The 288,358-nt window shown below is 44.1% G+C and overlaps 1 protein-coding gene across 1 annotated transcript; it reads right to left on the reverse strand.

Annotated features, from left to right (window-relative positions):
• Positions 1-29,547: 29,547 nt before the first annotated feature.
• On the reverse strand, positions 29,548-238,725 carry OPN4 (opsin 4). The gene is made up of 11 exons (XM_040435823.1): positions 238,578-238,725; positions 195,149-195,291; positions 167,380-167,513; positions 156,756-156,959; positions 105,549-105,720; positions 102,083-102,244; positions 80,719-80,826; positions 67,306-67,495; positions 64,090-64,239; positions 62,633-62,701; positions 29,548-29,936 (listed from the first exon to the last, which is right to left on the reverse strand). Exons 1-11 carry the CDS (start codon positions 238,719-238,721, stop codon positions 29,643-29,645), a joined length of 1,770 nt encoding a protein of 589 aa, XP_040291757.1. The 5' UTR covers positions 238,722-238,725; the 3' UTR covers positions 29,548-29,642.
• Positions 238,726-288,358: the final 49,633 nt, after the last annotated feature.

The raw sequence follows: 288,358 nt of genomic DNA on the forward strand, positions 1-288,358 counted from the left end.
AAGCCTCTACACCCGCATCCCACATGATGCGGGTGTAGAGGCGGTCCTCGACATCGTGGCGAACCTGGGTAAGAGTGATTTGTACTGTGAATTTGTTGGCGAAGCACTGAGGTTTATTTTAACTAATAATACTTTTCAGTTTGGGAGCGAGTGGTTCAGACAGAAAGTGGGCACGGCTATGGGGACCCCGGTCTCCTGTACATTTGCTAATATGTACCTTGCCAGACTAGAGGACAGGTATGTTTATTCTACCAACAACCCTTTTCTCTCAAAACTCAAGGCGTATTCACGCTTTGTAGATGATGTGTTCCTCGTCTGGCAAGGTACAGAACAGGAATGCGGTGAATTTGTGAGTTATCTCAATAAGAATGATATGGGCATGACCTTTACCCTCAATTTTGGAGGAAGTAGGTTAGAATTCTTGGATGTGGCTGTCCTGGTGGAAGGCGACGGGTTGGTCACGGAGGGTTTTCGCAAACCCACGGCGACCAACTCCTTGCTCCACCATGACAGCTTCCATCCACAGAGTGTCAAGAAATCCGTACCTTACGGTCAATTCATTAGATTGAGACGGATCAACAGCACTGACAGTGGGTACCATAAACAGGCTCAGGATCTGAAACAGCGATTGGTTAGGAGAGGTTATCCTGAAGAGTTATTAGAGAGGGAGATGGAACGAGTAGCACAAAACTTCACACAAGAAAGTCTTCTGAAAAGTGGTCGTGAGAAAAAGGATCAGATGAAAAGGGTGAAAAGGGGGAATAATAGTGCCAGATTCGCATTTTCATTTAAGTACAGCCCTATGGCTGAACGCATACGGTCAGTCATATTCAAAAACTGGGATATACTGAGAAGGGACGTAACTTTAAATGAATTGACACAACAGAAACCCCTGATTTCCTTTAGAAGGAGCCATACTGTGAAGGATAAGCTGGTCAGGAGTAGGTTTCAATCAGACAGGAGCAAGAGTTGGCTCAATAGTAATCTTCCTAAGGGCAACTTCAGGTGTGGAAACTGCTCACTGTGCACTAGCAATTCTCAGAAAAAATGTGTGGAGTTTGCCGGCATTTCATATAAAGTTAACACCTTTTATCAATTGCCGTAGCACCTATGTAGTATACTTGCTATTGTGCACGTGTGGCCGCTTCTACATCGGGAAGACTATAAGATGCCTATACGAACGAGTCAGGGAACATTTTAATTCCATTAGGACAGGTAAAGGATGTCCGAGACTTATAGAGCATATTAGAAGAGCTCATGACGGTGATGTCAGCTGTATCTCCTTCTCAGGTCTAGAAACAGTACCCACGCCCCCGCAAGGAGGAGACAGACATCGTCTACTCCTACAGAGAGAGGCTAGATGGGTACTACGTAGGCATGCCTTAGGGGATCTGGGTATGAACGATAGGAATGATCTCAGCCCCTTTTTGTAATACCTTATGTATTCATTTTTTGCCATATTATTTGTATTGTTTATCATCCTTGATGTTGCATATGTCATTGTTTTTATACTTGTATTTACATCATTTTCAGTTATAACCTTTGTGCGGACGCAGCCTGGTTTGTTGGTTTCCATGGCAACAGATTGCGCCAGCATTTAAAAGGAACGATGCGTGAGCACGCATTGACAAACAGCCAGAAGAAGCGCATGTAGCGCGAAACGGCCGCCGCTGTTCAATGCTTGCTCTGGATCTGTCCGCCCCCTGCCTCATGTGAATTTTGAATAATAAAGCTGTTCTATACACACGGGTGAGTGCCGCTATTTATCTTCACTTCTATATTGATTACGCATTCTATCTTATATGCCTTGTCCAGCTGAGCACCTCCATACGTGTGTGTCCTCTTTTAGCCACGCCAGCGTTGTGCTCTGTGTGCGTCCAGCCGGTGCAGTGGTGCCGCTCCCTACCTAGAGATGGCCCGAACTATCCGACGGCGAACAGTTCCCGGCGAACATAGCTTGTTCGCGTTCGCCTCTGCCGGGCGAACACATGCGATGTTCGGTCCGCCCCCTATACATCATCATTGAGCAAACTTTGACCCTGTACCTCACAGTCAGCAGACACATTCCAGCCAATCAGCAGCATACCCTCCCTCCCAGACCCTCCCACCTCCTGCACAGCATCCATTTTAGATTCATTCTGAAGCTGCAGTCTTAGTGAGAGGAGGGAGACTGTAACTGCTGCTGATTTAATTGGGAAATCGATAGCTAGGCTAGTGAATTCAGTGTCCACTCCAGTCCTGAAAGACTCATCTGATCTCTGCTGTAAGGACAGCGTCCTGACAGCACCCCAAAAAGCCCTTTTTAGGGCTGCAACATTAGTCTGCTTTTTTTTTTTCCTTTATATACATATTGCAGTTGCCTGGCCTGCCTGTGTGTGAGGAGCTGCAGGCCCACAGACTGTAGTGTGCCCACTGCCAGTGCTCACCCCTGTCATTCCGTGTGGCACAGGACTTTGCTTAAAAAAAGGCACTTAATTTTTACACTTTAATCTAAGGTTAGTTGCCTGCCAGTGTGTGTCAGGCTGACTTCCACTGACTGTAGTGTGCCCACTGCCAGTGCCCACCACTCATACCGGCTGGCACAGGACTTTGCATAAAAAAGGCATTTAATTTTTACACTTTAGTGTAATTTCAGCTGCTTGCCTGCTGCTAGTGTGTGTCAGGCCGACTTCAACTGACTGTAGTGTGCCCACTGCCAGTGCCCACCCCTGTCATCCCGTGTGGCACAGGACTTTGCTTAAAAAAAAGGCACTTCATTTTTACACTTTAATCTAAGGTTAGTTGCCTGCCAGTGTGTGTCAGGCCGACTTCAACTGACTGTAGTGTGCCCACTGCCAGTGCCCACCCCTGTCATCCCGAGTGGCACAGGACTTTGCTTAAAAAATAGGCACTTAATTTTTACACTTTAATCTAAGGTTAGTTGCCTGCCAGTGTGTGTCAGGCTGACTTCCACTGACTGTAGTGTGCCCACTGCCAGTGCCAACCACTGATACCGGGTGGCACAGTAGCTTGCCGATAAATAAGGCATTTAATTTTTAGACAGTAGTCTAAATTCAGTTGCTTGCCTGCTGCCAGTGTGTGTCAGGCCCGCTTCCACTGACTGTAGTGTGCCCACTGCCAGTGCCAACCACTGATACCGGGTGGCACAGTAGCTTGCCGATAAATAAGGCATTTAATTTTTAGACAGTAGTCTAAATTCAGTTGCTTGCCTGCTGCCAGTGTGTGTCAGGCCCTCTTCCACTGACTGTAGTGTGCCCACTGCCAGTGCCAACCACTCATACCGGGTGGCACAGTAGCTTGCCGATAAATAAGGCATTTAATTTTTACACTTTAGTGTAATTTCAGTTGCTTGCCTGCTGCCAGTGTGTGTCAGGCCCGCTTCCACTGACTGTAGTGTGCCCACTGCCAGTGCCAACCACTGATACCGGGTGGCACAGTAGCTTGCCGATAAATAAGGCATTTAATTTTTACACTTTAGTGTAATTTCAGTTGCTTGCCTGCTGCCAGTGTGTGTCAGGCCCGCTTCTACTGACTGTAGTGTGCCCACTGCCAGTGCCAATCGTATACACACACTGGATGTTTTAAAGCACGTTATTCCAAACAATTTAGGAATGTTAGTTGATTTATGCCCTTTATGGATTAAAACCCGACTCTGCGTCCACTACGTAATTTTCCATGGGAGTTTTGCCATAGATCCCCCTCCGGCATGCCACAGTCCAGGTGTTAGACCCCTTGAAACAACTTTCTCATCACTATTGTGGCCAGAAAGAGTCCCTGTGGGTTTTAAAATTCGCCTGTCTATTGAAGTCTATGGCGGTTCGCCCGGTTCGCCAGTTCGCGAACATTTGCGGAAGTTCGCGTTCGCTGTTCGCGAACTGAAAATTTTATGTTCGCGACATCACTATCCCTACCTTGCTTTATTCGTATTATCAAGTTATTTTTAGTCGTAAAAGCACAGTTTTTGTTCTGGGTTGAAAAACAATTCCCAAATTTACCATTCTCAAAATTAGTGGTTTCTGCTGTATCAGGCCTACTTTAAATCTATCCCTAAAAGGGTATATTAGATTCAAGGTGCTGATAGGGTCATTCTGAAATACTTAACACACACGCTACAGTGCAGATACAAGTCTAATTCTGTGATTAAACGTATACCTGTCACACAGCGCCTAAAAAATAGGCCTGACATTTATATTCAGCTAAATCAGTACTGTTTTAGCTAGTCAAGTTATTTTTAGTGACCGTAAAAGCACAGTTTTTGTTCTGGGTTGAAAAACAATTCCCAAATTTGCCATTTTCAAAATTAGTGGTTTCTGCTGTATCAGGCCTACTTTAAATCTATCCCTAAAAGGGTATATTAGATTAAAGGTGCTGATAGGGTCATTCTGAAAAACTTAACACACACGCTACAGTGCAGATACAAGTCTAATTCTGTGATTAAACCTATACCTGTCACACAGCGCCTAAAAAATAGGCCTCACATTTATATTCAGCTAAATCAGTACTGTTTTAGCTGGTCAAGTTATTTTTAGTGACCGTAAAAGCACAGTTTTTGTTCTGGGTTGAAAAACAATTCCCAAATTTGCCATTCTCAAAATTAGTGGTTTCTGCTGTATCAGGCCTACTTTAAATCTATCCCTCAAAGGGTATATTAGATTCAAGGTGCTGATAGGGTCATTCTGAAAAACCTAACACACACGCTACAGTGCAGATACAAGTCTAATTCTGTGATTGAACGTATACCTGTCACACAGCGCCTAAAAAATAAGCCTGACATTTATATTCCTCCAAATCAGTACTGTTTTAGCTGGTCAAGTTATTTTTAGTGACCGTAAAAGCACAGTTTTTGTTCTGGGTTGAAAAACAATTCCCAAATTTGCCATTTTCAAAATTAGTGGTTTCTGCTGTATCAGGCCTACTTTAAATCTATCCCTAAAAGGGTATATTAGATTAAAGGTGCTGATAGGGTCATTCTGAAAAACTTAACACACACGCTACAGTGCAGATACAAGTCTAATTCTGTGATTAAACGTATACCTGTCACACAGCGCCTAAAAAATAGGCCTGACATTTATATTCCTCCAAATCAGTACTGTTTTAGCTGGTCAAGTTATTTTTAGTCGTAAAAGCACAGTTTTTGTTCTGGGTTGAAAAACAATTCCCAAATTTGCCATTCTCAAAATTAGTGGTTTCTGCTGTATTAGGCCTACTTTAAATCTATCCCTAAAAGGGTATATTAGATTGAAGGTGCTGATAGGGTTATTCTGAAAAACTTAACACACACGCTACAGTGCAGATACAAGTCTAATTCTGTGATTAAACGTATACCTGTCACACAGCACCTAAAAAATAGGCCTCACATTTATATTCAGCTAAATCAGTACTGTTTTAGCTGGTCAAGTTATTTTTAGTGACCGTAAAAGCACAGTTTTTGTTCTGGGTTGAAAAACAATTCCCAAATTTGCCATTCTCAAAATTAGTGGTTTCTGCTGTATTAGGCCTACTTTAAATCTATCCCTAAAAGGGTATATTAGATTCAAGGTGCTGATAGGGTCATTCTGAAAAACTTAACACACACGCTACAGTGCAGATACAAGTCTAATTCTGTGATTAAACGTATACCTGTCACACAGCGCCTAAAAAATAGGCCTTACATTTATATTCAGCTAAATCTGTCATTACTGGTGTGCCTGTATTAGTGTAATACGGTACCTAAATAGTTGGCCAGACAGTGTTAGGTGTCTGTAAAAAAAGGCCTGAATTTTAATTCAATACATTGGCCCGAATAATATTTTTCTTATTGTGGTGAACGGTAACAATGAGGAAAACATCTAGTAGGGGCGCGGACGCGGACGTGGACATGGTCGTGGTGGTGTTAGTGGACCCTCTGGTGCTGGGAGAGGACGTGTACCAACTACCTCAGGTCCCAGTAGCCGCCAGAATTTACAGGGATATTTGGTGGGGCCCAATGCCGTTCTAAGGATGGTAAGGCCTGAGCAGGTACAGGCATTAGTCAATTAGGTGGCCGACAGTGCATCCAGCACATTCACATTATCTCCCACCCAGTCTTCTGCAGAAAGCGCACAGATGGCGCATGAAAACCAAGCCCATCAGTCTGTCACATCACCCCCATGCATATCAGGGAAACTGTCTGAGCCTCAAGTTATGCAGCAGTCTCTTATGCTGTTTGAAGACTCTGCTGCCAGGGTTTCCCAAGGGCATCCACCTAGCCCTTCCCCAGGGGTGGAAGAGATAGAATGCACTAACGCACAACCACTTATGTTTCCTGATGATGAGGACATGGGAATACCACCTCAGCACGTCTCTGATGATGACGAAACACAGGTGCCAACTGCTGCGTCTTTCTGCAGTGTGCAGACTGAACAGGAGGTCAGGGATCAAGACTGGGTGGAAGACGATGCAGGGGACGATGAGGTCCTAGACCCCACATGGAATGAAGGTCGTGCCACTGACTTTCACAGTTCGGAGGAAGAGGCAGTGGTGAGACCGAGCCAACAGCGTAGTAAAAGAGGGAGCAGTGGGCAAAAGCAGAACACCCGCCGCCAAGAGACTCCGCCTGCTACTGACCGCCGCCATCTGGGACCGAGCACCCCAAAGGCAGCTTCAAGGAGTTCCCTGGCATGGCACTTCTTCAAACAATGTGCTGACGACAAGACCCGAGTGGTTTGCACGCTGTGCCATCAGAGCCTGAAGCGAGGCATTAACGTTCTGAACCTTAGTACAACCTGCATGACCAGGCACCTGCATGCAAAGCATGAACTGCAGTGGAGTAAACACCTTAAAAAAACAAGGAAGTCACTCAGGCTCCCCCTGCTACCTCTTCTGCTGCTGCCGCCTCGGCCTCTTCTGCTGCTGCCGCCTCGGCCTCTTCCTCCGCCTCTGGAGGAACGTTGGCACCTGCCGCCCAGCAAACATGGGATGTACCACCAACACCACCACCTGCGTCACCAAGCATCTCAACCATGTCACACGGCAGCGTTCAGCTCTCCATCTCACAAACATTTGAGAGAAAGCGTAAATTCCCACCTAGCCACCCTCGATCCCTGGCCCTGAATGCCAGCATTTCTAAACTACTGGCCTATGAAATGCTGTCATTCAGGCTGGTGGACACAGACAGCTTCAAACAGCTCATGTCGCTTGCTGTCCCACAGTATGTTGTTCCCAGCCGGCACTACTTCTCCAAGAGAGCCGTGCCTTCCCTGCACAACCAAGTATCCAATAAAATCAAGTGTGCACTGCGCAACGCCATCTGTGGCAAGGTCCACCTAACCACAGATACGTGGACCAGTAAGCACGGCCAGGGACGCTATATCTCCCTAACTGCACACTGGGTAAATGTAGTGGCGGCTGGGCCCCAGGCAGAGAGCTGTTTGGCGCACGTCCTTCCTCCGCCAAGGATCGCAGGGCAACATTCTTTGCCTCCTGTCTCCTCCTCCTCCTACTCAGCTTCCTCCTCCTCTTCTTTCACCTGCTCATCCAGTCAGCCACACACCTTCACCACCAACTTCAGCACAGCCCGGGGTAAACGTCAGCAGGCCGTTCTGAAACTCATATGTTTGGGGGACAGGCCCCACACCGCACAGGAGTTGTGGCGGGGTATAGAACAACAGACCGACGAGTGGTTGCTGCCGGTGAGCCTCAAGCCTGGCCTGGTGGTGTGCGATAATGGGCGAAATCTCGTTGCAGCTCTGGGACTAGCCGGTTTGACGCACATACCTTGCCTGGCGCATGTGCTGAATTTGGTGGTGCAGAAGTTCATTCACAACTACCCCGACATGTCAGAGCTGCTGCATAAAGTGCGGGCTGTCTGTTCGCGCTTCCGGCGTTCACACCCTGCCGCTGCTCACCTGTCTGCGCTACAGCGTAACTTCGGCCTTCCCGCTCACCGCCTCATATGCGACGTGCCCACCAGGTGGAACTCCACCTTACACATGCTGGACAGACTGTGCGAGCAGCAGCAGGCCATAGTGGAGTTTCAGCTGCAGCACGCACGGGTCAGTCGCACTGCGGAACAGCACCACTTCACCACCAATGACTGGGCCTCCATGCGAGACCTGTGTGCCCTGTTGCGCTGTTTCGAGTACTCCACCAACATGGCCAGTGGCGATGACGGCGTTATCAGCGTTACAATACCACTTCTATGTCTCCTTGAGAAAACACTTAGGGCGATGATGGAAGAGGAGGTGGCCCAGGAGGAAGAGGAAATGGAAGAGGGGTCATTTTTAGCACTTTCAGGCCAGTCTCTTCGAAGTGACTCAGAGGGAGGTTTTTTGCAACACCAGAGGCCAGGTACAAATGTGGCCAGACAGGGCCCACTACTGGAGGACGAGGATGAGGAGGAGGTGGAGGAGGATGAGGATGAAGCATGTTCACAGCGGGGTGGCACCCAAAGCAGCTCGGGCCCATCACTGGTGCGTGGCTGGGGGGAAACACAGGACGATGACGATACGCCTCCCACAGAGGACAGCTTGTCCTTACCTCTGGGCAGCCTGGCACACATGAGCGACTACATGCTGCAGTGCCCGCGCAACGACAGCAGAGTTGCCCACATTTTAACGTGTGCGGACTACTGGGTTGCCACCCTGCTGGATTCCCGGTACAAAGACAATGTGCCCACCTTACTTCCTACACTGGAGCGTGATAGGAAGATGCGCGAGTACAAGCGCATGTTGGTAGACGCGCTACTGAGAGCATTCCCATATGTCAGAGGGGAACCAGTGGAAGCCCAAGGCGAAGGCAGAGGAGGAGCAAGAGGTCGCCAACGCAGCTGTGTCACGGCCAGCTTCTCTGAGGGCAGGGTTAGCATGGCAGAGATGTGGAAAAGTTTTGTCACCACGCCACAGCTAACTGCACCACCACCTGATACGGAACGTGTTAGCAGGAGGCAACATTTCAATAACATGGTGGAACAGTACCTGTGCACACCCCTCCACGTACTGACTGATGGTTCGGCCCCATTCAACTTCTGGGTCTCCAAATTGTCCACGTGGCCAGAGCTAGCCTTTTATGCCTTGGAGGTGCTGGCCTGCCCGGCGGCCAGCGTTTTGTCTGAACGTGTATTCAGCACGGCAGGGGGCGTCATTACAGACAAACGCAGCCGCCTGTCTACAGCCAATGTGGACAAGCTGACGTTCATAAAAATGAACCAGGCATGGATCCCACAGGACCTGTCCATCCCTTGTGCAGATTAGACATTAACTACCTCCCCTTAACAATATATTATTGTACTCCAGGGCACTTCCTCATTCAATCCTATTTTTATTTTCATTTTACCATTATATTGCGGGGCAACCCAAAGTTGAATGAACCTCTCCTCTGTCTGGGTGCCGGGGCCTAAATATGTGACAGTGGCCTGTTCCAGTGGTGGGTGACGTGAAGCCTGATTCTCTGCTATAACATGAAGACTGATTCTGTGCTGACATGAAGCCAGATTCTCTGTTACGGGACCTCTCTCCTCTGTCTGGGTGCCGGGGCCTAAATATGTGACAGTGGCCTGTTCCAGTGGTGGGTGACGTGAAGCCTGATTCTCTGCTATGACATGAAGACTGATTCTGTGCTGACATGAAGCCAGATTCTCTGTTACGGGACCTCTCTCCTCTGTCTTGGTGCCGGGGCCTAAATGTGTGACAGTGGCCTGTTCCAGTGGTGGGTGACGTGAAGCCTGATTCTCTGCTATGACATGAAGACTGATTCTGTGCTGACATGAAGCCAGATTCTCTGTTACGGGACCTCTCTCCTCTGTCTGGGTGCCGGGGCCTAAATATGTGACAGTGGCCTGTTCCAGTGGTGGGTGACGTGAAGCCTGATTCTCTGCTATGACATGAAGACTGATTCTGTGCTGACATGAAGCCAGATTCTCTGTTACGGGACCTCTCTCCTCTGTCTGGGTGCCGGGGCCTAAATATGTGACAGTGGCCTGTTCCAGTGGTGGGTGACGTGAAGCCTGATTCTCTGCTATGACATGAAGACTGATTCTCTGCTGACATGAAGCCAGATTCTCTGTTACGCGACCTCTCTCCTATGCCTGGGTGCCTGGGCCTAAATATGTGACAGTGGCCTGTTCCAGTGGTGGGTGACGTGAAGCCTGATTCTCTGCTATGACATGAAGACTGATTCTGTGCTGACATGAAGCCAGATTCTCTGTTACGGGACCTCTCTCCTCTGCCTGGGTGCCGAGCCTAAATGTGTGACAGGGGCCTGTTCCAGTGGTGGGTGACATGAAGCCTGATTCTCTGCTATGACATGAAGACTGATTCTCTGCTGACATGAAGCCAGATTCTCTGCTATGGCATGAAGAGACTGATTCTCTGCTGATGTGAAGCCAGATTCTCTGCTATGGGACCTCTGTCCAATTGATATTGGTTAATTTCTATTTTTTTTATTTTTATTTTAATTCATTTGCCTATCCACATTTGTTTGCAGGGGATTTACCTACATGTTGCTGCCTTTTGCAGCCCTCTAGCTCTTTCCTGGGCTGTTTTACAGCCTTTTTAGTGCCGAAAAGTTCGGGTCCCCATTGACTTCAATGGGGTTCGGGACGAAGTTCGGGTCGGGTTCTGATCCCGAACCCGAACATTTCCGGGAAGTTCGGCCGAACTTCTCGAACCCGAACATCCAGGTGTTCGCTCAACTCTAGTTATAGGTAATGAAATTGTGCGCGCAATACGCGTATATAACATTGCCGATTTTTTAAATCGAATTTGCAAATTTATGGCGAATATTTAGCAAAAAATTCGCAAAATATCACAAATTAGAATATTGCCTATGCCGCTCATCACTATGCATTGATAATTGTCTGATAACATTACAGATGGACTCACTACTATATAACCAAGTTCACATGCCTAGTACTTTTGTAACTATGTTTTAGTGTATGTTATATCGGATATGGGGCAACATGCTAGAAACCCTGTAACAATACATTGTCCATATAGAGGAACATCGTCTTGCATGATGACTTTCCCTTGTTGTATATGGCCATAGCATATGTTTTACCCCTCTGTATTATTGTCTTTCTTTTTCAATAAAAAGAGATTTGAAAAGAAAAAAGGAAAATATGCTACATCATGTTGAGTAGACTGGAATGCAAACAAACTCTTAACAAGTTCTGCCTCTAATGCCATCAGATGTAAGTCAATGTTCAGCTCTTTAAATAGGCCTTGAGACATGACTCAGATATTAAATAAGCCAGAACCTCATCTACAGACAGCTGGTGTCGAGGTGATTGCCCCACGTCAGTGCTGAGAAGACTAGCAGAAATGGCTGCTGCTGCTACTGCAGCTTCTGCTGCTTCTGGCGGCGGGAGGGGGCTGATTCCGCGGGGGGCAAAGAGGGGCCTCCCTTTCAGCCACCTGGCCGCAGGTGTCTGCTCGCCGAAAACCGTGCAAGCTTCGTACAAAGGGTTTCCCTGTTGTAATGTAATTTGGCATCCCTTTTTCTGGAGGAGGAAAACATTCCTGCATTTAGCTTTGATAGCGAGGGTCTGGCATGGCTATCCAGTAATAATCAGACTGCTTCTTGACAATGATATGCCTGTCACAGCTAGGTTTGTCACGATACCAAAATTTTGATTCGATTTCGATACCATAAAAAAGTGTTGCGATACTCGATACCACACGAAAAAAAATAAAAAATAAAATCCACATGCATTCCACATTTTTTGGAACGTCCGGCCCATAACCGAACAGTCCTATCCTATTTTTTGGGGGAACAAGGTGACAAAAAAAATGGCGAATCGCGCATTTTTTATATTTTTTCTGTTACCGCGTTCACAGATATTTTTTTATATTTTAATAGAATGGACTTTTCGGACATGGCGATATGTAATATGTTTATTTATTTAAGTAAAATTGGTAAAGGGGGTGATTTATATTTAATATTATTATTTTTATTTTTTTTACTTTTTATTTAATAATTATTACACCCCTTAGGGGCTAGAACCTGGGATCTTTTATTCTCTTGTCCTATTCACCCTAATAGAGCTCTCTTCCTGCTGCCCTGTTCTTTGTGTACACAGCAGCAGGGAGCTTACCATGGCATCCAGGGCTTCAGTAGCATCCTGGGCTTACACTGCTGGGGCTCTGATCGGAACTGCCACTACACCATCAATGAAGAGGGGGGGAAGGGACGCTGTGGCCACTGCCACCAATGATTTAATACTAGGGGATTGGGGGGGGGGGGGGGCACTACGCCTCCAATGACTTTAATACTGGGGGGGTTGGGGGGGCACACTGTGCCACCATTGTTTTTAATACTGGGGTGAGGGGGGTGCACTGCGCCACCAATGTTTTTAATACTGGGGGGGGGGGCACTGCACCACCAATGAAGATAACTAACGTTTAATACAAATACAGCAGGCGGGTGCCGGCCGTAGAATCACATAGCCAGCACCCGACCTCCAAGACAGGGTGCGGCTCCCTGTCATAGAGGTCAGGTGTCGGCTGTATTTGTATTAAACATTAGTTATATTCATTGGTGGTGCAGTGGCCATAGCACCTCCCCTCCTCTGAGAACAGTGCGTGCCATGTTCTCTGATAGTAGGCTGCGCCGCAGAAGGCAAATCCCGGTATTGAATCGATACTGGTACAAAAGTATCGATTGGGCATCGATAATTCGATACTCGGTGCAACCCTAGTCACTGCATTCTGGCGAGCGTGACCAAAGAGCCAGTTCTTTCTGTCTGTGGCCCCACACTGAAATGATTGGGTGCTCTGGCTGGTTCTATTGTCATCATTAGTGTTAAGCGAAGCGAACCTGTTGAAGTGGAATTCTATCCGAATTTCAGGGAAAAATTTTTTTCACTGTGAAGCCGAATTTGCTCATGCCTCGTGGTTGCAAATTTTTTTCCTTGAATAGCGGTAAAAAATAAAAAAATCATACTTCATCCATTTGAGCGCAAAGAGCCGCCTGCCACCATCTTGATTAAAGATCTTGAACGAAATCCTGTGCGCCGTGACGTATGACATCACCACGTCAACCGATATAATGACGTCAACACAGGCTGCGTGAGATTTCGCACTAGATCTTCAATCAAGATGGTGGCGTCCAGCTCTTCGTAATCAAACGGATGAGGTAAGTAGGATTTTATTTATTTCTTTTATTTTACATAGTAATATCAATGTCAGATTCTGCAATCAGTATGAACATGCCATCTGAGGGGTACAATGACGGGGGGCAGTGCAATCATCTCTCCCTGTCATTGCACCCACTGCTTACAAAGAAATGCGCTTTGTGATGAAGTAATTAATCAGAAAGCAAATTTTATGGTAAAATTTGGCGAAGTAGCCGAATCAAATTTTTTTAATGCTTCGCTCATCACTAGACATCATTGTTCTCTTACTCTTCCACCTCCTCCTCGTCTTGCAGTGGCAGCTCATTATCCTCCTCCTCCATGGCAGTTTCTCCTTGTGGGTCCCCAACAGCTACATGGCAGACAGCAAGATACATTAGCTGTTCTTCTGCTGTCGTCCCGTGCTGCATGAGTGTCAGCATCTGTTCTAAGATGATATGAGGGGGTGAAATATTTCATGCCGCATTTGTTCCTTCTGATAAACTTTTTTGCCTCTTTGATGGGCTTCAGAACTCCATAGGCATCTTGGATGAGCTACCACTGCCTGTCCTTGAAGCAGCACATGCTACTGAGAAGGTCTGGTGCATGACAAAATTGATAACAGTTTTCTGCTGCTCTTACAAATGCTCGAGCATATGCAAAGTTTAAGTCCAGCGGGTTGGAACATTGTGAATTAAGCGGTGTGACAGCAAGCCATTCTGTTGCTGTAAGTCCAGGAGAGCATTCCATGCCATGTACGAATGGCTGAAATATGAGGACAGTCCCATTGAACATTGCCAACAGCTTGATCAAGCCAGTGTACTTATTTTAAAACTGTTGCACCACTAGTTTGATTATGTGCACCATGCAAGAAGCATGTTCAGGTTCAGCGTGGCCATTGTCGCTGACCGTCTTGCCTGCTGTGGGAACCAGGCCTACACAATTATGGGGGGTCAAAAGGACTTGGTCTCGTTGCCGGGTGCTGCCTCGCCACTGCCGCAAAAAACATTGACTCATTGGGCCGTGAAAGACATGTACTGTCCCTGCCTATAAGAGCTGCTCCAGGTCTCCACCGTGGTGCGAACCTTGCTACAAGGTGAGAATCACAGGGAGTGGCCCACGTTCTCCACCACATGAGAGTACAACGCAGGAATATCTTTTTGGGAGAAATAATGACAGCTAGGCACTCTGTTATGGGGCAGTCTCTGGCACTCTGTTATGGGGGGCAGTCTCTGGCACTATTAAGGGGGGCAGTCTCTTGCACTCTGTTATGGGGGGCAGTCTATAGCACTATTATGTGGTGCAGTCTCTGGCACACTGTTTTTGGGGGCAGTCTTTGGCACTCTGTTATGGGGGCAGTCTCTGGCACTATTATGGGGGCAGTCTTTGGCACTCTGTTATGGGGGCAGTCTCTGGCACACTGTTCTGGGGGGCAGTCTCTGGCACACTTTTCTGGGGGGCAGTCTCTGGCACTATTAAGGGGGTAGTCTCTCGCACTATTAAGGGGGGCAGTCTCTGGCACAATAAAAGGGGCATTCTCTGGCACTATTATGGGGAGCAGTCACTTGCACTCTGTTATGGGGGAAGTCTCTGGCACTATTATGCAGCAGAAGCGATTAAATGGTACATCAGCAATGCCAGCAAATTGGCCAGGTGGGAATTAAGCTTGAGCACCATCGGATTGCTGGGCATGTACAGTTGTTTCTTGGCCATGCATTCCTTATCAATGGCTGACGATAGAACAGAGGAGGAGGAGTCTGAACGGGCGAAAAGAATGATGATGTGAAAGACACCATACTGCCCATGGATGCGGCCTGGCTGCCGTAAGGAAAACTAAATAGGAGGGAACCCTGTTGTGGTAGCTGGCTGCCACCTTGGCTTGCCCATGGGATGGGGTGATGCTGCTTCATGTGGTTCAATAGAGCTGTGGTGTTTATGTTTGAGTTTGCTGGCCCACTTCTTTTTTTGTCTTTGCAGAACTTGCACAGGGCAATGCTGTTTCTGCAACGTGGAGAAAAACTGCCAGATGGGAGATACTCACATAGAGCTAGAAGTAATTGAGCTTGGCTTAGCTGTGGCACATTTTGGGCTTAACTCACGGTGTCAGTGGCATCACTAGATCCCAAAGCAGACATGGCCCTGGCTGTTCTTTGGGTGATACATCACCTATGCTCTTAATTGCTGCTGCTGCCACCACCCCCCTATTCTGATATTGTCTTCTTCTCAGCACCCCAATTCGGCTTGCAGTTCCTGTCTAGCACACTATCGTCGATGGAGTCCTCACCCTCCATGCTGCTTTTATCAGACTGTGAGATATCATGGTGGGCTTCTAGGCCCCCCTCTCCTTCTCAGGACTGCTCTCACACAAGTTGTCAACAGAGAGTCTCTCTTGACTATCTGCGATAGGGTGTGATGGGGTTTTCTTACCACTTCTTAGGAAAAAGTAAAGCACCCCACTAAGAAGGGCCAGTGAAGACAGAAAACACTCAGTTCAAAGCCTTCTCTGGGGTTTCAAAGAGGAGGAACAGGAGGAACACAGTGACCCCTGGCTCCATGGCACAGTATTAGACTCTGAAGTCACCTCCATATCATCCTGCTGTGACAAAGAGGAGGAGTGAGCCATCCAATCTACAATCTCATCCTCTTCTACAATCTCATACTCAACGATAATGTTGCGCCTTTTCCAAGGCAGGGACAACTAAAGCCTACTACTACTGCTTCTGGCTGGATAGCTGCTGCTGCTACTACCCACATTCTGGGTCTTTCATTTGGAACCTGTCACGGACATACCGAGACATACGGATGTTCCCACGACAGGTGGCAGGAGATCAGTGAGACTGGCAACACATGGTTTGATCTGACATGTTTTCCTTTTGGATCAAATAACATCTGTGTTATTTTTGGTGCTTGCCACACCTTCTATCCCCAGGTGTGGCTATTGTGGTCAATTAACCTTCTCTATTTATTGTTGTTTCTCCCACTATGCTATGCGGTTTATGCAGCTTCTGTTGGACTTGTGGTTAGCTTGTGTTTGGTTCTCAGCTGAGTTCCTGGTGCTACCAAAGCTTCATTGAAGATAAGGGTTTCTTCCCCTTTTGTATTTTGTTTATGTATATGTATGTGTGTTGCCTTTCCCTGTTGTTTGTCATTAGGCCTGAGGGAGACTCCTGTTAGTCCTTCCCTTTGGAGGAACAGGTAGACTCAGTCCTGACATTATTTCCAGGGTCCTATAGGGTGAGATAGGATTCTAGGTATCCTGTTTATGAACTTGCCTACCTTTGGGGCCTACTGGTAGTCTGTCAGGACTGGATTTAGGGTTTTCTGTAGGAGGTGTCCATCTTCCTTCCCTAGTTTCCAGGACTTATTCCGGTATCCCCTTTCCCTCCTATGCTGGGTGTGGTGTTTTCCTCCCACACATAAGCGTGACAGAACTCTTCTGTATCCCTGACATTTTTGGGCCATATGTACACAGTCACACAGCTTTTAAGGCTACTTTCACACTAGCGGCACAGACCTCCGGCAGGCTGTTCCGTCGGGTGAACAGCCTGTCTGATCCGTCCTGCCGCTAGTGACCGTGTGCCTCCGGACTGCCGCTCCATCCCTATTGACTATAATGGGGGTGGGGGCGGAGTTCCGGCGAGGTACGGCAGCGCACAGTGAGAGGCTGCCAGAATAAATGTCGGACATCTCGTAGTTTTATTCCGGCAGCCTCTCGCCGTAACAGTCGGAACAGCCTGCCGCTGTGGTCCGTGCCGCTAGTGTGAAAGTAGCCAAATCTGTTTTCTAGAACTTAGAGACAATATGATGTCCTTCCCTTTCTACAAACTGACGACACTGCTACCGACAGTTGACTTACTGCAGTATTGGCTCCACCAACAAATTTGTGCTTAATGTCTTTTGCTCGTTAAAACATGCAGATTCAGAAAAAAAAAAAATGTCTCCAGTGCAAAACACAAGTTGACAAACTAATATGCAATTATTTCTCCCTAACCCCCACCCCACAAACCTTTCAAGTGCCTGGATATGCACCAACATGTATTTCAGCCTAGTTTTTCAAACTTCAACCCCCCCAAAAAAAAATTATTGCAACTATGTGGAGATACAAACATACAGATGTGTCTAGTGATTCATCTGAAACACACCTGAAAAGTCTCGGGTTCTTCTGCCGGACGAAATTTAGAAAATTGGTTACGAACTAGTTCGCTCATCTCTAATCTGTACTACTGTGTGTACTAGAGACCATATTTTTTTTATGTTGATTTAAAACCTATTGTAAAAAAGTTAGCTATTAGATTGCAAACCTTGCTTCCCAGATTGATACACTCCAAATATGTATGTTTTCTGAAAGGCCTTTAGGGCAAAGATTTGAGGTAAAGTTTGCCAAGAAATTCAATTCAGTATGAATTTGATTTGTCATGAATCACTATAAATCAATCATATTTGTACGTCACAGTGGCTGAGGGAATGTATGGAGCGAGCTGCTGCAGTGAGCCCGCTCCATACATGACAGTAACAGTGACAATAGTGGCCCCATGACACAGCAGAGAGGGTGGCGGCAGTAGCAGCGATATATGACACCTACTCAAAATACTGAGGAACATTAACTTTATCAGTAAAATAACAGATTTAGGCCTCATACACACGACCGTTTTTTGGGTCCGCATCCGAGCCGCAGTTTTTGCGGCTCGGGTGCGGACCCATTCACTTTAATGGGGCCGCAAAAGATGTGGACAGCACTCAGTGTGCTGTCTGCATCCTTTGCTCCATTCCGTGGCCCCGCAAAAAAAATATAGCATGTCCTATTCTTGTCCGTGATGCGGACAAGAATAGGCATGTCTACAATGGGCCGCCCGTTCCGTTCCTCAAAGTGAGGAAGGCACACGGGCGTCTTCCGTTTTTTGCGGATTCGTAGTTTGAGAACCGCAAAAATGGCACGGTCGTGTGCATGAGGCCTAACTCTGAATGTCAGTGCACAGCAAAGTGATGCACATGGCAATATATTACACCTGCCTTTAATACTGAGGCACAGTAACTGAATCCCTAACAGAACGGATTAACTATGAATGTCGGTGCACTACACAGTGATGCACATGGCAATACTCTCTCTCTCTCCAATATTGTCCTATTAACAGTTTGCCGCAACACTGTCCCTAGCGCATGAGAGTTTGTCATGTCTCTCTCTATGCTCAGCTCACAGGACAATGGCGAAGACCCTGCGGGATGAGGCTTTTATAGGGTTGTGACATTACAGGGGATGGCTACTAGTGATGGCCCGAATAGTTCGCCGGCGAATAGTTCCCGGCGAACATAGCTTGTTCGCGTTCGCCGTGGCGGGCGAACATATGCGATCTTCGGTCCGCCCCCTATACATCATTATTGAGTAAACTTTGACCCTGTACCTCACAGTCAGCAGACACATTCCAGCCAATCAGCAGCAGACCCTCCCTCCCAGACCCTCCCACCTCCTGGACAGCATCCATTTTAGATTCATTCGGAATCTGCATTCTCAGTGAGAGGCGGGACAGTGCTGCTGCTGCTGATTCAATAGGGAAAGCGTTAGCTAGGGCATTGTTCTGTGTCCACAGACTCATCTGCTGTAAGGACAGCGTCCTGACAGCACCCCAAAAAGCCCTTTTCAGGGCTGGTACAACAGTCTGCTTTTTATTTTATTTATATATATATATATATATATATATATATATATTATTGCAGTTGCCTGCCCGTGTGTGAGAGGCTGCAGGCTCAGTCACAGACAGTACTGTGTGGACACCATTCATACAGGGTGTGACAGAAAATACCTTGCAGATAAAAATAAATTCTATTTAATCTTTTTCTGTGATATAATCACAGTTGCAAGCCAGTGTGTGTCAAGCCCACACAGACTGTATTGTGGCCACTGGCTAGGCCTCCACTTATACCGTTACAGGGTGTCACTCACTCAAATACCTTTCAGATAAAAAAAATTATATTTAATATTTTTCTGCGATCTAATCACATTTGCAAGCCAGTGTGTGTCAGGCCCACAAAGACTGTATTGTGGCCACTGGCTAGTGGCTAGGCCTCCACTTATACCGTTACAGGGTGTCACTCACTCACAAATACCTCGCAGATAAAAAAAAATTATATTTAATATTTTTTTATGATATAATCACAGTTGCAAGCCAGTGTGTGTCAGGCCCACACAGACTGTACTGTGCCCACTGCCCACCACTTATATAGGGTGGCACAGTACCTTGCACGCATAGTAACACTTATCTACTAAAAAATGACAGGCAGAGGCAGGCCACGCCGCAGGGGCCGTTGTGTTCATGGTGCTGTGATTTCCACTGGCCCTGGAATAATGCCCAGTGTTCAGAGGCCACGTACCCTGAACCCAAAAAATTCAGAGAAAATAGTTGACTGGCTTACACAGGACACCCAATCTTCAACAGCTTCCGCTAAGAACCTTGACGCACCATCCTCCTCCAGCACAGCTTTGGTCTTGCTCTCAAGTTACCACTCTCCCGCCCGCCGCCACCACCACCACTACCACCACAGCCACCACAGCCGCTTCACTTGATCCCTCAGAGGAGTTATTTACACATCATTTGGATGAAATTAGTGATGCGCAACCATTATTGCCAGAGGATGGAGATAACAGGGATATGTCTCAGTCAGGCAGCATTACACACATGGACGTACAGTGTGATGATGATGATGATGTTGTACCCGCTGCTGCTTCCTTTGCTGAGGTGTCAGATACAAGTGAAGTGGTTGATGATGACGATGTGTCCGTGGATGCCACGTGGCTGCCTGCTCGAAGAGAAGAAGAAGAGGGGGAAAGTTCAGAAGGGGAGACAGAGAGAAGGAGGAGACGAGTTGGAAGCAGGGGGAGGTCGTCGCAAGGAGCTAGTGGCACAGTCAGACAGCATGTATCAGCACCCAGGGTCAGCCAGACAGCACGCCAATCAACGTATGCTGTTGCCATCACCAGAATGCCATCATTGCAAAGCTCAGCAGTGTGCCATTTTTTTTGTGTGTCTGCCTCTGACAACAGCGATGCCATTTGCAACCTGTGCCAAAAGAAACTGAGTCGTGGGAAATCCAACACCCACCTAGGTACAACTGCTTTGCGAAGGCACATGATCGCACATCACAAACGCCTATGGGAACAACACATGATGACGAGTAAAAGCAGCACACAAGCTCAAAGCCACCATCCTCCTCCTGGTCCAGCATCTTCAGCCACGTCAACCACTGCTGTCCTCCTTGCCCCCTCTCAACCATCCGCCACTCCGCCTCTCACCTTCAGCAGTTCCATCTCATCTGCCCACAGTCAGGTGTCTGTAAAGGAAATGTTTGAGCGTAGGAAGCCAATGTCACAGAGTCACCCCCTTGCCCGGCGTCTGACAGCTGGCTTGACGGAACTCTTAGCCCGCCAGCTTTTACCATACCAGCTGGTGGAGTCTGAGGCCTTCAGAAAATTTGTCGCTATTGGGACACCACAGTGGAAGGTACCCGGAAGATATTTTTTTCAAAAAAGGCAATCCAAAACCTCTACTCAGTGATTGAAAAGGAAGTCATGGCATCTCTGGCATATAGTGTTGGGGCAAGGGTCCATCTGACCACTGATACCTGGTCTGCAAAGCACGGTCAGGGCAGGTATATCACCTACACTGCGCATTGGGTCAACCTGCTGACGGCTGACAAGCATGGAATGCGTGGCTCTGCAGCGGAGTTGGTGACACCGCCACGACTTGCAGGCAGGCCTACTGCCACCTCCTCTACTCCTCCTACTCCATCCTCTTCCATAACCTCCTCGGCTGAGTCCTCTTCTGCTGCGGTGTCTGGTTGCACATCAACTAAATCCCCCCAGCTCCCCAGGGGCTATTCCACATCCCAGATACGACAGTGTCACGCTGTCTTGGGGTTGACTTGCCTGAAAGCAGAGAGCCACACCGGACCAGCACTCCTGTCCGCCCTGAACGCACAGGTGGATCAGTGGTTGACCCCGCACCAACTGGAGATCGGCAAAGTGGTGTGTGACAATGGAAGCAATTTGTTGGCGGCATTGAATTTGGGCAAGTTGTCACATGTGCCGTGCATGGCACATGTGTTGAATCTCATCGTACAACGCTTTGTGTCTAAGTACCCAGGCTTACAGGACGTCCTCAAGCAGGCCAGGAAGGTGTGTGGCCATTTCAGGCGTTCCTACACGGCCATGGCGCACTTTTCAGACATTCAGCGCCAAAACAACATGCCAGTCAGGCGCTTGATTTGCGACAGCCCGACACGTTGGAATTCCACACTCCTAATGTTCGACCGCCTGCTCCAACAAGAAAAATCCGTCAACGAGTATTTGTATGACCGGGGTGCTAGGACAGCCTCTGCGGAGCTGGGAATTTATTTGCCACGTTACTGGACGCTCATGCGCAATGCCTGTAGGCTCATGCGTCCTTTTAAGGAGGTGACAAACCTAGTCAGTCGCACCGAAGGCACCATCAGCGACCTCATCCCATTTGTTTTCTTCCTGGAGCGTGCCCTGCGAAGAATGCTGGATCAGGCAGTAGATGAGTGTGAAGAGGAAGAGGAAGAGTTGTGGTCACCATCACCACCAGAAACAGCATTGTCATCATCGCTTGCCGGACCTGCGGCAACGCTGCAAGAGGAGTATGAGGAAGAGGAGTCAGAGGAGGAATGTGGCTTTGAGGAGGAGGAAGACCAACCACAGCAGGCATCCCAGGGTGCTCGTTGTTGTCACCTATCTGGGACCCGTGGTGTTGTACGTGGCTGGGGTGAAGAACAGACCGTCAATGACATCAGTGAGGACGAGGAACGGGAAATTAGTAGCTCGGCATCCAACCTTGTGCAAATGGGGTCTTTCATGCTGTCATGTCTGTTGAGGGACCCTCGTATAAAAAGGATGAAGGAGAACGACCTGTACTGGGTGGCCGTGCTACTAGACCCCCGGTATAAGCAGAAAGTGGAGGAAATGTTACCAACTTACCGAAAGTCAGAAAGGATGCAGCAGTTCAAAACAAAACTAAAAAAATATGCTTTACACAGCTTATAAGGGGGATGTCACAGCACAACGGGAATCTAACAGGGTAAGAGGTGAAAGTAATCCTCCTACGACCACGGCGGCAAGGACAGGACGCTTTACAGATGTGTTGTTGATGGAGGACATGTGGAGCTTTTTCAGTCCTACACATCGCCACAGCCCTTCGGGATCCAGCCTTAGAGAACGACTCGACCGACAGGTAGCAGACTACCTCGCCTTAACTGCAGATATCGACACTCTGAGGAGCGATTAACCCCTTGACTACTGTGTGTGCAGGCTTGACCTGCGGCCTGAGCTATCCCAGTTTGCGATAGAACTTCTGGCCTGCCCGCTTCAAGTGTCCTGTCAGAAAGGACCTTCAGTGCAGCAGGAGGCATTGTCACTGACAAAAGAAGTTGCCTCGGTCAAAAAAGTGTTGATTACCTCACCTTCATTAAGATGAATGAAGCATGGATCCCGAAGGGACTGACAGTGGAGGATACGTTTGACTAACAAAATGCCTGATGACATGCCTTGGCCTCAAAATGGTCCCCACGCTGCTGTATTTAATGTCTGCATACCGGATGACTTTCGTGAATTCTCCGCCACCAACTAGGGTTCAAGCCGCAATGTTTTAGTCACCTTTCTGCCTTGAAAACATAAATTTTTCCGGCCACTGCTTCAACAGCGGCTGCAACAATAACATTATTTTTCAGGCATGTGTACATGCCTAATTTTTCTGGCCTCTGGTGCTGCACTGTGGCTGCAAAAACAAAACAAAAAAAAAGGCACATACAAGTGTCAATTCCCCTTCGTGATCGTTACCTTGTTGTGGTGAAGGGGCTTGCGTATCACAATGAAGCGATCATCACCTCTGAGTGTGTTGGCAATGTTGCCACACCCCAGATGATAAGGCCGTTGCTTCATTATGATCAGACCAAAAGCGATCGGCTGGATAATTTTTCATAGAAAAAACTTACATTTAAAAAAAAAAAATTTTTAAGATGTATGGGTGGGTTTTTAATACAATTGGTGTTGTACGTGGCTGGGTGGAGGAAGAAACCTTCAATAACATCAACGGGACATGGCTAGCTTGGTATCCAACCTTGTACAAATGGTGAGTTTGCGGTTGGGCAAATGGACTGTTTGTGGTTGTTTGCGGTGTATTAAAAGGGGAGTTTGGTCTGTCAATGACTGTGAAGCGGGCGTAACCCTTACACTACCTGATCGATACAACATCATACCTGATCGTATACACACACTGGATGTTTTAAACCACGTTTTTCAAAAAAAAATTGGATTGTTAGGAGATTTATGCCCTTTATGGATTAAAATCCAACTCTGCGTCAACTATGTAATTTTCCATGGGAGTTTTGCCATGGATACCCCTCCGGCATGCCACAGTCCAGGTGTTAGTCCCCTTGAAACAACTTTTCCATCACTACTGTGGCTAGAAAGAGTCCCTGTGGGTTTTAAAATTCGCCTGCCTATTGAAGTCTATGGCGGTTCGCCCGGTTCGCCGGTTCGCAAACATTTGCAGAAATTCGCGTTCGCTGTCCGCGAACGGAAAATTTTATGTTCGCAACATCTCTAATGGCTACCTGGGGATTGGCTGGCTGCATGGCATTATGGCTGATCTCACGTTCCCACCCTTCTTCCTTTCACTTTGTAACACGTGGAGCAGCCATTTTATGAAAAACTGATTTGTTACCATGAAGGGCGAGGAAATTAAGGTTCGTTGCGAATTGAAGTTTTCCTAAACTTCTGACTGAATTCCACTTCAGATGCTTTGATTCGCTCAAAACTACCAAAATATATATACAGTTAAAATTTTGCATACTTTAGATATCTGCAGAGGAAGTTGTCATTGGCCATTCTTGGCACAAATGCTGAGAAGGACTTTGACAGGATATACTGGTACTATATGAAGTATGTCTTGTATACATTTCCACTTCTTCAGCCTTCTGTAAGTGCTGTATTTTTTATGCATGCAACTTCCTTGGCATCTGTTGCTGATGTGAAATTGGGAGAATGGGAAGACAAGTTGGCTGTTTACATGGACGACCTTCTTATTCTCGGCTCTAACACCAATTTTGACCTTCCATATATACAATATATTCTGGACAAAGTTAGTATCTTATCTTATTATAAACTTCATCCCACTATCATATTTTAAGTTTAGGGCTTTTTCCTGATGTAAAGTTGAAATTAACCAGTTCTTACCTTTACAATTGATCAAGGTAGCAAATTAACTATTTCGTAGTTAAAATCAGTGTCCATTTTTCTGACCTTTTTTAACTTAAAGTCTCTTTCTACATTCGGTTCTGGCATCTATTGTTGAGCTTGCTTCACCAATTCTCCATTGGCTTGACCAATAGAATATAGCAGTATCTCTTTTTGCTCTTCATCTTACTTACTGCAGATATTGCCAACCCCTGTTGCACAGACTTTTTCTCACTTCTTGAAACAATCTATGTTCAAATATATATGGATCGGAGATCCCAGGTATCTAAAAAATTCTCTTTAGACCAAATTGAATGGGGTCTCTGAAATGTCAGACCCTAAAATGTATATAAGATCTATTAATCTTTCACGGATCCTTGACTGATAGAAACCCAGAACATGAAGTTTGGGTACCTGTTGAGAATGTGTTGGCCCCTATTCTCTTTGTTCATTGTTTTTCAATAATAATAATGCCTTATTACCTACTAAACAGCTTATATATTCCCTTGCGAAAGCTACCCTGTGCACTTGGCTCTGGTTTTCTCATTCTAATCCCTCCTTCACCCCAAGTCAAAGACTTGGTAATTTGAGCCCCAGGTGCGCTAATAAAAAACGTGCCTGACAAGCTCATACTGCTGGTGCTTCATGTGACTGATCTCATGGATGAACAGGGCTATCCAATTGATTTGAAGAAGCTCTCTCAAAAGTTGGCTGTTCCTTCAGCTTATACATCCTTATTGCAATTTACTAGATCTTCTTTATTAAAATTGGGTAAAGAACAGGCTTTGTTTATTTCTGGTATCCCAAACAGGTTTTGGAGGTGTTTGGAGGTTTCTGACATACCTGGTGAAGTTGCAATAAAATATATCCTTAGTGGGTTGAGATTTTTTATAAATGTAATCAAATTTTAACACCACTCACCAGGTCTCTCTGGAAATTCCCCTACCTTCCCTATTCCTAGAACAGAGAAGACAATGTACTACCCTTCATTTCAAACAATTGATAATGGCTGCCAATTTATTGGTACCTATATATTGGCTATCTACCACGTTACTTTTAATAGAATACTGGATTGGAAGGTTGACCAAATTTTTCACTTTGAAAAGTTCTCTCTGTGGCTTAGAAATTAGGTCATTTTCTGATGACGCATCCCCTTTAAAGCAGCGTGCCCTTCATGTAGTGTTTGTTTCTGCATGTACCTGTACATTCATTTCATATTGTTTGGAGGTGCTGATCTGTGTTTTTTCTTCCGCATTGCATGTATGGAGGAGTGGCTGCCTAAGCCTTTTATTTAGTGCATAGTATAGCTGGATCCTACATTGCCCTGAATTCATTTTGTAGGCCTAGACACAGAAAGTATAGACGAAGTTTCCTTCTAAAGGTCCACCTTGTCAATAAATGTACATGAAGAGCTTAAGATTTCTATGTATAATAAGTATAATAGTAATGCATTTCAGCATAATGCATATATACAGTCTGTGTACCGTATATGTATTAGTGTGTAAAACATTGTGCTGGTAAGGGGGTTTCGTTTGTATATCACCCATGGTGACTTTCACTTGTACATTTACTTTGTATTGTTTGGATGTGCTGGTTTAACTTTGTTTTTGAACACTTGAGAATGTGTTATAAATGGCCATTTATTTCAGCTGAAAAAAAACACACCAATTTCCTAGACTTTACTGATAACATTACAAGAGGACATTAAATGACATAATGAGGATATAAAGCACTCAGAAACAGTCTATGTTTTTCCTCTTATCATCAGGCATCTGCTAGGAATAAAACACAGCTCGTATATTAAAGGGGTTGTACAGAATTAGAAAAACATGGCTGCTTTCTTCCAGAAACGATGCAACTGCTGTCCATAGGTTGTGTCTCTTATTGCAGCTCAGTTCTTTTAAAGTGAATGGTGCAGACCTGAAATTCTAGCAGAACCCATGGACAGGGATGACGTTGTTTCTGGAATAAAGCAACCGTGTTTTCTATTCCTGTACAACCCCGTTACCAGTTTCCCAAAAATACAGCGGTTTCACTCACTGTTTAACACCTTAGATAAAATACAATCATAGATATTTTTGTTATATCAATTAGCATCAATGTTACATTGAGTTTTTAGTAGTTCTTTTCATTCCTAGTTGGATACAGGATTGTCATAAATAAATCTCTATTAAACATTACCTTAGTATCTGTACTGTATCTGTACATTTTAATGCACAACAGATTCATCTTAGTTTGTTTCCATAATTACTAAACATATATGTACCTGTAGAACAAAGTAATAGAAAGGACACTGACTTTGAAATAAGGAAATCACAATGACAAAGATATAAACAGTGTATTGAATGCAAATAAGCTATAATGCGTATAGAAATTTTAAAGATCGGTTCACACGTTAGATTTTTTGCAAAACTTTTTGGGGCTGTCCGATTCATTTAAAGGGGGCTTGCAGAAAGCCATGTGCTACCAGCAGAAGGCTTCCACCAAATTTTGGTGGTAGCCTCAAACTGTTTAATAAGTGCTTTTTCATAAGATTTTCCCCTGGTCGTAGCCTCAAACTGTTCAATCACACATGAGGAGAATTGTAAGCCAGTCAATGTTCTTCTGGGAAAAATATATGAAAATGAGTACATCTTACATCTACTGACATCAGATAGACTAAGGCCTGTTTCACGCTTTCATTAATGGTTCTGGCCATAACAGCCTGTCAGATCCATAACTGCCGTGTGCAGCCATGTGCTGCTGGAAGCCCGTCCGGCCCCATTTACTATAATGCTGTGTTTTTGACCTGCACCTGGTTTTGGCTCACAATAACTGATGGAAATAACTCATGAAATAACTGAAGTGTGAACTTTTTGGCTCTCAGATCTAGTGATGAGCAGCATAGGCAATATTTGTTTTTGCGATATTTCACAAATTTGTGGCCTAATATTCACCAAAAATTCACAAATTCTAGAATTCGTAATCTCCAGTCATTATTTTCTTGATTGTGAAAACTGGCAATGTAATATGCGCATATTGCACGCACAATACAGGCGTGGCTCACTTTTGCTACATTTTTCAAGCTGCTAGAAGTTTCCTGAGACTGGAGAAAATGCACAGTACAGTAATTCCTATCACACTACCTAAGACCCTGCACTGGAACCTATCAGCTACACTATATCACTTTTTGGCTCTCAGATCTAGTGATGAGCAGCATAGGCAATATTATTTTTTGCAATATTTCGCGAACTTGTGGCCTAATATTCACCATAAATTAACAAATTCTAGAATTCGTGATCTCCAGTCATTATTTTCTTGATTGTGAAAATTGGCAATGTAATATGCGCATATTGCACGCGCAATACAGGCGTGGCTCTTTTTTGCTACATTTTTTAAGCTACTAGAAGTTTCCTGAGACTGGAGAAAATGCACAGTACAGTAATTCCTATCAGCTACACTATATCACTATCTAACCTACTCTGACTATCTCACACTAACTATCTGTATGTATTATATATATGACCAAACTAACTATCTAATGTAATTGGATAAGGAATAGGAGCCAGATGAAAGCACAGAGCATAGCAATGTCACTGCTCTCTCTCTCTCTCTCTCTCTCTCTCTCTTAGACCTGCAAAAAACGGAGAAAATAGCTGCTGGGGAGTTTCTTATATAGGAAGGGATTACCCCCTGATGAAGGCACGCCGAAACGCGTGTTGGGGTGACGCCATCCCGGTTTGGATACACTACCTCATTTGGTGAGTCTCCTCCATATATGACCATTATCTGCTTTCTATGGTCAGTATCCTGCTAGATGTCATGGTTCCATTTGGACTTTATATGTCTTGGTTACATCTGCAGGTTTGACTGCTGCTATTATCTTTGGTAATGACTCTTATGTTCCATGGAGAGATATTGATTGCTCTTAATATAGGAGACTGCCTTATGTTATAGAGATCCATTTGTGACTATCATCATGTTATTATTTTTAGTCTAGTGTACCACTGGGATGGTGTTTTTTTTCTGCTGCTACTTCTTTGTTATATAACGTCTTTTATGTATGTGTAATCATGTCATTTAATAAAGTATATACATTTCTTGCATTTTGTACCTTTTGGCTTCGCTTCTTGTAGGTCGTTGTTTTGTTAAAGGAGCTGGTACTTCATTGTACTTTCTGATAGTTGACCCCCTTTATTTTTGCCGCAACGTGTGTTGTATTGACTCATTGTAGTTTTGGCGTGGGGGCTAATGTTGGTCTTATATCGGTATTAATTTATATAGTAAGGGGTAGGCAACTTTCCTATTGGTTGCTAGGAATGTTGCTAAGCTCAGGCAAAGATATTGCAGCCTTCGCATTGGCCCACAAGCAAGAAGCAGTGAGGGTACTAGAATATGCGCGATTACAAAGATATAGCACTATATTCCCCATCTTCGCTAATTCTCGAAGTTCCAATATTCCCGATAAAAATTTGCGATTAGAATATCGCGATCAACACTACTACTAGATCATAGACTGTACTATATAAAGACTGGCTATTTTGGAAAGTCAAGAAGCAAAAGGGAACCTGTTACCACAAAATGCTGTCTGATCTCTAGTCAGCATGTTACAGAGCAGGAGGAGCTGAGCAGCTTTATATATAGTTTTGTGGGAAAAGACTGAATAAAACTTTCTCCCTTCTGATCCTTCTAAGGATGTAAGGTGCTTATCAGGTGTGGATTGTTAAAATAAAATGTGGATGACTTTTAGAAAAAGTTTTTTATATCACATGTAAGAGCAAACGATCTGATAGTTATTCCCTATCCTGTGAATAGGGAATAACTTTTACCTACTGGAATACCCCTTTAAGGATATGGCTGTCCATCTCATTTCATCAGAAGGGATGGACTACATGGAGAGAAACCCATGTGGTCAGCAAATGGGATATGAAGTCATTGCAAGAAACCCTGGACAAGTCACTATGACATAACAGGGGGATAAAGCGGTGATCCTACAGAAACTCAAACTCCTGTGGGTGATTTTCTGAAACCCTGGCTGTGGAAACATTAGAATATTTTATGATGAACAGACAACCCTTTTACGTAGTCCTATGTCATTCTATGTCTTTTCACCCTATGAATATATTGTACTATACATTTAATGTGCTTTTCACAGAAGTACATTCTTATCACAATAAAGCTGGCTGTATAGGATGATATATTACCCATATATTATATCTAGTTAATACTGTATAAATTGTAGAATGAGGAAGCACTCTAAGTAGTGTAACAGTGGACCAACTATGGTCTGTTTAACGTAACCAAACCAAAAGATAGCACAATGGTGTGCCAGTACACATCACATTTATAGCAGTTTTATGACATTTTACTTGGTGAAGACTGATCTGTGATCACTTCTGTGCTATTTTCTGGTATGGTCTCAGTGATGATGGATGTAGAATTCTGCTTCATTTTATCCATTTGTCTTCTGACATCTTTCTCCCAATCTTGGTTGTTTCTATGACAAGGCAGGGTCGTGTTATGTTCTACTACCGGTTGGTCTCCTTGGTGATTGCTGTAGGTCACTATGATGCTGGGTATTCTTGATGCTGCTACACGGGTGATAGGATCCCCTTTCCTTTGGCCATAGCTATTCAAATATTTTCCCATCTTAAATTTGAAAAGAGTAAAAAAAACTGTTAAAATCTGTTCACCATAACTCCATACAATAACTAGGTTTTAGTGTATATATAGATGCATTACATTTTTGTCAAATTTTCTTTCAACAATGTACGCAAAAATTTTTAATCTTCACCCCTTAATGGGCTCATTTACTAATATAGACATAAAGCAGACCTGTTATATTAGTATTACCTTTACATTGTATTCATGCACTAACTTTATTTTTAGATACTGTATACCTCTATAAGGGTATGACCACACGGCACGGTCGTGATACATTTGGATCGCGATCAGCGAGGCCATCAACCGTGCGGCCAAGAAGGCCACAGCTGTCTGCTATTTAAAGGATAACTGTCACATTTAGACCCTAATTTCAATTTTCATATATGTAGTTACTAATAACATGATATTCCAGAATCAGTTACTATTAGACTGACTTACCCCATATTTAATAAGATTCAGCCATTAGCAACCAGTCTGCATAAAACTGCAATTTCACTATTCAGTTAAGATGGCCGCCACTGCCCTCACCCTGAGGCTAATCCCGCCTGCCCTCACTAGCCAGTAACAATAGCCCCCCAAAAGTGTCAGTAACCAGAGCCCTCCCTCCTAAAGGGTTAATCTCTTGCAGCACAAAGGGGTCCTCTTACCACATGTTGCTTTCCATTATACACTGAGCAGATGACAGATCTCCCTTCCCTGTTGTGTGCTGCTCCAACTCTGCATTCTCCAGCTTTGCTAAGTGAGGGAGCGTCTGCCAAGCGCAGGGACAGGGAGAAGTGCACACAGCCCAGGCACTGTTATCAGCTGCTGGGGAGGACCTGGCTTTATTCATTTACTTACAGTCCCTGGCTGTCAGTAATGTGACCTTGCACGCAGCCTGCCTCTGCGTGCTCCGTCCTTCAACAGATAGACGGACCATGCCTAGCAACCCTATTTTAAGCACAGGTAAAAGTAGGCAGTACAGGGAACAAAAATGTGGAATTAAGGGGTAATTGAATACACAGTGAAAAGTTGAAATAGGGCCACCAAGGTGATATTAATCACCACAATCCAATACTCCCCAAAAAAAAATGACAGTTATCCTTTAACTAATGAAATACGCACTGTATGGGAGCTCGGAATTCTTAATTGCCACACAGCACCTTCAATACCGCATGGCCATTAGGAATTCAGACTGTCTATACAATGCATTTAGAAGAAGAGACCGGCACTCACTTTGTCTTTTGCGAATTAAATCCTTTATTCGTCACATATAATTTGCAATTTTCTGTGACGCTCGTTTCGGCTCCAATACGAGCCTTTCTCAAACAGATATGGCATACACATGATACAATATACACGATTTAAATAGACCACCTAGGCGGAAGTGACATCAAGTAACCATGGTGATCAATTAAACAAAATAAAGCAAAAACAGAAACACGTGAAGAAACAGCCCAACTGCAGCAGCATCAATCAAGACAAGGTTACTTAAATAGTATAAGAAATTCTCCAAAAATTGAGACTTCTTCCCATTCAGATGATGCGGTTGGGGGTTCTTCACGTTTTCTGAAAAGAATAAAGAAAAAAACAAATAAACACCTAGGGCCAGATATATCATTAGGCTAAGTCACTTTTGTGGAGTCAAAAAGTCGCAAAAAAATGCGCAAATCAAGATTTTGCGACTTTTTTGCGACTTTTTGAAGGCAAGCGCTAAGCACTCCAGTTTTGAGAAAATGGGCGTTTTGGCTTATGCAAATGATTGGCAAGTCAAATTTACTATAGCGACTTTTTAAAAAAGTCGCAAAAAAGTCGCAAAAAAGTCCCAATTTCACTCCAGCGAGGACCATGCTTATCTTATGAGACTTTTTAATAGAACATGCGACTTTTTCATAAAAACGTGCGACTTTTTCATTAAGATGTGCGACTTTTGTAAAGCTGCTTACTGACGGATAAACTGCTACCGTCAAACCACATTTATTATAGTCTTAAAGGGCCGATCATAAATCTGACTTGGCTAAAACTGACTTTAGCCATATGTGAAAGTGGAGTGAGCTGTCAGAGTAATGATACATCTGGCCCATAGAATATAAAATGCACATAATGGTGGAGCTTGGAAATTACAGGAAGCTATTCAGATCATACTCCCGGTTTAAACCCATGGGCTCAAGTGTCTGCAATGTGTGAATCCAATAGGATTCACGTCTTTTTAACATTTTAATCCTGTCTCCCCCTCTACGAGGTTGTGCCACATGTTCGATAATTTGAAAGCGTAATTGCGCGATGTTATGTTTGCAGCGATCAAAGTGGTAGGGAATCGGTAAGAGCAGGTTCTTTTTTCATATGGTGGACTTGTGTTTCGAGAAGCGATCTTTTGTTCGCATGGAAGTTTCTCCTATATACAGGAGTACACGGACATTTCAATAGATACACTATATAGTTACTATTGCATGTAAAGAAACCCTTAACAGGAAATCGCTTGCCCGTATGGGGATGTGAAAAATATTCCCCTCTAATCACACTCGAACAGTGTATACATCCCAGGCAGGGAAACGTACCCTTCCTTGGAGTAGACAATGTTTGTTTACGCTTCTCAATCTGGCCACTGCCCACGTCAGCCCTTACCACCATATCTCGAATGTTCTTATTGCGCTTATAACGTATTAAAAGAGAGCTCTTAAACTTCTCAACAGAGGGGTATGCCCGGGACAAAATATTCCAATGTCGATTTAAAATATGCCGACCCTTGTTAACCCATGGATGGTATTTAGTAACAAATGAAATACGTGACCTCTTTGGCGAAGATTCGTCGATGACGTGTTTTTTTTGCGCGTGGCTTGGCCTGCATTCGATCCATTCGTGATTTTGCAGAGTACTTAAACTCGATTTGGCCTGAACTTCAGTTCACGCTGCACTATGATGTCCATGAAATAAATTTTTTGGACACCCTGGTGATCAAGAGTGAGAATGGAGTGGTAGAGACTGACTTGAGACTGGAGGAATTCTCTCCTTCACTTTTCTAGTTATCATCCTCCTACAGTCAAAAAAGCACTGCCCCATTCTCAGTTCCAGATGGTCTGTAGGATTGTCTCTAGTGCAAGGGTTAAGGAAAATCGCCTAAATGAAATGTCAGTGAGATTTGAGAATCAAGGTTATCCCACCTCACTGCTGAATAGTGAGAGGAAAAGGGTTACTTCTTTGGCTCCTCAGAAGGAGGCAAAAAGGTCACGTATTTCATTTGTTACTAAATACCATCCATGGGTTAACAACGGTCGGCATATTTTAAATCGACATTGGAATATTTTGTCCCGGGCATTCCCCTCTGTTGAGGAGTTTAAGAGCTCTCGTTTAATATGTTATAAGCGCAATAAGAACATTCGCGATATGGTGGTAAGGGATGACGTGGGCAGTGGCCAGATTGAGAAGCGTCAACAAACATTGTCTACTCCAAGGAAGGGTACGTTTCCCTGCCTGGGATCTATACACTGTTCGAGTGTGATTAGAGGGGAATATTTTTCACATCCCCATACGGGCAAGCGATTTCCTGTTAAGGGTTTCTTTACATGCAATAGTAACTATATAGTGTATCTATTGAAATGTCCGTGTACTCCTGTATATAGGAGAAACTTCCATGCGAACAAAAGATCGCTTCTCGAAACACAAGTCCACCATATGAAAAAAGAACCTGCTCTTACCGATTCCCTACCACTTTGATCGCTGCAAACATAACATCGCGCAATTACGCTTTCAAATTATCGAACATGTGGCACAACCTCGCAGAGGGGGAGACAGGATTAAAATGTTAAAAAGACGTGAATCCTATTGGATTCACACATTGCAGACACTTGAGCCCATGGGTTTAAACCGGGAAGTATGATCTGAATAGCTTCCTGTAATTTCCAAGCTCCACCATTATGTGCATTTTATATTCTATGTGTTTATTAGTTTTTTTCTTTATTCTTTTCAGAAAACGTGAAGAACCCCCAACCACATCATCTGAATGGGAAGAAGTCTCAATTTTTGGAGAATTCCTTATACTATTTAAGTAACCTTGTCTTGATTGATGCTGCTGCAGTTGGGCTGTTTCTTCATGTGTTTCTTTTTTTGCTTTATTTTGTTTAATTAATCACCATGGTTACTTGATGTCACTTCCGCCTAGGCGGTCTATTTAAATCGTGTATATTGTATCATGTGTATGCCATATCTGTTTGAGAAAGGCTCGTATTGGAGCCGAAACGAGCGTCACAGAAAATTGCAAATTATATGTGACGAATAAAGGATTTAATTCGCAAAAGACAAAGTGAGTGCCGGTCTCTTCTTCTAAATACATGTGGGATTGTGATCTCGGACACGTGCACCACGCCTCTTGGACAGAGTGCCGGCTGACCACTACCTGATTGTCTATACAATGCAGTCTTCATTAATTAAATATCAGGCCGCTATGGCATAATTGGCCTCTCGGTTCTTGGACACAACCTGAACAGATTACGATCGCATAGTGGGGTCGTACCCTTAGTATAGAGCCTCCACTGGGAACCACTTAAATGGAATCTGTCATGATGATCTTGGACTATTATCTGCAGTAATACATGAGTTTGACTGCAGATAAGGAGTCCAGATCTATATATATATATATATATATATATATATTATTTTTTTTTTTACTACTGCCCCTTCTCCCTATCAGGGATGCTCTGAAATGCACAATCTTATCTGCTGTGCTAACATTATGGAGAGGACTCTTGTACATGTGCACAGCAGTCCCGGCAATGTATTTCAGCACACATTTAAGTGCTGACAGTGGGTAAACAGGGGGCAGTAGGAAAATAAAAAATTATGATTTGGACTCATCTGCAGTACTACTCATGTCATACTGGGAGGGAAAAGAAGATCAGAAGACATAATTCCAAAAAAGTTTGTACTTAACGCACTATAAAAAAGTGTATTTACTACACATGAAGAATAAAATGAAAAATATTGATATTGTATTGGCAGAGCAATTGATCATAATTCAGCATGAAAAAGATAAAGGAACTGGGTATCCCCAATGTACTGTTTGACTATTAACATTTCAGCAAAAACCTCTGCCTCTCCACATGGCTACAGCAGATTCCATATTACTGTTATACATTTTTGATTCTGATATAAATTAAAATGATTTCTTTTTAATGTTTAACCTATATTTAAACAAACCACTTGCTTAAAAATCAATATTACCAGAAAACCCCTTTAAGTCTCCTGCTCTCACTTCTTGTACCAATCACAGAGACATTTTAATGATGCTCCCTTGGTTGGTTTCCTATTCTCTTACTACCAACCCTTTTTATTTTATTGGCTGAGGCAATATTTTTGGATGCTTGGTCCTAACAAGCCACTGTTTTTTGCCATAACACTGTGCATCTTTAAACACAATATTTCCCCCAAAAGGGAAACATTTTTGGAAGCTTCCTAAAAAGCATAGCACATGCAATGACGCAGTGTGTTTTTAACACCAAACATTCGTTTACCCATAGCTTTTTATGTCAGTATCATTCTGACATTATTTGCTATTGCTTTCATTGCTTAAAAAGGCTTAGGGAGGAGGGGGGGAGACAGAAAGAGCACAAATCTGTAAAAAATAACTAAAAGAGTTAACAGGCCTCATTTAATAAAAAACAATCTAACAGGAAAACTGTCTAGTTGCGATAGAAACCAGTTAAAATTCACCTTTCATTTCTTAAAGAGACCTTTCATGCGATTTTATTAAGGGAGATATATACCTGTACTTGTGGGGTACCCCCCGCTGATGCTGCCACCCTGCTTGATTTTTTAAAATATGCCTCCTATGCTCCGCTGTGTCCCATAGGATTTCTCCCGCTCAGTATGCTAATACTGAGCATTGGAGCAATAAGGAGGAGACTGAGTCTTTCTCCATGGGCGTCTCCTTCTCCCTGTAGCGCTGTTCAATCGCAGCGCAGAGCATCACAGCCAGGGAGTTTTTTTCTCCCTGGCTGTGACGCTCTGAACTGTGATTGGACAGCGCTACAGCCAGGGAGAAGGAAACGCCCACAGAGAAAGACTCAGTCTCCTCCTCATTACTCCACGGCTCAGTATTAGCATACTGAGCAGGAGAAATCCAGCGGGGCACAGCGGGGCATAGGAGGCATATTTTAAAAAATCAAGCAGGGTGGCAGCATCAGCGGGGGGTACCCCGCAAGTACAGGTATATATCTCCCTTTTTAAAATCGCATGAAAGGTCCTCTTTAAAGTCTTCTGAAAAATCAAAGGTGAGTTCTGATTGATTCCTATGAGCAACTAAAACAGTTTTCTTGTTAGACAGTTTTGATATATGAGGTCCAACATCTGTTTCTAAAAAAATCTGAGTACAAGGAGACTAGAGGGTGTTATATACCAATTCCCTGGGCAATTGGAGCAACTTTGATTCGTACCAAATTATCCGGACATGAATCAAATTTCTTTTTTGATTCAGGGAATATGACATCAACGAATTTCAAGAAATTTGCTCATCTTTAATACAATTGTATTGGCTGTCAAATTGGTATAGACTCTTTAGATCCTCAATTTGTTACCAGGACTTAGGAGGATGCTGGCCTTGTTAGTGGTTTCCTTTTAGCAACTTCCCCTCTGGGTATCAATTTGACCCATGCCTTATTGTAGAACTTCGGGTTTATGTCTTGTCTTCCTTGCTCTCCTCCTTTTCTACCCACCTGGCAGTAAATTTATTTGCTTAGCCAGCCTCCAAGTTTACCTGCACCATGGCTACCTTGACTTTGCACATTTAAGGGTAGAGGCTTAAATAATCCTGAAAAAAAAAATCTTTCTGTATATCATCTTTAAAAAAATAAAAAAAATAAAGAGTGAAGGTGGCCATTTTCCAGGAGACACACTTTCAAGTTTCTAACTTTCCTACACATATGTAGGCGTCACCGTGTCAGGCGAAAAACATCAGAGAACAAACACCTTGCAACCATTACTGGATTACTGAAATTAACTGCTGGTCATAATAATGTGACTCAATTGTGTACTTGTGTCTTGTAATACTATCCTACATGGCATCATGGACCTCACCCCAACTGCAAGTTCCAGAGACTTAGTAGCATTACATAAATCAGTCCAGAACAATCTAGTTTCTTCTGAAGTTGACCCTGAGGACAGATTTTATTTATCAAAGTTTATATAGCTTACATATTGCTGTCTCTAGCGTCTGTTTATTTTCCTAATCAAGGACAATCTCATAGGAAGATAGGTCATCAATATTAAAGGCTTGGAAAACCCACAAACCCACTGTTGTGGGACTTATTTTAAAAAGCAAATATAAAAGTTACATTTTAAGTAGGTTAACCTCTTCCAGTGACAAATATTTGATATAAACCTACATATATATGCATCTAATCATACCTGTGAAATGCTTTGAAAACCCCTTTAAATATTTTGCAATTTCTCATCTAATAAACTGTCCCCTTCAGACATTCTAAAAGCAAAGATACAATTTCATCATCAGCAAATTCTGTCTATTTTAGATGAAACATCTTTCTGTATCAGAGATAAGAAATGGAAGACTCTGAGTATGGGGACAAATGTGGCAAGGGGTCAGGACAGGGTCTTCATCAGCTTTCCTGCTAAAGGCCTAAATATTTTCCTATTCTGAGTAATATTCCATCTCAGGGTGTTCTACTCCTACTAAGAGCTCCACGAAGTTGGTTATGGAAGAATACCTTGAAGTTAATGTCCCAGGTACTATCTTGGGGGGAGATGCCACAGACCTTTATGAAGATATATCAGAGCCTGATCTGGTCCAGGTGATTAAGAGTCTAACTGGATAAGAGTTCTGGACTGGATGGCTACACATCTAGAGGTTGTAAAACTCCTCTCCTCCTTAATGCCTTTAAAGAGGCTCTGTCACCAGGATCAACCCTATTAAACCAGACATACTGGCTGGTGGGGCTCATCATGGTGATTAAAACTATACCTTTCTTTTACAATATTTGTCCGGCTTTTTACCAACAATATAGTATCATTTAATCACTTTAAAAACAATGGACATATACAGTTGCAAGAAAAAGTATGTGAACCCTTTGGAATGATATGGATTTCTGCACAAATTGGTCATAAAATGTGATCTGATCTTCATCTAAGTCACAACAATAGACAATCACAGTCTGCTTAACCTCCTCAGGACCGCCGTACGCAGGATTGCGTCTTTGCGGCGGTCCTGTTGTTCTGGGTGGACGCGCCGGTGCGTCCTCTCGCGAGACGTGAGATTTCGTGCATTGCCGGCCCGCGCATGCGCATCGCGGGCCGGCAAAAGTTAAAGAAGTATTTCGTCACCAGCCTGCCAGCAACGATCATTGGCTGGCAGGCTGGCGATTTTCAAAAAATCAAATCAGAAGCCAGATAACAGATCATATTAGTAAATATGATCTGTTATATGGCTTCTCTGCTTCTCTGCTGGTCCTTTTCGTCGGTTGGATCCAGCAGAGAAGCAGACTTCACTGTGAGTACCCACCAAACACTGTCCTTAGCCCCAGATCACCCTCCATCACCCCCATCACCCGAATTAACCCCTTGATCGCCCCCTGTCAATCACTTAGTGAAAGACAAAAAGTGATCAGTGTAAACTGTCACTTTTTTTTTTTCACTAGTATTGGCTGTTAGGTTTTAGGGATAGTTTAGGCCCCTTGGTTAGGTAGTTAGCGTCAGTTAGCGCCCACCCCACCGCACCGCAGTCACTTTTATTCGCTGATTAGCGTATCGCTAATCAGCATTTGTACTTTTATAGTATCTGTAAGTGATCAAAACTGATCACGGTCAGATCTATAATAGTATTAGTGTCACTTTAGTTCGCCCTCCACCCAAAACGCAGTGTTTGCCCGATCAGGCCTGATCGGTCGCCCACACGTGCGTTCACCCACGCCCGCCCCACCGCAGTGACAAAAATTTTTTTGTTTTTTGATCACTGCACATTCACTTTACACGCACTGCGGCGATAAAAAAATCAGTTTTGATATTTTTTATCAACCGCAGCAGCCTCCGGTACTTCGCTAGCCTCCCCTTTGTAAGACAGGCTTGCTTTTTTTCTTGGGTAGTCTCAGGGAATACCCCTAAATTTAGTAGTCCAAAATGTCAAACAGGGGGTATTCTTCTGAAGAGGCCTACAGGATTCTGACCCAGTCGGATGAGGAGTGGGAACCCTCATCTGACGAATCTAGCGGGTCAGAATATGAACCTGTAGAAAGCAGTGGCTCTCTGACCCAAAGTTCGGACGAGGAGGTGGAGGTCCCTGGCAGCACCAGGCGTACCCGGCCCCGTGTCGCTAGACCACAGGTTACGCAGGATCCGTTTCAAGAGCAGCAGAGTGGGGCTGTCGCTGCCGGATCACGTGGTGAGGCATACACCAGCAGCGCAGCCCTTCCTGGACCTAGTACCAGCACTGCCGTACAACATGGTGACGTGGCGAGCACCAGAAGGGCAGTTGAAGCTGGTACGGTGGCACGTGCACTAGTTACCCCGTCGCAGCCACCGCGCAGACAGGCCCGTAGAGCCCCTAGAATCCCTGAGGTGCTGGCAAACCCTGATTGGCAGTCACCAACTTCAGCCGCACCAGTAGTTCCCCCTTTCACCGCCCAGTCTGGAGTTCGGGTTGAGACGGCTCAAATCGGTTCGGCCCTGGGATTTTTTGAGCTGTTCTTGACTGCGGAACTCTTGGACTTAGTCGTGGCAGAAACAAATCGGTATGCCACACAATTTATATCCGCCAACCCGGGAAGCTCTTATGCCCAGTCTTTCCGGTGGAAACCAGTCCAAGTTTCCGAACTTAAAATTTTTTTGGGCCTTCTCCTCAACATGGGTCTAACTAAAAAGCATGAATTGCGGTCATATTGGTCCACGAACCCAATTCATCACATGCCCATGTTCTCTGCTGCTATGTCCAGGACACGATTTGAGACCATCCTACGTTTTCTGCATTTTAGCGACAACACCACCTCCCGTCCCAGAGGCCACCCAGCTTTTGACCGGCTCCACAAAATTCGGCCCCTCATAGACCATTTCAACCAGAAATTTGCAGATTTGTATACCCCCGAGCAAAACATCTGCGTAGACGAGTCCCTAATACATTTTACCGGGCGCCTTGGCTTCAAACAATACATCCCAAGCAAGCGTGCCCGGTATGGGGTCAAATTGTATAAGCTCTGTGAAAGTGCCACAAGCTATACCCACAAATTTCGGATCTATGAGGGAAAAGATCAGACCCTGGAGCCGGTCGGTTGCCCTGACTACCTGGGGAGCAGTGGGAAGACAGTCTGGGACTTGGTGTCACCCTTATTCGGCAAGGGGTACCATCTTTATGTGGACAATTTCTACACAAGTGTGGCCCTCTTTAGGCATTTGTTTCTAGAACGGATTTGCGCCTGTGGCACCGCGCGAACTAGTCGCGTGGGCTTCCCCCAACGGCTTGTAACCACCCGTCTTGCAAGGGGGGAGAGGGCTGCCTTGTGTAATGAAGAACTGCTCGCGGTGAAATGGAGAGACAAGCGTGACGTTTACATGCTCTCCTCCATTCACGCAGACATGACAATCCAAATTGAAAGGGCAACCCGTGTCATTGAAAAGCCCCTCTCAGTCCACGACTATAATGCTCATGGGAGGGGTGGACTTCAATGACCAGATGTTGGCTCCCTATTTAGTTTCCCGCAGAACCAGACGCTGGTATAAGAAGGTGTCTGTATATTTAATTCAATTGGCTGCCTATAATAGTTTTGTTCTCTACAGTAAGGCTGGGAGAACAGGATCCTTCCTCAAATTCCAGGAAGAGATCATCGAGAACCTCCTTTACCCAGGAGGTTCCGTGGCCCCATCCACCAGTGAAGTTAGCCGTCTACACGAGCGACATTTCCCCAGTGTCGTTGCTGGTACCTCAACCCAACCGCCACCCCGAAAAAAATGTCGTGTCTGTAGCTGGAGTGGAATAAGGCGTGACACCCGCTATTTCTGTCCTGACTGTCCTGACCACCCTGCCCTATGCTATGGAGAGTGTTTCCGGAAGTACCACACACAGGTACACCTAGCATAGGGATTGCATCTCACAGGACAGGCACACAGGGCTATTAGGGCCCTTTTACTCACAGCTGCTGCAAACCTCTCCTTTCACCTGGGATAAAGTGCATAACGTACTTCGCCACATCTTTGGGCGATTTGCGCTTTGCACATTGTCCCATGGGGAAGGAGAGGTTTGTTCTATAAAGGTAAAAAAAACTAAACAAAAAAAAAAATTACCGGTAAGTAAAAAAGTTAAACGTTCAGTTAAAAAAAAGTTTCTATGTTCCGTTCAACAGTTAATAAATTTATTGCGTTGCGGCCTGTTTTTTTCTTTTTTGTTTTGTTTTTTTTACCTTCCAGGTGGACCAACCGATCGACTAGCTGCAGCACTGATGTGCATTCTGACAGAAGCATTGCGCTGCTGTCAGATTACACGCAAGTCGGTGTATGCGGCGCTGCAAGACGAGATTTCTCCTCTGCAGTAAAAGATACGTTTGCCGAGGCATATGAGCTGAGGAGGTGGCGGTGTTCATATACTTTGGCAAACACTTTGTATATATATATAAAAAAAAAAAAAAAACCCGGCAATGATTTATTCATCCACATCGATTGATGTGAATGGAGAAATCGGGCTTGCCAGGGCATACGAGCTAAGTGGGTATGGATGTTGGGCGGAGCTCCTATGTCCTGGCAGACGCCTTTCCCCTCCTTTTTCTTTTTTTGGCAGAGATTTTTTCATCCACATTGATCGATGCGAATGAAGAAATCTGTGCCGTTCATTTTTTTCTTTCAGCCAAGAGGCTGAACGGAAAAAAAAAATCTCATTACCCGTATGCTCAATATAAGGAGAATAGCAGAAACTCCTAATGCTGGGCATGCATGTAATGATTGTGGAGACCCTCAAATGCCAGGGCAGTACAAACACCCCACAAATAACACCATTTCGGAAAGAAGACACCCCAAGGTATTCGCTGAGGGGCATATTGAGTCCATGAAAGATTGAAATTTTTGTCCCAAGTTAGCGGAAAGGGAGACTTTGTGAGAACAAAATCAAAAAAATCAATTTCCGCTAACTTGTGTCAAATTTTTTTTTTTTCTATGAACTCGCCATGCCCCTCATTGAATACCTTGGGGTGTCTTCTTTCCAAAATGGGGTCACATGTGGGGTATTTATACTGCCCTGGCATTTTAGGGGCCCCAAAGCGTGAGAAGAAGTCTGGTATCCAAATGTCTAAAAATGCCCTCCTAAAAGGAATTTTGGCACCTTTGCCCACCTAGGCTGCAAAAAAGTGTCACACATCTGGTATCTCTGTATTCAGGAGAAGTTGAGGAATGTGTTTTGGGGTGTCTTTTTACATATACACATGCTGGGTGAGATAAATATCTTGGTCAAATGCCAACTTTGTATAAAAAAATGGGAAAAGTTGTCTTTTGCCAAGATATTTCTCTCACCCAGCATGGGTATATGTAAAATGACACCCCAAAACACATTCCCCACCTTCTCCTGAGTACGGAGATACCAGATGTGTGACACTTTTTTGCAGCCTAGGTGGGCAAAGGGGCCCATATTCCAAAGAGCACCTTTCGGATTTCACAGGTCATTTTTTACAGAATTTGATTTCAAACTCCTTACCACACATTTGGGCCCCTAGAATGCCAGGGCAGTATAACTACCCCACAAGTGACCCCATTTTGGAAAGAAGAGACCCCAAGGTATTTCGTGATGGGCATAGTGAGTTCATAGAAGTTTTTATTTTTTGTCACAAGTTAGTGGAATATGAGACTTTGTAAGAAAAAAAAAAAAAAAAAAAAATCATCATTTTCCGCTAACTTGTGACAAAAAATAAAAAGTTCTATGAACTCACTATGCCCATCAGCGAATACCTTAGGGTGTGTACTTTCCGAAATGGGGTCATTTGTGGGGTGTTTGTACTGTCTGGTCATTGTAGAACCTCAGGAAACATGACAGGTGCTCAGAAAGTCAGAGCTGCTTCAAAAAGCGGAAATTCACATTTTTGTACCATAGTTTGTAAACGCTATAACTTTTACCCAAACCATTTTTTTTTTACCCAAACATTTTTTTTTACCCAAACATTTTTTTTTTATCAAAGACATGTGGAACAATAAATTTAGAGCAAAAATTATATATGGATCTCGTTTTTTCTGCAAAATTTGACAACTGAAAGTGAAAAATGTCATTTTTTTGCAAAAAAATCGTTAAATTTCGATTAATAACAAAAAAAGTAAAAATGTCAGCAGCAATGAAATACCACCAAATGAAAGCTCTATTAGTGAGAAGAAAAGGAGGTAAAATTCATTTGGGTGGTAAGTTGCATGACCGAGCAATAAACGGTTAAAGTAGTGGAGGTCAGAAGTGTAAAAAGTGGCCTGGTCTTTCAGGGTGTTTAAGCACTGGGGGCTGAGGTGGTTAAACTAATAACACACAAATAATTAAATGTTACCATGTTTTTATTGAACACACCATGTAAACATTCACAGTGCAGGTGGAAAAAGTAGGTGAACCCCTAGACTAATGACATATCCAAGAGCTAATTGGAGTGAGGTGTCAGCCAACTGGAGTCCAATAATGATGAGATTGGAGGTGTTGGTTACAGCTGCCCTGCCTATAAAATGCAAAGAGAAACTCATCTGCACTGGGTCCGTGCGGCGAGCAGATGGACACAAGGTGCACAACACAAACCAAGCTTGGATACAAAGTTTTTTTTATTATAAATGGAAAGACATCGCACTTCGGGGTACATAGGACCCCTTTATCAAGTCTAGAAAAAACAAAGTTAATACAATAATATGAGAAATATAAATGATAATAAGTTCATGATGGTTGGAGGGGAATAGATAAAATATGTATATATATATATATATATATATATATATATATATAAAAAATTATTTTTTTTGATTACTTTAGAACTAAATGAATAAATAAATAAATAGCTCCAAAAATAAAAAAAATTAAATCTAAAATGAAAAAACCTTTTAGGGGTGTATTAGTTTCAAATAATTTCCTAAGTATGTACAAGTGTAAATATATATACGTGGCAGCGGGTGGAATTACATGGTTTAAAATGCAATGCAATACAAAGTGTACCCACGATGGGATGAACCATACTTCTGCGGATCGATAAAGGAATTTGAACTGGATAAATCAGAGTATAAATAAATATATAAATAATTAATTACATGCATACACACTTAAGATTTCACCCTAGGTTATGGATGGGTGCTGTCACTCAGATTAAAAGGCTGGACAGTTGGTACCGCTGTTTACAGATGTGAATATATTGTATGCAGGTATTGCTGCTCTATAAAAAGCACACACCAGTTCTGGGTTTGCTTTTCACAAGAAGCATTGCCTGATGTGAATGATGCCTCGCACAAAAGAGCTCTCTGAAGACCTATGATTAAGAATTGTTGACTTGCATAAAGCCTTGCTGTTCATCATTCCACGGTAAGACAAATTGTCTATAAATGGAGAAAGTTCAGCACTGCCTAGGAGTGGCTGTCCTGTAAAGATGACTGCAAGACCACAGCGCAGACTGCTCAGTGAGGTGAAGAAGAATCCTAGAGTGTCAGATAAAGACTTACAAAAGTCTCTGGCATATGCCAACATCCCTGTTAGCGAATCTACGATATGTAAAACACTAAACAAGAATGGATTTCATGGGAGGATACCACAGAGGAAGCCACTGCTGTCCAAAAAAAAAACATTGCTGCACGTTTACAGTTTGCACAAGAGCAAACTGACAAAATATTCTGTGGTCAGATGAAAAAAAAGTTGAGTTGTTTGGAAGAAACACACAACACTATGTGTGGAGAAAAAGAGGCACAACACACCAACATCAAAACCTCATCCCAACTGTGAAGTATGGTGGTGGGGGAATCATGGTTTGTGGCTGCTTTGCTGCATCAGGACATGGACGGATTGCCATCATCGAAAAAAAAATGAATTCCCAAGTTTATCAAGACATTTTGCAGGAGAACTTAAGGCCATCTGTCCACCAGCTGAAGCTCAACAGAAGATGGGTGTTGCAACAGGACAACGACCCAAAGCATACAACTAAATCAACAACAGAATGGCTTAAACAGAAGAAAATAAGCCTTCTGGAGTGGCCCAGTCAGAGTCCTCACCTCAACCCGATTGAGATGCTGTGGCATGACCTCAAGAAAGCGATTCACACAAAACATCCCAAGAATATTGCTAAACTGAAACAGTTCTGTAAAGAGCAATGGTCAAGAATTACTCCTGACCGTTGTGCACGTCTGATCTGCAACCACAGGAAACGTTTGGTTGAAGTTATTGCTGCCAAAGGAGGTTCAACCAGTTATTAAATCCAAGCTTGGGTTGTGTTGTGCGCCTTGTGTCCATCCGCTCGCCGCACGGACCCAATGCAGACGAGTTTCTCTTTGCATTTTATAGGGCAGGGCAGCTGTAACCAACACCTCCAATCTCATCTAATTTATTGGACTCCAGTTGGCTGACACCTCACTTCATTAGCTCTTGGATATGTCATTAGTCTAGGGGTTCACCTACTTTTTCCACCTGCACTGTGAATGTTTACATGGTGTGTTCAATAAAAACATGGTAACATTTAATTATTTGTGTGTTATTAGTTTAAGCAGACTGTGATTGTCTATTGTTGTGACTTAGATGAAGATCAGATCACATTTTATGACCAATTTGTGCAGAAATCCATATCATTCCAAAGGGTTCACATACTTTTTCTTGCAACTGTACTCATATACCATACATATATCTAAAAAAAATCCCTATATAATAAAACACAAATAACTAAAATGTCTAAAAATAATAATATAGACTCTATACTGTATTTACTGTCATTTATCATGACATAAAGTATAGTTACGGTTTCCCTGTTTGTTGTCAGTGCGGAGCTTACACACTAACAGAAAATATTTATGTTCCACAGCAATAGTGACAAATATTTGCAGGGTATCCTATTGGTGTTTGTCTTATAACATATCATATATTGTCTAGTTCAAAGTAAACTACATTTTGTAATGACATCTATGGAGGTGGAAATTATACAAAAATAGACATCCATGTGGTAAAATAAATATATAAGAAATTTTTGTACAAATCACATGGTCTGAATGAGACATTGTACATTACTATTAAGGGGATCAGAATTCCAGAGCACAAAACAACATACTGCCACATACCCAAATCGATATGTATGGGGATTCTGTACGAGTTACTAACTCTAAATTAGATGTAGTTTAGGCTACTTTCACACTGGCATTTTGGCTTTCCGTTTGGGAGATCCGTTCAGGGCTCTCACAAGCGGTCCAAAGCAGATCAGTTTTGCCCTAATGCATTCTGAATGGAAAAGGATCGGCTCAGAATGCATCAGTTTGCCTCAGTTTGCCTCCGTTCTATCTCCATTCCACTTTGGAGGCGGACACCAAAACGTTGCTTGCGGCGTTTTGGTGTCCGTCTGACGAACCTGTGCCAAACGGATCCGTTCTGACCCACAATGCAAGTCAATGGGGACGGATCTGTTTTCTATGACACAATCTGCCGCAATAGAAAACGGATCCGTCCTCCATTGACTTTAAATGGTGTTTAAGACGGATCCGGATGTTAAAGATAATACAAACTGATCCGTTCTGAATGGATGCAGTTGTTTGTATTATCTGAACGGATCCGTCTGTGCAAATCCATGACGGATCCGCACCAAACGCAAGTGTGAAGGTAACCTAACTTTGAACTAGACAATATATGATATGTAATAAGATAATCTGATAGTATACAATGGAAATATATACAGTACAGACCAAAAGTTTGGACACACCTTCTCATTCAAAGAGTTTTCTTTATTTTCATGACTATGAAAATTGTAGATTCACACTGAAGGCATCAAAACTATGAATTAACACATGTGGAATTATATACATAACAAACAAGTGTGAAACAACTGAAAATATGTAATATTCTAGGTTCTTCAAAGTAGCCACCTTTTGCTTTGATTACTGCTTTGCACACTCTTGGCATTCTCTTGATGAGCTTCAAGAGGTAGTCCCCTGAAATGGTTTTCACTTCACAGGTGTGCCCTGTCAGGTTTAATTAGTGGGATTTCTTGCCTTATAAATGGGGTTGGGACCATCAGTTGCGTTGAGGAGAAGTCAGGTGGATACACAGCTGATAGTCCTACTGAATAGACTGTTAGCATTTGTATTATGGCAAGAAAAAAGCAGCTAAGTAAAGAAAAACGAGTGGCCATCATTACTTTAAGAAATGAAGGTCAGTCAGTCAGCCGAAAAATTGGGAAAACTTTGAAAGTAAGGGCTATTTGACCCTGAAGGAGAGTGATGGGGTGATGCGCCAGATGACCTGGCCTCCACAGTCACCGGACCTGAACCCAATCGAGATGGTTTGGGGTGAGCTGGACCGCAGAGTGAAGGCAAAAGGGCCAACAAGTGCTAACCATCTCTGTGAACTCCTTCAAGACTGTTGGAAAACCATTTCAGGGGACTACCTCTTGAAGCTCATCAAGAGAATGCCAAAAGTGTGCAAAGCAGTAATCAAAGCAAAAGGTGGCTACTTTGAAGAACCTAGAATATGACATATTGTCAGTTGTTTCACACTTGTTTGTTATGTATATAATTCCACATGTGTTAATTCATAGTTTTGATGCCTTCATAGTCATGAAAATAAAGAAAACTCTTTGAATGAGAAGGTGTGTCCAAACTTTTGGTCTGTACTGTATATATATATATATATATATATATATATATATATATATATGATGAAAAAACGGACAGCACTCCAAGTAAAAGCTGGTGGTGTTTATTCCCATGTGGATAGCCATCCACATGGGTGAATAAACACCACCAGCTTTTACTTGGAGTGCTGTCCGTTTTTTCATCTTCTATTGATGGGGTCCCTGGACATAGCACCCTTCTTGTGTTATTCTTCCGGTGCCGCCATTATTTTCCTTTTTATATATATATATATATATATATATATATATATATATATATATAGAGAGAGAGAGATGCATGATATGTGAAACTGTCAAATAGAGTCTGTGTATGGGGATCGCAATGTCTGAACAAAGCTTAACAAGTAACAAACATTTTATAGTCCGGTCCAGGGTTTTGATAACACCGGCCTGATTTAGGTCAGCTCAGGTGTTAAAGATCTCTATATAAGCCACAATTTTGTCCCCGGTTCTTACTACTTTTTTGACCACTGAGGAAGAAACCTATACGGGTTTCGAAACGCGCTTGGGAAAGAGAAAAACACAGCAAAGACCAAAGAACACAAGGTCCTACATGAATAAACAATCCTGTGGCTATAGAGCACGATCAGCTTCAGCGTCTAACATCATTACCTGCCAGATTGCCATATATAACTGCATGCATTATTTATGGAACTGAGCTATTGAGTAACAACCATAGGAATTCACAATAATAACCATGTGTTTTATATGAAAACTAGCTACTAAGCGGTAATTCCAGGACGGAATAAATAGTGACTCTGTAAGATATAAAACAGCCACAATAAGATCATATTTAATCAACCAATAGGATACCCTGCAAATATTTGTCAGTATTCTGTCAAATAGGGGGATCGTGACTATACTTTATGTTATGATAAATGACAGTATACATAGAGTCTATATTATTATTTTAAGACATTTTTGTTATTTGTGTTTTATTATATATGGATATTTTGAGATATATGTATGGTATATGAGTATATGTCCATTGGTTTTAAAGTGATTAAATGGTACTATATTGTTGGTAAAGAGTCAGCCAATTATTGTAAATTTCATTATAATATCTAGGTGGTATAGCAGGCTGAGCTATATTCCGGTGAGCTTCCTTATTTGTATTATTTTTATATTTATACCTTTATTTGGTCTGTATGATAAATAGCTGCAGAGAAATCTGCATTTTTATTCACATGCAAATTAGCAATTGGAGCACCAGGGGACGGGGCTGAGGGGCTGAATCATTTGAACACTGCTTTGTAACACAACCTGTGCTCTGCACACTCCCCCATCTCCTTTATTGACAGGGGTGGACATGCTGAGGACAGAGCTGTGTTCTAGAGCTGTGTGCTAGCATGTAAATATTATATCACTATGTACTATAGCTTAACGATGCTGAGATATGCTCAGAAAGCTAATATACATATTACTGCTTTATTTACCAGCACAATATATGATTATAAAGAGACCAGTAATGTGTGTTAGCTTATAAGCATGGGAAAAACATATATATTTGTGTGGTAATTTTATATCTTGGTAGCTTTGTTTTTGCATGAAGAGATTCCAGATTTGAATCTTGGGAGAAACTTTCTTCAGATATGTTTTTTCTTCCACATTTATTCCATAAGAAAAGTCTATGCCCTTATCATATTAAAATAATGTTTTTTTTTAGAAAGCTATTAATATTACTGGTTTCTTTATAATCATATTTTGTGTCTGTGAATAAAGCAGTAATTGATTTTAGCAAAAACAAAAAACAAAAACCCTATTCTCAATATAGTAAGGCCTTATTTTTGTATGATTATTTACAGTGGATATAAAAAGTCTACACACCCCTGTTAAAATGTCAGGTATCTGTGATGTAAAAAAATGAGACAAAGATAAATTATTTCAGAACTTTCTCCACCTTTAATGTGACCTATAAACTGTACAACTCAATTGAAAAACAAACTGAAATCTTTTAGGTGGAGGGAAGAAAACAAAAAAACTAAAATAATGTGGTCGCATAACTGGGGATGTAGCTGTGTTCAGCAATCACATTCAAAATCATGTTAAATAGGAGTCAGCATACACCTGCCATAATTTAAAGTGACTCTGAATAACCCCAAATAAAGTTCAGCTGCTCTAGTTGGTCTTTTATGAAATTTTCTTAGTCGCATCCAACAGCAAAAGCCATGGTCCACAGAGAGCTTCCAAAGCATCGGAGGGATCTCATTGTTAAAAGGTATCAGTCAGGAGAAGGGTACAAAAGAATTTCCAAGGCATTAGATATACCATGGAACACAGTAAAGACAGTCATCATCAAGTGGAGAAAATATGGCACAACAGTGACATTACCAAGAACTGGATGTCCCTCCAAAATTTATGAAAAGATGAGAAGAAAACTGGTCTAGGAGGCTACCAAGAGGCCTACAGGAACATTCAAGGAGCTGCAGGAATATCTGGCAAGTACTGGCTGTGTGGTCCATGTGACAACAATCTCCCGTATTCTTCATATGTCTGGGCTATGGGGTGGAGTGGCAAGACAAAAGCCTTTTCTTACAAAGAAAAACATCCAAACCAGGCTACATTTTGCAAAAACACATCTGAAGTCTCCCAAAAGCATGTGGGAGCAGGTGTTATGGTCTAATGAAACTTTTTTGCCATAATTCCAAAAGATATGTTTGGCGCAAAAACAACACTGCACATCACCAAAAGAACACCATACCCACAGGGAAGCATGGTGGTGGCCTCATCATGGTTTGGCGTTGTTTTTCTTCAGCTGGAACTGGGGCCTTAGTTAAGCTAGAGGGAATTATGAACAGTTCCAAATACCAGTCAATATTGGCACAAAACCTTCAGGCTTTTGCTAGAAAGCTGAACATGAAGAGGAGCTTCAGCTTTCAGCATGACAACAACCCAAAGCATACATCCAAATCAACAAAGGAATGGCTTCACCAGAAGAAGATTAAAGTTTTGGAATGGCCCAGCCAGAGCCCAGACCTGAATCTGATTGAAAATCTGTGGGGTGATCTGAAGAGGGCTGTGCATAGGAGATGCCCTCTCAATCTGACAGATTTGGAGTGTTTTTGCAAAATGTGCCATGCTGATAGACTCATAACCAAAAAGAGTGCTGTAATAAAATCAAAAGGTGCTTCAACAAAGTATTAGTTTAAGGGTGTGCACACTCAGGGCTGGGACAAGGCCATTTGGTGCCCAGGGCGAAGATGGCAAACTGCGCCCCCCCCCCCCCCCCCCCCCGTTTTTAAGAAAGAATCAATGTTGTTTCAAAACAAGAATATACTTAAAGCAATAGAACAAAGGACTGTGGGACTTTGAAAGTCACAGACACTATAAAGTTCCCCCCCATCATCATGTGCCAGTATAAAGTCCCCCCCATCATCATGTGCCAGTTTTGTAATAAGCCCCCCCAATGTGCCAGTAACACTATTGTAAAAAAACAAACAAAAAAAAAACACTTATACTTACCTAAGTGTCAGCGATGCGATGCAGCCTCTTCCTGTGTCCCACGCTGTAATGTAAGGCTCAGGCGGCACGATGACGTCATTGCGCCGGCCTCTGATAGGCTGCCGGCCTAGTGCCTGCAGCCAGGGGCGTACATAAAAATCACTGGGCCCCATAGCAGGAATCTAAATTGGGCCCCCATTCCCCTTTTATAGCCCCTCCCTTTGTTCCATGAACTATTCTTGCTGCTGCGTTTTATAATTTATGCCATCAGGGCCGGAATGGGATTACAAAACAGCCCTGGCACACAAAAGAGGTATAATAGATGTATATTATATACAGCAGTGTACAGTTATGTGAGGTACGCGGTATAATAGATGCAGTGTGTACAGGTATATAGTATATTCCCTAGTGTTCTGATATGTGAGGTACAGGGTATAATAGATGCAGTGTGTACAGGTATATAGTATATACAGCAGTGTACTGATATGTGAGGTACGGGGTATAATATATGCAGTGTATACAGTATATACAGTAGTGTAATATGTGAGGTACGAGGTATAATAGATGCAGTGTGTACAGGTATATAGTAAATACAGCAGTGTATTGACACCTCGTACCTCACATATCAGTACACTGCTGTATATACTATATATCTGTACACACTGCATCTATTATACCTCGTACCTCACATATATAGTATATACAGAAGTGTACTGATATCTGTACACACAGCATCTATTATACCTCATACCTCACATATCAGTGCACTGCGGTATATACTATATATCTGTACATATTGCATGTATAATACTGTGTAATATATGCAGTGTGTGTGCATGTATGTGTGTATATATATATATATATATATATATATATACAGAGCAGTGTATTGATGTGACACATAGAAGGTATAATACTGTAGATGCAGTGTTTATAGAAATATGTGGTCAGTTATGCATTATAGTCACTGTGAGGTACATGAGGTAGTGGTAACTGTCTGAAGTAGTATACATGAGTGAGCAATGAGTAAAAACAGGGCATGGAGGGGGGGGGGGGTAAATGATGAAAAGTGGAGGACCTCCTCTTACCTCTCCATTCCAGTCTGTATGGATCAATACAGAGCTGCTTGTGAACTTTTAATACTTGCTGTTAGGGGTTGAAGGACCTGTGATGATGTCATCACAGGTCCTGGCAGATGTACCTTTGAAACCTAGGAACTACACCATTTTTGGTGCAGTTCCTTTGCTAGATTCTGCAGGACCTGTGATGTTGAAGATGATGTCATCACAGGTCCTGGCAGATGCACTGTTCTAACCTGGGAACTACACTTTACACTGTGCAGTTCCCTTACAGGACCTGTGATGACATCATCAAAGGTCCTTTAGCTTTAGAAAGGTAAACAGGAGTAATTAGGGGGCGGGGCCTCTCCTCCACTTCGGTGCCTGCCTGCAGCCTATCAGAGGAAAGGGAAGGGACACGCCTCTCCCTCCCCTGCACCTCCGCTGGCACAGACAGTTTACAATGGAGATGAGCGCAATGGAAGCGCTCATCTCCCTGTGCCCGGCGGCGGCTGCTCACTTGGGGGGGGGGGGGTCATTTTAGTTGGGGGGGCACATGGGGGGGCACAGCATGATGTAGGGGGGGCCGTGGCTGGCACTTCACCTGCGCCCCCCTCCTGTCCGCAAATGGTAGCGCCCAGGGCACCCGCTCCTTCGGCCCCTGCCTTGTACCGGCCCTGTGCACACTTATGCAACCATATTATTTTATTTTTATATTTTTTCTTCCCTCTACCTAAAAGATTTCAGTTTGTTTTTCAATTGAGTGGTACAGTTTATAGGTCACATTAAAGGTGGAAAAGTTCTGAAATGATTTATCTTTGTCTCATTTTTTTACATCACAGACACCTGACATTTTAACAGGGGTGTGTAGACTTTTTATATCCACTGTATTATAGGAAAGCCTTTTAATATTGTTTTAAATAAGAGAGAAAAAAATTAACATAAAGAAAATTCACATCTCTCCTGGGACCTTTACATGCATAGTAAATCAGTATACGACTAAGCTATAGCATTGCCACATAGACATATTAGTTTTTTCAATACTTAGAAGCTATCACAGATTACTGGTGTATTTCTAATCATATATTGTGCCTCTGAATAAAGCAGTAATATGTAGATTCTCTTTCTGAGCAGATCTCAGTGTGGTGAAGCTGTAGTACATAATGTATATGATATTGCTAGCATAAAGCTCTTGAAGAGGGCTCTGACCTCAGTCTGGTGTCTAGTCCTGTCAATCAAGGGGAGGGGAGAGTGTGCAGAGCACAGGGGGTATTGCAAGGCAGTGCTCAAATGATTCAGCACCACCTGGTGCTCCAATTGCTCATTTGCATATTAATAAAAATGCATATTTATCTGCAGTTATTTTTCATAAAGAAAAAAAGAAAGGTATCATTTTAATGAGCATGATGACCCCTATCAGCCAGTATGTCTGGTTTAATAGGGTTGATCCCGGTGACAGAGCCTCTTTAACGTTGTGTCCAATGAGTGCCCATTGCCTTCTCAAGTAATAATTCCCACATTGTGCCTCCCTCACAGTAGTTATGCCCCCATTCGGCCCCCTCACAGTAGTAATGCTCTCAATGCACCACTTCACAGTAGTTATGCCCACAATGTGCCCCCTCACAGTAGTTATGCCCACACTGTGCCCCCTCACAGCAGTTGTGCCCCCTCACAGTAGTTATACACTCATCGCGCCCCTTCACAGTAGTTATGCCCTCAATGCACCACTTCACAGTAGTTATGCCCACAATGTGCCCCTCACAGTAGTTATGCCCACACTGTGCCCCTTCACAGTAGTTATGCCCACACTGTGCTCCCCTCACAGTATTTATACCTTCATTGTGCCCCCCTTACAGTAGTTATTTCCTCACTGTGCCCTTCATAGTAATTATGCCCTCTCTGTACCCCTTCATAGTAGTTATGTGCTCATTGTTCCCCCCTTCACCACAATAGTCATGCCCTCTCTGTGTCCTCTTGAGAGTAGGTATGCTATCACTTAGTGTTCATCACGAATATTCGAATTGCGAATTTTAATCGCGAATATCGGCACTTGGCGAATTTGCAAATATTTAGAATATCGCAAAATATATTCGTATTAGCGAATATTCACTTTTTTTTTTAAATACCAGTTCGTGCGAATTTTTATGCGCAGATAGCAATCAAGAAAATAATGCCTGGAGATCATGAATTCTCAAATATATGGCGAATATTCGCTCAAATATTCACGAAATATCGCGAATTCGAATATTGCCCCTGCCGCTCATCACTACTATTACTGTGCCCCCCTCTCACAGTAGATATGCCCTCCCTGTGCCCCCATAACAGTTGTTATGCCCCTTTACAGTAGTAATGCCCTCTCTGTGCCCCTATAACAGTAGTAATGCTCACATTGTGCTCAACTGGTCATTCAATTCATTTCAGGGGGGCAGCAGGGGGTATGGAACCTCCCTTCTCATGATCGGTGGGGGTCCCAGTGGTAGGAAACCCACCAATCTAATAGTTATCCTCTATCCTGTGGATAGCTTCTAACAACCAGAATACCCCTTTAAGTCTTGCCAATCCTTCAATTAGTGTATTTGACCTTAAAGGCTATGTACACCTTTGGGGGAATTATTTTTTATTATTGCATTATACTTATTTTGAGCTACAAATCATTTGTTCAGTTGGTCTTTATTAACAATATGGAATCCTTTTTTCTGTACAGAGCTGACATGCTCTACTTGCTGCCTGTCATCTGAGGAGCAGACAGACTTCTAATTTCTGCTCTAAGCTTAATCCTTATTTTACTGATAAGAATGTGGCTTAACTAAGTGTTTATGACCACTTAGTAATTAGATGGCACAAAGTGAAAGTGAAAGTACCAGTCACACAGTTAGAAAAACAGTTAACTGTTTGTGACTAAACAGCTCAATATTTTTAATAAATGCCAACTGAAAATATGATTTTTAGCCAAAAATAAGCTAAATGCAATCATAAAAAATTGACTCCAAAGGTGTAAATAGCCTTTAGAGGGGTTTCTTAGGAATATGAATTATAAAGGAAACACTCTTAGCCTGCATTGTCTCCTGAAAGATTCATACTTACCTGTTCTCAGTCATTCAAGTTCTGTGCTCTGGCTTCTTCTTTACCATCTTCTGATCCCCGGTTTATTGTCTTCAGGCTGGGGCATGGGCATGGCCAAGTACACATCTGCAGCCAAGCTGCAGGAGGAAATGGGTAAGTATGAATCTTTTGAGAGGAGATGCAGGCTATGTGTCACAGCCAGACAGCTGAGAAGCGCTCACAGGAGCTTCTCAGATCCTCCTCCTTGAATTTCTTTGTTTTGGTTTAGTTTCTCATCTCGTTAGTCTATCTCAGCTGTCATGCAGTTGGACTGATTGCTACCCTTTAAGTTCCTCCCCATAATGCAGTAGTGTGCGGCTGATACAACTTCCTGGAGTGTGTGTGCATGCTGTTCCCAGTTCCCAGTTCCCAGTCCTCAGTCGTCAGTCGTCTGCAAGATAAGTGCTGTTTATGTATTTATGATTTTGTCTTTTCTGGATCCAGGTGACCCTGACTCCCTCCGTGTCAGTGTAGGGAGCCGGTGGTCGTGTCCCTTCACTATTGTAGGGTCCTCAGGTAATAGATAGCCGAGGAACGTGGATATGCGGCCATCCACCTTTGGGGTGTTCGCATAGGCTGAGCAGTGAGGGAGAGCGGCAGGTCTATTGCAGGGGTCTCCCTTTGTTCCTTAGTTGTGGATCCAGAGAGACATTGTTTATATGGTATTGTCTTGTTTCCTGTACACCATCCGTGACATTATCAGCCGCCAAAACCGTCTCAAGCATGGATCCGGTTTCACTTTTGGCTGAACGCTTTCAGGGTCTTTCTTTGGAGGTAGCTGATCTCCGTAAGACTTTTTCTCAGTTTCAAGTGACCGGTTCAGCTTGCGTTCATGGAGTTTGTGCTGAGCCTAAGATCTCGCTCCCGGATACGTTCTCCGGGGGTAGTGAGAATTTTGTGCGTTTTAGAGAGGCTTGCAAACTCCATTTTCGCCTTCTTCCCCATTCTTCTGGTGATGAAGAACGGAGGGTGGGGATCATTATATCGCTGCTCAGGGGTAACGCTCAGTCCTGGGCCTTTTCGCTGCCGGAGGGGGCACGGCCCCTTCGTTCAGTGGATGAATTCTTTTTAGCCCTGGGTCAGATATATGATGATCCGGATCGTATTGCTCTGGCTGAGTCTAGACTACGTCTGTTATGCCAGGGTAAACAATCCGCAGAGATATACTGTTCAGAATTTCGGAGATGGGCAGCAGATACGGGTTGGAATGATGCTGCACTCCGAAGTCAATTTTGCTATGGTCTTTCAGAGGGATTGAAAGATGCATTTGCCTTTCATGAAAGACCTACCTCCTTGGATTCTGCTATGTCTCAGGCTGTTCGTATTGACAGGCGTCTTAGAGAGAGAGGAGAGATCTCTCCTTCCTGTCATACTCAGTCCCGGGACAGTGCAGCGGTCTCATTCTGTGCACAGGGGTCTCAGTCGCTGTCAGCCCCTTCTGAGCAGGAGTCCATGCAGCTGGGGTTGATTGCCTCTGACAATAGAAGATTCAGCCCGCAGGGGAGGGTTTGTTTTTGTTGTGGAGGTATAAATCATCTGGCAAATGTTTGTCCCTCTAGGAGATTCAGGCAGTTTTCTGGGAGTAATAAAGAGACAAAAAGGAAAAAATCTTTTAAAAATGTTCCGTCTGTTACTATTGGCAGGGTTGAGGCGGAAATTGAAGGTTTTCTGTTTGCTTGTAGTTCCCGTTTTGTCCTGCCTGCTAGGGTGGCGCTAGAGAGCAAGAGCATTTTTTTGTGAGATTTTTGTGGATAGTGGAGCAGCTGTCAACCTCATTGATAATCAATTTGCAATAACTCATGGTTTCCAGGTATGCACTTTGGGAAAGGATATTCCTGTTTTTGCTATTGATTCAGCTCCACTTTCTCAGAAATCATTAAAGGGCATAGTTCACAATATCCGTTTAATTGTGAGTGATGCTCATGTTGAGGATGTGTCATGTTTCGTCCTTAGCGGTTTGCCTACTCCTCTAGTGTTGGGGCTACCCTGGCTCACTAAACATAAACCCACCATTGATTGGCAAGCGAGGCAAATAAATGGTTGGAGTAACTTTTGCAGAGAGAATTGCCTCATAACATCTGTTTCTGAGGTTTCTACTAAGACTGTACCATCTTTCCTCTCTGAATTTTTGGATGTCTTCTCTGAGAGTGGAGTTCAGGGTTTACCTCCGCACAGGGAGTATGATTGTCCTATTCATCTCATCCCAGGCGCCAAGCTGCCTAAATCTCGTTTATACAATCTCTCCCAACCTGAGAGGGTCGCTATGCGGGCTTATATCTCTGAGAGTCTGAGAAAAGGACACATACGACCCTCGAAGTCACCTGTTGCCGCTGGTTTTTTCTTTGTTAAGAAAAAAGATGGTTCTTTAAGACCTTGCCTGGATTTCAGGGAGCTGAACAGTATCACTATTCGTGATCCTTATCCGTTTCCTCTGATCCCAGACCTGTTTAACCAGGTTGTTGGGGCTAAAGTCTTTTCCAAATTAGACCTAAGAGGGGCATACAACCTGATTAGGGTCAGAGAAGGAGACGAATGGAAGACGGCTTTCAATACCCCTGAGGGCCATTTTGAGAATTTGGTTATGCCTTTTGGTTTGATGAATGCCCCAGCCGTTTTTCAGCATTTCGTCAACAGCATTTTTTATCATTTAATGGGAAAATTTGTATTAGTGTATTTGGATGACATTTTGATTTTTTCTCCTGATTTCAAGACTCATAAGGAACACTTACGTCAGGTCTTGCTCATCCTGCGGGAGAATAAATTATACGCGAAACTGGAAAAATGTGTGTTTGCGGTTCCAGAAATCCAATTTCTGGGGTTTCTTGTCTCCGCTTCTGGTTTTCGCATGGACCCCGAGAAGGTCCGCGCTGTGCTTGAGTGGGAGCTTCCTGAGAATCAGAAGGCGATGATGCATTTTTTGGGCTTTGCCAATTATTACAGGAAATTTATTTTGAATTATTCCTCTTTTGTTAAACCACTCACTGATATGACCAGAAAGGGGGTAGATTTTTCTTCCTGGTCGGTAAAGGCGCGTAAGGCCTTTTCTAATATCAAGGAGAGTTTTGCTTCCGCTCCCATCCTAGTACAACCTGATATTTCGTTACCCTTCATAGTTGAGGTTGATGCTTCTGAGGTAGGGGTGGGTGCGGTCTTGTCTCAGGGTTCCTCTCCTGCCAGATGGCAACCGTGTGCCTTTTTCTCAAAGAAACTCTCCTCCGCAGAGAGAAATTATGATGTGGGAGATAGGGAATTGTTGGCCATCAAGTTGGCTTTTGAGGAATGGCGCCATTGGCTAGAGGGAGCCAGACACCCTATTACCGTGTTTACTGACCATAAAAATCTGGCCTACTTGGAGTCAGCCAAGCGTCTGAACCCGAGACAGGCCAGATGGTCTTTGTTCTTTTCAAGGTTTAATTTTGTTGTTATGTTCCGCCCTGGGGTTAAGAATGTGAAGGCAGATGCCCTGTCACGTTGTTTTCCGGGAGGTGGGAATTTTGAAGACCCGGGTCCCATTTTGGCTGAAGGTGTGGTGGTCTCTGCTCTTTTTCCTGAATTGGAGGCAGAGGTGCAGGCAGCCCAGTCAGAAGCTCCTGATCTTTGTCCTCCTGGGAGGTTGTTTGTGCCTCTCGCTTTGAGACACAAGATTTTTAAAGAACACCACGACACGGTCCTTGCTGGGCACCCGGGGGCAAGAGCCACACTGGATCTCATCGCTCGGAGATTCTGGTGGCCTGCGCTTCGTAAGTCGGTTGAGGGTTTTGTGGCAGCTTGCGAGACTTGCGCTCGTGCCAAGGTCCCTCATTCACGGCCATCAGGTCCTCTCCTTCCTTTGCCCATTCCTTCCCGTCCTTGGACACATCTGTCCATGGACTTCATAACGGACTTGCCTCGTTCCTCGGGGAAGTCTGTGATTCTGGTGGTGGTGGACCGTTTTAGCAAAATGGTGCATTTTATCCCTTTTCCTGGTTTGCCCAATGCTAAGACGCTGGCGCAGGCATTTATTGACCACATTGTCAAATTGCATGGGATTCCTTCAGACATAGTCTCTGATAGGGGCACGCAGTTTGTTTCCAGATTCTGGAAGGCTTTCTGTTCTCGCTTGGGGGTTCGGTTGTCATTCTCTTCTGCTTTCCATCCGCAGTCGAATGGCCAGACAGAGCGCGTCAATCAGAATCTGGAGAATCAGGAGGATTGGTGTTCTTTTTTGTCCCTTGCTGAGTTTGCTTTAAATAACCGTCGTCAGGAGTCCTCTGATAAGTCACCATTTTTTGGTGCATATGGGTTCCATCCGCAGTTTGGGACTTTCTCGGGAGAGGGCTCTTCTGGTTTGCCTGATGAGGACAGATTCTCCTCGTCTTTGTCATCTATTTGGCAAAAGATTCAGGATAATCTAAAGAGCATGAGTGAGAGATATACACTGCGTGCAGAATTATTAGGCAAATGAGTATTTTGACCACATCATCCTCTTTATGCATGTTGTCTTACTCCAAGCTGTATAGGCTCGAAAGCCTACTACCAATTAAGCATATTAGGTGATGTGCATCTCTGTAATGAGAAGGGGTGTGGTCTAATGACATCAACACCCTATATCAGGTGTGCATAATTATTAGGCAAAATGGGTCAAAAGAAGGACTTGACAGGCTCAGAAAAGTCAAAAATAGTGAGATATCTTGCAGAGGGATGCAGCACTCTTAAAATTGCAAAGCTTCTGAAGCGTGATCATCGAACAATCAAGCGTTTCATTCAAAATAGTCAACAGGGTCGCAAGAAGCGTGTGGAAAAACCAAGGCGCAAAATAACTGCCCATGAACTGAGAAAAGTCAAGCGTGCAGCTGCCAAGATGCCACTTGCCACCAGTTTGGCCATATTTCAGAGCTGCAACATCACTGGAGTGCCCAAAAGCACAAGGTGTGCAATACTCAGAGACATGGCCAAGGTAAAAAAGGCTGAAAGACGACCACCACTGAACAAGACACACAAGCTGAAACGTCAAGAAATATCTCAAGACTGATTTTTCTAAGGTTTTATGGACTGATGAAATGAGAGTGAGTCTTGATGGGCCAGATGGATGGGCCCGTGGCTGGATTGGTAAAGGGCAGAGAGCTCCAGTCCGACTCAGACGCCAGCAAGGTGGAGGTGGAGTACTGGTTTGGGCTGGTATCATCAAAGATGAGCTTGTGGGGCCTTTTCGGGTTGAGGATGGAGTCAAGCTCAACTCCCAGTCCTACTGCCAGTTTCTGGAAGACACCTTCTTCAAGCAGTGGTACAGGAAGAAGTCTGCATCCTTCAAGAAAAACATGATTTTCATGCAGGACAATGCTCCATCACACGCGTCCAAGTACTCCACAGCGTAGCTGGCAAGAAAGGGTATAAAAGAAGAAAATCTAATGACATGGCCTCCTTGTTCACCTGATCTGAACCCCATTGAGAACCTGTGGTCCATCATCAAATGTGAGATTTACAAGGAGGGAAAACAGTACACCTCTCTGAACAGTGTCTGGGAGGCTGTGGTTGCTGCTGCACGCAATGTTGATGGTGATCAAAACACTGACAGAATCCATGGATGGCAGGCTTTTGAGTGTCCTTGCAAAGAAAGGTGGCTATATTGGTCACTGATTTGTTTTTGTTTTGTTTTTGAATGTCAGAAATGTATATTTGTGAATGTTGAGATGTTATATTGGTTTCACTGGTAAAAATAAATAATTGAAATGGGTATATATTTGTTTTTTGTTAAGTTGCCTAATAATTATGCACAGTAATAGTCACCTGCACACACAGATATCCGCCTAAAATAGCTAAAACTAAAAACAAACTAAAAACTACTTCCAAAAATATTCAGCTTTGATATTAATGAGTTTTTTGGGTTCATTGAGAACATGGTTGTTGTTCAATAATAAAATTAATCCTCAAAAATACAACTTGCCTAATAATTCTGCACTCCCTGTAAGCGTGTGGCGGATAAGAGACGTGTGCCTGGTCCGGACCTGAATGTTGGTGATCTGGTGTGGTTGTCTACCAAGAATATCAAATTGAAGGTTCCCTCCTGGAAGTTGGGTCCTAGGTTTATTGGGCCTTACAAGATCCTGTCTGTCATCAATCCTGTTGCCTACCGTCTTGATCTTCCTCAGACTTGGAAGATCCATAATGTTTTTCATAAGTCCTTATTGAAACCTTATGCTCAACCTATTGTACCCTCGCCTTTGCCTCCTCCTCCGATTATGGTTGATGGAAATCTTGAATTTCAGGTCTCTAGGATTGTGGATTCTCGTCTTGTCCGCGGTTCCCTCCAGTACCTCGTTCATTGGGAGGGTTATGGTCCTGAGGAGAGGATGTGGGTCCCAGTGACGGACATTAAGGCCTCTCGTCTCATCAGGGCTTTCCATAGGTCCCATCCTGAGAAGGTGGGCTCTGAGTGTCCGGAGTCCACTCCTAGAGGGAGGGGTACTGTCACAGCCAGACAGCTGAGAAGCGCTCACAGGAGCTTCTCAGATCCTCCTCCTTGAATTTATTTGTTTTGGTTTAGTTTCTCATCTCGTTAGTCTATCTCAGCTGTCATGCAGTTGGACTGATTGCTACACTTTAAGTTCCTCCCCATAATGCAGTAGTGTGCGGCTGATACAACTTCCTGGAGTGTGTGTGCATGCTGTTCCCAGTTCCCAGTCCTCAGTCGTCTGCAAGATAAGTGCTGTTTATGTATTTATGATTTTGTCTTTTCTGGATCCAGGTGACCCTGACTCCCTCCGTGTCAGTGTAGGGAGCCGGTGGTCGTGTCCCTTCACTATTGTAGGGTCCTCAGGTAATAGATAGCCGAGGAACGTGGATATGCAGCCATCCACCTTTGGGGTGTTCGCATAGGCTGAGCAGTGAGGGAGAGCGGCAGGTCTATTGCAGGGGTCTCCCTTTGTTCCTTAGTTGTGGATCCAGAGAGACATTGTTTATGTGGTATTGTCTTGTTTCCTGTACACCATCCGTGACACTATGGGCCTCCCTTATCTGTTCATATTCCCAGAAATCCCTTTAAGCTTTGTAACATACTGCTATTTTGTACAGTCACTCAATAAAACGATTTGAAACTATAAAGACTGTGGGACAGAATTCTGTTAGAGATGTGCTGCCTGAATAGCACAAATAAATAATAAAGTCAAATGGATGGGACTGTGCTGATATTTGAAGAGGGGAAAAGCAGCTTGGCAGCACTTAATGTCCATTCAAATTTCTGAAAAGGTAAGACCTTTAACTAGATAGACAAACAGACAGATACATACACAAACTCATGTTTAACATACTGTAAATTACTTACAGCAAGTGGAGAACTACGATCCGATGGGCCAATTTCTACCAATGAAATGTCATCTGCGTCTATTGAGTTCTAAAAAAAAAATTTGAAAAGTTTTGTATAAAATAAACGTTTTAAAACTCTTCAAGGTATATATTAGTACTAAATACTGTATATAGTATAATATAAAACATCAGATGTAAAGTTGCTGAGATCTAACTCCATTCATATTGTAGTGGTGGTGCATTAAAATGAGGACTCCGTTCTTGATGCTGGTTAGAACCACCATAATCTTCACTATTTCAGACAGAAGTACAGCTTGTTTGTTCCTGTTCACCTTTCCCTGATCCCATGGTTGATTCCCACCAGCCTTTTTTATCACATTGTATGACCTGTGGAGTAGGGATGCATGCACATATTCTCAAAACTCATTAAAGGGGTTGTCTCACTTCAGTAAATGGCATTTATCATGTAGACTATAGGAAAAAGTACCAGCCTCTCTGGTGACCGGGACTGTGGGAGTACGCATAAACATGCCTGTGCTCCCATCCCAACCACCTTGTATCTGCACTGCAGCGATGGTCGGAACCCCTGGATACAAGGAACGTATAATGCGATGGAAAAATTAATCAAGCCAGCATAGGAGGCAACATCGACAATCACAATATATTAGTAAGTATCTTGTATTAAGTTTCTCTACATTATAAATATTTCAGTCTTCATTTCTATGATACTGACATCAATGCTCTGAAAAATGAGTAGGGAAGCTGACTTCTGGTCCACACATGCTGTGGGATCAGGCGAGTATCATCATGTGATGTAAAGGCCAAAAATAATGCTTGTTAAATGAACTATTATATGTGCCTGCTGACTTACAAATGGGTGGGGGGAAGGGGGACAAAACATTTTTCTGAAAGTGCTAGATGAAAATAATGGATCCAGCCAATCTCTGCCACAGTGCCATAATCTGCCTCTATTATACTTATGCCCTTGTTGTGAGAGCATTAAAATAAACAGCAGGTCTGAGGTTCAGGTAGTAAGCAGAATTCTAGAATTTAGAAAAGCCCAATCCTTTTGGAGAAAAACTATTTCATCATAAATATTAGACAAATTGAAATAGACCATACAAAAACATTTTATACACAAGGAGATTCATCAAAGCTTTAATGTGATTTTTGTGGCATTAATTATGACACTTGCCATATTTGTGCCATAACTTGTGACTTTTTGAGCTTCTTGACACTTTTCTACAGCTGGTGTAGCTTTGATTTTTTTGATGCATGGAGGGCCAGAGAGCCACCTAATTTATTAAAAAGGCATCTGCCACTCAGTATATCGGGAGAATCTCACTCAGGCGCTCAGGAGATGCAGACTAGCATAGAAGACACCAAATCTCCTTAGTTAAAATGGGCTACACAAAATTGCTGAGAACACAATATGCCATGGTATTACATGTACATAGGGATTTAGATGTGTCTTACCTTTTCAAATATTCCAGAATCATGACTTTTCAGCATAGCTTTAGATTTTAAGTCATTGTTCTCAGTGGTGTTTTTGCTCATTTCATGGGAAACCTGAGTGCTAGCTGGTCTGGAGTTTACACTACTATCAGCTTCAGTATCGGTCCAACCCTTTAATAAATGTATCAAGACACCTCAAGTCATGCTGATGTCCAGTCCTTCACAATGAATACATTAATATTATAATTTATTATTACATTTATTATACATTACTAGAAACAGTAAAAACATAATAATATATAATATATTTTACAAAATTCTTCAAGCCGCTAATTGAAAATGGTCTTTTACTGATGATACATAGATTGAGGTTGTGTGCAATCCTCAAGGATACATTAATCTAACTGCTGTCTTCACTTGGTCAATGTTTCAAGTCTGAGGACACATTTGGTAGGGGCTTTTTTTTATCATTGCATAGTAGAGTGATCTGTATATGTGAACAAGTGCTGGTTGAAGAAAAAGATGGTTAAAAAGAAAAAATTTGTACTAAAGATCTAAAAATGTCCAAAATAAGTACAGCACAATAATAAACGCCTATGGAGGTGTTCATTGCCGTAATTGTTGATTAAACACCAATAAATGTTAGAGCAGTATATGAAATGGAAGCCAATTGGTTTCTATGGGTAACAAGACAGTTCCTCTATTATATGGTTAGATAAATCTCACCAAATCTCTCTATATTTCTATGTGATGATATTAACAATTTATAGAATTTTCCACATGCCAAAAAATGCATTGTTTTCCAGACTTGTACCCTGACTTTTCAGTATTGGCTTTAAACCGAAGACCAAATTTAACTTGGTCAGATCAGCAATCATTATTTTTTCTCCTTGCAACAAAGTTTATAAAACATTTTCCAATAGGAAATTTGTCACCAGTGTGATACATAATGGTTTATTTTTTCCAAATAAATAACACTAAATACTTTGGGGCCGATATATGTACTGATATACGCCACTTGTGTGTCATATATCAGTCGCCAATTTTGTCATAAGCCATTTTGCAAATAAATCTGCAACTTTTCTCCACTCACAACACTTTTTCGACTGGTCTAAAAAAGGGGGCATGGCATGGCCGGGGAAGAGGGCAGACTGGCAGGCCTGTCTCATTCATCATTTTGTATGCCAGCAAGGGAGCTGGTGTAGATTTTAGATTGCCACAAGTCCTGCTGGAGTAGGTGACAAAGTTATGTAGAGGCCTGTCTCTCCACATAATTTTGACGCTTCCTCAAGTAGCACAGGCACGATTAAAATCGGCGTCTAAATAGCCGGTGTTAATAAATGTGCCCATTTATCTGTATATATTTACTACCCATTATGTATTACCTGATTCCAATGTAAAGAATATTGTGTGCAGGACTAAGAGGGGTCAGTTAACAGCAGGATATGGTTTGGCCCCCTTAACACTACCCTGATTATGGGCTACATAATTATTCATTTCCATGGTGCATAATTTGCAATACCTATGGGTAAAACATAAGACAAAAGAGTGTCCTTGGCATACTTTTTCTATTATGTATACTATTGAAGAGGCTTTGAAAAAATACTAATATATAAATTCTCTTTCTAAATATTAGGCTGTAGTCAAGGCCATTTTCCCCATAAGGCACAGGCTCATGGTCAGCCTGCTGCAAAGGGCCAGTAGAGTTGGTATGTGGCAAGGGGAAGTATTGTAAAAAATAAAGAGGGGGCCTGATGTGACTACTAGGTGGGGTGGTGGGACAATTAATGTAGAGACAAAAGGGGGCAATGAGTGATTACTGTTATGGGAGCACTAGACTGAATGCTCTTTACATAACTCCTGTGACTACTGGAATTTTGTAGTAGAACACTACTGTGACTTCTGCATGAGCATCATGGTTGTTGTAGGTTACAGCAGTTCACAGTGTATGCAACCAGTAGAATTGTTTCCTACTAAAAACTACAGGTGTGATACAAAGTAAAAACCTAAAAGTGTCTTTTAGGGAATGAGGGTCATGGGCAGGCCTAAGGTGCCACACATTCTGTGCCTATAGCAGTGGTGGCCAACTATATCCTTTAAGATAAAAAAAACAATGCATGTTTTAGTTCTCTTCAGACTCATAGCTGAGATCTTTAGTACTGTCCTCTTAGGGCTCCACACAATGTTTTATTAGTGTTTTTAAACTCTCGTAAAAAAAAGTTTTTAAGTGTTTTTAATCATAGCATTGTTTACAATTACATCTTGTATTATGTAACATTTTATACATGTGTCCTTTCTGGTGTTTTTGAAAGACTTAGAAGCCTACTGTAAAAAACACCAAAGATCATACCAAGAAAGGCCATGAACCAAAACACTTTATAAGTGTTTTTTTATTTGATTTGACTATAGACTTTAGGAGTAACAGCTACAGCATGTTTTACTTAAAATGCGGAGAAACACAGTGTGAATTTTGTCTTACGGAGGTTACTAATAAAAAAAAACTTACCTGTGTTGGTTCGTTAGAATCGAGTATTGCTACTACTGGCTTATAGGCTGACATGTAAATTAGAGATGAGCAAAGTTTACAAAACTTTGATTCAGCTGTTTAGCCGAATTTCACAAAAAAATGCCCTTCGTGACAAATTACTTCGTCGCGAAGTGCATTTCTTTGTAAGTAGGGGGCGCAATGACAGGGAACAGCGATTTTGCCCACCCCCATCTTTGAATCCCCTTAGATGCCACGCTCATCGCTGATCGCAGGATCTGAGATAAAAAAAATTAGGGCTTTCAGAGGTTAATCGGTTAAAACAAAAAATAATACTCACCTTATCCATTTGAGTGCGACGAGGCCACTTCAGCCATCTTGATTGAAGATCCCGCGCAAAATCTTGTGTGGTGCCTGATGATGTCATCATGCTGGCCAGCATTGTGATGCCATATATCACCGCGCACAAGATTTCGCAAGGGATCTTCAATCAAGACAGCAGAGGCAGCCTGTTCACGCTCAAATGGATGAGGTGAGTATGATTTATTTATTTTTTTGTACTGCCATTTCAGGCAAAATTTATTTGTTACCACGAAGCACGATGAAATTCGGGTTTGCAGCAAGTTCATATTGAACTCCACTTTTGGATACTTCAATTCGCTCAACGCTAATGTAAATCTACTAATGGCTACAGTATGCAAATAGGTAACCTTACAATATATTGCAGAAATTGTATATTTAAATTTACTTACTGATTCACTGTCTGAGACAGAGTGTAAATGGCCTCTCAGTTTTGGATGTGCACTTATATCAGAAGCTTGGCTGCAATGGCTGGTAACAGTCGAGCGTCTAGATGATGGATAGTTGCTATAGGATCTAGAGTCTTTGCGGGATACTCTAAGTATTGACCGTAGACAAGGAATGTACTTTACAATTGCCATTCTAGGAAATAAAATTGTTTATTATCAGACAAAATGACAATTTACGCCTTTCAAACATTTTATGGACTCAAATACTACACTGCTCAAAAAAATAAAGGGAACACAAAAATAACACATCCTAGATCTGAATTAATTAAATATTCTTCTGAAATACTTTGTTCTTTACATAGTTGAATGTGCTGACAACAAAATCACACAAAAAAAAAAAATGGAAATCACATTTTTTAACCCATGGAGGTCTGGATTTGGAGTCACCCTCAAAATTTAAGTGGAAAAACACACTACAGGCTGATCCAACTTTGATGTAATGTCCTTAAAACAAGTCAAAATGATGCTCAGTAGTGTGTGTGGCCTCCACGTGCCTGTATGACCTCCCTACAACGCCTGTGCATGCTCCTGATGAGGTGGCAGACAGTCTCCTGAGGGATCTCCTCCCAGACCTGGACTAAAGCATCTGCCAACTCCTGGACAGTCTGTGGTGTAACGTGACGTTGGTGGATAGAGCGAGACGTGATGTCCCAGATGTGCTCAATTGGATTCAGGTCTGGGGAACGGGCGGGCCAGTCCTAGCATCAATGCCTTCGTCTTGCAGGAACTGCTGACACACTCCAGCCACATGAGGTCTAGCATTGTCTTGCATTAGGAGGAACCCAGGGCCAACCGCACCAGCATATGGTCTCACAAGGGGTCTGAGGATCTCATCTCGGTACCTAATGGCAGTCAGGCTACCTCTGGCGAGCACATGGAGGGCTGTGCGGCCCTCCAAAGAAATGCCACCCCACACCATTACTGACCCAATGCCAAACCGGTCATGCTGGAGGATGTTGCAGGCAGCAGAACGTTCTCCACGGCGTCTCCAGACTCTGTCACGTCTGTCACATGTGCTCAGTGTGAACCTGCTTTCATCTGTGAAGAGCACAGGGCGCCAGTGGCGAATTTGCCAATCTCAGTGTTTTCTGGCAAATGCCAAACGTCCTGCACGGTGTTGGGCTGTAAGCACAACACCCACCTGTGGACGTCGGACCCTCATATCACCCTCATGGAGTCTGTTTCTGACCGTTTGAGCAGACACATGCACATTTGTGGCCTGCTGGAGGTGATTTTGCAGGGCTCTGGCAGTGCTCCTCCTGTTCCTCCTTGCACAAAGGCGGAGGTAGCGGTCCTGCTGCTGGGTTGTTGCCCTCCTACGGCCTCCTCCACGTCTCCTGATGTACTGGCCTGTCTCCTGGTAGCGCCTCCATGCTCTGGACACTACGCTGACAGACACAGCAAACCTTCTTGCCACAGCTCGCATTGATGTGCCATCCTGGATAAGCTGCACTACCTGAGCCACTTTTGTGGGTTGTAGACTCTGTCTCATGCTACCACTAGAGTGAAAGCACCGGCAGCATTCAAAAGTGACCAAAACATCAGCCAGGAAGCATAGGAACTGAGAAGTGGTCTGTGGTCACCACCTGCAGAACCACTCCTTTATTGGGGGTGTCTTGCTAATTGCCTATAATTTCCACCTGTTGTCTATCCCATTTGCACAACAGCATGTGAAATTGATTGTCACTCAGTGTTGCTTCCTAAGTGGACAGTTTGATTTCACAGAAGTGTGATTGACTTGGAGTTACATTGTGTTGTTTAAGTGTTCCCTTTATTTTTTTGAGCAGTGTATAATAAAGATATTGGGTAGAAAAACTGTCACATATAAATCACAAATATACACCAAGGTCAACCTTTCATACATACAAACTCAAAGTGATCCAGTGAAAAAAATAAAAATAAAAAATAGCCTAGTCTGACATAGACATTTGCATAGGGTGAAATGAATTCCGATAATAGGAAAATGCAAATGTGATCGCACACTGCATCCAGCACTCTGCCCTCCATGCTGGATGAGACATTGGTTTATATTTTGGCCAAAGCATAGTAAGCCACTCACCGCGTCAAGGTCGTCTCAATTGAGTGGTCCCTAACTCTTGTTCCTACCTGTTCATGGGCCATGACAGCCACATAAAATCCAGGGAATGCAGGTCAGCATGCAAGCCAAGTATAATATCTAACCCATAATTTAATCAACCCAATGATTGCATTTATCAGAACAAAAGTAAGATGTCAAATGCATTCACCTAGGAACAGCATATTCATATTAAGTAGTAAGTGACTTAAATGGGTTTTTCCATCTTTAAACATTCTATGCAGATTTTACAGTAAGTAAGGTAAGTTGCATACTATACTACTGTGTGTAGCTGAGATGCCTCTTTAAATGCCCCCAAATACCTTAAACTATTGGAGGCCAAACCTGTTGTTTTGGTGGAAGAAAGGGATGCAAATGAGCTCTTAACAAGCTCTGCCTCTAATGCCACCAGATGTAAGCAGCTATCCTATAAGGCAATGTTCAACCTTTTAAATAGCCCTTGAGACATGACTTGGATAATAAATAAGCCAGCACCTCATCTGCAGACGGCTGTTTCGGGGTGATCCCTTTTTTCCCAGAAGAGCATATATGGCCTATAAGTCTCCTCATGCCGATAAGGGCGCTTTCCCCAAGGAGAGATAGTACCCCCCCAAATCCTGACTTAGGGCTCTCACCCAGTTAAGCCAGTGCTCTCTGCTCTGCACTGATGAGGGGAAATCACCCTGAAACAGCTGTCTGCAGATGAGGTGCTGGCCTTTTTAATATCCAAATCATATCTCAAGGCCTATGTAAAGGGTTTCACATTGATTTATAGCAGGGATGCTCAACCTGCGACCCTCCAGCTGTCACAAAACTACATCTCCCAGCATGCCTGGACAGCCTACAGATATCAGTCTACAGCAGTGCATGGTGGGAGTTGTAGTTTTACAACAGCTGGAGGGCCGCAGGTTGAGCGTCCCTGACTTATAGGATAGCTGCCTTACACCGGATGGCATTAGAGGAAGCGCTTTTGCATTTCTTTATTCCTGTACTCTGAATACATGGTTATTTCCCCTCATCCCTTTCTGAGTACAGGATGTCACACATCACATGCCCCTTATCTCCAATATTCCTATGCTTTCATCTAACTCCCTCTCTCAGAATGTGGGGTAGGGGAACAGCAAAAGAAATGTGTCAGTAGCAGATCTGTGCTGTGTGTGAAGAAAGTCAGTAATTTATTACACATCCTTGTAATACAGAAGCATGCAGGCATTTGTGAGAAGGGTGAGGAGTCATGTGAAATGTGCAGCACCCCAGAGGATCACTGCCAGGGTAAATTATTGCTAAGAGGGTTAATGTTTGCTATTTTGGGTTAAGATACTTTGCATACTTTGAACGTGATTCCAAGAGCTGAAATTAGTAGCACTATTTAGTTGATTGTGCCCTACTCAGTAGGAGGAGAATAGCCCTGCCCTCTCTGAGTCAGGTGCTGTCCAGTGTAGTCTAACTGCACGTTATCCTTGGAAGTGCCTAAGTACTAGCTAAAGCTCTGAAATGAAAGAAGCAAAGAACTTTTACAGACTGTTTAGAACTGGGTGACTGCAGATGCAGGACAGTTAAGATCACTTGGACTTTGCTGCATGTGGAGTCGGTTTTAGCCTGTTGTGCCTACCATACTTTTGTATGTGTAACGGGTTGTAGTTTCTGATGCCTAACACTTTTTTAGAGCATTGCACGCCTCGGTTATTTGGGAAGATTTTCAAGTGAATTTAGAGAGAGACTTAGAGTCAGCTACCTTACAGCCTGTTTTCCCATATACAGCCTTGGAATGACTGGGTGTGCGTACCCTGAAGAGACTGAACTTGCTGAAGTGCCTGTCAAAATACCTCAGAACTCTGACTTCTTTATATGCTTGTATTGCAATACCTATCATCTTCAGTAATGAAACTGTTCTTTGTTATCACTAAACTGGGCCTGGTCATTGAGACACCCTGTTCCTAAACTCCTTCCTTGCAGCCTGCCAAACATTCACCATCAAGGGCACCCCACCTAACAGCAGGCAGGAGCCCCCAAACAGCCCAGAAAGCACCCCAATGGGAAAAAGGGTGCACCCTCCTTTCACTCCACTGCCCAGGGAGCATCAGAGTGAGGACAGCCACCGTGAACCACTACATCTCCTATCTGTGCCACTGCTACCACTTTCATTCTCTTCCCGGCACTACCCCTGCGGGTTGCAATTCTGCATATTGAAAATCCCACCCACATCAAACCCTAGCAGCATTAAAACAAAGGTGCTTTACAGAGCTGTACCAAATATTGACAATGAAATAAATAATTACATCCGAGCTATGGAAACAGAATTTAGTGAACATTCAGACACATTTAGGTAAATTTTAGGTAAGGCACTTAGCATGTTATCTCTTTAATGTGTAAGTATCTTTAGTTTGTCTAGTTTTCTGATAATTATAGTTCACTGAGTATTATGCAGCTCTGTTTAGGGTATTCATGTGATTGCCCAAAATAGGTTTTATAGTCACTCTTGGGCCTTCAAACCAAAGGTTAGAAGTAAAGATTATCTAAAAGAAGATTGCTGACTTGATGTCACGAGTACACCAACAGTTATATAAAACATTCTATCTACTTTCATGCATAAGCAAAAGTCAGAAATCTCTATTCAGGGCATTACAAATATGCTTCAATAACTTTAATCCAGCATACAACTTGTATTTCTTCCCCACAGTAAGATTAATATTTTTAGATACAATCTTTTATCCTAAGAAGGAAACAAATGGATCCAAATTATAAGAGCACAATTTTAGGTGTTTCATCTCTTATTCTGTTAGACATAAGCATCTGTCTTTGTTCTGGATGCAATGCCAAGAAACATTTTCAGAACACCAGGCAGACAATACGGTAGACACCTGCTGTGTGAGGCAGTGTAAACAATGTACAGTCTCTAAAATTGGAGGAAGGCAGGACCCTGAGCCAGATGCATCATCAGCTTGTAGTCTATGCTACTGCATAGCCAAAAATATATCATCCAATATGTTAGCAATGTTTCATTGTTATAACTTCTCCAAAGATATAAGTAATACATTTTTACAAGTAAACGTTGAAAGCCAACTTGATTCAATCTGTAACTATCATATACAGTATATGTCCTAAAGTAAGAGGATACCACTCCTTATTTATTTAGGTTGACCAGTTCAGACATATTCATTGCAACCAAGCATATAGGTATGAAATCTCCAAAGAATATTAGGAAAATAGGTTATATTAAAAATAGGACCCCAGTGAAGTTATTTCATAAGGCTGCCTCAGTGAGCTATATGCCAATAAAGATTGATAGTCCGCATGAAATATAAGTATAATTTATTAACATAATTTACAAATGACAATCCATACATAAAATCAAGTGCAGGAGAAAGTCGACATCCACAATCTTTATTGGCATATAGGTATATACTTTTGTTGCCATAGTCATGAGTGGATTGTGTCATGCATGGTATTGATGCGTATGGATGGTTGTTTCATTCATTCATTTATTGTTGATTTATGGTTCACAAAACGTTTTTTCAGGCATATATGCCTCAGTGAGCTGTAAAGCTGACCATACACTCAAAATAGCTATTCCTCACAACTCCACCATCAGCAGGCACTGCATCTCTGCTATGTATGTTTTTGTTTTTCCAATGGGGTAACCGTATGGGGAATAAGACACTGCCAGACCTGTCTGTTCCTGTGACGTACAAAGATACAGGATCAACAATAGCCAAGCCATAAAATAAGTAGTAGTTATAATCTCTAAAAGAAGGAGCTTGAAACTAGGTTCACATTCTGGCAAAAAGATGGGCAAAATATCATGCTGGAAACCTGCTGGACTTCAATGAGCACTGACGGTGTCCTGCATATGCCAATTTTCTATTCCTATGCCAGAAGAGAAAACTGCAGCTGCAGCTGTGAACATAGTCTTAGGCTAGTTACACACCTGCATTTTACAGATCCGGCAGCCCGTTCCATTCGGAAACAACTTGCCAGATCCGACACTGAATGCACTGACAGACAATGCCGACATACCATCTGGCCTCATTAACTATAATGGAGAGAATTGGCCAGACCAATACCACTGCGCAGCGGTTTTTGTCCAGCTGATTCCCAGTATTCTATGCCGGAAGAGCCCACGGAGTGCACTAATGACAGTGTGAACCAGGCCTTAGTTTGCACTTATCAGTGAGTATTGCTGTTTTCAGTGTGTGGAGTAGGGTAAGCGGGCACTCACACTATGGCATCCACTATATAAAATTTATTGGTATAATTGATTATATGTATATAGATTAATTGAATATTTAAAATGTAGAAAATAAATTAAAATAATAGCAGAATATATTAGAAGCAGCAGCATAAATTGATAGCAGCAATGTGGTATCACAGTAATAACGGCGTTATTACTGTGATACCACATTGCTGCTATCAATTTATGCTGCTGCTTCTAATATACACTCACCTAAAGAATTATTAGGAACACCATACTAGTACGGTGTTGGACCCCCTTTTGCCTTCAGAACTGCCTTAATTCTACGTGGCATTGATTCCACAAGGTGCTGATAGCATTCTTTAGAAATGTTGGCCCATATTGATAGGATAGCATCTTGCAGTTGATGGAGATTTGAGGGATGCACATCCAGGGCACGAAGCTCCCGTTCCACCACATCCCAAAGATGCTCTATTGGGTTGAGATCTGGTGACTGTGGGGGCCATTTTAGTACAGTGAACTCATACTGCCATGTGATTGGTTGCCTAGATAATTGCATTAATGAGAAATAGAACAGGTGTTCCTAATAATTCTTTAGGTGAGTGTATATGCTGCTATTATTTTAATTTATTTTCTACATTTTAAATATTCAATTGATCTATATACATATAATCAATTATACCAATACATTTTATATAGTTGAGTGTTTTATATGTGAGTGCTCGCTTACCCTACTCCAGTACTGTATCTTTGTTGATTGAGGCAGGGTGTCCTCAATTTTAGCTAGCAGCACCTCACCATTATCAACTGGAAGTGAGCCACCCCTTAATTTTTTGTTTTCAGTGGGTGTTGTGTTTAATGTACAGTAGATGGAATGCTAAACGGACACCTTTAAGAGATATTCCATTTTGATCTCTCACAATAGTAGTCTATGGTCAAGCATAAAGGATCCGTCTGGTTTTCGTTATGCAGGACTTTGTTTTTAGTCATGCATAACAGAAACCAGACGGATCCGTTAAGCTTGGCCATAAACTACTACTATGTAGATACAACGGCACTACAAAATTGTAATGCAGTGCCTTTTTACCACTGAGCCCCGCCGATTTAAAGCGGAGTGCAAACCATTTTTCTACTATAGACTACTATTATGACGGATAAAAATGGAATGCCTCTTGAAGGCTTCTGTTTAGCATTCCCCATCTACAAATTCTGTTATATTCTGTTATAACAGAATTCCTACACCACCCGAACACTGAACCCGAACCTGTAGCGGCAGGAAAAAAAAAATGCAAGTCGTCCATTTTGATTTTTTTTCCATTACAGCGTTCACCATATGGGATAAATACATTTATAATTTAATAGTTCAGGAATTTAGGGACATGGCGGTGTATGTGATCTTTGTTTTCTTTATTGTTTATTTATTTTTATAGGATAGTGGGGGTTGAAACTTTATATTTACTTATTTTTTGTTTTTAAAAACTTTTTTTTTTTACTTTTGTAAGGACCCCTAGGGGACCTGAATATGCAATCATTAGATTGCTTCTCCCATATATTACTATGATTTACAGTAGTTGATGGTAAATTCAGTATATTCCAATGCAGCAATGCCACATGCAGGCCTACAATGGAATAAACCCACGATAGGCCTGGTAGCCTGGTACAGGCTGCATGTCGTCAAGTGGTGAAACCAAACATTTCTATGTACCTATTTACTTCTTAAAGCCTTAGGCCTCATGCACACGACCGTTGTTGTGTTCCGTGTCCGTTGTTCCGTTTTCCGTGTTTTTCTGCGGACCCTTTGACTTTCAATGGGTCCGTTGAAAACTCGGATAATGCACCGTTTGTCATCTGCGTCCGTGATCCGTGTTTCCAGTCTGTCAAAAAAATATGACCTGTCCTATTTTTTTCACGGACAACGCTTCGCGGACCCATTCAAGTCAATGGGTCCGTGAAAAAACATGGAGGCACACAAGATTGTCATCCGCGTCCGCGTCCGTTTTTTTCCTATCATTTGCAAGGCAAACTTGACTTAGATTTTTTTTTCACTTTTCATGTCTGGTGATCCTCCAAAAATTCAGGAAGACACACGGAAACAAAAACGGAAATGGATCACGGAACAACGGAACAGCTTTTTGCTGACCGGAAAAAAATACTGTCGTGTGCATGAGGCCTAATTCACATGTCAGTGTTTTGGTCAGTGATTTTCATCAGTGATTGTAAGCCAAAACTAGGATTGGAGCCTCCACAGACATAAGGTATAAGGGAAAGATCTGCACCTGTTGTGTATATGGACCCGCACCTGGCTTTGGCTCAAAATCACTGATGGAAATCACCAAAAGCATCTTTTAAACTTTACTATGACTTTTCACTCCTATGCCCAGTTCCAAATCTAAAATGCAAATTTCTTGCCTACCTATTAAAAAGATTACACAGCATGGCTGATCCATATGCTATCATGCAAATAATAAAAAAAATTTTTTCCATATAGCGTAATAGAGTATACCAAATCAAATTTCATTTTTGTCTCCATTTTGGTTGTGCACTCCTGAATAACCCATCTTTCCCATGAGCTGATTTTAATTAGTTTAGTATAAAGCTGAGGCTTGCTCTCCCTGTATTTACTGGAGGCCAGCTGGCACCAGGAGAGGTGGCATACAGAGTGGCTTTAGCGTATACGTGGAATCTGCCTTTCCTAAATTCACTGGATGCTGGTTGGCACCATAAGAAGTAGCTTTTAGAGGTCACTATCTCGAGGTGGATGGGCTCAAAATCATTTTAATCAAAATGTAATTGCTAAGTACCTCCCATTCCTTTATATAGTGAGTATAGCTGTCACGAGGGTATCAAGAGCCACGTCTGACTCCGTTATACCCGGGGTCAGGAAGTCGCAGCGGGTGGCTGCGCGCTCTATATCTAAAGATCACGTTGTTTTTTAGTGATTGTTTTCTGTGTTTGCCTTGCTATCCTTTTTGTCTCTCTCAGGGATCCGTAGCTTCTCCTCCTCAGCTGTTTCTTGTCTGCCACTCCCTACCTCCTTATATTCTCCCCATACGAACATCTCAATTTGTGTTACCAGCGGTCATTGTTTTTGGTGTTAAGACGGAGTCTATTTCTGTTTTTCTAGACAGTGGAGCAGGGGTAAACTTGATTGATGCCCATTTTGCCCGCACTATGGGTTTGTCTCTCTGTACGCTGCAGAGACCTATTCCCGTATTCGCTATAGATTCTGCTCCTCTGTCTCAGAGAAACCTCACCCACATTGTTCGTAATTTACACCTTCGGGTAGGGGACCACCATAATGAGTGTCTTTCATGTTACGTTCTGGAGGGCCTTCCCTCTCCGGTGGTATTGGGTCTTCCCTGGTTGATAGCGCACAATCCAGTGGTGGATTGGCAGGCCAGGGAGATATTGGAGTGGAGTGAGCATTGCAGAGAGAATTGCTTAAATAACAATTGCTTAATCGCCTCCATAGCTTCCCTACCTACATTTATTTCGGACTTTGAGGACGTTTTTTCTGAAAAGGGTTGTCAGAAACTACCACCTCATCGTCCTTATGATTGCCCGGTTAACCTGATTCCCGGGGCAAAATTACCCAAGTCCAGGTTGTATAATCTTTCGGGTCCCGAGAGACAAGCCATGAAAGATTATATCTCCGAGAGTCTGGCTAAGGGACACATCAGACCCTCTTCTTCACCCGTGGCTGCAGGGTTTTTCTTTGTTAAAAAGAAAGATGGGGGCCTGCGTCCTTGCTTAGATTTCCGTGAGTTAAATCAGATAACCATCCGTGACCCATACCCTCTTCCTCTCATTCCTGACCTTTTTAATCAGATTGCGGGTGCTAAGTGGTTCTCCAAACTTGATCTTAGGGTGGCCTACAATCTGATTCGTATCAGGGAAGGGGATGAGTGGAAGACAGCTTTTAACACCCCTGAGGGGCATTATGAAAATCTAGTTATGCCTTTCGGTCTGACCAATGCCCCTGCTGTCTTCCAACATTTCGTTAATGATATTTTTAGTCATCTCATCGGCAGGTTTGTAGTCATATACCTAGATGATATCTTAATTTATTCGGCTGATCTGAAAACACATGAGGTGCATGTCAGGCAAGTACTGCAGGTCCTACGTACGAATAAATTATATGCGAAAATTGAAAAATGTGTCTTCGCTGTTCAGGAATTACAGTTCCTGGGATATCTATTATCTGCTTCAGGTTTCCGCATGGATCCTGGGAAGGTCCAGGCAATTTTAGATTGGGATCTTCCTGAGAACCTTAAAGCCCTACAACGGTTTTTGGGTTTCGCTAATTTCTATAGAAAGTTCATTAAAAATTATTCAGTGATCGTTAAACCCCTTACCGACATGACTAGGAAGGGGACGGATTTTTCCAAATGGTCTGTCGCCGCTAAAGATGCATTTTCCTCTCTAAAGGAGAGGTTTACCTCGGCACCTGTTCTAATTCAACCTGATGTCTCCCAGCCTTTTATTGTCGAGGTAGATGCGTCAGAGGTGGGAGTGGGAGCTGTAATGTCTCAGGGTCCGTCTCCTGGCAAATGGCGTCCTTGCGCTTTCTTTTCCAAAAAATTATCTTCTGCGGAGAAGAATTATGATATTGGAAATAGGGAACTGTTGGCGATTAAACTGGCGCTTGAAGAGTGGCGTCACTTCTTAGAGGGAGCAATCCACCCCGTCACGGTGATTACGGATCACAAGAACCTTCTGTACCTAGAATCGGCTAAGCGTCTCACCCCTAGACAAGCTAGGTGGTCGCTATTCTTTACCAGATTTATTTTTGTAATCACCTATCGTCCTGGGGCAAAAAATACCAAGGCAGACGCATTATCTCGTAGTTTCCCTGGAGGGGGTAATGTTTGTGATCCGGTACCTATTTTACAAAGAGGAGTGGTTGTCTCTGCTGTACACTCTGTTCTAGAGGGAAAGGTGTTAGAGGCTCAGGGGGACGCCCCGGCCTCTTGCCCCTCAGAGAAATTGATTGTACCGTTAAACCTGCGTCTTGAATTATTAAAAGAACATCATAATTCGGCACTTGCTGGACACCCGGGTAGTAAAGCAACCTTGGAGCTTTTATCTCGTCGTTTTTGGTGGCCAAGGTTGCGTCAGGATGTAATGGATTTCGTGTCTACTTGTTCTACTTGTGCACGCGCGAAAGTCTCTCATACACGTCCAGCAGGGTCTTTATTGCCACTTTTCATCCCCAATAGGCCATGGACACATCTGTCAATGGATTTCATCACTGACTTACCGTTGTCGGCGGGTAAAACAGTTATCTTGGTAGTAGTAGACAGGTTTAGCAAAATGGTACACTTTATTGCGCTACCCGCACTTCCTAATGCTAAAACTCTCGCTCAGGTGTTTATCTGTGAAATCGTGAAGCTTCACGGGGTCCCTTCCGATGTGGTTTCGGATCGGGGAACCCAGTTTATTTCTAAGTTTTGGAAAGCTTTTTGTTCCCGTTTGGGGGTTCACTTGTCCTTTTCCTCAGCTTTCCATCCTCAGTCGAATGGACAGACTGAGCGTACCAACCAAAACCTAGAAACATATTTAAGGTGTTTTGTGTCTGAAAACCAAGAGTTGTGGTCATCATATTTACCGTTAGCTGAGTTTGCCATAAATAATCATTATCAGGAGTCCACTGGCAAGTCACCATTCCTTGGTGCATACGGTTTTCATCCCCAATTTTGTACTTTCAAAGAGGGGGGGTCTTCTGGGGTTCCCGAAGAGGAAAGGTTTTCTTCATCTCTTTCATCGGTATGGCAGAAGGTGCAAGTTAACTTGAAAAAGATGAGTGGTAAATATAAATGCATGGCCGATAAGAAACGGTCGCCAGGTCCGGACCTAGGAGTGAATGACTATGTGTGGTTGTCTACTAGGAATATTAAGTTGAAGGTTCCTTCTTGCAAACTGGGTCCTAGGTTCATTGGTCCCTATAAAATAGTAGCCGTCATTAACCCTGTGGCTTTTCGCCTGGAGCTACCTCAGACTTTTAAGATCCATAACGTCTTCCATAAATCGTTACTCAAGAAGTATGTTCCACCTCTAGAACCATCGCCGCTGCCACCTTCTCCTGTCATTGTGGCTGGTAATCTGGAGTTTCAAATAGCCAGAATTGTTGATTCTCGTAGGGTCCGCCGCTCTCTTCAGTATCTGGTGCATTGGAGGGGTTACGGTCCCGAGGAAAGAATGTGGGTTCCAGCGTCAGAGGTAAACGCCAACAGGTTAATTCAGACTTTCCATGCCTCTCATCCGGAGAGACCTGGTCCTGAGTGTCCGGAGGCCCCTCGTGAAATGGGGGGTACTGTCACGAGGGTATCAAGAGCCACGTCTGACTCCGTTATACCCGGGGTCAGGAAGTCGCAGCGGGTGGCTGCGCGCTCTATATCTAAAGATCACGTTGTTTTTTAGTGATTGTTTTCTGTGTTTGCCTTGCTATCCTTTTTGTCTCTCTCAGGGATCCGTAGCTTCTCCTCCTCAGCTGTTTCTTGTCTGCCACTCCCTACCTCCTTATATTCTCCCCTCACACTTCTCTAGTTGCCAGTTATAGAGCTTCCTGCCTGGACATCTATACTGACCCACTGGAGTGGTGAATCCTGCTTGTCGTTCCTGAGTGCTACCCTCCGGATCCCTGTTGGGCTTATTGTTGTCTCCTGTTGTCGCCCACCTGGGAATATATGTTGAGTCTGTGTTGTCTGTCCTCCCCTTGGTGTTTTCCCTTAGAGTTAGTGGTGCGGACTAGTGTTCCCATCGCCCTGTTCACTACCTAGGGCTCAGCTCAGGGAAAGCCAGGGCTTTAGGCACGTGATCGGCGTACGGGTGAGGAACCCGTCTAGGGACGTCAGGGCAGCCAGGTGCCAGCCGCCAGGTGAGTCAGGGGTCACCATCTTCCCTCTCACTTGGGCAGGGCCTTCCTCGTTCCCTCCCTCTGTGTCACGTATGTGATAGCCACGCCGACCGTGATAATAGCATTAGGTTACATATTTTCTGATGATGTATTTAGTGTATGCAGAATGCTGTTGCATTGTGTGATACCAAATCAAACTTCTCATATATATTATATTTATATAGGGAGACATACCTATATTTAGGATGAGTGATGGCATAGATAATTGGATTGTGGATGGCAGATGCCTTTGCGATTACAGCAGGTACGGAGTTCATGTACGGCGTTAAGATATCGGCATACCTGTAGTAAAACACGTGAACATACAAATAGATTAGAAATAAAACATCATAACTTTGTAAAGATATAAAGTTGTATATATACAGTATAATATATAATACTTGTATTAATCCTGAGTTACAGTTTGTATGCCCAGAGCTGCATTCACAATTCTGCAGGCTTTAGAGCTGAAAAATCCCAGTATTAAGCTGCATATACATGGCCGTATGTATGTATCTGTTTTTTAGTCCATAAATCACAGATCTGCAAAACACAGATGAGGTCCATGTGCAATCCACACTTCAATGGTTCCATGGTCAGCATGGATGTCTGTTCCGCAAAAAGATACACAGTGCCTATTAGAGATTAGCAAAAAAAAATTCAATTCGATTTGGTCCTCCTAATTTTTTTTAAAATTTGCTTCGATCTGAATTTATTTGCGTCGAATCACGTTCAAAAAACATCTATTTCCTGGCTGCAGAGGGCCTTTATAGTGATGTAGAACACTGTGCCTTGCAGTAACACGCATAGGGAGTCTGCTGTGCTAGTTAAATTATACTGTGAGTCAGTATGACATGTAGATGATAGGCGTCGCTCTTAGAATCACTGCACATTTCACTTATATACCATAAGGTACCGTACACAGATGGAATTAAAGAATCTTCTGAAGAAACTGGCACACCTGGACAGCGACATTTTCTTTTTATCCACATGCAAGAAGGAATATTTAATCCCCAAAGGACTTTGCTTAAAGAATCATATACTGCACACCTATAACACTCCTTATGCACAACGTTTATGCAACAGGACTTCTGAAAGGCTGCGGAACCACCTTATTCATGTCTTCTACAGCTCCAAAAAAAAGATTCAAATGGAAATACAAATGCTAAAGAGCAAACTTACCGAGAATTGGGTCCTGTGAATGCAAAAATACTACAGAACACTACAACTATATTTAATAGACAACAAGAAAAAGAAACTCCACAGACTTCGACTTAGAGCGGGGCAGTATTCACACACCAATCGAGTAGAAGCCAAAGCTAACAGGATGGATCAGAACATCGATCAGGAACCTGGTAAAGTCAGCTGTGTCATCAATCTGTCATCATACAAACCGAATAATGTGGAACTCAAGGTGCTCTCCAGAGGACTCTCATTCTGCCCTACCAAAAGTCTTGACAAAACAGAACTCTGTAGTGACATGGAGGAATATTTTAGGAGATTAAGACTAAAAGAGTTCTTCCATGACAAACAGGAGAGAGAATTCTCAAACAGCCAAACACAATTGGCACTGGTGGACAAAAAACTGTCTGACTGGACCCCTCCCGCTGTCCGCAATACCATTTTGGACCAGTACATTGACTCCTTTAGAAATGTAGTACAGTCTACAATACTGGACAAACATATAAAAGAAACATTCAACATCAACATACAGGAAAGGAGGGCGATTTAAACCTTAAAAAACAACAAAGGAATCACCATAAAACCTGCAGATAAAGGTGGCGCTATAGTCCTTTTGAACACTTTGGACTATGTAGAAGAAGCACACCGACAACTCACAGACATACGATACTATATCAAAATGGAGGGAGACCCAGCTCAGAAATATTTGAAAGAGTTGAAAAAGGTCATCAGAGGTCTTCCTGCAGGAGCCACGCAACTTTTAGACTTGGTACCTGAGAATACCAGGATTGGAGTATTCTACATGCTTCCCAAAATACACAAAGCAGGGAATCCAGGGAGGCCGATCATTTCAGGTGTGGGAACCCTCACTGAAAAAATCTGGATAGAGGGTATCCTCAAACCATTAGTGAGGAACACAAAAAGTTATCTACAGGACACCACTGACTTATTGAACAAACTGTCAATCATAGGACCCCTCCCTAAAGGCACAATCTTGGCAACCATGGATGTGGAATCCTTGTATTCGAATATCCCGCACAATGATGGATTAACTGCTTGCTGAGTATACTTGGAGGCAAATGGGATCGTCTCAGAGTCTGTACTACAACTGACCAAATTCATCCTCACCCATAACTATTTCTCTTTTGACAAGGAGATATATTTACAGTGCACTGGGACCGCCATGGGCAGTAAAATGGCACCGCAATATGCAAATATCTTCATGGCAAAACTGGAAAATGACTTTTTGGTATCCTGTCTCAAAAAACCCTTGGCCTACTTCCGTTTCATTGATGACATCCTAATAATCTGGACCGACTCTGAACATGAACTGATAAAATTTCATGAACAATTCAACAAATTCCATTCCACCATAAACCTGACCCTCAACTATTCCCACACAGAAGTCAGCTTTCTGGACACCACCTTAAAACTTCAAGACAGCTCAATACAGACATCCCTGTATCGGAAACCTATTGATTGGCCTACATACCTCAAATGGGAAAGCTTCCACCCCAAACATATTAAAAAGTCCATCATCTATAGTCAAGCCGTCAGATATAACCAAATCTGCTCCAGCCCATCAGACAGGAATGAGCATTTACAATATCTGAAAAGGACATTTTTACACCAGGGCTATCATCCTGCTTCAATTGAAGATCAGATCACAAGAGCCACCAAGATCCCCAGAAGTCAACTTCTCCAATACAATGAAAAGAAACAGAACCAGCACATACCTCTGGTTGTGACCTACAACCCACAACTAGAGATACTGAGGATAACTGCCAAAAAATGACATCATGTCCTACGTAAGGATGAACGACTAAAAACAATCTTCCAAGATCCCCCTTACTAGCTTACCAACAACCTCCAAATCTAAGAAACAATTCTGATCAGATCAAGTTCAAGGCCATGTACCACAGAAAAAGGAACCCATCCCTGTAATATAAGAAGATGCAAAACCTGTTCCCATATAATGACAACAGATAAGATCCGGATCCCCAACACACAGCAGGAATATAGGATCCCTGGGACATTCACATGTTCTACATCTAATGTTGTTTATCTGATTCTCTGCACTAAATGTCCTGTTGGAGGCCTCTACGTTGGAGAAACAGGACAGAGACAATGCAAGGATGAGGTCCCACCGCCACACAATTAAAGAGAAGAAGCTACACTTTCCTGTGACTAAGCATCTCTGTAGCCCGGGACACAATGTAGAACACATGAAAGTTCTCATATTAAAAGGTAACTTCAAATCCCAAAAAGCTAGAAGAATTTGGGAATACAAATTTATAACACTGCTTGACACTTTAAATACTGGACTGAATTTGTCCCCAGGAATTATGACACACTACAAGATCATAAGAGTCTTCTATAGACATAGTCGAGGCACCAGGTCTCTGAGATAATATCAATTTAGAGACCATAAAACTTTGACACCCCTTATCTGTAAGATAATTAAAGCGAACCTTTCACCTGGATTTCACTTAATAAACTATCAAAAGTACCTTATAGATCATCCTCATTGTGTTAGCACACGGTCTTGTCCCGCTTTTCTGTCATGTATATGCATGGAAAAATCGCTTTATAAAGTACTCTTCTCCAGCTCCACAAGTCACGGTAGAAGTAATTGACACCCGGCTCAGTCGCCGGGACCGTGCTTGTAAAGGCGGCGCATGCGCCGTCGGACTCAAGCGCGATCCTGTAACTGAATCGCGCATGCGCCGTCCCCGATGCCTGCCTGTCTTCTCTTCCTCACGCGCGATTCAGTTAGAGGATCGCGCTTGAGTCCGACGGCGCATGCGCCGCCTGTACAAGCGCGGTCCCGGCGACTGAGCCGGGTGTCAATTAGACTGCATAGAGGCGGGGTTAGGGCAGGGGAGTTACAGCCTGGAGTGAGGGAAGGGCTACCCCCTTGACTTCTACCGTGACTTGTGGAGCTGGAGAAGAGTACTTTATAAAGCGATTTTTCCATGCATATACATGACAGAAAAGCGGGACAAGACTGTGTGCTAACACAATGAGGATGATCTATAAGGTACTTTTGATAGTTTATTAAGTGAAATCCAGGTGAAAGGTTCGCTTTAAGGACTCATTTTCAAGATCTTTAATATGTTGTTCTGTTTTTTTTCAAATGTCCATTCATTCCTCCATGCCTCTGTTCTTATTGTATATATATTGCTGTTTCTTCATATATTCTTGTAGTACGCCTGATGAAGAGACTGGTGATGTCTCGAAAGCTCGCTATGTAACATCATTACTTCTATTTTTGTTAACCATTAAAAGGTATCAAACCTGCAATACTCTTATTTTGTTTCTCTTAGGCCTCATGCACACGACAGTATTTTTTCACGGTCCGCAAAACGGGGTTCCGTTGGTCCGTGATCCGTGACTGTTTTTTCGTCCGTGGGTCTTCCTTGATTTTTGGAGGATCCACGGACATGAAAAAAAAGTCGTTTTGGTGTCCGCCTGGCCGTGCGGAGCCAAACGGATCCGTCCTGACTTAGAATGCAAGTCAATGTGGACGGATCCGTTTGACGTTGACACAATATGGTGCAATTGCAAACGGATCCGTCCCCCATTGACTTTCAATGTAAAGTCAGGAGTTAATATACCATAGGATCGGAGTTTTCTCCAATCCGATGGTATATTTTAACTTGAAGTGTCCCCATCACCATGGGAACGCCTCTATGTTAGAATATACCATTGGATTTGAGTTAGATCGTGAAACTCATATCCGACAGTATATTCTAACACAGAGGCGTTCCCATAGTGATGGGGACACTTCAAGTTAGAATATACTGAGAACATGACTGCCCCCTGCTGCCTGGCAGCACCCGATCTTTTACAGGGGGCTGTGATCCGCACAATTAACCCCTCAGGTGCCGCACCTAAAGGGTTAATTGTGCGTATCATAGCTCCCTGTAAGAGATCAGGTGCTGCCAGGCAGGAGGGGGAAGACCACCTCCCTCCCCAATATTATATTCATTGGTGTCCAGTGCGGCCTCCCCTCTCCCCCCCTTCCCCAGTTAAAATCACGTTCCGAATCCCCCATCATTGGTGGCCAGTGCGGCCTCATATCTCCCCCCCCTTTGTTAAAATCACGTTCCGAATCCCCCATCATTGGTGGCCAGTGCGGCCTCACATCCCCCCCCCCCTAGTTAAAATCACGTTCCGAATCCCCCATCATTGGTGGCCAGTGCGGCCTCACATCTCCCCCCCTAGTTAAAATCACGTTCCGAATCCCCCATCATTGGTGGCCAGTGCGGCCTCACATCTCCCCCCCCCCCAGTTAAAATCATGTTCCGAATTCCCCATCATTGGTGGCCAGTGCGGCCTCACATCTCCCCTCCCCCCCAGTTAAAATCACGTTCCCCCATCATTGGCGGCAGTGGAGAGTTCCGATCGGAGTCCAAGTTTAATCGCTGGGGCTCCAATTGGTAACCATGGCAACCAGGACGCTACTGCAGTCCTGGTTGCCATGGTTACTTAGCAATTTTTAGAAACATTATACTTACCTGCGAGCTGCGATGTCTGTGACCGGCCGGGCGCTCCTCCTACTGGTAAGTGACAGGTCTGTGCTATAGGCAATGCACCGCACAGACCTTTCACTTACCAGTAGGAGGAGCGCCCGGCCGGTCACAGACATCGCAGCTCGCAGGTAAGTATAATGTTTCTAAAAATTGCTAAGTAACCATGGCAACCAGGACTGCAGTAGCATCCTGGTTGCCATGGTTACCGATCGGAGCCCCAGCGATTAAACTGGGACTCCGATCGGAACTCTCCACTGCCACCAGTGATGGGGGAACGTGATTTTAACTGGGGGGGGGAGAGGTGAGGCCGCACTGGCCACCAATATATGGGGGATTCGGAACGTGATTTTAACTAGGGGGGGGAGATGTGAGGCCGCACTGGCCACCAATGATGGGGGATTCGGAACGTGATTTTAACTAGGGGGGGAGATGTGAGGCCGCACTGGCCACCAATGATGGGGGATTCGGAACGTGATTTTAACTAGGGGGGGGGAGATGTGAGGCCGCACTGGCCACCAATGATGGGGGATTCGGAACGTGATTTTAACTAGGGGGGGGGAGAGGTGAGGCCGCACTGGCCACCATTGATGGGGGATTCGGAACGTGATTTTAACAAGGGAGGGGAGAGGGGAGGCCGCACTGGCCACCAATGAATATAATATTGTGGAGGGAGGGGGTCTGCCCCCTCCTGCCTGGCAGCACCTGATCTCTTACAGGGGGCACAATTAACCCTTGATATGCACAATTAACCCTTTAGGTGCGGCACCTGAGGGGTTAATTGTGCGGATCACAGCCCCCTGTAAAAGATCGGGTGCTGCCAGGCAGCAGGGGCCAGTCATGTACACAGTTCTCAGTATATTCTAACTTGAAGCATCCCCATCACTATGAGAACGCCTCTGTGTTAGAATATACTGTCGGATATGAGTTTTCACGAAGTGAAAACTCATATCTGAAAAAGCTTTTATGCAGACGGATCTGCTTTCCGTCTGTGTGAAAGTTGCCAACGGCCACGGATCACGGACACGGATGCCAATCTTTTGTGCATCCGTGTTTTTTCACGGACCCATTGACTTGAATGGATCCGTGAACCATTATCCGTCAAAAAAATAGGACAGGTCCTATTTTTTTGACGGACAGGAAACACGGATCACGGCCGCGGATGAACAACGGTGCATTTTCCGAGTTTTCAACGGACCCATTGAAAGTCAATAGGTCCGCAAAAAATCACGGAAAACGGAACAACGGCCACGGATGCACACAACGGTCGTGTGCATGAGACCTAAATGAGAGCACTAAACTCTTGTGCGTATCATAGCCCCCTGTAAGAGATCAGGTGCTGCCAGGCAGGAGGGGGAAGACCACCTCCCTCCCCAATATTATATTCATTGGTGTCCAGTGCGGCCTCCCCTCTCCCCCCCTTTCCCAGTTAAAATCACGTTCCGAATCCCCCATCATTGGTGGCCAGTGCGGCCTCATATCTCCCCCCCCTTTGTTAAAATCACGTTCCGAATCCCCCATCATTGGTGGCCAGTGCGGCCTCACATCCCCCCCCCCCTAGTTAAAATCACGTTCCGAATCCCCCATCATTGGTGGCCAGTGCGGCCTCACATCTCCCCCCCTAGTTAAAATCACGTTCCGAATCCCCCATCATTGGTGGCCAGTGCGGCCTCACATCTCCCCCCCCCCCCAGTTAAAATCATGTTCCGAATTCCCCATCATTGGTGGCCAGTGCGGCCTCACATCTCCCCTCCCCCCCAGTTAAAATCACGTTCCCCCATCATTGGCGGCAGTGGAGAGTTCCGATCGGAGTCCAAGTTTAATCGCTGGGGCTCCAATTGGTAACCATGGCAACCAGGACGCTACTGCAGTCCTGGTTGCCATGGTTACTTAGCAATTTTTAGAAACATTATACTTACCTGCGAGCTGCGATGTCTGTGACCGGCCGGGCGCTCCTCCTACTGGTAAGTGACAGGTCTGTGCTATAGGCAATGCACCGCACAGACCTTTCACTTACCAGTAGGAGGAGCGCCCGGCCGGTCACAGACATCGCAGCTCGCAGGTAAGTATAATGTTTTTAAAAATTGCTAAGTAACCATGGCAACCAGGACTGCAGTAGCATCCTGGTTGCCATGGTTACCGATCGGAGCCCCAGCGATTAAACTGGGACTACGATCGGAACTCTCCACTGCCACCAGTGATGGGGGAACGTGATTTTAACTAGGGGGGGAGAGGTGAGGCCGCACTGGCCACCAATATATGGGGGATTCGGAACGTGATTTTAACTAGGGGGGGGGAGATGTGAGGCCGCACTGGCCACCAATGATGGGGGATTCGGAACGTGATTTTAACTAGGGGGGGAGATGTGAGGCCGCACTGGCCACCAATGATGGGGGATTCGGAACGTGATTTTAACTAGGGGGGGGGGAGATGTGAGGCCGCACTGGCCACCAATGATGGGGGATTCGGAACGTGATTTTAACTAGGGGGGGGAGAGGTGAGGCCGCACTGGCCACCAATGATGGGGGATTCGGAACGTGATTTTAACAAGGGAGGGGAGAGGGGAGGCCGCACTGGCCACCAATGAATATAATATTGTGGAGGGAGGGGGTCTGCCCCCTCCTGCCTGGCAGCACCTGATCTCTTACAGGGGGCACAATTAACCCTTGATATGCACAATTAACCCTTTAGGTGCAGCACCTGAGGGGTTAATTGTGCGGATCACAGCCCCCTGTAAAAGATCGGGTGCTGCCAGGCAGCAGGGGGCAGTCATGTACACAGTTCTCAGTATATTCTAACTTGAAGCATCCCCATCACTATGAGAACGCCTCTGTGTTAGAATATACTGTCGGATATGAGTTTTCACGAAGTGAAAACTCATATCTGAAAAAGCTTTTATGCAGACGGATCTGCTTTCCGTCTGTGTGAAAGTTGCCAACGGCCACGGATCACGGACGCGGATGCCAATCTTTTGTGCATCTGTGTTTTTTCACGGACCCATTGACTTGAATGGATCCGTGAACCATTGTCCGTCAAAAAAATAGGACAGGTCCTATTTTTTTGACGGACAGGAAACACGGATCACGGCCGCGGATGAACAACGGTGCATTTTCCGAGTTTTCAATGGACCCATTGAAAGTCAATAGGTCCGCAGAAAATCACGGAAAACGGAACAACGGCCACGGATGCACACAACGGTCGTGTGCATGAGGCCTAAATGAGAGCACTAAACTTATTTGGGCAGTCACGGGGCCAAAACAGACCAAATAACTAAAGTATGAACTCAGCCTTACAGGTCGATGTTAGCGCCAAGAAAAAGCACGCTCCTTTTACACCGTTGGCAGCTGATTCCACATAGATGTCAACAGAACCTGTTCTATTAAACGCTTATACTAGTAGAGCCTCCTGACAGAGTGGAGAGGGTGTCAGCAGTAAGTTTGTGTTGACGTCACTGATTATTTTGCCCTTTCTCTGATCCATCAGAATAACCCACAAAAAACGGATCCTGTCTGTTGAGCATCTCCCTCAACTCAGCATTTGGTCAGTAATATATCAGTATTACTAATGCAAAAAAAAATATAGGATTAGATCCAAAACAGAGATGACACGTGAATGGAATATTTGCATGTCTTCTGTGTTTTGTACCCACTCCTGCTTTTGGCTACCAATTCATAAGCCAATTCTGTTGGGACCATACAGGCCTTACAGCTGCTACACAGATAGGATTTGTTGTGTGTCTCATTTTTCCTTCCTTCTGACAGATCAGAAGAAGCGTCAAATAAATGATGATGTCAACCAGGTCAAAAAGGCAAAATAGTGGCCCAGTCATGAAGTGGGGAGGGTGGGAACAGCATGAGAAGTCCACACAGTGGCACAATGACAGAGTGTGGAGATGGCAGCAGCATGAGGAGGCCACCGAGTGGCAAGGTGACATAGTGTTGAGGTAGCTTCAGCATCAGAAGACCACAGAGTGGCAAGGTGACATAGTGTGGAGATAGCAGCAGCATCAGAAGACCACAGAGTGGCACAATGACAGAGTGTGGAGTTGGCAGCAGCAGCATGAGGAGGCCACAGAGTGGCAAGGTGACATAGAGTTGAGGTAGCAGCAGCATCAGGAGACAACAGAGAGGCAAGGTGATATAATGTGGATGTGGCAGCAGCATCAGGAGACCACAGAGTGGCAAGATGACATAGTGTGGAGGTAGCAGAAGCATCAGGAGACCACAGAGTGGCAAGGTGACATAGTATGGAGGTGGCAGCAGCATCAGGAGACCACAGAGTGACCCGGTGACAGAGTGGGGAGGTGGGTGGCAATAACAGTACCCGCTGACGATGGTGTGGGTAAGAAGGAGCACTTGGCATCAGATGTGTGGCATCAGGTGGGTGGCAGCATCAGAATAGTAGCTGAGGCAGGCAGCCAGAAGAAACCAGTTTCTTTTGTTATGGTTTGGGTGAGGCAGCATGGATGATCTAATCTGATGCATTAGGCATTGGTGGGTGGAAATCCTGGTTGATCCACGCCTGATTCATGTTGACAAAGGTCAGTCTCTCCACATTTTGGGTGGACAGGCGAGTTCTCCTTGGGGTAACTATGGCCCCCATTGCACTAACCACCCGCTCTAATGCCACACTACCAGCCGGGCAGGACAGCTTTTCCAGGGCAAACTCTGCTAGTTGCGGCCACAAATCTAGTTTGGCTGCCCAGTAGTCCAGAGGATCTTCAATGACAGCTGGCAGGGTACACTCTAAGTATGCCACCACCTGCTGGTTCAGGTTCTGCTCTATGTCTAGATGCTGGTGAGTAGTTTCTTCACTAGGCGGGTAAAGAAAGCTGCTCATCAGCAACTCTAGATTCAGGCTGCTGCTGATGGAGTTGGTACTGCTTCTGCCACCCCACCCCTCCCCAGCAGCCATGGCAGTGGAACATGAGCACAGAGGGCCACCCGGTCAGACCAGCGAGAGGATGGATGATGGCGCAGATAGGCAACGGCCAACTGACTACATAGGATGTCTCTATAGTAGTTCAGTTTGTCCTCCCTCTCAGCGGGTGTAAAAAAAAGGCCCCTATTTTGGACCGGTAGCGAGGGTCTAACATGGTAGAGAGCCAGTAGTCATCCCTCTGCCGAATGGCGACAATTCGGCTGTCACTATGCAAGCAAGTGAGCATGCATCGGGCCATTTATGCAAGTGACTCGGAGGGACTCCCTGCCTCCATCTCCACTGCATACTGCACACCATGTCTAGGTCATCTGCCTAGTCTTCCACATCTCCTTTTTGCTCCTCCGGTTGCTCCTGCTCCTCCTCTCCTGTCACCTGTGTATAAAAACCACCTATTTCACTACACATTGCTTGTGCTCCAATGTCCTCATCCTTCTCCAGTTCAGCCCCCACAGGGCTCATGTGGCAGTGAGATGGAGGCCCCACGTCTCAGTCCCCTGACCAGCCATATTTACCAGCATCTTTTTCAGGATATGAATCAGTGGAATGACGTTGTTCATCCCGTAGTCCTGGAGACTGACAAATAAAGTGGCCTCCTCAAAGTTTACGAGCAAACGGCAGGTGTCACACATGAGTCCACCACTTGGAAAGGGAGGGACTGCAGTACCAGCAACTTGGCCAGGAGCACGTTCAGCTTCTGCGACGTTGGATGAGTGCACGCATACTGTTGTCTCTGGGCAATCGCTTCGGTGATCGATTGCTGATGGAATGACTGACAAGGAGTAGGAGGAGGAGCAGGAGCATCAGGACCAGCAGATGATGGGAAGGACAGACAGCTTCCTTTGGCTGAGGTGGTGGAGTCTTGACTGCCTGAAATCGGGTGCAACTGGGTGACGCAGCGGTTGCGGCAGGCTGGATCACCACATTAGAGCCACGGTTCTCCCAGGCGACTTTATGGTGACGCTGCATATGTTGACGCAGGGCCATGGTGCTGACATTGGCACCCTGGCCAGGCTTCACCTTCTGCCCACAGATATGACAAGTGGCTATGTTCACCTCCCCCGGCGGCTTAACAAAAAATTGGCACACCGCCGAGTAGGTGATTTTACCCCAAACACTGCACTGACTGACTGCTACCGTCACTGCCTCCATAAACCCCTGCCCCACTACTTTCTAGGTAGGGTCCTGCGAAGCGGGTGGTCTACCCCGGGCACGTTAGGGTCCCAACCTCCCACTGCTGCCACCATGCTGACTACTGGCCACGCTACCGACTTGCTCGCTCCACCACTGCCTCACGGGCAAGCTGCCACCCTCTTCTCCTGTTGATGATGAAGCCCCTTCGTCACCCAGCTCCCAATTGCGATCAGCTACATCATCGAGTACTGTCTGCACGTCACTGATGTCCTCCTCAACGGTCTCTGAGCCAGGAACCTGACCGATCGCAACACCAGCTCCCACGGCACTCTCCTCATCACTACTTGTCTGCCTACCGGAGGATGTGTCCTCCAGATCTTGGCTGGGCAGTAGCTGCTGACTGTCTTCTAGTAGCTCGTCCTCGCTGTTTAGTGGGGCTGAGACCACAGCATATAGCACTTCACTGGCTGAGGGAACAGAAAAGGACAGAGGCAGGTTGAGGACAGGTGAGGGCACAGTGCCTGCTCCCGGGCCGTGCCAACTAAGGGTTGTTTCTGACTAACCCACTGACTTTTGGCTGTCGGTGTCTGATGTCACTTGCGACGAAGTTGAAGATCGAGTCAACCATTCAAGAACCGCTGGGTTGCTGGTCAAGACACAACCGCTAGCTGACACTGGGAGCTCAGCCCTCTCGAAGTGACCCCTGCTGCCATGTCCCCTTACTCTGCTGTGACCTGTGCATGCGCTAGAAACATTTAGGCCTGAGTCCCTCCACTGTGCAGGGCCTGTCACTTCTCTGTCTGACATACTGTTAGATCAAATAAGTAAATAAAATAGAAATTAATACACCCCAAAAATTGCTGTAATTTTGTCACTTCACTGCACAACGGTGAATACACCCCAAAAAAGGCTTTAAAACATATAACTGCACCGTAAATATTTTTTGCCACTAAAACACGCCAAATAGAGCTTTAATTTTCACCACACAACGGCGAATAAGCCCTTTCTCTTTTTCCACACTAATACACTCCCAAAAAAGGCTTTAGAACATATAACTGCGGCCGTGAACTGCAAATAATTTTTTTTTTGCCACTAATGCACGCTAAAAAGGGCTGTAATTTTCTCACTTCACCACACAACGACTAATAACCCCCTTCTTTTTACCCCACTAATACATGACAAAAAGGGCTGTAATTTTCTCACTCCACCACACAACAGTTAATAAGCCCCTTTTTCCCATTAATACATGCCAAAAAAGGCTTCAGAACACATAACTGCGGTCGTGAACAGCAAATAAAAAATGTTTTGGGAACTAATATATGCCAAAAAAGGTTGTAATTTTCCTACTTCACCACACAATGGCTAATATGCCCTTTTTATTTTTCCCCACTAATACACGCCAAAAAGTCTCTCCTGGCGTGTATTAGCGGCAAATAAAGTTTTTTTTGCCACTAATGCGTGCCAAAAAGGGTTTTAATTTTCTCACATCACCACACAACGGCTAATATGCCCCTTTTTATTCCCCCCACTAATGCATGACAAAAAAGTCTTTAGAACATATAACTGCGGCCATGAATGGTAATTTTTACAGACCTTTTTGGCGTGTATTAGTGGCAAAAAAAAATTATTATTTGCCATTCACCACCGCAGTTATATGTTCTAAAGCCCTTTTTGGCGTGTATTAGTGGCAAAGAATTTTGTTATATGAACTTTCCATTGCGTGTGAATTAACACCAAGACTGCAAAGATACATGCTGTTTTGTGCAATTGCCTCAAGTGTGAATAAACACTGACGTTTTGAGTTAAGAACTTGTATTTTGCCTCTATAATACTCACCCGCTCTACCAGAGCAAAACCCCACAATTGGAGGAGGATGCGCGCATAAGCAGTGAGGCTTGCATGAACGACAATATATTGGGTTTCTGCATTTTTCAGGCATGGTTGTATGTCGTACATTAAACCAGCTGTATTACAACCAGTGCACCACGACAAAATGGAAGGCCCTCATAGAGGCTAATCTGCAGCAGCGAGAGACAAACCTGCAGCAACACGTGGCTAATAAGCAGCAGCAGGAGACTAACCAGTTGCTGCTACAACACGTGATGGCTTTGCAGACAGCAGGAGAAACCCCGGGCATCGTGGATGTGCCGCGATTCCTAAGATGACCCCCGCAAACGACATTGAAACCTTTATTATGACTTACTCCACCTCTTGCAAAAGTGGCTACAGCCTGATGTGCTGAGTCCCACAGCTATGCTGGATAGACTATTGGCTGATATGTTCTGGAGGGCTTTGCCACCCCCTCTCCAGCACTGGATCGGCCAGGTGTCTCCTGGAAGCACCCTAGAAATGGTGGACCTGGTGGAGCGCTACGAGGCTACTAAGACTGTTACAGGGGGTTCTTTTGGGAGGGGGACAGTCAAACCCAGTAAATCTCCATCCCAGACCCGGCAACTTGTACCAACCAAACCCACCCGGAGTGTACCCTCTACAGACTTGTCTCTGATAGTCTGCTAGCGGTGTCAGCAGCCGGGCCATGTCAGAGCTGACTGTCCCCATCAGGTGGAACCCATGGATACTAACTATAGCTACCGTCACTTGCTATATGCCAGGAAGCTGTGTGCAGCAGGTACCCCAAAAACTCTAAACCACCTGTGCCAGGTGGAGGTTGCAGACACTCCAGCGGAGGTACAGTCAGAGGAGTATACTGTCCGGAAAGTCTGGGTCATGTGCATCCATGGAGACTTAAAAGACTATCCAACCGCCCTGGTGTCTCTAACCACAGGGGCTGGCAAATGGACTCACAAAGTGGTAGTTGCCCCAAATTTACACTACCAACTTATAATAGGGAGAGACTTCCCGGGCTTCCCGGCACTGGGGCCTGCTATGAGAGTGACTGATACCCATGAGACAGGGGTAACCCTATCAGAGTGGCTCGGCTCAGGGGGAGACCAGAACCCTGGGAACTTGAGACCGAAGGGCCAGCAGTAGGGGTGACCGCCACTTTGGTGGAAGAGGGGGAGACAACACTGCTAAGTGTGATGGTGGGAGACGTGGAGTACTTGCCGCCAGGTCCTGAATTGAGGGATAATTTTGGAACCGCTTAACATCGGGACCCAACCCTATCCTGTCCAGAAAAAAAGAGAAAAAGGTCCAGCTTCCAAAGAACATGGAATCTTTTAATGATACAGTGCAATAAAACCAAATAAATCCAGTCTACGCGTTTCAGATCTTTAATGATATAGATCTGTCATGAGTAAGAATCTACACTCACCTAAAAAATTATTAGGAACACCATACTAATATGGTGTTGGACCCCCTTTTGCCTTCAGAACTTCCTTAATTTTATGTGGCATTGATTCAACAAGGTGCTGATAGCATTCTTTAGAAATGTTGCCCCATTATGATAGGATAGCATCTTGCAGTTGATGGAGATTTGAGGGATGCACATCCAGGGCACGAAGCTCCCGTTCCACCACATCCCAAAGATGCTCTATTGGGTTCAGATTTGGTGACTGTGGGAGCCATTTTAGTACAGTGAACTCATTGTCATGTTCAAGAAACCAATTTGAAATGATTCGAGCTTTGTAACATGGTGCATTATCCTGCTGGAAGTAGCCATCAGAGGATGGATACATGTTCTCATTCTGTTTACGCCAAATTCGGACTCTACCATTTGAATTTCTCAACAGAAATCGAGACTCATCAGAACAGGCAACATTTTTCCAGTCTTCAACAGTCCAATTTTGGTGAGCTCGTGCAAATTGTAGCCTCTTTTTCCTATTTGTAGTGGAGATGAGTGGTACCCGGTGGGGTCTTCTGCTGTTGTAGCCCATCCGCCTCAAGGTTGTGCGTGTTGTGGCTTCACAAATGCTTTGCTGCATATCTCGGTTGTAACGAGTGGTTATTTCAGTCAACGTTGCTCTTCTATCAGCTTGAATCAGTCGGCCCATTCTCCTCTGACCTCTAGCATCCACAAGGCATTTTTGCCCACAGGACTGCTGCATACTGGATGTTTTTCCCTTTTCACACCATTCTTTGTAAACCCTAGAAATGGTTGTGCATGAAAATCCCAGTAACTGAGCAGATTGTGAAATACTCAGACCGGCCCGTCTGGCACCAACAACCATGCCACGCTCCAAATTGCTTAAATCACCTTTCTTTCCCATTCTGACATTCAGTTTGGAGTTCAGGAGATTGTCTTGACCAGGACCACACCCCTAAATGCATTGAAGCAACTGCCATGTGATTGGTTGACTAGATAATTGCATTAATGAGAAATAGAACAGGTGTTCCTAATAATTCTTTAGGTGAGTGTATATTGTTAAAGATCTGAAATGCGTAGACTGGATGTACTTGGTTTTATTGCACTGTATCATTAAAAGATTCCACGTTATTTGGAAGCTGGACCTTTTTCTCTTTTTTCTGGATTTATACCCTCATGCCAAGGTTCCTGGCTTGGTTCATGCATCCTACTTTTGCCTCAGGTGAGCGCTCCAATTTTGCTTTTTCAACCCTATCCTGTGCTTGGGAAAATGTGTTAATAGTAGATGAACCACAACAACCTGGGGCAGAGTCAGTGTTTCCCCGTTTTGTGGTTCATCAGGATATGTTGTATCGGCTAAACCAACTACGGGGTGAGCCTATTGAACAGATGGTGGTCCCAAGGCTTATCGCAAGCTTTTGTTAGATCTAGCCCACCAACATGTTCTCGGGGGTCACCTGGGGCTGCAGGATCGTATCTTACAGTGGTTTTACTGGCCCAGCATATTCAAAGAAGTGGAAGAGTTTTGTAAGTCTTGCCCGACCTGCCAGATAACTAGCACCCAACCACATTTCCGTAGTCCTATAATACCTCTCCCGATTATCGAAGTACCGTTTGACCGATTAGCTATGGACCTCATAGGCCCAGTACCGAAGTCTGCCAGAGGGCATCAACAAATCTTAGTCATTCTAGACTACGCCACTCGGTACCCGGAGGCGGTGCCACTGCGACATACCTCGGCCAAAATCATAGCTAAGGAGTTAATGGATATGTTTTTCTGAGTAGGACTACCTAAAGAGGTTCTGACCAACCAAGGGACCCCTTTTATGTCCAAGGTGATGAGAGAACTCTGCAAGTTGCTGCACATAAAACAGCTACGATGTCTGTTTACCACCCACAAATGAACGGTTTAACCAAACATTAAAAAATATGTTGAAAAGGGTAGTGTCTAAAGATGGGAAGGACTGGGACCTCCTTCTGCCCTATCTCATGTTCGCAGTGCGTGAGGTACCCCAGGCAGTCACCCTCGCGGTCTCTTGGACGTGGCCAAAGAGGCGTGGGAACAACAACCCACTCCACATAAAAGTGGCATTGAGTACGTTACCCAGATGCAAGATCGGATAGAGACAGTGTTGCCTCTTCTTAGGGAGCATATGGAGGCAGCTCAGCGAGCCAAGAGTCGGGTCTATAATCGGCAGGCTTGGGTTTGGATCTTTAACCCGGGTGATCGGGCTTTGGTTCTGGTGCCGACCGTGGACAGTAAGTTCTTGACTAGGTGGCAGGGGCCCTTCGAGGTACTCGAGAAAATTTGTGATGTAAACTACAAGGTACACCTGCTAGGGCGGCGAAAGTCGGAGCAGGTTTACCATGTAAATTTACTCAAACCATGGAAAGATAGGGAAACCTGTACAGAAGACATCCCACTGCTGGGTTTTCTAGGAGAAGAGGTACCGGCCCCTCTGTCTGATGCAAGAGAGGCGCTGCCACAGTAAAAATTGCTGACAGCCTCTCCTCTGAACAGACTCAGGAGACCAGGGAGTTCTTTAGTTAGAACATGGATGTGTTCTCAGACCTCCCTGGACATACTTCCATAATCCAGCATGATATTGTCACTGAGCCTCAGGCAAAATTCCAATTAAAACCATACCAGGTACCCGAGGCTCGGTGACAAGCCATATCGGAGGAGATGCAGCTAATGTTGCAGCTAGACGTCATTGAGGAGTCAAAAAGTGAGTTGGCCAGTCCTATAGTATTGATACCCAAGCCGGAAATGACGTTTGAAAACTTAACACAGTTTCCAAATTCGATGCGTATCCCATGCCCCGGGGTGGATGATCTCATCGAGAGGTTAGGACAAGCCCGGTATTTTTCTGTTTTGGGCCTCACGAAAGGGTACTGGCAGGTGCCCTTAACGGAGGCTGCCAAAGAGAAAACTGCCTTCATCATTCCTGAGCGGCTGTATCATTATAAGGTCCTACCCTTTGGTCTGCATGGCGCCCCCGCCACTCGTCAGCAACTAATGGACATTGTGCTTCGTCCACATCGTCGGTGCGCTTCGGCTTAACTGGAAAATATTGTAATCCACAGTACAGACTGGGAAAGTCAGCTACCCAAAGTGCAGGCTGTAGTGGACTCCCTTCGGAAAGCTGGCATAACCCCTAACCCCAAAAAAATGTGCGATAGAGTTAGAAGAGACTAAATACCTGTTGTATGTCATTAGACGTGGAGTCATCAAACTCCAAGTGAACAAAATAGAGGCGATACGGAATTGGCCCGACCTGTCACCACTAGGCAAATAAAGTCATTCCTGAGAATGGTGGGCTATTACATGAGGTTTGTTCCCCACTTTGCTACTCTAGCCACGCCCTTGACAGAGCTCTTGAAGGGACGAAAATCAGTAATGGTTAGCTGGGATGATCTGGCGGAAGAGGCTTTTGCCGCTTTAAAGTCAGCCCTGTGTGGGTCACCGGTTTTGGTGACGCCCGACCTCAAGAGGGAGTTTATGGTACAAACAGATGCCGCCAAAGTAGGCCTCGGTACTGTACTGTCTCAGGAAGTCAACAGGGAGGAGCATCCCATTGTCTTCCTAAGCCGCAAGCTCACCACAGCCGAAACCAGGTACAGTATAGTGGAGAGAGAGTGCCTGGCTATCAAGTGAGTCTCTCCGCTACTATTTGTTGGGGAGAAAGTTCTGCCTGGTGACTGACCACTCCCCTCTCATGTGGATGAGCCAGGTCAAAGACAGGAATACCCGGGTCACCAGATGGTTTTTGTCTCTGCAGAACTTTAATTTCTCGGTAGAATACAGAGAAGGCTGGTTGCATTGAAACACGAATGCCCTGTCCCGGGTGCATTGTCTGGCGTGTGTCCACCCCCTCAGGGTTGAACAAAGGGGGGGGATATGTGACACAGTGAGGGGTTGTGTCTGGAAAGTCAGGTATTTTCCTCCCAGCCAGGTGAAGTCAAATACCAGACCGGAGTTTAAGTGCCGGTCCTGGTTTTGGCAGCACCTGGCTGTACTTAAATAGGCAGCTAGGTTCAGCAGAGATGTCTCTGTTTTTGGGATCTGAGGCTTTGTGCCGTGCTGAAGGGCTGAGAGCCGCATGCTGGGGAAACAGGCCCCCTAAAGCCTGCTGTGGACTACTGGAGGCAGAACTGCCAGCAAGGTTACTAGTGTTACATGAACTTTCCATTGTTTGTGAATTAACACAAAGACTGCCAAGTTACGTGCTGTTTTGTGCAATTGCCTCAAGTGTGAATAAACGTTTTGAGTTAAAAACTTGTATTTTGCCTCAGTACTGCGCCCACTTACCTTATCTACCAGAAGCCAACCCCCTTCCCCCCACTAATACGCTACAAAAAAAAAAGGCTTTAAAACATACACTCACCTAAAGAATTATTAGGAACACCATACTAATACGGTGTTGGACCCCCTTTTGCCTTCAGAACTGCCTTAATTCTACGTGGCATTGATTCAACAAGGTGCTAATAGCATTCTTTAGAAATGTTGGCCCATATTGATAGGATAGCATCTTGCAGTTGATGGACATTTGAGGGATGCACATCCAGGGCACGAAGCTCCTGTTCCACCACATCCCAAAGATGCTCTATTGGGTTGAGATCTGGTGACTGTGGGGGCCATTTTAGTACAGTGAACTCATTGTCATGTTCAAGAAACCAATTTGAAATGATTTGAGCTTTGTGACATGGTGCATTATCCTGCTTGTAGTAGCCATCAGAGGATGGATACATGTTCTCATTCTGTTTACGCCAAATTCGGACTCTACCATTTGAATGTCTCAACAGAAATCGAGACTCATCAGACCAGGCAACATTTTTCCAGTCTTCAACAGTCCAATTTTGGTGAGCTCGTGCAAATTGTAGCCTCTTTTTCCTATTTGTAGTGGAGATGAGTGGTACCCGGTGGGGTCTTCTGCTGTTGTAGCCCATCCGCCTCAAGGTTGTGCGTGTTGTGGCTTCACAAATGCTTTGCTGCATATCTCGGTTGTAACGAGTAGTTATTTCAGTCAACGTTGCTCTTCTATCAGCTTGAATCAGTCGGCCCATTCTCCTCTGACCTCTAGCATCCACAAGGCATTTTTGCCCACAAGACTGCCGCATACTGGATGTTTTTCCCTTTTCACACCATTCTTTGTAAACCCTAGAAATGGTTGTGCGGGAAAATCCCAGTAACTGAGCAGATTGTGAAATACTCAGACCGGCCCGTCTGGCACCAACAACCATGCCACGCTCAAAATTGCTTAAATCACCTTTCTTTCCCATTCTGACATTCAGTTTGGAGTTCAGGAGATTGTCTTGACCAGGACCACACCCCTAAATGCATTGAAGCAACTGCCATGTAATTGGTTGACTAGATAATTGCATTAATGGGCCAGGTGTTCCTAATAATTCTTTAGGTGAGTGTATAACGGCAAATAAAGTTTTTTTTTACACTAATACACTCCAAAAAGGGCTGTAATTTTCTCACCACCACACAACGGCTAATAAGTGCCTGTTTTTTTCCCCACTAATACACGTCCAAAAAAAAACTTTAGAACATATAACTGTGGCCGTGAATAATAATATTTTTTGCCACTAATACACGCCTAAAAGGGCTGTAATTTTCTCACTTCAACACACAATGGCTAATAAGCCCCCTCCCCCCCCCCCCCCACTAATACACGACAAAAAAAGGCTTTAGAACATATATATAACTGCATCGCACAAGGGCTAATAAGACACCAATAACAAAAACGGTTTGCTGGAATTACAGAGGTATTGCAAACCTGAAATGAGCATCAGTATCATGGCAATTTGGATCCGCAATCAGTTCAGCAAGGTATAATAGGATTGTTCCTATTACCCAGGCTATACACTCCCCTATTGGACCCTTTTCTGCTTCAATACTGTGGAATAATTCCTCCCTATCCTTTTCCTATACTTCTAATGCTCTTTCCCTGAACTTCTACTGAGCAAAATTTATATTTTCAAGTTTTTCCTAGCACTGTCCCTGGCGCCTGCCAACATCTCTCCCTTCACTAAGTACACTGGAAAATGGCTGAATCCAAGATGACTGAGGCTATTTATAGGGCTGTGACATCACAGGGCTGGCTCCATATCCTAACATGTGGAGCAGCCATTTTAGAAAAAAAATCGATTTGTTACCATGAAGTGTGTGGAAAATCGGAGTGAATTGAATAATTTTCCAAATTTTGATTGAATTCCACTTTGTCAGCTTCGATTCACTCATTTCTACTTATATGTACTATTGTAAATTTTCTGCTAGACTGCACATTTTATGGCTCCCCTAAAATAATATGTTGGACCTTATGTGTAAACAATATGCAAAAGAGAAGTGGTGCAAGCTAGAATATAAAAGCATGTAGTAGGTTGCTATAGGTAACAGCTCCTACTCCAACGTCTGAATGAAATCTACTGACTTTACATTACATAAAAACAAAAACAAAAAAAAGTGAGATATATTAGAATCTTAGAATGACTGCATTACCCAGCAAAGGCCACCAGTGCAACAGTTGAATAGGGAGACCATGAAATCACATATAGGAGGATGACAATTAAAGCAATCTTTGCCATCTTCCATTCATTTTTCATTTTCTGATACTGTTTCTGAGATTCCTTGTTGTCATCCGAACCAATCTTTTGAACAGCCCTGTAATGATTAACATGAAAATCAAACCAAAAAAAAAAAGAGTCGGGTCACATTCACAAGCATATACAAGTACAGGTAAAACTCGAAGAAAATTTGAATATCGTGCAAAAGTCCATTTATTTCAGTAGTGCAAATTAAAAGGAATTGCATTAACCCCTTAGGGACGCATGACGTACTGGTACGGCATGTTTCCCGAGTCCTTAAGGACCCATGACGTACCGGTACGTCATGAGTTTAAAATGAGATTGCGGCGCTGCGGGGGTTAATCCGAACAGGATGCCGGCTGAAATCATTCAGCCGGCATCCTGTCACAACGCCGGGGAGGTCATATGACCCCCCCGTATCGGCGATCGCAGCAAACCGCAGGTCAATTCAGACCTGCGGTTTGCTGCGCTTTCCGCCGATTCTGATCCCCGCGGTCCCTGACCGCGGGGATCAAACTTAAAAATGCCCCAAATAAAGTTTTTTTCACCACCCCTGAATGATTTTATGGCGGCGGGTGGTGCAGGGGGGGTGTTGCAGGCGGTGCGGGAGGCAGGCGGTGCGGCAGGCGGGATCGCGATCCCCCGCCCGCCTCCTCTTGAATATTCATTGGTGTCCAGTGGTATACCAGAGTGTCAGCACATTGCTGACACTCTGGTATAAACGGCTGACATCTGTGCTATGATGTCAGCCGTTTAACCCTTTCCATACCGCGGTCCGTACGGACCGCTGTATGGAAAAGGTTAACAGTAAGAGGGGGCTCCCTCCCTCTCCCATCGGGGGGCTGCTGTGCCTTTGCAGCCCCCCGACAGGATGGGGTCACAGAGGGAGGGAGCCCCCCTCCTTACCCTTCCCCGTCTGCGAAGTAGTGGCCACAACTGAGCAGACGGGGAAGGTTCCCATGGCAACAGGACGCCTTCTCAGGCATCCTGCTGTCCATGGTGCTGAACAGATCTGTGCTAAAGGCATAGATCTGTTCAGACAAAGTGTAAGTAAAATACAGTACAATACACTATATAGTGTATTTTACTGTATTATACAGATATCAGACCCACTGGATCTTCAAGAACCAAGTGGGTGTGGGTCAAAAAAAAGAAAAAAAAAGTTAAGATAAAAAAAAACACATTTATCACTGAATAAAAAAAAAATAAAAAAAATACACTACACATATTAGGTATCGCCGCGTCCGTAACGACCTGATCTATAAAACGGTTAAGTTACTTTCCCCGCACGGTGAACTCCATAAAAATAAAAAAATAAAAACTATGAGGAAATTTAAATTTTGCCCACCTTACTTCCCAAAAAAGGTAATAAAAGTGATCAAAAAAGTCGCATGTACGCCAATATAGTACCAATCAATCCGTCATCTCATCCTGCAAAAATCATACCCTACCCAAGATAATCGCCCAAAAACTGAAAAAACTATGGCTCTTAGACTATGGAAACACTAAAACATGATTTTTTTTGTTTCAAAAATGAAATCATTGTGTAAAACTTACATAAATAAAAAAAAAGTATACATATTAGGTATCTCCGCGTCCGAATCGACCGGCTCTATAAAAATATCACATGACCTAACCCCTCAGGTGAACACCGTAAAAAAAATTTAAAATAAAAACGGTGTAAAAAAAGCAATTTTTTGTCATCTTACGTCACAAAAAGTGTAATAGCAAGCGATCAAAAAGTCATATGCACCCCAAAATAGTACCAATCAAACCGTCATCTCATCCCGCAAAAATCATACTCTACCTAAAATAATCGCCCAAAAACTGAAAAAACTATGGCTCTCAGACTATGGAGACACTAAAACATGATTTTTTTTGTTTCAAAAATGAAATCATTGTGTAAAACTTACATAAATTTTTGTTACATACACTTTTATGGAGTTTCTACTCTAGGGGTGCATCAGGGGGGCTTCAAATGTGACATGGTGTCAAAAAAACCAGTCCAGCAAAATCTGCCTTCCAAAAACCATACGGCGCACCTTTCCCTCTACACCCTACTGTGTGCCTGTAGAGTAGTTTACGGCCACATATGGGATGTTTCTGCAAACTACAGAATCGGGGCAATAAATATAGCATTTTGTTTGGCTGTTAACCCTTGCTTTGTTACTAGAAAAAATGGATTAAAATGGAAAATTTGTCCAAAAATGTTTATTCTCAAATTTCATCTCCATTTGGCAATAACTCTTGTGCAACACCTAAGGGGTTAACAAAGTTTGTAAAATCAGTTTTGAATACCTTGAGGGGTGTAGTTTCTAGAATGGGGTCATTTTTGGGTGGTTTCTACTATGTAAGCCTCACAAAGTGACTTCAGATTTTCTTCTAAACTTCTAAGCCTTGTAACATCCCCCAAAAATAAAATATCATTCCCAAATTGATCCAAACATGAAGTAGACATATGGGGAATGTAAAGTAATAACTATTTTTGGAGGTATTACTATGTATTATAAAAGTAGAGAAATTGAAACTTGGAAATTTGCAATTTTTTACAAATTTTTGGTAAATTTGGTATTTTTTTTATAATTAAAAATGATTTTTTTTTACTTCATTTTACCAGTGTCATGAAGTACAATATGTGACGAAAAAACAATCTCAGAATGGCCTGGATAAGTCAAAGCGTTTTAAAGTTATCAGCACTTAAAGTGACACTGGTGAGATTTGCAAAAAATGGCCAAGTCCTTAAGGTGAAATAGGGCTGAGTCCTTAAGGGGTTAATGCAGCTTAAAATTAGAATTTTGTGAAAAGGTTCAATACTCTAGGCTCAAAGTGTCACACTCTAGTCAGCTAATTAATCCATATCCCCTGAACAAAGGGTACCTTAAAATTGAGACTTTGGGGTTTCGTAAGCTATAAGCCATAATAATCCAAAATATAACAAATAAAGGCTTGAAATATCTCGCTTTGCATGTAATGAGTCTATCTCATATGTTAGTTTCACCTTTTAAGTTGCATTACTGAAATACACGAACTTTGCACGATATTAAAAATTTTTGAGTTTCACCTGTAATCCATTATATATTTAGGTGTATAATTCCTTTAACAAGAACATTTGTGATTCAGTTATAGTCTCGTGACTATCCTGGAGCTTTAACTCATTCAAATATTTTTATCTCAGAGTTGTCATTTTACAAAAGCAAATAAAGCTTTGCACATAAAACAGCTGTGCATTTATTTGGCTAGACGCACAATTAAAAACTGCCTTTACTTACGTAGGTTGAATATGATGTTAGTGGTGGTCATTGTGTCCTACAAAAGTCATATCTATGTACAGGTCTGTCTCCAATCAATAACATTGCCATAAATAGATGTAAATGAATTACCTGTTAGTGTTCTTGATGGCCTTGAAAATAAATATGTAGCAATATATAATGACAAAAAGTGGTATGAAGAAGACAAAGCAGAAGAGGAGCATTGTGTATGCTCTAACAGATGGTGTGAATGTCACATGGTCCCATGAGCAGGAGGTCAAAAGCCCTTCAGGAACATAGGCACCTTTTAAAAAGGAAAGATAGAGTTGAAGTTAATGTTTTTTGTTGGAACAGTTTTGGACAAGACAATGGTATATACAGTCAGGTCCATAAATATTGGGACATCGACACAATTGTAACATTTTTGGCTCTATACACCACCATAATGGATTTGAAATGAAAGGAACAAGATGTGCTTTAACTGCAGACTGTCAGCTTTAATTTGAAGGTATTTACATCCAAATAAGGTGAACGGTATAGGAATTGCAACAGTTTGTATATGTGCCTCCCACTTGTTAAGGAACCAAAAGTAATGGGACAATTGTCTTCTCAGATGTTCCATGGCCAGGTGTGTGTTATTCTCTCATTATTCCAATTACAATGAGCAGATAAAAGGTCCAGAGTTCATTTCAAGTGTGCTATTTGCATTTGGAATCTGTTGCTGTCAACTCTCAAGATGAGATCCAAAGAGCTGTCACTATCAGTGAAGCAAGCCATCATTAGGCTGAAAAAACAAAACAAACCCATCAGAGAGATAGCAAAAACATTAGGCGTGGCCAAAACAACTGTTTGGAACATTCTTAAAAAGAAGGAACGCCCCGGTGAGCTCAGCAACACCAAAAGACCCGGAAGACCACGGAAAACAACTTTGGTGGATGACCGAAGAATTCTTTCCCTGGTGAAGAAAACACCCTTCACAACAGTTGGCCAGATCAAGAACACTCTCCAGGAGGTAGGTGTATGTGTGTCAAAGTCACAATCAAGAGAAGACTTCACCAGAGTGAATACAGAGGGTTCACCACAAGATGTAAACCATTGGTGATCCTCAAAAACAGGAAGGCCAGATTAGAGTTTACCAAATAACATAAAAAAAAGCATTCACAGTTCTGGAACAACATCCTATGGACAGATGAGACTAAGTTCAACTTGTACCAGAGTGATGGGAAGAGAAGAGTATGTAGAAGGAAAGGATCTGCTCATGATCCTAAGCATACCACCTCATCAGTGAAGCATGGTGGTGGTAGTGTCATGGCGTGGGCATGTATCGCTGCCAATGGAACTGGTTATTTTGTATTTATTGATGATGTGACTGCTGACAAAAGCATCAGGATGAATTCTGAAGTCTTTCGGGCCATATTATCTGCTCATAATTAGCCAAATGCTTCAGAACTCATTGGACGGCGCTTCACAGTGCAGATGGACAATGAACCAAAGCATACTGCAAAAGCAACCAAAGAGTTTTTTAAGGGAAAGAAGTGGAATGTTATGCAATGGCCAAGTCAATCACCTGTCCTGAATCTGATTGAGCATGCATTTCACTTGCTGAAGACAAAACTGAAGGGAAAATGCCCCAAGAACAAGCAGGAACTGATGACAGTTGCAGTAGAGGCCTGGCAGGGGATCACCAGGGATGAAACCCAGTGTCTGGTGATGTCTATGCGTTCCAGACTTCAGGCTGTAATTGACTGCAAAAGGATTTGCAACCAAGTATTACAAAGTGAAAATTTGATTTATGATTATTATTCTGTCCCATTACTTTTGGTTCCTTAACAAGTGGGAGGCACATATGCAAACTGTTGTAATTCCTACACCGTTCACCTGATTTGAATGTAAATACCCTCACATTAAAGCTGACATTTTGCAGTTAAAGCACATCTTGTTCCTTTCATTTCAAATCCATTGTGGTGGTGTATAGAGCCAAAAATGTTACAATTGTGTCGATGTCCCAATATTTATGGACCTGACTGTACATCATAAATACCAAAATATATAGAAATCAGAATGCATTATTATTAGAGATGAGCGAAGCTTTCAAAAATTCGATTCAGCAGCTTTGCCAAACTTCATCAAGAAATTTGATTCATTATGAATTACTTTGTCACAAATCCCTTTTTATTATATGACACTATTGTTATCGCACAACCCCCGTCATTTAACCCCTCAGATGCGTTTAATCTGGGTTTAAAAAAATAATTATACTCACTTCATCCACTTGATCGTGGAGAAGCTGTCCGCTCCCGTCTTGATTGAAGAAAACCTAACAAAGAAACTGTGGCGAGCATGATGACGTCACTAATGAAGTCACCGTGCATGGCCAGCGTGATCACGGGAGCGGAAGACCTCTCCGCGATTAAATGGATGAGCTGAGTATAATTTTTTGATTTTCAGCCACCATTTTGGGAAAAATTGATTCATTACCATGAAGAGCAAGGAAATTTGGCTTTGCAGCAAATAGAATTTTTCCTAAACTTCGGATCGAATTTAGCTTTGGATGCTTCATTCGCTCAAGACTAGTGATGGACGAACATCTGCTGGGACGTTTCGCGAACGCAATCGCGCGAACGCGATCAAATGTTCGCTAACTGCAAGTTTGCGGCGGGTCCCATTCATTTTAATGGCAGGCGAAACTGCAAAACCTTCAGCTCACATTTGCAGCCAAGAAATAATTACTAGAAGTGCACAAATAGTCCCACAACATGGACAGTGACATACCAGATGTATTATTCGAATTTGCGATATCCATTCGTTATTTTTTTCAATGCAAAATATCGGCAATATAATTTTCGCGTACGCGCATGCGCAAATGCACTATACATACCCAAATGCACTATAAAGAAAGTATATTGGTATATAACACCCCGCTTCAATCAGTTTTTTGGGGGGGCGACTGGTATATCACACCAGTAGAAATTATTTGTTCAAATAACGCTTGTCCCTCTATATACCTGCAGTATCACAGCAGAACCGCACACAACTGCCGCACAATACAAATGCACTATAACATACTTTCTAACATAGAAAGTATATCATAACATTGTACAAGGAAGGCAATCCATTAGAATATACAGTACAGACCAAAAGTTTGGACACACCTTCTCATTCAAAGAGTTTTCTTTATTTTCATGGCTATGAAGGCATCAAAACTATGAATTAACACATGTGGAATTATATACATAACAAACAAGTGTGAAACAACTGAAAATATGTCATATTTTAGGTTCTTCAAAGTAGCCACCTTTTGCTTTGATTACTGCTTTGCACACTCTTGGCATTCTCTTGATGAGCTTCAAGAGGTAGTCACCTGAAATGGTCTTCCAACAGTCTTGAAGGAGTTCCCAGAGATGCTTAGCACTTGTTGGTCCTTTTGCCTTCACTCTGCGGTCCAGCTCACCCCAAACCATCTCGATTGGGTTCAGGTCCGGTGACTGTGGAGGCCAGGTCATCTGGCGCAGCACCCCATCACTCTCCTTCATGGTCAAATAGCTCTTACTTTCAATGTTTTCCCAATTTTTCGGCTGACTGACTGACCTTCATTTCTTAAAGTAATGATGGCCACTCGTTTTTCTTTACTTAGCTGCTTTTTTCTTGCCATAATACAAATTCTAACAGTCTATTCAGTAGGACTATCAGCTGTGTATCCACCTGACTTCTCCTCAACGCAACTGATGGTCCCAACCCCATTTATAAGGCAAGAAATCCCACTTATTAAACCTGACAGGGCACACCTGTGAAGTGAAAACCATTTCAGGGGACTACCTCTTGAAGCTCATCAAGAGAATGCCAAGCGTGTGCAAAGCAGTAATCAAAGCAAAAGGTGGCTACTTTGAAGAACCTAGAATATGACATATTTTCAGTTGTTTCAAACTTGTTTGTTATGTATATAATTCCACATGTGTTAATTCATAGTTTTGATGACCTCAGTGTGAATCTACAATTTTCATAGTCATGAAAATAAAGAAAACTCTTTGAATGAGAAGGTGTGTCCAAACTTTTGGTCTGTACTGTACATAAAGATAAAACATAACTTTAAATAATTTTACTATGAGGGTCCTTAAGTGTTTTGCTGATCCGCAAAACACGGACATCGGCAATGTGCATTCCGCAATTTGTGGTCCGCACATCGCCGGCACTATAATAGAAAATGCCTAATCTTGTCTGCAATTGCGGACAAGAAGAGGACACGTTCTATTTTTTTGCGGAAACGGAAGCACAGATGCGGAAGTGCGGATCTGCAAATGCGGATGCGGACAGCACATTCCGGCCCCATTGAAAATAAATGGGTCTGCACCCGTTGACCCATTTTGCGGACGTGTGAATGGAAAAGATATCCCTCAAAAATATTAAAGTTAAAGGGGTTCTGCACTTTGTTTTAACTGATGATCTATCCTCTGATAGATCAACAGCATCTGATCGGCGGTGGTCCGACACCCAGGACCCCCACCGATCAGCTGATTGAGAAAGCCGAGGCGCTCCAGCAGCTGCGCGGCCTTCTCGCTGTTTACCGCCGTCCCAGTGACGTCACGACTAGTATCAACTAGCGTGGGCGGGGCTACGCTCCATTCAAGTTAACAAAGCTTAGCCCCGCCCACGCTAGTTGATACTAGTCGTGACGTCACTGGGCCAGCGGTAAACAGTGAGAAGGCCGTTGCGCTGCTGGAGCGCAGCTGCCTTCTCAAACAGCTGATCGGCGGGGGTCTCGGGTGTCGGACCCCGCCGATTAGATGCTGATGATCTATCCAGAGGATAGATCATCAGTTAAAACAAAGTGCATAACCCCTTTAAGCAAAAAACATAGATGTGGCAGGCAATAACAAGTGCTCGGCGGCACCAAATCAGAAACCATATGTCCTACCACAATCCGGGGGGTTTCCAGTGCACATCCATGAATCCCGGAGGGAAAGCAAAAACCATCTATCCCTGGGCTAGATGATGATGTGGTATTGAAGGACAGGGTGGGGAAAGAACTGTCCCTGATATTGCCCTACAGGGGGGTGCTATTCTGGCCCTGATAGCCTAACCACAGACCACCCGCCCTGATAAGAGCGACCCTGCCCGGAACCTTACCCTATATAAAAATAGCCCTAGTAAGCCTCTAGCCCCCTGACTTCCAGGGGATCACTATATAGATCTATGTGTTTTTGACTCATTATAAAAGTATATTATAAGTATATCGCACCCCTCTGTGTATCACACCTATCGTTAACACACCTATACTAGTCCTTAAAATGACTTTTGTGGCCCTATTAGCTAGCTTTTGGTGTCCCTAACAGCCTGTCCCTGCTCCACACAGCAACCTCTCCCTACACTGGCAAAACACTGAATGTAAAATGGCGGCCAGATCAGGTTTATTTATAAGGTAGGGGGTATGTCCATGTGCTGAAATGTCTCAATTGGCTGTCCTGTACCACCTGATGGATGTGTCATGGGTCAAAGTTCTTCATAATGTAAAAGAATATGGCGGGCGTGAATATCTCCATATGTTCGGATGTTCGGTGAATCGCGAACCGCAAGGCCATCTCTACTCAAGACTAATTGTTATACTCAGAGTTGTAACATGTACCATCCTAACCTTACTGACATACTTCTGACTCTCAAAAAGACTGGTAAACTCAGTTTCTTTTGATCATTGCTTGTAACCACATGGCCTTGAACATGAGCCCACACAGGGGTGGATTGGCCATAGACCTTACAGGGAAATTTCCCGGTGGGCCGATGCCCTCATAGCTGGCCAGTGGAAGTTTTTGGGGATGTATTTTGTGCTGCTGGCGGCAGTATTTTGTGGTGGAATGTGGTATTTGGCTCTCTTGGGATGGTATTGTCACGAGGGTATCAAGAGCCACGTCTGACTCCGTTATACCCGGGGTCAGGAAGTCGCAGCAGGTGGCTGCGCGCTCTATATCTAAAGATCACGTTGTTTCTTTGTGATTGTTTTCTGTGTTTGCCTTGCTATCCTTTTTGTCTCTCTCAGGGATCCGTAGCTTCTCCTCCTCAGCTGTTTCTTGTCTGCCACTCCCTACCTCCTTATATTCTCCCCTCACACTTCTCTAGTTGCCAGTTATAGAGCTTCCTGCCTGGACACCTATACTGACCCACTGGAGTGGTTAATCCTGGTTGTCGTTCCTGAGTGCTACCCTCCGGATCCCTGTTGGGCTTATTGTTGTCTCCTGTTGTCTCCCACCTGGGAATATATGTTGAGTCTGTGTTGTCTGTCCTCCCCTTGGTGTTTTCCCTTAGAGTTAGTGGTGCGGACTAGTGTTCCCATCGCCCTGTTCACTACCTAGGGCTCAGCTCAGGGAAAGCCAGGGCTTTAGGCACGTGATCGGCGTACGGGTGAGGAACCCGTCTAGGGACATCAGGGCAGCCAGGTGCCAGCCGCCAGGTGAGTCAGGGGTCACCATCTTCCCTCTCACTTGGGCAGGGCCTTCCTCGTTCCCTCCCTCTGTGTCACGTATGTGATAGCCACGCCGACCGTGATAGGTATAATGTCTTCCAAAGGGGCACTTTTTTCCAGAGCCAGTTCCCCTGAGCCCACATGTACTCCTGACTTGCTTTACTGATTCCAAAACGCTTGTCTAATATCCTTTAACACTGAAAACCTCTAATTAAGTTTCGTGCCTAGGGGGGGCGGGGGGTGTAGTGTGGGGGAAATTACTGTATGGGGGAAATTACTGTATGGGAGCAGTGTGGGGGAAATTACTGTGTGGGGGGAATTACTATGGGGGGATTATTATAGGGGCAGTGTAGGGAAAATTACTATATGGGGGCAGCATGGGGGGGGGTGTTGCTATTGGGGAGGCACAGTAGAGACAATTCTATAATTTCTGGGGACACTATACAGGGATTATTACCTGGAGCACAATATAGAGTGTTATTATTACTGCTGGCACTCTAGGAGACATTATTACTGCTATAAACACTATAGGGACATTTGGGGTAATTTATCAAACTGGTGTAAAGTAGAACTGGCTTAATTGCCCATAGTAGCCAATCAGATTCCACCTTTCATATTTGACAGTTCTTTTGGAAATCCAGTTCTACTTTACACCCGTTTGATAAATGACCCCAATTATGTCTACTGGGTTCACTATTTTTTCAGCAGGATAGTACCTGGGACATTGGGGGGCACAACGGGCACAGTATTGGGGGTGGCAGCAGGATGACACTGTGGGGACTCCAGGATGGGGAGGTTGATGGAAAAACGGAGAAATCTAACGTGTCTGTATTATAAACTCTGTAGAGACGAGATGCGGCTGAAAGAATTTGTCATGGCGGTCTAACAGAGAAGAAGAGGAAAGAGAAGGTCTACATGACAGGAGATGTCCCTGGATATAAGAGGAATGGGGGGGGGGGGGGGTTGCCAGAGAAAGAGACCTGCCCCAGGTGCCAAACACCCTAGGCATGCCACTGCTCTAATTGATTTGTATTTATTTGGTGGAACCATTTGTATTTATTTGGTGGAACCATTGTGAATACTTCAGTGCAAACATCTAACTGGCTAGGTATGTCAGTAAGTAACTCCTGACTGCACAACATGTAGAACCTTGAAGTGGGTAGACTAATGCGATACAAGACCACATTGTGTCCAATCATGTCAGCAAAGAAGACTAGGGCTAGAATGGACACAAACTCCCCAAACCTCATCAGTTGTAGACTTGGAAAAAAGTTGCATGGTCTTATAATTCATTAGGTCAAAATGTAGTTTTCACTTTCACACAAATGTAATGCCTTAGTTTAAATATCATAGTATTTTTAGTTACAATGTGTAGCCTGCTATACCCATTGGTTACCTTTCTTCTAATGGAGAAGTTGAACAGGCTTAAAAATATTAAAAAAGCACCCGGTAATGTGACAAAAGATCTTGTTAACTTCAACTGTATGTAACAGATCTAAACTGAAAGAGTACCTTTGGAAAATGATGGGATGAGAAATTTGGAGAATTTATGTGCAGCTCACAAATCTATAGCAATTGCAGGATATCATGTGCACTTGGATTAGAATGGCTATGGCATGTTTCCAGCATCTTGTTGAATCAGTATTATTGCAAAATGTAGGCTATTCTGCATATGGAAATCTGTACACAGTCAGTTTTATACAAGGTACTAGCAGAAGGAACAGGCTTTGCACGGGTATATTACATCTATTACATTTAATGTTTGTGTGTGTTGTTAAAAGATATCGACAGTATCCACTGTAACAGTGACACAGTACCCCACCCCTTTAACAGTGACCTCAACAGCGGCCTACCCCCTTAACAGTAACATCCACAGCGCCCTCCCCTTTAACAGTGACCTCCCCAGCGGCAGCCCCCTTTATTAGTGACCTCCACAGTACCCCGTCTCGTTAACAGTGATTTCCACAATAACCCGCCCCCTTAACAGTGACCTCCACAGAGCTCCGTTCCCTTAAAATGTGACCTCCACAACACCCCGCCCCCTTAACAATGACATCTACAGTACCCAATACCTTTAACAGTGACTTCAACAGTGGCCTACCCCCTTAACAGTAACATCCACAGTGCCCTCCCCTTTAACAGTGACCTCCACAGCGGCTGCCCCTTTATTAGTGTCCTCCACAGTACCCGGTCTCGTTAACAGTGATTTCCACAATAACCCACCCCCTTAACAGTGACCTCCATAGAGCAACGTTCCCTTAAAATGTGACCTCCACAACACCCCGCCCCTTAACAGTGACCTCTACAGCATCCTGCCCCTTAAGACTGACCTCCATAGCGGACCATGTTTTCAATCCCTGTCGGCTGTGGAGTGGTAGGGGGCATGGGGGCGAGGTTTTTAGTCCGTCTTTTGAGCGTGGCCTCAATGGCCATTCTACCTGCCCCCTGAACTGTGACCTCCACAGCACTACGTTCCTTTAACAGTGTCATCCACAGCGCCCTGCCCCTTTAAAACTGACCTACAGCAGTGAATAAAAATGGCTGGTGTAAAATGTGTGTATGTGGATATGAAGAGAAAAACCTGCAGGCTTCTATTGGTCATGTGAAGTACCATAATTGCATTTTTTGGGAATATCTCAGGAATGGTACGTGCTGGAGAGCTGATAAAACCTTCCTGGACATCTGATGTACCTGTGTGCCAAATTTCATGATTGTAAATGCGACGGTGCGGATTCCTTTAGCGAACTTACACACATAAATACACTCAGCTTTATATATTAGATATTTGGAGGGTAAGTGCTCTGCCACAATAATTGACTTTATGATGCCACAAACATTATAAGTAGAGATGAGCGAATTTCTCAAAAATTCAATTCGGCCGGTTCGCCAATTTTTTTTAAAAAATGGCGTTCGATCCCAATTTATTTGTGGTGAATCGAGTTAAAAAACAGCTATTTTCTGGCTGCAGAGAGCCTTTATAGTAATGTAGAACACTCTGCTTTGCAGTAACACGCATAGGGAGTCTGCTGTGGTAGTGAAACAATACTGTGAGTCAGTATGACATGCAGATGACAGGCGTCGCTCTTATAATCACTGCACACTTCAATTATTTGGGCAGCTACGAAGCCAAAACTGACCAAATAACTACAGTGTGAACCCAGCCTTACAGGTCAATGTTAGCGTCAAGAAGAAGCGCGCTCTTTTTACACCGTCGGCAGCTGATTCCACATAGATGTCTACAGAACCTATTCTATTAAACGCTTATACAAGTAGAGCCCCCGACAGAGTGGAGAGGATGTCAGCAGTAAGTTTGCGTTGATGTCACTGATTATTTTGCCCTTCCTCTGATCTGTCAGAACATTAACCCCCAAAAAACAGATCCTGTCTGTGGAGCATCTGCCTTCGGTTAGCTTTTGGTCAGTAATCCATCAGAATTGCTGAAGTAAAAAACAACAACAGTGGATCCAAAACAGAGATGACACGTGAATGGAATATTTGCATGTCTTCTGTGCTTTGTACCCACTCCTGCTTTTGGCTACCAAATCATAAGACAATTCGGATGCAAAATAGGGACCATGTCATGCAAGCCTTACAGCTGTTATATAGACATGATCTGTTGTGCATCACATTTCTTCTTTCTTCTGACAGTTCAGAAGAAGGGTCAAATAAATGATGATGTCAGCCAGGCCGAAAGGCAAAATAGTGGACCAGTCATGAAGTGGGAAGGGAGGGAACAGCATGAGATGTCCACTAGTGGTGAGGTGAAAGCAGCTTCAGGAGACCACAGAGTGGCCCAATGACTAAGTCTGGAGGTGGCAGCAGCATCAGGAGGAGACCACAGAGTGGCACAATGACATTGTGGATGTGGCAGTAGCAACATCCGGACGCCACAGAGTGGCAAAATGACAGACTGTGGAGATGGCGGCAGAAGCAGCATCAGGAGGAGGCCACAGGGTGGCACAGTGACAGTGTGGAGGTGGCGGCAGCATCAGGAGTGAAGAAAGATGCTCATCAGCGACTGTAGACTCAAGTTGCTGCTGATGGAGCTGGAAATGCTCCTCTTCCCCCCCACCCTGCCAAAGCATCCATGGCAGATGAACGTGAGCGCAGCGGGTCCCCCCGGTCAGACCTGCGAGAGGATAGACGATAGTGCAGATAGGCAGCGGCCAACTGACTACATAGGATGTCTCTATAGTAGTTCAGTTTGTCCTCCCTCTCAACGGGTGTAAAAAAAAGGCCCCCATTTTGGACCAGTAGCGAGTGTCCAACCAGGTGGAGAGCCAGAAGTAATCCCTCTGCGGAATGGTGACAATTCGGCTGTCACTACACAAGCAATTAAGCATGCAGTGGGCCATTTGTGCAAGTGACTTGGAGGTACTCCCTGCCTCCATCTCCACTGCATACTGCCATGGTGTGTCTAGGTCATCTGCCTCGTCTTCCTCATCGCCCTGTCTGCTCCTGCTCCTCCTCTCCTGTCACCTGTGTAGAAAAACCACCCATTTTGCTACACATTGCTTGTGCTCCAATGTCCTCCTCCTCCAGTTCAGCCCCCACAGGGCTCATGTGGCCGTGAGATCTAGGCGCCACATCTCCAGTAGTGATGAGTGGAAGGGGCAATATTCGAATCTGTGATATTTCGCGAATATTTTATTGAATATTTGTCATATATTCACGAATTTGAGAATTCGAGATTATATTCTTGATTGCGAAAATCGGCAATGTATTATTTGCGTAATGCGCGCAAAATACCTGCGTGGGTGCTACATTTTTCAAGCTGGTAAAAGGTTCCTGAGACTGGAGAAAATGGTTGACACAACAGAACATTAAAATAACTTTATATGCAGATAGAGTGCTCCAATATATTTGCGCTTGCGAATTTTCGGCAATTAATGATGCACATATTTTTTCGCAATATGTGCAACTTGTATAGTAAGGGGCAGGCAACTTTTCTGTTGGTTGCTAGGGATTTTGCTAAGCTGTGACAAAGCCTTCTCATTGGCCCACAAGCTAGAAGAAGGGAGGGATGATCACCTGATGTGTACAGTGTTAAAAAAAACCTGAATAACTGAATATCGTTATTATGAATATATAGCACTATATTCCAAAATATTCGTGAATTTTCGAAGTGCCGATATTCACGATAATAATTCGCTGTTCAAATATTCGCGCTCAACACTAGTCTCCAGTCCCCTGACCAGCCAGATTTACCAGCATCTGTTCCAGGACATGAAGCAGTGGAATGGCGTTGTTCATCCTGTAGTCCTGGCGACTGACAAATAACAAGGCCTCCTCAAAGGGCCTGAGCAAACGGCAGGTGTCATGCATGAGCTGCCAATGGCTGACATAGAAGTTACACAGGGGAGTACTCCTGTCTGCCTGGATCATCAAGAAATCATTTATGGCCTTACTTTGTTCGTATAGTTGGTCCAACATATGGAGGGTGGAATTCCAATGGGTGGAAACATCGCATATCAGCCTATGTAGGGGGGTGCCGTTCTACTGATGTAGCTCAAGGAGGGTGTGCTTTGCTGTGTACAAGTGGGATGTCTTGCAGATGGGTGGAAGACTTCAGGAACCGCTTGACAATCAGTTAAACACATGCGCCATGCAGGGCGCATCGCTCAGCCCTCTTTTTTTTTTTTAAACTCGCTTTATTGAAAAATGACAAGCAAGAAATACAATAGATAAATCAAAGATAAATACAATGGATTACGCAACGCAGTGCATAAGAATAAGACAGAAATAAAGAGTTTTTCTTCATCAAATCGTTAATATTCAAGACATATCAATATTACAACACGTCAATGAACATTTATTTTAACATAATACCTCGTGTTATATTCTTTCCAGTAAATACTAATCTGAATTTCTGGAGCTGTATGGTGAACAAACCAATATGGTTAGTTTATAGAGTGTAGAATAGATGGACTGTTGTGGCAGTTATAGGAGAATCACACCAAGGTCCCCATATCTTTTGGCATTTCTGAGGACAACCTCTACGGGAGTAAATGATCTTCTCAAAGGGAATGATATTGTTAACCAGGACTTTCCATTGACTAACTGTAGGGGGCCTGTCCGCCATCCATCTCAGAGCAATAGCTTTCCTAGCTAGGAAAAGGGCTTCCCTGATAAAGGTGAGCGTGTAGCGTGATCTTGAATCTTCATCAATAATTCCCAGAAGACAGACCTTTGGGCAAACTTCCAAGGTATCTGGAATCAGGGAAGAAACTACATCTACTACCCCCCTCCAGAAAGATTGAATATAACTACAGTCCCACATCAGGTGCCAAAAATCAGCGTTCAGCTGTGCGCATCTGTGACATCCAGTGTGTGGCCTCCTACCCATTTTATAGAGCCTAGTCGGGGTGAGGTAGCACCTATGTAATATAAAGAGTTGTATCAGCCTATTGGTAAGGGATGGAGATACAGCCATTGGGGCTTCAAGGGCCTCACTCCACTCCTCATCTGTCAATGTGGGTATATTCCCTCTCCATTTACATTCCGCACCCAATGGAGATGCTGAGATTTTGAGGTTGAGCAGATGTGTATATATGGCAGATATCATTTCCCTCGGTCCTTGTGTTCTAAATACCCCAATGAGTGGGTACGAAGACACTTGTTTCTTAAGTGCCTGGATCTGGGCCTGAAGGGCATGTCTAAGCTGCAAATACCTAAAGAAATGTGGCCTCAGGACTCCCATTTTGGTCTGTAGCTGAGAGAAGGAGAACATAATGCCATTCTCATATAGATCTTTCAAGTAACAAATGCCGTATCCTTTCCATATCCTCTCCCCTTCACAGTGTACCAGATGTGGAAATAATAGATTATTCCACAGCTGGATATCATCTGGTAGATCATTGTATTGCTGCATTTTTGCAGCTCCCCACACCTGATGTGCCAGTTTATGAATCGGTAGGAGCGAACAACAGGGGTGACAAAGGACAACCCTGCCTGGTTCCTCTGTATAGTTTAAATGTTGGTGAGAGGGAGCCATTAATCATAATATTCGCGGAAGGTGAGTTGTAAATGATATTTACCCATCTGATAAACGTGGGACCAAAGCCAAAATACCTGAGGACGTGTATCAGATAGGGCCATTCCACTGAGTCAAACGCCTTGGCCGTGTCAAGCGCGGCCAAAGCCCATGACTTCCGGTCCGCACATCCCACCTGAGCAATGACCTGCGCCCTTCGTATGTTGCTAGAGGTGGACCTACCAGGAATAAAGTCGGATTGGTTTTCGTGAATAATGGATGATATCACTCTGTTCAGTCTGTTTGCTAGTAATTTGGTGAGAATTTTGTAATCTAAATTTAATAACGATATAGGACGGTATGACCCGCATTCTATAGGATCCTTGTCGGGTTTTAATAGGATTACAATAGAGGCCTCGTATAACGATTCTGGGAGAGTGTCAGTATTCAGGGACGCTTTATACATACGTAGGAGCTGCGGTGCCAAAATATCCGCATATTTAGAGTACACCTCTAATGGGATCCCATCCGGCCCGGGGGCTTTGCCTGAATTTAACCTTGAAATTGCCTCACTCACTTCCTCCAGGGTGAACTCCCCATCCAGCAATTCCCTATCTGATACAGACAATTGCGGGTAAGAAACCTCCTGAAGATAGTCCTCTAATGCCTGGGTGGTATACTGAGCCCTAGAACAGTACAGGTCCTGATAGAATTCTTTGAACCGACCCAATATGTCCCCAGGCTCAGACACCACCGTCCCACCATTGTCCATAATACGTAGTATTGGTGGAGACATATTGTTCCTCCTCACTACCTGTGCCAACACTTTGCCTACTCTACTGCCTTGTTCAAAGGATTACTGCTGCATAAACAGCATCTTGCGATCACATTTTTCCTGCAAATAATTCATATACTGTCTACCCTTCACCATCCAATCCCTCCTATTTTCTTCAGTAGGGTCAGATATATATGCAAGTTCTGCATTCCTGCACTGCGTGCTCAGTTCCTCCTCCTTACGTCGGGTAAATTTCTTAATGTAGGAGATAGAAGACTTAAGGCACGCGCGCAGGAAGGCTTTCAAAGTCTCCCACATTAGGGCTGGATCTGTGTCAACTGAATTAGCAGCAAGAAATGTGTGAAGTTGGTCGGGTATTCTATCATTTAGGGACATTAAAGATAGCCAGAATGGGTGTATACGCTGTTTGGGTATACGGGTAGCAGAATATGGGTCAATGATCGAGGCCATTATAGGTGCATGGTCAGATGGACCCTGGGGCCCGTAAATGTATCTCTCGCGTTGCCATGAAGGTGCCAGGGGTGCTCAGGAGGTAGTCAATCCTAGACAAGGCTCCTCTGGAAGGAGTGAAACAAGAAAATTCAATTCTATCTGGATATCTTTCCCTCCAGATGTCAATCCACCCAAGCTCAGACAACAGGTGCGCCAGAGCAGTTTTACTTGATGTCTGTCTATAGGAACTATTGGACGGGTTACGGAATCGATCTTTCAGATCATCCAGGATCAAATTAAGATCCCCCATGCCGAGGATCCCGGCCGACGGAAATTGTGCTGCAAATCCCGCCGTTGCCTGCAGCAGTGAGAGATTGGCAGGAGGAGGGTTGTACATATTCAGTATCACATATGGCATTCCATTAATATGAGCATATACAAAAATAAACTTCCCTTCTGGGTCAGCATTCATGTGATGGGGTTCCCATCTGACTGACCGGTGAATCAGCAATGATACCCCTTTAGAGTAAGAATTACCATATGCACTTTCCACCCACTGAGCCCAGGGTTTCCTGACTCTCCCTCCAGTTTCTGTGGTAAGATGTGTTTCTTGCAGGCCCAGAATATGTGGAGCATAACTGCGGATATGTGCAAACACAGCCATTCGTTTCCTAGGTCCACCTAAACCTCTGACATTCCAGGACATCACTCTTAACCCGGCCATGATGAACACCAGTTATAGAAATAACGATAGACACCCAGTTCCTGGGGTGCATCATGACGAGGATAATGCCCATTGTATATAACTCTTATATATTGACTATTAGACATTGCAATAATAGCATAACTCAATGTGAATACTCTAAACCACCCCAACAGTGGGTGAACTGTTAGAACATAATCACATCCATAATAACAATTAGCCATGTGCTTGGGGGACCTGCACGGTGTATATAGGTGGTAACCCAGTGCAGGTGGAGTAGCTGGCTCCCTTCATTTGCAGTAATACTTGCCGGTTACAAGAGTGACTTTAAATAAGAGCTGCACACCATTAACCCTCAGTGTCCCTGAGTCCACATAAAAACATGAGGCAATACATTACCCAACTCTGAACCAGGGTAGCATTGAAGAATATAAATGTAGAAAACATAAGACAAGAGGGTGTTCATGGAGCAGACTTTGCAGTATCCTTTTCGTCTCCCTTACGCATATCAACAAGGCCTCAAGTGCAGGTTAGATCACTTGGGAGGGGAACGACGATGTCTTCCAGATAACCAGTCCTCCGCTTCAGCAGGGTTGGAGAAGAAAAGTGATTTGTCGCCGTCCACAACTCTCAAGCGTGCAGGATACGCCATAGAATACTTGAGGTTCATCTCCCGGAGGCGTCTTTTAATGGAGACAAAGGTAGCATGTTTCTTCTGGAGGTCAGCAGAAAAGTCCGGATACAGAGAGATATTCGCAGAGCCCAGAGATATGGATTGTGCAACTCTTGCTTGCGCAAGGATGAGATCTCTGTCACGCCAGTTTAGCATGCGGGCTAGTAGGGGTCTTGGGGGGGCACCAGGAGGTAGCAGTCTGGCAGGAACTCGGTGTGCCCTTTCCACTGTATACGCAGATGAAAAAACAGCATTGGGGAACACCTCCTTGAACCATCCCTCCAAAAAGGCTGTTGGATCTGGGCCTTCAGCCCGCTCTGGCATGCCGATGATACGCACATTATTGCGCCGTGCGCGGTTTTCAAGATCGTCACATTTTTGGCGGAATAACTCCACAGATGCCTCCACTGCAGTGATCCTTGCCGGTAAGAGGTTGGTCAGATCGTCCAAGTCCGACACCCTAGTTTCGGTTAGGCGGACCCGCTCACGCAGCTGCTGCACATCTTGGCGCAATAGGCCCAAATCCACCCTTACCTCCTCTATCTTCCCTGTCAGGGAGACCTGGCACCCGGTAATGGCCGCCATAAGCTGTTGGTAGGAGGTTTGCAGGGTGAATTCGGGTTCAGCCTCCGCATCGGAGTGTGGCTGTTGTGTCATCTGGCTCCTGGTGCTGGCCGCACGTGTCGGAGATGGAGCCATGTTGGGAATCCTGTCTGGCGAACTCTTTAAGTCTCTCCGCCGCCATCTGCGCTTTGCTGGGACTCATGGTTCGAGTCAAGCACTTGCCGCTGACTTAGATGAACTTGTCAGGTCTTAATTTGGCAGAAGTAGGAGTCAGGAGCTGCTCTTAGATGCGTCCGGCCATTACGGCAGTTGACCACGCCCCCGGCTCAGCCCTCTTTGACGCAGCGCCGACACCATGTTCTTCCCGTTGTTAGTCATCATGGTTCCGATTTTTTGTTGTCGCAGAGAAAGCCAGGATTCGATTTCTTGATGAAGGACACGTAGAAGTTCCTCCCCTGTGTGACTCCGTTCGCCCAGGCAAACAAGGTGCAGAACAGCGTGACACCGCCGTGCCCTGCACATGTGGTATGCTTGAGGGGCACTGTGAATTGTCCCTGCAGTGGAGGCTGAGAAAACGGTGGAGGATGAGGAGGCAGAGGCGTATATTGTCTTAGGACCAACGGCGTGAGAATGTGGAGGCAGAAGTGTCATCACCTGGCCAAGTTGCTGGTGTGGCTGTGCAGCAACCACATTCACCCAGTGGGCCGTAAAGGACATGTATTGTCCTTGACAGTAGTTATAGCTCCATATGTCGGTGCTGCCGTGCACTTTGGCAAACACTGACAGGCTCAAGGACTGGCCCACCTTCTGTTCTACATATGTCTGCCGGGCTGGTACTGCCTTTTTGGCAAAGAAATGACGGCTTGGGACTCTCCACCTCGGCTCGGCACAAGCAATCAGTTCTCTGAAAGGCGCAGAGTCCACCACTTGGAAAGGGAGGGACTGCAGGACCAGTAACTTGGCCAGGAGCACATTCAGCTTCTACGCCGTTGGATGAGTGCACGCATACTGTTGTCTCTTGGCAATCGCTTCGGTGATCGATTGCTCACGGAATGACTGACGAGGAGTAGGAGGAGGAGCATCAGGACCAGCAGATGATGGGAAGGACAGACAGCTCACTTCGGCTGAGGTGGTGGAGCTTTGACTGCCTGAAATTGGGTATGCGCCGCTGGGTGATGCAGTGGTTGCTGTGGCAGGCTGGACCACCACATCTGAGCCACGGTTCTCCCAGGCTACTTAAGGTGACGCTGCATCTGTTGATGCAGGGCCGTGGTGCCAACATTGGCACCCTGGCGATGCTTCACTCTCTTCCCACAGATTCTACAAATGGCCATGTTCACTTCCTCCGGTGGCTTAACATAAAACTGCCACATCGCCGAGTAGGTGATTTTACCCCCAACACTCTGCACTGACTGCTACCGCTGCTGCTTCCTTGAACCCTTGCACCACTACTTTCCGGGCAGGTAGGCTCTTGAGAAGTGGGTGGTCAACCCTGAGCAAGTTCGGCTCCCGACCTCCCACTGCTGCCACCCTGATTCTCGGCCACGCTAGTGACTTGCTGGCTCCGCCACTGCCTCATGGGCAAGCTACCACCCCCTTCTCCCGATGATGAAGATGCCCCTAATTCATCCATCTCCCAAGTGCGATCAGCTACATCATCATTATTGAGTACTGTCTGCGCTCACTGATGTCCTCCTCAACGGTCTCTGGGTCAGGAGCCTGACCGCTCGCAACACCAGCTCCCACGCCACTCTCCTCATCACTACTTGCCCGCATACTGGAGGAAGCGGCGGATGTCTCCAACACATCTTGGCTGGCCAGTAGCTGCTGACTGTTCTCTAGTAGTTCGTCCTTGCTATAAAATAGAGCTGAGCCCACAGCATATAATACTTGTCTGGCTGAGGGAACAGAAAATGACAGAGGCAGGTTGAGGACAGGTGAGGGCACAGGGCCTGCTCCCGGGCCATGCCAACTAAGGGTTGTGTCTGATAAACCCACCAACTCTTGACTGGGGGTGTCTGATGTCACTTGGGACGAAGTGGATGACTGAGTCAATCATTCAAGAACCGCTGGGTTGCTGGTCAAGACACGACCTCCAGATGACACTGGGAGCTCAGGCCTCTCACTGCGACTCCTGCTGCCACGTCCCCTTACTCTGCTGCGACTTGAGCCTGCGCCAGAAACATTTAGGTCTCTGCCACTCCTCTGTTCAGGGCCTGGCACTTCGCTGTCTGACATACTGTTAGATCAAATTTATAAATAAAATAGTCAAATTTTCTCACTTCACCACACAACGGCTATTCAGTCCTTTTTTCCCACTAATATATGCCAAATAGAACATATAACTGCACCGCTGAACGGCAAATAGGCCCTTATTTTTTTCCACTTATACACGCCACAAAATACTTTCGAACATATAACTGCACCGCTTAACGGCAAAAATATTTTTTTTTGCCACTAATACACGCCAAAAAGGGCTTTAGAACATATAACTGCACCGTTGAACGGTAAATACCATATGTTTCACCCCATAAGACACATTTTCCCCCCCAAAAAATAAAATGGGGGGAAAATGCCTCTGCGTCTTATGGGGCGAATACTTATGAAGCGCTTCCATTATTGAAGCGCTCATTAGTACTGGAGGACCGGCAAGCGGTGAAGTCTCTGTACTCACCGCTTCCTGGTCCTCGGCTGTCGGCTGTGCAGGGCTGCGCACAGTGTGAGTGCACTCTGTGATCTCACACTGTGCGCAGCATTCACAGCACAGCCGACAGCAGGAGGAAGATGATCGCAATGTAGGTGAGGAATGGCGGCACCCAAAGCAGGAGAGGTAAGTAATTTTTTTATTTTACGTTTTCTGTGGCATGGGGGCTCATATGGGGGCTACTAAGGGTCCATTCACACGTCCGTTTTGGTGTTCCGCATCCGTTCCGATTAAAAACGGAACGTTATGCGGATCCATTCATTTTCAATGGAATCCGCAAATAATCGGAGAGCACTCATGGTGCTCTCCGATTCCGTGATTCCGTTCCGTTCCGTGGGTTCCGTTATTCGGATCCTGGAAAAAAAATATACCCTGTCCTACTATTTGTCCGATTTTGCGTTCCGTCATCCCATTCTAGTCAATGGATCCGTCAAAAAAATCGGATTACATGCTAAAAGCATCCTCAAATCATCCAGATTTTCGGATCCGCAAAAAACAGGAACGTTTATCTGGAAAGGTAAAAATACTGACGTGTGAATGCACCCTAAGAAGAATGGGGGCACATATGCGAGCTACAAAGAGGCATGGGGGCACATATGGTGGCTGAACATAGGCATGGGGGCTTATACGGTGTCTGCACATAGGCATGGTGGCTGCACATAGGCATGGGGGCTCATATGGAGGCTGCTAAAAGGTATGGAGGCTGCTAAGAGGCATGGGGGCACATATGGGGGCTGCTAATAGGCATGGTGGCTTCTAAGAGGCATGGGGGCACATATGGGGGCTGTTATATAGGCATGGGGGCTGCTAAGAGGCATGGGGACTCATATAGGGGCTGCTAAGAGGAATGGGGGCTCATATGGGGGCTGATAAGAGGCATGGGGGCTCATATGGGGGATGATGACAGGCATGGGGGCTGATGAGAGGCAATGGGGCTCTTATCTGAGGTCTGATTGGGGGTCATTCACATTGGGGTCTGATCTGAGGTCTTACTGGAGTCTTATTAACATTGGGGGTCTGATAGGGGCTGTGAGCTGAGGTCTGATTAATATTGGGGCTCTGACTACTGTTCTGACCTGAGGGCTAATGAAAAATATTTTTTTCTTATTGTTCTCCTCTAAAACCAAGGTGCGCTTAATGGGCCGGTGCGTCTTATAGGGCGAAAAATATGATATATGTTTCTTGCCATTAATATAATCCAAAAAGGGCTGTAATTTTCTCACTTCACCACACAACGGCAAATACTTTATTTGTGCCACTAATACACGTAAAAAAGGGCTTTAGAACATACAACTGCACCTCTGAATGCCAAATAATATATATTTTTTTGCCACTAATACACGCCAAAAAGGCCTTTAGAACATATAACTGCACAGCTGAACGGCAAATAGGCCCTTATTTTTTTCCACTTATACATGCCACAAAAGGCTTTAGAACATATAACTGCACCTCTCAATGGCAAATAGTATATATTTTTGTGCCACTAATACACGCCAAAAAGGCCTGTAATTTTCTCACTTCACCACACAACGGTTAATAAGCCATTTTTTCCCACTAATACAAGCCAAAAAATGCTTTAGAACATATAACTGCACCGCACAAAAGCAAATAAGACTTAGAAATATTTACTTGTAATAAACCCTGTTAATGGCTGTATCAAACAGCAGTTGCACCCCAATAACAAGAATGGTTTGCTGGAATTACAGAGCTGTATAATGGCAATTTGGATCCGCAGTCAGTGCAGCAAGGTGTAATAGGATTGTTCCTATTTCCCAGGCTGTAAACTCCTGAACCCTGTTCTGCTTCAATGCTGTGAAATAATTCCTCTCTATCCTTTCCCTGAACTTCTATGCAGCAAAATAAAAGTTTTGAAGTCTTTTCTACCACTGTCCCTAGCACCTGCTGACATCTCTCCCTGCACTAAGTACACTGGAAAATAGAATAATCCAAGGTGGCTGAGTCTATTTATAGAGCTGTGACATCACAGGTCTGGATGGCTACTGATTGGTTGCATGCATGGCATTGTGGGTGATCCCTCATTCCCAGAGTTCCTTGCTCCATGTCCTAACATGTGCAGCAGACATTTTAGGAAAAAATGCAATTCGTTACCACGAAGCGTGAGGAAATTCGGATTGGTTGAACTTGATGTACTTATGTTTTTTCAACCGTATTCACTTTGTAACTATGTAACTATGATTTTTTCCCGACATTCGGATCGAATTCCACTTCGACAACTTCGCTCATCTCTAATTATAACCCAGAATGTACCATAGCTCCATAGTAAAAAATATGGTAAGTACTGTATGTTAACACTAATTCTGTTTGTGAAATTAGGTATTGATACCCGCAGAGGTGGACTGAAAACTGAAAGGGGCCCTGAAAAATTACTAAAAGTGGTCCCGTTTTGTAGTCGGGTCCAAATTGATGGAAGGCAGGGCCAACACAGGTAGGCAAGCAATACCATATTGTGGCTCATTATACCACCCCAACAGAGCCAAATGCCACAGGCCATCACAAAATACTGCTGCCAGCAGCACAAAATACATCCCCAAAAACTTCCACTGGCTGGCCAAGAGGTGGGTTTATGGCCAATCCACCTCTGGATGGTTAGGGTAAAATAATATTAGATATTTGTACATGACTTTTTCTTTGGTTTCTTGTTTACTAGCCACATCTTTTCCTGTAATTTCTAGTATTTTGTTTCTTAAAGGGGCAATTTTTTTAATGATTGCATTTGACTCATTTTGGGCTAAAATATTCAGTTATTCTGTTACAAAGGCTTAACTGTTTGTCTAGATGTGTGAATGGTACTTTTACTTTGTCATCTAATAACCCTTGTCTCTAAATTACTAAGAGGCCATAGACACTTATTCAAAGTCTGTACTACACTGCACATTTTTTCAGCAGATAATTGCTAATGATCATTTGCATGAAAGCTAGTTAGCAATCACCTGGCAGTGTAATACTGCTGCCAATCAAGCGTTTGCTCGTTCATTGGGCAATCCAAGTCTTTTGACATGTTAAAAAATTATTGTTTTGCAGGCGATAGATCATGGTGTCTAATTGCAAGCTTCTGCCGGCAAACCACTATACATCATGGGGACAAGCGATGGCTTAGCTATAAAAATATCACATGTTTCACCCTATCAGGTAAATGCGTAAAAAAAAATATAAAAGCTGTGCCACAACAGCCATTTTTTGGTGACCTTGCCTCACAAAAAGTTTAATACCAATTGATCAAAAAGTCATATGTACCCCAAAATGGTCACCTCATCCCGCAAAAAATGAGCCCCTACATAAGACAAACACCGATAATAAAAAAATATATATGGCTTTCAAAAATGCTTTTACTGCTCTATAAAAAAAAATCACATGATCTACCCCTTCAGGTGAATGCTGTAAAGAAAATATAATAAAAACTGTGCCAAAAGTGCATTTTCCATTGTAATATTGAACGATCAAAAAATCATACCCAAAAATGGTACTAGAAATGAGCAAATCAGTCGATATTCGTTTTGGGTCAGGTTCCTAAATTTTTGAGAAAGTTTGGTTTGGACCTGAATCCATTCGGACCGAACTAAAGTAGCTCCAGTTGCGCAGTTTGTATATAACCCCCTCTAGTGTCCTAGGACTTTTAAGGAGAAGTTTTTTTTAAATGCATTTCTTTCCCTCCCTCCTCCCCAAGCTCTGGCACGCAATGACTGCAATAGTGAATGATGTCTGAGTGACACTGACATACATAGCTGTGGGTAAAAGCCAGGGGCGTTGCTAGGGTCTCAAAAGATCTGGGTCCCAAGCTCCAATGAATATGGCCCAGTTCTCTAAGTTGCCGCCCCCTCCTCCCACACACCACATTTTGTTGTACTTGCTATACAGCAGCACATACCTCTCACATCCAGAGCCTCCCAAGAAATGTCTCCTCTGATGTAGATCTTCTCTGTCATCATGTTCTCCATTTGGTCCGTACAACTTCTTTCAGCCGCACCTCATCTCTGCAGAGTGTGACACACAGACATCTTAGATTCCTCACATTTCTATCATCATCCCCCAACCTGGAGTCCCAACAGTGTTATCCTGCTGCTCGCTGTGCTCCCTAATACCCCCAAATTATCCTGAAGAAAAATGAGTGCCCCCCATAGTAATAGTGCTCCTTATAGTCCCACCAATAGTAATTCCCTTCTAAAATGCCCTCATTAGTAATACTGCCCCCTACAGTGCCCCCAACAGTGATAATGCTCCCCAAGAATGCCCCCATTAGTTATACTGCACCCTACAGTGCGCCCAACCGTGATAATGCTCCTCAAGAGTATCCCCATTAGTAGAAGAGCGCTCCAGTATTAATAATACCCTCACAGAGCCCCCACTAGAAATAAGGCCCCCTATTGTTCCCCCAGTGGTAATAATGCTCTCTACAGACCCTTCAGTAGTAATAAGGCGATATATAAGTCACTCCTATAGAGCCCCCAGTAGTAATAAGAATTCCTACAATGTCCCCAGGATTTATAATACCCCTACAGTGTCCCCAGTATTTATACTGCCCCTGACTGTTATAATGCTTGACCTGAAGTGCTCCCAGTATTTATACTGCCCCCTACTGTTATGATGCTCACCCTAAATTGCCCACAGTATTTATAATGCCCCCTGCAGGGCCCTCTGTAGTTATATTCCTCCCTCCACCATACATTCTTATGTAAATAATATCACAATATCTCTCCTGCCCCCTCCAAAATACGGTCCCATGTAAATAACATCACCTCCTCCCCAGCCGCCTTCAACATACAGTTCCAAGTAAATAATATCACCCCTTCCCCAGCCGCCTCCAACATGCAATCCCATGTAAACATCCCCCCCTCAACATTCAGTCCCATGTAAATAACATCATCCCCCCCACCAGCCACCTTCGACATACAGTCCCATCTAAATAACATCACTCCCTCCCTTAGACCCCTGTAACATTCAGTCCCATGTAAATAACATCACTCCCTCCCCCAGCACCCTCTGACATACAGTCCCATGCAAATAACATCACTCCCTCTCACAGCTGCCTCCAACATACAGTCCCATGTAAATAACATAATCCCCTCCCACAGCCGCCTTTAACATACAGTCCCATGTAAATAACATCACCCTGCCCCAGCCCCCTCCAACATTCAGTCCTATGTAAATAACATAACTCTCTCCCACAGCTGCCATCAACATACAGTCCCATCTAAATAACATCACTCCCTCCCACAGTCCCCACAACATATAGTGCCATGTAAATAACATGACCCCCTCCCCAGCCACCCCCAACATACAGTCCCATGTAAATAACATCACTCCCTCCTACAGCCACCATCACTATACAGTCCCATGTAAATAACATCATTCCCTCCCACAGCCACCATCAACATACAGTCCCATGTAAATAACATGACCCCCTCCCCCAGCCCCCTCCGACATACAGTCCCAGGTAAATAACATGACCCCCTCCCCATCCACTTCCAACACACAGTTCCATGTAAATAACATCCCTCCCTTCAGCCCTAACATACAGTCCCAGTTAAATAACCACAACTCCCAGTATTGCTCTGCCTCTTCCATCACTTACCTCTCCTCATGTAGCAGACATCACCACAGCTTCTTCCCTCAGGACTTCTCTTCACTGCCATCCTCTCCTGCACTGGTCGCATGATGGTGACATCAACACAGATCCTTCTCAACCACTGCCTGTTTTACTGGTCACATGACCTGTGATGTCATCACAGGTCCTTTAGCTCTTCCAGTGCATTAGATTCAATTGTATTGCCATCCTGAGGATGGCCATACAGTTGTATCTTGCAGGCAGGCAAGACATTCGGGGCCTGGGACAAAACATCAGGGGACCAGGCCCGAATGTTTTAACCTAGCAATGCTCCTGGTAAATGCACATCTGATGGTGTTAACATACAGCCTGTTTAAAAATACACTGCGTCGGCACATGTGTTATGCCTTTCCATATTCCAAAGCTTTCAAAAATTGTCCCTTATCAGGGGCAGATGATGTTTAGCAAGTTGGCAAGTGGCAGTAAGTGGCATGATTCATGCCGCAACAGCCATACATACCATGATGGTTGTAACGTGGCATTAGTCGAATGATGCAGGCCGCAGCAGACAGACATATAGCAAAAGTGGCAACATGGGGCAACGCTGTCGAAACAAGGTCTGTTCATCTGGAATCAGCCTGAGCGGTGAGAAAATGTTGGTATTGATGCAGTAATCATGTATGTATGCTGCTTAAAGAGATTTTAAATTATTTTTTTTTTAAATTGAACCGTGTAGAAACTGAATACAGTACACATAAACTGAGAATTGAGAGGCATTAGTGGCATGATGCAGGCTGTAGCATGCAGCACGTACATTTATGCTGCTTAACCTCCTAACAGTCACATTAAAATTGGAAAAACCCTTCCAGAAATGTAACTTTTTTATAGTAGATTCTTAATATGTGTCTGAATTACATCTTGTTGGAGCACAACTTAGCGGACACAATTGCATTTTATCCCCTTAGTGACAAAATTTATTTTAGTCTTAAGGACCAGTAACATTTTCCCCATTTGTATTCAAGCAGTCATAACTTTTTAATTTTTACTTCTAACTTTTTTTTTTTTGCGGGATGAGCTGTATATATACCATTTTGGGTATTAAATAAATTTTATTATTTAATTTTAGTGGGAAAGATTAAAAAACAGCAATTTTTATATTATTTTGTGAAATTTATTTACGATGTTCACTTTGTGGTATAAATAACATAACTTTATTAGGTGGGTCAGAATAATGATTAGAATGACAAATTTCTATACATCTTATATTATTTTTCATTTCCTCCTGCAGGCAGCTCCTGAACTGCCCTCCCTCCTCCTCCAGATTAAAGGGTGGGAGGGTAGCTGCTTTAGCTTCTCATATCTCTGGATTAGTACAGCTAGAGATATGTATTGTTTGAAAGCTGCCATTCCAAGCTTTAAACAATAATCACAGCATTATCTTCACTACATGGGAAGATATCGCTATTAGAAATCGGGATGCAGTAAATGAAGTGAAAGTACAAGCAGGTTTTACCATGTTTATTCCTGACTCAATTTCTAACAGTGATATCTCCTGCTGATGTTCTGCTAATGCTGTCATTTCAAACAAGACCAGGCCCATGTCTCTAGCTGTTACTAATCAGGAGATATGAGCAGCTAAAGCAGACCAGGAAGTGATGAGTACAGAGCTAAAGCAGACCAGGACTGCTGCATTTACTGCTTCCCAGTCCTTCGATACTAATGAGTGCTTCAATAACAGAAGCGCTCATTAGTATTCGCCCCATAAGACGCACTGACATTTTCCCTAAACTTTGGGGAGAAAAAAAGTGCATCTGATAGGGCAAACTAAATGTTAAATGCTTTTCCCACAGCCCCAGCTGATGTCTGGCAAAACAGTTAGGTGGTTAAAGAAATGTAAACCCCACCCAAATTTTCTTTTTTACATGTCAACCGTGTGAAAACTGTATACACGTAAACTGCTTCTTAAAGAAATTTAACACTTCCCAAAACTTTTTTTAACATTTCAACAGTGTGGAAACACGTAAACTGACAATTAAAAAGCATTAGTGGCATGATGCAGGCCGCAGCATACAGCCATACAGAATGTGATGGTAGGCAGACAGACAACAACTAGGGTGGCCAGACGTTATGGCTCCCTGTCGTCCGTCTGATGCAGGGCCTGGACGGACACAGGGATTTCCACCCCTGAGGGTTAGCTGCAGCAACTGACTGAGGCTTCTCTCACCACCAGTCAGTCACTAGAACCGCAGACATGGCTCCCTGTGGCTGACACCAGCTCACCTTCCCCTCAGAAATTTCTTACCTCTCCACCCCTCGTTTTTTTCTGGCCCGTGATGGGGGCGTGGCTTCTCAGAGTCGGGGTGGGCTTTATGATGGTGGGCGTGGTTTATCGGTCTGGGGGCGTGGCCGGCAAGGCCCGACTTTCTTGGGTTAAGCCAGTGGCCACCCTAACAACAACAGGGCAAAATGGGGCACCGCCAGCAAGGCAAGGTCTATTCATCGGAATCAGCCTGAGATGTGAGAAAATATGTTGAGGCAGTAATCACATATGTATACTGCTTAATGAAATTTAATTCCCCCAAAAAGTTTTAAACTTCAAACGTGTGGATAGTGAACACATGTAAATAGATGATTTAGGCATTAGTGGCTTGAAGCAGGCCGCAGCATGCAGCCGTACAGAATATGATGGTAGGTAGACAGACAGCAACAGTGGGAATCAGCAGGAGTGTGAAAATTCTCCTGAATCCAGGCTTGGTTCATTTTCACAAAAGTGATGTTTTGAACACTGGCAGAGGACAACTTGAATTGTTTGGGTGTATCCACACCCCCGGTGGTGCTGAAAACCCTCTCTGAGATGACACTGTTCCAGTCTGCCAGTCTTTCCGGATTCGCCACACACTGAGACAATTAGGTGTCTTGGCTGGTGCCACCCTCAACATTGTCCTCTTGCTCCTCCACCTCCGACTCTTCCTCTTGCAGTGGCACCTCCTCATCTTCCTCATCCTCCATGGCATATTCCCTTTGTGTGTCCCCAACAGCAAGATGTGTCAGATTCTCTTCTTCCACTGTGGTCCACTGCTGCATGAGCGTCAGCATCTGTTCAAAGATAAATATGAGAGGGCTGACGTAGTTTATGCCAAGTTTTTCCTGCTGACAAACTTTGCGGCCTCTTTGAAGGGCTTCAGCATCCGACAGGCATCTCATATGAGATACAACTGCCTGACCTTGAAGCAAAACATGCTCCCTGCTGCTGAGGCTGTCTGATGCATGACAAAATTGTTCACTGCTCTCCGCTGCTCATACAGACGCTTGAGCATGTGCAATGTTGAATTCCAGTGAGTTGGCACATCAAGGATTAAGTGGTGTAGAGACAGGACATTCTGTCGCTACAGGTACAGGACAGCATTCCTTGCCACATAAGAGTGGCTGAAATGCTTGGACAGTCTCCTGGAATTTGCCAGCACCTTGTGCAAGCCAGTGTACTTATTGAGAAAGTGCTGCACCACTAGGTTAATGATGTGCGTCATGCAGGGAGCATGTGTTATTTCGCCCAGGTTCAGGGTGGCCATGATGTTGCACCCATTGTCGCTGACCACGTTTCCCAGTTGGAGTCAAAGGGGTGACAGCCAGCGGAATGTTTGCTGCTTGATGTACTTGAGCAACTACTCGTCAGTGTGGCTACTCTCTCCCAGGACTATCAACTCCAAAATGGCGTGGCAACACTTGAGTTGACACATGTGATAGGAAGGATGGATAGTATGAGTGAACCTGTGCCCTGCTGCTGCTGCTGGGGACGTGACCGTGTCCATGGAGGAGGGGGTGGAGGAGGCAGATAAATGCCTGCTCTGGTAGTCAGCTCGATGATACTGTGGGAGGTGGTTAAAAGGACCTGGTCATGTTGCTGGGGTGCTGCCTCTCCACTGCCGGAAATAAACATAATGGGCCTTGAAAGACATGTACTGTCCCTGCCTGTAACAGCTGCTCCAGGTGTCCACCTTGGAGTGTAGCTTGATGGTCAGCAACGATCGCAAGGAGTGTCCCACATTCTCTGCCATCTGAGAGTACAAGGCTCTACTACAGTGTTACAACAGTGACTGCACTCCAAGCAACGTGGCCATGTCAGGGTTTAGCTTGTAGACAAGCTAACTGATGGTAGAGAAAAGTTTTTTAAAACGGCAAAACGTTCCATTATAGATATTTCATGAAGGAGCAGAGGACAAGGAGAAGTCTAAGCACGAGAAGATGGTGAAGATGATGACAAAGATTGGGTTTGAACGGCCATGGCTTATTTTAATCCTGCAGATCTTGCACACCACAGTGGTTTTGTGTGCCCATCTTGTGTAGAAAAAGCGCCATAAGGGATTTGCTTGCACAGATCTACAGGCAGCCAAGCTGGGCTTAGCTTTGGCACGTTTTGGACCTAACCCACCCACAACATCAACTCCATCACCAGATCCCAAAGCAGACCGTAACAGCGGCTGCCGTGCGGCGCTATCCCCCCGCTTGCCGCCGCAGACCTGGGCGCCATGCTCAGCGATGATTCTTCTGTCTACCACTGCAGTCCTGGACTCAGTTGCCTGTACGTGCTGTGGTGCTGAGGATTCCGCTCCATGGGTTTTATTCAGCCCTGTCCACAGCATGCTTGTTGCTGGTGTCTGGTTTCACTGCCCTAAGGGTGGAGCGCATCACTCCCTGGGTTGTGTGGGTTAGGTCAGGTGACTTCGCTGACCAACCCTGGCTCTCCTGCAGGTATTTAAGTGGCTCAGCCGTCATCCTGGATGCTTCAGAGTCAAGGTCCTAGTCTGTTGCTAAAGAGCTTGATAACCACTTGTGTTCCTGACCTGTACTTCTTTCCTGGAGTCCGCTTTTTGTCTGATCCCTACCTGCTTGCTTTGTCTCTCCCGTTGCCGGCACGGATTATCTCACCTTGCTCCTGTGCCACCTGCCCTGACCCTTGCTCCTGGTAACGACCCTGCCTGGCTTACTACGTCTATACTGTCGGTGCCTTCGCAGGTACCTCCTGGTCTGCCTGGACTAGCTGTCACTGTCTGGTTTACGCTCCAGAGTAGCCCCTGGCAACTACTGATGGTCAAACCTATCCTCACCATCTGAGGCTCTAGTGAAATCCGGGTAGTTGCTTAGTCACGCCCCTCTGGAGTATTGCTAGTCAGTGGAACAGTGGGTTCACATCCACTTATCCAAGACACAGACATTGCCTCTGCTATTTATTGCTGCCATCACCGCCCTTTTCTACTGATGTGGCCTCATCCTCTTCAGCACCCTGATCAGGGTACCGGGTCTTCTGCTCACCCTCCCTGCCACTTTTATCAGACTGTGAGATATAATAATGTGCTCCTGGGCACTCCTCCCCTGCTCTTCATTTTCCCCAAATGCCACTGTCGCTGCCCGCCCCACCAATGCTGTGGCTTCAGGTGCCACAATTACCACCATCAACAAAACAGGTATGCATGGGGTCCCCAGCCTCCTCCCCAACCTCCTCCTCAGGACAGCTCAAATGGTGGGGGCTCTCACACCAGTCGTCAGCAGGAATATCCTCTTGACTATCTGTAGTAGAGTGTGGTGGGGTTTTCTTGCCACTTCTTAGGAAAAAGGAAGGCACCCCTCTAGAAAGGGGCAGTGAAGACTGGGAGGACTTTACTGAAAGCCTTTTTTGGGACTACGAGGAAGAGGAGCAGGAGGAACGCTGTGACCCTGGCTCAATGGCACGGTGTCTGACTCTGAAGTTTCCTCCACATCAGCCTGCTGCGACTGAGAGGATGAGTGAGCCATCCAATTCACAATCTAATTTAATCGAGGACAATTACGGCCTACTACTACTACTTCTTCTGGATGGAAAGTTGGTGCTGCTACTAACCACATTCTGACTCTGGGTCTTTTGTTTGGAACGCTTCCATAACACGGACATTTTTGGGCCTCTCAGATGTTGTGCACTACCCTGTGTATTGGTGTAGTACATACAGCTTAATTAAGTTGAACCACCCCCCCCCCCCCCCCCAAAAAAAAAAAAAAGTTACAACTGTGTGGAGAAATAAATGGATGATTAAAGGCCAGGCCTCACGCTCAATTTCACGTTATCGCTCACAGGTAGATTGGTGCTATATCTTGTGTATTAATGCAGTAAACACATATATATGCTGTTGAATTAAATGCAACAAGTCCCAATATACACTGCGTGCAGAATTATTAGGCAAATGAGTATTTTGACCACATCATCCTCTTTATGCATGTTGTCTTACTCCAAGCTGTATAGGCTCGAAAGCCTACTACCAATTAAGCATATTAGGTGATGTGCATCTCTGTAATGAGAAGGGGTGTGGTCTAATGACATCAACACCCTATATCAGGTGTGTATAATTATTAGGCAACTTCCTTTCCTTTGGCAAAATGGGTCAAAAGAAGGACTTGACAGGCTCAGAAAAGTCAAAAATAGTGAGATATCTTGCAGAGGGATGCAGCACTCTTAAAATTGCAAAGCTTCTGAAGCGTGATCATCGAACAATCAAGCGTTTCATTCAAAATAGTCAACAGGGTCGCAAGAAGCGTGTGGAAAAACCAAGGCGCAAAATAACTGCCCATGAACTGAGAAAAGTCAAGCGTGCAGCTGCCAAGATGCCACTTGCCACCAGTTTGGCCATATTTCAGAGCTGCAACATCACTAGAGTGCCCAAAAGCACAAGGTGTGCAATACTCAGAGACATGGCCAAGGTAAGAAAGGCTGAAAGACGACCACCACTGAACAAGACACACAAGCTGAAACGTCAAGACTGGGCCAAGAAATATCTCAAGACTGATTTTTCTAAGGTTTTATGGACTGATGAAATGAGAGTGAGTCTTGATGGGCCAGATGGATGGGCCTGTGGCTGGATTGGTAAAGGGCAGAGAGCTCCAGTCCGACTCAGACGCCAGCAAGGTGGAGGTGGAGTACTGGTTTGGGCTGGTATCATCAAATATGAGCTTGTGGGGCCTTTTCGGGTTGAGGATGGAGTCAAGCTCAACTCCCAGTCCTACTGCCAGTTTCTGGAAGACACCTTCTTCAAGCAGTGGTACAGGAAGAAGTCTGCATCCTTCAAGGAAAACATCATTTTCATGCAGGACAATGCTCCATCACACGCGTCCAAGTACTCCACAGCGTGGCTGGCAAGAAAGGGTATAAAAGAAGAAAATCTAATGACATGGCCTCCTTGTTCACCTGATCTGAACCCCATTGAGAACCTGTGGTCCATCATCAAATGTGAGATTTACAAGGAGGGAAAACAGTACAGCTCTCTGAACAGTGTCTGGGAGGCTGTGGTTGCTGCTGCACGCAATGTTGATGGTGAACAGATCAAAACACTGACAGAATCCATGGATGGCAGGCTTTTGAGTGTCCTTGCAAAGAAAGGTGGCTATATTGGTCACTGATTTGTTTTTGTTTTGTTTTTGAATGTCAGAAATGTATATTTGTGAATGTTGAGATGTTATATTGGTTTCACTGGTAAAAATAAATAATTGAAATGGGTATATATTTGTTTTTTGTTAAGTTGCCTAATAATTATGCACAGTAATAGTCACCTGCACACACAGATATCCCCCTAAAATAGCTAAAACTAAAAACAAACTAAAAACTACTTCCAAAAATATTCAGCTTTGATATTAATGAGTTTTTTGGGTTCATTGAGAACATGGTTGTTGTTCAATAATAAAATGAATCCTCAAAAATACAACTTGCCTAATAATTCTGCACTCCCTGTATATATATTTTTTATTTCCAAAGGACGCTTGAGGCCTGACCCTTAATATTGCGTTAACACTCCCTGATAAATAGCCTGTCTACTGGTGTACTGATCACCTATATCTGTGATGGCTAACCTCTAACACACCAGTTGTAAACTACAACTCCCGAGATGCACACTTGTTTGGCTGTTCTCATATCTCCACAGAAATAAATGGAGCATGCTGGGAGTCATAGTTTCACTACAGTTGGAGTGCCAGAGGTTAGCCATCACTGACCTATATGGTGATTTAATTAAATTCAAGTCCTAAAAAAATTAAATTGCAACCATGTGGAGAAATAAATAAATGTTATTGGATGATTAAGGACCAGGCCCCGCGCTCAATTTCTCATTGTCACTCACAGGTAGATCACAGCCCTACCCTGTGTCTTGTACTAATCACATAAAGTTAGGTCCATATATATTTGGATGCAGATACACAAATTTAGTTTTTATTCCTTGTTTACTAAAACATATTCAAGTTATAGTTATATAATGGAGATGGACATCAAGTCCAGACCTTGAGCTTTCAATTGAGGGTATCCACATTAAAATTGGATTAAGGGTTTAGGAGTTTTAACTCCTTTACATATGGCACCCTGTTTTTAAAGGGACCAAAAGTAATTGGACAATTGACTCAAAAGTTGCTTCATGGGTAGGTGTGGCCAATTCCTTCATAATTTCATTCTCAATTAAGCACATAAAAGGCCTGGAGTTTATCTGAGGCGCTTGCATGCGGTCAAAGGAGCTCTCCATGCAGGTGAAATAAGCCATCCTTCATCTGCAAAAACAGAAAAAGCATATCCGAGAAATTGCTACACTATTAGGAGTGGCAAAATCTACAGTTTGGTACATCCTGAGAAAGTAAGAAAGCACTGGTGACCTCAACAATGCAAAAAGACCTGGACGCCCATGGGAGACAACAGTGGTGGATGATCGCAGAATAATTACCATGGTGAAGAGACACCCCTTCACAACAGCCAACCAAGTGAACAACACTGTCCAGGATATAGGTGTATTAATACCCAAATTTTACATAAAGAGAAGACTGCATGAAAGTAAATATAGAGGGTTCACTGCATGGTGTAAGCCACTCATAAGCCTCAAGAATAAGAAGGCTAGATTGGACTTTGCTAAAAAAGCATCTTAAAAAACCAGCACACTTCTGAAAGAACATTCTTTGGACGAATGAAACCAAGACCAACCTGTACCAGAATGATGGGGGGGGGGGGGGAAGTATGGCGAAGGCATGGTACAGCTCATGATCCAAAGCATACCACATTATCTGTAAAACACGGCGGAGGCAGTGTGATGGCTTGGGCCTGCATGGCTGTCAGTGGCACTGATGATGATGTGACACAGGACAGAAGCAGCCAGATGAGTTATAGGGTTTTCAGAGACATACTGTGTGCTCAAATCCAGCCAAATGTAGCCAAACTGAAAGCCAAAGCAACCCAGGAGTTTATTAAAGCAAAGAAGTGGAATATTCTTGAATGGCCAAGTCAGGTACCTGATCAGTTACCTGCATTTCACTTGTTAAAGACTAAACTTCAGACAGAAAGGCCCACAAACAAACAGCAACTGAAAACCACTGCAGTAAATGCCTGGCAGAGCATTAAAAAGGAGGAAACACAGTGTCTGGTGATGTCCATGAGTTCAAGACTTCAGGCAGTCATTGCCAACAAAGGGGTTTCAACCAAGTATTAGAAATTAACATTTTATTTACAATTATTTAATTTGTCCAATTTCTTTTGAGCCCCCGAAATAAAGGGATTGAGTTAAAAAAAAAAAGTCAATTCCAACCGTGTGGAAACTAATACTACGTGTACGATGACTGAGGTTTGACACTCAATTTCAACTTAACACACACAGGCAGTTTGCTGCCAAACCGTGGGTATTGCTGCAGTAATGATATATATATATATATATATATATATATATATATATATAGGCAGCTTAATTAAATGGAACCACCCGGAATTTTTTTTTTATTGCGACCGTGTGGAAACAGAAAATACTGAAATGGACGACTGAGGCTTGAAGCTCAATTTCAACTTAACACACACAGGTAGACTGCTGCAATAATGACATATACACTCACCTAAAGAAATATTAGGAACACCATACTAATACGGTGTTGGACCCCCTTTTGCCTTCAGAACTGCCTTAATTCTACGTGGCATTGATTCAACAAGGTGCTGATAGCTTTCTTTAGAAATGTTGGCCCATATTGATAGGATAGCCTCTTGCAGTTGATGGAGATTTGAGGGATGCACATCCAGGGCACGAAGCTCCCGTTCCACCACATCCAAAAGATGCTCTATTGGGTTGAGATCTGGTGACTGTCGGGGCCATTTTAGTAGAGTGAACTCATTGTCATGTTCAAGAAACCAATTTGAAATGATTCGAGCTTTGTGACATGGTGCATTATCCTGCTGGAAGTAGCCATCAGAGGATGGATACATGTTCTCATTCTGTTTACGCCAAATTCGGACTCTACCATTTGAATTTCTCAACAGAAATCGAGACTCATCAGACCAGGCAACATTTTTCCAGTCTTCAACAGTCCAATTTTGGTGAGCTTGTGCATATTGTAGCCTCTTTTTCCTATTTGTAGTGGAGATGAGTGGTACCCGGTGGGGTCTTCTGCTGTTGTAGCCCATCCGCCTCAAGGTTGTGCGTGTTGTGGCTTCACAAATGCTTTGCTGCATACCTCGGTTGTAACGAGTGGTTATTTCAGTCAACGTTGCTCTTCTATCAGCTTGAATCAGTCGGCGCATTCTCCTCTGACCTCTAGCATCCACAAGGCATTTTTGCCCACAGGACTGCCGCATACTGGATGTTTTTCCCTTTTCACACCATTCTTTGTAAACCCTAGAAATGGTTGTGCGTGAAAATCCCAGTAACTGAGCAGATTGTGAAATACTCAGACCGGCCCATCTGGCACCAACAACCATGCCACGCTCAAAATTGCTTAAATCACCTTTCTTTCCCATTCTGACATTCAGTTTGGAGTTCAGGAGATTGTCTTGACCAGGACCACCCCCCTAAATGCATTGAAGCAACTGCCATGTGATTGGTTGACTAGATAATTGCATTAATGAGAAATAGAACAGGTGTTCCTAATAATTCTTTAGGTGAGTGTATATGCAGCTTAATAAATGGAACCCCCTAAAAAAATAATTATTGCGACCCTGTACAAAATGAAAATATGTAAATGAACAACTAAGGTTTGATGCTTAATTTCAAATTAACACACACACAGGTACATTGCTGCCACATCTTGGGTATTGCTGCACTAATGATGTATATATGCTTAATTAAATGGAACCACCCCCCAAATGTTTTTTTTTTAATTACGACCGTGTTGAAACTGAAAATACATAAACAGACTTGACACTCAATTTTGGCTTAATACACACAGGTAGAGTGCTGCCACACCATGGGTGTTGCTACAGTAATCACGTATACAGTAATACACTGCTTAATTATATTCAAGCCCACAATAAAAGGATTTTTATGAAAATGGGGGGGGGGGAGAAACATATTTGCTGCTTTTGAGGTGCACCTGCACAGCCAGCCACAGATCATGTCTCCTCTCTCTCTACTTTCTTAATTGCCCTACTGAAAAATAGACATATTTAGTATTGAAACATCCGTAATGACCTGCTCTATAAAAATAACACATGATCTATCCTGTTAAGTGAACACCGTAAAACACAATAAAATAAAAACTGTGCCAGCACAGCCATTTTTTGGCTACCTTGACTCACAAAAAGCGTAATATTTAGCGATAAAAAATCATATGTACCCCAAAATAGTACCAATCTTATCCCATAGTTTCCAAAATGGGTTCACTTTGGGAACTTCTAGTGTAGTGGTGCATCAGGACGTCTTCAATTGCGACATGGCAACTTAAAATTATCCCAGTGAAATCTGCCCTCCAAAAATCATATGGCATTCTTTCCCTTCTAAGTCGTGTGCACTTATACAGTTGTTTATGACCACATATGGGATGTTTCGGTAAACTTCAGAATCAGGGTAATAAATATTATTGTGTTTTGTTTGACTGTTAAGCCTTGCTGTGTTTCCCTAATAATATATTAAAATGGAAAGTCTGCAAAAAAAACTGAAATTTTGAAATTTCACCTCCATTTTCCTTTAATTCTTGTGGAACCCCTAAAGGGTAAACAAAGTTAGTGAAAGTCAGTTTTGAATAATTTGGGGGTGTAGTTTCTAAAATCGGGTCATTTATGAGTTGTTTCTACTATATAAGCACCACAAAGTGACTTTATAACTGAATTGGTCTTTAAAAAATAGTGGGTTTTAGAAATGTTCTAAGCGCTCTAATGTCCTAAAAAAATAAAATGCCATTTACAAAATTATGCCAACACAAAGTAGACATACGGGGAATGTTAAGTAATAACTATTCTATGAGGTATACTTAAAAACTGAGAAATGCTAATTTGTAATGGAAAATTGCAAATTTTTTCAAATTGTCTGTACATTTGGATTTTTATATAAATAAAGGTAAAAACATATTGACAAATTTATCACTAATATGAAGTACAATGCATCATGAGGAAACTGTCTCAGAATGGCTTGGATAAGTAAAATCGTTCCAGGGTTATTACCACATAAAGTGACACATGTCAGAATTGCAAAAATCAACCTTGGATTGTTTTTTATTGGATTGTGAATTTAGATTTTTGGATTATGAAAAGTGTCACAGTATTGAAGTGGTTAAACACTATGTACACCTTGGGGGACAATTGTTTAAAATTATTGCATTATACTCATTTTGAGCTAAAATGTATTTTTTCTTATTAGTCTTTTTTTTTTAATTTTTAACCACTGTCTTTCTGCAGACATGAGATCTCTGACATTATTATCACTCATTATAGCTAAATTCTTATCTTTCTGATAAGAATGTGGCTTAAATAATGGTTATGACCTTTTATTAATTTAGAGATAAAGCTTATTAGATGACAGGAACAAAGTGAAAGTAAAAAGTATGATACATTCAGATAAAAACAGTTAACCCTTTGTGACAGAACGGCTCAATATTTTTAATGAAGACCAATTGAAAAAATGATTTTTGGCCCAAAATTTGTAAAAATGCCCAAGTATGTGTACATAGGCTTTACATTTTTAAATGATGTAATTCTCTGATTCACTGATATCCTGATGACCCAGGATATCAGTGGTCTATGTCCCACATGCCAGACTTAGTATCTACCCCCCACCCCCTTTTGATGAGTAATGACATTTGACCTGTGAACATGTCACCAAGATCATGGTGCTCTAAAGGTGGGCAGCATGGTTTAGTGACAAGCCCAACAATAATAACCAGCTATGCTGAACTCTAAGGAAATCCAGTGTAGTATTGGAAATACAGCTTTAGGCCACTTTAGGCCTAGTTCACACTTCAGTAATTTGGTCAGTGATTGTAAGTCAAAGCCAGGAGCGTAGCCTGCAATGAGATAAGGGCTGTATTACACCAATCATTGGTCAGATTGGACAGAAACGGTCAGATAATCTGTTGGTGTAAATGCACCCTAAACTTGAATATTGACCCCTGCTTTGTCTACACGAGGACAGAATAGCACTGCATTTAACACCCCATGCTGGTGCCAGATTTCCTATTACAGATTCACAGACCTACTTACATTAAGGAAAGGTATAATAAAAAGATTTGCTGCTGCTCTGTGTTTTTGTCTCACAATCACTGATGGAAATCACTGACAAAATCACTGAAATGAAAACTAGGCCTTAAACTAGTCAGCATTTGGCTAGTATTTTTCATCAGGATCTGCAAAACAAAATCAAGAGTGGGCCCAAATCATAGAATATAGTCACCAATCTTTCCATTATATTTTTTCTTTCTGCCAGTTCCACTTCTAGTTTTGGCTCATATTGACTGTGTGAAAGTGGCCTGTGGGTCAGCAAACTTACTGAATGGTGGCTATGGCCGCAAACAATCCAAATGTCATGCATTTTGTGTGATTGTTAGGTTGCAACTTGCAAGTCATGATATGGACCTATTCTTTAACAATTTAGACAGCACTCCAGTATTTGATTAATGCTTTTTATTAGCCGGACATAGTGGCCCTTTTTTGAACTGAGGCAACGTTTCGGGCAAAAAGCATGCCCTTCATCAGGCTAGTTGCGTATTCAGGTGAGTGAATGGCCAGCTCACCTGAATACGCAACTAGCCTGATGAAGGGCATGCTTTTTGCCCGAAACGTTGCCTCAGTTCAAAAAAGGACCACTATGTCCGGCTAATAAAAAGCATTAATCAAATACTGGAGTGCTGTCTAAATTGTTAAATACCTACCAGTTCCAAGAGGTGGAGCAACGAACGCACCAAGATGTGCACCCAAAACCTGTCAGTTCTAGATAGAGTGCCGTGATCATTACGTGATTCCTATATGGACCTATTCTTTGTCACTATATCACAAGGGTATCACAACCTATCTCTGACGCTATAGTGCCTGGGGTCAGAAGGTCGCAGACGGTGGCTACGGGCTCGGTTTCTCAAGAGATCGCATCATGACCTAGTGGTGAGAATAAATTCGGGTCCAGGTTTTCCTACTTAGGTTTGCGATCCTTTTTGTCCCATTTAGGAATCTATAGCTTTTCCTTTCAGCTGTTCTCTGTCAGCCACTCCCAGCTACAATATATTCTCCCTTTCTGCTTTCCTTGTTGCCAGATATAGACCTTCCTTCCAGATCTTCCATTCTGAACTCAGGTGGAGTTGGGACAACTGTTGCTGTGGAGCTGTTGGAATTGGTGCTGTCGGATCTCAGGTTCTCTCCTGTTGTTGTTGTCTCCCTTCGGGGATTGTTTATTGTGTTTGTGTTGTTTGTCCTTTCCTGTTGTTACCCTAGGTGTCAGTAGTGAGGACTAGTGCTCCCACCGCCCTATTCACTACCTAGGGCATATTTCAGGGTAAGCCATGGATGAGGCACTTGATCAGCGTACGTGTAACGGTCACGTCCACACACACACAGGGGGGAAGGGTAGTGACCACTGCGCTCCACCCTCACCACTGGCCCTGCCTACTTGCCTCACGAGTCCTGATGACAGGGGACAACTGGACGGCAGTCCCTAACTTAGGATATGTGCAGTGAAGACAGACAAGACAAAATACGGAACATGAACGGACCGGGTCAGAACCAAGAGAGCTACGCAGTACAACGGATTAAGCAAAGAATGGTCAGGAGAAGCCGGGGTCAAATACCAGGAGAGTAGCGAAGTACAAGAGGAGTCCAAAGAGAGTAGTCAGGTGGGAGCCGAGGTCACAATACCAGGATGTATGCGCAGTACAGGAGGAGCAGGCAGAGGATCGTCAGGGAACAGGATCAGGTAAATATTCAGTAGTCCAACAAATAGCCAGGAACCTAGAAATTAACCGGCAACCTGTAGCCAGCAGGCTGCCTGTATTTATAGTGGGGAGTGAGGGTCATGTGACGTGGCCAGCGTCACATGACCGACAGACCAACCAGTCGAGCACCGAGTGATCAGCTCGGCGCTCAAGGCAGACTAGGAGCAGGGAGCCACCCAGCTAGTAAAGCCGCCCTGGGAATGAGGTCAAACACAGAACCTCATTCCAAAAGCTAAGCAACAGTTCTGCGGGCAATGGGGGACCGAGTGCACCTTCGGAACCCCGTGACAGTACCCCCCCTTTTACGAGGGGCCACCGGACCCAAGACTTCAGGCGATGGCTTTTCAGGGTGTTCTAAATGAAATTTACGAACAAGTCTAGGAGCATGAACCTCCCTGGCAGGTACCCAAGATCTCTCTTCAGGTCCATACCCCTTCCAGTGAATCAGGTACTGCAAGGAATTACGCACCTTCCTGACATCCACTATTTTAGACACCACATACTCGACAGCATCATTAACAAGAACTGGCGGAGGCGAGGCTTTTGATGGTACTACCGGTTCAAAATATTTTTTAAGCAGAGATTTATGGAACACATTATGAATGTGGAATGACTCAGGCAGCTCCAACCTAAAAGATACCGGGTTAATCACTTCCGTGATCTTATATGGTCCAATAAAACGAGGAGCAAATTTTTTAGAAGTTACCTTGAGAGATAGATTCTTGGAGGACAACCATACTTTATCCCCAACCTGAAAGTTTACCCCCCTTGAACGTCTCCTATCGGCCTTGAGTTTTTGAGAACATTGAGCCTTTTCTAGGTTCGATTGAACCCGGGCCCAAACTGTGCACAGTTTGATAGGAGAGTTTATCAGCTTCAGGGTTAGAGGAGGAGACGGACGACCCAGAATGAAAACGGGGATGAAAACCATGGTTACAAAAGAAAGGGGAGACCCCAGCAGAAGAATTGACACGGTTATTCAGAGCAAATTCAGCCAACGGAAGGAATTTGACCCATAATTGCTGGTCATCAGCAACATACAACCTCAGGAATTGTTCCACAGACTGATTAAGGCGTTCAGTCTGCCCATTACTCTCAGGATGGTAGGCGGAAGAAAAAGACAACGAAATTTTACATCTTTGACAGAAGGCCCTCCAGAATTTGGACACAAACTGCACACCCCTGTCCGAAACAATATTTTCCGGGATGCCATGTAAACGAACAATCTCTCTCACAAAAATAGACGCCAGGGTTTTAGCATTCGGAAGTTTAGACAGGGGAATGAAATGAACCATCTTGCTAAACCTATCGACCACTACCCAAACCACAGTCTTACCCTCCGCCAGCGGTAGGTCAGTTATAAAGTCCATCGAGATATGGGACCAGGGTCTACTGGGAATGGGTAGGGGTCGTAGGTTACCAGCAGGGCGAGTCCTAGGTGTCTTAGACCTGGCACAAACCTCACAGGCTGACACGTAGGACTTGACATCCCTGGTCAGAGTGGGCCACCAATAAGATCTAGAAACCAGATCCTTAGTGCCCTCAATACCCGGATGTCCACAAAAGGCAGAATCGTGACACTCACCCAACAGCTGGAGACGAAATTGTACGGGAACAAACAACTTATCTGTTGGGGTGGATGCCGGTGACAGATGTTGTTCAGCCTTAATGCGAGCCGAGATATCCTGGGTAAGAGCCGCTAAGAAGATGTTTGCTGGTAGGATGGATTCAGGCGGCGTCTCAGTGGGTTGAAAAGCATGGAAGCTCCGCGATAATGCGTCTGCCTTCACATTTTTACTTCCCGGCCTGAACGTAATGGAGAAATCAAAACGGGTAAAAAACAGAGCCCATCGGGCTTGTCGGGGATTCAACCTCTTAGCGGACTCGAGAAACATTGGGTTTTTATGGTCAGTGACAACAGTTACTCGATGCCTTGCCCCCTCCAAAAAATGTCTCCACTCCTCAAATGCCCATTTAATGGCCAACAGCTCCCTATTCCCTTTGTCGTAGTTTCTCTCCGTGGGAGAGAATTTCCTAGAGAAGAAGGCACACGGTCTCAGGTTAGTGAGGCTAGCAGGACCTTGTGAAAGGACTGCTCCTGCGCCGTCCTCGGACGCATCCACCTCCACAATAAAGGGTCTCTCCTGATCAGGCTGGATCAGAATGGGAGCGCTACTAAATGCCTTTTTTAATGTTTCAAATGAAGAAATGGCCTTGGTAGACCAATTCTCCAAATCCGCCCCTTTCTTAGTAAGGTCGGTCAATGGCTTAGCAATTACAGAAAAATTCATGATAAATTTACGGTAGTAATTAGCGAAACCCAAAAACCGTTGTAAAGCCTTTAAGGATGAAGGCCTTACCCATTCCTTAATTGCTAAAACCTTACCAGGATCCATCTTAAAGGCGTGAGGAGTCAAAACATGCCCTAGAAACAGTATCTCCTGTACACCAAAGACACATTTCTCTTGTTTAGCAGATAGCTGGTTCTCCCTCAACACCTCTAATACTTGTTTGACATGGGACACATGAGATTCGAAATCAGGAGAGAATATCAAAATGTCGTCAAGATAGACAATAATAAATTTACCTAAGAACTCCCTAAGAATATCGTTCATTAAGTTTTGGAACACAGCTGGGGCATTGCTGAGTCCAAAAGGCATCACCTGATATTCAAAGTGTCCTATCGGAGTATTGAACGCTGTCTTCCATTCGTCTCCCTCCTTGATTCGGATTAGATTGTATGCCCCTTTCAGGTCAATCTTGGAAAACCAGGTTGCCCCCAAAACCTGGTTAAATAAATCCGGAATCAATGGGAGAGAGTATCTATTTTGGACAGTGATTTTATTTAATCTCCGGTAATCAATACAAGGCCTAAGACCACCATCCTTCTTTTTAACAAAGAAAAACCCTGCTCCCATAGGAGAGACTGAAGGTTTAATATGCCCTTTAGCAAGGCTCTCCTTAATATAATCTTCCATAGCCTTGCGTTCGGGCCCTGAAAGATTATAAATTCGACCTTTAGGAAATTCGGCACCCTCAATTAGCTCTATGGCGCAATCATAAGGTCTATGGGGGGGTAGAACCTCTGGAGTAAGGGATGAGAACACATCAGAATATTCCTTAATAACAGAGGGTAATGTATTAGACCTTACTGAAACCCCAGCCTGGACCACGGACAAGCATGAGTCACACTTAGGTCCCCATTTCACCAACTCTCCTTTGGACCAATCAATTGTGGGGTTATGTAAACAGAGCCAAGGCAACCCTAGTACCACCTCAACCGGTAGGTTCTCCAGGACTAGAAGAGAACATCTCTCAGAGTGGCACACACCCACGGACAGAGAAATTTCAGAGGTACATGACCTCACCGTACCACCAATCAGGGGAGTAGCATCAATAGCCATGACATGGATAGGTGTAGGTAAAGCAAACATTGGAATACCCAATTTACAAGCAAACTCAAAGTCAATAAAGCTGGCCGCTGAACCGAAGTCAATAAAGGCCTTACCCGGCCACTTATTAACCCCCAGAGAAATTGTTATGGGTACCAAAAGCTTACCTTTAGAAAAATCAGGGTGTACCTGGTCTTTAGGTTGTCTTGCCTTAGAAGACTTGTCAGAGAGAACCCTCTTAGGACACTTGTTGATCCAATGGCCAGGATCTCCACAGTAGAAGCACTCTCCGCATCTGCGACGAAGATTACCCCGGGTCATGCCAACCTGCATGGGTTCCTCAGTGGAGACCTCAGTGTTGTCCCTGGAAAAGGCCTCTGGCTGGACCACCATCTGAGAACAGAACTGTCGTTCTTGTCGTCTCTCTCTAACTCGTCTGTCAAGTCGGACAGCTAGGGTCATCATCTCCTCTAAGGTCTCAGGAATTTGGTAATTGACCAATAGATCTTTTAAATTATCAGATAGACCAGACCTAAACTGACTCTTCAGGGCTGGTTCATTCCATCCTGAGGGGACACACCACCGTCTGAATTGGGTGCAATACTCCTCCGCAGGGAGATGGCCCTGAACCAGTGCCCTAAGAGCTGTCTCGGCTACCAGGGCCCTGTCTGGTTCGTCATAGAGGGTACCCAGGGCCTGAAAAAAACCCTCCACAGAAGTTAGACAACTGGCCCCAGGAGGTAACGAAAATGCCCAGTCCTGGGGATCACCCTGTAGTAGAGAAATGATAATCCCCACGCGTTGGCTCTCGGGACCGGAGGCCACGGGGCGCAAACGGAAGTAGAGTTTGCAATTCTCCTTAAAGGAGAGAAACCTCTTCCGGTCTCCAGAAAAGGGTTCTGGGAGCTTGATCTGGGGTTCAAAATATGGACTGGAGGACAGAGGAGTGGAAGAACCTTGCTCTAACTCACAAGAACGGAGTTTCTCTCCTAGCTCCTGCACCCTCTGTGTCAAATTAGAGACATGGTCAGTCAGGGTAGTAAGCGGATTCATGATACAGTGGTTATTGGGCCTGTTAATCTGTAACGGTCACGTCCACACACACACAGGGGGGAAGGGTAGTGACCACTGCGCTCCACCCTCACCCCTGGCCCTGCCTACTTGCCTCACGAGTCCTGATGGAAAATGCAAATGTGATCGCACACTACATCCAGCACTCTGCCCTCCATGCTGGATGAGACATTGGTTTATATTTTGGCCAAAGCATAGTAAGCCACTCACCGCGTCAAGGCTGTCTCATGAGTGGTCCCTAACTCTTGTTCCTACCTGTTCATGGGCCATGACAGCCACATAAAATCCAGGGAATGCAGGTCAGCATGCAAGCCAAGTACACTTTGCTTGTAACCCCGTCCGGTGCCATTACAGCTTTCATCGGATCCAGGGATGCAAGTACCAACATGCATGCTGAACCTACCATATACTTCTCCTGGAGCCAGATGGCCAATGGTAGGTTCTATACAAGCAGACTCAGTTTTATACTGACTTTAAAACCAGCCTCAAGGACAGATTAACTGGTCAGGTGTGCAATGACTCCAAGGAGATCGCCACGCCTCCAATATATACTACAAAGAAAAAAATAAGGGGTTGGGTCAGCACAACCTGCTGCAGGTGCAGATCACTATGGCGAAATACATATACAAACGGAAAATGCAAATGTGATCGCACACTACATCCAGCACTCTGCCCTCCATGCTGGATGAGACATTGGTTTATATTTTGGCCAAAGCATAGTAAGCCACTCACCGCGTCAAGGCTGTCTCATGAGTGGTCCCTAACTCTTGTTCCTACCTGTTCATGGGCCATGACAGCCACATAAAATCCAGGGAATGCAGGTCAGCATGCAAGCCAAGTACACTTTGCTTGTAACCCCGTCCGGTGCCATTACAGCTTTCATCGGATCCAGGGATGCAAGTACCAACATGCATGCTGAACCTACCATATACTTCTCCTGGAGCCAGATGGCCAATGGTAGGTTCTATACAAGCAGACTCAGTTTTATACTGACTTTAAAACCAGCCTCAAGGACAGATTAACTGGTCAGGTGTGCAATGACTCCAAGGAGATCGCCACGCCTCCAATATATACTACAAAGAAAAAAATAAGGGGTTGGGTCAGCACAACCTGCTGCAGGTGCAGATCACTATGGCGAAATACATATACAAACGGAAAATGCAAATGTGATCGCACACTACATCCAGCACTCTGCCCTCCATGCTGGATGAGACATTGGTTTATATTTTGGCCAAAGCATAGTAAGCCACTCACCGCGTCAAGGCTGTCTCATGAGTGGTCCCTAACTCTTGTTCCTACCTGTTCATGGGCCATGACAGCCACATAAAATCCAGGGAATGCAGGTCAGCATGCAAGCCAAGTACACTTTGCTTGTAACCCCGTCCGGTGCCATTACAGCTTTCATCGGATCCAGGGATGCAAGTACCAACATGCATGCTGAACCTACCATATACTTCTCCTGGAGCCAGATGGCCAATGGTAGGTTCTATACAAGCAGACTCAGTTTTATACTGACTTTAAAACCAGCCTCAAGGACAGATTAACTGGTCAGGTGTGCAATGACTCCAAGGAGATCGCCACGCCTCCAATATATACTACAAAGAAAAAAATAAGGGGTTGGGTCAGCACAACCTGCTGCAGGTGCAGATCACTATGGCGAAATACATATACAAACGGAAAATGCAAATGTGATCGCACACTACATCCAGCACTCTGCCCTCCATGCTGGATGAGACATTGGTTTATATTTTGGCCAAAGCATAGTAAGCCACTCACCGCGTCAAGGCTGTCTCATGAGTGGTCCCTAACTCTTGTTCCTACCTGTTCATGGGCCATGACAGCCACATAAAATCCAGGGAATGCAGGTCAGCATGCAAGCCAAGTACACTTTGCTTGTAACCCCGTCCGGTGCCATTACAGCTTTCATCGGATCCAGGGATGCAAGTACCAACATGCATGCTGAACCTACCATATACTTCTCCTGGAGCCAGATGGCCAATGGTAGGTTCTATACAAGCAGACTCAGTTTTATACTGACTTTAAAACCAGCCTCAAGGACAGATTAACTGGTCAGGTGTGCAATGACTCCAAGGAGATCGCCACGCCTCCAATATATACTACAAAGAAAAAAATAAGGGGTTGGGTCAGCACAACCTGCTGCAGGTGCAGATCACTATGGCGAAATACATATACAAACGGAAAATGCAAATGTGATCGCACACTACATCCAGCACTCTGCCCTCCATGCTGGATGAGACATTGGTTTATATTTTGGCCAAAGCATAGTAAGCCACTCACCGCGTCAAGGCTGTCTCATGAGTGGTCCCTAACTCTTGTTCCTACCTGTTCATGGGCCATGACAGCCACATAAAATCCAGGGAATGCAGGTCAGCATGCAAGCCAAGTACACTTTGCTTGTAACCCCGTCCGGTGCCATTACAGCTTTCATCGGATCCAGGGATGCAAGTACCAACATGCATGCTGAACCTACCATATACTTCTCCTGGAGCCAGATGGCCAATGGTAGGTTCTATACAAGCAGACTCAGTTTTAGGGCTCATTCAGACGGCCGTATGCTGTCCGCAAAAATACTGAATGCTATCCGTTTTTTTGCGGATCCGCAAAAAAAATGAAACATGTCCTATACTTGTCCGTGAAAATCAGGACATGGCCCCATTGAAGTCTATGGGTCCGCAAAAATACTGAATGCTATCCGTTTTTTTGCAGATCCGTTTTTTTGCGGATCCGCAAAAAAACGGATAGCATTCAGTATTTTTGTGGACAGCATACGGCCGTCTGAATGAGCCCTTATACTGACTTTAAAACCAGCCTCAAGGACAGATTAACTGGTCAGGTGTGCAATGACTCCAAGGAGATCGCCACGCCTCCAATATATACTACAAAGAAAAAAATAAGGGGTTGGGTCAGCACAACCTGCTGCAGGTGCAGATCACTATGGCGAAATTGCCTCACGAGTCCTGATGACAGGGGACAACTGGACGGCAGTCCCTAACTTGGGATATGTGCAGGGAAGACAGACAAGACAAAATACGGAACATGAACGGACCGGATCAGAACCAAGAGAGCTACGCAGTACAACGGATTAAGCAAAGAATGGTCAGGAGAAGCCGGGGTCAAATACCAGGAGAGTAGCGAAGTACAAGAGGAGTCCAAAGAGAGTAGTCAGGTGGGCGCCGAGGTCACAATACCAGGATGTATGCGCAGTACAGGAGGAGCAGGCAGAGGATCGTCAGGGAACAGGATCAGGTAAATATTCAGTAGTCCAACAAATAGCCAGGAACCTAGAAATTAACCGGCAACCTGTAGCCAGCAGGCTGCCTGTATTTATAGTGGGGAGTGAGGGTCATGTGACGTGGCCAGCGTCACATGACCGACAGACCAACCAGTCGAGCACCGAGTGATCAGCTCGGCGCTCAAGGCAGACTAGGAGCAGGGAGCCACCCAGCTAGTAAAGCCGCCCTGGGAATGAGGTCAAACACAGAACCTCATTCCAAAAGCTAAGCAACAGTTCTGCGGGCAATGGGGGACCGAGTGCACCTTCGGAACCTTGTGACAGTATGGTTTAACAGTCTGTCTAGGGACGTCAGGGAAGCCAGGTGCCAGTGCCAGGTGAGCTAGGGGTCACCACTCCTCCCTCTCCCTAGTGGAAGGGTACTCCTCTTCCCTCCTCTCTACACCGCACATCTGTTACCTGCCGTATCAGACGTGATACACTAGTTGCCATGCTGCAGTAGTGACTGCAATCTTTGGTAGTGCAACATCTGTCATGGCCAATGTTGCCATGTAACGAAACTTCATACTTCTCCTTCCTTCTTATTTTCTGACTTTGGCTTAAAAAGCTGCATGAAGAACTTAAGTTGAAATTTTCAAAAAGATAGAGTATATTAAACTAGCCTTAAAGGTCTTGTCCCCTTACAACAATGCATCCACTATCCATAGGATGGGAATAAGCATCTGAATTACAAAGATCTGACTTCTGGAGCATGCTGCATCATTCAATTGAGCTGCCATAGATAATCAGCAGTCCCATAGAGTTTCACAAGGGGGAACATGGTCCCAGTTCTCCTGACCAGAATAGGCTTCAGAAGACCCCTGCCACTGACCCCTGATACTTATCGTATCCTGTTAATATTCTGATTGCCTGATTGGAGTCGGGAAGGAATTTTTTATTCCCCTAAAGTGAGGAAAATTGGCTTCTACCTCACAGGTTTTTTTTTGCCTTCTTCTGGATCAACTTGCAGGATGACAGGCCGAACTGGATGGACAAATGTCTTTTTTTCGGCCTTATGTACTATGTTACTATGTTACTAAGTTGGTTGAAATAGGACAACCATTTAACATTGAGTTACAGCCAGTGTTATGTGCTTGTCTCAGGTAGAAGTGTCTACTAGACGACTCCCTTCCTGCTTGCTCCACAATGCTAACTATTAGGGATGAGCGAACACCTGGAAGTTCGGGTTCACAGGGTTTGGCCTAACTTCAGCTCAAAGTTCGGGTTTGGGACCTGAACTTGACCCGAACTTCACCCCGAACCCCATTGAAGTCAATGGAGACCTGAATTTGGGGCACTAAAATTCCTGAAAAATATTTATAGTAAGGGCTAGAGGACTGCAAAAGGAAGCAAAATGGGGGTAAGAGCAGGACAATTGCCCTGCAAACAAATGTGGATAGGGAAATGACATAAAATAACATAGAATAGAAAAAAAGTTAAGAAATAATGATCTTGAACTATGAGGCGGAGGTCAAAGTGGAGTAGGAGGTTGAGGAGGCGGTGGAGGTGGCGGTAGGAGATAGCAAACATTATTTTTTTCACACTGGTATTAGGGCCTACAAAATAACACTGAACGTTCTGTTGCCTACGTGTACCTGAGAAAGGCGTTTCATTTGGGCGTGTAGCTGGCACAGATCGACCACGTCCTCTCCCTGCAACAGGAGCTCCGCCAACACCAGCAGCACCACGACCAGGGCCACATCCCTTATTTGATGCTCTCATCATTCTTTGAGGTCACCCACCGAACTAACAGACAGATTAACTATATTAATTTCCCTGTCACATATGCAGTGCAGGTGTACCTAGCAACAAGAATGGGAATATGTCACCCACCAATCTAACAGACGGATTAACTATATTAATTTCCCTGTTACGTATGCAATGCAGGTGTACCTCACACAAAAAATGGGTATATGTCACCCACCGAACTAACAGACGAATAAACTATATTTATTTCCCTGTCAGGTATGCAATGCAGGTGTACCTCACTCAAAAATTGAGTATATGTCACCCACCGAACTGGTGTATAGCACCCACAAAAAATTCACTATAGGTCACTAACAGAACAAATAGCCAGATGAGATTCCTAACACTATCCCTCACTTCAGCTGCCTGCTTCCTGTCCCTGCACTACTTAGAGCTGATAGGCGGTGCTACACGTGATCCAGCTTTTATAGAGGCTGGGTCACATGATGCACCGACAAATCACAGCCATGCCATTACTAGGCATGGCTGTGATGGCTTCTAAATGCCCACAGGTTAAAAGCTTGTTGATTGTCTGCCCTGCAGCCTTTCAAAAGATTTATTAAATGCCTGAACACCGAACCATATATTTTTTTTGGGTAGATGGCCATTGTGAAGAATGAAGAAAAACCTCATTAATGGGGTTCTCTGGGAATTAAGAAAATGAAAATACTTAGTTTATTATAAATATATTCCCAAATACCTTCCATTAGTTATAATGGCTTGTTTTGTCTAGGGAGCAATCATTTGGAGAAATAAAATAGCCGCAGCCCTATTAGTACATACAAAACCTGTCCTAATCACACAGCAGGACAAGTTACTTCACAAAACTTAGGTAAAGATATGCCTCATCCTCATCTCCTACTTGTCAGAAATTATGATCCTGAATAAAGATTATAAGATCTTCAGCTGAATCCCTATAGGAATGGAGCTCATTCGGAGACATGAAGTACAGAGAGGACAGACAGGACAGACTGTGGTAATATGGGGCTGTGGTAGAGGAGATAGCTGCTGCTCATTAGCCACATTCCCCACCTCCTCTGTACTTCATGTCTCATCATGAACTCTATTCCTACAGCTGAAGATCTTATCAGCTATAATCAAGATCATAATCCCTGACAAGCAGAGCAGAGAGGAGGGTGAGGCAGCTCCTTACCTCAGTGTTGTGAAATAACTTGTCCCGCTGTGTGCTTAGGACAGGTTTGTTTGTACTAATAGGACATTTTATTTCCCCAGATGATTGCTCCCTAGAGATATTACCCATTATAACTAAGGAAAAGTATTTGGGAATATATTTATAATAAAGTAATTTTTAAGTATCTTCATTTTTTTCATTCCCGGAGAACCCTTTTAAAGCCCAAACTACTGCTACTACTACTACTACTACTACTACTACTACTACTACTCATGAATGTATTGCTCTCATCTAAACTTCATAAGGTGGATAATTTCTTATTGCAAATAACATCAGAGAATATATATATGTATTTTTTTAGCCCTGTAATGCATTAGTTTAAAAATCTATTGCCAAATGTTTCCATCTACGTCAAATCCATCAGTAGATTATTGCAGTCTTAATTACTGCATATTTTGGCATTCCATGCTGTAATCCACTTTGTATTTTTCTTACACAAATCTCAAAAAAGAAAATTAACACTATGTAAGAGTTTTTTTAAGAAGCCTAATCCTTGATTAGGTACCTGAAAATTAATTACAGGCCAATAATCTCTATCTCTAATTTGTCATGCAAATCCTGTCTGATTTTGAGAGGCCAATGTGGTGCAAGGTTAATATCATCTGTCAAACCAGTCATCCAAACTTACTCCAACCAAAGAAGGGAGGAAGGCTCCACGCCAAAGAATACAGCCAGACACCTAAAAGGATTAACACTGCTCTTTTCTTGGACATCATTCCGATGGAGGCAAGTGGTCGAGTGATTACGAAATACCTATCCACAGCAATCACCATCAATGTAATCATGGATGTGATTCCAAAAAGGGCTCCGCAGAAGGCATATAATTCACAACCTAGGGCAACAAGAAAAGTTAAATTACAAGATGAATGATAATGGTAATAGTTCTCCTGGAAAAGTCTAAACTGTCATAATCTAGTCTAGTACATATATTTTATACATGATATGTATGCAATAATTATAGTTAAGGTACCATGCTTAAAATGTAAGGTTAAATGGATTGTCCCATCTGTCCGATTGATAGGATATGGCATAAATGTCCGATAGGTATGGGTCCTACCTCTGTGACCTGCTCTTATGTCAAAAATGTTGGTCCCACCGTGAATTTTACACGTGCTATTTTCTACATTCACTGCGATGGGACTTCTGAAAAATCCAGTTCACTGGGAGTTCCATAGTAGTAAATAGAGAGGATGCTGCATTTGCTCATAAATGTCCAGATGGGATAACCCCTTTAATACAAGTCTATCCATTTAGACTTACTATGCAGCAGTGTGGATCCAGAAAAAGTCCAAAACACCTATCAGACAATTTCCAATTGTACTCATTTATGAAGAAAATGTAATGTTGTTGTGCCTTTTTCAGTAAAAGTACACCTAGAGGTTACCTGTTGTCGAGTTCCAACTAAATTAGATGTTTTTGCTGCATGTAAAAAAGATAAATGGGACTTAAACATTATCTACTGGTAAGTCCTGAGCAACATCTCACTCCACTGCTGAAAGTGGAGTGGGAAGATGCAGATGACCAAAGTCACAAGATGTGAAACATTTTGACACAAAATATTACACTCAGAATTGCTTGCAACATTTTGAAACAAAAAAAAAAAATGGTGTAACAGATTTGATAAATGTCCCCCATAGGGTGGCAGCACTCTTCTTGAATTTCGCTTCGTGTCTGATTCAGCAAATTTTAAAAAAAAATTCAGTTTGGACCCAAATCGATTTGTCACATATAAAAGTTACTCCAGTTGCCCTGAAAATTGGTATATAACAAACTCAAGTCTCCTAGGATTTTTCATGAAAATATGTTATCTCTTTTTGTTTATTTTTTATAAATTTTAGCTCTTTCTCTCCTCCCCTTTTAAGCTCTTGAACACAATGACAGCAATAGAAAAAAATGTCAGAGGGAAACTGACATATTTAGCTATGAATAAACGCATGGTGTTAACAGTGCGTTTAAAGACACACCACAAACTGTTGGGACCAAGCATCCATAAATGATGTCTCAATGGGGAAGATCCCAGTGAGTGGTGATTCCAGTGATATCAGAAGAAAGAGTGGCTCGTTCTGCACGTGTCCAAAACTTACGGTTCAATGGCAGCAGAATGCCTGACATTATTTATACATGCACAAGTAGTGATGAGCAAAGTTTAGAAAATTTTTATTTGGTCTGTTCGCTGAACTTTGACAAGAAATTATATTTGTTACGAATTAATTTGTCGCGAATTGCGATAAATCAGGTATACCCAGGCCCCTCTGCCAATTAATATTCATCCCGCTTGGTGGTCCAATCTCAATGTGAAGGCATTGCCGTGTGCATTACCTTCTAGTGGACCCACCTTAATAGTTAATCCGTTCTGTATGTACTGTGTCATCAGTATTGCAGGCAGTTGTAATTTATCGCCATCTACATCACTGTGCAGTGCACCAAGATTCATAGGTAATCCCTTCTGTTAAACAAAAAGAAAATCATACAGTACTCTTCAGTAAAGGAAAAAAAATGTGCGCTCCTGCAGGAGCTTTGTTCAAATGGATCCTTAGTGGAACAAAATAAAGAAATGGAGGTAGCCTCAATAAAGTAGTGGAAGTTTTTTTTCTTTTAATGCATGTTGTAGCAGTCCAAACACATACTTTTCAATCCCTTCTGTTAGCTGTCGAATCACTGTGTTTCTTTATTACAGGTCACTGTTAGCATCAGGTCTAATTTATCGCCGTGGACTTAACCGTGCAGTGCCCCAAGATTCAGGTAGTGGCCCCATGACAGAGTGGGAAGGTTGGCAGCAGCAGTCGCAGTAACAGTGACAATAGTGGTCCCATGACAGAGTGGGGAGGGTGACAGTAGTAGAAGTAACCGTGAGAAAAGTGGCCCCATGACAGAGTTGGGATGGTGGCAGCAGCAGCGGTGGCAGTAACCATGACAAAAGTGGCCCCATGACAGAGTGGGGATGGTGGCAGCAGCAGCAGTGGCAGTGACCATGACAAAAGTGGCCCCTATGACAGAATGGGGATGGTGGCAGCAGCAGTAATGGCCCCATGACAGAGTGGAGACGGTGGCAGCAGACGTAGTGGCCCCAAGACAAAGTGGGGATGGTGGTGGCAGGTGCAGTGGCAGTTAATCATGACAAAAGTGGTCCCTCGACAGAATGGGGATGGTGGTGGCAGCAGCAGCAGCAGTAGAAGTAGTGGTCCCATGACAGAGTGGGAAAGCTGGCAGAAACAGTGACAGGAGAAGCCCCATGACAGAGTGGGGAGGTGGGCATCAGCAGTGGCAGTAATGTTGTGTTAACATCACTGTTTATTTTTCTGTTCTACTGATCATCATAAAACTAACAGAAAACAAAAAAAGAAAAAAGCCAGTATTTTCAGCATCCATAAAGCCTCTTTCATATGGTCAGTGTTTTGTATCAGTATTTGATCAGTATTTGTAAACCAAAAACAGGAGTGGGTTTAAAACAGAGATAAAGTATAATGGAATTATTTGCATCTCATCTGTGTTTTGGACCAACTCCTGCTTTTGGATTACCAATTCTGATCAAAGACTGATGCAAAACACTGACCAAATACTGACCATCTGAAAGACTTATGTTCAGTTTGCATCAGTTTTGGCCATTTTCATCTGAAATCAGTTTTTTTTTAACAAGGAAAAAAGTCTTGTATGCAGGACTTTAATGGCCTCTTTCAGATGGTCAGTATTTTGTATCCGTAATTGTAAGCCAAAAAGAGGAGTCGGTCCAAAACAGAGAAAAAATGCAATGTAATTATTTGGATCTCGTCTGTGTTTTGGACACACTCACGCTTTTGGCTTAAAAATTCTGTTCAAATACTGACCATGTGAAAGAGATGTGAGACATACAGAAGCTCAAAATACAGGATCCTTTTTTTTTTTATTCAGTTCTTATGACAGTTTAGAGGAAAGGAAAAATAAACAACGATATCAACTCGGACAAATGGGAACAATAGTGGCCCCATAACAGAGTGGGTATGGGGGCCAACAGCAGTGGCGGTAACAGGGACAATAGTGGGGAGGGGGTGGCAACAGCAGTGGCATACAGCACAAGATAGTGGCAGATGACAGCAGTAGCAGAACCCAACAACAGCAGTGTAATAGCAAGGCCCAGTGGCATGCATATCCTTTTAAAAAAAATGTAAAAATGTAGGAATGGCAGGAGAGGCATGAGGTGGGTTGTATCAGGCGGGTGGCAGCATCAGATTTGTGGCAGCAGCACGTGGCCTGAAGTAATGGCCTATTTTGCATAATATTCCTGTGTGCCAGCACACTACAATATGATCATTTGTTGCAGAATGATCTATTCTGTTGCATCAGGCAAAGGTGCCGGGAAATCCTGGTTGATCCATGCCTGATTCATCTTTATAAAGGTTAGTCTCTCAAAATTGTGGGAGGAAAAGCAAGTTCTCTTAGGGGTAACTATGCCCCACTCCCACAGCAATGAACACCCTCTCTGATGCCACACTACTGGCCAGGCAGGAAAGCATGCCCATGGCAAACTCTGCCAGTTGCGACCACAATTCAAGTTGGCATGCCTAGTAGTCCAAAGAATCTTGGATCATGGGTGACAGGGTGAAGTCCAAGTATGCCACCACCTGGTGGTTGAGTTTCTGCTGCATGTCCTGCTGCTGCTAGGTGGTAGGCAGCTGAAGAAAACTGCTCATCATAGACTCCAGAGTGAAGTTTCTGCATATGAAGCTGGTGCTGCTCCTGGCCTCCCCACTAGTCATGGCAGTAGAGCATGATGTTGTGGGTCCCCCGGTCAGACCTGCGTGAGGATCGGCGATGGTGCTCATAGGTAGTGACCAACTGACTACACAGGAAGTCTCTGTAGTAGTCTAGTTTTGCATCCCTCTCAGAAGGTCTAAAAAATTAAATTTTTGACCTGTAGCGAGGATCTAACAATGTGGATAGCCAGTAGTCATCCCTCTGCTGAATCCTGACAATGCGGCTGTCACTACAGAAACATGACAGCATGCCTCTAGCAATTTGCACAAGTGACTCAGAGGGCCTCCCTGCCTCTATCTCCACTGTATACTTCTATATACTCTATCTCCACTATGTCTTTGTCTTCATCCTCCAGCTCATCATGCTCCCCCTGCTCCTCTAGTGCCCCTTGGGCAGATAAACCACCTAGGTATGTATAACATTCCTGAGTGAGTATATCCTCATCCTCATCTTCTGCCAGGTTATCCTCCTGTGAGATGTAGGTTCTACATCCTCTGTCCCCTCGCCAATCATATTTCTCTCAGCATCCCCTGCAGGATGTGAAGGAGTGGAATGACATAATTCATCCCGTAGTTCTGCCGACTGACATCATCATCTACATATATTTGCGAGTCACTTGTTTCACCCTCACCTGTCTCTTGCGCATGTCTCTGACCTCTTGCAACATGTGTTCCCACCCGACTGTCATCATCGGTAGTTGCATGCCTAAAGGAGTCCGCAGCGGACCTCTCCTCCAAGTCTGTGCTGGCCTATAACTGCTGACTGTCCTCACAAAGGTCATTGTCGCTGTAAAGTGGCTAACATTACTTGACTAACAGACAGAGCAGCAAAAGCAAGATGCAGATTCAGTACAGGTGAGGCCATGCCAACTAAGCATGGTGTCAGGGGAAACCACCGATTCCTGGCTGTGTGTATCTGTTGTAAATTGAGATGATTATGAAGAGCGAGTCAACCATTCCAGTACAGCTGGATTGTTGGTAAAAACACGACTGCTGGATGACAGTGGCAGCTTAACATATTGCTGCGGCTGCTATCTCCACCCCTTCTTCTGTTGTTACTTGTGCTAGCTTCAGCATCATTTTTGCCACTGTCCATTCCTTTGGAGGGCCTAGTCAACTGTCTGTCGGTCATAGTGTATAACAACTGTATCGCTAACAGAATGTATTACCTAGGAATTTTGGTGCATTGCACCATTATGTACTTGGTGATAAATTAGTCCTGCCAGTAATTGTGACCTGTAAGGCCCCTTTCACACGGGCTAGTATTCCGCACGGATGTGATGCGTGAGTTGAACGCATTGCACCCGCACTGAATCCCGACCCATTCATTTCTATGGGGCTGTTCACATGAGCGGTGATTTTCACGCATCACTTGTGCGTTGTGTGAAAATCGCAGCATGCTCTCTTTTGTGCGTTTTTCATATAACGCAGGCCCCATAGAAATGAATGGGGTTGCGTGAAAATCGCAAGCATCCGCTAGCATACGCACGGTTGCTAGGAGACGATCGGGATGGAGACCCGATCATTATTAATTTCCCTTATAACATGGTTATAAGGGAAAATAATAGCATTCTGAATACAGAATGCATAGTAAAATAGCGCTGGAGGGGTTAAAAAAATAATAATAATAATTTAACTCACCTTAGTCCACTTGATTGCGCAGCCGGCATCTCTTCTGTCTTCTTTCTTTGCTGTGTGTAGCAACAGGACCTGTGGTGACGTCACTCCGGTCATCACATGGTCCATCACATGATCCATCGCCATGGTAAAAGGACTTTGTTTTCCGTCTTGCATAACGGGACCCAGACGGATCCGTTATGTTTTCCCATAGACTTCTATTAGGATGGAGCAAAACGGAATTCCTCTTAAAGGCTTCCGTTTTGCATTCCATCCTATGGATTCCGTTATGTTCCGTTATAACCCTGTTATAACGGAAAGCCATAACGGAATCCCTAACGCTAGTGTGAACCCACCCTTAGTGAGTCAATATGCCAATCTAAATTCAGCACATTTAAGTGCATCACTGCATCAGTATACACATTTAAAGGGGTTATTTGAGTTATTTATTTTGTTCTTTGTATGTTTCTAACTAGGCAAATGTAAGGACTTTACAATTCACTTACTTTATCTCCAGTTGCTCCTTTCTCAGGTTTCACTGAGGGTCACATGACCTGTGATGTCAGCCTCTCTCCCTGCTCTGATGATGTTTCGTGCACAAGCCCGAGAGAGCAGATCTGTGTCTGTACACAAGACATCATTGTGCTGGCCAAGCCCCCCTGCACTGCCAGCTGTTGCTTATAGCTCTCTCCCTGGATTCTTGAGGAAAAAACATTAACTCCTTCAGCTGCACAGACTCAGGGCTGAAGGCTTTACTGAGTAGCCGCAGGCAGTGAGGAGACAAATCCTGAACACAGTAGCTGACAGAGGAGTTCTGCAGAGCATTGCACAAGAACAGGTAGGGGGAAGATCCTGTGTGTATCAGAAGTGTCCTTGTACAGCTGGGACTTATAGTCCTACAAATACAACATGCTGCTGAGTCTCCCAGCAGGCAGTCATGTCACTCAGGACAGCCCTTGTATTCACTCCCTTTGCAGAGTAGGAGGAGGGGCAGAGATTGTTGTTATTGCAGGCAAAGGGCCAGAAGAGAACCAGTGAAATGAAGAAATATATATATTTTTTGCCTAAAACTTGCTTAGCTTAGTTATATATTGCTGCCCATCAGATTTACAGTGCTATATATTTTTTTCATAACTCGGGCAACCCCTTTAATTCAGTGCATTTAAATGTGTCAATATACTGTAATGCAAGGCTCCAATGAAACAGACCAGTGAGGATGAAGTCAAAGGGGTTTATTAACAAAATAAACAAAGTCCAGGTAAACTTCACTGGGCAAACGTCAGGTAAACAAAAAACAAAGGAAAGCCAGGAGTAGTCCCGATCCGTGTATAAGTCTCTGTGCAACTTGCCAGGTAAACTGATGCGTGACGGAAAGTCCCGGGTCCTGGGTCCCACTGGAACGGACAGAGTCTCAGCAAACTTCAGTCAGTAGCTAGCAGTACCGACCTGCACCTGGATAAGGAAGGATAACAGTGGGCACTGACCAACCTGGGAGGCCACCTTTTATGTGCCTGCTAACAAACCCAGGGTGCCAAGTGTCCACTCCCCATAGGTCATGATCCTGCCCTACACCTGTGTACAAGACTTTGGTCAGTCATTAGTCAATTAGACCAATGCCGGCACCCTAATCTGCTTTGAACTTGCGGCCAGGTGCTATTCCCTTCGCTGGTCGGCGAAGCACATACGCGCGACCACGTATACCCTTGCGAACCCGTTTTCAAACATAAATGCGTATGCATGACAGGCTCCGCGAGAGTGAGCAAGCGCGTCGACATAGACACCAGAATGGAATCCGCAATAGGCACTGGAGACAAGCTCGGCCGCAGAGTACTGCTACTAGCCCGGCCAAGCTGTCACCGAAAGCCATGCTGTCTTCCCCACCGGCACACATGCAAACGCATTCCCGCGCCGGTTCGTAAAGGGGTCGGAGCTGGTGTATCAACCGAGACACGCGTAACCTGTCCCGCAGCTCCACGAGGACCCCTTTTTAGTCACACCGGAGTGCGAGACAGGTGAGGATCTTACATATATCAGTTTAAATCAGCTCATTTTAGTGCTTCAATATATCAGTTTTATTCAGCACATTGTAGTGAGTCAATATACCTGTTTGTACTGGTGCAAAAAGCAGTAACAGCACTGTCTGCACCAGCTGTCCAACCAGTAATAGTAGCAGCAGGCCACAGTTCCCCCTGGCATCTGGTAGGTGGCAGATTATTTGAGGACAAAGAGGATGAGATTGGGGACTGGATGGCTCACTCCTCCTCTCAGTCACAGCAGAAAGATGTTGATGTCACCACTGAGTCTAAAACGGTGCCTTTGAGCCATGGGTCACAGCATTCCTCCTGTTCCTCCTCCTTGCGGCCCCAGAGAAGCCTTTCAAATGCATCACATCTGTCTTCACTGACCCCTCCTGGTGGGGCACCTTATTATTTCCTAAGCATAGGCAACAACAACCCATATGCCATGGAAGATACTCAAGATAGTCTTCCTGTTGATGAGTCATGTGAGAATTGTCTGCATCAGCGTTTGGACTGCCATGTGGAGAATGTTCAGGCATAGTTGGAGGACCCAATGCATAACTGTGATGGTGGTTGTGGTGGTAGTAATGGAACCTGTAGCCATGATGGTGGTGGTAGGAGCAGTGGTAGCCATGGCTACAGTGGAATTTGTGGCAAATATAGACAAGGGAATCTGAAGGGGGGCCAAGGAGCCCATGCTGGCATATCATAGTCTGAAAAATGTCCATGAAGAGAAGGCAAAACACATACTTGATTATCAAGCGGTGAAGATCGCATCTACTGGATTTAAATACTATGGAATAAAGTTGTTCACTTTTTGATAATCAAGTACATGTGTTGCCTTCACCTTCTGTTCATAGATTATTATCTAGGATCTGGTGTGCATCAACTTTCTTCTTTATACTGTTTTGTTTTCCAAATTCTTTTAAAAACAGTCTAATAAAAGTGGCAGGGAGAGTGTGGACTATGATTCTGTGTTAGACAGGACCTGGGAGCTGGATCAAGGTGCTGAGGAGAAGGTGACATTAGAGGAGAAGGGTAGTGGCCGTGGTGGCAAAAAAGAGCAAAGGCAACATATGGCTAAAACCTCCAGAAATACTACCAGTGCCAGATTTGCCTGTATTGTGGCCAGCTCAGTAACTGGTGATGCAGCTGATACCATTGATGCAGGCTCAAAACATGCCAGAACTAGGCCAAGCTTGGCTGCTGCAAGCTCTGTGGGAGTATCTCCTGTATGGCATTTTTTTTTCCATCTGGCCACCACACAAAATCCATGGGCATTCAAACACAAACCAGAGCTCAATTGCAGCACATGAGGCAGCATCACTAGTTCCGGGGGAAAAATAGACCCAGCCAGCATTCGGAACAGGACTGTCCTCCTTCACCCATTATTCTTTGTGTCAGCCAGGCTGCATCCCAAAGCTGTAAAGTGTCCTCTCCTGCTCAGACTCCTCCTCCTTGTCCTCCACTTTATCATGAGACATCCATATCGGAATGTGGCCATTAAGCAACTATTAATGACCAGTCATTAGCTTATGTGCAGTTGTGTGTTGGTGGTGCAGTTGCTGCCGTACAACTTGGGGTCCGCAAAATGGGTCCGCATCCGTTCCGCAATTTTGTGGAATGGGTGTGGACCCGTTCATTTTCAATGGGGCCGCAAAACATGTGGACAGCACACCATGTGTTGTCCGCATCTGCACTTCCGTTCCGTGGCCCCACAAAAAAATAGAACATGTCCTATTCTTGTCCGCAGCCACGGACAATAAAAGGCATTTTTATCATAGTGCCTGTCATGTGCGGTCCGCAAACTGTGAAACCCACATGGCCGGTGTCTGTGTTTTGCGGACCGCAAAACAGTTGCAGATGTGTGAATGGACCCCTAGTATTTGTCTTGAATTACCACGCCTTCACCTAAATTTCATTTTACTCTATGGGATTAGTACTTCTGTCCAGCTGTCCATTAAAATTATCTAATTCTCCAATTGCTGTGCAGTTCTATATCTTCACCAAAATCTTATTCTACTATATGGCATTGGTATTTCTGGTCAGCTATCCATTCTTTTTTTCTCAAAAATTGTCTCGCCTTCTATTATTTAAAAAAAAAAAAAAAGACCATCTGTACCTTGTAGTCTCATCACGGGATGGAGGTCTGTTGCCCTTAGGAATTGTTTTAGTGTGGCAAGGTGCATTCCACCATGGACAAGTGGAGCAGCTGTTACGGCCAGGGACAGTACTTGTCTTTCAGGGCCCACTGGATTAATTTTTCACGTGGCTGTGGCGACACAGCACCATAGCAATGGTCCAATTGACACCTCAATGTTTGTGCTGGTCTGGTTTCCACACCAGGCTCTTATCCATATCCTCCCTCCTCCTCCATCTCAATGGGCTCCCTCCCATCCACAACAAAACAGGGCAGGGCATTGCATCCATTCCTGCTCCCTCCTTTCATATGTGTAAACTGAAGCACTGTCATGCCATCTTAGAATTGATGACCCTGAACAAGAACCAACATTTGTACCTGGAAACACATAAATGTTGACAAAAAATACTCCAGTCAAGAGCAGATGTTGTTTTTACTGATGCCTAGTCATACATAAGGTGAATCCTCTGGCAGAGCAGGGGGGAAACAAAGACCAGAGTAAAAACCCAGTCTTTGTAAATGACCCCTGTAGTTCCCAAAACTGCATCATACCTGTCTACAAGTTCTGTGTGCTGTATTGAAGATTAGCACCAATCACCATTGGGCCTCAGCTTTGATAACACACACAACCTGTGGACAGGTGGGGCACTGTTTCTGGTATAAATTAACCATGTTTTCTCATTCTGGATTAACCTTTTAACCTTAAAAAATTCGGTACAGATTATACAGACCCAGTTTCCCCATTACCTTTCTCTCCAAAGATCCATCGTTTATGTAAACTTGCAGCAAAGAACACTGGTGCCTGAGTGATAGACATACAGAAATCAGTGATGGCGAGGTTGATGATGAAAATATTGGCGGGTGATCGAAGACTCCGACTTCTGTAGATGAAAAAAATATAATCTAGTCATAATATAGTAACCAGGATACATGTGCAGTACCCCAAATCTGGGGGTATCTGCAACATTTCTTTTTTTGTAATACAATGTTAAGTTATGTTTTTCTATGTAATGTTTGCACTGTACACTATCAGGGACCAGAGATCCAGCTTCATCTGTGAGGAACACTACTTCAGGGAGACGGCATGGTCCATGACTCAGGAGAGTGATTAGCAACCTCAGCTTTCTAGAGCCTGCTGCAGATGAGGGACTGCACCTCAGACAACCACTACCTCGATCACACCCAGGCCAGACCAACTGAAAAAAAGCCTGCATTACAAAGTAGACACCTACAGTCACAAGTGCCAGCTTTCAGCTTTTAGCCAGAATTTCAAGACAGATACATCAGCAAGATAGCCTAACAGAGTTGCACTTAGTAAAGAGATGCGTTTATTCTTCTACTTCTGGCCTAATTCCTTATACCTCCTTTTCACTGCACCAATCCCCAGGGAGCAACGGCCTGAGGGAGTATACCATGAAACATCCTCTCATTAGAGCCACTACCACTCCCATCCTCTGCACTGGCTCCTCGGGTGCTTGCTGCACATGACCAACTGATGTAAACAGCTATTTAATGTAGACCAGGTTAGGTTAATCGAGTCAGCAGTTTTTAATTATCCTGCCTGAATATTGGCCTTCAGTAGGCTTTATCTCCAGGAGGAAATTAATGCTGACCTTATTAATTGATTTGCAGGATTTGAGCTGGAGTATGCTGAGCTTCAGGATCAGCAGCATTTTATGTGTCTGCTAAGATTAACATTCACTACCAAATATGAAGATTACAAATTAGACCAACTGTAATCTTTAGTTTTGGATTCCAGGAATTGTACTGGAATTGTTCTGCAATGCAGTTTTGTTATTTGGAAATACTGCACAGCTTAGAATATGACCCTTAGTTATTCCTTAAGGTAGCCATTAGAGTTGAGCGAACCCGAACTGTAAAGTTCAGGTTCGTACCGAACTTTAGGTTTTTCGGCATTTATGGAAAAGTTTGGGTTCGGGTTCGGTGTTCGGCGCTTTCTTGGCGCTTTTTGAAAGGCTGCACAGCAGCTAATCAACAAGCGTCATACTACTTGCCCCAAAAGGCCATCACAGCCATGCCTACTATTGGCATGGCTGTGATTGGCCAACTGCAGCATGTGACACAGCCTCTATTTAAGCTGGAGTCACGTAGCGCCGCCCGTCACTCTGCTCGGATTAGTGTAGGGAGAGGCTGCAGCTGCTGTGAGGGAGAGATCAGGGAGCAATCTTATCAAGAACTGGTTTATGTACTCAGCAATCTACAGAAAAAGTGTTTTGTGGGTGCAGTGCACAATTTTTTTAAGCCTGCCCTGAGCCAACTACTGCTGAAAACGATTTTTTTTTTCTTCAGTTAGTCAATATCAATACATGATTGGCAGCCATTTTATGCAACGATAGTGCACCAGCACAGGCTATCTGCAAGTCCAGAAAAACAGCTTTGGCATACTAGGGTGAAAAAAGCCTCTGATATACTGCACATCTGGGATTAGACAAGCATAAGTGACTGTCACATTTAGGACAGAAATACAGCTTTTTGGTTAGGGTGAAAAAAACCTCTAATATACTGCACATCTGGGATTACACGTGCATAAGTGAATGTCACATTTAGGACAGAAATACAGCTTTTTGGTTAGGGTGAAAAAAACCTCTAATATACTGCACATCTGGGATTACACGTGCATAAGTGAATGTCACATTTAGGACAGAAATACAGCTTTTTGGTTAGGGTGAAAAAACCCTCTAATATACTGCACATCTGGGATTAGACAATCATAAGTCACTGTCCCATTTAGGACAGAAATACAGCTTTTTGGTTAGGGTGAAAAAAACCTCTAATATACTGCACATCTGGGATTACACGTGGATAAGTGACTGTCACATTTAGGACAGAAATACAGCTTTTTGGTTAGGGTGAAAAAACCCTCTAATATACTGCACATCTGGGATTACACGTGCATAAGTGACCGTCACATTTAGGCCATAAATACGGCTTTGGCATACTGGGGAGAAAAAAGCCTCTCATATACTGCACATCTGGGATTACACGTGCATAAGTGACTGTCACATTTAGGCAATAAATACGGCTTTGGCATACTGGGGTGAAAAAAGCCTCTGATATACTGCACATCTGGGATTACACGTGCATAAGTGACTGTCACATTTAGGACAGAAATACAGCTTTTTGGTTAGGGTGAAAAAACCCTCTAATATACTGCACATCTGGGATTAGACAAGCATAAGTGACTGTCACATTTAGGACAGAAATACAGCTTTTTGGTTAGGGTGAAAAAACCCTCTAATATACTGCACATCTGGGATTAGACAAGCATAAGTGACTGTCACATTTAGGCAATAAATACGGCTTTTTGGTTACTGGGGTGAAAAAAGCCTCTAATATATTGCACATCTGGGATTACACGTGCATAAGTGACTGTCACATTTAGGCCATAAATACGGCTTTGGCATACTGGGGTGAAAAAAGCCTCTGATATACTGCACATCTGGGATTACACGTGCATAAGTGACTGTCACATTTAGGCCAGAAATACGGCTTTTGGGTTACTGGGGTGAAAAAAGCCTCTGATATACTGCGCATTTAGGATTAGACGTGCATAAGTGACTGTCACATTTAGGCCAGAAATACGGCTTTTTGGTTACTAGGGTGAAAAAACCCTCTAATATACTGCACATCTGGGATAAAGCCTCTTTCACACTTGCGTTGTCCGGATCCGTCGTGTACTCCATTTGCCGGAGGTGCCCGCCGGATCCGTAACAACGCAAGTGAACTGAAAGCATTTGAAGACGGATCCGTCTTCAAAATGCGTTCAGTGTTACTATGGCAGCCAGGACACTATTAAAGTCCTAGTTGCCATAGTAGTAGTGGGGAGCGGGGGAGCAGTATACTCACAGTCCGTGCGGCTCCCGGGGCCCTCCAGAATGACGTCAGAGCGCCCCATGCGCATGGATGACGTGATCCATGCGATCACGTCATCCATGCGCGTGGGGCGCCCTGACGTCTCTCTGAAGCGCCCCGGGAGCCGCACGGACGGTAAGTATACTGCTCCCCCGCTTCCCACTACACTTTACCATGGCAAACAGGACTTTAGCGTCCCGGCAGCCATGGTAACCATTCAGAAAAAGCTAAAAGTCGGATCCGGTAATGCGCCGAAACGACGTTTAGCTTAAGGCCGGATCCGGATTAATGCCTTTCAATGGACATTAATTCCGGATCCGGCCTTGCGGCAAGTGTTCAGGATTTTTGGCAGGAGCAAAAAGCGGTATTTTCTCCGGCCAAAAAACGTTCCGGTCCGGAACTGAAGACATCCTGATGCATCCTGAACGGATTTCTCTCCATTCAGAATGCATGGGGATAATCCTGATCAGGATTCTTCCGGCATAGAGCCCCTACGACGGAACTCTATGCCGGAACAAAACAACGCAAGTGTGAAAGACCCCTTAGACAAGCATAAGTGACTGTCACATTTAGGACAGAAATACGGCTTTTTGGTTACTGGGGTGAAAAAAGGCTCTGATATACTGCACATCTGGGATAAGACGTGCATAAGTGAGTGTCACATTTAGGCCACAAATACCTCTGTCATATAGAGTTAAAAAAAATATATAGAGTGCAATACCCTACATCAGGGTTTATATTGGCAGTTAATTATTTTTAACATACTTAGCCACTTTTTACTTTGCTTTGTGAATGCTAACTATGAGGCAAACATCTAATAAGGGATGCGGTCATGGTCGTGGTGTTGGTGGAGCCTCTGGTGCAGGGAGAGGACGTGGCCGTTCTGCCACAGCTACACGTCCTACTGAACCTACTACCTCAGGTCCCAGTAGCCACCAGAATCTACAGCGATATTTGGTCGGGTCCAATGCCGTTCTAAGGATGGTAAGACCTAAGCAAGTACAGGCGCTAGTCAATTGGGTGGCCGACAGTGGATCCAGCACGTTCAGATTATCTCCCACCCAGTCTTCTGCAGAAAGCGCACAGGAGGCACCTGAAACCCATGCCCATTAGTCTGTCACATCACCCCCGTGCATATCGGGGAACCTGTCTGAGCCTCAAGTCATGCAGCAGTCTCTTATGCTGTTTGAAGACTCTGCTGGCAGGGTTTCCCAAGGGCATCCACCTAGCCATTCCCCAGGGGTGGAAGACATAGAATGCACTGACGCACAACCACTTATGTTACCTGATGAGGACATGGGAATACCACCTCAGCACGTCTCTGATGATGACGAAACACAGGTGCCAACTGCTGCGTCTTTCTGCAGTGTGCATACCGAAAAGGAGGTCAGGGAGGAAGACTGGGTGGAAGACGATGCAGGGGACGATGAGGTCCTAGACCCCACATGGAATGAAGGTCGTGCCACTGACTTTCAGAGTTCGGAGGAAGAGGCAGTGGTGAGACCAAGCCAACTGCGTAGCAAAAGCGGGAGCTGGGTGCAAAAGCAGAGCAGCCGTTGCCAAAACAGTTCGCCTGCTACTGGCCACCGTCAACAGGGACCGAGCACACCAAAGGCAGCTTCAAGGAGTTCCCTGGCATGGCACTTTTTCACACAATGTGCAGACGACAAGACCCGAGTGGTTTGCACGCTGTGCCATCAGAGCCTGAAGCGAGGCGTTAACGTTCTGAACCTTAGCACAACCTGCATGACCAGGCATCTACATGCGAGACACGGGCTGCAGTGGTGTAAGCACCTTCAAAACCAAGAAAGGGCTCAGGCTCCTCCTGCTCCCTCTTCTGCTGCTGCCTCGGCCTCTTCCTCCGCCTCTGGAGGAACGTTGGCACCTGCTGCCCAGCAAACAGAGGATGTGCCACCAACAACACCACCTCCGTCACCAAGCATCTCCACCATGTCACACGGAAGCGTTCAGCTCTCCATCTCACAAACCTTTGAGAGAAAGTGTAAATTCACACCTAGCCACCCTCGATCCCTGGCCCTGAATGCCAGCAATTCTAAACTGCTGGCCTTTGAAATGCTGTCATTCGGACTGGTGGACACGGACAGCTTCAAACAGCTCATGTCACTTGCTGTCCCACAGTACGTCGTTCCCAGCCGCCACTACTTCTCCAGGAGAGCCGTGCCCTCCCTGCACAACCAAGTATCGGATAAAATCAAGTGTGCACTGTGCAACGCCATCTATGGCAAGGTCCACCTAACCACAGATACGTGGACCAGTAAGCATGGCCAGGGACGCTACATCTCCCTAACTGCACACTGGGTAAATGTAGTGGCGGCTGGGCCCCAGACGCAGAGCTGTTTGGCGCATGTCCTTCTGCCACCAAGGATCGCAGGGCATCATTCTTTGCCTCCTGTTGCCTCCTCTTCCTACTCGGCTTCCTCCTCCTCTTCTAACACCTCCTCATCCGGTCAGCGACAGACCTTTACCACCAACTTCAGCACAGCCAGGTGTAAACATCAGCAGGCCATTCTGAAACTGATGTGTTTGGCTGCGCAGGAGTTGTGGCGGGGTATAGAACAACAGACCGACGAGTGGTTGCTGCCAGTGGGCCTCAAGCCCGGCCTGGTGGTGTGCGATAATGAGCGAAATCTCGTTGCAGCTCTGGGACTAGCCGGTTTGACGCACATTCCTTGCCTGGCGCATGTGCTGAATTTGGTGGTGCAGAAATTCATTCACAACTACCCCGACATGTCAGAGCTGCTGCATAAAGTGCGGGCCGTCTGTGCGCGCTTCCGGCGTTCTCATCCTGCCGCCGCTCGGCTGTCTGCGCTACAGCGTAACTTCGGCCTTCCCGCTCACCGCCTCATATGCGACGTGCCCACCAGGTGGAACTCCACCTTGCACATGCTGGAGAGACTGTGCGAGCAGCAGCATGCCATAGTGGAGTTTCAGCTGCAGCACCCACGGGTGAGTCGCACTGTGGAACAGCACCACTTCACCACCAATGACTGGGCATCCATGGGAGACCTGTGTGCCCTGTTGCGCTGTTTCGAGTACTCCACCAACATGGCCATGTCACGACCATGACCATGGTTGTGACTCAGGATCCGCATGCAGTTGCCTGCGGTTTGGTTTTATTGTCAACCACATGGTGAGGGCTGCTGGTATGTTGCCTCATGTGTGGTTGCCGCTGGTAACATGGTTGTACTTGGCAGTATAGCAGCCTGAGCTGTTGCTGGGCAGCTTGCTGTCAAGTGCATGCGGTAACTCCTGGTTGTGTGTGTGTGTATGTTATGCACTTTGTATGTCTGGTGTGCACGAGGTTTATGTAGGTGTGCACTGTGACACTTCCCTTCACTGTGGCTGCCCGTGGCAACGTTTGGTATGGTGTACATGTGGTGGCAGTGTCCTGGCCTTCAGGCTGATTCCCAGGACATGGTTGCCACGCATGTTGTTGCCTGCGGTAACAGCTGCAGTGTGATGTTCATTTGGACACTTTCTCCTTTAAGTGGTTGTCTTCCATTCCCTGGTGTGAGAAGGGTTAATTCCCTTCTGTGTGTGTGAACACTGGGTGTGTTTGTGTGGGTGTGGCTACTTGGGCTATAAAGCCTCAGTGGAGACCTGAAGCTGAGAGGTACTCCAGCCTTGTTTGTAAGCTGGAGGCACCCTCCTGGTTTATACCATCTGCCACTGAGAGCCACCCTTGTGGTCATAAATCTAGTTTGATGTGATGAAGATGTGTCTGTTGTATGTTTCTTATTGCAGCTTATGGTCCTGGGTTCCTGTGTGATGTGTGTTGTGTCAGTTTCTGTGTTAGGACAGCAGCACTTGCGCATGGGTTCCAGGCTTTGTGTCTGTGGCAGGTGGGTGTTGTGCTTATGGCATTTACCTGCCACTGCCATGAGTTGTATATGTTCCCCTTTATTGTAGCCTGGCCTGTGAGACTCCTGTTCCTCCGTGTCTAGGAGGAACAGGTCGTCTTACCATGCTCCTAGCTTTAGGGATCTGCGGAGGGTTACAAGGGATCCGAGGTTCCGAGCATGAGCCCTCCTACCTTCAAGGTCGGCTCATGCAGCTAGGAGTCAGGGTCAGATTAGGGATGCGCTAGGAGGTGACCTGCTCCCTAATTCTGTGCTCCTGGCCAAGCAGCCACCACCATCTTCCATCATCGCACGGCTGAGGGTCTTCCCCATCCTCAGCCATGACAGGCCAGTGGCGATGACGCCGTTATCAGCGTTACAATACCACTTCTATGTCTCTTTGAGAAAACACTTAGGGCGATGATGGAAGAGGATGTGGCCCAGGACGAGGAGGAGGAAGAGCGGTCATCTCTAACACTTTCAGGCCAGTCTTTTAGAAGTGGCTCAGAAAGAGGATTTTTGCTACAGCAGAGGCCAGGTACAAATTTGGCCAGCAAGGGCCCACTACTGGAGGACGAGGAGGAGGAGGAGGATGAGGAGGATGGGGATGAAGCATGTTCACAGCAGGGTGGTATCCAACGCAGCTCAGGCCCATCACTGGTGCGTGGCTGGGGGGATACGGAGGAAGCAGACGATACGCCTCCCAGAGGACAGCTTGTCCTTACCTCTGGGCAGCCTGGCACACATGACCGACTACATGCTGCAGTGCTTTCGCAAAGACTGCAGAGTTGCCCACATTTTAACGTGTGCTGACTACTGGGTGGCCACCCTGCTGGATCCCCATTACAAAGACAATGTGCCATCCTTAATTCCGCGACTACAGGCGCACGCTGGTAAATGCGCTCCTGAGAGCATTCCCGACTGACACCGGGGGACAAGTGGAAGCACAAGGCGAAGGCAGGTGAGGAGGAAAAGGTCGCCAACGCAGCTGTGTCAGCGCCAGCACCTCAGAAGGCGGGGTTAGCATGGCCGACATGTGGAAAAGCTTTGTCACCTCGCGCAACAACCGGCCCCAACTGCTGATATGGAGTGTGTTAGCAGGAGGCAACATTTGAACAACATGGTGGAACAGTACCTGTGCACACGCCTACACGTACTGACTGATGGTTCTGCCCCATTCAACTTCTGGGTCTCCAAATTGTCCATATGGCCAGAGCTTGCCCTGTATGCCTTGGAGGTGCTGGCCTGCCCGGCAGCCAGTGTACTCTCTGAACGTGTATTTAGCAGGGCAGGAGGCGTCATTACAGACAGACGCAGCCGCCTGTCTACAGCCAACGTGGACAAGCTCCGTTCATTAAAATGAACCAGGCTTGGATCCCACAAGACTTGTCTGTACCTTGTGCAGAATAGACATTTATACCACCATCAAACATACATTCTTGTACTCAAGTCAAGTGCAATGATTCTTTGTTTTCTTTTTTTTTATTAGTCACAATATTTTGGGGGCTACCTACCCCAATAAAAAATTAAAAAAACATTGTTGGCTACCTCCTCCTCCTCCTCCATTGCTGCCTCCACCTGCAACACCACATTCACCGCCTCCTCAACCTCCAACTCCATATCCACCTCCTTCTCTGAGTTGCAGGTTAATAATTTGTAATTTTTAGTTATTTTATTTCATTTTAAGTTATTTCCCTATCCACATTTGTTTGCAGAGCAGTTGCCATGCTCTTAAGCACATTTTACTGCCTTTTACATCCCTCTAGCCTTTTCAAGGACTATTTTAGAGCCATTTTAATGCAAAAAAGTGCCAATTTTAGTGCCCTAAATTGAAAAAAAATCTTATTTTCAATTGTCGGGTGACATTTTACCATTTTTGGCGTATACAAATCCCTGCTGTGCCTGGGTGACAGGGGCCTAAATCTCTCAAAATCCTCTGTTCTTTTGCTGGGTGACATGAACCCCCTTTTGCCGTGAATGAACCCCTGCGGTGCCTTGGTGACATGGGCCTAAATCTCTCAAAATCCTCTGTTCTATTGCTAGGTGACATGAACCCACTTTTACCATGAATGAACCCCTGCTGTGCCTGTGTGACAGGGGCCTAAATCTCTCAAAATCCTCTGTTGTATTGCTGGGTCACAAGAACCCCCTTTTGCCGTGAATGAACCCCTGCTGTGCCTGGGTGACAGGGGCCTAAATCTCTCAAAATCCTCTGTTCTATTGCTGGGTGACAAGAACCCCCTTTTGCCGTGAATGAACCCCTGCTGTGCCTGGGTGACAGGGGCCTAAATCTCTCAAAATCCTCTGTTCTATTGCTGGGTGAGAGGAACCCCCTTTTGCCGTGAATGAACCCCTGCTCTGCATTGCTGACAGGGAACTAAATTTAGTGAAAACATCTGTTACTGATCGGAAGATGCGCGACTACAAGCGCACGCTGCTGATCGCATTCCCACCTGACAGCGTGGGCACAGTGGAAACACAAGGCGAAGGCTGAGGAGGAGGAAGAGGTCGCCAACGCAGCTGGGGCACCGCCAGCACCTGAGAAGGCAGGGTTAGCATGGCCAAAATGTGGAAAAGCTTTGTCAGCCTTGGAGGTGCTGACCTGCCCTGCAGCCAGTGTATAGTGTGAATGTTTTGGGGATACCCCAATTTAAAAATAAAAAATAACACAAATCAGTGTTGGCTACCTATTCCTCCTTCACTGCTGCTTCCACCTACACCGCCACGTCAACCTACACTGCCACATCCACCCATCCTCCTCAACCTCCTACTCCTAGATCCAGATTGTTATTTTTTATTTTTCAGTATTTTATGTTATTTTAAGTCATTTCCCTATCCACATTTGTTTGCAGAGCACTTGCCATGCTCTTAAGCACATTTTGATGCCTTTTGCAGCCCTCTAGCCTTTTCCAGGACTACTTTAGAGCCATTTTAGTGCCCAAAAGTTCGGGTCCCCATTGACTTCAATGGTGTTCGGGTTTGGGGTCAAGTTCGGGTCCCGAACCCAAACTTTTTTTCAAGTTCGGCCGAACCTGCCGAACCCGAAAATCCAGGTGTCCGCTCAACTCTAGTAGCCATACATGCTAGTCTATAGTCCATCAAAATGGACGATTTCAACCAAAGCAATTTTTTGTTCATTCACAAAAAATCTTTGTCCTGGTCTTATTTGACATGTATAGCAAGTTTCATCTAAAGGCCAATATTGAGTAAAATGTGTGTGACTGGGACTGTAAAACGACTGTTCACCAAATGATCTTTCTTACAATTGTTTAACTATACACCTATTTTTATCTCATTTTATCAAATGTGTATGGCCACTTTTAGGGCATAGCCACATGTAGCAGGCCCACTTCCACAATGCATCTGGCCATTAACTGCCTCAGCAAATACAATTGTATTGCAAAGAGTGAAAGCCACAGGTAAAACCCTTAGCATAAACGGACAGGCTGTGGATTGAAGATGGAGAGAGGCGATACCAAAGGTTGGGCTGACTACTCGGCATGCCACATGGAATTTTATATGTGTTACCTGCAAATTTGAGTTTCCCCTTTGTGAATTTAATAAAATAAGTTTTACTGGAATGCAATCACTGCCTGTGCTGCACTACAGTATGTTTCTGCTATCTTGAAAACTTTAGAACAAAGAAGGATAGCTATTGCATTTGGAGGTGCAGGCTGTGTGGGACCACAAGGTTCATCTTAAAGACTAAGGCCTCTTTCACACAGACGTTGCGGGAAAATGTGCGGGTGCGTTGCGGGAACACCCGCGATTTTTCTGCGCGAGTGCAAAACATTGTAATGTGTTTTGCACTCGCGTAATAAAAATCGCGCGGGTTTGGTACCCAAACCCGAACTTCTTCACAGATGTTCGGGCTTGGGATCGGTGTTCTGTAAATAGTATTATTTTCCCTTATAACATGGTTATAAGGGAAAATAATAGCATTCTGAATACAGAATGCATAGTAAAACATCGCTGGAGGGGTTAAAAATAATTAAAAAAATTTTTAACTCACCTTAGTCCACTTGTTCGCGGCCCGGCATCTCCTTCTGGCTTCATCTGATCTCTGTGCAGCAACAGGACCTGTGGTGACGTCATTCCGGTCATCACATGATCCATAACCATGGTAAAAGATCATGTGACGTATCATGTGATGACCGGAGTGACGTCATCAAAGGTCCTTGACATATAATTAATGCTCACCACAGGTCGTATTCAGTAAAGGGGACAGAAGGAGATGCCGACATCGCGATCAAGTGGATTAAGGTGAGTTAAATGATTATTTTTTTTTTTAACCCCTCCAGCGCTGTTTTACCATGTTATAAGGGAAAATAATACAGTGAATAGACTGTCACCTAGCAACCATGCGTGAAAATCGCATCGCATCCGCACTTGCTTGCGGATGCTTTCGATTTTCACACAACCCCATTCACTTCTATGGGGCCTGCGTTGCGTGAAAAACGCAGAAAATAGAGCATGCTGCGATTTTCACGCAACGCACAAGTGATGCGTGAAAATCACCGCTCATGTGAACAGCCCCATAGAAATGAATGGGTCTGGATTCCGTGCGGATGTAATGCGTTCACCTCCCGCAACGCATCCGCATGAAAAACTCGCTCGTGTGAAAGGGGCCTAAGTGCAACAAGTCCAGCTACTTCCAATTATGCCTCCTCCACTCAACCGTATCAGTTATGCAGTCTGAAAATCGCCGATCCGCAAAATATGGAGCCGGTCTGTATGCACCCTGCAAGTTTCGCAAGACCCACTATAAAAAACGTACAAGAAAGGTTACTTTCTATTAATTGTGGCTCAGCCGCACGGATGCGGACAGCACATGGATGTAGTTTTTTTGCATACCCATAGAAATAAATGAGACTGTGTGTGATCTGCAAAAAATGTGGATCAGACATGGACCAAAAATACGGTTGTGTGTATGAAGCCTTACTCCATGGTGATGGAGGGAGTTGCCTTCTGAAACAGAGTTGGACTGAGATTCGGGACTGAAGGGCTCGTGCACACAAACATTTTTTGCGTTCCGTATACGGGCCGTATTTTGATTCCGTATACGGTCCGTATATGGAACCACTCTGTGTGCTGTCCGCATCCGTTGCTCCGTTCCATGGCCCCACAAAAACTATGAGGCATGTCCTATTCTTGTCCGTTTTGCGGACAAGAATAGGCAATTCTATAATGAGCCTCCTGTTCCGTTCCGCAAATTGCGGAAGGCACATGGGCGGCATCCATTTTTTGCGGATCCACAATTTGCGGACCGCAAAAAACGGCACGTTCGTGTGCATGAGCCTGAAGTAGAGCTGTAATGGTAAGGCTACATGGTTATGTTTCTGCATGCAGTTTTGGAAGCCAAAATCAGGTGAGGATCATTCATAAAAGAGAGGAAGTGTAAAGGACTTCTACTTCTCTTTTTTTTAAATCACTCATGATTTTGGCATCCAAAACTGCATGCAGAAAACTGACTGTGTAATTAAGATTTTAATATATTTGGACTGACCTAAAATTTTACCAGCTCTGCTCAAGAGTGAATAGTGTGCTTTGTTGAAGTTCTACTGCTTTCAGGCGTATGACCATTTCCATATATTTAAAGCTCATCTAAGACAACGGCCATAATACAATGAGCATCACAATTTAAAAAAATGGAATGCATTACATGTAATATTGTGAGGCCTCTTGCACACAACTTTATGTATTTTGCGGTCCGCAGGAACGGAACAGCTGGCTCCTAATAGAACAGTACTATCCTTGTCCTACAATAATAGGACAAGTTCTATCTTTTAGCGGAACGGATATACAGAAATACAGAAACGGAATGCACACGGAGTACATTCCGTTTTTTTTGCGAAACCATTTAAATGAATGGTTCTGCATAAGGACCGCAAGCAGAAACCGCAAAAATAGAATGGAAACGGAAATAAAATACGTTTGTGTGCAAGAGACCTTTATGGGGCTTTTCTATAATAAAAATGTATCTCCAGTTTGCGAGATAAATGAACGTATTACTCTGAAGGTCCAACCTGTGGGAACACCACCAATCACAAAAACTGGGTTTCCCGAGCAGCCTGTGTGATAGATTGGTAGCACGCATGCATAAACACCGCTCCATGCACCCTCTAGGAGACTGCCGAGTACAGTACTCTATGTGGTCTGTCTCCTTCATTTCCAGAGAAGTGAACAGAGCCATTGTCACGCATTCGTACCACAGTTCATTTCATACAGAGAACTCAAGGACCCCCATTCTGATGATCAGTAGTGGTCCATTAGTTGGCTCCCCAGTGATTATAAGTTATTCTGTTGATAGATGATATTGTTAAAGGGGGTTATCCCATTAAGACAACTGCTTCACTTTTAGCTAGCATCCTCTTTAACCCCTTAGAGACCATCCATATGCCTTTTTATGGTGGTCACTAAGGGGCCTTAGGCTGTCCCCCATTCAGCAGGGAGCAGGGACCTGGCTCTCACATGAGAGCTGCGGCCCTGCTCTAACAGCCCGGACCGGCAGGAGTGCCGATCTGGGCTGTTTAACACTTTACATGCCATGGGCAATGGCGCCCGCCACATGTAAAGTGCTGACAGAGGGAGCGGACTCCCTCTGTCTCCCATTGGCACCCCGCAAATGCGATCACGGGGTGCCGATGTGTGTGAAGCCTGGCTGGGGTCTCGTGTAGGCCCCAGACCAGCCTTGATTAGTCAATGTGAGAATAGCACTGACATTAAAATACACTGCTCAAAAAAATAAAGGGAACACAAAAATAACACATCCTAGATCTGAATTAATTAAATATTCTTCTGAAATACTTTGTTCTTTACATAGTTGAATGTGCTGACAACAAAATCACACAAAAGAAAATAATGGAAATCAAATTTTTTAACCCATGGAGGTCTTGATTTGGAGTCACCCTCAAAATTAAAGTGGAAAAACACACTACAGGCTGATCCAACTTTGATGTAATGTCCTTAAAACAAGTCAAAATGAGGCTCAGTAGTGTGTGTGGCCTCCACGTGCCTGTATGACCTCCCTACAACGCCTGTGCATGCTCCTGATGAGGTGGCGGACGGTCTCCTGAGGGATCTCCTCCCAGACCTGGACTAAAGCATCTGCCAACTCCTGGACAGTCTGTGGTGCAACGTGACGTTGGTGGATAGAGCGAGACGTGATGTCCCAGATGTGCTCAATTGGATTCAGGTTTGGGGAACGGGCGGGCCAGTCTATAACATCAATGCCTTCGTCTTGCAGGAACTGCTGACACACTCCAGCCACATGAGGTCTAGCATTGTCTTGCATTAGGAGGAACCCAGGGCCAACCGCACCAGCATATGGTCTCACAAGGGGTCTGAGGATCTCATCTCGGTACCTAATGGCAGTCAGGCTACCTCTGGCGAGCACATGGAGGGCTGTGCAGCCCTCCAAAGAAATGCCACCCCACACCATTACTGACCTAATGCCAAACCGGTCATGTTGGAGGATGTTGCAGGCAGCAGAACGTTCTCCACGGCGTCTCCAGACTCTGTCACGTCTGTCACGTGCTCAGTGTGAACCTGCTTTTATCTGTGAAGAGCACAGGGCGCCAGTGGCGAATTTGTCAATCTTGGTGTTTTCTGGCAAATGCCAAACGTCCTGCACGGTGTTGGGCTGTAAGCACAACCCCCACCTGTGGACGTCGGGCCCTCATATCACCCTCATGGAGTCTGTTTCTGACCGTTTGAGCAGACACATGCACATTTGTGGCCTGCTGGAGGTCATTTTGCAGGGCTCTGGCAGTGCTCCTCCTGTTCCTCCTTGCAAAAAGGCGGAGGTAGCGGTCCTGCTGCTGGGTTGTTGCCCTCCTACGGCCTCCTCCACGTCTCCTGATGTACTGGCCTGTCTTCTGGTAGCGCCTCCATGCTCTGGACACTACGCTGACAGACACAGCAAACCTTCTTGCCACAGCTCGCATTGATGTGCCATCCTGGATAAGCTGCACTACCTGAGCCACTTGTGTGGGTTGTAGACTCCGTCTCATGCTACCACTAGAGTGAAAGCACCGCCAGCATTCAAAAGTGAATAAAACATCAGCCAGGAAGCATAGGAACTGAGAAGTGGTCAGGTCACCACCTTCAGAACCACTCCTTTATTGGGGGTGTCTTGCTAATTGCCTATAATTTCCACCTGTTGTCTATCCCATTTGCACAACAGCATGTGAAATTGATTGTCACTCAGTGTTGCTTCCTAAGTGGACAGTTTGATTTCACAGAAGTGTGATTGACTTGGAGTTACATTGTGTTGTTTAAGTGTTCCCTTTATTTTTTTGAGCAGTGTACAATGCACTGTAGGGATAGTGCATTGCATTTTAAAATCAATCAAAATGTTGTCTGTTATAGTCCCCTTGTGGGACTATTAAGTTGTAAAAAAAAGTTTAAAAAAAAACACATTTATTCAATAAAAAAATCCCATACAAAAATTAAGCTTTTTTCCATTGAAAAAAATGCTTTTAATGAAAATAAATAAATAAAATAAAATCTCCCCCATATGTTTAATATTGCCATGTCCGTAACGACCCAGAATACATAAATATCACGTAAATTATCCCCTATGGTGAACACCGTAAAAATGTTTTTTTTTAAAGACAGAATTGCTAATTTATTCTTTTTTGCCACAAAAAAATAATAATAACAAGCGATCAAAAAGCGACATCTACTCCAAAATGATACCAATGAAAATTACAAGTCATCCTGCAAAAATAAAGCCCTCACACAACTCCATAGAAATAAAAATAAAAAAGTTATGGGTTTTGTGAAGTGCTAATGCAAAAAGGTTTTTTTTCTTTAAAAAAAGGAGGTTTTATTGCAAAAAAAGTAGTAAAAAAAACACATATGTATTTGGTATGACTGTAATTGTACTGACCCAGAGAATAAAGATATTATGTTATTTATACCAAAAAATGAAGGCCGTAAAATTAATAACATAAAAACGCAGTGGAAGTATTGCTGTTTTTTCCCATCTCCCTCCTAGAAAGAGTTTATAAAAGTTAATCAGAAAGTTATATATACTGCAAAATGGCGCCATTAAAAACTACAACTTGTCCCGCAAAAAACAAGCCCTCATAAAGCTATATAGACGGAAAAATTTTAAAGTTATAGCTCTTGGAGTGCGACGATAAAAAAAGGAAGACAAACGCTTGGCCAGTAAGGCCCAAAACAGACTGGTCACTAAGGGGTTAATGTCCCCATTTTAGACAGTACTATTCTTGTCACCAAGACAATGGACACCATGACATAACCAAGAATCGTAAGTCAGTGAGGTCCATTATAAACAGAAACCACAAGACAGATGTGCACAGATCCTCAGGGTACCAGCACACATTGCAGACTACACATAGCTTTTCTGCACATATTTTGTGTCGAAAAAACGCAGAGTAAGGCCTCGTGCACACGAACGTCGTTTTGGTCCGCATCCGAGCCACAGTTTTTGTGCCTCGGATGCGGACCCATTCACTTCAATGGGGCTGCAAAAGATGTGATCAGACAAATATGTGATGATCAGACAAATCTCATGTACACTTTGTTTTTTCTTTCCATGTGGAAATTGACCTGCAAAACAGATTTAGAAATCCGTTGCTCTGTTCCGTGGTCCGCAAAAAAAATATAACCTGTCCTATTTTTGTCCGTTTTGCGCAACGCACACTGACGCCACGGTCGTGTACATGAGGCCTAATACAGTACACGCAAAGTGTATGTGATCAGACAAATCTCATGTACACTTTGCATGGTGCCATATGAGCAATTATTTATACAGAATACCTAAACTTAACTTCTAAACTGATTAAAATAAACACAACACATTATTGTGGTAGAAAATTGGCCGTGGTCTTTTATTAAGGGTTACATAAATATAATATTACTAATAAAATCACCATAATAATTAAATAAATAAATAACCAATAAATAAATACTCATTTAAAATTCATTAAATCCACAATTGTCCCCCCAGCAAAGCTGGGTGACTAACCCCCCTTCAATATCAGACCACGACTTCTTTTTTTTTTTTTTTTTTAAAAAACAAGGGAGGGCGGGCGGGACGACGTCCTCTTCTTCCAGGCTCCGCGGCGGACAAGCTCCGGACCTGATGCGACCTTCCTTAAATATTCGAATTTCCCGCCCAGAAATCTCAATCACCAATCAGGAACAGGCAGAGAACAGGTACCTCAGCAACAGGTAGGCAACCAGGTACCAATCAAAATGCAGAATTAGAATCACCTCAGAAAATGTAAAATGAACATTCATTAGAACACAAAAGGCGGGAAAAATAGAGACTTATGATTTACTATTAACCCTTATACTGATGCTCCATGACACCATGGTGGGCATTCAGTATGCCTTCTGTGCCCACTATCATTTTCTTTCCATGTGGAAATTGACCTGCAAAACAGATTTAGAAATCCACAGCATGTCAATTGCAATGCAAGGGGCAGGGGCGTTGCTAGGGTCTCAAAAGATCCGGGGCCCAAGCCCCAATGAATATGGCCCAGTTCTCTAAGTCTCCCCCATCCCCCCACACACCACATTTTGCTGTACTTGCTATACAGCAGCACATACCTCTCACATCGAGGTCCTCCAGGTGACGTCTCCTCCGATGTAGATCTTCTCTGTCATCATCTTCTCCATTTGGTCCACACAACTTCTTTCAGCCGCGCCTCGTCTCTGCAGAGTGTGACACACAGACATCTTAGCTTCCTCACATTTCCGTTATCATCCCCAACCTGGAGTCCCCACAGTGTTTTCCTGCTGCTCGCTGTGCCCCCAATATCCCCAAATACTAGCCTGAAGAAATAATAGTGGTCCCATAGTAATAGTGCTCCTCATAGTCCCACCAATAGTAATTCCCTTCTAGAATGCCCTCATTAGTAATACTGCCTCCTAGAGTTCCCCCAACAGTAATAATTAGAGATGGGACGGGGGATTCGTCGAATCCACGAATCCCTCGAATCTTGCTGGATTCGTGGGATTCGTGGACTCGAATCCCGACGTAATTTTCCTGAAACTAATCCGACGAATCCGGTGGGAGGGACTGGGAGGCGGAGCTGGGGGCCGGTGCGTTCACTGTGCTCCGGCCCTTCCGCTCCAGTATTTATAAAATGTGTAATTCTGATTAATAATCATGCTATCGTAACAGGCTGGCCGGGCAGACGAGCGGCAGCATCACTGACTGACGTCACCTGCTTGCGCCGCCTGCTTTATGAATGAAGCAGGCGGCGCAAGCAGGTGACGTCAGTCAGTGACGCTGCCGCTCGTCTGCCCGGCCGGCCTGTTACGATAGCAGTAGCCCTGTAAGTAAGATTCATTGAATGTTATACTACAGACAGAGGGGGCAGCATGATTATTAATCAGAATTACACATTTTATAACTACTGGAGCGGCAATGGGGGGGTCTGTGGATGACACTGTTATGGGGTGGGGGGGAGTCTGTGGATGGCACTGTTATGGGGTGGGGGGGTCTGTGGATGGCACTGTTATGGGGTGGGGGGCTCTGTGGATGGCACTGTTATGGGGTGGGGGGCTCTGTGGATGACACTGTTATGGGGTGGGGGGCTCTGTGGATGGCACTGTTATGGGGTGGGGGGCTCTGTGGATGGCACTGTTATGGGGTGGGGGGCTCTGTGGATGGGACTGTTATGGGGTGGGGTGCTCTGTGGAAGGCACTGTTATGGGGTGGGGGGGGTCTGTGGATGGCACTGTTATGGGGTAGGGGGGTCTGTGGATGGCACTGTTATAGAATGGGGGGATCTGTGAATGCCAGGGGGAGAGGTGAGAGGCACTATGATACTACTGGCACATTGGGGGGAGGCACTATGATACGGGCACATTATGGGGGGAGGAGGCACTATGATACGGGCACATTATGGGGGGAGATGGCACTATGATACGGGCACATTATGGGGGGAGGTGGCACTATGATACGGGCACATTATGGGGGGAGGTGGCACTATGATACGGGCACATGGGGGGAGGAGAGAGGCACTCCGCACTTGATACTGGCACATGATTAGGGGGGCATCTATGGGGACACTTACTGGCACATTATTGGGTGGCACTGTGGGGCCACTTCTTATTGGCACATTATTGGGGGGCACTATGGGGGCATCTACTGAGGCCACAAAGAAGGGGTATTTTATATGGGGGGGCTCTGTGGTACTAGTATTATCAGGGGTATTATCTGTTTCTGCAGTATAGTATTGGGAAGCACAGTGGCACAGTATTGGGGGTGTTAGGATGATTTGTCCAGAAGATGGGAGGATGATGGAAAAGTAGTAAAATAAGATTTTTTTTTTGTCAAGCTGCAGAGACGAAAAATGGCTGAAAAATGGTGGTCTGGTCTGAAGGTCTGAAAGGAGAAGATGAGGAAAGAGAACATCTACAAGAGACGTCGCTGGATGTAAGAGGTATGTGGCTGTATTACCCTGTATGTTCTGTAGTGATAGGAGCAGGGGTCATCGCGGTCATATAGGGTGCGACCGTGACTGGGAGGTGGAGGTTCAGACAAACTGACGCGGTCTGACTTTGTTTCTTACACCGTACGTTCACACAATTATGTACAGGATTTGTAGGATTCGAGATTCGAAAGATTCGATATATTCGAGAACCTTTTCGGATTCGGATTCGAATTCGAAAAAAATTGGATTCGTCCCACCTCTAGTAATAATGCTCCCCAAGAATGCCCCCATTAGTAGAAGAGCCCTCCAGTATTAATAATACTCTCACAGAGCCACCACTAGAAATAAGGCCCCCTATTGTTCCCCCAGTAGTAAAAAAGCTCTGTACAGACCCCTCAGTAGTAATAAGGCCCCCCCATAGTGCGCATAGTAGAAATACGGTGGATCTATAAGTCCCTCCTATAGCGCCCTCAGTAGTAATAAGAACGCCTATAATGTCCCCTGGATTTGTAGTGCCCCCTGTTGTTATATTCCTCCCTCCACCATACAGTCCCATCTAAATAACATCACACCATCTCTCCTGCCCCCTCCAAAATACAGTGCTATACAAATAACATCACTCCCCTCCCTTCAGCCCCTCCAACATACAGTCCCATGTAGATAATATTATTTCCCTCCCTCTGCCATAGAGTCCCATGTAAATAACATCGCACCAGCTCTACAGCCCCCTCCAATATACAGTCCCATGTAAATAACATCCCTCTCTATCTACAGCCCCCTCCAAAATACAGTCCCATTTAAATAACATCACCTCCTCCCCAGACGCCTAAGTAAATAATATCACCCCCTCCCCAGCCGCCTCCAACATGCAATCCCATGTAAACATCACCCCCTCAACATTCAGTCGCATGAAAATAACATCATTTCCCCCACCAGCCACCTTCAACATACAGTCCTATGTAAATAACATCACCCTGTCAACATTTAGTCCCATGTAAATAACATCACTTCCTCCCCCAGCCCCCTCCAACATACAGTCCCATGTAAATAACATAACTCCCTCCTACAGCCACCATCAACATGCAGTCCCATGTAAATAACATCACTCCCTCCTCAAGCCTCCTCCAACATACAGTCCCATGTAAATAACATCACTCCCTCCTACAGCCACCATCAACATTCAGTCCCATGTAAATAACATAACTCACTCCCCGAGTCCCCTCCAACATACAGTCCCATGTAAATAACATCACTCCCTCCTACAACCACCGTCAACATACAGTCCCATGAAAATAACATAACTCCCTCCTAGAGCCACCATCAACATACAGTCCCATGTAAATAGCATCACTCCCTCCCCAAGCCCGCTCTAACATACAGTCCCAGGTAAATAACATCACTCCCTCCTACAGGTACCATCAACATTCAGTCCTATGTAAATAACATAACTCACTCCCCCAGCCCCCTCCAACATACAGTCCCATGTAAATAACATCACTCCCTCCTAAAGCCACCGTCAACATACAGTGTCATTTAAATAACATCACTCCCTCCTACAGCCACCGTCAACATACAGTCCCATGTAAATAACATAACTCCCTCCTACAGCCACCTCCAACACACAGTCCCATGTAAATAACATCACTCCCTCCTACAGCCACCTCCAACACACAGTTCCATGTAAATAACATCCTTCCCTTCAGCCCTAACATACAGTCCCAGTTAAATAACCATAACTCCCAGCATTGACTCTCCGTTCACTTACCTCTCCTCATGTAGCAGACATCACCACAGCTTCTTCCTCCAGGACTTCTCCTCTTCACTGCTGTCCTCTCCTGCACTGGTCACATGATGGTGACATCATCACAGATCCTTCTCAAACACTGCCTGTGTTACTGGTCACATGACCTATGATGTCACCACAGGTCCTTCAGCTCTTCCAGTGCATTAGATTCAATTGTATTGCCGTCCTGAGGACAGCAATACAGTTGTATATATCTGGCAGGAAGGACATTCGGGGCCCGGGACAAAACATCAGGGGCCCAGGCCCTTAACCGCTTCACGTCCGCCCATAGGATATAAACGTCCTATGGGTGGACGTCTATCTCCTAATGCACGTTTTAAAACGTATTTTCAAAAACAGCAGCTGCACGCTAATCGTGCAGCTGCTGATCGGGTTGCCCGCTGTCAGTGACAGCAGGGCAACCCTAACACAAGGCAGGGACAGTTCCCAGGTGTCCCTGCCTTCACGATCGCTGCAGACACAGCGCTCACCGAGCGCTGTGTCTGCAGAGCAGGAAGCGCTGTGCGCTTCCTGTTCCGGCCCGGCGGTCATGTGACCGCCGTGACCGGAGAATGCAGGGGCTGTGTGAGGTCTCTCAGAGACCTCGATCAGCCCTGCTCTGAGGCTGTACAGCGCTGGATTGCTGCTGTACAGCCTCTCTAGGGGTGCATTTGTCCTGGAACTGGGGCTACTATGTCAGCCCCAGTTACAGGAGAAATCAACAGTGAAAAAAAAATGAAAAAGTGAAGCAAATGTCCCCCAGAGGTCTTGTATGACCTTATGGGGGACGAAAAGTGTAAAATAAAATAAAAATAAAATAAAGGGTTGAAAAAATAAAATAAAAAAAAGTTTCACATGTAAAAAAAAAAAAAATCCCAAGTAAGGAATAAAAAAATAAATAAAAATAGAAAAAAATAAAATAAAATAGACATATTTAGTATTGCGGCGTCCGTAAAAAACAGCTCTATAAAAATATCACATGACCTAACCCCTCGGGTGAACACTGTAAAAAAAAAAAAAAAAAACTGTCAAAACAAGCAATTTTTGTCACCTTGCATCACAAAAGGTGCAACACCAAGTGATCAAAAATGCGTATCTCCCACAAAATAGTACCAATAAAACCGTCACCTCATCCCGCAAAAAATGAGCCCCTACATAAGAAAATCTCTCAAAAAATAAAAAAACTATAGCTCTTAGAACATGGAGACACTAAAACATCATTTTTTTGGTTTCAAAAATGCTATTATTGTGTTAAAGTGAAACAAATAAAAAAAAGTATACATATTAGGTATTGCCGCGTCCGTAAAAACCAGCTCTATAAAAATATCACATGACCTAACCCCTCGGGTGAACACCGTAAAAAAAAAAAAAAAAAAACTGTGTCAAAACAAGCAATTTTTGTCACCTTGCATCACAAAAGGTGCAACACCAAGTGATCAAAAACGCGTATGTCCCACAAAATGGTACCAATATAACCGTCACCTCATCCCGCAAAAAATGAGCTCCTACATAAGAAAATCTCTCAAAAAATAAAAAAAACTATAGCTCTCAGAACATGGACACATTAAAACATAATTTTTTGGTTTCAAAAATGCTATTATTGTGTAAAACTTTAATAAATGAGAAAAAGTATACATATTAGGTATCGCCACGTCTGTAACAATCTGCTCTATAAAAATGTCACTTGACTGAACCCCTCAGGTGAACGCTGTAAAAATAAATAAATAGAAACTGTGCTAAAACAACCAATTTTTTGGTCACCTTGCCCCATAAAGTGTTATAATGAATGATCAAAAAATCATATGTACCCAAAAATAGTACTAATAAAACTGGCACCTTATCCCCTAGTTTCCAAAATAGGGTCACTTCTTGGGAGTTTCTACTGTAAGGGTGCATCAGGGGGCTTCAAATGGGACATGGCATCTAAAAACCATATGGAGTTCCTCTTCTTCTGCGCCCTGCCGTGTGCCCATACAGCAGTTTATGACCACATGTGGAGTGTTTCTGTAAACCGCAGAATCTGGGTAATAAATATTGAGTTTTGTTTGGCTGTTAACCATCGATGTGTTAAAGAAAAAAATTGATTAAAATGGAAAATCTGCCAAAAAAGTGAAATTTTAAAATTTGATCTCCATTTTCCTTTAATTCTTGTGGAACGCCTAAAGGGTTAACAAAGTTTGTAAAATCGGTTTTGAATACCTTGAGGGGTGTAGTTTCTACAATGGGGTCATTTATGGGGGTATCCACTATGTAGGCCCCACAAAGTGACTTCATACCTGAACTGGTCCTTAAAAAGTGGGTTTTGGCAATTTTCTTAAAAATTTGAAGAATTGCTTCTAAACTTCTAAGCCTTCTAACGTCCTAAAAAAATAAAATGACATTTCCAAAATGATGCCAACATAAAGTAGACATATGGGGAATGTTAAGTAATAAATATTTTATGAGGTATCACTTTCTGTTTTAAAAGCAGAGAAATTGAAATTTAGAAAATTGCGAATTTTTCAAATTTTTGGGTAAATTTGGGATTTTTTCATAAATAAAGGTGAAATATTTTGACTCAAATTTATGACTATCATGAAGTACAATGTGTCACGAGAAAACAATCTCTGAATGACTTGGATAAATAAAGGCGTTCCAAAGTTATTACCACATAAAGTGAGATATGTCAGTTTTGCAAAATTTGGCCTGGTCAGGAAGGGGGCAAAGGGCCCAGATGGGAAGTGGTTAATGCTTTAACCTAGCAACGCCCCTGGCAACGGGTAAGAACTGCGGCAAATTCTCATCAAATCCGCAACAAAACTTGCAAATAACACAGCAGGAATTTGAGCAAAAAAGTGTGGATTTTCTCTTTTGAAAACCGTGTGCAGGCTGCATTCACATAAGCGATAGTTCTTTCCAGGTGCTCTCCAGACTGACAGCACTCAGACTAAACGTTGATCCATTCATCTGAATGAGTGTATTTACTTGGGCAATTTTCTGCCAGGACCACCAGTCTGTGCAGAGAATAACGCAAGGCTCAGGGTCCTTTTACACCTACAGATGATCTGCACATATACTTTCACTGAGGATTATTTTATGTTTAAACCAATAACTTTACTTAAATAATTTTCTAAACAAGAATTAATCCCCTAACAAAGCATTTACAAACAATCTCCTAATAAAAAATATATCATGGGCAGTTTATTCATTTTCCATCACTATATAATATTTTGTATATCCTTCCACTATATGCTTTTAAAAGATTATATTGAACTGTATTTTGCTCCTCTTTATTGTAAACTTTCTATAGAGTTTAGATTGCATTCTCACTGAGAGATTACCCACAATTGGGACAAGGTCAGGAGACAATCTGAGCTGACTGCTCATTCCTGAATGCATTCAAGGCTAGTATATATTGAATAGGGTTTATTATCACATATTGTTGCAGAAGTCTGATTTGATTTATGTGCTTTAAAAGAACCCGCCACCTTTCCTAATTCTTGTATTCCTCATGTAATAAAAATATCTGAAGCGTCTATTCTCATAACTCTGCGTTGTACTGTTCCTATGTTATTCCTCTAAGGGTACTTTCACTTTCACACTTGCGTTGTGAAGATCCGGCAGGCAGTTCCATCGGCAGAACTGCCTGCCGGATCCAGAAATCCGTGTACAAACGGATAGCATTTGTAGACGGATCTGGATGCGGATCCGTCTAACAAATGCATTGAAACACCGGATCCGTCTCTCCGGTGTAATTCGGAACAACTGATCCAGTATTTACAAACCAGATTCCAAAAAAGTTGGGACACTATACAAATCGTGAATAAAAACTGAATGCAATGATGTGGAGGTGCCAACTTCTAATATTTTATTCAGAATAGAACATAAATCACGGAACAAAAGTTTAAACTGAGAAAATGTACCATTTTAAGGGAAAAATATGTTGAATCAGAATTTCATGGTGTGAACAAATCCCCAAAAAGTTGGGACAAGGCCATTTTCACCACTGTGTGGCATCTCCCCTTCTTCTTACAACACTCAACAGACGTCTGGGGACCAAGGAGACCAGTTTCTCAAGTTTAGAAATAGGAATGCTCTCCCATTCTTGTCTAATACAGGCCTGTACTGTTCAATCGTCTTGGGCCTTCTTTGTTGCCCCTTCCTCTTTATGATGAGCCAAATGTTCTCTATAGGTGAAAGATCTGGACTGCAGACTGGCCATTTCAGTACCCGGATCCTTCTCCTACGCAGCCATGATGCTGTGATTGATGCAGAATGTGGTCTGGCATTATCTTGTTGAAAAATGCAGGGTCTTCCCTGAAAGAGATGACGTCTGGATGGGAGCATATGTTGTTCTAGAACCTGAATATATTTTTCTGCATTGATGGTGCCTTTCCAGACATGCAAGCTGCCCATGCCACACACACTCATGCAACCCCATACCATCAGAGATGCAGGCTTCTGAACTGAGCGTTGATAACAACTTGGGTTGTCCTTGTCCTCTTTGGTCCGGATGACATGGCGTCCCAGATTTCCAAAAAGAACTTCGAATCGTGACTCGTCTGACCACAGAACAGTCTTCCATTTTGCCACACTGCATTTTAAATGATCCCTGGCCCAGTGAAAACGCCTGAGCTTGTGGATCTTGCTTAGAAATGGCTTCTTCTTTGCACTGTAGAGTTTCAGCTGGCAACGGCGGATGGCACGGTGGATTGTGTTCACTGACAATGGTTTCTGGAAGTATTCCTGAGCCCATTCTGTGATTTCCTTTACAGTAGCATTCCTGTTTGTGGTGCAGTGTCGTTTAAGGGCCCGGAGATCACGGGCATCCAGTATGGTTTTACGGCCTTTACCCTTACGCACAGAGATTGTTCCAGATTCTCTGAATCTTCGGATGATGTTATGCACAGTTGATGATGATAGATGCAAAGTCGTTGCAATTTTTCGCTGGGTAACACCTTTCTGATATTGCTCCACTATCTTTCTGTGCAACATTGTGGGAATTGGTGATCCTCTACCCATCTTGGCTTCTGAGAGACACTGCCACTCTGAGAAGCTCTTTTATACCCAATCATGTTGCCAATTGACCTAATTAGTGTTAATTGTTCTTCCAGCTCTTCATTATGCTCAAATTTCCAGCCTCTTATTGCTATTTGTCCCAACTTTTTTGGGATTTGTTGACACCGTGAAAATTGGAATCAACGTATTTTTCCTTTAAAATGATACATTTACTCGGATTAAACATTTGATCTGTCATCTACGTTCTATTACAAATAAAATATTGACATTTGCCATCGCCACATCATTGCATTCAGTTTTTATTCACAATTTGTTTAGTGTCCCAACTTTTTTGGAATCCGGTTTGTATATCTTTTGCATTTTTAAGGGTCTGCGCATGCGCAGACCAGAAAGCCGAGTCCATTTTGCTGGAACACTTGGTGCCGGATCTGGCATTAATGCATTTCAATGGAAAATAATGCCGAAATAATGTTCCGAAATTTTGGATGAAGAAAATACCGCAGCATGCTGCAGTATTTTCTCTGGCCAAATACCGTAAGAGGGACTGAACTGAAGACATCCTGATGCATACTGAACGGAATGCTCTCCATTCAGAATGCATTAGGATAAAACTGATCAGTTTTTTCCCGGTATTAGGCCCCTAGGACGGAACTCAATACTGGAAAACTTTTACTCTAGTGTGAAAGTACCCTTAGAAATGTGTAAATAAGTTGACAACTGGGAGGGGTGTCCCTATGTAGCGACCACTGCCAGCACTTATTGGACAGTGTCATACGGCGTAGGGACACACCCTTATTTGGAAAAAAATTATTCATACATACATTTCTAGTAGAGATAAAACAGGGACAGCACAATGCAGAATGTTATCCTAGTATGTACAACAACACATATACGTCAGGTATAGTGACAGGACCTCTTTAAAAACCTTTGCTCCATTCAGCCTCCCTACATCTTTCGCTTTTCAAATATGTTCCCCTGAGGGAGCTAAACACGAAACGCACTTCTGTGTTTTGAACCATTCTGGTCGGTATTACTCATTACAATCAGTTCTCTTTCTTGCTGTTTATATGTTATTTATGGCACTTGGCACTTTAGACTGGTTTATAATGTGCGCATGTGATACTCATTTTCATCTATTAATCACTTGACCTCCACTTGGAGTCTTCCTTATTTGATATATGGTGTGATCTCACACGATCTTCATACAAGTGTAATGGATGTTGACATGATTATCACTGATTAGGGAGTCTGGATATTTATGTGACTTATTTTGTGGTTATTTTTCTTTCCTGTGTATACATGCTACTTTTTATCTATGTATGTTTCTAATATGTATTAAATAAAACAGTCATTGGATTTATTATATGCTGTGTATTGTAATTTGGTGTGGTGGATTGCAGTTGGTCGGGCATAGCATTCATGTTTGTTTGAGGTATCTCTATTGGGTGTAGATATGTATACAGTATTTATGGGAGAAACGGCTTTTATAAAAGGCAGTCAACAAAGCATTGCAAAGGACATAAACAAAATTCACATCGATTTAGTAAAAGATGAAAAAACAGCACAAATAAATCTAGTAATACCTGCAGAAAGCGTAGATGACTAGGAAGTTACCCAGCATCCCCGTTATCCCTACTGCCAGGATTACAGCTCCGATGGTATAATGTACATGATCTGGGACATCAGCTGTAGGGTAGGCATGATGTATAACTTCTCTAGGGGGTTCCTAATAAAGCCAGAACAGGACATTTTATCAATAATATAATGAATTAGAATTTTCATTGTTAAATATTTGATGAAATCATACAGACATAGGACGCATACATAAAAGGGGATAAATCGTTAGTGACAGGCAGCTAACAGAGCCATGAAACAGTCCATAGTTCCATAAAATAGAAACTTTTTAAGCAGCTAATTTTTCAACATAAAAAAAAGAATTAGACCTAAAAACAACAAATATGAAAGGGTTAAAAGTACATCTGTAACTGCCTTTCTCAAGATACTAAGGCCTCTTTCACACGGGCGTTATGGTTTTGGCCCAGATAAGGTGCGGGTGCGTCGCGGAAAAATGCACAATTTTTGCGTGAGTGCAAAACATTGTAATGCATTTTGCACGCGCGTGAGAAAAATCGGCATGTTTGGTACCCAAACCCGAACCCGGACTTCTTCACAGAAGTTCGGGCTTGGGATCGGTGTTGTGTAGATTTTATTATTTTCCCTTATAACATGGTTATAAGGGAAAATAATAGCATTCTTAAAGAGGACCTTTCACCGATTCTTACCCTATGAACTAACTATACAGATATGTAGAGCGGCGCCCGGGGATCTCACTGCACTTACTATTATCCCCGGGCGCTGCTCCGTTCTCCTGGTATGCCCTCCGGTATCTCCGCTCACTAAGTTATAGTAGGCGGAGATACCAGTCCCTAAGTTATGGTAGGCGGAGTCTGCCCTAGCGCTGGCCAATCGCAGAGCAGAGCTCACAGCCTGGGAGGTTATTTTCTCCCAGGCTGTGAGCTCTGCAATGCGATTGGCCAGCGCTAGGGCAGACTCCGCCTACCATAACTTAGGGAACGGAGATACCGGAGGACATAGCAGGAGAACGGAGCGGCGCCCGGGGATAATAGTAAGTGCAGTGAGATCCCCGGGCGCCGCTCCACATGTATGTATACTTAGTTCATAGGGTAAGAATCGGTGAAAGGTCCTCTTTAATACAGATGTCACACCGGTGACAGGTTTTAGAAGGTCTGAAAGATTATCTGCATATTAGTGATCTGACAGCCTCTTTTGCTTTTGGTTTCACTTTGTTTGTGTGTTGCTTGTATGTCCACACCTCCTGTTTAGGTGTGGATCATGTGACCTTTACCTCCCCCTATTTAGTCTGACTCTACCCATCATTCCTTGCTCTGGATAGCTTCATTTGGTTTTTGGAAGAACTGGAGTGTGGTTCTAGTTGAAGTCCTGTTCATCCATCATCCATCATCCACCATCCATCATCCACCATCCATCATCCATCATCCACCAGCCTCAGAAGTTAAGTGTTCCATTTGTTGTATTTTGTATTCCCCCCCACCTTTGTTGTTTACTAGGCCTCAGCGAGACGCTGGTTCCTTCACCAGGGAAGGAGCAGGTAGTCTCTGCCCTGTCATTAACATTAGGACATCCGAGGGCCACCGGGGTTTTCTAGGCTCCTGTGTATGGGCATCTCTACCATCGAGAGGTGCCCATATGGATAGGAGTTAGGGCCAGGAGCAGGGTTTTATAGGTGGTGACCCTTTTCCTTCCCTAGCGGTGAGGCCTAGTGTCTTTTCCCTTCCTTCTTGTTGTCTTTTGGTGCTCTCTCCTACTACATTCGTGACAATATCCAGAGCCAATACCGCCATTTTTTTTTTTGTTCTGATCTGTGCAGCTATGGATGCTATGATTGCACTGGTCGAACAGCTGCAGAATCTGACTTTGGAGGTAGCCGACCTCCGTGCGATGGTTTTGCAGATTCAGAGTCCACAGGCTTCTGGTTCCGTTGGTGGGTTCCAGGCCTGCCCTGAACCGAAGGTAGCTCTCCCGGACAGGTTTTCCGGGGGTAGTGAAAATTTCATCCGGTTCAGGGAGTCATGTAAATTATACTTTAGGCTGCGTCCATACTCTTCTGGTGATGAGTGTCAACGTGTGGGTATGATTATTTCATTGCTTAAAGAGGACGCCCAATCTTGGGCTTTTTCTCTGCCGAGTGGATCACCGTCCCTCCGGTCAGTAGATGAATTCTTTAGAGCCTTGGGTCTTATCCATGATGACCCGGATCGGATCTCTCAGGCCGAGACCAAGTTACGGGGTTTGCAGCAGGGAGAACGTTCTGCAGAGACCTATTGCTCTGAATTTAGGAGATGGGCTACGGATACAGAGTGGAACCATTCTGCTCTCCGTAGCCAATTCTGCCAGGGTCTCTCTGAGAGACTGCAGGACGCATTTACTTTTCATGAAAATCCTGAGTCATTGGAAGCAGCTATGTCCCTTGCTGTACGTCTTGATAGACGCCTGAGGGAGAGATCTAGGGGTCCTCACCTTCAGGACGTACTGTCCAATAAGGGTACTTCTTCCTTTGACACTTATGTTGGAGAGACACGGGTGGTTGTGCCTTGTGATGAGCCTATACAGCTACTCCTGGAACTACTGGCAAAGGAGTCTGCTTTTGTTGTGGCAAGAAGGGACATTTTGTGAATATTTGTCCGTACTTGCAGCATCAAGCTGTAAACAAAAAGAAAAAAAAGTTTAATCCCCAAATTACTATTAATAGTGTGGGTGGGGAACAAGAAAACCTACTTTTGTCTTTTACTGGTAGTATACGTTTTCTCCTGTCTGCCGAGGTGGCGCTAGAGTCCAAAACTGTGAAAATCAAAGCATTTATCGCCAGTGGGGCAGGAGTTAACTTGATTGATGGACAGTTTGTACGCATTCACGGGTTGACTACTAATGCATTAGAGAATAGTATTTCTGTCTTTGCAATTGACTCAGCACCTCTTGCCCAAAAATGCCTGTCGCAGGTAGTGAATGACATTAATTTTAGAGTGGGTGATTTGCATCAGGAATCTATCTCCTGTTATGTGTTGGAGGATCTGCCTGCTCCGTTGGTGTTGGGCTTACCATGGTTAAGCAAACATAACCCTAACATCGATTGGCAAACGAGACAGATTTTCGAGTGGAGTGACTTTTGCATGGACAACTGTCTTAATGCATCGTTCTCTATGGTTACCACTAAAACTGTATCCTCGTTCATTTCTGAATTTTCTGATGTGTTTTCTGAGAGTGGTAATCAGGAGTTGCCTCTGCACCGGGAGTATGACTGTCCCGTCAATCTTATTCCCGGAGCTAAATTGCCCAAATCTCGGTTGTATAATCTTTCGGAACCCGAAAGAAAGGCTATGCGAGAGTATATCACCGAGAGTTTGGCAAAGGGACATATTAGACCATCCAAGTCCCCAGTGGCTGCTGGATTTTTCTTTGTAAAGAGACCATGTCTGGACTTCCGTGAGCTCAATCGTATTACTTTCCGTGATCCTTACCCCCTTCCTTTGATTCCGGATTTGTTTAGTCAGATTGTCGGTGCCAAGGTGTTCTCTAAATTGGATCTGAGGGGGGCATATAATCTGGTAAGGATCAAGGAGGGGGATGAGTGGAAGACCGCATTTAATACCCCTGAGGGTCATTTTGAAAATCTGGTCATGCCTTTTGGGTTAACCAATGCTCCTGCGGTTTTTCAACACTTTGTCAATGACATCTTTCATCATCTGGTGGGGAGGTTTGTCGTTGTATACCTTGATGACATACTAATTTATTCGTCTAATATGGAGACTCATCAGTATCATGTGAGACAGGTGTTACAGATCCTAAGAGAGAATAAGTTGTATGCTAAGATGGAAAAGTGTGTATTTGCTGTACAGGAAGTGCAATTTCTGGGTTACCTGCTCTCATCCTCAGGTTTTCGTATGGATCCAGAGAAGGTCCGTGCCGTGTTGGACTGGGATCGACCCGAAAATCTGAAAGCACTTATGCGATTTTTGGGGTTTACCAACTACTACCGTAAATTTATCTTGAACTATTCATCGGTGGTTAAACCTTTAACAGACATGACTAGGAAGGGTGCTGATATTTCTATCTGGTCTGATGCGGCATTACAGTCCTTTTCTGCTGTGAAAGAATGTTTTGCTTTGGCCCCTATTCTGGTGCAACCGGACATGTCTCAGCCATTTATTGTTGAGGTTGATGTGTCTGAGGTAGGGGTCCTTCACCCAGTAAATGGCGCCCATGTGCATTTTTCTCTAAAAAACTCTCGACTGCTGAAATGAATTATGATGTGGGGAATAGGGAATTGCTGGTCATTAAGTTGGTGTTGGAGGAATGGCGACATTGGTTGGAAGGAGCAATTCATCCTATTACGGTAATTACGGATCACAAGAATCTGGCCTACTTGGAGTCGGCTAAGCGACTAAACCCAAGGTATGCCAGATGGTCATTGTTTTCACCAGATTTAACTTCATTGTCACTTACCGCCCTGAGGTTAAGAACGTCAAGGCGGATGCTTTGTCACGTAGCTTTCCTGAAGGGGGGGTGAGTCTAATGACCCTAGTCCCATTTTATCTGAAGGGGTGGTTATATCCGCTCTTTATCCTGATTTCGAGGCCAGGGTGTTGGAGGCAAAGGAGGATGCTCCGGACTCTTGTCCTCAGGGGAAGTTGTTTGTTCCCTCAGAATTACGTCACAAGGTGTTCGAGGAACATCACTGTACAATGCTTGCTGGGCACCCTGGGAGTAGATCGAATATCGATCTCATCTCTCGCAGATTCTGGTGGCCGGGGTTGCGTAAGTGTATTGAGAACTATGTGTCAGCCTGTGGTATCTGTGCACGTGCTAAGGTGACACATACTCGGCCTTCCGGATCTCTGCTTCCATTGCCCATCCCGTCCAGACCTTGGACCCATTTGTCCATGGATTTTATCACGGATTTACCAAATTCTTCGGGTAGTTGTCGATCGTTTTAGTAAAATGGCACACTTTATTGCATTACCTAGTCTACCCAATGCTAAAACTCTTGCGCAGGTGTTTGTCGACAACATCGTGAAACTACATGGCATTCCCTCTGATGTGGTGTCCGATAGAGGGACTCAGTTTGTTTCCAGTTTCCGGAGAGCGTTCTGTACTCGTCTGGGTGTATAATTGTCCTTCTCTTCGGCTTTTCATCCTCAGTCGAATGGACAGACGGAGTGCACTAATCAGAATCTGGAGACTTACTTGAGATGTTTTGTTTCAGAGAATCAGGAAGAGTGGTCTTCATTTTTGTCGTTAGCTTAGTTTGCTATAAATAACCGTAGACAGGAATCCACTGGTAAATCGCCGTTTTTTGGGGCATATGGGTTCCCTGCCATATGCTGGCTTACCTTGCCCGCCTATTGGTTTAGGCATGGACCCACAATTGTAGTTGTATACATACTGCTTTGCAGTAGTTTAGTATATACCCCTTGTAGGAGAGTACCTGGGGTGGTGGTAAACGGGAGGTACGTGCCAGCGGGGGTCCTGGCCCCGCTGGAGTAAGAGCCGGAAAAGTGCATTTTGCAGAGGTTACGCTGTTAACAACGGATCCGGGCCGGCTCTTATTGGGAGCAGGCAGATATGCGGGCGGGTGCCTGTCTCCCCACGGTCCAGGCCAGGTTTTGCAGGGAAGGGTTAAAACCTGACCAGCAACAAGGGTGTGGTGCACAGTGTGGAGCTTCTGTGTTCTCTGGCTGTGAGAGTGAGGAGTGGAGGTGAGCTGGGCTGCATGCTGAGGCCTGTAAAGGAGTGTGCAGGGACCCGCAGCTGAATCCAGGAGGGATCCATGTCCTGTGGCTAGGAGCCGGACCCGTGGACTTACTTCACCAAGGAGAAAAGGTGACATTACTCCTGGCTTTAAATAGACTTTGCTTTATGTGACGGAAACAGGCCTCAAGTAGCCTGCAGCAGGGACTTGCTGTGTTTGAACTTTTATTTTGCTGTGTGTGACCACCCTCCCTATGAACTGCACCGTCTTTCACAAATATGCACCGTGTGAATAAACAAAGCATTGTGTTTTACACCAAGACCGGTCTGTGATGCCTCTATACTGCACTCGCTACCACTGCCTACCAGAGCGGATCCCCACAATTGGTGGAGGATGCGGGCAAACAGCAGTGAGGCCGAAAAATTGTGTTGTTTGGACTGTATGTCATATATTAAACCGGCAAGTTTTGTGGCTCCAGATAAGATGGAGGAAGCCATTAGACACTTGGTGCAAAGTAATGAGGAGGCTACTCGGAGACATGAGGAAGCCCTGAGAGACCAGCGGCAGTTGAATAGTCTACTGGCCCAGCAACTGGCGACTATGCAGGAGTCCATGCGTGTGTTACAACAACAAGCCGTCCCAGGGGGAACCGCAGTCCTACCTGCTGCCCGGGATAAGGTGCGCTCAGCGTTAAGAAAGATGGGCCCCGAGGATGATATCGAGGCGTTCCTGATGGTCTTCGAACGCACTGCGGAACAGGAAAGGTTACCTGCAGAACAGTGGGCCGAAGTAGTAGCACCATTTTTAGTGGGAGACGCACAAAAGGCCTACTTCGACCTCAGTCAGGAGGAAGCCAAGAGCTATAAGAGGCTGAAGGGGGAGGCGTTAGCTCGTCTTGGGGTTAATACCTATGTGCGTGCACATCGAGTCTACCAGTGGGCCTTCTCTGAGTCCCGGCCTGCTCGGTCCCAGGCCTATGACCTGTTACACCTAGTAAAAAAATGGCTGCAGCCTGAGACATTGAGCCCCTCGCAGATGGTGGAACGGGTGGTGGTCGATCGTTTGGTGCGGACCCTGCCAAGGGCCATACAGCGCTGGGTTGGTCAGGGAGACCCCGGCAACCTGGATCAGTTAGTAAGCCTAGTCGAGAGGTATGTGGCGACCCAGGACTTGGTGCGGGACTCAACGCAGGTATGGGAATCCCGTCAGGCTCCCTCTCAGGCTAGGGATCCGGAAAAAGGGACCCAACCACAAAGGGGGGGGGAAGGCTAGTCCTACTCCAGGGAAGAGAGACCGGGGAGGGACCACGGGGATTCAATGTTGGCACTGCCACGGCCTGGGACATAGGGCAGCGAACTGTCCTCAAACACCTGAACCCATGGACTGCGGGTTCGCTCGCCGGTCCTCTTTCTTTGCCCGGCCTGTATGTACCGCAGATGCCTGGCCGGACGCCGATATGCCACCTCTGTGCCAAGTCTTGATCGATGGGCATCCGATTAATGCTTTGCTGGACTCTGGGAGCCTGGTAACCCTAGTGCATGAGTCCTTAGTGTCTGAGACACTCCCAGAGAAGCAAACCCTGTCCATTGTCTGTATCCATGGGGATCGCCGGGAGTACCCCACTGCCAGGGTTACCATGTCCGTGTTGGGCAAAGAGGTGCAGCATGTCGTCGGAGTGGGACGCCAAATCCCTTATGCCGCCATACTGGGAAGGGATTTTCCTTTATTCTGGACTCTATGGAAGAGCGATATGCTTTCCCTTAGGGACAGACGACAATCTGGCCCAGTGCCCGAGGATCCCGATGCGGGGATACCAGCCGTAGGGGTCACCACATCACCTGTAGAGTGTCATCCCGATAGGTTTCCCCTAGAGGTGTTGGCAGGCGAATCCGTGGAAACCCCGTCCATCCCGGACCTGGAGGTATCCCGTGACACGTTCGGGACCGCCCAGCTCCAGGATCCGACATTATTGCGGGCGAGGGAAGGGGTGAGAGTGGTAAATGGGGTGGCTCAGCACCCAGGGGCCGACTCGGTGTTTCCCCATTTGGCTTTTAACCAGGACCTGCTGTATAGGGTGGACAAAGTGCAGCACGAGGTAGTGGAGCAGCTGGTTGTACCCCAGCCATACCGCCGTGTGGTACTGGACTTGGCCCACTCCCACGTGCTGGGAGGACATTTGGGCGTAAAAAAAACCCAAGAGCGGATTCTGCAAAGGTCTATTGGCCCGGGGTTTATGAGGAGGTCAAAAGGTTTTGCCAATTCTGTCCAGTGTGTCAGATGACGAGCCCCCAACCCCACTATCGCAGTCCCCTAGTACCCATGCCCATCATTGAGGTCCCCTTCGAAAGAATAGGGATGGATCTGGTAGGCCCCATAAACAAGTCGGCCAGAGGGCACCAGCATATCTTGGTGGTCTTAGATTATGCCACCAGATATCCTGAAGCGATCCCACTACGTCATACTTCAGCTAAGCTCATAGCTAAAGAACTCATGGGCATGTTCGCAAGAGTGGGGATTCCAAAAGAGATCCTGACCGACCAGGGGACACCCTTCATGTCTAAGGTGACGAGGGAGCTCTGCAAGCTTTTAGGGGTTAAACGGTTACACACGTCCGTATACCATCCTCAAACCGACGGACTAGTGGAGCGCTTTAACAAAACCCTAAAAACTATGCTTAAAAGAACCGTAGCCAAAGACGGAAAGGATTGGGACTTGTTGCTGCCGTACGTATTGTTCGCAGTGCGAGAAGTGCCCCAGGCCTCTACGGGATTCTCGCCCTTCGAGCTATTGTACGGTCGACGGCCAAGAGGGTTGCTGGACATCGCTAAAGAGGCGTGGGAGCAACAGCCCACCCCACACAAGAGTATTATAGAGCATATAGAAAAGATGCAGGACCGTATCGAGACAGTCCTACCAATCGTCCGGGAACACATGGAGGCCGCCCAACTGGCACAGAGCCGGGTATACAACCGGAGTGCCCAGGTCCGTACATTTAACCCGGGTGACCGGGTACTGATGCTAGTCCCCACCATTGACAGTAAGTTTTTGGCACGGTGGCAAGGTCCCTACGAGGTGAAAGAGAAGGTAGGGCCAGTGAATTACAAGATATCCCAGCCAGGCCGGCGGAAGCCAGAACAGGTATATCATGTAAATTTACTGAAATCGTGGAGAGATAGGGAGTGTCTCATTGGGGACGGCCCAAGCACTGTCTTGTCTGCGGGGAAGATCCCAGCTCCACCCGAGGTCCCGGAGGGCACCTCCGCGGTAAAGATAGTGGGTGGTCTGTCGACCAAACAAGCTCAGGAAGCCAAAGAGTTGGTGAGTCGAAATAGGGACGTGTTCTCTGAGCTTCCTGGTCGAACTTCGGTAGTCCGACATGACATCGTCACCGAGCCCCACGTCAGGGTACGGTTAAAGCCGTATCGTGTACCAGAGGCCCGGCGACAGGCCATTTCAGAAGAAGTAAGGTCGATGTTGAGGTTAGGGGTGATTGAGGAGTCAAGGAGCGAGTGGGCCAGCCCCATAGTCCTCATCCCAAAACCTGACGGTACTCTGCGCTTCTGCAATGACTTTAGAAAGCTCAACGAAGTGTCGAAATTCGATGCCTACCCCATGCCCCGGGTAGACGAGCTCATAGAACGGCTAGGGAAAGCTCGCTATTTCTCGGTCCTCGACCTCACAAAAGGATATTGGCAGGTGCCTCTCACGGAGGCGGCAAAGGAGAAGACTGCCTTTGTCACCCCCGAGGGGTTATTTCAGTACCAAGTTTTGCCCTTTGGCCTACATGGCGCTCCAGCCACCTTCCAGCGATTGATGGACGTCATCCTACGGCCCCATCGTCCATATGCTTCGGCATATCTGGACGACATCATCGTGTTTAGCCAGGACTGGGAGAGTCACCTGCCCAAGGTACAGGCCGTAGTCGATTCACTTAGAAAAGCCGGACTGACGGCCAACCCAAAAAAATGTTCGATCGGGTTCGAGGAGGTCCGGTACCTGGGATACGTGATTGGGCGGGGAGTTGTCAAACCCCAGGTAGACAAGGTTGAGGCGATCAAGAGCTGGCCCAGACCTCTTACCACCAAGCAAGTACGTTCGTTCCTAGGGATGATAGGATATTACAGGCGCTTTATCCCCAACTTTGCCACAGTGGCGGCCCCATTGACAAGACTTTTAAAGGGGAGGAAGACTGTGATGGTCCGCTGGGATGAGCAGGCGGAAGAGGCGTTCTCCCGTTTGAAGTCGGCTCTGTGTGGGTCCCCGGTTTTGGTGACACCAGACTTCACACGGGAATTTGTCGTTCAGACGGACGCCTCTGGAGTGGGCCTAGGGGCAGTACTCTCTCAGGAAATCAGTGGGGAGGAACACCCTGTTGTCTTCCTGAGTCGCAAACTCACCGCAGCGGAAACCAGGTACAACATGGTAGAGAGAGAATGCCTGGCCATTAAGTGGGCCCTCGAGTCCCTTAGGTACTATCTGTTAGGGAGAAGGTTCCGTCTGGTGACCGACCATTCCCCTCTTCAGTGGATGAGCCGGGCCAAGGAGGGGAGTGCCCGGGTCACCAGATGGTTCTTATCCCTCCAGAATTTTAAGTTCAGTGTCGAACACAGGGCAGGCCGCTTACAGGGGAATGCCGATGCCCTGTCCCGGGTACACTGTTGTACGTGTGTCCAACCTCTCAGGATTGAACAGGGTGTGCAACCCTTCAGGATTGAACAAAGGGGGGGGATATGTAGGAGAGTACCTGGGGTGGTGGTAAACGGGAGGTACGTGCCAGCGGGGGTCCTGGCCCCGCTGGAGTAAGAGCCGGAAAAGTGCATTTTGCAGCGGTTACGCTGTTAACAACGGATCCGGGCCGGCTCTTATTGGGAGCAGGCAGATATGCGGGTGGGTGCCTGTCTCCCCACGGTCCAGGCCAGGTTTTGCAGGGAAGGGTTAAAACCTGACCAGCAACAAGGGTGTGGTGCACAGTGTGGAGCTTCTGTGTTCTCTGGCTGTGAGAGTGAGGAGTGGAGGTGAGCTGGGCTGCGTGCTGAGGCCTGTAAAGGAGTGTGCAGGGACCCGCAGCTGAATCCAGGAGGGATCCATGTCCTGTGGCTAGGAGCCGGACCCGTGGACTTACTTCACCAAGGAGAAAAGGTGACATTACTCCTGGCTTTAAATAGACTTTGCTTTATGTGACGGAAACAGGCCTCAAGTAGCCTGCAGCAGGGACTTGCTGTGTTTGAACTTTTATTTTGCTGTGTGTGACCACCCTCCCTATGAACTGCACCGTCTTTCAAAAATATGCACCGTGTGAATAAACAAAGCATTGTGTTTTACACCAAGACCGGTCTGTGATGCCTCTATACTGCACTCGCTACCACTGCCTACCAGAGCGGATCCCCACACCCTGTATTCACATTTAAATAATATATATCAATAAAATATTTATTATTTTGTTTTAGCGTCCTGTTCTCACTTATATTTGCATATGGGTTCCATCCACAGTTTGGTACATTTTCTGGTGCTCATAATTCTGGCATTCCTGAGGAGGAACGATTTTCCTCTTCTTTGTCTTCTATTTGGCAGAAAATCCAAAATAACCTGGAAAAGATGGGCAACAGGTATAAGCGTGCGGCTGACAGGAAACGTATGAGTGGTCCGGGCCTGAGAGTGGGTGATTCTGTGTGGCTGTCTACAAGAAACATTAAACTTAAGGTACCTTCTTGGAAGTTGGGACCAAGATTTATTGGTCCATATAAGATCACTGCCATTGTTAACCCTGTAGCCTTCCGTCTTGAAATTCCTCAGGCATTGAAAATCCATAACGTTTTTCATAAATCGTTGTTAAAGAAATGTGTTGAACCTGTTGAGCCTTCCTCCTTGCCTCCCCCTCCTGTCATGGTGGACGGCAATTTAGAATTTCAGATCAGCAGGATTGTGGACTCCTGAGTTCTCCGGAGATCCCTCCAGTATCTCGTTCATTGGAGAGGGTACGGACCAGAGGAGAGGATGTGGATTCCAGCGACCGATGTTAATGCTAGTCGCCTGGTGAGAGCATTCCACAGAGCTCATCCTGATAAGGTCGGTCCTGGGTGCCTGGAGGTCACCCGTAGAAGGGGGGGGTACTGTCACACCGGTCTGAAAGATTATCTGCATATTAGTGATCTGACAGCCTCTTTTGCTTTTGGTTTCACTTTGTCTGTGTGTTGCTTGTATGTCCACACCTCCTGTTCAGGTGTGGATCATGTGAACTTTACCTCCCCCTATTTAGTCTGACTCTACCCATTACTCCTTGCTCTGGATAGCTTCATTTGGTTTTTGGAAGAGCTGGAGTGTGGTTCTACTTGAAGTCCTGTTCATCCATCATCCATCAGCCTCAGAAGTTAAGTGTTCCATTTGTTGTATTTTGTATTCCCCCCCCCCCCACCTTTGTTGTTTACTAGGCTGGTTCCTTCACCAGGGAAGGAAAAGGTAGTCTCTGCCCTGTAATTAATATTAGGGCATCCGAAGGTCACCAGGGTTTTTTAGGTTCCTGTGTATGGGCATCTCTACCATCGAGAGGTGCCCATATGGATAGGAGTTAGGGCCAGGAGCAGGGTTTTATAGGTGGTGACCCTTTTCCTTCCCTAGCAGTGAGGCCTAGTGTCTTTTCCCTTCCTTCTTGTTGTCTTTTGGTGTTCTCCCCTACTACATCCGTGACAACAGAATGCTTAGTACAATAGGGCTGGAGGGGTAAAAAATATACATTTAACTCACCTTAATCCACTTGCTCGCGCAGCCCGGCTTCTCTTCTGTCTTCTTCTTTTTTTAGGAATAGGACCTTTGATGATGTCACTGCGCTCATCACATGGTCCATCACATGATCCCTCACCATGGTGATGGATCATGTGACGGACCATGTAATGACCGCAGTGACGTCTCCACAGGTCCTTTTCCCTTGCACAGCAAAGATGAAGACAGAAGAAAAGCCGGGCTGCGCGAGCAAGTGGATTAAGGTGAGTTAAATTTTTACTTTTAAATTTTTTACCCCTCCAGCCCTATTGTACTAAGCATTCTGTATTAAGAATGCTATTATTTTCCCTTATAACCATGTTATAAGGGAAAATAATAAAGATCGGGTCCCCATCCCGATCGTCTCCTAGCAACCGTGCGTGAAAATCGCACCGCATTCGCACTTGCTTGCGGATGCTTGCGATTTTCACGCAGCCCCATTCACTTCTATTGGGCCTGCGTTGCGTGGAAAACGCACAAAGAGGAGCATGCTGCGATTTTCACGCAACGCACAAGTGATGCGTGAAAATCACCGCTCATGTGCATAGCCCCATAGAAATGAATGGGTCCGGATTCAGTGTGGGTGCAATGCATTTACCTCACGCATTGCACCCGCACGGACATCTCGCCCATGTGAAAGGGGCCTAACAAAAGGAAGTTTGATCATGGAGAGAGAATCAGCCAAATCGGACCAGAATCAAATTTTGAGAAATTCGCTTATCTCTAGTTAGTAAACTCACGCATCTAAGGCCTGGGCAACACTGCAACTTTTTGTAGTGCTACTTTTTGAATTTAACTATTGAGTGACATCTCTGGTCACAAGAAAATTTTAGGTGTTTTCGGATCAGAATTTTTGGTGATTCGGTTTGGGCAAATTTGAGAGAGAGGAAAACATGTATTAAGAAATCTAGGAGACCTCAGTGTGTCACAGACAAACTTTCAAGCCAATTGGAGCACTTTTGATTCAGTTAGAATTGATTTGGACCTAAATCAAATCTGTTGACCTATTCAGCTGAATCAAACACAAATTCACTCAGAAGTAACAAGCAGCAGTACTCAATGTCAAGCAGCAGCTGCAAAAGCAAATAAGGTTTTATGAAGAAAGAGATAAAACCATTAGACCCAATGTAACCTTTCTATAAATCCCATGTGTGACCTGTTGTTGAAAGGGTATAGGAGAGCTCGAGATGGTCTAAAGGCAGGTGGTTAGGACAAGAGATTTAGCTTATGAGAGGATAGTAAAATGAGTTTTGTTCATCTTGGAAAAAAGATTCCCTTGAGGTGTTTTTCACACATTGTGTTTGAATATGAGGTGGCACATAATTAGTTCTCTCCAGGGACCTTACAAAAGTCCAGGAGACATTTCTTGTATAAGGAGGATTAATTTACTTATTAATCAATATAGTAAAGGGTTCTTTACAGTTAGCTTAGCCAAACTATAGAATGCCCTACCTCACTAGATAGTAATGGCGGATATTATATATAACAGCATTCATAAATTCGCGAGATCTTATGACAAATGGCATTGAGGGTTAACTTATAATTAATCTATAATGATAATTATCTATAATTGTTTCAGAATGGTTGAATCTGATGCTCCCGTGTCACCCTTACAGCCTATTTAACTACATGACTATGTGGGTTATTCGGAATTTCATTATTCCTATATTAATTGTACTTTAAATGGGTGGTCCTTACACATTTTTTTCCCCTTTGTGTGAGCCCACAACAAGCCTCCCTACAAAAGATACCACTAAGAATTTTCTTGGGCTTTAGATTATAGATCCATAATATAAGGGTATGAGAATAAAAGTTAGGTGTAAATGCATGGTAAATACCCTCAGTGGAATCAGATAGGAACTGACTAGAGATGGGTGAACCAGTTCGTACCAGTTCGTAACAAACCGAGTTCATTACAAACTTTCCAAAATTTAATCCGGCAGCCGAACCCAACGTTTTTCAGGCTATAAATGAGTGTAGATGTGTCACGGACGTTCACGTGACAGGTTGCAGGAGATTGGTGAGACTGGCAACACATGGTTTGATCTGACAGCTATTCCTTGTGGATCAAGAGGTGTATGTGTTGTTTCTGGTTATGATCACCTTCCTTGCCTCAGGTGTTGCTTATGTGGCCATTTAACCTTCCTTATTTATTGTTGCTTATCCCACAATGCTTTGCAGTTTATAGCTTCAGTTTCAGTTGTGGATTGCTGGTGTGTGGATCTCGGCGGAGTTCCTGGTGCTTCCATTGCTCCTGTGAAGTTAAGTCTTTCTTTCCCTTTTGTATTTTGTTTTGGTTCTGTGTTTTGCATTTCCCTATTGTTTGTATTAGGCCTAAGGGAGACTCCTGTTCGTCCTTCCTTTAGGAGGAACAGGTAGTCTCGTCCCTGCCATTAGTACCAGGGTCCTATAGGGCTAGATAGGACTCTAGGTATTCCTGTGTATGAACACACCTACCTCTGGGGTCTGTTTATACTGATAGTCAGTCAGGATTTTATTTATGGTTTTACTAGGAGGTGTACATCTTCCTTCCTTAGTTCTCAGGCCTGATTCCCCCCCCCCCCCCCCTCTTATGTTCAGTGTGGTGTTTCTCTCCCACACCAAAGCGAGACAAGATGGGTCTATGCAGTGTCTGACAGAAAATGATATTAGGGACAGTGTACAGTCACAATTAAGCTTTTTTACTAGTGTAAAGGTCATTGAAGGGAAAGGATAGAAAGAAGAAGAATTGTGTAATAGGGAAAGGCAGGGAAAGCTGTCAGCCTGGGAGTGAAAAGTGATGACCTGAGGCTGAGTGTGTCTGGCAGTGTATTCTAGATGCAGTTACTGCCTTATTACACAGCTGTAGCTGCTGCAGAAAAGCAGACACCTGCAAGTACATTTCTTTTATAAATTTTTTGTCATTTTAACAGAAATACAGTTTGTTTTTTTTCATCCAGAGGATAGATAGCAATTGAAATCTCAGTGAAAACATAAACTACTAATCCGAAATCCTTATTGTTGAATCTCCAGACAATAAAAAAAAATAATTGTTAAAGGTGTTCTGCAGTTTTTCTTTCTAATGATATATTCTCTGGATAGATCATCAGCATCTGATCGGCAATCAGTTGTTTGAGAAGGCCACAGTGCTTCAATAGTACCGTGGTCTTCTCTCTGTTTACCGCAGGCCCAGTGAGGTTACGAATAGTATCAGTTGCCTGGGAGGAGCTATGCCCTGTTCACTTCTCAAACAGCTGATCGGCGGCGCCCCAGGTGTCGGGCCCCCGCAGATCAGATGCTGATGATCTATCCAGAGGATAGATCATCAGAAAGAAAAACTTCAGAATGCCTTTAAGTTTGGGAAAATAGCATACATGTGTCTTACAATACAAAGGGTAATGGACGATTTTGGGGAAATAATCACATAGAAGGTTGACAAGAGGTGTTTTACACTAGAGAGAGCTTTTTTATGAATCTGCATATTTACACACACAAACGACATTAGGCCAAAATCTGCTAGGGGTTCCAATACTGCATTATTAACAAAGTCAACTGTCAGTAGCAATATCTTCAGTGCAATCTTGGAAAGTGAAGGACATTGTATTGTGCCTCCTGTCTTTAAGTTAAAACAGAAAACAGATTAGCAAACCATTCCATACTTTGTGTGGGTTCTAAACAAAAGACTGTGGGTAGTTGCAGCAACAGCTATCTGACCAGAAGAAGTAGTAGTAGGCTGCAGTTGTCCCTGCCGGCTTCTGAAAGGCACAACATTATCATTGAGGAGAAAGAGGATGAGATTGAGGATTGGATGGCTCACTCCTCTTAATCGCAGCAGGATAATGTGGAGGTTATCAGAATCTGACACCATGCCGTGGAGCCAGGGGTCATACCATTCTTGCTGCTCCTCCTCCTTGCAGCCCCAGAGAAAGTTCAGTGGAGTCCTTTCTGTCTTCACTGTACCTTTCTAGTGGGGTGCCTTCCTTTTTCCTAAGAAGTGTGTTAGCCCAACGGTCTGTGCCGGCGCTGCTGCACCTAACCGTGTGCAAGGGCGCTGGGCTCCCTCGTTCCCTGCCGCCATGCGCCGTGCTGACAAGCACGGGCAGCAGGTAACTTAACTGTGGTATTTGTGTTCCATGCCAGAGTTTCCCTCTTGCTGGAGACTTGTACTGGTGTTTAAACTTGCATAGGTGTGTCTCTCTCCACCTATGAAGAGGCACATACATGCCCTCTGTCTCACTAGCCTATGGGTGGATTGCAGCAGGTATTTAAATGCGCTCCCTACCACAGGAAGATGCCTGAGCAACCTCATGGTTTTAGCTTGTCTATCTCCAAGTGCTAAGGTGTCTCTCTTGTCTGCTTTGCTGTGTACCGGACCTTGCTTGTTGAACTCTTGGACTTTGCCTGTTTGCTGCCGGCCTCTGACCTCGGACTTCGTTTATGAACTTTGCCTGTTTGCCACCTGCCCCTGACCTCGGATCTCGTTTATGGACTTTGTTTACCGCCTGCTTCTGACCTTGGACTTAGCTTACTGAATTTGATTGATTGCCGCCTATCCAGACCCAGAACTATCTGGCCACGCAAGTTCCCTCGGTGCTTGCACCGAGTACTCTGACCCCCTGGTGAGCTGCCACTGACTCGGGGACTGCTCTGGAGTAGCCCCTGGCAACTTCCCTAACGGCCCAAGCCTATCCTCACCATCAGAAGCTCTAGTGAAGACCAGGTAGTGGCTTAGTTACGCCCCTCCAGAGTATACCCAGTCAGTGGCGCAATGCATAACATTGTGGCAAGAAAACTCCACCACGCCCTACAGCAGATAGTCAAGAGTTTCCCTGTTGACAACTTGTGTGAGAGCAGTCAGCGTCTGGACTGCCCTGAGGAGGAGATTCAGGAGGAGGCTGAGGACACCATGCATAGCTGTGTTGGTGGTGATAATAGTGGAACCCATAGCCACGGTATTGATGGTGGGGGCTCCCAGACCAATCACTTATCTGCCTCCTCCACCTTCTCCATTGACATGCTCCTGTCCCCAATAGCAGCAGGGCACACCATCACTTCTACTCCCCCTCCATCCTATCAAGTGTCAAGTCAATTGTTGCAATGCAGTGTAGGAGCTGATTGACCTGGACAAGTACATCATGCAGCAAACATCCCGATGGCTGTCACCCAGTTGACTCCTACTGGGCTAGGTGGTCAACGACAATGCCCACAACACATGCTCTCTGCATTGCTTTTAAAAAAAAGTGCACTGGCTTTTCCAAGGTGCTGGCAATGGCCAGGAGACTGTCCCTCTTTTCAGCCATTCTCACTTGGCAAAAAATGCTCTAATGAACTTGCAGCGACAGAATGGTTTGCAGCTATACTGCTTAATTCACAATGTTCCAACTTGCTGAAATTGAACATTGCTCATGCTACAGCGTCTGTACGATCAGCGGAAAGCTGTGAATGATTTTGTTATGCACATGACCACCTTAGCAAGGAGCATGTGTTGCTTCTAGGTCTGGCAGTGGCAGCTCATGCCATTCATGTTGCAGTTGTCCCTCATCCCACTGACATGTATCTTAGAACAGACGTTGACACTCATGAAGCAGGGGGCGACAGAGGAAGAAGAACAGCTAATTCATCTTGCTGTCTGCCCTGAAGCTGTTGGGTACCCACAAGGAAAAACTCCCACAGAGGAGAAGGATGCGGTGCTGCCACTGGAGGAGGAGTTGGAGAAGCAAGAGGATGATAATGATGTTGACACCATCCACAACACCCAATCGTCTCAGTTGGAGGTGGAGTTAGAAAGAACTGGATCCTCTGGCATGCAAGCCAGAATGGCGACTTGTATGTTTACTTGCTTACACAGTGACAAGCAGATCAGTGACATCAAACAGTCTGATTACTGAAAAGCCATGCTTTTAGACAGAAAAATGGGGAATGTTTTCCTCCTGTCGAAAGGAAGTACAAATTACGTTATTACCAGGAAACACTGTGTATGCAGCTTGCCGCAGCTTTTAGCAAGCACACACTTTCCGCCAGTGTGTCTGAAAGGGAGGTTGCTCTCTGCCCTGCACAGAGTCACACACCTAAAGCCACAAGGAGAAGCCGCAGCAGTAGCAGCAGCAGCAACAGCCAGTTCAGTCTCTTTAGTCTCCTTAACATGAGGGAGCAGTTTTTTCACTTGCCGTGGCAGGCTGAGGCCAATCAGCAAGCCGAGACCTCCCACCTCAAAGTCCAGGTTCAGGCCTACCTACAGTCAGTCCAGTCTCTGGCACATACCCTGTACCTGTCATGGTGGGGAGTGGAGGAAACTTCCCACCGTATGATGTCGGGTAGGCGGGATAGCAACTGGGACAGGATGCCGGGATAAAGGGAGCTGGTAACCTCCTATAGCGTCCTTAATCCACGCCCTAACTCCTTACCGTATGAGCGGACCTGGATTGTAGGATGGCTCATACCCTGAGAACCCTGAGTAGACGACCTGTTCTTCCACGACACGGAAGCACAGGAGTCTCCACTGACCTAGCAGCAAATACGGGAAAGAAAAGCCAAGTTGAACGGCAGGTAAGTATCCAGTGGCGGGGATAACCACTGAATTAAGAACCCCGGAATACATAGTAACTTACCTGCTGCAGCTGCTGGATGGCACAACAGAAGACCACACCAAAGTGAACTGGAACCCATGCAAACGTACTGACATACGAACACCATACTGGACTCAGTACGTACTGACACACATAGGAACTAGCACTCCAGCAACTGCTCACTGACTTGACTTTTGGTTCCCCCTCCGGGGAACCTTGAGACCCCCTTCTGAGACCCCCTTCTGGAGGTTCGACAGACAGGGAAACGCCTTGCATTCATGCCAGACATAATACGCCAACTGAGCAGACATGAAACAACAACAAGACGTACACCACCCCCTGAACATAAACCCACACCAAACAACAACACAAGTAAGGTAGGGGAACATGGAAGATACATAAGGAAGACATTGCTGGAGACATTGATGTCCCACTAGGTGGCCCTCGAGGACTGGGCAGATGGAACACCCTGGACTGGAGCAGAGCTGATGTACGACAGTTGAAGTACAACTGACTCCAGCCAGGGAGCCACAGGGGGTAAAACTCTAGTGGCCACACCCAGCCAGGAAGTTAACCCCTTAAGAACCAAACAGGGGAGGAACCATGAGAAGGGGGAAAAAGCACATACAAGCACGGCAACGTGTCACGCGCACAACACCGAAGCCATGACAGTACTTTTACCTTATGGATTTCTGGGTAGGCAGACTGGAACAGTGACCCGAACTAGCACAGCACCCTTTCTTTCTTCTTTCCTGCCTAGCCTCCAGTGTCATTACGGAAAGGGTTTTTAGCACTGCAGGGGGCATGGTGACACCCAAACAGACCAAGTTGTTCTCCGTTAGTGTCAAAAACATAAATTTTGTCAAAATGGGCAAAGCCTGGATTCAGAAGGATTTTTATACTTCTCCAGCTGGCCTTGCTAATGGTGCTCCATCTTGCCACTGTTGCTGTCTGCCTGCCTTCCTGAGTACCATAATGTTTCTTGCCTACCATTGTGTTCCGGAAGGCTGCTGCTGCTGATGCTACTTACATCATGCCACTGCTGCCATCATGCCACTGCTACGGCCTGCCTACCATTATTTTTCATGCAGCTGCTGCTCTGGCTGCCTTTATCATGCCACTGCTGTTGCCTACCTACCAACATGTTCCATACCGCTGCCTACATCATGCTTCTGCCACTTTCATGCCACTGCTGCTACCTTCCTACCATCATGTTCCATATGGCTGCTGCTGCCTGCCTGCCAACATGTACAATATGCCGCCTTAGCTTCTGCTCCTCACTGCTAATCTTCTACTGCCACCACTAACGCGATGCATCTGCCACTACTACCACTACTGAACTGATCTACTGATCTACTGCCTTGTATGTTCCATGCTATACTGCTTCTGCTGACAATACTATTGCGGTCACATGCCTCTTATTACCGTACCCTTTCCACATCCACGCTGCACAATTAAAAGGGAGAATTTTTGTAGGCTCATTCACAACAAGCCACTTTTTCTTCTGACAACTAATACTTGTGCATGTCGTATGGCAAGGCATAATTTTTGTAGGCTTGGTTCCCCCTAACAAGCCATTTTTTTTAATCCCATAAACACCATCTGCCCCCGATAAGGGACAGTTTTTGGAAGCTTTAGAATATGAAAAAGCATAACACATGCCATGATACAATGATTTCCTATTGATGTCCTTGCGTTCAAGAGTACAGGGAGGTGGGAAACTGGCTAGAAAAAGCAAAAATTCATAGAAATGTTACTAAAAGAGATATGTTTTTGTAAAAAATCCTAGGACACGAGAGGGTGTTATATACCAGTTTCCAGGGCAATTAGAGCCAATTTGGTTTGGGTCCAAACCAAACTTTTAGAAAAATTCAGCAAACCTTAACCGAACCGAACCTCAACAGGTTCTCTCATGTCTAGAACTGATTGCACCATAAAACACTATGAAGCAGTCAGAGATGTGGACAACACATGGACTGTGTTTCCCCAGCCGAGCAGGGTGGTGTAAATCAGCCCTAAGATGCTACTATACAGTTATCATGTGAAATTCCAGCAGGATAAATCTGACTGCTTACCTCACATGAAAAATGAGCTGTCATGAACTAAGGCTCACCTTATAATTTTGGATTTTTGAAATTTGACCCTTTAGCCAATTAGATAATTGTAACATTTTAATAGTAAATACCTTGTCTGATTTAATATTAATGTTGCTACCTGGAGAACTTCACATCGCATATAACACATTAAAGGAGTTATGAAATAATTTATATAAAAATGAAAATTAGACACTGTATAGTACATGTCAATACCTTTCAAACAAAGCTAGAACCAGTTCTGAATCTCACATGGGTCTAGAGAGCTCTACATTCACTGCTCCAATTGTAGTGTACGGGAACTGTAATACCCGTCACTACCAAAGTGTCACTTGGTGTGCTGTCGTCCCTCCTAATTATGGGGAAGTTGTTATATGTCAGTTTTATAAAATGTCATGTAATGCAATGCTATGTGTTTCCCTGTTACTGTGAAACTTGCATGTACAGGCCTGCAGGGGTGTCATTCCAGCTTCTAGTCATTAGAGGGAGCTAGGGAGCCCTAGTTTATAAAAGGCCCAGACAGGGAAGTAGAAGGCAGACGGAGTCTAGTATCTGTAATCTACAGTTGGAGATTAGACAATGTCCGAGACAAGTCCAGGCCTGAAGCCTGTTGTTCAGGAGAAGATTCCCTCCTGAATTCCCATATGCAGAAGCAGGAATACCTTAGACTAAGAGCCTGAGGAACCATTCAGAAGCTGAGAGAGACAGAGGCAAAGATGAGGAAAGCAAGAGGTACTCAGAAAGACAGAGGAGGTACTGATTAAAGCCATAGCCAAGGATATAAAGCCAGAATTAGGTTAATGGGCCTTGGTGAAGAATTGCTGTATTCTAGGATCAGACAGAATTAGAGTGCAAGCTCCTGTGCTGCAAGTCCTGTGTTCAACACTCTGTAATTACCCTGCTATAACTGAATTGCCTGCATCGACCGAATTGCAAAATCGACTGTATGCTTAGGAACTGCATTTCCTATATTGTCTCTGCTTGCAAAACTACTAAAGTTGGAGTTCTGTTTTAAGACTACGTTTCCTCAATTTATTCCTGCATCCGCAAACGGCGTGCCACCGTTTACTTGGCACTGGCGTCACGAACTATCCTTACCTATACCTGCCCTTGCAGAGAGTCAGCTGTACCAGGTTAGTGTATATTGCACTACATCACCCAGAAACACCTACTACACACAACTTGAGTACGCTGCACTTCTCTTTTGGCGTCACGAACAGGATACGCACGCTTTCTAGTGCAAGAAGCGTGAACTTTGTGCCTTATACCGTTGCCCTGTGACCAAAGTGACAATTTTCCTGTTTTATTCAAGTGGACTTTGTGGACTGAAAATCGTACCCAAAGTGTACCAAAAACCTCTAAAAAGCGCTGTGCAATATTGCGCTATACAGAGGAAGAAAATCGCCGCATTGGAGTGTGGTTTTGTGGACTTTAAACATTCCTGCTTGCTGTCAGTGAATAGACAGCGTTTGTACCTAAAGATGGCCGCTGAGCTTGCTGAATTTACTGCTGCGTCACCTTCATCCCGAAAAGGCGGGAAAAATTGGCGCCTTTCTGAGGAAAAAGCGGGAAGAAGGTCAAGGGCAGGCGCCACGGCTTATCTGGACATTTGCATGTCTGCCAGCATGGACACCGCCTTCCATATACTGGAATACCTGGGGGGCGGCTCCCCAGTGCAGTGGGAGGAGCTGGCTGCTGTAATTGACGCGACCCTATCGCTCTCCTCAGAAGGATCGAGCATGTTGGATTGTAAGCAGTGTGTTGCTGCAGCGTCCGCACCTGTAATTGAAAAGATGACAGACATCGGTGTAGAGCCAGAGGAGGCTCCACCGGCCTACGCTCCGGGACCGGAGCAACCCGCCTGCCGCCCAAGGGAGAAAGAACCCGAGTCCTACTATGGCTCGTGGAGGGACTTTTTCCAACCATCTTTTAAATGGTCCTCCCTGATGGCGGAGATCCGAGAGGCCGCTATCAAGCGGAACACAAAGACTAAAATTATCTATGAGGAACTAACCAAGACCATACATGAGAAGCATACGCACACCCAACCCCGCCTGGAAAGGAGAAAGGGAGTGGTGCTATCGTTTGACAAACCCCGTGGCTACGGGTTTATTCAGGACTATCTAACTGGCAGAGACCTCTATGTTAATCGAAGGTCTGTCAAAAGAGACTACCTCCCTTCGTACCAGCACAGCCTCCGCGAGGGAGAGGAAGTGGAGTACACCCCTGCCGAGAGCCTACGAGGCCCTTATGCGACTGCTGTGACCCGTCCCAAGCGAGCACCTGAGGACTGGGAGGCAGAAGAAAGAGAAGACTACTCTGGCTGCGAGCGGGAACCGGAACGCTCTCCAGAGCCGGCCCATCACGCCTTTCAGGAGCGGAGCTCCTTCATTGGGCCTAATGTCTTCTGGCAGCCAACCGTGTTGGAGAAATGGGTGAGCCCCTATCCTTCCCCCGAGCTGCCTCGTCGGGAGAAGACAATATCGGAGCTGGAGCAGTTAAAAGGACTTAGTGCTACCTTTCAGAACATCCGGATGGGACGGAGACCAGACGCATCGCCAGAACCTGCAGAGGCCGAGTCCGCACCATCGGTGACTGTACCTGCGCCGGCGGCGCCAGCAGAGGACAGCGACTCCGACACAGAAAGCATCGGTGAGCAGATCGTCCGGCTGGAGGAGAAGTTGCGGGAGTTGCGCAAGAGGTACACCGCCAGGATCCAGACACCGCCGAGGAAGGATGAGGTAAGGGTGCCTGTCACCACCCGTAAACCGCCTTCTGTTGCCACCGCTCCGTCAGTGCCCCAGACCGGACCCGCGATTGCCGTAAACTGCTGCACCCAGAGCACCGGACCGCTTGCTGCGGCGGTGCCAAACCCGTCACACCCTGCAGTGATCATGCCAGGGCCGGCACGGTCCATCAGAGGGTTCACCCCTAGGCCTATGGGGCCAATACCTATTAGGGGCCCCTTTACCTTACAGCTGCCCCCTGATACAGTTATGTGGGCACATCCTCCTGTAGAGGACTACTACAGACGGTACTTGCCAGCGGAGCCAAGTGATTACAATATTTCACTGTGAATCAGCCTGCTAGGCCTTTGATTGATTTCACCAGAAGTGATGTTAACCCTTTCAGGACAGGAGTCCTATGTTTCTGGTCCTTTGTTGCGGCTGCCAGTTTGTCCACGGCTCAGTGGTAGGTGTTGACCACTGAAATTACAAAGTCAGCAAGGCCAGGCTTGTTTCCAGGACCTCCTGCCTGCTTTTGTTACCCCACGCCAAGTTGTGCCTGTTCCTTTAGTTGCACCTTTTACCCTTCACCGCCTTTTCAGGTTGATCAGGGGTTTTACAGCACTTTTCTTGCCGTCCGTTATTGTGCAACTTCATACTAAGGAACCGTGCCCGGAGACAGACTCAAAAGTACCTGAGCCTCTGAGATTCTTACTCTTTTAAAAGTATTGTGCCCAGAGATGGACTCCACCGCATGAGAGCCTCTGTGATTTAATATGAAAATGACCTGGGTACGGACTCATGTTTGTTATTTGAGCCTCCAAGAACTTTTATACTGTTTTCTACTGTTTTATCATGGACTTATTCATTGTCATGGACTATCCTGGTTATAATGTTACGCTGTGCCAGGTCAGCGCCCCCGTTCCATTCACTATCCTGAGAGAAGAGAACGACGCCCCTTGTCACTACCCTTCACTTTTGCCAATTGGACCTGATGTAAATGTAAATGCAGATGAATTACATGTATGTATGCCTGCATGTCTCTATTTTCTATTTCAGGTAGAGATTCCAGTTGGGCGACCCATGATGGAGTACGAGGTCGTACTCAGCTTAAAGCAGTGGGGTATGTAGTGTACGGGAACTGTAATACCCGTCACTACCAAAGTGTCACTTGGTGTGCTGTCGTCCCTCCTAATTATGGGGAAGTTGTTATATGTCAGTTTTATAAAATGTCATGTAATGCAATGCTATGTGTTTCCCTGTTACTGTGAAACTTGCATGTACAGGCCTGCAGGGGTGTCATTCCAGCTTCTAGTCATTAGAGGGAGCTAGGGAGCCCTAGTTTATAAAAGGCCCAGACAGGGAAGTAGAAGGCAGACGGAGTCTAGTATCTGTAATCTACAGTTGGAGATTAGACAATGTCCGAGACAAGTCCAGGCCTGAAGCCTGTTGTTCAGGAGAAGATTCCCTCCTGAATTCCCATATGCAGAAGCAGGAATACCTTAGACTAAGAGCCTGAGGAACCATTCAGAAGCTGAGAGAGACAGAGGCAAAGATGAGGAAAGCAAGAGGTACTCAGAAAGACAGAGGAGGTACTGATTAAAGCCATAGCCAAGGATATAAAGCCAGAATTAGGTTAATGGGCCTTGGTGAAGAATTGCTGTATTCTAGGATCAGACAGAATTAGAGTGCAAGCTCCTGTGCTGCAAGTCCTGTGTTCAACACTCTGTAATTACCCTGCTATAACTGAATTGCCTGCATCGACCGAATTGCAAAATCGACTGTATGCTTAGGAACTGCATTTCCTATATTGTCTCTGCTTGCAAAACTACTAAAGTTGGAGTTCTGTTTTAAGACTACGTTTCCTCAATTTATTCCTGCATCCGCAAACGGCGTGCCACCGTTTACTTGACACTGGCGTCACGAACTATCCTTACCTATACCTGCCCTTGCAGAGAGTCAGCTGTACCAGGTTAGTGTATATTGCACTACATCACCCAGAAACACCTACTACACACAACTTGAGTACGCTGCACAATTGTTCTGCTAGACTGTCTACAGCCGATCAGCCTAGAATGTGTCTCCTTTCTGCTGCAGCTCTTTCCCTGTAATAGCCACAGCTTCTAACAGAACAAATGGCTAGTGACAGTTGAAGATTTAAACTGAGTACGCTCGACCAGCTCAGTGAGACGGACAAAAATAAGGAAAATAACAAACAGCAGGTGGCGCTATACATTTTATTATTGAAAAACTCTCTGTCTATTCTATGCCTGTTTGTAAAATGTACAATATATTTTGTGATACAACTCTTTAAGTCTGGACATCAATCACACCGATTCCCTACCCCTAATTATTTGTTACATACCTGTAATTCAAAGCTTTGGTCCTATTGGAGACCCAATGTAAACTAACTTTGAAATAAAAAACAAATCAATTTTTGCTATCACATATTCATTAGGCTAAGTTCACACGAACGTGCGTGACCCGTGGCCGTATTGCGGCCCGCAAATCGCGGGCCGCAATACACGGCCACAGTTCCGTGTGAATTCCGCATCACGGATGCGGACCCATTCACTTCAATGGGTCCGCTAATCCGGAATCGCGGAACGGCCGCACGGGACCGGACCCCTCGGAAGCACTACGGAGTGCCTCCTGGGGTTACGTCCCGTTGTTCCGTTCCGCTAAAAGATAGAACAAGTCCTATCTTTTCGCGGAACGGCCGGATCGCGGACCCATTAAAGTGAATGGGTCCGCGATCCGATGCGGCTGACCTACGGCCGGCGAACAAGCATTGCGGCCCGCTATTTGCGGGCCGCTTCACAGGCACGGGTCACACACGTTCGTGTGAACCCGGCCTTAGTCTTATTATTTTGGACTATGTTTAATTATTTTTAGGATTTTCCTGTAGTCTGATCACTCACTAGCACTATTGTGTCATTCTCAGCATGACTTGGTGTAAAAGGTAGATTTACAAAGCCCAATTTTTGGGCAGATTTATGGGAACGAATGTTCCTGCGAATGCTCATTCCCAACAATCTGCCCATATAAATGTGCTGCCGATCACCCGATGAACAAGGGAAACACCCGTTCTTCGGTTAATCCTGTCGTTCATGCAGGTACATCAATCAACAATAGTGATCCCTCATCCTCCTACTGTGAAGGAGATCACTGCATGTAAATGCAGCGGTCTTCCTCACTGAAAGACCAGCCAACTGTTGAGAAGGAACACTTTCTTCCTGACAATCAGCTGTAATATCATGCGGAGTAAACCCATCTTTAGTCTTTTCAGCCCAAGGCAAATTTTCACTGAATAACTGCAATGAATGAGCACTCTGTCTAATATTTACTGTTTACAGAAAGAACCATATTCCTATTGAGAAACTTCTCAAACACAAGGAGAAAGCTTAAAACTATGTTTAAAACATATTCATATTGGGGTATTGTCTGAACTTTGGTACTAGAAGACTGGCACACTAAAACCTATGGGACGTAATGAACAAGTCACAATGAATTTATTGTATACACAGATAAAACAAAATAAAAATAAAAATATATTGTTAAAATGTTGATATAAATAATTAAATGAAAAATAAAAGGTGCCTGAACATACAAGATGTTGTACAATGTTGCGGTAAGTATCCAACAGCCAGCAACTGGCTCCTGTTAAAACTTAACGTCCTCAAATAAATCCACAGTTATTTTGTAGAATGGATATAACATCATTGATTGTGTCCTTTAGTAGCAGCAATGCAGAATAATTATTATTGTCTCGCCACTGCGGTGAGGTCAATGGTATAACCAGAATGACAGTTAGTTGATATTACTTTAAATGTAATTGTATCCTTTTGTGGAGTATTGTTCACTGGCCTTCTGAATCTTAGAACCAGTAATGATAACCCACTTTTGTGGGCTTACCTTTCCTTGTCCTGGCTGCTCGGTAGTGTTGTAATGTTTTCCAGGGCCCGTTAAACACCGGCGTCCCGGCTGTTTCTCAATCGGCGTCCCACGTGTATTCAGAAGATGGTTGGTGTTTCCGGAAATGACGTAGCTGGAGGACGGGACTGGGACTTTCAATTTTTCTTAGTCCGGATCCTCGATCCAACACTCGATACTGTCAAGGCGATGATCGCTTACAAAGTTACAGTGCACTTTTAATCCTCACGATAAAGTCCATTCTTTTAGGAAAAGGGTCATATCTCGATTTTATGCCAAACGCGTTTCGGGGACGACTCTCCCCTTCTTCAGTGGTGATGTTTGGCAGGCCCTGGAAAACATTACAACACTACCAAGCAGCCAGGACAAGGAAAGGTAAGCCCACAAAAGTGGGTTATCATTACCGGTTCTAAGATTCAGAAGGCCAGTGAACAATACTCCACAAAAGGATACAATTACATTTAAAGTAATACCAACTAACTGTTATTCTGGTTATACCATTGACCTCACCGCAGTGGTGAGACAATAATAATTTTTCTGCATTGCTGCTACTAAAGGACACAATCAATGATGTTATATCCATTCTACAAAATAACTGTGGATTTATTTGATGATGTCAAGTTTTAACAGGAGCCAGTTGCTGGTTATTGATGGTGTATTACATTATATGGTGCGAATTACACTGAGCTAGCTGTTGGATACTTACCGCAACATTGTACAACATCTTTTATGTTCAGGCACCTTTTATTTTTCATTTAATTATTTATTTTTAGCAACATTTTAACAATATATTTTTATTTTGTTTTATCTGTGTATACAATAAATTCATTGTGACTTGTCCATTACGTCCCATGTGTTTTAGTGTGCCAGTCTTCTAGTACCAGATATCTTATTCATTTTTGAAGGGTGAATCAATATAGATCTGAGCACCTGTCTGTGATTGTGAGGAGGTGAGCTATTTCCCTTGCAACCTTATTGTCTGAGCTTTGTCTGAGTTAACATGAATGGATCCATGTTAGGTAGTTCTCACTAAGACATATGCAGATGGAGAAGAAAAACCCAGAGACAAAACAAAACCATTTTTATATGCACTCTACAGAAGAACAATTAGGAACACTGGTATACTAAATGGCTGTGTTCATCTAGATTTTATCCAGTTTTGTTAACCATTCATTTTCAAGATCTTATGTAAGGGATTGGCTTCAGAGATCTAACTATAAAGAGTTACAGAGGGTACAGTCACAAAGGGAAGCTGAAGTCTAAGAAGACTCATAAGGACCTAAAGCCGTAGGAGGAGAGCACTACTAGAAATGATGTGTGATAGCTGGGGTCTGTAACAGATTGTTCCTTGGGCCAAGAAGGTCAAACTTATACATCTGGTCAGCTTGATGTACCTACTATACAATGTTGAACTTTAAGTAATAATGATTCTTTATTAAGTATGCATTTCACTTCAGTTCACAAAAAGAATGGAAAAATATAAAATTTATAATAAAAATTAATACAAAAACAGCATATTATGAGCACCTTCACCAAGTAAAGGAGTCGTCACCAGTGTTGAAGCAGGTTTGGATAAGTCCTTAAAACCAAATAATATAAAGGGTTGTCTAAATATATAAAATTATTAATTGACCATTTATTCATTCTGAGTAAGAAATGTAGAACAATGTAATGTTAAAGTAAAAAATTTTTTATTTCAAACTAGTTGACTACAGCTCTCGTTTCTATGTTCCTCCAACACCCCTCTGTGTTGAAGAACATGTCTTTTTCAACCACACTAACCAGGTCATGCATCTAACTGTATCCTTTTTCACCACTGAAAAATGCACCCACCCTTTTGCTAAAGGTGTTTTCTGCTTTTCCCATATTGATGAACCTATCCTCAGTTTACCTGCTCGCTGTTAACATTGTAGTGGTGAGCAGGTGTAATTACAACTCCTTCATCCCATTCAATTGAATGGGAAGGAGCAGTTGTAGTTACACTCTGTCCCATTCATGTGAATAGGACGATGGAGCTGTAATTACACTTCTCTTTCTGCTGCAATGTCAACAGCAGGCAGGTAAACAGTGAAGAGAAAGCAGTGCTTGCACGAGCGCTGCGTTCTCTTCATACAGCTGATTGGCTGGGGTTCATGGAGTCAGACCCCCAGTGATCTGATATTGATGATCTATCTTAAGGATAAGTCAACAATATGGGAATAGTATAAAACCCCTTTAAATATGATCTAGCAATAAAACCCCTAACCACCTGAGGGGAAACTTTTTGCCCTCCTTAGCTCAACTTGTTGGTTTTTTGGCCAACCATTCAAACTAGGGTGTTTCTTCCTCCAGGTGCCGCACTGCATCTATATTCATTTGCGTAGATATCAGAGCAGATCTCAGAGAATAGTACAACACAAGGTTTAGAAGCTTGTAGTATGTTGTGAGATGAAAGGAGTAAAAATCAAAATATCAGATAAAAGAACCAGTACAATCTGTGTTTTGTCATTTGGTGGAATTCATTATGGAGTGGTATTTTCTGAATGTAAAGCAATGGAGGATGAAATGCAGGAATATTGACCCGTTCTTCACCATCCACATGTAGCTGAATGATATATCATTGCTAATTTATAATGCTGGCCTCAGTGAAAGAGCCATACAAAGCAATGTATCTTCTTTCCTGTAACTGTCAGTGTATTCACTGTATTCTGATGATTGTCTCATAAACTAATGAAAGCATGTATAGATCTATGCATATTCCTTACAGGAAAATATCACTGCCAATCAAAACAAATTACTGTTTAGACTTTAGATCGCCTTAATGCTTTTTACACTGAAAGTAAATCCCTGATCTCATAAGCTGATTTATTCCCAGAAAAAAATTAAAAGTCTTGACTCATTAAATGCAATGAGATCAGTTCACTGCAATCAGGGTGATGGCTTTCATTAGATAACCACTGATTAAATCTTCTTTATATGAAAAGTGTTTTTTTTTTTGTTGTCTGTATAATACTATATGCACATGATATTCAAACAGTAAAATTATTTAAAAGATAAATTAAAGTCTTTACTGATTGAATAGCATTGTTCAACACTTCCTCCCTTGTCTATGTTTTGCCATAGCAATCCCCATGTAAATAAAAATGATCATGTCCTTGAATGTAGCGTACACTACATGTTATATAAGGCAGATATCTAAGAAGGGCAAATGTGGCAACAGTTCTTACTTTAAAAAGTGACAGAAACCTTGACAGGATGTGGAATGCACATGGAAAACGCAATTTACAGCAATAAGTAATTGTATAGGGAAAGAGGAGAGACCACTATTGCCATGAAGCACAATACAGTAAGTATCTTATAGGTGCTCTTTATTAAAAGGATCTGTCTTATTGCAAATCGGTATCTCAAACTTTTTCATTTTCAGCCATCACATGGAAAAGCTTCTTCAAATAGAGGATGGTTAGTCTCTTCAATCATTACAAGTCATACTGCACCCATACACCTTCAATAACTGTTGGCCAAAAGCTATTTTGGCCGACGGCTATCTCTTCTGGCTCCCCCATAAACATTCATATGCCCTTCAACCATATTGGAGGGGAGTAAGCTGTCACCAGACACCTCTGGTGGCAACCTATCTCCCGGGAGAACAAAAGGATCAGGTATAAAAATTCCAAGTACCCAAGTACATCATCTGTCAGGGGAAGAGGCAGGTTCTCAATACACAGGTCTGGCCGACAATAATCTAATTTGTATGGTGATCTATATAGGACAAGAAGGGTCCTTAATAGCTTATCAATCTTTTTTTTCTTTATTTCTGCCAAATCATTGAGGTGCATATATACAGCGAGTGACACATCCCTTCTTCTCAATGGATCATACAATTATTGGAAGAAGTAAAGTCAACAGTCTTCTGACTTCAACAAGGCTTGAATTTTTCACTTCATTACCTCTCTTCCCGATCAGGTATGTTAATGGGGAATTGGGGAAGGTCTGTACTGACCTCATTTGTATCAGTAAATGTCAAACTAAGAATAGATATAAAAACATTGTACTTTCACAAAATTTCCCAGCTGATTCCTTTTCTCTACAGACTTTACTTAAAATAAACATGTTGCTGGGTATTATTTTACAAAAACATGAGAAAATGTTTGAAGGACATTAGAGTACAGTGCAGTTATAGTTCATGTCTAAGAACATATACTTGTTTGGTATCTTAGTTCTCTGGAAAGAAACACAAATGTAGTTAAAGCTTTGAGAAAGAAAAATGGGATCTGCTGGTTCCAAGAAAAATTCGAAAATGCCGTTTTTGCCTAGAGGGAAGTCTCCTCCACTATGGCTGCCTGTGACATGTGCATGTGGACTACTGTATACTGTATATTGGATGTTATTTGTTAACAAAGGTTCACTGATCTCACTTGCATGTGACTTTATTATAGTAACTATCCCTAGTTAAAGAAAATGAGATCAGCAAATTTACAAAATTAAAAAGGGAGAACATAGAGGAGCTCAGATTTTAGTCTGCTGTAGGACTCCATATCTAAGCTATGGTACTTCACAAGAATCGTTTTAATTGGCTAAAAGGCACACATTCTGTTTCACTGAAAACCTAATTTACCATGGTACTTTTATTAAACTTATGAAGGACATGTGAACAGGGAAATGGGTCATGATCATTTTTATGTTTTTTACCCATAGCCAAATATTCTCAGAAATGAGAAATTCTGTTCTGCATTGACACTCCTGAAAAGCCCCCTCTCTGAATTAAGCAATAGTACGTTTGTTGGTCCACCACACCACTCACTGACATTCCATAGAAGCGGAGTGGTAAACCAAAATGTGCACTACCGCTCCATTCAGGGTGAGAACTTAGGACCCCTTGTTATTTGGATCACGGTGATCCCAATTGTCGGACCCGCCCATGTTATAATTGTTATAATTCTGCAGCATTTAAATTTTTCATAAAAAATATCCATATACCCCATTCACTTACCGACAGGCCAAAAACTTTCTTTCTGCCCTGTGTTGGTCTGGTGTAAGTCAGTATAGCTTTTTTTCAGCTGTATGGAATAGTACACTGTGTTGTATATTTCATATACAGTTTATGGATGACATGTTCCTTTGTATGGCTATACAGTGGAATATGTTGGCAGGATCCATTGGAGGTGTACACTGGAAAAAACAATGTATACCTCTGACATACACTCCAAATGCTGTGTGAATAGACCCCAAGTGGGAGATATATCAAGACTGGTGTTTGAGGCTTCATGCACACAATCGTGCTGTTTTTTGTGGAGCCGCCCGTGTGCCTTCCGCAATTTGCGGAACGGAATGGGCGGCCCATTGTAGACATGCCTATTCATGCTATATTTTTTTTGCGGGGCCTCGGAACGGAGCAACGGATGCGGACAGCATCTTTTGCAGCCCCATTGAAGTGAATGGGTCTGCACCCAAGCGGATCGGATGCGGACCCGAAAAACAGTCGTGTGCATGAGGCCTAATGCACATGTTTTAAACCAATGTTCTCTGTAATACGATGTGCCATTTTTATTAAGGCCTCATGCACACGACCGTATTTTTTTGCGGTCCGCAAAACGGGGTTCCGTTTTTCCGTGATCCGTGACCGTTTTTTCGTCCGTGGGTCTTCCTTGATTTTTGGAGGATCCACGGACATGAAAAAAAAGTCGTTTTGGTGTCCGCCTGGCCGTGCGGAGCCAAACGGATCCATTCTGAATTACAATGCAAGTCAATGGGGACGGATCCGTTTGACGTTGACACAATATGGTGCAATTTCAAACGGATCCGTCCCCCATTGACTTTCAATGTAAAGTCAGGAGTTAATATACCATCGGATCGGAGTTTTCTCCAATCCGATGGTATATTTTAACTTGAAGCGTCCCCATCACCATGGGAACGCCTCTATGTTAGAATATACAGTCGGATTTGAGTTACATCGTGAAACTCAAATCCGACAGTATATTCTAACACAGAGGCGTTCCCATGGTGATGGGGACGCTTCAGGTTAGACTATACTAAAAGAACTGTGTACATGACTGCCCCCTGCTGCCTGGCAGGTGCTGCCAGGCAGCAGGGGGCAGCCCCCCCCCCCTGTAGTTAACACATTGGTGGCCAGTGTGGCCCCCCCCTCCCTCCCCTGTAGTTAACTCATTGGTGGCCAGTGGGCCCCTCCTCCCCTGTAGTTAACTCGTTGGTGGCCAGTGGGCCCCCCCTCCCCTGTAGTTAACTCATTGGTGGCCAGTGGGCCCCCCTCCCCTGTAGTTAACTCGTTGGTGGCCAGTGGGCCCCCCCTCCCTCCCCTGTAGTTAACTCGTTGGTGGCCAGTGGGCCTTCTCCCCTCCCTCCCCCTCCTAATTAAAATCTCCCCCCTATCATTGGTGGCAGCGGAGTGTACCGATCGGAGTCCCAGTTTAATCGCTGGGGCTCCGATCGGTAACCATGGCAACCAGGACGCTACTGCAGTCCCGGTTGCCATGGTTACTTAGCAATTTGTAGAACCATTATACTTACCTGCGAGCTGCGATCTCTGCGTCCGGCCGGGAGCTCCTCCTACTGGTAAGTGACAGGTCCGGCCGGGAGCTCCTCCTACTGGTAAGTGACATGACCTGTCACTTACCAGTAGGAGGAGCTCCCGGCCGGACCTGTCACTTACCAGTAGGAGGAGCTCCCGGCCGGACGCAGAGATCGCAGCTCGCAGGTAAGTATAATGGTTCTACAAATTGCTAAGTAACCATGGCAACCGGGACTGCAGTAGCGTCCTGGTTGCCATGGTTACCGATCGGAGCCCCAGCGATTAAACTGGGACTCTGATCGGTACACTCCGCTGCCACCAATGATAGGGGGGAGATTTTAATTAGGAGGGGGAGGGAGGGGAGAAGGCCCACTGGCCACCAACGAGTTAACTACAGGGGAGGGAGGGGGGGCCCACTGGCCACCAACGAGTTAACTACAGGGGAGGGGGGGGCCCACTGGCCACCAATGAGTTAACTACAGGGGAGGGGGGGGCCCACTGGCCACCAATGAGTTAACTACAGGGGAGGGGGGGCGGCCGCACTGGCCACCAATGAGTTAACTACAGGGGAGGGAGGGGGGGGCCGGCCACACTGGCCACCAATGTGTTAACTACAGGGGGGGGCTGCCCCTTGCTGCCTGGCAGCACCTTCCAGGCAGCAGGGGGCAGTCATGTACACAGTTCTGTTAGTATATTCTAACCTGAAGCGTCCCCATCACCATGGGAACGCCTCTGTGTTAGAATATACTGTCGGTTCTGAGTTTTCACGAAGTGAAAACTCAGCTTTGAAAAAGCTTTTATGCAGACGGATCTTCGGATCCGTCTGTATAAAAACTAACCTACGGCCACGGATCACGGACACGGATGCCAATCTTGTGTGCATCCGTGTTCTTTCATGGACCCATTGACTTGAATGGGTCCGTGAACCGTTGGCCGTGAAAAAAATAGGACAGGTCATATTTTTTTCACGGCCAGGAAACACGGATCACGGATGCGGCTGCAAAACGGTGCATTTTCCGATTTTTCCACGGACCCATTGAAAGTCCGCGAAAAAAAACGGAAAACGGCACAACGGCCACGGGTGCACACAGCGGTCGTGTGCATGAGGCCTAAGAGGCACACACCCTTTAATAAATTTGGTGCATCCAAAACATAATACATCCACCAGTTCTATGGTGGCCCGTCAACTTCTGGTCAACCTCACACACATTTTTTTAAAGTGTGAAATAGCAAAAAAGCTGACATCGGGCACTGCTGGGCTGCCCCCATTAGACTGTTGACTAATTCAATGGATGTTGATCTTAGGCTACTTTCACACTCGCGTTTTGGGCGGATCTGTCATGGATCTGCAAAAACAGATCCGTTACAATAATACAACCGCATGCATCCGTCATGAACGCATCCATTTGTATTATCTGTAACATAGCCAAGACGGATCAGTCACGAACTCAATTTAAAGTCAATGGGTGACGGATCCGTTTTCTATTGTGCCAGATTGTGTCAGAGAACACGGATCCGTCCCCATTGACTTACATTGTGTGCCAGAACGGATCCGTTTGGCTCAGTTTCGTCAAGCGGACAGCAAAACGCTGCAGGCAATGTTTTGGTGTCCGCCTCCAGAGCAGAATGGAGACTGATCGGAGGCAAACTGATGCATTCTGAACGGATCCTTATCCATTCAGAATGCATTAGGGCAAAACTGATCTCACAAACGGAAAGCCAAAATGTAAGTGTGAAAGTAACCGAATGCTTTGAAGTATCACTGCTATGTAGTGTTGAGCAAATCAAAGTCCACAAAGTGTACTTCGATCCAAATTTCAGGGAAAATTCTATCCACTGTGAAGCCGAATTTCCTCGTGCTTCATGGTAACAAATCGATTTTCACTGAATGGCGGTAAAAAAAAAAAAAAATCATACTTACCTCATCCATTTGAGCACAAAGAGCCAGCCGCCGCCATCTTGATTGAAGATCCAGCATGAAATCCCATGCGTAGTGACGTTCCTCGTGAGATTTTGCTTTGCATCTTCAATCAAGATGGCGATGGCCAGCTCTTCACGATCAAATGTATGAGGCAAGTATTATTTTATAATTTTTTTTTACATTTTACACTGTAAATTTAAAGTTAGAAGCCACAATCATCTATAGATGCGGCATCTCAGGGGTACAATGACGAGAGCGGCGTTATCCAGTAGGGTCTGTGAGTGTCAAGAAGAACACATTGGTCGGTCCCCCAGAGGAGGACAACTAAAGTAATAATCTTTCAGTACCCTGAAAGATTATCAAAATTAGGGTTATTCATTTTAGAAAAAAGACGACTGAGGGGAGATCTAATTACTATGTATAAATATATCAGGGGTCAGTACAGAGATCTCTCCCATCATCTATTTATCCCCAGGACTGTGACTGTGACGAGGAGACAAGAAGGTTTGTACACAAAAATAGAAAAGGATTCTTTACGGTAAGAACAGTGAGACTATGGAACTCTCTGCCTGAGGAGGTGGTGATGGTGAGTACAATAAAGGAATTCAAGAGGGGCCTGGATGTATTTCTGGAGCGTAATAATATTACAGGCTATAGCTACTAGAGAGGGGTCGTTGATCCAGGGAGTTATCTGATTGCCTGATTGGAGTCGGGAAGGAATTTTTTATTCCCCTAAAGTGAGGAAAATTGGCTTCTACCTCACAGGGTTTTTTTGCCTTCCTCTGGATCAACTTGCAGGATAACAGGCCGAACTGGATGGACAAATGTATTTTTTCGGCCTTATGTACTATGTTACTATGTTATCCAGTAGGGTCTGTGAGTGTCAAGAAGAACACATTGGTCGGTCCCCCAGCAACTGCAGGAAGGCTGAGATATGACACTTCCATGTCTGTTGTAGACAGATCTGCTGTAAAAGAACAGCGTTTTCAGCTTCTTGGTATAGTTCCAGGTGACTATAATATGATAACATAATTCTGAGTCTGGCATTTCATCCGCAGACAACTCTTTGAACTCTGCATTAACTTTGTTTCCTGTGATTTACTGTTACATTTTGGCTCCAGCAGTGAAGACTTTACACTGACCTTCCTCGTGGTATCTGTCAGTTCCAATATCATTGTGTATTTTGCTTGTTAATGAAACACATCAAAAATCTGAAACTGAATTAAATATGTCTAAACTATAGCATGTGTGTGACAATAGCAATTTTTATTTGAAGCTATAATTTGACTGATTGAACCATAATGATCCGTCTGAGCTATAATTGGTGTACACATGGTGACACAATGTTCAGTTCTTCACAGCTGAGCTTTACTCTGTCAGCTGTATCATATATTAAAAGAGTAATCCCAAGTGCTAATCTTAAGGCGTGATACTAGGATTTGCCATAACATTATGATCGGTGGGAGTCCGCCTTCTAAGACCCCTGACAATCAAGAGCAGGAAGGGACCGCACCTCACTGCCGCCAACTGTGCTAAGAAATGCAAAACAATACTATTCTGGTGGGTAGCTCCTTGCACAGGAGGTGACCCTCTCTCTAAGGGCCCCAAAACGGCAACATTATCTGCCTTTATGCTTATGACCTTTAGTCAATGGCCTTTGGTCAGAATAATTTTCCCCTGAGGAACCAATTATAAGTTTGCAGAAAATCTTGCTTTGAGCCCTTATTCGGCATTAAAGCCTAGCTGAAAATATGGTTTTGCAGACCAAATGCTATATTTACTAAGCCCCAGCACCAGTTTTTTCAATTCATATAAATATGTAGAAAACTGTGGTCAGTACTTTACAGTCTCAATGAGGGCAACATAACTATGAACATTTTTCATTACTTTTCTACTTGTACAGGGGAGACGCACTTCACATTGTTTGCACAGTATGGCAGCTTTAACCCCTTCACAACATCCACTGTACATATACGGCAGATGTCAGGTCTTTAATAGCTAGCGGGTGCTTGCTATTTCATACAGCAGACACTCATGGCTAATGTCCACGACCAGTAATGATGCCAGTCGTGGACATTTAACCTCTCAGGTGCTGTGGTCAAATGTGAACACAGCATCTAAGAAGCCAGAAGCTCTGAAGCGAGAGCTTCTCGGGCTGGAAAGCCTCCCCTCGGCACAGATCAGGGAAGGCATTCATTCAAAGTAATGAGCCTTAGCCTATATTAGGTTTCCAGGCTCATTACTTGTATATTACAGTTCAGACCAGCAGGTGGCAGCACTGAACTGTAATATATCTATTTCTGAATAGGGTAATTCCATTACCCTATACTAATTGCAATCTGATGATTGCATGTTGTGGTTCACTTGGGGACCTAATAAAAATAAAAAGTTTTAAAAAATATTAAAAAAAATATATAAATAAAAAAATAAAAATACATAAACAATAAAAAAATAAACATCTTGGGTATTGCCGCATGCGAAAACACTCGTTCTATGAAAATATTTAAAAAATGTATACCATACGTTGAATGACGTAATGGAAAACAAATGGGCAATTCAACATTTTTTCATAATTTAATAAAAAGTGATCAAAAAGTCATCAATACCCCATAAACTAGTTTCCTAAACTACAGATCCTCCCACAAAAAATTTGCCCTCACACATCTCAGTAGACATAACTATAAAAAATATTATGGGGGTTAGAATATGGTGATGAAGAGAGATTAATTTTTTCTAAAGTTTTTTTGTTTCAGTATTAAAACGCATGAAAAACGACACATATGTGGTATCGCCGTAATTGCACTGACCTAAAGAATGTCGTCGTAAAAATGTAACCCGTAAAACTGTTGCGGAATTGCGTTTTTTCCAATTCCATCCCATTTGGATTTTTTTTTATCACTTCACACTACATTGTATGCAATATTTAATGGTGGCATTAGAAAGTACAACTTGTCCCACAAAAAACAAGCCTTCATACGGCTATGTGCATTGAAAACAAAAAAAAATTGGGCTCCAGGAATGCCCCAAAAACACAAAAATGGAAAATCGCTGCGTCAGGAAAGGGTTAAGGAATCTTCCCTATAATCATTATGTTTGGAAGTATCACCAAGATTTTTCACCAACAATTGCTATAATGGATATGGCATTTTCACTGCGTACCCTACATAACCAAGCTAATGGTGCACAGGAGGGTTACATAAAATCTAAGATTATAAAATGACCTATTTTTTTTAAGTTTCAAGTTAACGCTACTTTCACACTAGTGTTTCTATTTTCCGGTATTGAGATCCATCATAGGGTCTCAATACCAGAAAAAAACGCTTCCGTTTGGTCCCCATTCATTGTTTATGGTGACAAAACGTAACTGAACAGAACGGAGTGCTCCAAAATGCATTCCGTTCCGTTCCCATACAGGAGAGCAAACCGCAGCATACTGCGGTTTGCTTTCCGTCCTGGGATGTGGCGCAAAACGGATCCGTCATGAGCCCCAATGCAAGTTTTCTCTGACACAATCTGACACAATAGAAAACTTAACCGTCCCCCATTGACTTTCAATGGTTTTCATGACGGATCCGTCTTGGCTATGTTAAAGATAAAACAACCGGATCTGTATCAGTAACAGAAGCGTTTTTGCTGAACCCTGCCGGTCCCAGCAAAAACGCTAGTGTAAAAGTAGCCTAACTACATTTTAAACATTTTTTGAATTTTTTGTCACCATCTATATAAATAATCAAATCTGGAATGATTCCAGTTTCACCCAAACCACTGAGCACTCACACTTTTCAACTTGTACCTTGTTAACATGGTCATCAGTCTTTGTCATTAGTGGGCAGGATAACAGCTGTTTTATAAAACTGTATGAACTATATGCATAACATAGGATCATACTGTAAATAGGCGATGGAGCCTGCTTAGCTTCCTGTCACGGTCTCTCCTGTGACAGAGGTTAGAAGATCTGAGAGACTGGCTGCACATTAGGTTATCTGACAGCCTATCTGTTTTCACTTGTTGCAGTGTTGTTGTTGGTAATGACCACACCTCTTGTCTCAGGTGTAGCTTGTTGTCATTGCTCCTCTATAAAGTTTGGACTCACACTTCATACCATGCAGTTGATATTATCTGCCTGGAGTTGAAAGAGCTGGTGTGTGGTCCTCATCTGAGTTCCAGCTTATCCATTTTCTATTGAAGATAAGTGTACTTCCCTTTGTATTTTGTTGTTTCCATTTGCTCGTTGTTCCCATTTGCTCGTTGTTCACTAGGCCTCAGGGAGATGCTGGTTCATTCATCTGGGAAGGAACCAGTGGTCTCAGACCCTGTCACTATTCCTAGGGATATTCAGGGTTACTAGGGCCTAGGTTTACGGTGTGTGAATATTCCCACCTTCAGGGTATATTCATACTGACAGGAGTCAGGGCTAGGTTTAGGGTTTAATAGGTGGTGAGGCCTAGTTTCTGGTTATTTTCCTTCTGTTGTCATTCTATGTACCTCCCCTCCCCCTACATTGTGACACTTCCCCTCCCTGCACAGTGCTTACTGCACATAACACAGAGCATGCTCACAACATATAAGTCAATGAAGCTTATGAACCGATGTTTTTTTTTTATTATTGTTGAGTTCAGAAATAGGCAAGCATGCCCAATGGATATGCCTTTATCCATTCTTCCTCTATCCTGAAATGGCTAAAAGGGAAGTTTATAGTGGATGTAGATGAGACAGAACTTACATTTATATAGAAGTGAGAGAAGTAAAATAAACCAAAACATAAAAGGTTCAAAAGTGATTTTAGATAATCTACTTTCTAATGTATGGATGGCCATTAGATGATATGACTGCAGTTATGCTACTACCAACACACTCTTATAGTTTTTACCACCATGGGGGCATCTAATCAGCTGGCAGAGGGCTATACACATCATATTACCACCTAAAAAACTAAGGATCAAAGTATCAATTATTTAGATGAAAGAGCATGGCCAATATATGAATGACAGCTAAAGTCAGTGGAAATCCTCCAATTAGCCACTAATTATTCTTTTTTGTCGCTAATGTCTTTTGTGTTAGAAAGGTTTATGGTAACTGCTAAATCCTGGAAATGTTCAACTCCTATTCAGGTAATGAAAGTGATCCACCCAATACAACACTCCTGCTAAAAAATTATATGCCATGAATTAGGTCTTCATGCTAAACTGGTCTCCTTGGGTACATAATTTTTATACCATATGGGTTGATCTTTTAACCTATTCTTATTCCAGACCAATTTCTCTAATATCATTCATTATGATTATTGACTATTGGATTTGAGCGGACTTTTATATACCTCCTTTAAATTCGATTAGGTTTCTCATCCATTCAGTGATAACCCTGTTATATGATCTCTATTATATATCTTGTAGCTAATATCACTCATGGTGTTCACACATATGGTGGAATTTATGAAGTGCTGTACACCAATTCTATTAAATTATTTATTTTATTGAATAAAAAAAAAAGCAATTTTTGGTGCACTATGCTTTTGCACTAAAATTTGTGATTTTGCTTTTATACACTGTCTTTGCCACTTCTGAAAAATGTGGTGGGAAAACTGGCATGTTTAGCTAGGCAAGCAGGTATGCGCCACAATTAAGAAGGGGGAGTGGAATAAAAAGAGAAAAAATCCCCAGATATATTTAAAGATGTGCCAAATTTATCAAATTAGGTGGAACATTTCATATGTTTGGTATGAATTTATGAAACAGCACTCTCAAGCAAAACTGATTAACTAAATCCTCTCATGATAAATTATATAGTTTTTTTCCTGCACTTTTCTTTTTCAAAAATACATTGCAGTAACATTGCAGTTCAACACTGTTTGTTTAGTGGAATTTTCCTCACTTTTAGCCAATTTTTAGGTCACTGGCTTTTTTTTTTTCTTTTAATCACAGCATGCTCTTTGTGTGGCTTTTTCATGTGTTTCCTATAGGCAGCTCTACATGAAAGAAAAAAACACCCAAAAGATGATTGCAAAATATGCCTGACATTCATGGTGATTTTTTACAAGTCAAAAAAGCCACCAAAATCTGTCTGAAGCCTTACCACTTTTTAGTTTTTTTCTATAAAACCCATTAAGAACTACTTACTTGTAATCCATAATTCAATACAAGTGAGTGTACCTCTTAAAATATGTCCACCAGATCAGTTTGTCTCATTAGACTGGATTGTTCTAACATACAATACCATTAAAAAGAATAATGACCACATTAAAAATAACAATATCCAGGTATTGCTCCTCTATCTTTTAACTATACAAAAATGAAGGGCTCTGGTGACTAGTATGTATAGCAGGGCAGGCAACATCTGGCACTCCTGCTGTTGTGAAACTACAACTCCCAGCATGCATACTTTATCTGCTCTTTTCCCAACTCACATAGAAATGAATGGAGCATGATGGGAATTGTAGTTTTACAGCAGCTGGAGTGCCGAAGGATGCTGATCCCTGATATACAGTATTAAGCCCCTTGCACACGACCATTTTTTTCTGATGGCATCCGTTTTTATAACTATTAATGTCCATTTTCACCGATCCGAGCCACCCATTAAAGTCTATCGGATCAGTGAAAAACGGAATACACTCGAATTTGACTAAGACTCAAAAAATGGATATGGAGTGGATCAAAAACGGAAACAGAAACCATATTAGTCTTGTGCAAGCGGTCTTCTATGATTTGCAGGATGTGCTACCATCACCTGTGAAGTCCTAAATCTTAGCAATTCTTAGGGCCCATTATAAACTGATTATGTATCGGAAAATGACAAGCCAGTGTGGAATGCTCCAGTGTATCACTGACCTACATCCTCCCTCCCTCCCTTCTTATTTGCAGCATTGACCACTTAGCACACATTCTGGTATTCACACTTTCTATCTGCACTTTTCAGCTAGAAGGAAAATCACATTTACAGCTAAGAAACCTTAGTCTTTCAGAGCAATAATTCACATTATTTCTATGACAATGTACACAGTCTGCAGTGGTATTTTTCTTATATATTATAATTTATACAATAAAACTATCTCAGTGTTATAGATTGTTCTACTTTTAGCTAATGTGTGCAATTATGCAATTATGTATCCTTATGTACTTTTGAAAATTCTAGCTAAAACAAAAAAAAATGTTTAATCCAAACAAATAATGAAAAAAAGACATGTGCTAAAAAAAAAGTTATACACATGACTTTAAGATAATCATTCACAACTTGTATAACGAAACTTACCGTGGTCACTATTGGTGGCAGTTCAACAAGTTTGTAAGAACTAAATTCAGAATCATTCCAGGTGCTCATAGACTCTAGTATCTTGGTGCAGTTAGCATCTTGAGGTGGGCAGGTGATGCCTTTTTGAGCTGGCATATAGTTCATACTTAAATCAAGATAATTGGCAGGATCTGCAGGCTTCACTATATTTACAAAATCTTAATTATTTTTAGCTTTCTCTGAAGCTAAGATGTGAAGAGCTTATCTGTGCAGCTGCAGATAGCTGTATTCATGTGCTGCTGGGAGGCAGTGATTCAACCTCCCCTTAAATACAAGAGCAAGAACTGTCTGCACATGCCCATTCAAGCCAGGACTCATTCATACTTCAATTATATTCCACCACTCACAGGCTCTACAGGTCTATGCTCTTCTTGATCTCAGAAATTAAAAGCAACATGGCTGGGCTTAAGTATTAATATGGTTCAAGGTCAACTGATGGGACTTATTTATCTGGAATAGGCATAACTTATTATCTTTGGGTAATTTGTTTTCTAGAATGTGTTTTAGGTAACTAACCTGAATATTGAGGCTTATGACTACATCCAACTGTAAGATGTTAAAGGGGTTGTGCAGTGGGTTGATACTGATGACCTATCCTAGGATAGGTCATTAATATCAGAGAGGTTTGGGTTCGACTAGAGAGAGAGAGAGACATTAGTATGCTACTGTGGGTTTTTCAACAATATATATGCGTTGTTTGGAGGGTACTCTTTCTCATTAGGGGGAGCGCCTAGTATGCGTAATACGTGTGTGGAGTATTGCAGCCATGCAATGCCAATCTGGGTTTCTGGGGAAAATATATGAAAATTAGTACATCTTAGATTTGCTGGCATAACATGGAAAGCTAATTTGAATATCTTTCCCAAAAACCTAGAGAGGAATTGCCTGACAATACACTACACACGTATTACATATACCAGACGATCTCTGTAATGAGAACGCGTACCCCCCAAACAATACATATATATATTTCCGAGAGACCCAGAGCAGCATACTTGTTTCTTTCCCACCTCTCCACTTCCCCTCACCCCCTCCCCACAGTCCAACTCCCCCTTTAGTTCAGTCAGGTAGAATCAATTCGTGCCCAGACCCAATTTTTTTTAAAAATTAGTCAAACCTGAAAAGGAACCAAATCTTTAACAGTTTAATCATCTCTATTCCCTTTTTAAGCAGAGGTTATTCTGTTGTAAAGGGAGTCAAGAGCGTAACTATATGGAGCACAGAGACTGCTGTTGCACCTGAGGGGGGTGCAATGGTAGAAACGAATACTATAAATGACATTAAATATGATTGTTGAAGACCCCTGTTATACATTTTAATGTAGCTTTAGAGCTTCAATGTACATCTCTGCCTGCTCTATTACCCAAATAGTAGAGTGGCTGTATGGTGGTGCTTCATTTGAATTCTGATTGCTCTGGGTATTTTAAGATAAGATGTTCAATTCTCTTTCCATACACAAAATTAGGAAGGAGCAAAAGAATTGTTTATTTTAGTGGCCAAAACAAGCTATCGCCAGCGTATTTAATATACAAAGAGTAACCCAAGGGAGCAGAAATTTTTTTAAGAGAGAAAAAAGTATCCACAATTATTAACATGTTCTAAATACAAAAAATAAAGCAAATGAATGACACTCTAATGTACATTGGCCAAAAAACACTATCCATACAATATAGACAATACTGCAAATAGCAATAGAGGAACAAAGGTTGAAAAGCTGAATAATAATCTCTATTTATTGCTTCACATTTTCAAAAAGTCCCTTAAGATATGTTGTTTTTACAGCCTTTTATATATATATATATATTTTTTTTTTACTGGAATTGCCATAGATCATAGATAGTTCTCTGTAACACCATAGTATATACAGGGAGTGCAGAATTATTAGGCAAGTTGTATTTTTGAGGATTAATTTTATTATTGAACAACAACCATGTTCTCAATGGACCCAAAAAACTCATTAATATCAAAGCTGAATATTTTTGGAAGTAGTTTTTAGTTTGTTTTTAGTTTTAGCTATTTTAGGGGGATATCTGTGTGTGCAGGTGACTATTACTGTGCATAATTATTAGGCAACTTAACAAAAAACAAATATATACCCATCTCAATTATTTATTTTTACCAGTGAAACCAATATAACATCTCAACATTCACAAATATACATTTCTGACATTCAAAAACAAAACAAAAACAAATCAGTGACCAATATAGCCACCTTTCTTTGCAAGGACACTCAAAAGCCTGCCATCCATGGATTCTGTCAGTGTTTTGATCTGTTCACCATCAACATTGCGTGCAGCAGCAACCACAGCCTCCCAGACACTGTTCAGAGAGGTGTACTGTTTTCCCTCCTTGTAAATCTCACATTTGATGATGGACCACAGGTTCTCAATGGGGTTCAGATCAGGTGAACAAGGAGGCCATGTCATTAGATTTTCTTCTTTTATACCCTTTCTTGCCAGCCGCCACGCTGTGGAGTACTTGGACGCGTGTGATGGAGCATTGTCCTGCATAAAAATCATGTTTTTCTTGAAGGATGCAGACTTCTTCCTGTACCACTGCTTGAAGAAGGTGTCTTCCAGAAACTGGCAGTAGGACTGGGAGTTGAGCTTGACTCCATCCTCAACCCGAAAAGGCCCCACAAGCTCATCTTTGATGATACCAGCCCAAACCAGTACTCCACCTCCACCTTGCTGGCGTCTGAGTCGGACTGGAGCTTTCTGCCCTTTACCAATCCAGCCACGGGCCCATCCATCTGGCCCATCAAGACTCACTCTCATTTCATCAGTCCATAAAACCTTAGAAAAATCAGTCTTGAGATATTTCTTGGCCCAGTCTTGACGTTTCAGCTTGTGTGTCTTGTTCAGTGGTGGTCGTCTTTCAGCCTTTCTTACCTTGGCCATGTCTCTGAGTATTGCACACCTTGTGCTTTTGGGCACTCCAGTGATGTTGCAGCTCTGAAATATGGCCAAACTGGTGGCAAGTGGCATCTTGGCAGCTGCACGCTTGACTTTTCTCAGTTCATGGGCAGTTATTTTGCGCCTTGGTTTTTCCACACGCTTCTTGCGACCCTGTTGACTATTTTGAATGAAACGCTTGATTGTTCGATGATCACGCTTCAGAAGCTTTGCAATTTTAAGAGTGCTGCATCCCTCTGCAAGATATCTCACTATTTTTGACTTTTCTGAGCCTGTCAAGTCCTTCTTTTGACCCATTTTGCCAAAGGAAAGGAAGTTGCCTAGTAATTATGCACACCTAATATAGGGTGTTGATGTCATTAGACCACACCCCTTCTCATTACAGAGATGCACATCACCTAATATGCTTAATTGGTAGTAGGCTTTCGAGCCTATACAGCTTGGAGTAAGACAACATGCATAAAGAGGATGATGTGGTCAAAATACTCATTTGCCTAATAATTCTGCACGCAGTGTAGAAGCCATAGAGAGAAGGGGGGAGAAAGCAGGTATTATGCATTTCCCCCCTAAAAAACACAAGCAACTCTGTAATTAAATGATATCTCCATGTCTGCTGTAATTTACCTGCTTTTTGAATAAGGACAGTTTAGCAGAATAACAGGCTGAAGGATAAACAGATCTCAGGTTGGTAACTTTTGATTTTGAGCAAAAATGAGCTTTGCCTCTTTTGGACATTGTTTTATTGCAGCATGACAGCTTTTCACATCAAGATCACGCAGTCTGCATTGATTGTATTTGTGCCAAAGAAAAAGTTCAGCTTTGTAACATTTTTCAAGTGTTTCTGTTACATCTGTATATCAAAAGGGTAATATATCAAGCCCTGGACTCCAGATAAAGGCTAGGTCTACACTACAACATTTGTCGCGCTACATTTTGTTGCACCAATGTCGCGCGACAATTTTTATAATGGCAGTCTATAGTGTCGCAATGCAACATGCTGCGACTGCGACGCGACAGTCGCAGAAAATCCATTCAAGATGTATTTTTCTGCGACTGTCGCAGTCGCAGCATGTCGCATGTTGCATTGCGACACCATAGACTGCCATTATAAAAATTGTCGTGCGACATTGGTGCAACAAAATGGAGCACGACAAATGTTGCAGTGTAGTTGTGCCCTATCTGTCGCGCGACTTATTGTCGCACGAAAAATGTTGTCGTGTAGACCTAGCCTTATAGCTTCAAAAAGTCCCAAAATAGGTATTTGTGAGTTTTTAGACTTTCTGCAAGTTTTGCTAAATTTATCTATTTTACACCACTTATCTCACTTTTGAAAAGTAGGTGGGAAAGCCTAGTTAGTCTGATGAGCTGATTTAAGCCATATACACTGCTCAAAAAAATAAAGGGAACACAAAAATAACACATCCTAGATCTGAATTAATTAAATATTCTTATGAAATACTTTGTTCTTTACATAGTTGAATGTGCTGACAACAAAATCACACAAAAATAAAAAAATGGAAATCAAATTTTTCAACCCATGGAGGTCTGGATTTGGAGTCACACTCAAAATTAAAGTGGAAAAACACACTACAGGCTGATCCAACTTTGATGTAATGTCCTTAAAACAAGTCAAAATGAGGCTCAGTAGTGTGTGTGGCCTCCACGTGCCTGTATGACCTCCCTACAACGCCTGTGCATGCTCCTGATGAGGTGGCGGGCGGTCTCTTGAGGGATCTCCTCCCAGACGTGGACTAAAGCATCTGTCAACTCCTGGACAGTCTGTGGTGCAATGTGGCGTTGGTGGATAGAGCGAGACATGATTTCCCAGATGCAGCGGCGTACCTAGAGCATTTGGCACCCAGGGCAAACCCATTAATAAAACCCATTAACCACCCCTTAATAGACCCCTTAACCCTTCCTTAATAAAATAAAAACCTGCACCCCCTTAAAAAAATCACTTTCCATCTGCACCAAAAAGAAAAAAAATGCAAATCCCCATCAATAAAATGAACAAATCCTGCACCCCCCTTAATTACACCCTCTCTTCTCCCCTTAATTACACCCCCTCCCTCCCCACCTTAATTACACCCCCTCCCTTAATAACACCCCCCCTAATTACACCCCCTCCCTCCCCACCTTAATTACACCCCCCCCTTAATTACACCCCCCCCCTTAATTACAACCCCTCTCTTCTCCCCTAATTACACCTCCTCCCTTAATTACACCCCCCCTTAATTACACCCCCTCCCTCCCCACCTTAATTACACCCCCCCTCCTTTAATTACACCCCCCCTTAATTACACCCCCTCTCTTCTCCCCTTAATTACACCCCCTCCCTTAATTACACGTCACCTCCTCCCTTAATTACACCCCCTCCCTCCCCACCTTAATTACACCCCCCCTTAATTACACACTCCCCCCCTTAATTACACCCCCTCCCTCCCCACCTTAATTACAAACCCCTCTCTTAATTACACACACACACACACACCTTAATTACACAATTATTTACTCACATTTTGATGATGCCTCAGGCTCCGTCTGACCGCTGGTAAAGGATCCTTCCGCTTCCGTCAGCGTCGTGACGTCATGTTGCGCGCCGCCGCAATAATCACAGAAGCCGGCGCCTGGCGGAGTCTCGTCGCGGTGCAGCAGTGGATGGAGGGGTGACTCCGTCATGGCACCCCCCTTGTGAGTGGCACCCGGGGCGGGCCGCCCCCCCCTTGGTACGCCACTGCCCAGATGTGCTCAATTGTATTCAGGTCTGGGGAACGGGCAGGCCAGTCCATAGCTTAAATGCCTTCGTCTTGCAGGAACTGCTGACACACTCCAGCCACATGAGGTCTAGCATTGTCTTGCATTAGGAGGAACCCAGGGCCAACCGCACCAGTATATGGTCTCACAAGGGGTCTGAGGATCTCATCCCGGTACCTAATGGCAGTCAGGCTACCTCTGGCGAGCACATGGAGGGCTGTGCGGCCCTCCAAAGAAATGCCACCCCACACCATTCCCAATGCCAAACCGGTCATGCTGGAGGATGTTGCAGGCAGCAGAACGTTCTCCACGGCGTCTCCAGACTCTGTCATGTCTGTCACATGTGCTCAGTGCCTGCTTTCACCTGTGAAAAGCACAGGGCGCCAGTGGCGATTTTGCCAATCTTGGTGTTCTCTGGCAAATGCCAAACATCCTGCACGGTGTTGGGCTGTAAGCCCAACCCCCACCTGTGGACGTTGGGCCCTCATATCACCCTCATGAAGTCTGTTTCTGACAGTTTAAGCAGACACATGCACATTTGTGGCCTGCTGGAGGTCATTTTGCAGGGCTCTGGCAGTGCTCCTCCTGTTCCTCCTTGCACAAAGGCGGAGGTAGCGGTCCTGCTGCTGGGTTGTTGCCCTCCTACGGCCTCCTCCACGTCTCCTGATGTACTGGCCTGTCTCCTGGTAGCGCCTCCATGCTCTGGACACTACGCTGACAGACACAGCAAACCTTCTTGCCACAGCTCGCATTGATGTGCCATCCTGGATAAGCTGCACTACCTGAGCCACTTGTGTGGGTTGTAGACTCCGTCTCATGCTACCACTAGAGTGAAAGCACCGCCAGCATTCAAAAGTTACCAAAACATCAGCCAGGAAGCATAGGAACTGAGAAGTGGTTTGTGGTCACCACCTGCAGAACTACTCCTTTATTGGGGGTGTCTTGCTAATTGCCTATAATTTCCACCTGTTGTCTATCCCATTTGCACAACAGCATGTGAAATTGATTGTCACTCAGTGTTGCTTCCTAAGTGGACAGTTTGATTTCACAGAAGTGTGATTGACTTGGAGTTATATTGTGTTGTCTAAGTGTTCCCTTTATTTTTTTGAGCCTTCAAAGAACCAGATTTTTGTCCCTATAGGGAGATTGTAACAAAAATCCAACCACAGTCACCTGACCAAAAACTCCTTTTAGGGGTCCTATCTATATGTTAAAACTTTAACCTTTATTATTTGCTTTTAAAACGAAAATACTTAGATAAACCAATACTACAAGGTAATTTAAAAATATCAGGTTGCAGTCTTTCCTGGGGCGTCGTTGCTCGCTCTGCACTCTACTCAAGAGGTGGCCAACCTCATGGATACTCTGTAGCCATGTATCAACACAGGTTGCCAGGTGTGTTTTCAATGGTGAATTGTTTGGTGTCCCTATAGGTCCTAAGTATAGGAGTTTCTATTATAAATAGATACAATGTATTCCTATATCCCTATGCGACAGACATCCATCATTCATTCACACATCTCACACGCTGGGAGATCAGGCAGTTAGCCTCCAAACATTTACACAATATGTATTGAGCTGGACAAAAATTGCGACCCTACTGGTTGTGGATCGTGCTCTATACTGCAACCTGTCTAAAAATTGGAAAATTGTCACTACCCCACCCGACATGTTTCGCCACAATGTGGCTTCGTCAGGGCAGTTGGGGTAATAGTCCAATTTTTAGACAGGTTTCAGTATAGGGTAAGATCCACAACCAGTAGGGTCGCAATTTTTGTCAAGCTCAATACATATTGTGTAAATGTTCGGAGGCTAACTGCCTGATCTCCCAGCGTCGCATAGGGATATCGGAATACATCATATCTATTTATAATAGAAACTCCTACACTTAAGACCTATAGGGACGCCAAACAATTCACCATTGAAAACACACCTGGCAACCTGCGGTGATACATGGCCACAGAGTATCCATGAGGTTGGCCACCTCTTGAGTAGAGTGCAGAGCGAGCGACGGCACCCCAGGAAAGACATAAAGTAACTGACTTAGCCCAAAACTGCAAGCTGATATTTTTAAATTACCTTGTAGTATTGGTTTCTCTAAGTATTTTCATTTTAAAAGTAAATAATAAAGGTTAAAGTTTTAATATATAGATAGAACCCCTAAAAGGAGTTTTTGGTCAATGGAGACTTTTGTCTCAATCTTATTCTAGTAGAGGGGTGGCACATAAGTCGGAGTAACATCTGAACACAGAGGTTTTAAACTTAAAAGGGTATTACAAGATTTTAATACTTATGACCTATCCTCAAGCCTATCCTAGGTCATGTGACAGATGAACGTGTCTTAACTTGGCCTAGGAAAAGCTGCAAGAAGGAGGTGCCGCTCACAGGAGCGCCGGTGCCTTCTCAAACAGCTGATTGGCGGGGGTCTCCCACCAATCAGATACTGGTGATTTATCCAGTGGATAGGTCATCAGTATTTAAATCTTAGAAAACCCCTTTAAAGATGCAGAAAATTCATCAAATATCCTGTGATATTTGATAAATTTGTCGTAAATTATGGCAACGCAGACTGACTCCTGCAAAACTGCCTTTAAAAATTCCCCTCATTATAAGTCTCCCCAAAATGTCCAGATTAGAGATGAGTAAATAGATTGTAAACTAATCAGATTCATCAAAAATTTTACAAAAATTCTTCTTCCAAACAGAGCCGAAGTTTTGGTAATTCACTGTGGACAAATCTTGCACAACAGCGCCCGCCATTTTACATATAAAATTCAGCACACTAATGAGGGAAACAGGGCAAGGAACGTGAAGACAGAGGATCCCTGACCTCGGGCATGGCCCTGGCTAGCGAGTTTGCCCGCAATGCTTTGCTGTCAGACTGACAGCCAATCAGGAAAGAGAATATTGTGCTAGCTTGGAAGCACAAACACCATTGTAAGCTCAGCCACTGAGGTGATAGGACATGTCGGCCATCTCTGTGACAAACATAGCAATAAGACACACAAGCCAGTCATTTTAGGGTTTTGCAGGGACAGTGAAGGGATTGTGAAGAAGATATATTTAGTTAGGTGGATCTAGGTAAAATTAATAGGTAGAAAGTCAGGTTTTATAATTAGAGATGGGTGAGCACTGCAATAAGCCTATTTTAGTGGGCCAACAGCAGTGCAGCAGTGTACTGTAAATTTTGGTTGCAATCAGGGGGCATCCAATCTAAGGGCTCATGCAGATGAACGTATTTTCTTTCCGCTTCCGTTCCGTTTTTTTTGCGGACCGTATGGGGAAACATTCACTTCAATGGGTACGTAAAAACAACAGAAGGTACTCTGTGTGCATTCCGTTTCCGTATTTCCGTACTTCCGTTCCGCAAAAAAGTGGTGCATGTCCTATTTTTGTCCGCAAATCATGGTCCGAGCCCCCATTCAAGTCAATGGGTCCTCAAAAAATACGGAAAGCACGCGGAACACATCCGTATGTCATCCGTATTTTGCTGATCCATACCGTAGAAATGCTATGCCCAGCCCATATTGCTCATGTGTTTGGTGATTAATAAGTTACTGTTACTGTTTCTGATCCACAAAAAAACAGATCAAATACGGAAACCATACGGATATGTTTTGTGCAATAACGGAACGGAGGAGGACCTAAATCAGAGAAAAAAAACTCAGATACGGATCAACGGATCCGTGAAAAACGGACTGGAAAACAACGGTCGTGTGCATGAGCCCAAAGGTTTATAAGTGAGCATAGCAATAAGCGTATTTTAAAACATCAACATCAACATCAAAATATGCGGAATATAGTAGTGCTATATAAGTGCATCAAATAAAAATAACGTTTCCCCCGTATAAGTCACGCAAAATAGGGAACTGAGATGTTGGTGTTAAGTGCAGTCTAACCTGATCGTGAGAGGAGTTTGGCTTTATTTTAGGAGCATGTAAACATTTTATTGTCTGTTTTCAGTTCTTGACAAATGTAATTTATTTCTGCACAATATTGCTAACTTGCTATATGGTTGTGCGTGCCTAATGACACTGTAGAAGTTGCTTACAAAGAACTATACTATACATTTATTTCTGAACCTTGAATTCTTACGGTGCCACATGTGAATGTATTGATAATTGTGTTTTGTCCTTCATGTTCTATAGATCTTTGTATTGAATGGACCTGAGGAAAAAGTCATTTTATGATGTTATGTAATATCCAGAATGTGCAGTGACCTTGGATAAAAGTGTGTAAAGACAGTTCTTGTAGCAGAGGCTTTACATATCATTTTCATTTACGTTGCAGGAAGTGTAGGTTGTTAGCGAGTCATGAAAAATGTGTCTGTGCCGGACATTATTGTGGTATTTCATGAAAAACATTAAATAGGTTATTTATTGTTAAATATTGGATTTATTTTTGTCACTGTCCTCATTTTGGTTTACAATAAACCTAGGAAAGAACCACAGATCCAAACACTCACACAGGTTCCTCCAGGTAATATTTCTGTTCAGATTTCGGACAAAGCATGAAGTAAGGCTACTTTCACACTGCCGTTTCTGGGTCCGCTTGTGAGATCCGTTTCAGGGCTCTCACAAGTGGCCCAAAACGGATCGGTTCAGCCCCAATGCATTCTGAATGGATAAGGATCCGTTCAGAATGCATCAATTTGGCTGCGTTTGGTCTCCGTTGCGTTTTTTGGGCGGTCACTAAAACACAGCTTGCAGCATTTTGGTGAGCGTCTGACTATGCGGAGCCAAACGGATCCATGTAAGTCAATGGAGACGGATCCGTTTTTCACTGACACAATATGGTGCAATTGAAAACGGATCCGTCCCCCATTGTCTTTCAATGTAAGTCAAGACGGATTTGTTTTGACTTAGACTTTTTTTTGAATGAATAATGCAAACGGATCTGTTCTGAACGGATACAAGCGTTTGCATTATTGGTGCGGATCCGTCTGTGCAGATACAAGACGGATCCACACCAAACACGAGTGTGAAAGTAGCCTAAGTGGAACATACAAATATGAAATGAACTAAAGTATGATCTGACTTTAAAGAGAATCTGTCACCACGAAATGCAGGAAATCTGTAGGCAATATGTTATAGAGCAGAAAACTCTGGGCAGATTGATACAAGGGTGCACCTAACCTTTCTGCTGCTTGAGGCAGAAATTGTAATGAACTCCAGCCATACTGTTAAAGACAGATTTGGGTGAACATTACATACAGTGATACAAAACATGGAGGAGAATACAGTATAATATACCTTTTACATCCAATGATGATGTCCCCTCTGATGTAGATGTTCTCTTTCCTCATCTTCTCCATTCAGAGCAGACCGCCTTAGGGCTCTTTCACACTAGCGTTTTTCTTTTCCGGCGCCGAGTTCCGTCCTAGGGGCTCAAATCTGGAAAAGAACTGATCAGTTTTATCCCCATGCATTCTGAATGGAGAGCAATGAGTTCAGGATGCATCCAGTTCAGTCTTTTTTACTGATCAGGCTTTTCAGAAAACAGTAGCATGTTGTATTTTTACCTCCGGCCAAAAATCCGGAACACTTTGACTGAACGCCGGATCCGGCATTTTTCCCATTGACTTGCATTAACGCCGGATCCGGCGCCGTGTGTTCCGTCAAACCGGATCCGGCTTTTGCATGTTAAACCCCAAAAATGTGCAAAACAAGTTAAAGTCCATAAATGGCGGATCCGTTTTTTCCAATGCATTTTTTCATTGTGGTCAGAATCCTGATCAGGATTCAAATGTAATCCTTTTTCACACGTTTTTCCGGATCCAGTGGGCAGTTCCAGCGACGGAATTGCCCGCGGGATTCAAACAACGCTAGTGTGAAAATACCCTAAGGGTACTTTCACACTAGCGTTGTTAGAATCCGGCAGGCAGTTCCGGCAACGGAACTGCCTGCCAGATACGGCAAGCCGTATACAAACGGATAGCTTTTTTTTCCGGATCCTTTAGACGGATCCGGTGATATACCGGATCCGTCTCATCCGGAATAACAGATCTGGTATTTAATTTTTTTTAAAGATCAAAAGTAAAAAAAAACTCCTTCTATATCCCGGCACATGCGCAGACTGGAAAACCGGATCTGGCGATGCGGCAATTTCCAGAACACTTGGTACCAGATCCGGCATTGATACATCTCTATGGAAATTAATGCCGGATCCGGCAAGTGGCCTATTGTTCCGGGATTTCAGCCAGAAAAAATACAGCAGCAAGCAGCGTTTTTTGTCCGGTCAAATACCGTACAAGGGACGGAACGGAAGATATCCTGATGCATACTGAACAGATTGCTTTCCATTCAGAATGCATTAGGACAAAACTGATGCGTTTTTTTTTCCGGTATTGAGACCCTTTACCAGATTTCAATACCGGAAAAGAATAACGCTAGTGTGAAAGTACCTTTAATGACTTTTTCTGCCGCATCTCGACTCTGCAGAGTTTGCTGTCCAATAATAATGCCCCACTGTACTCCTGTAGTAATAATGCCACTATAGTGCCCCCGGTAGAAATAAGGTCCCCTATAGTGCTCTTAGCAGTAACAAGGTCACTCTATAAGGCACCCCTCAGTAGAGTCCTCAATTGACCTGGAGAAGAGTCTGTGACTCCTCTCTAGAAGCATTAGGTGCATGTGCACTGTGCCGATGAAGCCATGGATGGTAGGTATTGATTCCTTGTAGCAGAGGCTTTACATATCATTTTTATTTATGTTGCAGGAAGTGTAGGTTGTTAGCGAGTAATGAAAAATGTGTCTGTGCCGGACATTACAGGGAGTGCAGAATTATTAGGCAAGTTGTATTTTTGAGGATTAATTTTATTATTGAACAACAACCATGTTCTCAATGAACCCAAAAAACTCATTAATATCAAAGCTGAATATTTTTGGAAGTAGTTTTTAGTTTGTTTTTAGTTTTAGCTATTTTAGGGGGATATCTGTGTGTGCAGGTGACTATTACTGTGCATAATTATTAGGCAACTTAACAAAAAACAAATATATACCCATTTCAATTATTTATTTTTACCAGTGAAACCAATATAACATCTCAACATTCACAAATATACATTTCTGACATTCAAAAACAAAACAAAAACAAATCAGTGACCAATATAGCCACCTTTCTTTGCAAGGACACTCAAAAGCCTGCCATCCATGGATTCTGTCAGTGTTTTGATCACCATCAACATTGCGTGCAGCAGCAACCACAGCCTCCCAGACACTGTTCAGAGAGGTGTACTGTTTTCCCTCCTTGTAAATCTCACATTTGATGATGGACCACAGGTTCTCAATGGGGTTCAGATCAGGTGAACAAGGAGGCCATGTCATTAGATTTTCTTCTTTTATACCCTTTCTTGCCAGCTACGCTGTGGAGTACTTGGACGCGTGTGATGGAGCATTGTCCTGCATGAAAATCATGTTTTTCTTGAAGGATGCAGACTTCTTCCTGTACCACTGCTTGAAGAAGGTGTCTTCCAGAAACTGGCAGTAGGACTGGGAGTTGAGCTTGACTCCATCCTCAACCCGAAAAGGCCCCACAAGCTCATCTTTGATGATACCAGCCCAAACCAGTACTCCACCTCCACCTTGCTGGCGTCTGAGTCGGACTGGAGCTCTCTGCCCTTTACCAATCCAGCCACGGGCCCATCCATCTGGCCCATCAAGACTCACTCTCATTTCATCAGTCCATAAAACCTTAGAAAAATCAGTCTTGAGATATTTCTTGGCCCAGTCTTGACGTTTCAGCTTGTGTGTCTTGTTCAGTGGTGGTCGTCTTTCAGCTTTTCTTACCTTGGCCATGTCTCTGAGTATTGCACACCTTGTGCTTTTGGGCACTCCAGTGATGTTGCAGCTCTGAAATATGGCCAAACTGGTGGCAAGTGGCATCTTGGCAGCTGCACGCTTGACTTTTCTCAGTTCATGGGCAGTTATTTTGCGCCTTGGTTTTTCCACACGCTTCTTGTGACCCTGTTGACTATTTTGAATGAAACGCTTGATTGTTCGATGATCACGCTTCAGAAGCTTTGCAATTTTAAGAGTGCTGCATCCCTCTGCAAGATATCTCACTATTTTTGACTTTTCTGAGCCTGTCAAGTCCTTCTTTTGACCCATTTTGCCAAAGGAAAGGAAGTTGCCTAATAATTATGCACACCTGATATAGGGTGTTGATGTCATTAGACCACACCCCTTCTTATTACAGAGATGCACATCACCTAATATGCTTAATTGGTAGTAGGCTTTCGAGCCTATACAGCTTGGAGTAAGACAACATGCATAAAGAGGATGATGTGGTCAAAATACTCATTTGCCTAATAATTCTGCACGCAGTGTATTGTGGTATTTCATGAAAAATATTAAATAGGTTGTTTACTGTTAAATATTGCATTTAGTTTTGTCACTCTCCTCATTGTGGTTTACAATAAAGCCTGAGGGCACCCCTCAGTAGAGCCTTCAATTGACCTGGAGAAGAGTCTGTGAGTCCTCTCTAGAAGCATTAGGCGCAAGTGCACTGTGCCGATAAAGCCATAAATGGTAATGGTTGATTCACTGTACATGCTCTACGCATTGTTAAAATGCGCAGTGAAGTGAGTTATACAATACTTCATTGAAGTAGTGAATGAAGTAAGTTTAATTAAGTTTCATTTTAATTTTTTATTCTTTGCAGGGACACATAGGTTTGTTATGGTAAAATATGAGACTCTAAACTCAAGCTGCATAATGTGGCTCCAAACTAGGTGATGGGTTCCCTTTAAAAGTGTTCTTCACTATTGTAGCTTCTAGTCTCACCAGTTAAAACCTTATTCATTTTAAAATTGGTTGGTTAAAGTGAATGCCCACCTTTAAGCACCATGTGATTTTAGGTCCAATATTTTATGCTGATTTCTCACTTAATGTCATTCTAGTGGTCAGTGGTCTGAATCTATATATATAAAGAAGGACGCATATATGTATGTGTGCATGTATGTATGTATATATGTGCAGTAAGCCGGATTGTACTAATGCACACTGGCGCAACAATATGCACTGACTGGGTCAGGTGTAAATGATGGTTAAGAGTTTTGTTCGTGACGCCAATTGCAGCTTGCGCAGGTACTGTTTCAGGGGCCTTTAAGATGTTATAACTCACGCACCAGGTGAGGAATGCCAGAGTGGGGGTAATGTCTCTGTGTAGTGTCAACGGTGTCTCCTACCTTGGTATGGCTGGACTCCTGGATCCTGGCTCACTTGCAATAAATGAGTGTTGTTAGTAGGAGTAATTGAGGAACTTGGTGGTAATAATGAATGAGATCCAGTCTTGTAATTAAGTTCAACTTGTCTTTACTGGATGGCAGCATTAATCCATACGAGTAACAGCAATAGCCTTGGGTCCCAGCAGGTATTGGCAATATGTGGCAGGAATCAATATATCTTCTGCTTCTTGTCATATGCCTGGAGAATCTGGCAGGTATCTATCTTCTGCTCTGTCTGTCTTCTGCTTGATATGGGCCTGACTAGCTGAGGAGGAATTTGGCTTCTCCTGGTCTCTGGATCTGTACTCACAGCTATGCTCACAGGGAATGCTCTTCCTGGAGGACTGGAGGTGCTGCTTGCTTTCTACCAGCATTGAGGCTGATGGCTCAGTCTGGGAATGGAGATCTTTGGCCTCAGCTGAGGCTGGCTCCAGGGTTGGGATCCCTGTAACTGCCCCTCCTACCAACACAGCCTTCCCCTAGCAGGAGGGGCTGGTACACTAACTAGAACTTTCCTTCCTCCCCATGAAACAGGACATAGGCCAGCCTACTTCTGCTCAAAGAGGGGGGAGCTAGACTGGAATGAACTATTCCAGTCCAGATATACTAAACTGTCTAAGGTCCTGCTACATACTTCTGCCACCTGCTGGTGTACATGGAAATTAAAGCATAATATATAAAACAGGCCTAGAAAATACACATAATTGAGAATGCAGTGTTAGATTACACAAGATGACAATACACATACACCTAACATGTTGTAGCGGGGAGAAAGAGTTTAGTAACATAACTCTGGGATGTTACATATGTTCCGCGATCACTCAAAAATGCAACCATCGATTTCCACAAAACTTGGTATACATATACCTTGCTACCTGGAAAGAAATCTAGTGGGGGTCATACGCGCCTACACAGCAACTGCATGGAGTTTGTATGCTCCAACTGTTTTTGCTACACACATATTGCTCTGTAACTCAAAAACTCATCGATCAATTTCTACTGGTACACATATCACTTACTATCTGGGAAAGAATACTGTGGAGGTAACATGCTGGTACACAATCAGGTGTCTGGGAAGAATTTAGACCGGGTCTCACCTCTATAGTACGTACCGTTCCTGAGATATTCCCCAAAAATTACCTGCATTAGCCAATAGAAGCCTGCAAGTCTTTCTCTTCATATCCCAACTGCCATACACACAGTCACATGTTTCTTATCAGCCAATAGAAGCTCGCAGGCCTTTAGTCTCCACATACACAGTTTTACTCCAGGTTTTCATAACAACCCAGCCATTTTCTTCACTGCTGTAGGTCAGCTTTAAGCTAGGGCTACACGACGACAATAAGTCACACGACACATACACTAGGTCACAACTACATTGCAACATGAGTCGTGCGACATTGATGTCACACCAATGTCGAATGAAAATTTTTATAATGATAGTCTATGGCAGGCATGCTCAACCTGCAGCCCTCCAGCTGTTGGAAAACGACAACTCCCATAATTCCCAGACAGCCTACAGCTATCAGCCTACAGAAGGGCATGGTGGGAGTTGTAGTTTTACAACAGCTAGAGGACCGCCGGTTGAGCATCCCTGGCCTATGGCGTTGCACTGCGACATGTGACATGCTGCGACTGCAACGCAACAGTTGAAGAAAAATCCATCTAGGATGTATTTTTTGCAACTGTCGTGTCGCAGTCGCAGCATGTCACATGTTGCAGTGCGACACCATAGCCTATCATTATAAAAGTTGTTGAGACAAAATGTGGCGCGACACATGTCGTCCTGTAGCTCTAGCATTAAAGGGGCAGGGTGCTGTGGAGGTCACTGTTAAAGGGGCGGGCACTGTGGAGGTCACTGTCAAGGGGGCAGTGGCCACTATTAAAGGGGCAACTGCTGTGGAGGTCATTGTTAAGGCAGCAGGGTACTGTGAGGTCACTGTTAAGGCAGCGTGGTACTGTGGAGGTCACTGTTAAGGGGGGCGGGCCCCTGAGGAGGTCACTGTCAAGGGAGTGGAGTGCTATGAAACTCACTGTTAAAGGGGCGGGCTGCTGTGAAGATCAAAGTTAAGGGGATGGGCTGCTGTGGAGGTCCCATTTTAAAGTGGCGGGGCACTGTGGGGGGGGCAGTGTTAAGGGGTGGGGGACTGTGGAGTTCACTGTTAAAGGGGTGGGGTGCTGTAGAGGTGACTGTTATGGGGGATACTGTTGATATCTTTTAATGACAGACAAACATTAAATGAAATAGATGAAATATACCCGAGCGAAGTCGGGTCCTTCTGCTAGTTTCTAATAAAGAAATACAAATCCCCTGCATAGCCATAGAGCAGAAGGTAAAATTCTGCCACCATTAGAAGGAGCTAGCTGCATGTTATGATACTGAACTCAATGTATAACGATTACCGGTATGCAGTAAACTCATAAGCTCCCCCTAGTGGTGGCAGTGGTTTTTAATCTAATTCAATATCTATAAATTCAACTTTTTCTCTAACTTAAAAAAATAGAGCTCCAAACGCTATAAAGATGTATTAAAATTATTCAGTACAGAATTATGGACAATGGTGGCTTGTGTGGACATTCACATTTACGCTGATAGAAAACAACACTTTTAGTTTAAATTTTAGGATACAGCCATACTGTTAATACTGTAGGTTTTCATAAATAGATAATATACATTCTTAAGCTATAATTTTTTTCGGATAAATCTATGTAGCTGAAATTTTCATTATGCCTCAGATCTGCATTTCTGACATTTTTTCCACATGGACACCTCCTATAAATCTTGTGTGAAAATGATCACTCTACTAGTCTTACGACTTCTGCTCCTATATCCAGTTTAAATTTGTAAAATTACCACTGGTTCATTTCCACTTCAAGAGATTGTACTTTAAAGTCACTGAAGCACCTATGATGTTGTCTTGCTTTGAGGATGACTGTGATATGATTGGCAAAATGATCAAATGCAGGAGTAATCCTCAAAGGTCATCCACAAAATCTGGAAATCATGTGTCTCCTTACCTCATTAGCACCAGCTTTGCTGTGCCATGCCATTCCATTCCATTCCAGACTGGTGAATTTCACTATAATACAAGCTCATAGACAGAGGGGAAAAAAGATTAAAATAGGAGAGACAAGATAATACACAGCAAAACACAAATGGCTTTTGATTTCTGCCAGTTTCTGTAGCTGAAACTATTCAGGGAACATGGCAATGTGCCTTTAATGTATTTAAAAGAACAGGATACCCACAGTTTAAATTTAGAACATAGTAAATTGATTTATAGGAAATATAGGCCTGTCATTCCCCTTTATGCCATCTGAAGGAACAACTAACATTAGTGATTGAATTGACATACACTTCTCAAAAAAGAAATTGCATCACCAAGAAGGACAAGTCGTAAGGTTACACAAATCGAGGAAGTAGCAGGTGTCACTAAGATCTGCATACAATAACATTTTTAAGCACCTAGCTCCGATCTGTGACATGTGAGAGGGACATAAAAGCCATATTGAATGCAATGTTTTTAGTCACATGAAGCCTCAAAAATTGGATTAAGTCATGTGAGATTATAGTGTGATGCCTCCTATTTGTCAATATACCAGTTATCGCAAACTGAATGGGACAGAATGCTTGAACTGAGAGACCTTGGTTTATCACTCTGGCAGATCTCTACGTGCCTGGGGAGAGATTTCAGCACTGTTCAACGTTCTATGTACCAGTGGTTGGGAGAACAGCGATAAACTGGAATGACAGCAAGCAGTGCACAGAGGCAAACCTCTGTATGGATGGATCATCTGATTAGAAGAATGGTGCATAGTGATCCATTCTGTACTGCCTATGGTGGCAAACAGTATCTACACATACCATCAAAAGACCTTTGCACGACACTGGGCTATGAGCCAGATGTCCAGCTACAAGTGTTCCATTGACCTTATGTCACCGCTCTCAAAGGCTGTTATGCTGCACAGCAAGATGGGAATGGAGGCTAAAATGGAGGTCTATCCTCTTCAGCGATGAGTGCCGCTTTTTTCTCAGACACAATGATAGCTAGAAATTTGTCTGGAGACCATATAGGCAACACTATAAAGAGGCCTCCACAAGAGAATGTCACACTGGTCCTACTCCCGGGATTATAGTGTGGGGTGGCATTATGTATGATTGCCAGACCCCTCCTAGTCTTTATTTCAAGCAAACTAACAGCTTGACGTTTCATTGATTTGGGCGTGGATCAGTGGTACCGCCATTTCTTCATAGTGTCCCAGGAACCATTTTTCAACAGGACAATACCGGGCCGCATGTTGCTCGTGCAATTTTGAGCTTGCTGCATGGCCTAAATGTGCTACCATGGCCTGCAGAATTTGCAAATGGAGCTATCAGCAGCAGATCTTGATGATTTGCATGCCCAAGTGTATTCAGCGTGGCAAACATTAATAACTTAATTGACAGCATGCCATGCACATGGTGCTCATATGCATATCATTAACATTTCTATGGATCCTGTGATTTCCATAATTCCGCTACTTTTTCTCCTTGGTGTTGCAATTTCAATGTTGAGGAGTGTATAAAGCAATAATTAAAGAAATATTAGCATGCCAATAAGTTAGACTTCAACAAGTCCAGATCATGATGCAAAAACTTCACAACCAACATGTGCTTCAATGTTAGGGATTATGGAGTCTTGGAGTTTGTTCCAAAACAATTATTAAGTTTTTGTATTGAACTTAACACATATCTTGTGTCATAGGATATGAACATCTGAAGAAGATGAACATAATGTACCTGATGGCAAACTGATCCTTGAACCTCCTCAGTGGATTCTTATGTCCCTAATGTGATTCTAATATACAAAACAGACGTCCTTACAGTTATTGGAATGTATCTACAGTAACTACACATACAGGAAGCTCCAACAAACAGAAGGAAACTCCAAATGTACTGGGTTGTCTATGCACTTGTACTTGGAATGGATGAGATGTCAGTGATACCATGGAGGTTGCATAATGGAGTTTGTTAATTATCCTTCTCTTTTCCATGATGCTTCACTTGGTATGTACTGATTGGTAGACAGTATAGACTGTCCTACCATAATAGTTACTGTTCATAGGGTTGATGTCTTTAGAGGGTCAGTGCTTATCTTAAAGTTTATAGTGTATGGTTCTTAGAAATGTTCCCTTGTCTAAAAAAGCTTGTGTCAATATTGTGAGATAATGCCACTGTTCCATGGCAGTCTGTACAAAACAGGTGTGGAGACAGCTTGAGCTAGCAAAGCTGCTTCTCCTCTTAATGCTTTAGCCGAGTGGTCATCAACCTTATGTAGGTTGTGAGCCCCTTTCAGATATGATAGATATTTTGAGTCACACTGAATAGTAAAATTAAAGATTCCCATTAAATATATAGCCTAGTCATATAGCTTCACTGTAGTCCTAACTGTTAGTAATAAGGTTTTGACTCTAGTACTAAGTTTTAGTAATGCTATGACACCCCAAATGTCAATAGTTTCTAGAGAGCTACATACAGTTTTAGCAAACACCAACTGTAACTCTATTTATCATGTTACAGGGTGCCATGCTATTTTTGTACATAGAATGGAACACTACACAAATAGTGTAACATGCCATGGGTGCAGTTGGTGCTGGCTACAATTATACAGGGGGCCCAAGAACCACTGGTTGGGATGACTGTTGTGTCTATTGTGCTTCTACTGGAGTATAGGTTGTTAGTCTGTTAGCCAATTTGCCAGGAAAAACCTAAAGAATTAATCATGACTGTAATACCAGTGGTCAGAAGAGGAGACCATGACCCTCCTGCTAAGCCCCACCTATCATGAGCCCTTGTTTTAGAAGCACGGCGAGCGTGGCATAAGAGTGCACATTTTGACAGTTTATCAACTTTATATGGCAGAAAACTGTCATAGCAGCTATAAATTTCCCTAAAATGCTTGCACTATGATGCCCAATATGGTTCCATACTGCCTACCAATTCTAGTGTACCAATCCACCAATAATTGTAAAGCAAAGATGGGAATATGTGTTTCACAAGATTAAATGACCCACTTATGATGTCACAGCATCTTGACTCACTCAACTCTCTTATAATGTCACAGAAGGTGTCACAACAGTTTATCTGATAAAGACACACTAGTAATACCACAGCAGTTACCTGATGGAGATACAGTTGTGATCTCACAGTAGCTTTCCTAAAACTGAAACACCCCTGTGATGTCACAGCAATTTACCTGTTTGAAATCTACTTGTGATATCACATACTTCAAAAAAACAAGTTGTGATGTCACTTTAGGTTACCTGACTAAACATCCCTTGTAATGTCAAAGAAGTTTTGCTGGAAACCTCTGAAGAAAATGTAGTAACATGGGCAATAACAGTCAACAGTACTTTTATTAAAAATAATAAAATTATAAACATGTGGAAGTTAAGTGGGACACATTTCAAAAGGGTCTACCTTCTTCCTCAGGTTATTTGTGCATTTTCTTTCAGTGTTACCATATCAGTGGGAACCTCTTTGGTTATCTAAAAGCAGGAGGGAGCAGCATCTGTACTGTATCTGAGTCAGGGCGGACTGGGAACTTAAAGAGGCCCTGGAGGAAATACTGAAAGTGGCCCCTGTTTTGTAGTCGGGTCCAAATTTATGGAAGGCAGGGCCAACACAAGCAGCAATACCATGTTTGACACATTATACCACCACAACAGAGGCAAATACCACAGTCCATCACAAAATACTACCAGCAGCACAAAACACATCCCCAAAAACTTCCACTGGCCGGCCTTGAGGAGGCAACCCCCCCTGGGCATTGTCCCCCTGGGAAATTTTCCTGTAAGGTCTATGGCCAATCCACCCCTGATCTGAGTCTCTTTAGTAAGCAGCCTTTATCTTCTAGTTGCCCAGTTCACATTGTCTAGGAGTTTGCATTCTGAAGCGCAATTGCTTCTCTTATTTTCAAAGCAGTTTTCCTCACAGAAGCCCCTTGTGATGTCACAGTAAGATACCTGGTTGCACATATATTCAGTGTTTATTATAAGGTAGAGATTGTGGCTTTCACACACATCTTCATTATTATGAATATGCTCCATTGTTGTATTGCCAACCTCCTTTTCAGTTATTTCTAGACAACTGAGCTAAAAATCACATACATGCCAAAACTTTTACAGACATACAACAAAATTTTTAAAAAAATGATGTAGATTGTGTGCAATACCCTTCTATAAATCATAACATGAGACCAACGGGGAGATAAATCAAAAATATTGCCAGCCACGGTTTCCTCTATAATTGCCAGATACAGTTGCACTATAGTCTTCAGTCGCCAGGCAGAATGCACATTTTCCTAAAGCAATGACACAATATTACCTACAGTATATTAACAATATAAAGATTTGTACTATCATGCCTCGGGTGTGTATTTGTCACAGCCAGACAGTTGAGAAGCGCTCACAGGAGCTTTTCAGATCCTCCTCCTTGAATTTCTTTGTTTTGGTTTAGTTTCTCATCTCGTTAGTCTATCTCAGCTGTCATGCAGTCGGACGGATTGCTTCCCTTTAAATTCCTCCCCATAATGCAGTAGTGTGCGGCTGATACAACTTCCTGGAGTGTGTGTGCATGCTGTTCCCAGTTCCCAGTTCCCAGTCGTCAGTCGTCTGCAAGTTAAGTGCTGTTTATGTATTTATGATTTTCTCTTTTCTGGATCCAGGTGACCCTGACTCCCTCCGTGTCAGTGTAGGGAGCCGGTGGTCGTGTCCCTCACTATTGTAGGGTCTTCAGGTAATAGATAGCCGAGGAACGTGGATATGCGCCCATCCACCTTTGGGGTGTTCGCATAGGCTGAGCAGTGAGGGAGAGCGGCAGGTCTATTGCAGGGGTCTCCCTTTGTTCCTTAGTTGTGGATCCAGAGAGACATTGTTATATGGTATTGTCTTGTTTCCTGTACACCATCCGTGACAGTATTCACCACACGGTAAGACTATTGTTCTCTAAGACCCCCCTATTGTTCTCTAAGACCCCCTGATGTTTCAGCATGTGAGGAATACACAATCTGTACGACAAAACACATCTCTATATCGCTAGTACATCAGCTGCACCATGAAGCAGGAGGCATATCAGCAGCAATGGTGCCTGTGGATGGGTGAGCGCATACAGGCTCTTACCTCTCACTGATCCATCCATGGTCCGAAATGGCGGAAGGTCTTGGGCTGGCAGTGGGATAGTTACAAAGAAAGGCCCCTTTCACACGGGCGAGTTTTCCGCGCTGGTGCAATGCGTAAGTTGAACGCATTGCACCCGCACTGAATCCGGACCTTCAATGGGGCTGTGCAGATGAGCGGTGATTTTCACGCATCACTTGTGTGTTCCGTGAAAATCGCAGCATGTTCTATATTCTGCGTTTTTCACGCAACGCAGGCCCCATAGAAATGAACTAGGCTGCGTGAAAATCGCAAGCATCTGCAAGCAAGTGCGGATGTGGTGTAATTTTCACGCATGGTTGCTAGGAGGTGATAGGGATGAGAAACCCCATTAAAGTCTAATCACTGTATTATTTTCCCTTATAACATGGTTATAAGGGAAAATAATAGAATTCTTAATACAGAATGCTTAGTAAAATAAGGCTGGAGGGGTTAAAAAATAAAAATAAATAACTCACCCCATCCACTTGTTTGCGCAGCCGGCATCGTATTCTTTCAGGACCTGCAAAAGGACCTTTGATGACGTAATCGCGCTCACCACGTGGTGAGCGTGTCGATGTCAGCGCAGGCCCTGCTGAATGGTGAACGCAATTATGTCATCAAAGGTCCTTTGGCAGGTACTGAAAGAAGAAGAAAGAAGAAGATGCTGGCTGCGCGAAGAAGTGGATGAGGTGAATTAATTTTTATTTATTTTTTTAACTCCTCAAGGCACATTTTACTATGCATTCTGTATTAAGAATGCTTTTATTTTCCTTTATAACTATGTTATAAGGGAAAATAATAACATGAATAGAACACCTAACCCAAACCCGAACTTCAGTGAAGAAGTCCGGGTCTGGGTACCACATTCAGTTTTTTCTCGCACGCGTGCAAAACGCATTGCACTCATGTGGAAAAAACTGAACATTGGAACGCAATCGCAGTCAAAACTGACTGCAGTTGCGTGCCTACTTACGCGAGTTTCCCGCAATGCACGCGCAACGCATCAGGAGCAAATCCGGGACGCCCGTGTGAAAGAGGCCTAAGTGGGGCTTGGCTAAGTGACTGTGTCCAATTTCCTGCCATGTCTCTTCCTGCTTTCTGCCACTTTTCTCCCAGATACTGCAGAATAAACACACAATGGTAGATTCATCAAAACTGGTGAAGAGGAGCTCTGAAAAAGGTGGAATCTGATTGATTGGTTGTTATGGGCAACTAAGTCAGTTTTCCTTTGTACCAATTTGATAAATCTCCCCCACAGTTTTTGTGAACTGTATAAAGGACAGTTGGAAACCCTGTTTAGGCTACTTTCACATCTGGGTTTTCCTTTTCGGTATTGAGATCCGTCATAGGGTCTCAAAACCCTAGGAAAACGCTTCAGTTTTTTCAATGGGGACAAAACTGAACTGAATGGAATGGAGTGCACCAGAATGCATTCTCTTCCTTTTCTTTGCTTTCCCATGATGCACGCAAAGATGCTGCTTGCATCATGGGATATGGACCAAGACGGATCTGGCATGAAACGCAAAGTAAGACAATGGTGCCGGATCAGTTTTTTCAGACACGAGTAAAAACGGATGCAGTGCCCATTTACTTTCAATGGATTTAGTGTCGGATCCATCTTGATTATTTGGGATCTATTACAACCGGATCCGTTCTGAACGAATGCAGATGGTTGTATTTTATACCGGATCTATTTTTGCTGATTCCCTGATGGATGATAAATAATGTTCACTTTCTTACATCTAGTCTCCAGAAACATTCTCTATGTGGGAGTAGTTTCCATTACCATTGACTTCCTTCTTTTATTACACTCTTAGTATGTAAGGCAAGCGACCAAGCCATTGATCCCAGTTTGGAGGAATATTATAATTTAATTATCATCATATTATAATTCATGGGTGATTATTAGATGAACTGAAATGGAAGAAATACAAGTTTTCTGTTTCTATTTTTATGCATGGCTGCACTTTGGTTCCTAAACTGATTTAGGAGGATGCACTTGTGACATTGAGAGGCTTGTACCGGAGGTGTCACTTTAAACTCAGTGCAAAATCAGAATCATGGCGCCCACCTACCGTACCATTTACCTTTTACAACACTATGTGCAGAGAGGCCTCCAGACATTCTCGAGGGCCAGCGTGTATCTGCTATATCTGTACAATTCTCTGCTGCACCCATGAATTGGGTATAAACTCTACTGTCCTTATCAAGTAATATCTGCAAAGAAAAATTGTAAAACCAAGAAAAGTATCCCAATAAAATCCAACAGATCAAACCTGTATGCAATTTTTCATCTAGTCTGCAAATATCTTCATGTAGCTATAACATCATGCGTGTGTTTGGTATGTAAAGATCTATTGAATTTTAGTGGGGTGCTGTTACCTTTCTTGGATTTGGGTGATTTGGTTTCCCCCTGACCATTCCACCATTCTGTGTTCTGAAACATAGTTTTTTTTTTTTCATACAGCCACATCACAATCATACCCTAAATTTATCCTATGTAATACCACAGATAACACAGAGATAACTCCCTGAGTACATATTATGTGCTAGATGTCACCTGCAGTCCTATGTAACACCACAGATAACACAGTGATAGCTCTGAGTACAGATTATGTAGTAGACATGACCTGCAGTCCTATGTAACACCACAGATAACACAGTGATAGCTCTGAGTACAGATAATGTAGTAGACATTAGTGCTTAGCGCAAATATACGCAAAACAAAAAAAAATTCACGAATATCGGCGAATATTTAGAATTTAGTGCTATATATTCGTACTAATGAGGAATATTCTTTTTTTTTTTAACACAGTACACATCAGGTGATTATCCCTCCCTTCTTCTAGCTTGTGGGCCAATGAGAAGGCTTTGTCACAGCTTTAGCAACATCACTAGAAACCAGTAGAAAAGTTGCCTACCCCACACCGATATTTCACGCGCATTATGCGAATAATACATTGCTGATTTTTGCAATCAAGAATATAATCTCGAATTCGCGAATTCACGAATATATGACGAATATTCTACAAAATATTCTGCCGCTCATCACTAGTACACTGGGATGTGCTGACTAACCCCCTTTTTTTTTTTTTGCAGTTTGTATTGGAGGTGTGGCTGACTCTCCTATTTGGTCGTGCACTCCTGGTCAGCCTGTTTGCCTCATAGGCTGATTTTAAATTAGCATGAGTATAAAGCTTAGTTTACTCAGCATGCATGTTGGTAGTTGTAGCCCAGCATACATGCGGAACCTACACCCCCTGAGCTTCATGGTCGCTGTTATGGCACTTAACAGGTTGAACTTAGTGTTAGGTTCCCGTCTTACAGAGATTGCCTTGACGTGCGGCAGACAGGCTCAAATAATTTAGTACAAAATGATTTGCCAAGCATCTCTATTTTATAAGCATAGCATTAGCAATATAATAAATTGTTGTACTTTATTTGGTTTGCAGAGAGCTATTGCATTGTATGTTATGTTCTATGTTGTGCTCATCACTAGTAGACATGACCTACACTCCTATGTAACACCACACAGATAACACAGTGATAGCTCTGAGTACAGATCATATAATAGACCTTACCTGCAGTCCTATGTAACACCACAGATAACACAGTGATAGCTCTGAGTACAGATCATATAATAGACCTTACCTGCAGTCCTATGTAACACCACAGATAACACAGTGATAGCTCTGAGTACAGATCATATAATAGACCTTACCTGCACTAGTATGTAACACCAGAGATAACACAGTGATAGCTCTGAGTACAGATCATATAATAGACCTTACCTGCAGTACTATGTAACACCACAGATAACACAGTGATAGCTCTGAGTACAGATCATGTAGTAGACATTACCTGCAGTCCTATGTAACACCACAGATAACACAGTGATAGCTCTGAGTACAGATCATATAATAGACCTTACCCGCAGTCCTATGTAACACCACAGATAACACAGTGATAGCTCTGAGTACAGATCATATAATAGACCTTACCTGCAGTCCTATGTAACACCACAGATAACACAGTGATAGCTCTGAGTACAGATCATGTAGTAGACATTACCTGCAGTCCTATGTAACACCACAGATAACACAGTGATAGCTCTTAGTACAGATCATATAATAGACCTTACCTGCAGTCCTATGTAACACCACAGATAACACAGTGATAGCTCTGAGTACAGATAATGTAGTAGATGTCACCTGTAGTCCTATGTAACACCACAGATAACACAGTGATAGCTCTCTGAGTACAGATAATGTAGTAGACATGACCTACACTCCTATGTAACACCACAGATAACACAGTGATAACCCTCTGAGTACAGATAATGTAGTAGATGTCACCTGCAGTCCTATGTAACACCACAGATAACACAGTGATAACTCTCTGAGTACAGATAATGTAATAGATACTGTATTACCTGCAGTAATATGTAACACCACAGATACAGTGATAACCCTCTGAGTACAGATCATGTAGTAGACATGACCTGCAGTCCTATGTAACACCACAGATAACACAATGATAACTCTCTGAGTAGCGATAATGTAGTAGATGTCACCTGCAGTCCTATGTAACACCACAGATAACAGTGATATCTCTGAGTACAGATAATGTAGTAGATGTCCTCTGCAGTCCTATGTAACATCACAGAAAACACAGTGATAACTCTCTGAGTACAGATAATATAGTAGATGTCACCTGCAGTACTATGTAACACCACAGATACAGTGATAACCCTCTGAGTACAGATCATGTAGTAGATGTCACCTGCAGTCCTATGTAACTCCACAGATAACACAGTGATAACTCTCTGAGTACAGATAATGTAGTAGATGTCACCTGCAGTCCTATGTAACACCACAGATAACAGTGATATCTCTGAGTACAGATAATGTAGTAGATATCACCTGCAGTCCTATGTAACACCACAGATAACAGTGATATCTCTGAGTACAGATAATGTAATAGATGTTAAAAGGAATCCATGTTCTTTATTATGTCAAAATGAATTCTGCTTTTTGCTGAAGTTTTGTTTCTATGTTAGGTACTAACTCTGATTGCTGTGAAACTAATATACTGTAAGGTTTCTATTCTCTGTAACCCTGAATCTTATCTCTTTGGCACTACTCCCGGACAATATTCCTAATATGGAAGTTCCGTTTTTGTTTCTATTTCTCTGAGCGTAGAATGAAACGTGTTAATATGATAGGTTAAATACATAACATACGATGATATGCTAATAAAGAGGGTAAAGCCCCCTCTATATAACCTGTGTGCATTAAAAATAAACCTCAGAGTGTTCATTCAGTACATCACTGTTGTGTCTTTTGTTACCTACTGAGTGAAGCGCTCTCCTGACGTCAGAAAGGGACTCAAACCAAGCCGATACTAGAAGTTTGGTGCCAGGGGTACCAAGTGGGACTCAGAGATTCCTATCAGTTTGGGGGCTCGTCCGGGATCGGGAAGGTTTTCCTCGTGTTCGGTAAGAAAGGCATCTGTTATTGTCCTCTAGCCGATCCGAGAACCACATCTCGATCTAGTAAGTAGAACCTACAACTTCTAGTATAATTACTGTATCAGGGATACAGGGTACAGACTCCGGGAGTCTGGGGGAGTGACCCGGGGACTCCGGGAGTCCGCCGTGAGGATCACTCAGAGAAAATATAGTGCGCACTACATAATATTGTCTCAGGGAGACAAGGATGGAGCTTGGTTTGACTCTTTTAACGTTGTTTTAAAGTATAAGATTATTAGAGTTGAGATAAGGATACTGATGTCCGGGTGGTAAGTGTACGGACTGAAGTTCACTATTTGCATAGAGTTTTAAGGACATTGCATTGTTGTTTTACTGTGTTGCGGAGGTCTGCAATACGCCCCACCCCCGGCTGGGAGCAATCCATTAACCCGCAGATAGGTGAACACAAGCGGCAGACCAAAGCAACAAATTATATGTTTGATGAGACACTCTGATATTTTCTGATCAGACCTGAGTCCTTTGCCTAGTTGACAGCATTAATTTGTCGAATCCTTAACGCTTCAGTGCAGCCAGTCCTAGGAAAGTAGCATCATTAAAATATCAGACGGAATGGGGTCACAAGGGTCTAAAACAAATCATCCCAAACCTGAGACGGGAGAAACATGCAAAGTTTATGTTGCACGGTGTAGTCCCACAAATTACTTCCTATTTAACCCATGGGTGGATAACTTAGCTGGATGGACTGAGTTCATGCAAGCTGCTAGCCCCTTTTTCCCAGGGACGGCGATAATAGCCCGTACCACATGGACATGATAAAGGGTCTTTGTCTGGGAGACAAAGAAGCATGGCCACATTTTGACCATGACCCGTCCTAGGATATGGATTACATGATACAAAGGAGTAGGGAATCCTGCAGAGTAAGTGATGTTATATGTGTAATATTATTATAAAAGACAAAAATTGTTCAATAATTTTCTTTCCCCAGCAGTGTAATGTGAGAATCCAGTTTTTAACAAGAATTATTATATATGTACAACATTAACTAAGAACACCTGACATATAAAATGATTTGGGTTTAACAAAATGACTTTATGATTATAACATGTATATTGTCTTACAGCGACAGACCATCAGCAATTCTGGGTGTGGTGTGGAAAGCTGTGTTTGTCTGTGCTGCAAGTTTTGGGATGAAACAAAGACAATTGTGTGATTAGGTTGGAAGACAAATGATTCAGTGGAATGTGAATGGGTGTGGCTCTGAGTTGTAGTGGAGTTGAAAGTGTGAAAGAGCCCTAATGGATGCTTTAGGAGAGCAATTCAGTTTTTATGTGTAAGGGCGTGATTATGAGCTGTTTTGTGAAGATGAGTACATGAAATGTATATGAATGTGTATGGAGTACGATATTTGTTTTCATATAATATGCGCATTGAGAATTTTATTTTATTTTTCTTGGAAGTTTTTGGTTTTTATTGGTGCCAACAGCATTGATCAAGCTGTAATTTTTTTTTATTATTGAAGTCAATGAAAAGTTTTTATGGGCTTTTTGTGCATTTATGTCTGTATTGTCAGATCTGTTTGTTTCAATGTTTGAAGTTATGTGTTACATGTTAAGTGTTGTGCTTCACATCAGAGCTCTGTTCTCACGGACAGAAGGTGGACCACAGCGTCCGACTAAAAGGGGTGGACTTAGATGACTGAGAGTAGGATTCATGGTAGATAGCAGTGCAACCTTAAGTGTGTTAAGTAAAGATTTGTTCATTAAGCTTGACTTACAAGTGTCAGCCAAAAATCAGGGCATAAGAGTACACTCAGATCTCATTCCAGTCTCTACACCAGTGACACTGATTCTTGCAAACATACAGAACCACCCAGAACTTAACAACATTAACCCTGCATTATGGTCTTCAAATGAATATGACACAGGATTCATAGATTGCACACCTTACAAAGCTACTGTAAAACCAGGTGTCATTTCAGTGTTCCAGAAACAATACCTACTGCCAAAAGAGAAACTTGATGGACTTAGGCCAATGATAAAAGAATTCCTACAAAAGGGAATCCTGGAAGAGGTGATTTCACCCTACAGCACGCCCGTGAATCCAGTGACAAAGGCAGATGGTACTGCCCGCTTTGTACAGGATTTAAGGGCCATCAACAACATCATTGTGCCTATAGCCCCTGTTGTACCTGACATCACTCAATTACTATCTGCCATTCCAGCAGACGCTGTTTGGTTCAGTGTGATAGATCTGAAAATCGCATTCTTTTCTATCCCAGTTGACAAGAAGACCAGACTAATTTTTGCTTTTTCCTTTGACAGATGTCTACTGACCTGGGGCAGAAATGCCCTAGGGATGTGCTGATTCACCTGTAGTGTACAGCATAGTCCTCCAAGCCACGTTAAAACCATGGCACCCCCCCCCAAGGTTCCGTGTTGTTGCAATACGTGGATGATTTACTGTTGTGCAGTATGTCAGTGGAGGCCAACATTGAGGATGGTATATCACTGTTACAATGGTTGTTTGAATGTGGACACAAAGTGTCATTAGGGAAAATGCAATGGTGTAAACAGCAAGTCGAATACCTGGGGTTTGTCCTCAAAAGGGGGAAAAGAGGATCAGTCCAGGGAGAGTTCAGTCTGTAGCGGGCTTGGTCACCCCGCACTCCAAGAAGGAAATGCTATCCTTCCTTGGAATGATAAACTACTGCAGACAATGGATCCCAGACTGTTCCTACTATGACAATATCTTGAGGCAGGCAACACTGCAGGACAAACCTGATTTAATAAGATGGTCTTCAGAAATGTACAATGCATTTGATTATCTGAAATGTTTATTAATGTCAAGTCCAGGATTGGGCCTCCCTGACTACAAACTTCCACATGTTTGCACGACAAAATTGTAAAACCATGGCGGGTGTACTGACACAAGAACACGGAGGCAAGTTGCGTCCTTGTGTATTTTTCTCAAAGGTAATGCCCACCCCTGTTCAAGGGATGCCGGCATGTTTGTGTTCTCTTGCAGTCTGTGCTATGATGGTAGAGTTGGCAACTCCTTTCACAATGTGACGTTACACCATTTTTGCACACTACACATGATGTTATAGGCCTACTCAAGGACATCCACACTCAACACAGGAGGCAGCTGAGCTCATTGCACTCACTAGAGCATGTATTCTACATACTGATAGATCTGTCACCATTTATACTGATAATAGGTACGCACATGGGGTAGTGTGGGACCATGGTATGATTTGACAGAGCAGAGGATTCACGGCAGCAGATGGTAAGGATCATGTCTCACAGGGCAATGCGCTGGCAGATAAGGTGGCGAAACGAGTGGCCAAATGCAACCCCATAGGTCCATGTAACCATTGGGAGATGCCATGTTTGGCACCTCCAACCCCTGAGATGTCACAAATGCTTACTGATCTTCAATGATATTCCACTGAACAGGAACAGCAAGACTGGTGTTATCCAGTATTGCAGAAAAATCCTAAGACAGGATTAGTCTGCAAAGAGGGGGTAGGATATAACAGTATTGAGAATCCTTACAGATACTCATGGGAAGGCCTTTCCCCACCCCCTGGGCAAGACGCCCAATGATAGTGCAGGAAGGTGATCTTGATTTAATAAGGGAAGAATATGTCACCAGATTGATACAGGTTCTTAATAAAACTGAGGAAAAAGTTGCTTGTAAGTCTCCCTCTCTTCCACAGGAACCCACCCACCCATACAGGGTGGGGGATGAGGTAGTGATCAAAACACTGAAGAAAGGAAAATCCCAAGGTGACTTCGCATATGGCCAACCCACTACCGTGGTCGCAGTAACCAGAACAGCCGTGCTGACTGAACAGTCTCCAACTTGGATCCACGCCACCCGAGTGAAGCTTGTGAGAACAAGAGAGGAGGCAGGAACGGAAGCAGACAGCCTTGGCCTTGAAGAAGGACAAGAGGTACTAACGGGGACAGACAGCCCTGACCTCCAACAAGGCCCAGAGGTACTAACGGGGGCAGACAGCCCTGACCTCCAACATGATGAGCTCCTCACCCCTTTCTTGGAAATGGTTGAATGTACTGACTAAGATTGCTTCAATAATCTTGTTGATTTTACCAATTAGTAGTAAGGGAGAAGTAGCCGCAACTAGCAAAGGCGGAGTCATCACCTTTTGGTATAATTCATCTAATGTACAAAAATATTATACCTCAATGCACCAGGTACGTGTGTGCAGAGATATGTCGTACCTCCTATAAATTTATTTACCATATGTAGACTGAGTATATATAAAATTTAACTTTTACTATGATTTCACTTAAAATACGTTGGTGGTAGCAGTGAGACAAAAACAATAGACTTACATACATATAAACATTTACTATGCCACCTAATAAGACCACAATATAATGGTACTGGGTGGGTCTTACCCCGTCCTGTAGATGCACGGTCAGGGTTAGTAGGTGGCGGTAGAGCTCCAGTGTGGTCGCAGGCACTGGTGTCCAGTTGTTGAAAATAATATGGCAGTCTGGAAACTCCTGTTATGCCCTGGTCTAGAGCCCTCCCTATATAGATGGTCAGGGGCTATCCTCATAGACCTGCCTCAACGACACGGAGCTTTTGCCCCGACAGGGGCGACCCCATACGGAACCTGTCCCTATCTGGGACCTATTCCCTAAATGGTCCCTTACTGAATGGCCCTACATGCCATGTTTCGTTCCATAAAATGGAGCTCATCAGGGGCTCATTGAAATCAGAAGGTTTCTACAAAATACACAAAGGGAGATATGCATGGCGTAGTTACTACCAAGCGTCTATTATAATACAAATTTAAACAGCATTAGGTATATGGTCTCCAACTTACTGTTTCAGTAGAGAATTGCTTGTAAATACAAGATGGAAAGAACGATCGATAATACACGTCCCTGCCGGGGTATGGAGAAGTGTCCCCAGTAATACCCACTCCTCACCTCACTGCTGTATGCCGGCAGTGTGGGAACACAGCCCATTCGGCTGCCTCACCTTTTAAAATCAGCGCCTCCAGCTGTTACCGCCCTCCTGTTCCACCTTCCCCCGGTGGAACGCATGTGGAACGCACGCTATTTCCATGCGCTCCACTCCACCAGAAGTCAGTGTCACATGACCACTCGGGCTGCCGGAAGTACATGCGGATGTGTCTGAGCGCCACCCATCGCATAGCAACCGGATGACGTGCAGGCACTCCACGCTGATCCGCCGTCTCAGATGCCGGACAGCTGTTCTAGAGAATACAATCATTCAAAGGTTGGATTTCTTTAACAGGTTTCCTCCATACTAATTTTTCTGCATGCACTTGGCCATACAGTACTTATAAGAGGGGAAATACTGGACACACAGGTCCATTTTTGTACCACAGAAAACTTGCAGAATGATGATATTTCATGTCATTAGACAAGAAAGAATTTTTACACTTATTCCACAATAGGGGGTATTATTGACTTTGTCAGGAAATTCATGTCCCAGATATTTAAGATTTAACAATTATTCCACAATAGGGGGTATTTTTGACTTTGTCAGGAGATTCATGTCCCAGATATTTAAGATTTAACAATAAGATCATATCTAGGTTGGTGTAGAGGAAGGTGAAGGGGGGTATAAGGCAATGAATTCCTGCCCTCCTTAGATATTAAAATTTATAGACAGATGTGGGACCGGTCCTAACCATCATATCAGCCAGATATTTAAATAAAGCACGTGAAGCTCTGTAGCTCATTGAGGCCATTGGGGTATATTGTCTTCAGGTAAAAAATCCACCTTGCCTCGCATTGGAGGATTCTCTTATCCCAATCCCCACCTCGCGCCGGTGGCCTCACTTTTTCGATTCCCATAAATGAAAGGCACCTTGGATCCCCGCCATGCTCAGCACACACATGACGCGAGACCACGGTGTCCCTACCATTATGGACGTCATTAATGTGCTCTCCGATTCTTCGTCTCAGCTCCCTTTTTGTTTTGCCCACATATTCCTTGTTACAGGAACATGTGATTTTATAGACAACCCCCATAGTCTTACAGTTTATCAGATCCCTGATAATGTATGTTTTTCCTGTATTACAGCTCCTAAAGGATTTTCCGCACTGCATGTACTTACAGGCTATGCACCCCCCACATCTGTAGTTTCCATGAACTCCTTTTTCCAGCCAGGTTTTTGGGGCCGGTTTAGGAGAGAAATGACTATTCACCGTCCAATCTTGTACACTCCTTCCCCTCCTATATGTTATACTTGGGTGTTCTTTTATGGTAGTGCAGAGGTCGGGGTCCATCCTGAGTACATGCCAGTGTTTGGCAATTATTTCTCTTATGCCTGCGGAGGCTTCATTAAATGTACTGATTAAACGTGTCTCCTGAATCCCTGTTGGGGGTACGTTCTCAGTATTGCTCGTTTTGTTAGGGGTAAGAAGGGAGCTACGGGAGCGAGCTTTTGCAGCTTTATAGGCTGGTGTCAGTGTCCCAATAGGGTAACCCCGGTCCATAAAGCGTTTTTTAAGGTCTGTTGCCTGCCTCTGAAATTCCACCTCATTTGAACAATTTCTCCTTAATCTCAGGTATTGACCCCGAGGAATTCCCCTCCTGAGGGGGAAAGGGTGGCAACTGTCCCACCTCAGGAGGGAATTCGTCGACGTGGGCTTACGAAAGATTGTTGTTTCCAACCCTCCATCCTGATCTTTAGTAATAAGAATATCAAGGAATGGCAACCGCTTCTCGTCACACTCTGACGTGAAGCGTAGACCAATCTGGTTATTATTCAAACTTGCTGCCCAATCCGAAAAAGACTTGCGGCCACCTTTCCAGACAACCAGCACGTCGTCAATATAGCGTGCCCATATCTGGACGTTTAGGGCCTCACATGCTGTCTCATCACAAAAAATCATAGTGTCCTCCCACCAGCCCAGGAGCAAATTTGCATACGACTGGGCACATGAACACCCCATCGCGGTGCCCCTGAGCTGGTGGTAAAATCTACCGTTAAAGAGAAAATAATTTCTGCATAATACAAACTCCAACAATTGAAGGATAAATTATTTGTGTGTCAAAAATTGGCAACCACGTGTGCTCAAGTAATGAGCCACTGCGTGTAGGCCCCATTTATGCGGTATGGATGAATATAGGGCCTCCACGTCAATGCTCCCCAACATGCACCCATCCTCGAGATGTATCTCCTCTAGTTGTTTCAAGAGATCTCCCGTATCCCTAACATATGAGGGAAGTGATTGCACAAATGGGGATAGAATTTTGTCTATGTAGATTCCTACATTTTGACTTAAACTGTTTATGCCCGAAACTATTGGGCGGCCTTTAACTGGGTCACACCCTTTGTGCACTTTCGGCAGACAATAGAATGTCGCTATCTGCGGGTGCTGTGGAAACAAAAATTCATATTCAGCCGGACTAATTAATTTATTATTTTTTGCTGTATCCAGGATGCTCTTTAGTTCACGTTTGTATTTTATTGTAGGGTCTCCATCTAAAATCTCGTAACAGTCACGTGGGGCCAGAAGTTTTTCACACATAATTTTATAGCTATCCGTATCCATTATAACAGTGTTTCCCCCCTTATCATAGGGCTTAACGGTTATGTTCCTGTTCGCTGCCAAGCTTTCTAATGCCCGTGATTCTTCCTGTGTACAATTTTGAGGCGATTGATGTAACCGTGTGGACTCAAGTTCTGTGCTCACTAAATTTAGGAAAACATCAATACAGTTTGTATCAGTGGTGGGTGCCGTCCTTGTACTTTTATTTTTGAGTGGTGTGAATGGCCCCTCCCCCGATGCTGTTTCTACAGGAGTGGCCAGACTTTGTAAAAGTCGTACATCTGCTACCATATTTGGTGGGACCCCCAGTTCCAAACTCTGTTTCTTTTCTATGTTACGAAAATGTTTGAACCACCTTAATTTTCTAGCGAATAGATTAAGATCGATTATTGTCCTAAAGAGATTAAATTTAGGTGTAGGTACAAACGAGAGCCCCTTTTCTAGGATACTATTTTCAGATTCAGTCAGGGAGTAGGAAGACAAATTAATTATTTTTGGGCCTGTGTTGCCGGTGGTTGTTGTTGTGACCGATTTCTGAGTGGGTAGGAAAGATTCTGGTCTAAAAAACCTTGGTTATAATTTTTATGAGGATTACCTTTATGGTTTCTCCTCCCACGTCCTCTCCCCTTGGTCAAATTCCTTCTACTGCCGGCCTGTTCTCTATCAGACTCAGATTGATCTGTTTCTGTAGAGGATGGATCGGTGTCCCTTTCCAACCTCCCTTTTTCATTTAAAAGAATGTAAGCTTTATTTTCTTTGAAATCTGACAAGTCACGTGTAAATTGCTTATGCTTTCTTTCTTTTAAATGATATTGGAATTTTTCCAAAGCTGTCTGAAGCTGTTTTTCTTTGATTCCAAAGTCAGTTTCTTGTGCAAATGTCTGGGTGACCTCAATTTGGTCCTTCAATTTTTTATTTACATTCTCTAATGTGGAGTGCTCTTGTTCTACTAAAATTTTCATAAGACGCAAGGAGCTGGCCGTTGCCTCCTGTTCCCACTTAGTCATTAGTGATGCATTCCTGCATCTATTGGCTGGTAGTAGTGTGATCCTGAGACCCCTTGGTACAATATTGTGTTCAAGGTAGTGCTCCAAGCTCTGGACCTCCCACCAAGACACAATTTGCTCCCTATACGTTTTTTCCAATTCTCTAAAGGCCGCACTATATGAGGGGGTATATTTTTTCTGCAGAAATTTTTTTTCGGAGAAAACCTCCTTGGCTTCTGTCAGCCAATCCTCTGCATTAAAACCGGTACTTAGAAAACCTGCCATATCCATAAATTAAGCAACACTTATGTACAAAAATATTATACCTCAATGCACCAGGTACGTGTGTGCAGAGATATGTCGTACCTCCTATAAATTTATCTACCATATGTAGACTGAGTATATATAAAATTTAACTTTTACTATGATTTCACTTAAAATACGTTGGTGGTAGCAGTGAGACAAAAACAATAGACTTACATACATATAAACATTTACTATGCCACCTAATAAGACCACAATATAATGGTACTGGGTGGGTCTTACCCCGTCCTGTAGATGCACGGTCAGGGTTAGTAGGTGGCGGTAGAGCTCCAGTGTGGTCGCAGGCACTGGTGTCCAGTTGTTGAAAATAATATGGCAGTCTGGAAACTCCTGTTATGCCCTGGTCTAGAGCCCTCCCTATATAGATGGTCAGGGGCTATCCTCATAGACCTGCCTCAACGACACGGAGCACTCGCCCCGACAGGGACGACCCCATACGGAACCTGTCCCTATCTGGGACCTATTCCCTAAATGGTCCCTTACTGAATGCTTTCTTTCTTTTAAATGATATTGGAATTTTTCCAAACTACAGATGTAAGTACATGCAGTGCGGAAAATCCTTTAGGAGCTGTAATACAGGAAAAACATACATTATCAGGGATCTGATAAACTGTAAGACTATGGGGGTTGTCTATAAAATCACATGTTCCTGTAACAAGGAATATGTGGGCAAAACAAAAAGGGAGCTGAGACGAAGAATCGGAGAGCACATTAATGACGTCCATAATGGTAGGGACACCGTGGTCTCGCGTCATGTGCGTGCTGAGCATGGCGGGGATCCAAGGTGCCTTTCATTTATGGGAATCGAAAAAGTGAGGCCACCGGCGCGAGGTGGGGATTGGGATAAGAGAATCCTCCAATGCGAGGCAAGGTGGATTTTTTACCTGAAGACAATATACCCCAATGGCCTCAATGAGCTACAGAGCTTCACGTGCTTTATTTAAATATCTGGCTGATATGATGGTTAGGACCGGTCCCACATCTGTCTATAAATTTTAATATCTAAGGAGGGCAGGAATTCATTGCCTTAAACCCCCCTTCACCTTCCTCTACACCAACCTAGATATGATCTTATTGTTAAATCTTAAATATCTGGGACATGAATCTCCTGACAAAGTCAAAAATACCCCCTATTGTGGAATAATTGTTAAATCTTAAATATCTGGGACATGAATTTCCTGACAAAGTCAATAATACCCCCTATTGTGGAATAAGTGTAAAAATTCTTTCTTGTCTAATGACATGAAATATCATCATTCTGCAAGTTTTCTGTGGTACAAAAATGGACCTGTGTGTCCAGTATTTCCCCTCTTATAAGTACTGTATGGCCAAGTGCATGCAGAAAAATTAGTATGGAGGAAACCTGTTAAAGAAATCCAACCTTTGAATGATTGTATTCTCTAGAACAGCTGTCCGGCATCTGAGACGGCGGATCAGCGTGGAGTGCCTGCACGTCATCCGGTTGCTATGCGATGGGTGGCGCTCAGACACATCCGCATGTACTTCCGGCAGCCCGAGTGGTCATGTGACACTGACTTCCGGTGGAGTGGAGCGCATGGAAATAGCGTGCGTTCCACATGCGTTCCACCGGGGGAAGGTGGAACAGGAGGGCGGTAACAGCTGGAGGCGCTGATTTTAAAAGGTGAGGCGGCCGAATGGGCTGTGTTCCCACACTGCCGGCATACAGCAGTGAGGTGAGGAGTGGGTATTACTGGGGACACTTCTCCATACCCCGGCAGGGACGTGTATTATCGATCGGATCGTTCTTTCCATCTTGTATTTACAAGCAATTCTCTACTGAAACAGTAATTTGGAGACCATATACCTAATGCTGTTTAAATTTGTATTATAATAGACGCTTGGTAGTAACTACGCCATGCATATCTCCCTTTGTGTATTTTGTAGAAACCTTCTGATTTCAATGAGCCCCTGATGAGCTCCATTTTATGGAACGAAACATGGCATGTAGGGCCATTCAGTAAGGGACCATTTAGGGAATAGGTCCCAGATAGGGACAGGTTCCGTATGGGGTCGCCCCTGTCGGGGCGAGTGCTCCGTGTCGTTGAGGCAGGTCTATGAGGATAGCCCCTGACCATCTATATAGGGAGGGCTCTAGACCAGGGCATAACAGGAGTTTCCAGACTGCCATATTATTTTCAACAACTGGACACCAGTGCCTGCGACCACACTGGAGCTCTACCGCCACCTACTAACCCTGACCGTGCATCTACAGGACGGGGTAAGACCCACCCAGTACCTTTATATTGTGGTCTTATTAGGTGGCATAGTAAATGTTTATATGTATGTAAGTCTATTGTTTTTGTCTCACTGCTACCACCAACGTATTTTAAGTGAAATCATAGTAAAAGTTAAATTTTATATATACTCAGTCTACATATGGTAAATAAATTTATAGGAGGTACGACATATCTCTGCACACACGTACCTGGTGCATTGAGGTATAATATTTTTGTACATAAGTGTTGCTTAATTTATGGATATGGCAGGTTTTCTAAGTACCGGTTTTAATGCAGAGGATTGGCTGACAGAAGCCAAGGAGGTTTTCTCCGAAAAAAAATTTCTGCAGAAAAAATATACCCCCTCATATAGTGCGGCCTTTAGAGAATTGGAAAAAACGTATAGGGAGCAAATTGTGTCTTGGTGGGAGGTCCAGAGCTTGGGGTCTCAGGATCACACTACTACCAGCCAATAGATGCAGGAATGCATCACTAATGACTAAGTGGGAACAGGAGGCAACGGCCAGCTCCTTGCGTCTTATGAAAATTTTAGTAGAACAAGAGCACTCCACATTAGAGAATGTAAATAAAAAATTGAAGGACCAAATTGAGGTCACCCAGACATTTGCACAAGAAACTGACTTTGGAATCAAAGAAAAACAGCTTCAGACAGCTTTGGAAAAATTCCAATATCATTTAAAAGAAAGAAAGCATAAGCAATTTACACGTGACTTGTCAGATTTCAAAGAAAATAAAGCTTACATTCTTTTAAATGAAAAAGGGAGGTTGGAAAGGGACACCGATCCATCCTCTACAGAAACAGATCAATCTGAGTCTGATAGAGAACAGGCCGGCAGTAGAAGGAATTTGACCAAGGGGAGAGGACGTGGGAGGAGAAACCATAAAGGTAATCCTCATAAAAATTATAACCAAGGTTTTTTAGACCAGAATCTTTCCTACCCACTCAGAAATCGGTCACAACAACAACCACCGGCAACACAGGCCCAAAAATAATTAATTTGTCTTCCTACTCCCTGACTGAATCTGAAAATAGTATCCTAGAAAAGGGGCTCTCGTTTGTACCTACACCTAAATTTAATCTCTTTAGGACAATAGTCGATCTTAATCTATTCGCTAGAAAATTAAGGTGGTTCAAACATTTTCGTAACATAGAAAAGAAACAGAGTTTGGAACTGGGGGTCCCACCAAATATGGTAGCAGATGTACGACTTTTACAAAGTCTGGCCACTCCTGTAGAAACAGCATCGGGGGAGGGGCCATTCACACCACTCAAAAATAAAAGTACAAGGACAGCACCCACCACTGATACAAACTGTATTGATGTTTTCCTAAATTTAGTGAGCACAGAACTTGAGTCCACACGGTTACATCTATCGCCTCAAAATTGTACACAGGAAGAATCACGGGCATTAGAAAGCTTGGCAGAGAACAGGAACATAACCGTTAAGCCCTCTGATAAGGGGGGAAACACTGTTATAATGGATACGGATAGCTATAAAATTATGTGTGAAAAACTTCTGGCCCCACGTGACTGTTACGAGATTTTAGATGGAGACCCTACAATAAAATACAAACGTGAACTAAAGAGCATCCTGGATACAGCAAAAAATAATAAATTAATTAGTCCGGCTGAATATGAATTTTTGTTTCCACAGCACCCGCAGATAGCGACATTCTATTGTCTGCCGAAAGTGCACAAAGAGTGTGACCCAGTTAAAGGCCGCCCAATAGTTTCGGGCATAAACAGTTTAAGTCAAAATGTAGGAATCTACATAGACAAAATTCTATCCCCATTTGTGCAATCACTTCCCTCATATGTTAGGGATACGGGAGATCTCTTGAAACAACTAGAGGAGATACATCTCGAGGATGGGTGCATGTTGGGGAGCATTGACGTGGAGGCCCTATATTCATCCATACCGCATAAATGGGGCCTACACGCAGTGGCTCATTACTTGAGCACACGTGGTTGCCAATTTTTGACACACAACAAATTTATCCTTCAATTGTTGGAGTTTGTATTATGCAGAAATTATTTTCTCTTTAACGGTAGATTTTACCACCAGCTCAGGGGCACCGCGATGGGGTGTTCATGTGCCCCGTCGTATGCAAATTTGCTCCTGGGCTGGTGGGAGGACACTATGATTTTTTGTGATGAGACAGCATGTGAGGCCCTAAACGTCCAGATATGGGCACGCTATATTGACTGGTTGTCTGGAAAGGTGGCCGCAAGTCTTTTTCGGATTGGGCAGCAAGTTTGAATAATAACCAGATTGGTCTACGCTTCACGTCAGAGTGTGACGAGAAGCGGTTGCCATTCCTTGATATTCTTATTACTAAAGATCAGGATGGAGGGTTGGAAACAACAATCTTTCGTAAGCCCACCTCGACGAATTCCCTCCTGAGGTGGGACAGTTGCCACCCTTTCCCCCTCAGGAGGGGAATTCCTCGGGGTCAATACCTGAGATTAAGGAGAAATTGTTCAAATGAGGTGGAATTTCAGAGGCAGGCAACAGACCTTAAAAAACGCTTTATGGACCGGGGTTACCCTATTGGGACACTGACACCAGCCTATAAAGCTGCAAAAGCTCGCTCCCGTAGCTCCCTTCTTACCCCTAACAAAACGAGCAATACTGAGAACGTACCCCCAACAGGGATTCAGGAGACACGTTTAATCAGTACATTTAATGAAGCCTCCGCAGGCATAAGAGAAATAATTGCCAAACACTGGCATGTACTCAGGATGGACCCCGACCTCTGCACTACCATAAAAGAACACCCAAGTATAACATATAGGAGGGGAAGGAGTGTACAAGATTGGACGGTGAATAGTCATTTCTCTCCTAAACCGGCCCCAAAAACCTGGCTGGAAAAAGGAGTTCATGGAAACTACAGATGTGGGGGGTGCATAGCCTGTAAGTACATGCAGTGCGGAAAATCCTTTAGGAGCTGTAATACAGGAAAAACATACATTATCAGGGATCTGATAAACTGTAAGACTATGGGGGTTGTCTATAAAATCACATGTTCCTGTAACAAGGAATATGTGGGCAAAACAAAAAGGGAGCTGAGACGAAGAATCGGAGAGCACATTAATGACGTCCATAATGGTAGGGACACCGTGGTCTCGCGTCATGTGCGTGCTGAGCATGGCGGGGATCCAAGGTGCCTTTCATTTATGGGAATCGAAAAAGTGAGGCCACCGGCGCGAGGTGGGGATTGGGATAAGAGAATCCTCCAATGCGAGGCAAGGTGGATTTTTTACCTGAAGACAATATACCCCAATGGCCTCAATGAGCTACAGAGCTTCACGTGCTTTATTTAAATATCTGGCTGATATGATGGTTAGGACCGGTCCCACATCTGTCTATAAATTTTAATATCTAAGGAGGGCAGGAATTCATTGCCTTATACCCCCCTTCACCTTCCTCTACACCAACCTAGATATGATCTTATTGTTAAATCTTAAATATCTGGGACATGAATCTCCTGACAAAGTCAAAAATACCCCCTATTGTGGAATAATTGTTAAATCTTAAATATCTGGGACATGAATTTCCTGACAAAGTCAATAATACCCCCTATTGTGGAATAAGTGTAAAAATTCTTTCTTGTCTAATGACATGAAATATCATCATTCTGCAAGTTTTCTGTGGTACAAAAATGGACCTGTGTGTCCAGTATTTTCCCTCTTATAAGTACTGTATGGCCAAGTGCATGCAGAAAAATTAGTATGGAGGAAACCTGTTAAAGAAATCCAACCTTTGAATGATTGTATTCTCTAGAACAGCTGTCCGGCATCTGAGACGGCGGATCAGCGTGGAGTGCCTGCACGTCATCCGGTTGCTATGCGATGGGTGGCGCTCAGACACATCCGCATGTACTTCCGGCAGCCCGAGTGGTCATGTGACACTGACTTCCGGTGGAGTGGAGCGCATGGAAATAGCGTGCGTTCCAAATGCGTTCCACCGGGGGAAGGTGGAACAGGAGGGCGGTAACAGCTGGAGGCGCTGATTTTAAAAGGTGAGGCGGCCGAATGGGCTGTGTTCCCACACTGCCGGCATACAGCAGTGAGGTGAGGAGTGGGTATTGCTGGGGACACTTCTCCATACCCCGGCAGGGACGTGTATTATCGATCGTTCTTTCCATCTTGTATTTACAAGCAATTCTCTACTGAAACAGTAAGTTGGAGACCATATACCTAATGCTGTTTAAATTTGTATTATAATAGACGCTTGGTAGTAACTACGCCATGCATATCTCCCTTTGTGTATTTTGTAGAAACCTTCTGATTTCAATGAGCCCCTGATGAGCTCCATTTTATGGAACGAAACATGGCATGTAGGGCCATTCAGTAAGGGACCATTTAGGGAATAGGTCCCAGATAGGGACAGGTTCCGTATGGGGTCGCCCCTGTCGGGGCGAGTGCTCCGTGTCGTTGAGGCAGGTCTATGAGGATAGCCCCTGACCATCTATATAGGGAGGGCTCTAGACCAGGGCATAACAGGAGTTTCCAGACTGCCATATTATTTTCAACAACTGGACACCAGTGCCTGCGACCACACTGGAGCTCTACCGCCACCTACTAACCCTGACCGTGCATCTACAGGACGGGGTAAGACCCACCCAGTACCATTATATTGTGGTCTTATTAGGTGGCATAGTAAATGTTTATATGTATGTAAGTCTATTGTTTTTGTCTCACTGCTACCACCAACGTATTTTAAGTGAAATCATAGTAAAAGTTAAATTTTATATATACTCAGTCTACATATGGTAAATAAATATAATTCATCTAACACTCACGTAGCTACCTACACCTTTTGCCTTTGTGATATATTGAAAACATGTTCATATTATAACTATTGTTCCAACGACTATGTAGAAGGACAGGCCTATGTATGTGTAACAGACTCAAACTGGGGAAAAGGTTGTGCATACTGGGGATCAGTGGGATGGAATACAGGGACAGAATAGGGATATAAACCAGAAAGTGCCCTCAAAAGGAGGGATAAAAATTCTAAGTCCCTTTTGACTAGAATGACACTCCTTGAGAGAGGGACGTGTTATGTGGACACCTCCTCATTGAATTATTGCAAAAAAAGGTCAGCGGAAATGAAAATTGTATTGACAATAGACAACCCTGGTAAATATGATGAAGGAGATTATGTATTGGGATGGTACTTCCATAAAATGTGGGGAGCTGAGACTTCTCAGGTAACACAAATGTTCAAACTTAGAGATATGTATAAGTCTAGGGAATACCAACCCATCACAGGTGTCCCCAAAAACCCACTAGCCCCGCATATAGTTTCTCTAAAAAAACCTAAGGGCCATATCTAATCCCACATATGAGGATACTTTGGCCATGGGGACGGGTTTTTCTGATGTTAATTTGTGGCTGGAGTGGATGAAATATAGTGCAGCCTCTGTGAATAAAAGTAACTGTTACATATGCGGTGCTGCCAAGCCACACCTAGGTACCGTACCCCTAGTGTTACCAGAAAGTGTTGAAGAATGTTTTTTGACTCTTTTTGTTAATATGTCTTATAACCACAGTGCATGTACAGAATGGAAATCAAAATACCCTCTTTTGTTAAAAAATCCTCGCCCAGGGGCAGGTATCCAGGTATATCCAGGTAACTACACATGTTACAAGGGGAGTACACATGGGAGGAATGTACAGAATTTCACCAAAGGTTATTGTCACAAATACAGCAATCTGAACATATCCCTCACACAGAACCAAGTGTACTCCATAGGAGATGTGTACTGGATCTGTGGAGATGGAAAGATAAGATCCAGATTGGAAGGTGCCTGGAAAGGTGAATGTGCGCTTGCCAAAGCTATAATGAACATGCACATTTTTACTGAATCAGATATTATAGACAAAGGGGTGCTAAAGATAAATAAAAGAAGCAGCCCCCTTTCAAGTTTTGACCCCCATGTGTATATAGATGCAATAGGTGTTCCAAGAGGGGTCCCAGATGAGTTCAAAGCTAGAGATCAAGTAGCCGCGGGTTTGAATCAATATTTCCCATTATTACTGTGAATAAAAATGTTGATTGGATAAATTACATATACTACAATCAGCAAAGGTTTGTAAACTATACCAGAGATGCATTTCTAGGGGTAGCAGAAGAACTACAAGCAGACTCAATCATGACATTCCAGAATCGAATGGTGTTGGATATGATTCTTGCAGAGAAGGGCGGAGTGTGCCGAGTATTGATTGATCCAACCTCCTGCTGCACATACATACCAAATAATACTGGCCCCACTGGTAAGGTCATAATAGCTATAAAGAAGCTTGAAGATCTGTCAGTAGAACTGAAAAAGAACTCGGGTATAAATGATCCATGGGATCAATACTTTGGATGGTTCACAAGTTGGAAACAAGGTCTCATGCAACTAGGGATTGTCATACTAATAGTAATTGTAGTAATAGGTGTAGTAGCATTATGTGTTATTCCCTGTGTGAGACGAATGCTAGAAAAAGGGCTCTCTAATATGTCATTATATCAGACTACTCTACCCCAGGAGGATCGAAGCTCAGATGGGTATAAGAATTACCTAATATCATATAGAGAAAAAAAAGGACAAGAAAGAAAAGAACCATGTAGTGTGAAACACTAAAGGTTCTAAGAGGGGATTTGAAAGGAATCCATGTTCTTTATTATGTCAAAATGAATTCTGCTTTTTGCTGAAGTTTTGTTTCTATGTTAGGTACTAACTCTGATTGCTGTGAAACTAATATACTGTAAGGTTTCTATTCTCTGTAACCCTGAATCTTATCTCTTTGGCACTACTCCCGGACAATATTCCTAATATACTTCAACTGGATCAAAACAGCCTTGTGTTAACAAGGGTGTACCTCCATAATATATAAATCAACAAAGAGAATCGGTACACGTATTTACCTAATAAAGTTAAATTTTATTACGACATAAAATACATACAAACATAAATGTAGAGACCATACAGCATGCTTAGAGGAGACAGTCCACAATATATCCACTGTAGATGGATTAAATTGCTTGACTTGCTGCAATCATTTTCAAAACCCTCTATATCTGGAATCTAGATCAGCATATATTATTGAAAGCTGTATCTAGCCATAATATAGTGATAACTTTTGATGTGGAGCAAGTCAAGCATGGGTCTATGGCGAGCATACATAGCATTCATATACAAAGCTGCATCCTATCTGAGTAGATATAATTTTCAATACATGTTCACTATACATTCAAGATGGATGCATCGAATCGATCAAAGTTGCTCACCTACCCAATGTCCAGTGGTCTACGTGTGGGCTCTCTCTGACAAGAGTACGCTTGTCAGAGAGAGCCCACACGTAGACCACTGGACATTGGGTAGGTGAGCAACTTTGATCGATTCGATGCATCCATCTTGAATGTATAGTGAACATGTATTGAAAATTATATCTACTCAGATAGGATGCAGCTTTGTATATGAATGCTATGTATGCTCGCCATAGACCCATGCTTGACTTGCTCCACATCAAAAGTTATCACTATATTATGGCTAGATACAGCTTTCAATAATATATGCTGATCTAGATTCCAGATATAGAGGGTTTTGAAAATGATTGCAGCAAGTCAAGCAATTTAATCCATCTACAGTGGATATATTGTGGACTGTCTCCTCTAAGCATGCTGTATGGTCTCTACATTTATGTTTGTATGTATTTTATGTCGTAATAAAATTTAACTTTATTAGGTAAATACGTGTACCGATTCTCTTTGTTGATTAATATTCCTAATATGGAAGTTCCGTTTTTGTTTCTATTTCTCTGAGCGTAGAATGAAACGTGTTAATATGATAGGTTAAATACATAACATACGATGATATGCTAATAAAGAGGGTAAAGCCCCCTCTATATAACCTGTGTGCATTAAAAATAAACCTCAGAGTGTTCATTCAGTACATCACTGTTGTGTCTTTTGTTACCTACTGAGTGAAGCGCTCTCCTGACGTCAGAAAGGGACTCAAACCAAGCCGATACTAGAAGTTTGGTGGCAGGGGTACCAAGTGGGACTCAGAGATTCCTATCAGATGTCACCTGCAGTCCTATGTAACACCACAGATAACACAGTGATAACTCTCTGAGTACAGATAATGTAGTAGATGTCACCTGCAGTCCTATGTAACACTACAGATAACAGTGATATCTCTGAGTACAGATAATGTAGTAGACATTACCTGCAGTCCTATGTAACACCACAGATAACACAGTGATAGCTCTGAGTACAGATCATGTAGTAGACATTACCTGCAGTCCTATTGGGCGCGTGAGGGGTTTGGCAGCAGTGCAGGGAGAGATGAGTGATTCCATTGTGGAAGCGCTCATCTCTATATTTATCTGTATCGATGTCCTCACAACAGCAATACAGATGGATGTGCTGCGGGGCAGGGGAGAGGCTTTTCCCTTATCCCTTCCTATGATATGTTGCAGCCCTAGTGCGTGAGTCGTACAGCCCGGGACACAGGCCGGAAGAGGCCTGCACCGCTTCACTAAGAGTGTCATGAAGGTAAGTATGTGAGTTTATTTTTTTTATTAACATTATGCTGTTGCCCAGAATGGGGAAGGGGGGTGAGTAGCACTATGGGGGCATCTACTAGGGGGCATTATACTGGCACACATGGGGGAGAGGAGCACTATGGAGGCATCTACTAGGGGGTATTACAGTCAGGTCCATAAATATTGGGACATTAACACAATTCTAAGATTTTTGGCTCTATACACAACCACAATGGATTTGAAATGAAACGAACAAGATGTGCTTTAACTGCAGACTGCCAGCTTTAATTTGAGGGTATTTACATCCAAATCAGGTGAATGGTGCAGGAATTACAACAGTTTGCATATGTGCCTCCCACCTGTTAAGGGGCCAAAAGTAATGGGACAGAATAATAATCATAAAGCAAACTTTCACTTTTTAATACTTGGTTGCAAATCCTTTGCAGTCAATTAAAGCCTGAAGTCTGGAACGCATAGACATCACCAGAGGCTGGGTTTCATCCCTGGTGATGTTCTGCCAGGCCTCCACTGCAACTGTCTTCAGTTCCTGCTTGTTCTTGGGGCATTTTCCCTTCAGTTTTGTCTTCAGCAAGTGAAATGCATGCTCAATCGGATTCAGGTCAGGTGATTGACTTGGCCATTGCATAACATTCCACTTATTTCCCTTAAAAAACTCTTTGGTTTCTTTTGCAGTATGCTTTGGGTCATTGTCCATCTGCACTGTGAAGTGCCGTCCAATGAGTTCTTAAGCATTTGGCTGAATATGAGTAGATAATATTGCCCGAAACACTTCAGAATTCATCCTGCTGCTTTTGTCAGCAGTCACATTATCAATAAATACAAGAGAACCAGTTCTATTGACAGCCATACATGCCCACGCCATGACACTACCACCACCATTATTCACTGATTAGGTGGTATGCTTAGGATCATGAGCAGTTCCTTTCCTTCTTCACCTTCTCCAAACTCTTCTCTTCCCATTACTCTGGTACAAGTTGATCTTGGTCTCATCTGTCCATAGGATGTTGTTCCAGAACTGTGAAGGCTTTTTTAGATGTTGTTTGGCAAACTCTAATCTGGCCTTCCTGTTTTTGAGGATCGCCAATGGTTTACATCTTGTAGTGAACCCTCTGTATTCACTATTGTGAAGTCTTCTCTTGATTGTGACTTTGACACACATATACCTACCTCCTGGAGAGTGTTCTTGATCTGGCCAACTGTTGTGAAGTGTGTTTTCTTCACCAGGGAAAGAATTCTTTGGTCATCCATCACAGTTGTTTTCCGTGGTCTTCCGGGTCTTTTGGTGTTGCTGAGCTCACCGGTGCGTTCCTTCTATTTAAGAATGTTCCAAACAGTTGTTTTGGCCATGCCTAATGTTTTTTCTATCTCTCTTATGGGTTTGTGTTGTTTTTTCAGCCTAATGATGGCTTGTTTCACTGATAGTGACAGCTCTTTGGGTCTCATCTTGAGAGTTGACAGCAACAGATTCCAAATGCAAATAGC

Source organism: Bufo bufo, chromosome 6, assembly GCF_905171765.1.
Source record: "Bufo bufo chromosome 6, aBufBuf1.1, whole genome shotgun sequence".
NCBI lineage: Eukaryota > Metazoa > Chordata > Amphibia > Anura > Bufonidae > Bufo > Bufo bufo.

What these genes read in the sequence shown, in the direction of transcription:
- OPN4 (XM_040435823.1), bottom strand. Translation starts at nt 238,721, where the DNA reads ATGAACTATATGCCAGCTCAAAAAGGCATCACCTGCCCACCTCAAGAT. An exon ending in GCCATCAAGAACACTAACAG is followed by an intron (nt 102,245 to 105,548) that starts GTAATTCATTTA and finishes TAATCATTACAG; the next exon opens with GGCTGTTCAAAAGATTGGTT. An exon ending in GCACTGGTGGCCTTTGCTGG is followed by an intron (nt 80,827 to 102,082) that starts GTAATGCAGTCA and finishes GTTTTACTACAG; the next exon opens with GTATGCCGATATCTTAACGC.